General features: G+C 38.2%; 9 protein-coding genes across 17 annotated transcripts; 2 read left to right on the forward strand and 7 right to left on the reverse strand.

The window, feature by feature from the left end:
- Window positions 1–7,804: 7,804 nt before the first annotated feature.
- LOC132152391 (butyrophilin subfamily 1 member A1-like) lies at window positions 7,805–18,209 on the reverse strand. Of its 3 annotated transcripts, none has more exons than XM_059561170.1 (8): window positions 17,928–18,209; window positions 15,958–16,033; window positions 12,463–12,816; window positions 12,077–12,349; window positions 11,769–11,876; window positions 9,441–9,485; window positions 9,109–9,135; window positions 7,805–8,626 (listed from the first exon to the last, which is right to left on the reverse strand). In XM_059561170.1, exons 2-8 carry the CDS (start codon window positions 16,013–16,015, stop codon window positions 8,094–8,096), a joined length of 1,398 nt encoding a protein of 465 aa, XP_059417153.1. In that variant the 5' UTR covers window positions 16,016–16,033; window positions 17,928–18,209; the 3' UTR covers window positions 7,805–8,093. The 3 variants fall into 3 exon arrangements, with proteins under 3 accessions (XP_059417153.1, XP_059417148.1, XP_059417159.1); XM_059561165.1 differs by lacking the exon at window positions 17,928–18,209 and adding an exon at window positions 17,165–17,740; XM_059561176.1 differs by lacking the exon at window positions 15,958–16,033.
- A 2,162-nt stretch (window positions 18,210–20,371) lies between these two features.
- Window positions 20,372–30,451, forward strand: trap1 (TNF receptor-associated protein 1). Its single transcript, XM_059561183.1, has 18 exons — window positions 20,372–20,533; window positions 20,919–21,089; window positions 21,303–21,385; window positions 21,796–21,936; window positions 22,971–23,042; window positions 23,123–23,283; window positions 23,852–23,961; window positions 24,041–24,114; window positions 24,195–24,350; window positions 24,464–24,584; window positions 24,663–24,732; window positions 24,808–24,955; window positions 25,035–25,220; window positions 27,928–28,066; window positions 28,274–28,359; window positions 29,087–29,232; window positions 29,750–29,822; window positions 29,902–30,451. Exons 1-18 carry the CDS (start codon window positions 20,413–20,415, stop codon window positions 30,001–30,003), a joined length of 2,160 nt encoding a protein of 719 aa, XP_059417166.1. The 5' UTR covers window positions 20,372–20,412; the 3' UTR covers window positions 30,004–30,451.
- Window positions 30,452–32,925: 2,474 nt separating this feature from the next.
- Window positions 32,926–82,752, reverse strand: crebbpb (CREB binding protein b). Of its 2 annotated transcripts, none has more exons than XM_059561199.1 (31): window positions 81,913–82,752; window positions 66,079–66,707; window positions 52,660–52,821; window positions 50,551–50,794; window positions 49,480–49,593; window positions 48,091–48,315; window positions 47,475–47,562; window positions 47,000–47,137; window positions 46,805–46,922; window positions 46,530–46,698; window positions 46,368–46,430; window positions 45,636–45,760; window positions 45,211–45,390; window positions 44,161–44,487; window positions 43,897–44,070; window positions 42,565–42,733; window positions 42,360–42,478; window positions 41,922–42,161; window positions 40,368–40,456; window positions 39,375–39,455; window positions 39,197–39,253; window positions 38,981–39,058; window positions 38,826–38,893; window positions 38,595–38,745; window positions 38,295–38,441; window positions 38,088–38,201; window positions 37,385–37,550; window positions 37,098–37,265; window positions 36,856–37,017; window positions 36,470–36,751; window positions 32,926–36,176 (listed from the first exon to the last, which is right to left on the reverse strand). In XM_059561199.1, the coding sequence occupies exons 1-31, from the start codon at window positions 81,998–82,000 to the stop codon at window positions 33,912–33,914; spliced, it is 7,200 nt and encodes a 2,399-aa protein (XP_059417182.1). In that variant the 5' UTR covers window positions 82,001–82,752; the 3' UTR covers window positions 32,926–33,911. The 2 variants fall into 2 exon arrangements, with proteins under 2 accessions (XP_059417182.1, XP_059417176.1); XM_059561193.1 differs by having other exon boundaries at window positions 39,375–39,485.
- A 2,721-nt stretch (window positions 82,753–85,473) lies between these two features.
- Window positions 85,474–138,982, reverse strand: LOC132152787 (adenylate cyclase type 9). Its single transcript, XM_059561685.1, has 10 exons — window positions 135,670–138,982; window positions 98,533–98,708; window positions 95,285–95,380; window positions 94,644–94,873; window positions 93,246–93,348; window positions 92,782–92,990; window positions 90,273–90,432; window positions 89,325–89,467; window positions 88,092–88,115; window positions 85,474–87,955 (listed from the first exon to the last, which is right to left on the reverse strand). Exons 1-10 carry the CDS (start codon window positions 137,480–137,482, stop codon window positions 86,665–86,667), a joined length of 4,245 nt encoding a protein of 1,414 aa, XP_059417668.1. The 5' UTR covers window positions 137,483–138,982; the 3' UTR covers window positions 85,474–86,664.
- Window positions 138,983–143,585: 4,603 nt separating this feature from the next.
- srl (sarcalumenin) lies at window positions 143,586–166,317 on the reverse strand. Of its 2 annotated transcripts, XM_059561796.1 has the most exons (7): window positions 166,200–166,317; window positions 155,495–155,590; window positions 151,968–152,063; window positions 147,517–147,552; window positions 145,428–145,544; window positions 145,108–145,341; window positions 143,586–144,827 (listed from the first exon to the last, which is right to left on the reverse strand). In XM_059561796.1, the coding sequence occupies exons 1-7, from the start codon at window positions 166,255–166,257 to the stop codon at window positions 144,016–144,018; spliced, it is 1,449 nt and encodes a 482-aa protein (XP_059417779.1). In that variant the 5' UTR covers window positions 166,258–166,317; the 3' UTR covers window positions 143,586–144,015. The 2 variants fall into 2 exon arrangements, with proteins under 2 accessions (XP_059417779.1, XP_059417787.1); XM_059561804.1 differs by lacking the exon at window positions 147,517–147,552.
- A 4,738-nt stretch (window positions 166,318–171,055) lies between these two features.
- tfap4 (transcription factor AP-4 (activating enhancer binding protein 4)) lies at window positions 171,056–182,947 on the reverse strand. 3 transcript variants are annotated; one of them, XM_059561291.1, is made up of 7 exons: window positions 182,594–182,947; window positions 179,861–180,026; window positions 178,445–178,543; window positions 178,159–178,332; window positions 177,170–177,328; window positions 173,812–173,979; window positions 171,056–171,404 (listed from the first exon to the last, which is right to left on the reverse strand). In XM_059561291.1, the coding sequence occupies exons 1-7, from the start codon at window positions 182,680–182,682 to the stop codon at window positions 171,255–171,257; spliced, it is 1,005 nt and encodes a 334-aa protein (XP_059417274.1). In that variant the 5' UTR covers window positions 182,683–182,947; the 3' UTR covers window positions 171,056–171,254. The 3 variants fall into 3 exon arrangements, with proteins under 3 accessions (XP_059417274.1, XP_059417280.1, XP_059417287.1); XM_059561297.1 differs by lacking the exon at window positions 182,594–182,947 and adding an exon at window positions 182,368–182,508; XM_059561304.1 differs by lacking the exon at window positions 182,594–182,947 and adding an exon at window positions 180,398–180,901.
- On the forward strand, window positions 182,909–224,378 carry glis2b (GLIS family zinc finger 2b). 3 transcript variants are annotated; one of them, XM_059561280.1, is made up of 7 exons: window positions 182,909–182,980; window positions 218,149–218,353; window positions 218,426–218,556; window positions 221,292–221,474; window positions 221,562–221,695; window positions 222,901–223,019; window positions 223,094–224,378. In XM_059561280.1, exons 2-7 carry the CDS (start codon window positions 218,176–218,178, stop codon window positions 223,804–223,806), a joined length of 1,458 nt encoding a protein of 485 aa, XP_059417263.1. In that variant the 5' UTR covers window positions 182,909–182,980; window positions 218,149–218,175; the 3' UTR covers window positions 223,807–224,378. The 3 variants fall into 3 exon arrangements, with proteins under 3 accessions (XP_059417263.1, XP_059417259.1, XP_059417256.1); XM_059561276.1 differs by lacking the exon at window positions 182,909–182,980 and adding an exon at window positions 187,441–188,307; XM_059561273.1 differs by lacking the exon at window positions 182,909–182,980 and adding an exon at window positions 216,223–217,025.
- A 6,005-nt stretch (window positions 224,379–230,383) lies between these two features.
- pam16 (presequence translocase associated motor 16) lies at window positions 230,384–232,113 on the reverse strand. The gene is made up of 5 exons (XM_059537298.1): window positions 231,970–232,113; window positions 231,421–231,505; window positions 230,948–231,084; window positions 230,801–230,866; window positions 230,384–230,549 (listed from the first exon to the last, which is right to left on the reverse strand). Exons 1-5 carry the CDS (start codon window positions 231,970–231,972, stop codon window positions 230,460–230,462), a joined length of 381 nt encoding a protein of 126 aa, XP_059393281.1. The 5' UTR covers window positions 231,973–232,113; the 3' UTR covers window positions 230,384–230,459.
- A 6,597-nt stretch (window positions 232,114–238,710) lies between these two features.
- coro7 (coronin 7) lies at window positions 238,711–239,319 on the reverse strand. Its single transcript, XM_059562052.1, has 3 exons — window positions 239,245–239,319; window positions 239,046–239,162; window positions 238,711–238,845 (listed from the first exon to the last, which is right to left on the reverse strand). Exons 1-3 carry the CDS (start codon window positions 239,281–239,283, stop codon window positions 238,771–238,773), a joined length of 231 nt encoding a protein of 76 aa, XP_059418035.1. The 5' UTR covers window positions 239,284–239,319; the 3' UTR covers window positions 238,711–238,770.
- Window positions 239,320–266,695: the final 27,376 nt, after the last annotated feature.

A 266,695-nucleotide genomic window follows, 5' to 3' on the forward strand; every position in this document is an offset into this window, starting at 1 on the left:
GAATTTGTTTTAATGACATAAGCTATAAGTACACAGTGACAACAACAACACTAGAGTTGGGTATCTCGCTGTATCACTACTCGCTGGCCTCCGTTACACATGTACCCTTTCAGCCAGAGCTGGGCCATGTGTGGCAATGACGGCAGGCAGGGATCCGGCAAACAACATGAGGGCCGATTGTTGATGGGAAGAGTGTGGCCCAGATCCATCAGGTGATATGTGGCCCAAATCAGGCTAAGATCTGGTAGCATATTATGTGACCCATGATAAACAAGATAAATACAATATTGCATGATAATGGTTAAATGATCACATACATTTTAATGAAGTTTAGTATTGTTAAAATGTAGTCTTTGAAATGGCAAGTCAAAACAGAATGAAACATTATCATTTAAAAATTAAGCAAATCAGTCAAGTGCATTAAACTGCACTTAATTATAATTTTATAAAATTTTCTATTAGTATTCTTGGTACAAATAATCTTATAATGCTTACATGAAAAGAAAGTGAGAGAGAGTATTTAACCGTTATCATGTAATATTTATTTGGTTTACTATGGGACACACACTGATCGATAATAGAGAGTGGGGGCACATCATTTTTATAAGTATGCTGTCATGCACAAGCATTAAATAAAATGATCATGAAAGTATTTTATTTTTATTTAAATCCTGTATCCATTTGATACTTGGTGTGAGGAACAGATCCAAACTCAAACCGCATTCATTGGCGATATGTATCTCCTTCCTCTGTAGTTATAGTAACTATTTAAAAATGTGCCGTTAAGAAGTTTTACAAGTTTTATGTCAGCGATATCAAACGCTCATTGGCTCTCGTTGGTTTCGTCAGAGATTTCAACATGCCGTGTTTCCGGTGATGCGTGTTATGAATGAGAAACGGGCGCCTTGACGGAGTGGATCGGGATAGTATTTTCAGCTTCTGCAGTATACAACAAAGATTCATGACGTTTAACATTCAATAAAGGTAATATATATTACCTTTAAAATCCTCCAAAGCGCCCCTTTCTCCTAGCATTTTTTTGCGCAAAGTCCTTGACAATGTCTGTTATGTCCATCTGACGCGCGTGCTGGCTTTCAATGCTGAGTATCGCAAGTTCAGAAAGTCTGTCCTGGCTCATTGTGCTCCTCATGCAGGTTTTTATTAGTTTTAGTTTAGAAAAAGATCTCACGCCACTTGCCACTGTGACAGGGACGGTTAAAAAAAGCTTCAGAGCTGTAGCCACATCCGTGACACTTGGTAGAATAGATGTATGCTTCAGAATCAGCAGCTCTGCCAGATCTTTAATTGAACCCATTTCAAGTTTTTTTTTATCTCAGAACGTAGGGCACTTTGAAACGAAAGCAACTGTGATGGAAATTCGTAAGAAATATCATCGTTGTAAGTCACTGCTAATGTTTCGGCACAAGCACGCAACTCATCATCAGTTGCATGTACAAGTTCACTTGGACATAGAAGCGGAATCGTTTCGCTATTGTATTCAAGCCTTTGAAACGTTGTTTGAGCTGGGAAACAGCTGTGTCAATGCACGCGTAAAAAACACCAACTTTGAACATTTTCTTGGGGTCTGTGAGACACTCGTCCTCAGCGATTTCATCAAAGTGGCGCTTCACAATACGTGCTCGTTTTTGCGTGAAATGACAGCTGATACCCCAGGATGCAGCAAGGCCTTGTGCGGTGCTTTTTATGTTGTCAAACTGGTCTCTTAGCAGTGATAAGTTGTTGCAGGTATTTTCCAGTAAGGAAGCTGCTTGAAGAAGGTCCACGTCTTTCTTCTGCAATACTTGTGAAACTACTTTGACATTTTCCAAAACTCTCTCCTGAAATACAAGCATCATTACGAATTCAAATGTTTCGATCGATTTGATAAGTCCGGACGCCTCTGTACGTTCCTCTGCTTTTTTTGACTGTAGAGCTATTTTGGTTAATGCGTTTAGGATGTCAGCATAACGAAAACGTAGTGCGTGGATAGCATCGGCCCTGGATGTCCATTGCGTGGGACAAAGTCTTTTCAGTGTTGGCTTTGAAAGCTGATTTTCCAACATTTCCCACCTTTTGATGTTTTGGCTGAAGAAAACATAAAGTCTCTGGACCACATCACAGAACTCCTTGATAGCCGTGATATGCTGACACGTGTCGTTTAACACCAAATTCAAATTATGCGCTGCGCAATGTATATACACAGCATTGGGCTCCATGTTTAGGATCCGTCTCTGCACACCAGAATAAATTCCACTCATGACACTAGCTCCGTCATATCCTTGGCCTCTGCATTTTTTAAGTGACAGACCCTTACTTTGGATAAGATCAAGGATTTTTTGTTGGAGACCCTCTGCAGTTTGATCGGTGATATTCTGAAATCCGAGAAAACTCTCAGTGACATCAATGCCGAGTGGAGTATCATTTTCATCTTTTCGAACTTTAACATATCTGAAAATTTGACAGAGTTGATCAACTTTGTTGATATCCTGAGTAGTGTCCATTATGATTGAATAGAATTCTGCATCTTTTATTTCAGACACAATTTCGTCGTGCACCCTTTTGGATAACAACGCAATCAGTTCATTCTGAATAGCTGGGCTTAAATAATTGACATGACTTTTTTTATCCAACAACTCTCGGAGCACTGGATCATACCGAGCTAACAATTCAATTACTGACAAAAAGTTCCCGTTGTTTGGTTCATTCAGTTTTTCATTATCCCCTCTGAATGCCAGATTACATGAGGCTAAAGTCAGAGTAACGTCAGTAATTCTTGTAAGCACTTGAGTCCAAAAATTAACCTGACTCTTGTATTCGCTGTCAAGTTGCGCATCAATGGTAAGGTCGTTTTTCCACAAATCATATGTCACGCAGGCTGCTATATGAGCATGTGAAGATTCGTGTTTCTTTTTTTCTTTGAAAGACCCTGCCAGTCATTAATTCCCACAGTCCATGACGGATGGTGTGATGGACATCTCCTGTCAGCAAAAAGCCAGCATGGCTCACAGTAGGCGCGGTCAATGTTTGGCGAGTAACACAACCATTTCCGAGGAAACGTTTTAAATAATAATCTTTCGAAAAACATCTGCCATTTTTGTCTCGGGGATAGGGTCCTTCTGGTTTACATGGTCCCATGTTAAGTATGGCCCTCTTCACACTGGCATCGGTTAAATCAACGGGAAAGTTCGCTCTGTCTGTTGGATACCGTGTACTTCTTGCTGTCGCCTCCTCTGTAATATTTTCAGTGCTGTGACAGTCATCGTCTGGACCGTGAGATCCGCTTTTAGCATCTGAGTCCATGTCTGGCGTATCATTCACCACAGCCGCGCCCACATTAGAAGCAGTAATGTCCGTGATGACACTGCTAGCAAACTCCTGAGTAACGTTACCCGTGTTCGCTGTCGCAGCTCCTTCCCGCTGATTTGGAAGAAATATGGATGAAATTTTCGGTAGTTTTGCATTGAATTGCTCTTTTCGGTGTTGGTTAGTCCGTTTTTGAGCTCCGCTGACATATTTTCTTTTACTCATTTTGCGCTCATAAGCTTCACTCTCTAAACAGTTGCGGAAATTCTTAATCGTGATTGGATAACAAGGACAACAGATATGGTCATAATCGCCAAACACGGTAGGCTGCAATTACTACCAAAATAAAAGTCCTATACGTTCACGTTATAAAAACGCTTTAATTATTTATTCGAGTCAATTTTTTGCGTGCGTTCCCTGCGGGCCTGTCCACTACGCCACTGCATAGATTGTGTACATTAAAGCATGTCACAAAATGAATAATTGCGATCATAGTAATATACAAGGTAATAATATGAAATATTAAAATTCCCAGACAGCAATATAGTGTTGGCCCAGATCCGGCCCACATCTGGCCCACGTGAAATCCTTTTGGGCCAGATCTGGGCCGACACTGCTTGCTGTCTGGGTTGGGTCTGGGCTATATAAGGCTCAGGTGTGGCTCAGATTGGGCGATTCTGGTTTACTTAAGGCTGAGAATTGGCACCAATAATAAAACCTGTTTTGGCCCAGATCAGGGCCAGCTAAGACTGATTAACTGGCTGAGATTCAGGCCGGTTATGTCCCATGTGTGGCCCGAGTCTTTAATGCAGTTCTGGGCCACTTCCGGGCCGTCATTCTTTTTAGTACTTATTGGGCCGAGGGAAAAGTCATTGTGTGGCCCGGATCTGGGCCAGAAGACATTTGCTATGTGGGTTGCTTATCATGGGTCACATAATATGCTGCTAGATCTTAGCCTGATTTGGGCTACATATCACCTGACTGATCTGGGCCACACTCTTCCCATCAACAATCGGCCCTCATGTTGTTTGCCAGATCCCTGCCGTGCCGTCATTGCCACACATGGCCCAGCTCTGGCTGAAAGGGTACATGCTTTTGCCGACAGGAGAGAAGTCCGTTTACTGTGTGGGGAGAACATCTGCCTCAGTTTGAGTTGGTAGAAATCGGAAGGAGAACATTTTGCCTCAATTTTATTTTCACCTTATGAAACAATCTGTACATGATAACTCCGCCCTCCACAAAGCCAGAGCCAATCCAAATGCTAAAATTACTCAGTTTGTGGATTAGAGTGTTCAGGCTTTAACTGTAGAGGTTTTTTTTTATATATATATATATATATGTGGTGGCCTTTCGATCTGATCTAGGTCTCCCAGTAGTCATGTGTCTGCAATCTTTGACTAAAGGATTTATGATTGGCTCATTTTTTTCCAGTCAATTTGATGGGCCGCAATGTATTTAATATTTGAATTATTTGCAATAATTCCTTGTCAAAGCCAAACGTTTTATGATGTTCTAGTGTGGGGACTCTGGATTATAATTGATTTTACTGAAAGGCTATCACAAAAGTGTAATCAAGTTCATTGAACTCATTCATGATAATTCATCCTTAATTGTATGCCTAAAATGCTGAAAATGACTGTGGCTGAGTTGTTTTTGTCCCTGGATATTACTGTTGGTCATTTAACACTTTTTTCATAACACAGTTGCCAAATATTAAGGGCCCTATACACCCGGCGCAGCGCGGCGCCAGTGTTTTTGCTAGTTTCAGCCTGACGTAGTTCTCATTTTCCCGTCCCGCGCAGCGTTGTTTATAACAAATGCATTTGCACCCATTTGTGGGCCAATGGGCGCGCTGGTCTAAAAAAGAGGTGTGTTTAGGCATGTTGCTATTTTCATGAACTGAAAATTTGCGCCGTAGACCAACTCAAACCTTGTTATCATATCAGGACTTACACTTTCAGATATTTGTAATATCTACTAGAATAGCTAATTATCATTGATTATACCTTCAGAAGACTTGGACTACAGAACCTGAGCTGTAAACTATTATTATGATACTTCTCCTGAAATACTCTTACTCTTTTTAGGATCTTTGACAGTAAAAATGCACTTTTGTAAGTATGAAACACAAAAGCTCAGACATGCTAACATAACAAAAACTGGGTTGGAAAGACAAGCATTTTCTTTTTGGGTGAACTATTTCTTTAAGACAAAATAGATGTGAAATCAATTCACCAACAAATAAGTGAAAATGAAGACTATATGTGAATTTATGAGTAGATGAATGAACTTGAAATAATGTATTCATCTGTTACAGATCTATTAATACTTTATTCTTTCTGCATAATAGTACATTCATGAATATATATATATATATATATATATATATATATATATATATATATATATATATATATATATATATATATAAACAATGGAAGTCGGTTTGTGTTACACAGAAGAACTGATGAGGTTGGGTGAGTAAATGAGGAATAATTTTATGTAAATGAGGAAATGAGTCTTTTATTAGGTTCAGGTTCAGGTTACTTTATTGGTACCCGTAGGTAAACTAGTTTTGCAGTCTAAGAGGCAGGGCATCCTTAAGACACAACATGCAACACACACAACATTAAAACATATAAAAACAGGAAATAAAAATTAAGTAAAAACAAGGAACGGAGAACAGTACATGACCAAAGTGCTTATGCGTTTTGTGCAAATAATTTTACAGTTTGTTTAACAGAATGATTGCTGCTGGTACAAAACTGTTTTTAAATCTTGTATTTCTGCAACCAGGAACTTTTAGCCTCGGTCGAGAGGGTAGATACTGGAATTCCCTACTCAAAGGATGGAGACTATCTTTGTTGATGGCCATAGCTAACCTCCGTAGTTGGTTTGCATACAGAGTTGTGGGGTGCAATAGGAGCTCCCCAGTCAGCTTACTAGACCATTTAACAATTTGGTTTAAGCGATTCTTGTGCTTGACTGAGACACAACCGAACCATGCCACCAGGGAGAATGATATGACGGTTTCAATAAAAGACTGATAAAATAATGTCATCATTGTCTTGTCTATATTAAAATGGTGCAATTTTCTCAAACAGTATAGGCGCTGTTGCCCTTTTTTACAGACAGCCTCACAATTCTCCTGGAAATTTAGTTTAGAGTCAATAATTGTCCCTAGGTATCTATAGGATTGTACTCGGTCCACTAGTCGGCCATTTATAGTTGTTGCCTCATATCCCGGGTTTTTTCCAAAATCAATGTACATATCCTTTGTTTTGGGTATGTTCAATTGAAGGTGCGACTCCTCACACCATTGGACAAAATCTTCAAGTATTGGACCATGGCCTCTATCATTTTTATGGAGCAGACTCAATATGATGGTGTCGTCATCGGCATATTTAATAATGGTCCTGTTTACATATTTGCTCTGACACATATTGGTATATAAAATGAACAAAAGGGGTGAGAGTACACACCCTTGTGGTGAACCTGTAGAAGAGCAAAGCTGACCAGACAGAGCTCCATTCACCTTTACTCTCTGTGTTCTTTTTGTTAAAAAAATCCAGAATCCAACCAAAATATGTTGCTTTATCAATTTTTCAAAGTTTTTCATTACAATTGAAGTAAGAAAAAAAAACATATTATGAGGAAATGTGTTTATACATTACATCTTAAAAGAGCAACAATGACCTGATCTTGAATCTGTAATTTCACTAATAATCAGGAGAGTCAAACAAAATAACTATTTTTATAAACTCATAGGATGATGTGTCACTACAGTATGTGTTTGTTTAGCCTGAGAATAATTACCTATATTTTTTGACCAAATATATTACACACACACACACACACACACGTTTGTTATTGTGAAAAGTGGGGACATCCCATAGGCATAATGGTTTTTATACTATACAAACTGTATATTCTATCGCTCTAACCCTAACAGGACACTTTGTGCATTTTTACTTTCTCAAAAAAAACTCACGAAAAAAAAAAAAGCGTTTTGAAAAATGGAGACATGGGTTATGTCCTCATAAGTCACCCTCTCCTTGTAATACCTATGTCATACCCATGTCATTATACAGAGTTGTGTCCTGATATGTCACAAAACAAGAGCACACACACACACACCTTTCTGTTACAAGAAAACTGGTTAAACAAATCATGAAGTAGGATGCAAATACACGTGTATCTACAGCATTAACTAATATTTAATATCATCCTTTAAAAAAAACAAACTCTTATATCCTTTATCACTCATGCTAAACAAACTCTTGTTTAGGTAAATTTATTTCTCAGTTGTGACATGACTTACCTACTCAGTTGTTGATATGATATTAATAAAGCAATCAAGAGTTCATATGACAGTTTATAACAGTCATAAATAAAATAATCCAGGTTGATTTTCTTTTCACACATCACCGAACAACCCACACAAGGAAAAAATCCCTCCCATTATTTCAGCTAACAAACGGGACGCTGAAATCATTTTTTTTTTTTTTGGGAAAAAATGGACTGAGATATGAGTGAAAATGTATCACCTAGCCCAGGCGCCATTATTTTACTCACAAATTCATACACACATGTGATAACAAATGATAACCAAAACAGGATAAAAAAAACACTGTATTATAAGCTCTATATGATGCTTTTCATTATTATCCAAATGTCCAAATCCTTAACATGTAGTCTAAATAATATTTAATATGTATTGTTATAACTCTTTCAATTATTGTATTTCCTTGTATTTCACTTACTTCAACATGCAAACTCAGCCACTGATCTCAGAAGTAATCATCACAGATAATCAGTGGTGTAGAGTTTTCATTCCTCAGATACCCCAAACTAACAAATGGATAGAGTTTCTCATCAAAAGACTGATTAGTGAAAGAATACATAAAAGACATAGCCTCCACATCATAAAAAGAGACAAGACCCTTCTCATAATCCACAAACACACCGACCCTCTGAGGATTCACACTCAGAGGAAGAGAGACATGTGGAGACTTACGAGCCCAGCACTCTCCATCTCTCAGACTCACAGTCCAATATCCAATCATAGGACTCACAACGGTCAAGCCAATCCTGTTAACAGATGCTCTGGCCACTCCTAAATCCCACTCAGTTCGCCCCTTTACCTGAACCTCATAGTAAAAACACCCTGAGGAGAATCCATCCTTCCCAAGAACACCAAGATAATCATTAAATCTTTTTCCATTCACTCTTTCCAGTTGTGTCTCTCCATAACTCACTTGTTTCCTATCAAGAGACAAGATGAGACGTGGATGAGCCGTATCAGCATCCAGAATCACATCCACTGTGGAAAAATATAGAAACATCTGCTTTACAGATGAGTATAATAAAATACAGGGAATGTTACATTTTATTTTCATTGGAATTATAGTAATTTTACAAGATAAACAGAAATAAAAAATGCATCATAAATTGTATATAAATGTTATGTTTAATGATCTAATTGTTCTGATCATGTTTTATTCTGTTTTATTTTATGTGCTTTATTTTTCTCTGTGTGTTATTTTGTTGTTCATTGCTGGATCGCCTGTTGATTTGTTTGTCTTGCTTTTCTTTTGTTAAACATTTATACATTTAAATATATAGTTTTCTCTTAGTACACTAAAACTGCATTTGATGATTTAGTATTGAAATCATTTGATTGCATTTATACAGTGCATTATACAAAACTCCCAAACACATGAAAGAGTTGACATAATGAATTTGAGAAAAAATAATTATTAAAATAAATAATTATGTTATTAAAAATGAGTCATTTTTACTCACCTGTGTGTGTTCTTAAATGCGTGATCTCTAAAAACAAAGTACAAAGTTATAAAGGCTTCATAACAGAATTCATCTTTAGATTAATAATGAGATCAATAATTTTTATCACCACTTGATCCAACAAAATCTAAGAAGACTTTAGTGTGTAAATATCTTATAATAAAATATAACTAATTTTATAGACATATGAATACACAACATATTAATTCATTCAGTTGTAGCCATTTAAGAAACTGTATTTTCTTGTATATTATTTATGTTTAAATAATGGTTTGTGGTTTCAAAATAAATATTTATTAATTAAATTAATGAAGCCATATAAACAAATTCACCTTGTAATATAATCATCTTCTGATTTTGTAAACGTTGATCAAATTCTAAAAGCAATTCAGAAAAAGATGAATATATAAATACATATACAGTACATATATACAATAATAAATATACAATATACAAACAAATGCTGACCAGGACCCAAGATACACAAAAGTAATACACAGAGTCTGTTAAGCAACTTGACTTTAAATTAATAATAAATTAATAACTTATTAAAGAACAATTTCTTCATGTTTTATTCTCCTATTCTCAAATTTCATAATGAAACATGAGAAAACAACATTAAATAATTTAGGCTATATTCACCTGGGGGGTATTCCAGAAAGCAGATTATGTGACATACAGGGGTATGTTTAAGGGTAAGTAAGCAGATAAACTTAGGGTATGCAAGTAGCCATAGCAATCTTAACATAACCGGCTCTGGAGTACTTTGGTTTTCGTCTGTTACTACATGCTTTTTTATTGTTTGATTTACTCGCACACCTTCTATTCATTTCGTTGATTGGTTTAGTCTGTCTATTTAAGATCTATGTTTCATTTAGTTCATGGTTAGTACTCATTGCACTTTACCCAGCTGTTTTGTTATCGTTTCTGAAGTGCTGTTCACTCTACCTGCACAACTGACTTCCTGGCCTTCATCTACAATTCATCCTGTGACGAGAGGGCCGGGGCCGAGAGCCGTGGGAACAAAGCGAGGCCGGTGATGAGCGACACCTGCGCCACTCACCGGTCTCGAGGTCCCACGAAGGAGCTCCCGAAGGATAAAGGGAGGAGTTACGACAGTGAATGACGAGAGAGTTTTGGTTTTGTTTGTGTGCGGCAGTCGTCCGTGAGGGGCTGTCGCGCTATTTTGTGTTTATTTTGTTATTAAAGTTTTTGTTTAAATGTTCGCTGGTTCCTGCCTCCTTCTTCCCGTGGGTACGAACGTTTTTATATTGTTACACATCCCTTCACCTCTGATGGTCTCCTCCTTCCCTCCAGCTCCACGTCAGTCCTCCAGTGTCCTGGTTTCACTTCAGATGCTTGTCACCATGGCTCCACCTTGGACTCCACTTCCTTTGGCTGTGTCTCAGTAAATCGTCACCCTGATTCCTGCAGCCAAGCCTCACCATGGCTCCTTCCTTCCTCAACTCCAGTGTGTTCTTTAACGGAGGGATAATCTCAGGGTTCATCTGTGTTTGTTTTGATTTTGCACGTTTTAGCTCAGTTTTAGTACAATTCTGCTCAGGGCATCCAGTGGCCCTGGTCAAAAATAAATAGTGATAGTGAAGTGACATTCAGCCAAGTATGGTGACCCATACTCGGAATTTGTGCTCTGCGTTTAACCCATCCAAAGTGCACACACACAGAGCAGTGAACACACACACACACACACTGTGAGCATACACCCGGAGCAGTGGGCAGCCATTTATGCTGCGGCGCCCGGGGAGCAGTTGGGGGTTCGATGCCTTGCTCAAGGGCACCTAAGTCGTGGTATTGAAGGTGGAGAGAGAACTGTACATGCACTCCCCCCACCCACAATTCCTGCCAGCCCGGGACTCGAACTCACAACCTTTCGATTGGGAGTCCGACTCTCTAACCATTAGGCCACGACTTCCCCAACTTATGTGATAACTGCGGGACTCTAGCATACCTCGAGTAAACAAGTTTTGGGCATCCCGGTCCGGTCATGAGAGGCTCCCCTCACTATCCCAGGCCAAGCAAAGTCCCGGGTATCGTTACATTTCGGGGGGATTCTGATTTAAAGTCATTCAGTCATAATCCTACAGATGGTAGCTTCTCACCAGTGACTCCTCAGCCAAACATATGCACCAAATATCTGAAAATGCGTTTCCTCAGTCAACCCAGGTCATGTTCCCTATTGGTCAGCAAACAATCCAACACTTGGTGAATTCTGATTTAAAATGAAAGGAAGAGCCAACATCGAAAGATCAAAAAGTGACATAGCTATGAACACTTGGCTGCAACTAGCCAATTACCCCTGTGGTTATTGTTCCTGCTTAAAACCCCAAAAGCCAGAAGGATCCTGAGGATCCACTTTCACAGTCTTTATTCATACTGAAATCACCTGAGAGCTCAACATATATGTCATGGAAAGCTAACCTTGCTTTCTGGAATACACCATAGGCCTACATCTGTTCAACCAAGGGAACCAGCCAACAAGTGTCTAGCAAACATAAACTAATTTTATATTGTTTAAAACTGCCACTATATATTAAACCCAAACATTAATTTGAGATGTGGTGGAGTTAAGATTGTTCAGGAGAACTATTCACAGTCTATTTACTTAAAATTGATAAAATAACAAGAAAACAATAATTTACTTCTGTTATTCTTAGTAAACACAGCTATCAGTATTCCAGCATTCACACTGAGCACAACAGCTACTGAAATCAGGATGACTGATGTCCTCCAGAGATTAAACATATTACCTGCAAAACAAAACCATAATTAAGCACACTGTGTAAGTCAAACATTCTAAAATCATTTTTAATCTTATGATGATCAATTTTGTACATAAACACTGTTAATACAAAACTATTGTAGACTTAATGCATCTGTGCTTTTAACTGAATCAGAAATACCACGATAACATGACAAACAAGTAAAGGAACAATGTGCCAGTACTTACTTGTGGTGATAATCAGTGTCTCCAGCATGTGATGCTTCAATCTGACTCTGCAGTGAATCTTGCTGTCTCTCTCATATACAGTGACAGTGTGTTTCACACCGAATCCATCTTCATTTCTGTGTGTCTCTGCAGTTTCTGAACTCAAACGTACTCCTTCACTGTTCAGCCACTCAAGAACAGGTTCAGGATACCAACCTTCAGATTCACATTGTAGACAAAGCCCTCCTGATTGATCAAACCCATCTACAGTGATCACTGGAGGACTTCCTACAGCTACAGATGAAGATGAAGAACATTCATTGTGGTATAAACATAAAACAGCAACATGTACACAAAATGAATCATGACTTAACTCATTAAATCATAGTTTTCATTGGTTTACCCACCTTCAACACTGACATCAACAGTAGCATCATCAGACCAGGATTTGGACTGAATTAAACACTTATAACGTCCTTCATCAGAGATTTGGACAGATGAGAGTTTGAGTGATGCGTTTCCTCTCTGTAATTCTTCATGATTCAGTTTTGTTCTTCCTCTGTAGGATTGACTCTGATTTGTGTTTCTGTCGTCATGATCCTTATAGAGATGCACTAGTTGTGAGTCTTTCAGATCAGATCTAAACCACTCCACTCTCATGTCCACAACACTGATGTTGGGTTTAACTGAACAGGGCAGAATCACATCTTCACCAGCTAAAGCAATTACTGGATCTGCAGGTCCCACGACTTCATACTGCTCTGTAAAAGAGAAGGAGAATAGGTCTTAACAGGTTTTGAGTCTTCACTACATTGTGAACTGATGTGTCATCATTTATTTACTCTCCAAACCTTCAATTCCTTTTACCAAAGAAGATAGTTTGTATAATGTTTATACATCAACTGAGTGGCAACCTCCAAAAGTACAAACAAATCATAAGAGCAGTACACTTAGATGTGTCAAACCAGGTTTAATGTTAAAACTGAAATGACACAATTTGATCTTTCACATCTCACTGATCATAACATATCATTGTAGCATTGTAACCTCATAATTTGGACCAATCAGACACACAACTATTTGATAAAAAATAATATCTAACGCCTCCTCATCAAACCGAAGAGTCTATGGACCCTTCCCCAAAAATGAAACAATCACCTCAAAAAAGGCAGCAACCGAAGGGACACTATTTGATAAAACTAGGTTTACGACGCCCAGGAATGTGACTAAGCAACTCTTAACTCAAGGGTCTCAAAAACAGACACATAATGCACATAAAAAGAGACTCTTCTCTAATTAGCCTTTCGCCGAGCCCCGCCCCCCTTAGTTACTGTTGCTACTTCCGACAAACAAATGGTCAAACACGACCAGCGTGACAGATTGCCATGATGGGAAGAGGTATACCCGTGCGTGTCAGTGACCTTTTTTGGAGTAATACCTCCGCGATATCCTCCAGATCGAGGCAAAAGGGGTTACAGTATGCCGTGGAGGGAAAAAAAGCTAAATCTGAGAAACACCATGACTTGTACCTCAAATGCAACCAGCACAGCCTTATGTACCAGTCATGCTCTTGCACTGCCGGGAAAGTTCTCTTTCATGTGTTATGGTCTAATATTGTCTATTGCGAGTAGCTATTTTTATTATTATCTTGGTGAGTAAAGGTTTTAAAATTGATAACTAAATACTAATTGAGTCTTAAATGCCTATATAGGCTAATGTTGGCATTATTCTTTTATTAAATTTCAGCTGCTATGGCGAAGCAAATAAGGCAGAGTCTTTATCTTAATTAATTTCGTTATTGCCAAATACCCATCTTAATTTAGAATTTATCTTAATTAAAATTTTTAAGAAAGACTCGTTTTTATTGGTGCGTTGGCCTATTTATAGGCTAAATGAGTCTATACCTAGGGCTATTTAGAGTTCTGAGATGTTACGATGTCACAGAGGACTTATTTTATTTCTTTGTTCAAACGTCCAAGTGGCCTATTACGTTAGTCATGTATAAATTAAGTTAAAACATGTATAAATGACTCATTCTTGACAAAAGGCAAAATAGCTGTGTGCGTGCGTACATTCGAATAATGTCGGGCTGTAAGCGAGTTCGGGCTTTTAAAAAGCTGTCAATCAAAATGTACTTGTCTGGCTCGGGCCGAAATCTGTCGGGCTCGGGTCCTGTCGGGCCTAACTTTTAAGGTGTCTTTTCTAGTGTCCGATTTACAAACGCCGTGGGCGCACCGCTTCACCATCTTGCTTGGAGTCGAAGTTTGTCGGAACTGCCTCACATAGTAACGGTTGCTATGATGTGTGATTGGACAATGGCCGTTTTGGGGGAGGGGCCGGCGAAAGGCTAATTAATTAATAGAAAAACCTTTCTTTTCTCCTCCATCTTTATTGGACCCTATAACTTATGCACTCACTATTCTAATTAAATTCTTAAAAGAAAAAAAATCAAACTACCTTTCTAATCTTTTTGTATTCTATCCGTTTTCTTTTTATTTATTATATTATTTAAAAGTCCTTGCTATGTGTTCTGCATTTAAGCTAAGTGAGATTTGTTATAGCACTTATATATCATTGCTTTTTTGTTGTTTTTGATTGCTTCCATTGTCCTCATTTGTAAGTTGCTTTGGATAAAGTGTCTGCTAAATGACTAAATGTAAATTTAATTTACATATACTTTAGGGCATTGTGTATACGGTTACTGTTCTTGTATATTGTGTTTTATGTATTGTATATGTTTTATACATGCTTATGATGGATCACTAGTTAATATAACCATCTATATGATGTTTGGTATCTATGAGTTCATATTTCCATGATCTAAATGAGAGTGTGGTGATGCCTATGCACAATATTAGTTTTAGAAGAATCTTAAAGATTCTTCTCTTGAACCCCCCAATCTAATTTCATATGCAAGACACCAGACTAGAGACAAAGAGTTGTAAAACATCCCTCCAAAAGGTACCATTCCTCATTGGCTCACTCAGATCCTGAGGGTGTGACATCATCACCCTATATAGATCACTGATCACCAGATTAGGGCGTTTCTTCTAGATTCAGGAATTCCAGGATAAGATGCTGAGCTAAGAGCCTTAAAAACCACCCTAAGCTTGTGCCAGGCTTCGGCCTAGATTATTCATTCATAAAGATCCTCTGATTCGAACTGGTCTTTCTCATGAACTCACTTCAGCAGAGACCAACTGGCCCCAAAGTGCATCAGGATTCCTTATCAAACAAGCGAGACGCGCAAATATCAAACTTAGTCTTATTAACTGATACATTAAGTATCATATGCACTTTTTACAAACACGTGTTTGAACTTAGAAAAACTGATGTTTCCTTCAGGCTGTAGATCTGCTGAAAGTCAAATTGTATGATAGCTTTATGTTTTATTTCTCATCTCTTTACTGCTTAAACTATAACCCCTTTTCCTATGCCCACTGTATGCGTGTATGTGTGGGTATGTTAGACTAGTTAATAAATGTAGTTAATAAAGTCTTAATTGTATAACACTTGAGATTGTTCATTGTTTGATCATAACTGAAGTCCCCAATCATGCAGATTTTTGCTACATGCTCTGAGTATTATTGTACAGTAAGAAAGTTATTTTCCTTAACCAGGAAATTGACTTTCTTAGAATTGACAGACAGTTGACACTGAGAGGTCAAGTAAATACAGCGGATCTAAATATTTATAATTACTCATAACTAGTTATGATTGATTATTTATATTTCCCCCTTCATCATGTTTGACTTTAGGGCTACAGGGAAAATGTACAGAATTAACACCTTTAGCCAGAAGATGACCATCATACTGTACATTATTCCATGTGTGATTATGTCTTCCTACCACTTTAACAAATAAAGACATGCTTCATCTCTTTAAAAAGAATAAATCATTACCTGATCTTGAATCCGGAATTCTAATAATAACCAGCAGTGACAAAAAAATTAACTTCATGTCTGAGAAAAACAGATGCTAGAAGAAAAATATGAAAAGAGAAAACGTATTATAATCAGAAACTCACACAATGGTGTTAACATGCAAGTGTTAACTCTGAATATTTGCGTACACACACAAAATACATTCCATACACATCTACTATAATTTTCTGTTATAGAAAAACTGCTTAAACCAGTAGAAATAGCAAACGTTGTAATGTGCATGATGTCCACAGTCACATGAGGCCCTGAGGCACTCTGTTAAACACCCGGCAGACGGCAAAGAAGGCAGGCCAAGATAAAATGGCTTGAAAAAATGGGAAGATGTGGGAAAAGGAAGTGGATCATCTAGTAAAGGAGGCGCTGAAATGATCTTATATAGAACTGAATATTCCACTTTGTAAAGAAGTTAAGGCTATAATATAAAAGGCAAATACAATGGAATGAGGAAGGAGGAAGACATCTTTCATCAGATTCAAAATACAATCGCTGGTGAAAGAGGAAGTGGAGGCAGTAGAAGAGTAATTATTCCCTGTTTATAATGAACAAACACGAGTCTGGGAATTGCAGTCTATGTGGATTGGCAGAAACTGTTGATCATGTATTAATATATTGCGCTGCTTATCAAAATGAAAGGATAATTCTGATGGAGGTGTTTATAGAAATGGGGATAGGAAATATTACACTTAAAAAAACTATTGAATAATGGCTTGGAAAGTTAAAGAGTATATAAAGCATTAATGAAACATTTAAGAAAGGTGCATCTGTCTAAGAGGATTTAGAAGCCAATTTATTATTAGTGGTCCTTTTCCTAATTTATTTATTTTATTTATTTTTTTCAGCTTAGTCTTTCTTCTGGTGCCATCAATGAACCACAATTCAGCTCAATACTTGCTTACACACATACACTTACCAAATACATTTCATGCACACAGTACGATCATTTTATGTTATAGAAAAACTTTTAAACTGGCAGAAAAGCACAACATAAAGTATCACAGATGCACAGATCTCTATAAATCTAAATACAGGCAATCGGCTGCTAGAAATCACTTTACTGACATTTGTTTTATCTTGTATCATTTGTGGGAAATTAAACAGAGCTCATTTAAGTCTCCTGCATTCACATCTGTAATATTTTAAAAGCAATAACTGCAATTTCACTTACCTTTTTTCGCACCTGCACTGTAATTAACTAATTTTCCATTATATGATTAAACAGTGTTTGTTAATTTGATATTTGGTGAAATATAGTTACTGTTATTACTCTGGAAAACAATACAGATAGAAACACACTTTCACACTATATGGGATAGGTTTTCATTTGGGCAACTGTTGTCCTCGGAAATTATATTATAAACACAAACAACTTTATACTTTATATTTACGCCTAAAGTTTGAGAAAACAGACTTCTGTTGGTATGATGCAGCTATCATTATTCCAACAATGACACTGAGCAGAACAGCAACTGAAATCCTCCAAAAACTAAACCTTTTACCTAAAACAAAGACTCACACATTGAACATACATTAAAATATTTATATCTGAAGGTGCTGAATGAAAGGTGTCACAGTACTGCATTTACATCAGGCGTTAAACTTTCAGAGATGTGTAAACTATGATTATCACTGAATAACTTGACAAGATTTAGACTATAAAGAACCAGCATTTAGCATGTTAAGCATGTTCCCGAGGGTCACACCCATACCAGATCTCTCGCCTGTCAAGCTCCTGTGGGGCTTTCAGTGGATGAAGATAGAAGGGTGTGGGCATTTAGTGATGCATTTTTGAAACTTTTAACTGGGCAAAGGGGGTCACTTGGACTTCCAAACATGAATCCTCGGTAGCTGTCTCGGTAACTCAACTGTTTTTTTTTTTAATAACGAATGAATGCATTCAATTAAGGACCCAGTTAACCAGTGTAACTTACCTGGCCACGGTTTCTAAGACTGAGGTAAGCCTACATCACCGTCTCCTCCATTATGACGAAAAACATAAAAACAAAAAGGGTTTCTGGCTCCACCTATCCTGGCAGAATTGTCTTTTTGTCAGCTGTCCTCTTGCGAAGTTGATATGGGACAGAGCGCTAATCTGGAACCCCTGGCCACGGAATTGGGGTCAGTGTATATTCTGGCAAACTGTTTACCAATCACTTTTCTCAGTCGGCAAAACAAACTGTGGTAAACTCCACTAACAGCACGCGATGGGTGACTCGAGCCCAATGTACGAGGTTTGAGAAGTAGAAGGCGGGGCAACAGTTAACATTTCAAAGTTAAAGTTCATTCAAACAGATATTAATAGACACGTTTCAGTCGAATATGTATGCTTCAGTCCTATAACAAAACCCAGTGTTAAAGCAGAGCGCATCTGGAACATTAGAATACTGAAAGAAAAATCAGAGCTGGTTTAAATGTCCTTTGAAATAATGCTAACCATTGTTTGGGTATGGTGGAAACTTTAAGAAGATCATTATTTATTACATTTACATTTATCAGACGATTTTATTACTAATGAGGACAATAAAAGCAGTCAAAACAAATAAAAGAGCAATAAAATGGAAATGCTATGACAAGTCTTGGTTAGCCCTTTTTTGATCCACTTCAAATGTAGACTATAATATAGTCAACATTTGAAGTGGATCAAAAAAGTTAATGGTTTTAGGATAAAGGATAAAGGATTTGATCCATTTCAAATGTTGACTTATACACACACAAACACACACACAAAGAAAACAAGTAGATAGAATAGAACTATATAGAATATAGAAAGCAGGTGTTTTTTTACTGAAAATGAATAGTTAGAAAACGTATAGAGAAAGCAAGTAGAGGGCTTATTGCTGAATGAATCAGCATCTCAAACTGACTGATAAAAAGCCTCTTTATTAAAGGGTTAGTTCACCCAATAATCCAAATTATGTTATTAATAACTCACCCTCATGTCGTTCTGAGGGAATGAGAGCTCTCGGACTAAATCTAAAATATCTTAAACTGTGTTCTGAAGATGAACTGAGGTCTCACGGGTTTGGAACGACATGAGGGTGAGATATTAATGACATCATTTTGATTATTGGGTGAACTAACCCTTTAACACAGTGACTTACCGACACCTAGTGGCGATTTTACTCTCATAAGTATCAAAGTAGGCTTATCATTTCATTTTGTCAGTACATATTTCTGTGATAAAAATGTTGTATTAAACATTAATCTCATTTCATTATAAAGTTGCTATGTAAAAGCATGTATAGCCATCTGATCAGCATTAAACTTTAAATAGGCCTATATTTAAAAGCGACTTCTTGAACTTCAGACGCAGTATCTATCTCTGAAGGCTTGATTAATACTGATTTAATTTGTTACAGCCATATTACATGAATTGTAATTTAACATTAACATTTAATAATTTAACATTAAGGATGACATACATATTTAGGCCTAATATATTCCCTCTGAGTTCAAACAAATCTCCCGGAGTAATTAATGCACTCAAACAGTACACTGACTGAACTGCGGTGAAGAGGGAACTGAAGATGAACACCGAGCCGAGCCAGATAACGAACAAAAGACTGACTCGTTCTCGAGTCAAGAACCGGTCTCACGGGTTTGGAACGACATGAGGGTGTTATTAATTACATAATTTTGATTATTGGGTGAACTAACCCTTTAAATGGGTTTAATGATCTACTTAAAATTTCCACCACACAAAAACAAGTGGTTAGCGTCATCTTTGATTTTTCTTATATCGTGTCTATATCTTGTGATTGTACATAACTATGCATGTGAACCGTAAATAAATCGTGTTCTTCACCTCCTCAATGATAGCCTGCAGTATTCTAATGTTTCAGATGTGCTCTGCTTTAACACTGGGTTTAGTTATAGGACTAAAACATACATATTTGACTGAAACTTGTGTGTATATATATCATATCTGTTTGCTTGAACTTTTACTTTAAAATGTTTTTACCGTTGCCAATATTATTTCCAATATCTAGACAGATGCTACCAAAGGCACCTTCAGCATCCAGGTACATTCACATACAACACATTCTTCAAGACTACGAGGGGCTCAAGAACAGAACCATGCATTAGAATCAGATTAAACACCTGATTTGTTTGTATTTGCTTTGTCAATTTAATAATAAAAAAAGAATCAGATTAAACAGCTGTAAAAGCTACTTTTCTCAGGCTATGACATATTCCGTTACGCATCACTTTATTTAAAGACCAATACCCTTTAAAGGGGTCAAGATATGTTTTTTTTTCTCCAAAAGCCGATCGAGAAATTGCATTTAAACATTTTACACAGGCATGTATCTAACCGCACGCAGACGTCATCAGTTAGCGTCTACAGGGTCCTTTGACTCACCATACGCTTGTCACGCCGTAGTTTCTATAGGTCAAACTACAGCAGCAGCAGAAATGATCCGATCATTAGGTTTACTCAAATACTCACTAAATGTCTCTCAGAGGTATCATGTCAGGCTGTTGTCATCCAGCAGAGGAGTCGGGAAGAAAATAGTCCCCGCGACTTTCACTGGAGGTAAATTACACGTTTAATGTGTTTAACATGGATTAGCCGTTTAATAAGAAGATCAGGGAATCAGACCAGCAGCGTGATTAAATATTATAAAAGGGGGCGAATGATTCTGATCAGACAAACACAGGCTGTTCCTTTAAAAAAGTGTTTTTGTCTCATTGACAAAATAAACAGGTTTTGTACTGAATAAGTCTATATCGCTCAACTGGACATGTTCAGTAATGTTATCAATTTGTGTAAATAATCTCCATATTCACCCAAGTATGCAGATGTGAAAAACTGTTGAGCATAGACTAACAGTAACCATTATCAAATCCAGAGCCCTGTATATGGTTAATAAGACTTCAGTGCTGTTTAATTCTGATGATTCTGACACTTTCTTCAATAGTTGACACTAATGGCAGACAGCAGCCTCCTCCCAGCACATCTGTCCGGCTCTGGAGCTCCAGTTGTGCTGCTGGGGTCAGTGTGGCTCATCGCAGATACAGCACACAGCAGACCGAGAGCGCCGAGGAGGAGACGCTCCACACCATCATCAGTGACACCGAGAACGTTCAAGGTACACCGACGCTTGGGATCTGAGAGATTCAGTTCATTACTTTTTATATTTGATAAGAAATGAACGCTTCTATTCATCAACAATGCATTCTTACGATCCCAAACATTTGAATGGTAAAGATTCAGAGACTTAAGTTATAGTTTATTATTCCACATACCGTAGCTTATGGAAATGATAAGAATGTTTAAACTCTTGTTTCTTTGTTGAAATAAGGATCCTACTCCAAACACGAGTTTCAAGCAGAGACGAAGAAACTGCTGGATATTGTGGCCAGATCGCTGTATTCTGAGAAAGAGGTGAGAAATTAAACGGAAAACAGATGCAATGCGGTCCTGTTTGATCAATCCTATATCAGCATTCAAGACTGTGTTGTGATTAACAAATACATTTTTTTCAGGCTGATTATTTGATTTCATCTGATTTTTCATCATAAAGTTGTATTATGTACACATCTGCAATATATTGGCCACCCTTTGCATATTTTATTAGCTCGATATGGATAAATGTCATAATTTTGCACTAATAATAAATAAAGCTTTCATTTCAAGGATTGGATTCTGATTTACAACTAGAAACCCATCCGAGAAATATCTTTATAATAATATAATACATGCATGAACAGAAGAAATATCATAGAAATACATGACTCAGACTGTAACTTCCAGTAGACTCAGTGATTTTCTGACACACACTTCTGCTGTGTTAGGTGTTCATCAGAGAGCTGATCTCAAACGGCAGTGATGCTCTTGAGAAGCTGAGGCACAAGATGATCACAGCAGGAGGAGAAACAGCCCCCATGGAGATCCACCTGCAGACAGACGCAGCCACAGGCACCTTCACCATCCAGGTACCTCCATCACCACACACACTCATGTATTAGAATCAGATCAAACAGCTGTTAGTGAGGCTTTTTTTCAAGATGCATCATGTCCCATTACACATAACTTTATTTAAATAGTCTTGAGACCAACTGCGTTCTAAGAGAAGAAGATAAAGAACAGCTTTTCTATTTTTCTAGTTTGCATAATTCCAAAGCTATTTTCAATTTATGAAATAAAACACACTTGACACTCTTTAGTCATGCAAACAATCAAGCACCTACATATCTTTCTATTGCATGTTTTTTTTTCATCTTGTAACAACAAACAGCGTTTTGAACCTTTAACACTTAACCGTGAACAAAACTCCTCCACCAGAAATGCCTCTGAGTGTCCACTGCAGTCTTAAATCAATGTGATCTGCAACAGAATCAGTCTGCAGCATGATCAGATCTTAATGTAGTGCTAGAATTGGTGCTTCATCTATTTTCATTTCTCACTTTAATCATAGCGTAGCATTTAGTTCAGTTGTGCTAGACCCTCACATCATGAGCCTACAGTCTTACTCATTAAAGCAGCTCAACCACTGTGACTTACACTATTGACATTACATGTTTATATCTTTTTATAAAATAGTATTTATTAAACATAATATATATTGTCATTTTACTACAAATATTATCGGAAATATGAATTTAAAGCACTAATTTTTTAATTTTTAACTTGCATTACAATATGTTTTAATACATTACGCACAATAAATAAAATGTATATGATAAATAATGTATTTACATTACACATTATAAATATAAACTTTTTAATGTTATTTTAAATTAATTAGCCTGTAATATAAATTAATAACTGAAAATGCATTTAAAGTACTAATTTGTGCATAGTTTATATTCATCTGAATTCAACAGTATGTACTTAATAAAAAAGAAAGTAATTAAAAAATCTAATATTTGCATATTTTAAACTTTAGTTAGTTTTCCACTGTAGTGACGGAGCACTTCAGTCTCTGTGTAGAATGTCTTGATGAACATCTTTCTGCTGTGATGTGTAGGACACGGGTGTTGGGATGAACCGAGAGGAGCTGGTGGCTAATCTGGGCACCATCGCTCGTTCTGGATCAAAGGTGAGCTCTTCACTGAACTCTTCCGTTCCTCATTCTGACAGTGCCTTTATTTCATGGTCCTGTTGTTCTTCCTTCATCAGGCTTTTCTGGACGCTCTTCAGAATCAAGCGGAGGCCAGCAGCTCCATCATCGGTCAGTTCGGTGTGGGCTTTTACTCCTCCTTCATGGTGGCTGATAAAGTGGACGTTTATTCTCAGTCAGCAGAACCAGGCGCTCCTGGATACAAGTGGTCCTCAGACGGGTGAGAGATGGATTTAAGAACAGTTTTAGGATTAAAAGGATGTGCTTTTTTATTAGGGCTCCTTGATTATGCCAGAAGTCATAATGGTCCATATCATAATCATGATTATTTAAACATGATCCGGAGTGGGCAATATGACACAATAACTAATACTAGGCTAACTAATGCAAGTTAAAAAAGCCCTTTAACAATTATTGAAGCATTAAGAAATAACAAATAATAGGGCAAATACAGCAGAAAAAAACGACTGCATGTTACATCAGTAACAATAAATGATTTGACTGATCTTGACATTAAGTTTGGGGTGAAAAGTGCACTGCTTTAAAGAAAAACAATAGGTGGCTTTATAGTTTTATGTCAATGATTGGGTTTTCTTGATCCTTGGAAGCAGAGTTTGAAATCAAGACTAAAATTACCATCAGCATTCAAATTAACTGGACATCTCAGCCAGCTTTTGTGGCTATTAGACTGTCTTTAGGCATCGAACATTAAGACACAGCCAACATTTGAATGAAATGAATCAGAGTTTTATGTTTTACTCACTGAGTTTTGTGTGTCTACTCTGCAGCTCTGGAGTGTTTGAGATCGCAGAAGCTTCGGGTGTGCGTCAGGGAACCAAGATCGTGCTTCACCTTAAAGACGACTGCAAAGAGTTTTCATCAGAAGACCGAGTCAAAGGTGTGCAGCGCTCCAAACCAGAAAAACACTGACATAAAACATGAGATGCTCACTGACGTGACCGTGGTCTGTTTTTCAGAGGTCGTGACTAAGTACAGTAACTTTGTCAGTTTTCCCATCTTCCTGAACGGACGGCGGTTAAACACCCTGCAGGTAGAGTGTGTGAATGACCTTTGACCTCCCCGTGGCTCTGAGGATCAGCCCTGAGCTGGTTTCTCTCTCTCTTTCTGCAGGCGCTGTGGATGATGGAGCCCAAAGACATCAGCGAGTGGCAGCACGAGGAGTTTTATCGCTATGTGGCTCAAGCTCATGATAAACCCCGCTACACACTGCACTACCGCGCAGACGCCCCGCTCAACATCCGCAGCATCTTCTACGTGCCAGAGATGGTGAGCGTCAGACGATGCATAGAAAAAAAACAAATGTTATTTGAAATGATTTACATGACTACATGAATGCACAGCTGACTGCGTTATCGTTGTATGTAAATGTGTGTGAGCAGAAACCCTCCATGTTCGACGTGAGTCGTGAGCTGGGAACCAGTGTGGCTCTGTACAGCAGGAAGGTTCTGATCCAGACCAAAGCCACAGACATCCTGCCCAAGTGGCTGCGCTTCCTACGAGGTCAGATGAGCGTCCAGATGTTTAAGTGAAACCAGCTTTAAATGCATTATTAGATTAATAAACAACGAAAATTTGCAGGTGTTGTGGACAGTGAAGATATTCCTCTGAACCTCAGCAGAGAGCTGCTACAGGAAAGTGCTCTGATCAGGTACAAACCAGCCTGAAATGAGACATTATTCCTTTTGTGTCGTGCAGATAAGAGCAACAGACTCTTTTCTTTCAGGAAACTGCGGGATGTTTTACAGCAGCGGGTCATTCGGTTCCTGTTGGACCAGAGCAAGAAGGATCCGGAGAAATACGCTCGCTTCTTTGAAGACTACGGGCTGTTCATGCGCGAGGGCATCGTCACCACAGCGGAGCAGAGCGTCAAGGTGCGAGAGGACTCTGTTTAGCCTTTAATCGCTCTGTTTCTCTCTGAGTGTGTTTAAACGGATGATTATGTCGTCACAGGAAGACATCGCTAAGCTGCTGCGCTTCGAGTCTTCAGCGCTTCCTGCGGGACAGCAGACCAGCCTGATGGAGTACGCCTCTCGGATGAAGGCCGGAACGAGGAACATTTACTATCTGTGTGCACCGAATCGCTACCTGGCCGAGCACTCGCCATACTTTGAGGCCATGAAGCAGAAAGATATGGAGGTGAGACTAGAGACAGTCAGGTCACACGCGAATCTACAAGTTGATCCAAAGGCTGATACAGTGCATTGCAGATTTGCTGCAAACAACTGCTAATTGATTAGTATGTATGTTCACTCCTGTTTTGGAAGCATAATTGTACATTATTCACTGACAAGGCTGTCGATAGATCCTGAGATGAACACAAGGAGGCGCCAACGCTGCTGTTTATCTCAAAATAGCCAGAAATATTGGTCAGCAGCTAATGGAAGGATAAAGATGCACTGATTAAATCATATCATATCAATCATATCAAAGTTGCTTTCTCAAGGTCTCAATTTTTCGTTTTAAGAAAATGGATTCAAATGTGCATAATTGTAAATGTTTAAACAACTACATGTCATTGAATCATAATATAAAAATGTACAGTTAATAATATAATAGTATTATACGTTTAAAGCTGCAGTCGGTAACTTTTGACGCTCTATCGGTTGTTAAACAGAACTGCTTGCGTGTTGCGGAAGGACATTGTAGCCAGAGCTACACACAAAAAAAAAGTTATGGACCGCAGCTCTGATTGGTTGTTTCTTACCGCTCCCGGTAAAGAAACAACCAATCAGAGCTGCGGTCCGTAACTTTTTTTTTGTGTTCAAAGTATACAAAATGTATATAATAAGCAAGTACACCATGAATCCATTTTCCAAACCGTGTTTTTAGCCTGTCCTGAATCACTAGGGTACATCTATAATAAGTGTTTATATTCAGACAATTTTAGATTGCTTCAGGGGTACCGCGGCGGAGTAACCCGGTACCTTTGTGATTCTTCATAGACATAAACAGAGAGAAGTAGCTCTGGCTACAATGTCCTTCCGCAACACGCAAGCAGTTCTGTTTATTAACCGCTAGAGCGTCAAAAGTTACCGACTGCAGCTTTAATAATACCGTATTTTTTGGACTATAAGTCGCACCTGAGTATAAGTCGCATCAGTCCAAAAATACGTCATGATGAGGAAGAAAACATATATAAGTTGCCCTCTCGCGGCTGTAGACGGTAATGTTTTCTCTTGGTTCATTTCTCTTGGTTCATTTGGTTTCATTATTTTTATTTAATGCTTATTATTTGCTATTGATTTATTCTATTTATCATTCTGTATTTATATTTCAATATTTATCAAATGATACTAGTTTGGTCCTATGTTTGATTGGTTAAATATTTACAGTTAAAGGGTTAGTTCACCCAATAATCTAAATTATGTTATTAATATCTCACCCTCATGTCGTTCCAAACCAGTAAGACCTCCATTCATCTTCTGAACACAGTTTAAGATATTTTAGATTTAGTCCTAGAGCTCTCAGTCCCTCCATTGAAACTGTGTGTATGGTATACTGTCCATGTCCAGAAAGGTAAGAAAAACATCATCAAAGTAGTCCATGTGACATCAGAGGGTCAGACAATTCATCATTGTCTTCTCTGCCATGTCTGTTGTGAGCAAGTTCAAAACACAACAGTGTAGTGATATCTGGTTTGCGAACGAATCACTCGATGTGACCAGATCTTTTTGAACCAGTTCACCAAATCGAACTGAATCGTTTAAAATGGTTCGTGTCTCCAATAAGCATTAATCCACAAATGACTTAAGCTGTTAACTTTTTTAATGTGGCTGACACTCCCTCTGAGTTAAAACAAACCAATATCCCGGAGTAATTTATTTACTCAAACAGTACACTGACTGAACTGCTGTGAAGAGAGAACTGAAGATGAACACCGAGCCGAGCCAGATAACAAATGAAAGACTGACTCGTTCACGAGTCAAGAACCGGTTGCATCAGTACTTCTTTCAGACAGTTTGATTCAATGAACTGGTTGAAGAAAACGGTTCACCGGTTCTTTTGCGCTCGACGTAATGGCGTCATTTGCGATGACTGCCCTTGATTCAAGCCCTCGGTTTACCTGCGCTCATAACATTAGCACAGAATCAGTTCAGAATCAATCACCAAAAGAATCAGTTTGGTTCAGACGCCCTGTGTGTCTGTCTGCTTCACGCTGAATCACACATGCGCAGTATCATCAGCTCCTCGGTTCTCGAATCGGACGCGTCTGACAGAAACGGTTCTTGACTCGTGAACGAGTCATTATCTGGCTCGGCTCGGTGTTCATCTTCAGTTCTCTCTTCATAGCAGCTTAAGTCATTTGTGGATTAATGCTTATTGGAGATAATGCTTATCGTTTCAAATGATTCAGTTTGATTTGTGAACTGGTTAAAAAAGATGCGGTTACATCAAACGATTCATTCGCGAACCGGATATGACAAACTGCTTTTTGAACTCTCTCACAACAGACACGGAAGAGAAGACAATGCTGAATAAAGTCGTAGTTTTTGCTATTTTTGGACCAAAATGTATTTTCGATGCTTCAAAAAATTCTAACTGACCCTCTGATGTCACATGGACTACTTTGAAGATGTTTTTCTTACCTTTCTGGACATGGACAGTAGACCGTACACACAGCTTCAATGGAGGGACTGAGAGCTCTCGGACTAAATCTAAAATATCTTAAACTGTGTTCTGAAGATAAACGGAGATCTTACTGGTTTGGAACGACATGAGGGTGAGATATTAATGACATAATTTTGATTTTTGGGTGAACTAACCCTTTAAGCTCAAGGATTTCTTGAGGAAAGTCATTTTGATCGCAGCACGACCACAGATAAAGATGTGTGTGTTCCTGCAGGTCTTGTTCTGCTTTGAACAGTTCGATGAGCTCACGCTGCTTCACCTCCGAGAGTTCGACAGGAAGAAGCTCATCTCAGCCGAGACCGACATTGTTGTAGATCATTACAAAGAGGAGAAATTTGTAGACAGCAAACCAGGTAAGAGTCAACACATTCACCATTTTCTGTCATTTTCTGAGACGTTTCAACTAAAGAGTGATTCTGGAGCTCTTGAATTGATGAATTCATGTCCTTGATTCTTCACCTTCTTTTGTAAACAATGTTAATGTGAATTAAGCATTTAGACAAATAAATGATAGGCCAATTACCTGAAAACTCCTAAGATGCTGTGATTGTGTTGTGCAGCATCAGAGCGGCTGACGGATCAGCAGGCAGAAGATCTGATGGCCTGGATGAGGAACGCCCTCGGACAGAGAGTCACCACCATCAAGGTGATCACACGCACATGCAGAAACAAAATGACATTCTCATTCATTGCTTCTACTCACATAAAAAAACTTCACTGATTGTGTAGCAAAGGTAACTTTTAGTAAACATCAGTCAAAAGGCAACTACATTTTCAAAATTTGCATGTACATACTATGTAAATATGAAGTGTTTATTAATTAATTGCAATTAGTTCCAGTATACATGTAAAAATACATACATACATCCGAAATGCAGTTGTGCAGTAACATTCATTTTAATTGTATATATATTTTTTCAGTTGTATACTTTTAATATTAGTGGTGTCTGATTTTTACCTCACAAATCCCTTTTTTCTTACATAAAATAATCCAAATTAATATTTAATGTCTATTTGTATCATTTATTAAATTAACATGCATTAATTTAATTTATATACATTTTGCAATCATGCATTTCATTTGCATACAAATTGAAACAAATTTACTTTTTTTTTTTTTTTTTTTATAAGTTTGTCATTTCTCTATAATAGGATTTTCATCTCTTGTCAGGATTGGATTTGTTTGGTAATCAGCCTTTGATCACTCTTTGTATTATGATGATGATCGACATGGGGTTTAATTGTAAACACTGAACCATTTACATCGTTTTGCAAATTCAAACAGTGATTTTTACTCTCAAATGTGTGGAAACCTGACAACAGTGTTTATCTTTATTATTATTATTATTATTAATTTACCAATGTTTCTGTAGGTGACGCCGCGTCTGGACACACACCCCGCTATGATCACGGTGCTGGAGATGGGTGCCGCGCGACACTTCCTGCGCACACAGCAGCTCGCCCGCAGCTCAGAGGAGAGAGCGCAGATCCTGCAGCCCACGCTGGAGATCAACGCTGGGTACGAGACGCTGAACACAAATGATCAATCAGACAGTTTGCATGAAGAAAAGAACAGTCCAGTGTCTCCAGAATAATGTCCTTACAGTGAGGAGATGCAGATGAACACAGTGTTCAGGTCATCCAAGATGCAGATGAGTTTGTTTCTTCATCAGAACAGATTTGGAGAAATGTAGCATTGCATCACTTGCTCACCAATGGATCCTCTGCAGTAAATGGGTGCCAGCAGAATGATGAAAACATCACAATAATACACACCACTCAGTTACAGTCTTGAAGAGAAAAGTTGCATGTTTGTAAGAAAACAAAGGCGTTTTGACTTAAAACATTGCTTCTGGCCAAAATACACTTCCATAATCCTTAAAAACGCTTCCTATAAACATGCAGCTTTTTGCTTCACAGAATGTTAATTGATGGACTGGGGTCATGTGGATTATTGTGATGTTTTGGACTAATCTAGAGCATATTTGCATTGTAGAAAGGCTGTGGTTTGTGTAACATCAAGCGTTTGTTTGCAGACATGATCTGATCAAGAAGCTTCACGCACTGAAGGACTCAAACCCTGAGCTGGCACAGCTTCTTCTCGAGCAGGTAAAGAAACCGTTTCCTGCGCTCTCTCATCTCAATACTGTTTCTAATTAAAAACTAAATGCTATTTTTTATGTACCAGATTTATGACAACGCCATGATCACCGCTGGCCTGAACGAAGACCCTCGTCCGATGATCTCACGACTGAATCAGCTCCTCACTCAAGCTCTGGAGAAACACTGACACCTGCGCTGGAGTTAGGCCTGATAGACTTGTTTTGCCTTCATTAGAGCCATGCATCGATGCACAAAGGGGACGTCCCGTGCAGAAGAGGTCATCATCGCACACTAAACACAAACAAACCTTGTTTATACGAAGACTTCAGAATCTTTGTGCAGGTGTGACATTGTAGGTTTGGTAGGAGTCATGTTTTAATAAGACGATTGTCACATTGGTCAAAACATTTCAGCAGATTGTGTTTCAGAATTAACCTGAAAAGATGCGAGAGATTTTGGCATAGTAAGAAGATGATTCCACTGAAACGTGTTGAATATTGCTGTGTTTTGTACGTTTTCGCTCTAAAACTATTCACATTTCAGTCCACTGATTCTGTACTTAACCGGTCTTCAATATGTAAATTTCAATTAGCATGTGGAAAATATGAAATAAAACCAATATGAAGTGTCTCAAATGCTTTTCACCCATTTTAAATGTATTTCAATGACAAAACCTCTAATAAAACATTTCTATGTGTTAATGCTTTGATTTATTAAAAGGATAAAGCATAATTAAACCGTTCTCATAAATTCTACAATTTCATCAACCCAAAAGAAAATCCGTTCTGGCTGGATGTAATCATATCCAGCTCTTCGGAATGAAATGTGAATCCAGTGCGCTCAGAAACGAAGTGCGCCACGCGCTCCGCTGCAGTTGCGTCACTCAGACAGCAGGAGGCGCAGTGACCAATGAGCGCGTGCTGTGATGGAGGTAAAACAGCCAGTTACGCATTTACAGTACATCATGTGGATTACATCTTACTGTTAGGAATACGAAGTAAAAAAAACTCCTCAAATACTGTGTAGTCCGTGTAAACCTTACATTTTTAGGCAGTTTAGACAAAACTGATCAAATAACTCAAATAACATTTCTAATTTAAGACGTTTTATCATCATTGCCTTCAATGTTTTTTTTTTATGCTTGCGGCATGGCATGAATTTTGAAACGTGATATTCTAGGAAATCGTTAATTTAATCTGAGCTCATAAATGATGCGATTACAAAAGAATAAACGAAATAAATCACTTCAGATGGAGCCAATTAGGATGTCAAAACTGGCTAGTTTCTTTTATAAACCAAATGTTGTACTTCTAATAAAAAAAAGCTGTGTGCATGCAACAATTCAAAAGGCCATCGTCTAAAAAACAGCTACTTTGGGTCGTTCACACAGAATGTGTTCTTGCGTTTATAAAAACACAGCAGCGATGATGAATGAAGAGTGCAGGGACTCGGACACGTTTTAAACCTGTTTAGAAACGCTGTTTTAAAATGTGCTGTAACTGTGAGAGCATGCTCATGTTTACGCAGAAAACAATAGAACGTTGCGCGATCGAACGCGAAACGCGTTCTGTGTGATGAATCTGAACATCTGTTAAATGCTTCCATCGTGGGTAGCATATCTCGCAGGACAACTCACTAAAATGATGAAAAAATAGTGTGTAGGCACAGATTAAATCATAAAATTCATTAATAGCCAAAAGTGAACCGTTTCACCGTTTGTGTCGAGCCCTTTGTATCGTTCCGGAACACACAACGAGAGCGAGGTCACGTACACACCGCAAACTTCCAGGAGAGGGACACATGCATTTAAAAACGGCATTTACATCCAAAAGACATACAGGGGTCACTTTAAGATCATTTACGAAGCAATAGCTGGAATGTTTGACTTCTCACAGCTGTTATCTACACAGAACTGAGCGTCAGATGATGGGGTTTGACCAAAACGACATCAGAAGCCCAGGTCCCGACATAAACATGCTTTCGAAAATCAGAACCTATTGAAACATGTCATAATTATGAGAACCAAATTCACAATTATAATACAAGTCGTCAAAATTGCAGCACACCAAGTAATATTGGATGCCTTATATATATATGTTTTTATGTTAAACTGACTTTCCAACGATTATCAGTAAAGTTACTAATTAGTAAAAACAGCCAGAGGCAGAGGCTCTTGAATTTAAACGCACCGTTTTCTGTGCAGTTTCCACAAGACAAATAGATTTTCGAATAAGTGAAGACATGTAGGCTACTTCAGTTTCTGGTAGTGTGCAGAAAAGTGATGGTCAGTGCATTTAACAAGCCACGTACACAATATGTGGGTTTAATGAAAAATTGCAAGTGTAATTCCTCTAAATCGGATTAAGCACTCAGCAGGAGAAACAACCATATTTAGTTTTTGAGCTGTAGTTGTTTGTGCTTGTTAGTCGTCTCTTGCTCAGGATCGCTCATAGCGGGGTTTCTCTCTCCAGTGCGCGTGGAGCTTGCAATAGAGCACTTGCAGTTTCACAAAAAACACACAACTATAAACATGCAAAATTTTGACAAACATTTACTCTTTTTTTTTTTTTTGGCTAAATTGCTAATCATTAAGCACCACACTTCCAATCATTGGTCGAAACGAGATTGATTACCTGCAGTCCAAGATTTAGAGCAGACTCATGCAAAAGAAGAAGAAAAAAGATGCACCTCCTATAAATTCAATCACATCCAAACCTAAAACGAAACATGCAGTGTGCTCAGAAATGGTGAACTGCAAAACAGGGGCTCTGAACTGCAGTGGCACCTTTCAGGCACCAGAAGGTGCAGTGAAGCCAGTGGTGAGCACACACTCCAATCTCAGGCTGAAGATGGATAGTTGAACTTCTGTTGCACATTTGATAATTGCATTTCAAATGTAATGTTCTGGTACATTCAACTTCTCCATTAGATAAAGTGAATCCGAAATGAAAAAGAAAGAAAAATCATACACTGCCCTTTCTAGATCAAAGAACGAACTGTGAAATTATTTTAAGATTTATGTGAAAACAGTCAGGTGTTAGTTTAAAACCCATGCATATTACCTCAAATCAGAATTGTGAAAAAAACGCAAACCAAGTCACCACAATGGTCGTGTCTGTTGCACACAGTTTATTTAACAATATGGTATATAAGTACGAAACAAGTTCTTAACCAGTTTATACAGCGATCTCAATCTTTTTTTCCTTTTATTTACAGTATGTCATCAAGCTGCATGATTTACATTAAAGAATCGTTCACCTTCAATTCAAGTTTCATGAGGAGAAAAACATAAGAGGTTGACTGAAGAACTCTTTGAACAAATCAGCAGTCAGAAGAAGCTCCGGCCTCATACGCGAGGTGGAGGGGACATCATTGATGTTTCAGAGATCAAACGAGAAAAACAGGAACATCTTCCTACATCTTAAGAGACAACTACTGAATCCAGGCCAATAAATTAACGCATTTGGGCACCTTGAAAAATAAGAGCAACTTTCACAATTTGCTCGCATGTTCGTGTGTGCGCAGTAGCCAAGCTCCTTTCTGTACAAATGAATACAGGTCCTCTGTACAAACTCCACAGTTTGGAGAGAAAAAGGCGGTGCGTTCCTTTTCCAAACCTGGTTAATGTGAATACGTATCAGACAGGAATGAGGATTGCTCCTGATCCTAATTCCACACAGAGTATCTTACAGTCCCTTAACACGCACACACACGCCCAAAAAAAAGAAAAAGAAAACGCATTTCAGTTTGCAAACATACAAAACGAAAGTCTTCAATAATAAAATCAAATATTTTGCCTTGAGATATTCCATTTAAAAAGTCAATAAGCTCAAAGTAACCCCCTCCCCGAAAAACAAAACAAAACAACGAAAACAATTAAAAATGTAATTTGTAGAACTGGACTGCATATCGGCCGGTCCAACAACCCTGCCACAAAAATACCCTTTGTGATTCTGCTCTTTACACAGTAATTTCAATCCCTCTAACTGGGAAGAAAAAGCAGTCCATTGGTTGTGTAAACCTATTACAGTTTATTTTGTCTAATTTCCTGTGTAGAAAACACACCTCTGTCCTCAAAAAGAACGTCTCTTAATGCTACAATCCCTCGACAAACTTCTCTAACGTGTCTCCCGATGTGTCCCCAACCATACTCATGTCGTTGGGGTGCCCTCCACGGTTTGGCGTGTTCAGCTGCGGAAGCATTGCACTCTGTTCGGGTGTGCACAGGTGAGCCTGGTCCATGTGGCCTGGCATGGGTCCCGCCAGGCTGGGGTGGGACACGCCGGAGTGCAGGGGCGAGGGCTGGGGCTGCATGCGCGGGGATGGGCTGGAATGTGGCGGCTGTTGGGACGGGGGGCGGGGTGATTGCACGGGTGCAGGTGACCTCACTTGGTTGCCCAGTGCATTGGCCATAGCCTGTCCGGGTAAGTGAGCTCCCTGTGGCTGTCCTGCAAGCATGTGGGGTTGGGGACTCATGGAAGCGGCCTGAGCCGGCGATCCCATTTGCTGCTTTAGCATCTGTTGCTGCTGCTGCTGTTGTTGTTGCTGCTGCTGCTGCTGAAGCATGCGCTGTTGCAGCATGTTTTGCTGGGCATCCATGCTCATTCCAGGCTGGCCCATCTGACCCATGGGCGGCATCTGACCCATGGGCCCAGCGCCTCCCTGCATGGCCATCTGCTGCTGCATGCGGATTTGCGAGTAACTGGGCGCACCTTGAGGTTGCGGAAATCTCCCTTGTGCTGGAGGCATCACTCCCTGTTGTTGTTGTTGCTGCTGTTGCTGCTGCTGCATGCGCATTAGTTGCCGGCGGAACAGCTGCTGGTTTCCGTTGTGTGCAGCGTTCATCATTTGTCCCTGGGGTCCGAGGGCAGCCACGGCTTGGGTTGCAGCTGGCTGGGGCTGCTGCGGCGGCATGACGGCTCTCTGCACGGGGCCAGTTTGCATCGCAGCCATGTTCTGCATTCCCGGCTGACCTGCGAGCATGGCCTGCGGGTTCTGCTGCTGCGGTTGGCTGGCTTGGTACTTTGCCGTCCGCTGTTTGATAAACGCCGCCATGAGATGTGGGTTCGATTTGAGAATGTTGAGCACCTGCTGCTGCTGCTGAGGGGAACTTGGTGATTTTAATGTGCGCAGCAGGTCCTGCAGCGCTCCTGGAGCAATGCTGCTGGCCACCCCTCTTTGCTGCATGCCTTGTTGTTGCGGGGCCTGTGGTTGTGCCTGCTGGGGAGGCATGACGGCCTGCATCTGCCGAGGCTGCTGCTGCTGTTGCTGCTGCATCATGGCGCGCTGCATCATTTGCGCCTGTTGAGGCGTCTGCACTACCTGAGACTGCTGCGGGGCCATGGCCATTTGCTGTGGTGGCACTTGCTGCGGCAGAGGTGCCTGCGGATTCTGCATGGACCCTTGCATCCCAGTTGGCCACTGGCCAGGCTGCATGTTCTGAACCATCTGAGGGCCACGAGGGGCCATCATCTGCATGGGAGTCATCATGCGAGGCTGGTTCATCTGCATGCCATTCACACTCATCCTGTAGCCTTGCTGCTGCTGCTGCTGTTGTTGTTGTTGTTGCTGCTGCTGAACTTTGGTCATCATCTCTATTTGTTTTGCAACCTTCAAAGCCTGCTGCTGCTGCGGAGAGGGCTGCGGCTGCTGTTGAGGCTGCATGGGCAGGGGAGACTGCTGCTGGGGCAGAGGAGAGGACTGCGGGCCTGACTTACCCTGCGACCCGGGCGTAGATGGTTGGTTGGGGAATGGTTGCGCCATTGCAGCCACATTCTGATGCGTCTGCTGGGGCTGGTTGGCTAATGCCTGCGAGGTCTGAGGCGTATTAGGCTGCTGTAGCTGCTGAGAGTTGGGCGTCCCCGGACCTCCTGAGGTAGTTGGGGAGGGCAGACTGGGCGGAATTCCTCTGCCCTGCATGAGTGCCATGCGCCGGCGCATCATCTGCGCCTGCTGCAGCCGCTGCTGAATCTGCTGCTGCCGCAGCTTGTGCTTGATGTTGAGACAGAAGGGCACGGGGCACTTGTTTTCCTGGCAGTGCTTGGCATGGTAGCAGCACAACGCAATGAGTTGCTTGCAAACGGGGCAGCCTCCGTTGGTCTTGCGCTTGCAGCCCTTGGTGTGTTGCACCACTCTCTTCATCTTCTGACAAGATGGCAGAGAGCAGTTGGCATTGCGGCACTGGCAGGCATGCACCAGCGACTGGATGCAGCGTTGGATGCTGAGGCGTCGACTCTCCTGTGGGCTCTTGTTGGCTTCACCGCCCTGGTTGTTGCTGTCATCGTCCAGGCCCAAACCCCACTTCACCATTTGGTGCTCATGGCCCTTGGCGTTGTAGCAGTTAATACATAGATCAAAGTCCTGAAAGAAATCAGATTTCAGATATTTCAGATATTTTTTGGGATAATCATATCAATCACATCATATGTTAATTTACTGCTGCATATCTGGAGATTGGTGATGTATTTACAGGTGGAGACACAGCTGTCAAGGAAGGTTTGCTCCTTGAGAGGTTTAAACCTACAACCTACTAGTTTAAACCTTAGATCTTGATAAATTGGCGATAAAACAGTAGCAATATCAGTTTTTAAAAAACAAACAATGGGAGCAAACGAAGGCAAGAGACTTGACTGCTGCCCAAAGAGAAGACTGACCTCGCAAACGGTGCAATGCCAGCGTGTCTCTACGTGGTGCTTGCATTCGTTGCAAGTGTACACAAATCTGTCTTGGCCCTGATTGTGTAGCTCCACCAGCATGCACATACTGCTCCATTTGCAGCGGCGTAGGGAACTGAACTCCCAGTGTTTGTCCCTGGCCAGTGTCAGGAAGGCATCACGGCCATCCATCAGATCGCAGGTCAGCATCGGGTCTGGATCCATTATTGGAGGCAAGCTATTGATCAGTGGACCAGCATGCAGGTGGATCACGAAGAAGACCTGGAATTTAAGAAACGAGAGGGTTTCCGGTCAGCACTTGGCACATTTAGAGCAAAACAAATGGTATTCAGGTAAAAAACAAAACATTTAATGAGTCAGATGACCTCTTTGTGCTTCTCCATTGTTGCATATAGCTTCTGGGACAGATCATTAGCTACATTCGGCATCCCAGGCTTCTTTTTGCTTGCGCGGCTCACACTGCTCTTATTTTTGTTGGTCTTTTTATTGTTCTTCTTTTTGGCGTTCTTGCTGTCAGCTTGGGTTCCCTGTGGTAAAGGAAGACATTTATCAAATGGCTACAGACTACACTAAATACTCGTTCACAGCATTTGGCTCTCTGACTGACCTCGGTTATCTCAGAGGAGGTTGTATTCTCCTCCTTCTTCCTCTCCTCCTCCTCTTGCTCCAGCTCCTTGATGCTTTCCTCCAAAACATTGGGCCAAAAATCACCCTCAAAATAGGGCAGCTCATAGGCACTTGTAAGCCGGTCCTCGGTGGCCTGCTTAAATATGTCCTGCACAACACAATTGAGTCATTTTTTGAGTCATATGTGTGCCAGTGTGATGTTAACCTGTTGTCAATGAAAACTAACAGACCGCAAATCCCTCAAAGACAAATTCAGCATTGGCATACCTTGTAGTCATGGAGGATTCTTTCTGCAAAGGCTTTGTCCAGCATTTTGCGGTACCACTCCTGCAGTCTTTTAGGCTTGGGAATCTTCTGATCAGGAGGGTGACAGTGGAAGATGTAGTCATCGCCTTCACTAGGTGGGCAGGCCCAGATATGACCAGTCACATAGCTGTAGGTGGGAAAAACCAAATCCATTAGTGCATAACCCTACCAACGCCATGGACCTTTTTCACATTTCCAAGTTTCTCATCAGTGGAAATCATCATAGTTGGGTTAATTCAACAGTACTATTAATATATTATTCGCATTCCCATTTGCTCAAATAGCAAAAGAACTCCACCTTCATGACTTTCAAAAAAAAAAAGAAAAAATTGGGATAAAAATGAGAGACTGATAAAGACAAATTTACCAATAAAAAAAAAAAAAAGTAAAATATAAAACACTTGAGGATTTACGATGCTGATGACCGTTAAACGCACCATCACAGTCTTGTGAAAAGGGTCCATTAGATCACAAAAGCAAGTGTTAATGGTTAAGTGAAAAATAAGGATATAAGTTTCCTAATTTGGTTTTTGGTTAGGCAAATAACTTATGAATGGCTTATTTATAGTGGACTTGTCATTTAAAGCTGTGATTGGAGAAAGCAAGTGTTTTAAGACCAAATACAATTACACATACTATAGTTCAAATTCAAGGTGGTACTTACCCTAGTTTCTTAACATACTCCAAATAACCAATGAGTATTTCATGGTAAACTGCAGTTCTTAGCAATCGAGGCTTGAAGAAGTGAATACTGTCAAGATATGATATGTATACCCGTCTGGAAAGAGGAGTAAAATGACAATTGGTCAATACAGCCTGTTCAAGATGAAATTTGTTACTTTTTTTCCATTGATCTGTATTTGCATGGTACCTGGTGTTAGGAAAGGGACATTCAGATCCATATTCCTGGACGTGCATGCCGAAGAAACACACATCCACTCCGTCAATCTCCTCAAATGCAAAAAGTGCTTTGGTTCTGTAGGGAAAGCTTTCTACCATCTCTCCTGAGTCAACAAACCTGCAAAGAAATGATGTGATGCAAAATCAGCTTGTACATGCCAGATTTTGTCAACATGAATTCAAAATTGAACCATTTTACTTCTAAATACATTTTGAAATGACTTCAATAGAATAACTTTACTCGATTCATATTCATTCTCTGTGATGTTACCTAGATTTCATCCCAGGTTTGACCTCCACGGTCTTATCAGAGCTGGCGACCACCCGCACAAACACCTCTCCGGCCTCAGGGTGATTCTGCCTCTTCAAGTACTTGTTCACTCGGTCCTCGATGTATGAGCCCAGTCTCGTGCACTGTAGCCCTGCTCAGAAAAACACAGAGGGTTACTTCACTCTGAAAGACACAGAGAGGCAAGCAAGAAGACGCTTCGCAAGCACTCACTTTTAGCAGAAAACTTGTTTTCCTTTCTTGTTTTCCCTGACTTCTTCAGGCAGTTGTCACAGATGAAACTGTAATAGGAAGGAGACACAAACAAAGCAGCTGTAGGATCATGTCATGCTAAACTCTTCAGGAGAACAGCGAGATAAAACACTTACCCTGATGGCCAAATGACGTCATAATGTAGTACACAGATCTGATGCATCTTCCGGCCACAGTCTTTACATTCAACAAAGCTGTTAGACAGAAAGTGTTGTTAAAACCTATTTTGATAAGAGTGGATATTTTGTCACACTTTCAAAGTATTTGCATACATATTCATTGGTATACATACTATTCGAATAAATATTACAAGCATTAAAATGACAACTTACGGCTCAGGGTCCAACATGTCATTTTTCTTCTTCTCAAACTGCTCCTTTGATATCATACTGCGGAAACACATACAAGATAAATTCTACCTTCATACATGCACAACTCAGTTTTGAGTGTAAACACTGTAATTTAACCAAGAAAAACCTCAATGCCTTCTGGGTGGCAGAAGATACTTACGTCTGCGGCTGTGCAGGGTCGTCTCCCAGGGTGACACTGTCGCCCTGAATCTCGTTGAAGCACTTCTCGCAGAAGTGATACCTGTCGGCAACAAGGCCATATTTGGGTGAACTGGAGCCAGCACACAAGAGCACAGGCAAACCGGCACACGGAGAGCAGCACAGCACAAGAGCGCAGAACGCAGGGTCGGACAGAGATTGACACACAGCAAACAGGCCAAGGCAGAGCACAGGTTAGCATTCAAACTCACAAATGAGCGTTAAATCAAAGAAAATGATGGATAGCTACAGGATGGTATGTCCTTTCATGCACTAGAAAGTAACCACATGCCTTTTCTGATTGATTTTCGGAACAAATTAAAGGCATGAAACAGAAACTAAGACAATGTGATGAAATGAGAAACATGCACTAATGCCAGTTATGGAAAAGGTGAAGCACTTGAGCTCTTCCAGGCACATAATTTCTGTAATAACTTAATTAAGGCTGGGGGATTTGTGGGAAAACATTTAATTGCGATTTGTTTTCGGATTAAAAATACAATTAAAAATGAATTCTGCAGGGCTACACAATACTAAAAAATGGTAATTATAGATTAAAATGACTGTAAAATACCTGTAATTTACTACTATTACTGTTACTAAAGAAAATTCTAAATTTGCTAAACAAATTAAATATTTCTATTGTGATATTTTAAAATTATTTAATAAAGTAATAAGTAATAAATAAAGTAATAACAAGAAAAGCTTCACTCTGAAGCAAACTGAGAGATTCAAAAACCCATAACGATTGACCCACAAAGTATTAACACTGTACCCTAGAGCAAGACACTTAACCTTTGAACTTGCTTTTATGACTCCGTTTATAAAGTGCAAACAACATGGAGTCAACTGAGCGCTAAACGTCCCATGCCTGATCTCAGTGCATCACAGTCCCACTTGGAAAGTCATTCATCCCCTTCTCATTTCTCACACCACTGATCAAGCAATTGGTTACCTGTTTTGGTAGCTATAGTATGTGCCGTCTCTGGAGATAGTACAGAGCTGTTTGCCATAGCAGCAGAGCGTCTGAGGTGAAAACTCGTACTGTGGAGACAGAGAAAATGAAATTTTTTTAAGAGCAACTTATTAAACACGGACTACACCAGTGATATTTTAGTTCTTTTTTATTACATACCTACTATAGCATTTAGTAATCTTTAAAATTTGCTTTATATTTACAGGTGCTGGTCATATAATTAGAATATCATGAGAAAGTATTTCACTAATTCCATTCAAAAAGACAAACTTGTATATTACATTCATTCATTACACACAGACTGATATATTTCAAATGTTTATTTCTTTTAATTTTGATGATTATAACAGACAACTAAGGAAAATCCCAAATTCAGTATCTCAGAAAATTTAAATAGTGTGAAAAGGTTCAATATTGAAGACACCTGGTGCCACACTCTAATCAGCCAATTAACTCAAAACACCTGCAAAGCCTTTAAATTGTCTCTCAGTCTAGTTCTGTAGACTACACAATCATGGGCAAGACTGCTGACTTGATAGTTGTACAAAAGACGACCATTGACACCTTGCACAAGGAGGGCAAGACACAAAAGGTCATTGCAAAAGAAGCTGGCTGTTCACAGAGCTCTGTGTACAAGCACATTAAAAGAGAGGCAAAGGGAAGGAAAAGATGTAATAGAAAAAAAGTGTACAAGCAATAGGGATAACCACACCCTGGAGAGGATTGTGAAACAAAACCCATTCAAAAATGTGGGGGAGATTCACAAACAGAGTGGACTGCAGCTGGAGTCAGTGCTTCAAGAATTACTACACACAGACGTATGCAAGACATGGGTTTCAGCTGTCACATTCCTTGTGTCAATCCACTCTTGAACAACAGACAGCGTCAGAAGCGTCCCGCTTCAAAAAGGACTGGACTGCTGCTGAGTGGTCCAAAGTTATGTGGTACAGACTGATCGACTCCATGCCACGCCGCATTGCTGCAGTAATTCAGGCAAAAGGAGCCCCAACTGTAACTGCAACTGGAGTGCTGTACATGCTCATACTTTTCATGTTCATACTTTTCAGTTGGCCAAGATTTCTAAAAATCCTTTTTTGTATTGGTCTTAAGTAATGTTCTAAAAGTTTGAAATATATCAGTCTGTATGTAATGAATGAATGTAATATACAAATTTAACTTTTTGAAAGGAATTAGTGAAATCAACTTTTTGATTATATTCTAATTATATGACCAGTACCTGTATATTTCCTGTTTTTATTTCTAGTCGGACGTTTTACTATTTTTTTTGCATTTCACCAAAATGAATTGAAATTAGCCAAAACATTTTTATGTATTTATTTTATATATAATTAAATGCTTTTAAAACCAAATGTGTTTCCTACAACACTCAAAATAAATAAAATAAGTTTTTATTTAAAAAATGTATCTTTAAATAAAATAAAAAAAATATCTAGATATGCTGAACTCGAGCTCATATGGAGGATTCATCAAGCTAACCACTCTTTTCCTGGATGAAGAAGCTCAGGTTCTCACCTTGCGTCCACAGCAGTATCCCAGACCTTGCATGACGGGGTCAATTTCCTGCTCGAACACCTCGGACAGCTTCGAGCAGTACTTGTACACTCGAGATGTTTTGCGGTTGTAGAGCCAGGCGTTGTTGAACATCAGCCAGATGTCGTCAACATACTGCCAGGGCTCCTGGTACTGCCCCGTGTCCAGCTTCCTCTTGATGGTGGAAAGATCGATTGGGTTCTTTACAATGTCAAAGTAGTCCTGGGAAAAGAAAAAAATAACATTTTAACAATCAAAGTTTTTATTTATATTATTGAACTCGGTAGCAGTAACTGGCTAATACTAGACAAAATCTGTGTTTTTGTTTTAGAGGATGCAGGGCTGATTTCATATATTTAGAGCATTTAAAGATATAAATAAATAAAATATTAGCCCAATAAATAGGTGTATGGGATTTACCGGGATGCCCAGTAGAGCGGGATCCACCGGCTGGCGGAAGGGCAAGGACTCTGGGTCTTGACGATACAGAGCTTCTAGTGTTGGCATCAGCGCCTGTCTGAGCTCCTCCGGCTTGAAAACTGTAAAAAATTATGATGTTATGTGATTAAACAAGTTGCAGATATTACTAAATGCAGTATAAATGTTTTCAGAATATTGTTTATACTTTTCTTGCGCGACTGGGCAGATTGACTGGATGCTGCGTTGCTGGACACGTCCTCCTCTTTCGGCTCGGTCTTTATCTCTGGTTTCTTCTCCTCAGTTTCCATCGGTTCTTGTTTCGGTTCTACAGACTCTGGCTGCTCTTTTACTTGAGGAGGTTTGACATCGTCATCCTAAAGATCAATATGATTTATGTTTAGATGTTTAATAAAGACTGTGTCATTAGACTTGAGTCACGAGGAAACGTGACTCAAGGAGTTAGTCAGGAAACTACAGAATGAAAAGTGTTAAAAATTGGCATTACAGCTAGCAAGCCAAAACAGTTTCAACAAATAAATGCAATAATAAGTGTCAATATTACATTGAGAGACTATGCATATCTTCAAAAGAATGAAAAATCAAGAAAACTATAGTGCAAAGAAATACAGAGCCGTTCAAAAGTTTGGTGTCTGTAATATTTTGTTTTTGAAAGAAGTCTCTTCTGCTCACGAGGCTGCATGTTTTTGATCAAAAATACAATAAAAAAAAAAAACTTGAAATATTATCACAATTCAATTCAAGTTTTCTATTTGTATATATATTTAAAATGTCATTCATTCCTGTGATGCAAAGCTGAATTGTCAGCATCATTATCATGTCACATGATTAGGGCTGCACAATTAATCAAATGTGATTGTCATGCGCATTTTGTTAGTAAAGAAGGTTCTGTATTCAGCAGTAAATCATCATCACGTGCTTTCAGATGGAGCAGCATTTACTACACAGAGCCATAGTTCACTGACAAGTTACGCAAAAAAAATTGCAGAAGATATTACTGCGCGATTATGAAATTCAAGAAATTCTTCATGACAATGACAGCTGTTTTCGTAGCTTTTTAGTGAACTATGGCTCTTTGTAGTAAATGCTGCTCCATCTGAAAGCACATGAAAATACCACATTTCATAAAATGTTTTCACTCCAAATTCACTTTATAATGTCAGTCGAGTGTTTAAAGCCGGTTCTGTAATCAGCAGTAAATCATCATCACGTGCTTTCAGATGGAGCAGCATTTAAATTTTTTATTGTCGTAGTCGTGTGTTTATTAGTCACACTGAATCCTTAGAATGAAATGAATGACCAGAAAGTTCAAATGAACAGCACTTGTTTAAAATGTAAATCTTTTGTAATGTCTTTGTTGTAACTTTTGATCAATTTAATGTCTCCTTGAATAACATTTCTTACTAATATTAACAGTAATTTCTTACTAATATGAATTCAGTATTTTCTTACTTTTGAACGGTAGTGCAAAACATTCAAGAAACACAATTTCTAAGCCCTTTTTAAGTTTAAGTCACACCTCCATCTTGACATCAAGCTGCTTTTTCCCAGATTCAAACTCCTGCTCGTCTTCTTGATGCTCAGTTTTGTGTTCGGCAGCAGGGTAGTCGGGGGGCAAAGCTTGCTGGGAGTGGGTCTCGGCCACGGATGCTGGCGTAGGAACTCTATCAATACTAGCGGCCATCTGAGAGAGCTAACGGACAGAAAAACGAGGAAGGACATGAGTTAAGGGTATCATGGCATACAGCTGTTATCGAGGCTGTGTTTTCATGGCGATCCTCACCGGAGTGCGGGGCTGCTGCGCTTGCACAGAGGTGGGCTGCTGCATCTGCAGGGAGGGCTCGGGCTGGGGCTGCAGGGGCGTGAGCGGCTGGGAGTGGGCAGGGGAGGAGCCCAGGGCTGAGGGAGGGCGGGGCAAGCCGCTGGGGATGTGGGTGGGCGTGACGTGGCCCCCGGCTGAGGCCGGCGTGGAAGGCTGGGTCTGGAGTGGCTGTAGGTTAGCGGTAGCTGACGGGGTGGAGGCGGAGGGCGGAGGAGGGGTGGAGCACAGGGTGGACGGGGTGCCCAGAGGGCCCACAGGATTCAGGGTCAGGTTAGCGTTCTGCTGCTGCTGCAGAGGAGAGATGCAGGGAATACCAACTCATACACAGTACAACAAACTACAACAGAGTGCAACAGTCAGGTTCCGGAGCTAAAAACTCCATTCGTTTTCTCTACAGGAGGACTGGTTTTAACAGTAACTCATAAACCTTTAAAGACAGAACTAATGTGAGCCCAGAGGATGTTAATCACTGGTATATGCTTTTGTTGAACCCATCAGACTGCATCATTTCAACCTATAAAAAAAAAAATAAGCACCCGCTAATGACGCAATCCAATCGGTCTTCCTATGCTCTCAGTTTTTTTTTACATATTTGTATACAATTATGCATATTTTGAACTTATGAAATATATGTAACCACTTTAAATATTTTTATATTTCTCCATTTTAATTTTGGGATTGCAGTTCTTTCCCTCTTTCAAGTCGATAAGTACCCAGTCTTGTAACTTTGTGTTTCTGTTTGAGTTTTACATTCTTTTTACTTCAAATTAATGTAGTAAATTTAGTTTTAGATTTTTAAGTTTAGTTTTAGATTTTTAATATCTATAAAGAAAAGATGAATGGAAAAAACCCTTCCAGAAGCAATGCCGCTGAAAAAGTGGGCAGGCACTAATGCACTCTATGACAGGAAGACAAAAAGCGTTTGTGGTGGTGAAACATCTCTTATTAACACCCAAGTAACACCACGAACAATGAAACCGTACTAAAGGCATGACAATTCTGACTCCTCACCTGTGGGACAGTCTGTCCCGACTGCTGAGCCAGGTTTACATTCATATTCATGCCCCCGCCTGAGGCTGGGAACGTCTGGTTCATGAACTGGTTCTGGTTTTGCGTCTGGCTCACCATGTTGCCAACATGGCCTCCCATCATTGCTGGTGCCTGTTGCATCCTGGAAGGAGACATGCTCATCTGCAAAAGAATGAAGATAAATCAGCATTGAGACACAGAAGTATGTTTTTGTCTTAAAAACCAATTTTGACAACATGAATGATAAAGCTATTCATAAGTTTACTTTCTAGTGAAACAAGCCTGTTTTTGTGAATACAAATCCAAAATGGCTCTGAGAAAACATTTCAATCTGACTAAATATGCAGTGTTTTAAAATATAAAATTCCAAAACTGGCATCAATCTGGAATCACTTCTTGCTGCTCACCGCTGGAACGTTACCCATGCCCATCTGAGGGGGGTGGGTCATGGGGGACGCAGCCCGAGGAGCTCCCACCGGTGACTGGGACATCTGCATGTTCTGCATGGTCACGGGGTTGAACTGGCCCATCCCTGAAAAACACATTAAAAGAAGGTAAAGAGATTTTCTGTTCAATGGGAGATTGAAGCTTCAGAGTAATTCCTGGGCTACCAGTACGACCTGCCCGACTGCTTTTATCCTACTCAAGCCAACATGAAATGGCATTCACAACCGATTTCATTTCTGTAATATGACAGAGTGCAAATCATTTTCATTTTTGATAATATTGACATAAATTAATCAATTAAGGTTGACCCTATGCGTTCACTTGATAAAATTTCATAAAGTCTGCTGTTTTCAGAAATTACGTTATTACATTCTGCCAAAAAGAAATCACAGAAAATATAGAAGAATGAAGAACTGTTAAAGTCAGTGAGATTTTGAGAAAGACATTAAAGACTCGAATAATGATGCTGAAAATTCATCTTTGCATCAAATAAATAAATTACATTTTAAAATACATTAAAACAGAAACCGTTGTTTTAAATGGTAATAATATTTCACAATATTACTGTTGTTACTGTAGTTTTAGTCAAATAAATTGACATTTTGAGCATTAGATACATTTTTTTTCGAAACTTAACTACCTCAACCTTTTGAACAGTAGTGTATACATGTATACAGAAGGAAAAACCATACCTTGAGGGACCTGCATCCGGGCCATCAACTGGTTTGGCACATTGGACATAGGAACAGGTCCATCTGAGGAAATAAGGCATGTTTTAAGCAGCTAATCAAGAAAGCAGCCAAGGAAATCTAAGAACAAGAAAGTCAAAGCATTAAAAAAACAAAGCCACTAACTCGGAGGCCGGATGGCTTGTCCAGGTCCCATAGTGTTGGGCTGGGGAAGGCCAGGCTGCTGAGGACCCTGAGCGCCCATTTGGGGCTTCGACAGCCTGGACTTTCTCTTCTCCTCCAGCTCCTTCTGGATCTTATAGATCTTCTCAGCCAGAAAGTGGTAATACTCATCCTGGACACAAAATATAAAAACATGAGCCACCTGGTGCATTCTCACAGTCACAAAACACCATCCTGAAAGAAGGTTAAGATGTAGCAAGAAGTTTTGTGCGCTTTACCCTGCTGTTGGCAGACTCGTACATGTCCCCTTCCACCTTACGCGCATAAGCGACCAAGTTCTCCATGCGTCTGTCCTTCAGTGCTGCAGGGTCTGGGGTCGGGAATATGGCTTGAACTCTGTAGGGAAATGCAGGGTTAAGAGAACTGCCCTTGACAAATGGTGATTTTGAAATACAAAGACTTCCTCAACTCACAGCTTGTGCACTAGGTGATTCCTCAAGTCCTGAGTGACGTGCTCGTGCCAGGGCTTCTTCATGCCAGGCATTGACAGCGGCGCAGCTGTGGGCAGGTTCCCCGTGCCGCCCATGTTCGACCCATCAGGCATCATCTGACTGTGGGAGCAGGATTACAACATTAGTTCTCAAGTTTTGCCTTCCCGAAAACATACACTGTTCAAGCAATGAATGTAAAGAATGTAATGGAGTGACACCATTTCGCTCAAAATCAAGCCAAATACAAAAATCGATTTGTTTGTTTTTAAAATATTATTCCCTTTTATCATCTCAGAATTTCATATTCAACCACTTATTGATACAGAATTGCTGTAAAATCATTCTACAATGACATTATTTGCTCTGTTACATTGCTGGACTCTACAGATGAGCACTTCCCGATCTGCTCTGTGTGTGTAAGAGGTTAAAAGTGAGGGGTGAAGGTGAAGAGACTCACTTGTTGAGGGATGAGGGGAGAGAGGAATCGGTGTGAAGGTTCGTCTGATCATTCATACCGTTACCACCCATGTTCATCTGGTTAGTGCCTGAAGATGTTGTAAGAAACCAGACAGGGGTTACACATGCATACACAATATGAGGAGCAGCATGATGTTTCTATCCATACTCACAGCAGATGCAATTAAATTGATCGTTTATAGACAATGATGCACCAATTTTGATCTTTGATCAAAGATCTTTGATCGTTACCCATGCATTTAGCAAATCTAATTACGCAATAAAGATTGTGATGCACTTGCGCATGCTTAAAGATATTTGATAAATTGCACTGAATGCAATTATGTATAAAAATATTCTGATGCACTTGTGGGCATGTTTGAAGATATTTGATAAATTGCATTTAGCAAATATAATTATGCAATAAAATTTTGATGCACTTGTGTGCATGTTTAGTAAATGGCTCACAGTAATCAATATGATGCAAGATGAAGTTACAGAATGAAAGCAGCTTTCAAGGTCAATAATGAACATGGAACGTTGTATTGTTCGCAATAAATATTCAGCTCTTCCTCTAAAAACACTTTTTAGATTTCCTTGCAAACTGAAGTTGATACCTAGTGCAGGCATGGAGCGCATCTGCTGCTGCTGGGTCTGCTGTCCTGCGACCTGCGTCTGCCCAGCCGGCTGGTTCCCGTACGGGAGGCCGAGTGCAGCGTACGCCCGCTGCATAGAGCTGGGGTCTATGTGCGTGCCGCTGCTGATGGAGGGCGCAGCAGTCTGAGTCGCACCCACAGGGCCCAGCGGAGCCTGCATGCCAGTGTTAGGAGAGCTCAGCATCGCTGCAAATAGAAAATTTTTTGGTTGAATCAAACAACTTTTATTCATATATTCCAAAGGTTTTTGCGGAGCTTTTTATTTTTGATAAAAGAGAGATTATCCAAAATCCCCTCTCAAACTTCAATTTGTCCACTAAATAAAACAACTTTGAACCTTGCGTTATCCATTGTTTAGATTTATGTTCTGGAATTATATGCAAAATTAGTGCATAAATAATGAAAAAATTTAAAACAACATTTAAGAAAATATGTAGTACTAAATAAGAGTCTATAAATCTTAATGCAATCAATCAACTGGGGAAGTATAGTGATATCTATCAGTTAATTTATCCTAGTCATATGGGTTGTCTTGCCTTGAAACGTAATAAATGCATTTCAAGAATTATTTCTATTCAGAATAATTGCAATCTTGCAGTAATTCCACTTGATCTGGAAACAGACGCAACTGAAGTGGAATAGCCATTTTGCAAACACAGGGCACTTTCGAGCAGCGGCAGAGAACAGGACTGCATGAGACACTGAGAGAGCGTGCTTCTGTTGCCACTTCAGGGGCATTTAAACGAGTCAGTGACCGGCTGTCCAATCAGAGAGCGGGAGCTCTGTGTGTCCCGCCCCCCTGTGAAAAACCAGAGGTGGAGCCCCTCCCCCGCAGTGTCAGATTACAGTCCCGCTGCCTGCCGGAATCCACTGCTGGTCTCCTGCTTTCACACTCAGAGCTGCTCACACGACCTACAGATGGCAGCACTCAATCTGAACGCACCCCGCATCTCAACACACAATCAGTAGAGTAACAAACCCATTATAGTTCATATATTTAAATCATTAATGTAGATGTTTCTATACTTTTAAAACAGTCGATTTTGTGTATCAGGGCAGAAAGGATGATTTTCATTTTCTTTGCATTTATCAAACAGCAAAAAAAAAAAAAACTCAATGGCCCTAATAAGAGACTAAACATTTGTGCAAAATATTTAGTTATTAGTGAGATTCAATCATTAACTGTACTAATTAAATCACACCATAGTGCTAGGAACTTTATTTGTTTGTTTGTTTTATATTCAGTGTTGCCATGCAGTAGCATGAAGTATAACCTTGATCTATGAAAATACACTCATGCAGAGAATGTATCGGTGAAGGTGGTTTATTTTAAATGAGAGTGTGGCTTACGCTGCTGGTTTCTCTTGTCGCTGGCGTTTTTCAGGGGCAGACAGACGGGGCAGTCGTGCCGGGTGCAGTTCTTCCAGTGCGAGATGATCTGTCTAGAGGAGGCGCAGTGAGCCACTGTGGAAACGGAGAAAAAAATCATTACAGATTACAAAACTGAGCATTCACACACCCGTACACAAAGCAGTGTTGAGTTGAGCTGCCTAATACAGTCTAAAGATTTCTAAAGACAGACAGTACCCTTCAGATGCCCATTCACATAAAAACAACTTCCTCAGATTTGTGGCTGATTTCAACATAATAAAAAACAGTGAATTTCAAAAAGAAAGGGAACAAGTTTGAAAGTAGATAACTGTTTTCCATGTTACTGGGCCGTCATTAAGTTTGTATTAACCGTTTTATCAACTAACAATCAAAAGTAAACTATTCACATTATATTTGTAATTTAAAATCGTATTAGTTTAAACAAATTGACGAGAGCTTCTGTGCAAAACAACACAGATATACAGAAATAGAACTAATGTGTGTCAATTCCAATGTAGTGTGGTTGATTATAATGGAAGCAACTTGGTTATTTAAACAGTTTTTCCATCTCGGTTTCTGCTGTGGAAATGTGCAAAATGGGTGATGATATTAAGGTCCCTCCTGCAGTGTAAGCCAAGTATTCAAGAGAGATATAAATAATCATGCTCATCTTAACAAGCATAACTAATAAATCAGACGTAATACTCTTGACATATGTTTTTCACCATAATAAAACACTCTGCCCAATTGAAATCATGTCAAGGAATAAAAGGGGTTTCGACGTTCCAGACTCCTTCATACTTAGACAGTGAGACCGCAAGAGCCACGAGTGACTTCCCAAGTTTACATGAAGCCTGAGTGCCCGGCCAGACAGTTTAACAACACTGAGATGTACAGTCACCACCGAAATATGGACAAAGAGAGACGGAGGCACTTTCAGATCGACTCAGAGATGGCACATGACCATGACTTCTATAAAATTCAGAGCTTGGGGTAAAGTGCCGGAGTCCAGTTATACATTAACATAACTGGTCTCATTCTGCCTCTCACCTTGGCAGGATTTCCCCGCCTGGCAGTGGGTCATGTGGTTGAGGACGTTCTTCATGGTGCGGCAGTGGGGCAGGGCGCAGGCGCGCACGTCACCGTTGGCCTGCTCTCGCCGCTGGCACTTGTGGGCGTGAAGCAGCAGGACCAGCTGCTGCTGGATCAGTTTGCGCTTCTCCGGGTCGGCCGTAGGGCCCGTCGACACCCCCTGTCCCGGGACCATGCCCACCGAGGGCACCTGCTGCTGCAGCTGGAGGGAAGAGTTTCGATTAGATACAAGTTCCATTTCAGTTGTTATTATATAAAGAAACAAATCTTTCTAAATATTCTCAGTGGGTTAGATAAAGCCTCAAGCCACGAGAGGCTGTGAAGTAGTGGTTAAGCATCCATTTTACGCCTTAATCAAAACAATGTGCTCTGTCCTCTTGGCTTCAACAACACAGAATTGTTATAACATTTCTTATTTGTAAACATCCAGCCACAACAGAAATACTGAGAAATATTATTGCAATTTAAAATACCTGTTTTTAATTTGAACATATTTTAAAATCTAATTCATTCTTGTGACGCAATGCTCAAAACACCAGTCTTCAGTCATATAATCCTTCAGAAATCAATTAACGTATTTATGCATCCTTTAATAAAAAAAATAAATAAATAAAAAAATATTCAGACTTTTCAGTTAAAAAAAGAAAAGGAAGGAAATAAAGCAGATTAAAATAAATATACTGTGTTGACCTTATTACACAATGCCGGAGCAGTTTAGGTCAATTTTCAAATATGACCATTCAAACAATAATTTTAGACTTAATTTATCCAGTTTATCCACTCTTTGCATCATATTCTGTCACATAGCTGCTGAATAGATGTGTGACGAAGAGATGAGAGAGGCCTGAAGTGTTCTGGACTGAACCGGAGCCAGCTGTGGAGGGCTACCGATGTTCGATAACAAACATTTTTAACAAAAAGACGAGACATTGACGAGCTAAAACTAATATCGGATGATAAAAACTGATGAAATTTATGCCGCGTCTTCGTTAAAAAGACGTGACTATAATGTTATTTGAGGACTACCGGATATTCAAAATACATCCTACAGGCTACTGTTTTGTATTTCAAAATGTGCGTCCCTATCATTGAAATCACATTCGCAATTGGATAAGAGGCGTTTGCATATCTAGTCTCAGTATGGCAGCCGCAGTGGATGGATAGGCCAAAAAAATGCGAGCTAGCGATCTGAAACAATGGCCTCAGCACCAGAAGGGGTAAGGTGACCAAATGTCCCATTTTTCTCTGGAGTCACAATTCGTTGTGTTTTATGAAAGTTAGTGAAAGTGGAATAGGTGGAATCGCGCTGATGGTGATGCTCTCTTGCGCTCACGCTCCTCGTCTTCAGTTCACATATACAGCGCGCGATCAGTTCTCAGCGCTCAAATACACACACAACAGTCCAAATGTCCATCATGTAGAGTATCTCTTATAAGCCGGATTATGGATTAAGTGAACGCAAACAGGTGGGTGAAAACTGAACGCGTGTCAGTATTACTTTCGTCTTAAAGGGACAGCATTCCTAATTAAGTAGGCTACCTATCCATGTCATTAATTTTAACCAACAAGAGATGTTAAATAGATATGTTAAGTAAACCTACTGTATCTGGAAAAGGAGCTGAATTTGTTTCTCTCTCCTGTTTGTCTTACTCTGCTTTTTAAAAAATTATATACATTATATATGAACAACTATAATTTTTTAAGTTAACTCACTGTTAAAGGGATAGTTCGCCCAAAAATTAAAATTGTTGTAATTTATTCAAGTTTTTCCAAATTCAATCCTTGATTCAAATTTCTCATAAGCTTAATTGATTTGGTTTAAAGAGAGAAGAATTAATGACTATTAATGTCTGAAGTCTACACATAAAATAGCTACCAATATAAATGTTGGTAACTGCAATTTGACAAATTAATGACTAAAAGTTGACAAATGCAATGACTTTTCATCGATTAAAACTACGAAAGACTCAAATGAATAAAATGTGACCAAGACTATTAAGCATTTTCGTCTCGAGATAAAGATTAAATCTAAAATGCCTGTCAAAATGAACACTGACGGTTACTCACCAGATTTGGCACGCTGGAAGCACCCTTCAGGGTGGGCTGGAGGCTGTTGGGAAGAGCTGCCTTGTTTTGTATCTGAGCGTTTAATCCAGCGCTGGACATCTGCTGGACCGAACCCTGTGCATACTGCTGCCCAAATGGGCCGTTAGCAGTTGCAAGACCCATCTATGGAGGAAAGAAAAACCCATCAGCATCTGTAAACCTCCCTGAATATTCATGAAACAGTGGCTCAAAAGGGCTGTAGCGTTTCAATTTAAATTCATAGAGAGCAGGCAAGGTGTTACACAGGCACGAGGTCCTGCTCTCTGCCAGTGTAGAGTAGACGCTGTCAAGCCAAACATTCATAGGTCAAAGAGTGTACTAAAAGATACTGTCATCAGCTGCTCAGTGACATCCACCCCCTCATGTACGAGCAGTCGACTTGCCTTTAGGTTACAGCTTGAGAAAAACGGTGTCTGCTCTTCCTAAAGACACCAAACCAAAGAAGCACTCATAACACAATATTGAGGAACTTTTAGATAACACTACTGTTCAGAAGTTTGGGGTTGGTAAGATTTGTAAATATATTTTCCTATTATTCTCACCAAGGCTGATTTATTTGATCAAATAATATTGTTGTAATATTGTAGTAAAGCTGTTGGATTTAGTTATTGATAGAATTTTTCAGTTTCTGAGCTCTTTTACTGAGAAATCACAGAACAGTGCTGACAATACATTTCCGCGCTGAATGATTCTGTGTGCGTGCGATCTGCGCGAGATGTACAAGCTACTGTCTGTAGGTTTAGTCAGTGCAACCTCTAATTTGAATATTTTAAAATGTAAAGGCAAAGCTAGATATACTCAAGAAACATTTCTCATTATTAATGTTAAAAACTGGATTTTGGATTCTTTGTTGAATAGAAAGTTTAAAACAGCATTCATTTGAAAGGCATTTTTTAACAACACAATTGGATATATGGTCACTTTTAATCAATTTAATTTGCCCTTGCTGAATAAAAGTTTTAATTTCTATAAAACAAATTGCTGACCCAAAGCTTTTGAAAAGCATTGTAATGTTTTGCATCAGCAGTGTAATTTGTGCTACAATTATACCCGATTAATAATCAAGTTGCTTCAAAATAATGTAAAAGAAATATATGTATATAAACAATCTCTCTAATGTCATTCGCCAAAAGAAATAAAATTAACGATTAATAATTATGAATTGTGGAGAATTTTAAAATAATAAAAACTTTTTTCTTTAAAGAAACACAAGGATGAATTGTTTGCAATATGATCTATAATTTGCATTTATATAAAAAAACCATTTTAATTTCACACCAACTTTTAAGTCGGCATGAAACGGAAGTAGTGATCGTCTTTGTTTCTCTACTGTGATGTCTATCCGCGTGAAACGGCATCTGAAATGAGAGGGCGGGACTTGATTTCGTCCTTCGAGAATTGATTTAATCGTTGGTAGTTGGGGCGTTGCTAACAAAATGGAGGTAGATCTAAATGGCAGTTTGCAGTTAGTTGTGAGGGGATTTCTCTCCACTGGATTCACCGCCAACACCCTAGCATGAAAAAGATTATTTATTCAGGAAGACGTCGAAGAGTACGATCAATGGCACAAAACATAACAGTGCGCATGTGATCGAGCAACTGCCTGAATGACTGAGCGCGTCCTCCATCAGGTTAAGTCATATTCATAAAACAAATAGTTTGCGATGTCCTAAGAGTAATGTTGTGGTAATCTCCTTTAAATCTTTAAGGGTAGTGTACTCCCCCATGGATCACGTCAGCACTGGTCAATGCATTGATTTCTATAAAGTGAAGCATAAGCTTCAGTTTTTTCCCGCTGTTGTTTATCCCAGCATTTACCAAGACACCATAGCTCTTGACCGGAAGAGAAGTCGTTTTGAGGGGGAGGGGAGGTTAACGTTTTTGATTAAAGATAACGAGGGCACATGAATTTTACAAAAATAATGAAGTGCACAGATAAATTATTTATAATAAACACTACAGTATTCCATTAAAAAAAAAAAAAAGCATTTAACATTTTGATTTAATGATGAGTTTAATATATAATTTGCTGATACTAAACGAAGTGCATGTAGATGAATAACTGCATTAAACCCGAGTTACTTGGAGCACTTTTCAGTGATGCTTTCACAGCATGGTTCTGCAGCGGAGTGTCAGATCAGAGCTTGTGTGTAAACAGTCCCATCCCCCACCAGCACTAATGCGAGCCTGCAGCCATTAACGCTGCACGCGCCGCTGCTGAACGTGCCACACTGAGGAACTCCCTGTCATAAGCAATACACATCTCCGCTGCCTGTCGCTCTCTCTCTCTGTGACTCCGGAGATCAACGCTAAGGATTTTTTCTACTGGTCGGGCCAGTGGTTCAAATTTTTACTTGCCCTACCACCATTTTCAATGGCCCTGCCAAATTTTAAAAAAAAATAGTTGCTGTTGTCATTGTTTTTGATCTGTTACCTTGTATTTAGGGCTGTTGAAAAAAATCGAATGCGGTTTTCATGCGCAAGGTGTTCCTGTGATTAGTGATAAATCTCCAGCACGTACGTTCAGATTTGCAGAGTTTTTAAATCAAAACCTGACCAATTGCTGGACCAAAACGTCAATTGCTTCTCAAAACGATAAAAAATAAAAAATTTTGGCCCTTAGTAAAATTCGCATTTTAGGGGCTAAATGTCACATTATTGGGGTCGCTTCAACCCGCGGACGTGAAGAACAACCTTGGACTTGGCAACACTGGTTCAGATGGAGCGGCATTTACTACACGGAGCCGTAGTTCACTGACAATCTACACAAAATCGCTATCAAAATCAAAGGCGATTCATTGCAGGACTGGTATTTTGACATAGTTTTGTATGTATTTGCCGGTTCAGACGAGAGTACTGAAAGGAGTTGTCTTTCGCACCCAAATGCTTTTTAAATCGCTTGAATTTTTTTATTAACAAGTCTAAAAAACACATGCCGATGGTAAAATGTCATGACTACGCTGGAGTGGCCCGATCGGGCAAGTGACAAATCCATCTAGTGTCCCGAACGCATCTCACGCTTGCCATCGAGCAGTCCTTATTGTCGAGCAGTGCACTCTTAACACTCTGTCCATACAAGCCATAAAACTTCTCTTCCACATTAAAATGACTTTTCCAACAAGCGGTTACAAGAAACTGTCATCTGCCTTTCAATATTTTGTTGTATACATCCAAACAAAACTGAAATCTCATTAGACCAGAATTTCACTCCTGTAGCTGTATATTCATAACGTACTATATTCTTATTGGTAGGTTTCTCAGTAATAACGAAAATTCCTGTTGTGACACCAAACAGGGCTCTTAACTACAACTAAAAATATCTATATATTTAAGACATTTTTATTTTATACAATTAAGCAAAATAAAAACAAATTCTCGTTATTTTGCATTTGATAGACACAAACCTAAAGATGTGATCATCTATATACAATAGGCTTGTCGGATTATATATTTGTCAAGTTGAAAAAATAAGTCTACATTTGCATTCAAATTTTATGTGTGTGTTAGGCAGCCTTATCAGTAGTGCACGAAATGCGACAACGATGTAAGTGTCATTGCATATTAATGCTTTTGTTAGTCTTTTGTTTTTGTTGTTCATTAAAATAATCGCGTAAAAAGAGAAAATCAATGCGAAGATGATGTAATTTAGAGGCGAAGCTGAAACCAAGCAATTCACACAGAACACATTTATCACATTTTCTATTGGGGTGAAAAAAAAAAATTCATCATGCATTGCGATTCTCTATTCAATGATTCTGGATCAATTCTGAGAATTTCAGAATCAATTCTGAGCTTAGTTTTTAACCAGATACACAATGACGCGGTTTGCTTTGGAAACATCCGTACCCTGATTGCTTTCAATTCCTCACACACATACACCACTCAAAACATCCATAAAATAATCATTCATAAAGTTTGGAAAGGTTGAATTGAATTACAACGACACTCACAGTGCACTGGATGCACTGTGGGAGACGCGTGCTTTACACTTGAAGTGTGCGGTCTCGCCCATCGGTATTTTTCTTACAAATTCTCTACGAAGTAATAATTTATGTGGTTGGGAATGCAGTGGACTTATATAATTTAAAATATGAACCTCACTAACAGAAAGCTGCTTTCAATTTCAAATGCTGAAACTTTGCACTTTGTTTGTGAAGACTGCTCACGCATGCAGCTGTGCGCAACTCAGTGTAAGTGGTTTAATGGACTTGTGTCTCAATGGGTTTATGGCGCAAAATTTATGTAAACAGCCAGTTAATAATATTAGAGTTAGGGCTGGACGATTAATCGAAAAGTAATCAAAACCGAAATTCATAACCTCTAACCGACGTAATTTTCCCATGTCGGTTATTTCGGTTTTTGTAATCCTGTTAACACTTCCCCGTTAAAAGCATACTAGCGCGTACGTGTAGCCACATGACTCTGCCCCGTCCAGTCAGTGGCATAAGAGCAAAACACGGAGGTGAACGCCGGTTCAACACATAGTGATGGCGCACATAGTGATGTAATCGCTTGAATTTGGACATTCAAGCGATTAGATGATCGGATGTGTATTATTATATCGAGCTACCATGTTCGCGCAGCTGCATTGTGGCACGAACACTCATATAAACAGGAGCTGTGAAGATCGCCTGCACAGAGGAACACGGAAACTAGTTGTCAGCGCTGTCCTGTGATTTATCACTAAAGTAGCTTAGAATCTCAAAACTTATTATAACATGTTTGAGTGCAGCGCACATGAAGCACAAGCGCGTGCACAGAGAGCAGCAGTCGCGCTGCGGGTTCCCGGTTTGTGTCCATGTTTTGTGTATTTTAACTGTAGAAAAGGTTGTTCCGAGTCGAAACTACGATACAGAAAACTACATCAGTATATCATCATAAACGCAGCCGTTTTTGTCTTACGTGAACATAAACAGATGAGAAAGAAAACACACGTGCAGTATTTTCGCTTTAAGAGACAACAGCCTAATAAACGTGCTGCCTGTCATTAATGTTAATCAAAGAACAAAAGAAAATCATTCACTGATCTTAACTGAATATATTTAATAACTTAACTTGATTGATTAATCTTTATTTTATTTATAAAAAGAAAACTATGCAGTATTTTTAAACTTTTAATTACAGTTTCTGTACCTGAAATTTTGTTTAGTTGTATTTATTTATGATATTGCTAATTGATTTGTTTGTTCCTATCTTATTACTGACTGTTTACTTGTCTTTAACACTTTAATATTTGAAATTTATATTAATCTAGTTGTTTTTGCTATGGTATTTTTTTAATCACAGGCAAAATTCCTCTTGCAGTGTTTTGTAGGCTGCTGATTTTTGCTCATGTTATTCAGCTGCAACAGAATGCTTTGTAAAAATGTTTGACATCTAAATATTTGACTTTTTTTATATTGGATTTTTTATTGAAACTAGGCATCGATAAGAATCGGAATCGATGAGCAGAATCAGAATCGATAAAATTCAAATGATACCCAACCTTAGTAAGAAATGTTACGAACATAGATAAAACAACTGCTGATAGTCAATCATATTTACAGTACAAACCTTGTCAGTGAACTATGAGGGCAAAAAAACAAAACAGTAACAAAATAATCGTTCATTAATCGTAATCGAGGTAAAATGTTCAATTAATCGAGGTTTTGTTTTTAGGCCATAATCGTCCAGCCCTAATTAGAGTTGTCACCCGTCCTTTAAAATTCAGAATTGTCCCGTATTTAAAAGGTAAAATTATGCGTCCCGTATCAAAACAATATAAGACGCGATTTGTCCCAAATTTTACAAAGGCCAACACTGTTTTGCATGGTTTATAATACTAATAGCAATTATAATGAAATAGATTTCATAAGTAGGTGGATATTAGAGGAGCTAATTTCCATGTCTTTCCTTTCAAAGCGACAGAGTCTGCAGGACACGCACCGTTAAAGCCCTTTCACACCAGTGCATCATGCGGTAAACAAACCTGTGCAGTTTAAAACATCTAGGAGCTCACATCTGCCTTCTGAACACAAGACTCTCTAGATGTAGCACTGAATGGGAAAGTTATCAATGTGTCTGTCCAGTTACTAATGATGAACGCATAGCTTGCAGAGAGACAATTCAGTTGTTCACAGTGGACTGTCTGACTTAAAGGAACAGTTCACCCATAAATGAAAATGTTGTCATCGTTTACACACCCACAAGTTTTTCTTAACTTGTAATAATTCCTTTTCTGTTGAAGGAACACTCCACTTTTTTTGTAAAACAGGCTAATTTTCCAACTAACAGTTGAGTTTTACTGTTTTCAGATCCATTCAGACGACCATTCAGATGATCTCCGGGTCTAGCTTGACTTAGCATAGATCATTGAATCTGATTAGACCGTTAGCATCTCACGCAAAACTTACCAAAGAGTTTCTATATTAAAGTAACCAAACATGAACCATATTTTTCTACACTAGGTATATATAGCTTCACCACGTGTGATCTCTGCAATGCCCAGATGTACAACCCGAATTCCGGAAAAGTTGGGACGTTTTTTAAATTTTAATAGAATGAAAACTAAAAGACTTTCAAATCACATGAGCCAATATTTTATTCACAATAGAACATAGATAACATAGCAAATGTTTAAACTGAGAAAGTTTACAATTTTATGCACAAAATGAGCTCATTTCAATTTTGATTTCTGCTACAGGTCTCAAAATAGTTGGGACGGGGCATGTTTACCATGGTGTAGCATCTCCTTTTCTTTTCAAAACAGTTTGAAGACGTCTGGGCATTGAGGCTATGAGTTGCTGGAGTTTTGCTGTTGGAATTTGGTCCCATTCTTGCCTTATATAGATTTCCAGCTGCTGAAGAGTTTGTGGTCGTCTTTGACGTATTTTTCGTTTAATGATGCGCCAAATGTTCTCTATAGGTGAAAGATCTGGACTGCAGGCAGGCCAGGTTAGCACCCGGACTCTTCTAAGACGAAGCCATGCTGTTGTTATAGCTGCAGTATGTGGTTTTGCATTGTCCTGCTGAAATAAACAAGGCCTTCCCTGAAATAGACGTTGTTTGGAGGGAAGCATATGTTGCTCTAAAACCTTTATATACCTTTCAGCATTCACAGAGCCTTCCAAAACATGCAAGCTGCCCATACCGTATGCACTTATGCACCCCCATACCATCAGAGATGCTGGCTTTTGAACTGAACGCTGATAACATGCTGGAAGGTCTCCCTCCTCTTTAGCCCGGAGGACACGGCGTCCGTGATTTCCAACAAGAATGTCAAATTTGGACTCGTCTGACCATAAAACACTATTCCACTTTGAAATAGTCCATTTTAAATGAGCCTTGGCCCACAGGACACGACGGGGCTTCTGGACCATGTTCACATATGGCTTCCTTTTTGCATGATAGAGCTTTAGTTGGCATCTGTTGATGGCACGGCGGATTGTGTTTACCGACAGTGGTTTCTGAAAGTATTCCTGGGCCCATTTAGTAATGTCATTGACACAATCATGCCGATGAGTGATGCAGTGTCGTCTGAGAGCCCGAAGACCACGGGCATCCAATAAAGGTCTCCGGCCTTGTCCCTTACGCACAGAGATTTCTCTAGTTTCCCTGAATCTTTTGATGATTTTATGCACTGTAGATGATGAGATTTGCAAAGCCTTTGCAATTTGACGTTGAGGAACATTGTTTTTAAAGTTTTCCACAATTTTTTTACGCAGTCTTTCACAGATTGGAGAGCCTCTGCCCATCTTTACTTCTGACAGACTCTGCTTCTCTAAGACAAAGCTTTTATAGCTAATCATGTTACAGACCTGATATCAATTAACTTAATTAATCACTAGATGTTCTCCCAGCTGAATCTTTTCAAAACTGCTTGCTTTTTTAGCCATTTGTTGCCCCCGTGCCAACTTTTTTGAGACCTGTAGCAGGCATTAAATTTTAAATGAGCTAATTAAGTGGATAAAAGTGTAAAATTTCTCAGTTTAAACATTTGCTATGTTACCTATGTTCTATTGTGAATAAAATATTGGCTCATGTGATTTGAAATTCCTTTAGTTTTCATTTTATTAAAATTTAAAAAACGTCCCAACTTTTCCGGAATTCGGGTTGTACAAAACAGACTCTAATAAACATGGAGATGTCAGGTGATAAGAATCGAAATTCAAACGTAGTTTAGAAAACTAGTCCTGTCCAAATAGCATCCAATTTAGCATACAATTAAGGCTGGGCGATGTGGCCAAATTTTTTTTAAAAAAAATCATCGGTCTTCCAGAGTAGCATACATTTAAATCACGACAATCACAGTTAAAACCTCACATTAAACCTTAATACCATGTCAAAATATAACTATGATTTTTAGGTATCTGTATGAAAAACAGTAGCTTAAATACAATTATTATAAATGCACTAGCAATGCACTGAATGTTCATCAACTGGAATAGCAAAAGAAGCTCTTTCGGTGTTTGGCCGAATAAGCGGGAAAGCAGAATAAATTGTACCGAACTTTGATGTGACGCGATCATATAACAACCAGCGCAGAGTGAGAGGTGCACACTCTTCATAATGCAACACACATCAGCACAGTAGTGTGGAAGCAAGAGAAAGATGGACCCTTACTCGTCAGTAGGGCTGCAACTAACGATTATTTTGATAATCGATTAATCTGTCGATTATTTTTACAATTAATCGGTTTATGTACTTATATTTTAGTTCCCCCCCCCCCCCCAAGTAAATTATTAATAAAGGGTCTTTATCATTCAGCATAGATTTTTAAGAGATTTTAACCATTTTGCATTGTCATATCCTCATCAAAAATATACCTGGAGTTGTTTTATTATGTGTTAGTAATCCTTTTGTTGAACTCTTCTGCAATCAAAACACTGACCCATACTCTAGCAAATTTCACAAGGAGATTTTAAATAATGTTTTCACCATGGCAGTCCTTAGAGCTCCTAAAGTAGTTTAACATCCCGAACAAAGCTTAAGGAATCTTTCAGAACATATTTTCACGAAGAATAAGGATAAAACAGAATAAGAGTGCATTGTATTTTAATATTTACTGGGAAACAGCTTTATAGCTTATGCTGTGAAATTGTAAACAATCCTTCGAATAAAGTGCCAATGGCATGAAACCTGAATGGAACTCACAATTTAAAGTGAAATCCATCAGAAGGTTGTCCAGAAGAAAAAAAAAAAAAAAAAATCGGACACACAAAAAATCTGCTGTGTGAAAAAGAGCAGTGAATACTTAGAAAAAAAGTGCATTTCAAATATCTTTAAACATATACCTCTCTCATTCAGTCATAATTAGGCTGCACGACTGAATTATGAACTGGTAAACGACAAACTGATCACAGAACATGTTTGTAAAGTAGTGATGCACCGAAATGAAAATTCTGCGCCGAAACCGAAACCGAAAATTTAGGATGCACTTGGCCGAAAACCGAAACTGAAGCCGAAAATGGCTTCTTTTAAAAACGTATATATATATTGCTTGGATTTAATGGATCTGAATTGAAAAATCACAATATAATAATCAAACTTTTATTAACAGTTTCATAAAACATAAAATATTTTTTACAATAAATATAAATAATAATTATTCTTCAAGTTTTATGTTCCATCAAATAAAATAGTTTTTTTTAAAATTGTGCAAAAAAATCCACAATTTTGGAGATTTTTGCAGAACAAATGTTACATATTGCAACTTTGGTGTCCTCTCGTATAGGGCTGTCACTTTTGTGAAAAAAAAAATCCTGTTCGATTTTTGAGACATAGGCAAAGTGTTCATTGAATCGTTAGTAAATTGCCTATATTTGGCATTGATCCGTTTTTCAACGCCAAATATAGGCAAATCCACCGACAACTAAACAGGCATTAGGGCGAACGTAAAGAAGGCCTTGAGACGTGCACAAGTCAGCAATGTGGACTGCCATAACATCAATGAAAAACATTACTGAAGGCTACATTGATATTATGCACTAATAGGCTCTGTGTGTGTGTGTGTGTGTGTGTGTGTGTGTGTGTGTGTGTGTGTGTGTGTGTCAGAACCTGCAGTTGCTGTGTGACGCGCATTCGCTGCAAAGGCGTATAGTGACGAGCTGGACGCGCTCCGAGAGAAGGCCGTTAAAATCGATTCCCTGTTTTCGAAACTTGTGTTGGTTGGTCCGATCGATTGTGCAGCTTTTGTGACAAGCTTTTTTTGATTGTGACAGCCCTTTGACATGCTTAATCTTTGATAGGCAGACGCGTGATAACAGCTCGACCGTGAGTGAAACCTAAGCGCTTGCTCACGGATGGGAGGGGCGGGTGACATTCATTTTCGGTTTACGTTTTCGGCTGTTTTTTTTATTTCGGCCCGAAACCGATAATGCCATTTCGGCCGAAAATTTTCGGCAGCCGAAATTTCGGTGCACCCCTATTGTAAAGCTTTACATGTTAACTGTTAAAAAGCAATGTTATCAGCTTTTACGACTAAACATTTGCAAACAACATTGTACTGGAGAATCTGCACAAATAAAAGTCTTAGGAGCCGTTCACATATCGCGCCTAAAAACGTGTGGAAAACGCTAGGCGCACCGCTTTCTCCTCCTTTCCAAAGCGCTCGGGCAGAAGCGCCCCTGAGGCGTCTGCCTTTGCTAAGCAACCATGACGTGCTCTCTCCTTGAAGACGCGGAAATTTCAGCAAAGGATAAATGGATTTGCAGCTCTAAAAATCGCTTGCAGTAGCTCTGCTACTAAATTTATTTCAAAATGGCAATCCATATACAGCTATGATCAGCTGTTCCTTCATCTTGGCTGAGCTTTAAACGTTGTTACGGGAAAGGATGAAGCTGATTATCTAGTTCTTGTCACATGACCCGCGGTGCGCTTACCGCATTCTGAAAAGTTGAAATGTTTTTAACTCAATGCGGTGCGCTACTTGGACGCGCCTGGAAAAACGGGCGCGTCACGACCTCGCCGCTTCCATTATGAGCGCGCATACGGTGCGCCTACATTGGAAATAACGAACATGAGCGCGCAAAAGACGCGATATGTGAACGGCTCCTTAAACAGTTCAGTAGTGCAGAGTTTACAGGTTAATCTTCTTTTTTTAAGGCTCAAAGTAAAGTACTCCCACATCCCACTGAATGCTGCAGAGACGCTGTTTCGGGAAGCACGTGATATAAAACAAGGCCAGCTATTGGCTATTCGCTACTTCTCCTGTTGTACTGGCTGAGTAAAACCTCCGGTGGCTCATTACTACCACACTTTGGTCACCGCAGATTTTAAATATGCCCGAAATGAGTCGCTTACGGCAAATAAGTTATTTAGCAACGAATCTGACTAAATTAGTTGACAACTATTTTAATAATCGATTTTAATCGATTAAATCGATTCGTTGTTTCAGCTCTACTCGTCAGTTGCTCAGTCACATTTTTATGTATTTTTACATGGCTTGTGTCAATGCAATACCTACATGCAACATATTCATAATGAGACTCTTTTATAAATCTACTCATCAACAAAAACAAGCAGTGAGATATATCTTACGATATGATCATGCACATCTAGTCAGTAAATCTGTTTCGACATTACTGATTCTCATGTGTAAGTAGCATAAATCAGTTCAGCCATACAAATATATCTACCACAAAATAAACTGAAAAGCAAAATCCCACATTCTAATCGCACACATCACACCACACGGCTCTAAAGTGCATTAGTTGTGTTTTCATTTGCTTAAAATGTGGTTAAAATGTCATTTTTGTTAGTAAACTATTACTAATTTGGTTAGGCCTTCTTTATGATGATGAACTGGATTATTCCATGAACAGAACCCAGAAAAAACTAAATGAAAACATAGAACTTGCGAATAATCGAAAGCAGATTTCCTCTGAACAGGACACATGAGAGCTGAGAGCGAGCGGACAGTACAGACACGAGCGCTGGCACTCAGCTGTGGACTGATCTCACACACTTCACCTGCTCTTGTGACTCTCATAATCTCTGTGCAATGCAAACACACACCACACTTCCGACAGCACATCTATTCACCTCTGAACAAACACGGCAGAAACCTGTGAGCGCTCTGGCAGCCTGTGTGATTTTGTTCACAATATTTCAGTTGCAAACTCCATCGATTGACATTTCTCGATATGAACCCAACATCTCAACACGAGCGTTCACTAGTGCCAAAAAGCACAGTGCGAGCAGAACACTGGTTTCAGATTGGTTTCCTGTAAAACCACAACAGTCAGACACATGCGATAGCCACAACTACCTTTCTGTGCAATCTTTCCTTTAAATGTCAGAAAAGCTCAAGCAGGCTTACATTCATGTTAAACACTGACTTGGTTCAATTCATCAGTTGTTGATTGGATTAAGGAGGATGTGAATGTGAACTTGAGGTTGGTTATAAAAATAGGATTTATTGGCTGGAGAAATTACAAGAAAGAAGTCTGTTTCAGCAGTAGATCAAGTTATGAAATCACGAGAAAAAAGAGAGAAAAAAATAAATAAATAAATTATATATATATATATATATATATATATATATATATATATATATATATATATATATATTTAAACCTTGGATGAATTGTTCACAGTAAGATCAATATTCTTGTGAAGAATGATTAAAGAACTTCTAACCTTTGTTAGAAGAACCGAAATGTATACAAACAGACAATGAATTAAATGCTAAAACTACATAGCGTTTGGTGCTCCAGCCAGCATTTAGGTGTATTTATTGGTTTGCAATTATAAAAACTGTGAAATCTTACAGTGCTTTCATGATCTTAATGCACATTTCATTGACATGAGATGGTCGACATGTGAAATTAACGAGAGCAGCAGAGCAGAACAATGAAACGGTTCACCCAAACATGACAATTTACTCACATACATTTGTTTAGAACCATTTTCACTTTGCTTGGTCTGTACGGATTTCTCTCCTGATTCTGAAGAGACCAATTTTCACTGGAGAAAGCAATATTACAGCTGGAAGTCTCAAATTTTAGTTAAAATGTCTTGATGAAACTAATGGCTTCATTAACTGATGGACTGGAGTGGATGTCCATGCACCTCAAGTTGAACATAACCCACAATTTCTTGTCACTTTAAGGCGTGAATTTTTTTAATTTACTTGATAAGGAAAATGGCAAAACAGCAAGTGAACTGTCATGCAACAAGTAGGAAACCTTACTAAATCCAAGTAACAAACAGCACAGGTTTCTTACTCCACCAATTGTAGTGGAAATAATAGGTTGAAACTGAAACTACACATACACAAACACTGGTCGAAACTGAAACATTTTGTTTATCTGTATTCGTGTTAGCTTGCCTTATCATTACACCCAACCACACAGAACATTTTTAGAATGCAAGACATAAAAAACAGCAATAGCGACTTACCTTGTTCATGTTTCCCGCTTGCTGGGGATTGATGGCATTGTGTGCCCCCATTTGTGGTGCACCCTGGGTAAGTGTCTCCGCCAATACGCTGCCCCCTTGCCCGGTGCCCTGTGCTCCCTGCATGACCTGACCCTGGTACTGCATCCCCGCAGCTGCCCTGCCTCTTCCAGCCGGCCCCATCACACCATTCATCATCTGCCCCTGCGGAGCCATGTTCTGCCCCATGAGTCCATGAGCCTGGTTGTTATTGTTCAGCATGGCCGGGTTAAAACCTGCACTGAGGCCCATACCCGGACTGTTGTTGCCCTGACCCGTAGGGTTGCCAACCGGCTTCGGAGGTTGGGTCTGGTGACCGGGTGAGCCCTGGCCCATGGGACTCTTCCCCAAGGCACCCAGTTGGCCACCCATTCCAGACTGAGGGCTGAGGTTTCCAGCCAGACCAGAGCCACTCCCTGCCTGCAGGAGCTGGGACAGCTGCCTGTGCTTGGCAGCAGCATCCGGGACGGTGCCCCCCATCCGGCTCCCCACCCCTCCGTCTCCATTAGAGGGCATGGAAATCAGCCCTAGGTCTCCGTTGGGTATCAACTCATCTGGAAGATCGTTTTCCAAGTCAAACAAGGACACAAAGTCTAGAAAAAGAGAGGAAAATGATTTATCAGTTTGGTCCAAAAATAAAAAAAATATTCAGCCAATATTTGGCCAGTTAGGTTCATAATACATTGACTATTGGCCCATAAAGGGACAGTTCATGAATACTCAACAGGGATGGAAATTAACTTTTTTGTCCACCGGCCACTGTGGCTGGTGGATTTCAAAATCTATCAGCCACTCAATGTTTTTACCAGCCACTTCCTTGTTTTTAACTGACAGTGTGTAACTGCATGTGAAAATTAATACTACAAGATCTACAATACTTAAGCAGTTTATTTAATCTCAAGGCTCAAAGAAATACTGACATTTTCTCTTTCAGTGATGCTCAAAAATGCTGTCTATCTAGGCCTATCTAGGTTTTGAAACAGCCGACTCTTGCTGAAGTAGCTCATTCTCTCAACTCCGTAGCCCAACCGGATGATACACTGCACTGAACTATTTTTAATGCAAAGAAACATTTTTGCGATATTCTAAACCGTTTTCGTAAGCATTAATAATGTTGTATTTAATTCCAAAGGAAAGGATTCACCAGTATAAGTGTATTTTTTAACTTTTTTTATGTGGTTGAGGGAACAAGTGAGGAAAAGTCCCCTGTTCAACACTATATCACTGAAAGAAATCTCGGCTCGCAAACTTTTACGCCATCGACAAACGAATGCACAGCGTTTTTAATACCTCATTTTTTCACGTCTCATCACGCCAGAGCTGTCAAACATGTGTAGCGATACAATGTTGTTTCTACAATTAAAAATGAACAGCGTAACAACTTACTAGCCACGGAGCTAACTTCTGTACTTTTAAGTATTAAAATGCACGCCCCGGATAACAGTTATTAAAGTTACACTGTACTGGAAATAACGCCGCCGTTTCGAGCCCGGTTTACACAGCCTTTCTCCATGGAGCTGCTTCGGATGATATTACACTATTGCGTGTTGTGTACACACCAGGGATGGAAATTAACTTTTTTGTCCACCAGCCAGGTGAAGCAGTATGCCATTTTTATTTAACTGCCACGGTGGGCGGTAGGTGAAGCGAGTTTACCCGCCACAACACAAAATCACCTGCATTTGGCTGGTGGCGGTTGCTAATTTCCATCCCTGGTACTCAACAGTACTTTTTTTGTTGTTGCTGTAAAATGGCTTGTGAATAGAGTACATTTTGTGGATAACTCAGTTGATATGAATTGATTATCAATAGGTTACCCTGCTATCCAAACAATGGCTACGGCCCATATCAGAAAACTTTACACTGACCATCTTGACTCGTTAACAATGAAATCAAAGTTTGGACTAATAAAGGTCACCCTCTGCACACGCAGACTCAACTCTGTGTTTTGGTTTGAGAAATGCGTGAGGAAGTCGATGCTGTTGTAATGTCTCCTTATTCTCAGCAGGAAGTACTCAGATTCATGGCTAAAAATAAGAATCACTCCAGCCGCTCATCTGTTAGCCTTGTACCCCCCTAGTCTTCAACAGCTGCCTGTCAGTCTGGTTAGTGCTGGGTGGTTTGACCAAAACAGTTTTTTACCGTTTTTATTTTCAAAATTATACCGGTTTATGACGTTTTTTTTCATGCATTATCAGGTGTACAATGCATTTTCTGCTGGTTGATATTCCAAGAAGTGCTTGCGGCTAAGGTGCTGGAGCAAATTGCTCGTGTTGCCGCCTTTGGCGACAATTTTAGCCCGACAGCACTTGCATAAAATGGATATTATATATGCATAATCCGCCTGCGGTGCATATGCAGTCCGCAGAACGGACTCAGTGTGCTTTCACACAGGACGTGTTTGCAGTCCGCTACTGATCCGCATCTGTTTAGTCCACAAACACAACATTTGTTCATTGTTTTGATTTCATATCACGTAAAAAAAAAATTATATATATATATAGATTTTTTTTTTTCAGCATCGTAAGTGTTTTATCACAGAACAGTAACAATCTTTCATATAGACATTGGTTTAAACTCAAATATAAACAACGCATTATTCATGCATTTTACTTCTAGGTTGGTATAATAAGCTGCTCAAGCAAGCGGCAAAACATTTAAACACAATAATTAGCCTACTTTTCTTTTTAAAATATTTAAAATTAAAACACCACAGACAGAAATAGTCTCGTGTATTTTGCATTTAAATCTTTATCACAAGCAATCCCACGGGTCTTAATGAACTTTGTTTTTCTGCTTCCATAAAAGTGAACATATATTTGGCACTAAAAGTGCTCTTTTTCTTGTTTTAAACCTAGCCAAAAACCCATGTGACTGCGTTTCCATGTCAATCCATGTTCATGTTTCCCGCGAACAATGCGCTTTCACTTTAATTCAGCGCCTGCAGCACAGCAAAAATAGACTCAGTACGTTAACGCCGCCTTCACACTGGCAGTTGAAATCAGCTCCGTAATACGCAATACGCCCCCAGTGGACGTCGTACACAACGGTGAAAAGTGTCGGAAGCCTCGGAACCGAGTAGAACAAAAATGGCGGAAAGGTTGGAAAGGCTGACAGCGCGACACCCTGAAATACTCCCTGAAATCCTCACCGTTGTTCAGACGCAGCTCACCCACCAGGCGGTGAAACTCCCCATACTGATACCTCTCTGCCAGGTAGTATTTTACCCACATGGATCTCTTTTTTTTTTGCTTGCTTCTCCAGTATAGGAGAGCAACAGCAAGAGCATTGACAAGTCTACGATTAGCCATAATATAATTTTCTGGCTGTATGTGAATGAGCGGGAAAATGGCCACAACATTGAATTGTACAATATTTAAATATTTAATTATTTAATTGTATTAACTGCATAAATTACGTTATAAAATCATTAAAATGAAAAAATGACATGACAACTTGTCGTTATAAAATCATTATTTTATTAAAAGTTAAGAATTCAGGTTTGTTTATCAGTACCATAGCAACGCCAACTTCCGCTGGAATTGTCGGATAGGAACCGTCCGTAGCCTTTCGCAAGAGTTCAATTTTTTGAACGCATCCGGATGGCCAACGGACACAATTTTTTTCGCACCGCACTCGTTCGCACCTGGTTCGGACCCATTCGCATGCGGTCTGCGAATCTCCATAGAAAATGAATGACTTCCGGTCGTTTCGCTGTTGTATCGGAGCTGATTTCAACTGCCAGTGTGAAGGCGGCGTAACAATCACTGCACTGCTGCAGAGTACCGCTCCTTGAACGCACTGACGGACCGCAACCTCGTGCAGCTGGAATCCGTTAATACGACTGGACTGTGTGAAACAGGCGTTATAACGTAACACCAGAGCACTGCTGTGTGTACCCCTGTCTATGGTGTACCCTCACCACGCCTCGCAGTCGCTGCTTAGAAGTGCAACATTGTAAAGGGTCCGTCTGAAACAGTGTCTCGAGGCCGCGGCGAAGCATATCGTTTGTTCCGAACACTGAGTAATTAAATAAACTGGTATATTCAAAATTAACATCGTAATGGAAATATACACCGGTTTTTGGTATGAACCGATTTACCGCCCAGCACTAAGTCTGGTCCACCTCCTCAACACAGTCAGTCATACAGTACAGACAGAGAACAGGGTGAACTAATTTTTAGGGTTAAAATAAAGAATATTAGACTAACTTTCCAGTCAAACACCAGATCAAAATTAACGTACTGGGAATTGGCCTGAACTGAAATAATGCACATTTTGATAAACTGTATAATTTGATTGAACTGTAAACTGCATAAATTATCTGTCAAATGCAAACATATAAAAGTTGATGAAGTTGAAAAATATGAAGTTGAGTGGTTGCCCGTATAAACAAAGACTTTGAAAACCATTAATTCATTAAAATAGAAAGATTATGGGTCTTTATATGATTCTTAAATCAAACATTTTACAGTAAAAACAACTCATGGGCACTCAGATTGAGAAAAATTTACAAAGAACTACATTTAAAAACATGGCCTAGATCACATTTACTGACAACACAATCAAAGCATCTACATTTTATTTCACAAAATGTATACTAGTCACACCTGATCACACTAGTCATAAACAATAGTTTACTGGTACTGAATGAGATAACAGGTGCATGTGGTTTGAAGGTGCTCCTTAAAACCCTCCTTATAAAGCTTAAAATTTTACTTTTCGATAATGCAAATGCAGAAACTATTGGCGACTAGCACCATGTAGACTTTCAGTGAATAAAACCATTAAGGGAGAGTACACTCAAAAATGTAAAAGTTTCATGGGTTTGTAAAAACGGGAAGTATTTGATGACTTTTTTTTTTTTTTGAATAAAACTAACCATTTAAATATTGAATAGTGCAGGAATCACATGGACCACTTACGATGCTTTCAGTAGAAAACCAGTCACCAGGATAATCTTCAAGGAGATTTCAATAAGTAAAAAGAAAGAATTGATTTAGAATAACATGAGGGCACGTTAATGGCGGTTTTCATTTTTGGGGGTGAAAAAACGAAATGTAATATCAATCATCATTTTAACTGTAATAAAATTACAGCCCAACAATCAGGTCCTCATCTTTGTGTTTCCACAAAAGCACTATATGGCTGAATCCAGGCAGACGGATTCAGATCTTATCTGTATTGTGAGGTTCTCCCCAAAGCATCCTTCCCCAAATCAGCCATGCTTCAGCCCAGACATTAAACCACGCAGCAAGCCGTCTGCCTGAAGCTGGTGGAGGGCAGCATTTACATGCTTGGCTGTGTTTGTACATACACTAATGCAAACACGACTGGAATAAAAGTGCACCCACTGCTGCCACACGCTCACAATAACAAGAGAAGGAACGCCCAGCTAGCAAACAACACACACACAGAAACAGTCTTTGACAACAGTAAACGGCAAAAAAAAAAAAAAAAAAAAGTGGAAACCAAAAAAAAAAACAAAAAAACACAGACTTAACCCAAAAAAAAGCAGGCATACTAGAGGACACGTGCATGTGTTGCCGTTCTCACGCCGGCAGTCCACATTACAGTAAATGCAGCTCACAACTACACTACTGCTGCAGAGTAGTGTGCACTTAACGGAAGAGAGCTTAACTGGACTGATTATTAACAAGCCTTCAGTGGCTTATCTAACCTGCAATTGTAAAAAAAAAAAAAAAAAAATGTGTATATATATATATATATATATATATATATATATATATTTATATATTTATATATTATATATATATTAGTGTTGCACGGTGCACCGATACTTCAAAAGTATCGCGATTCTCGGAAATTAAAAACGTCACGATTCCTAAATTTATTAGTATCTATACTTCAAAGAATGACGTCGTTCCAGATTTGTAAGAGACGTATTTCATGTTGGTGTGTGCAACGCACGCTTAATCAGGGATTAAACGTGGAGTTATGTTCTGTATGCTAAACATGAGCGTATCTGCTCAGCACCTATAACTGCGCTTTGTATCTGCTGATTGCTGATCGAGATTTACATGCTTGGCTCACTGACCCTGTATACTCACTCATTTCAATCACGAACGAGATGTATCAGTTCATTCAACTTATTTACAAATGAGAAGATCTCTCGATCTCGTTCAGTGAAGGGCTTATGGGTTCACTACATTCAACAAATCACATGCTAGGGATGTTGCGATGACGGATTTTTTCCACCGGTTAATCGACGTGTAAAAAAAACGGTAATCCCGGTGTCACCGGGGTTGCGTGTCGGGGATTTCAGGTGGCCGAAAATGCGGTCGTGCAGACGTGCACACGTCTCAATTTACTTTCACTTTAATTAGCGGCAATTCAGTAGCATTTGTTTGAATTAATCATGGGTTCATTTATTTTATTCTTAATAAAAATACACAAAACAATAAGACACTCGCTTGTATTACACACATTTATTGCAAAATGAATAATAACACACCATGCAAAAACTAAACAAGCACTTATGAAACACCTTTAAAGTGCATTTATTAACAAAACGAACCACTGCACACATCGTGCAAGTATCAAACAAGAAATTATATTAAAAAATGTTCACTATTCGTTAAATAAAGTGCCTGCCTTTTTCAGCAAAAAAAAAACACCGCACAACCATCGAATATGAACCGAACGAACATAAACTTCGTTAAATAAGGTAGCCTACCCGAATAATCACTGGACACTTAAGTGCAAAGAAAAACTAATATAAAAATTAAACTCACGTTAAGCTGTTAAAAAAAAAAGAGGTAGGCCTATAAACTGCATACACCGTACAAAAAAATTATAAATGGGCTAAATGAGAAACAATAAACGAAAAACCTTCATTTTAAATTGCAACAGTTCGCTTTGAAACCAGATCTTCCGCCATCCTTTGCCAGTTAGCTCGCCTCACTCTCCTCAAATGATAAATGAAATCGGACACCTGCTGCTTTACTGCGGCGCTTGTTCCGCTTACGCTAAATTACGAAGGCACGTAGTCACTAACTGAATTAAATGCTTTATTGCTATAGGCTAAAACTTCAACACGATGGGGACGGTGCCGGTGGTCAAGTGCTATGACCGGTAGGAGGGTTAAACACCGTGTATCACCAGTAACACCGACTATCGCAACAAGTCTATCACAAATACCGTCACATCTTGAGTAACTCTTTGACAGGATGAAACAGTTCACAGATCTGTTCACGAGCTGCGCATGCGCTGCTAATAGCGCCGAGCTCGCGCGCTGCTGTGGAGGAAGGAACTTCAGTGAACAAGAAATATGAGTCTATTAGCCACGTATCTTCCGTGATGTCCCCGATGCGCGGGTCAGGGTGGGTAAAGAAATGTTACTTTATTTGCGGGCTGGGGCGGGCCAAATAATTTCATAAAAGCGGGACCCGTGGGTTGGAAAAAAAACCCAACCCACGCATCACTAGGCTGCATGTGCTAGCACAAGTGATACTGTGGCCGCCGGTCCACGACTGGTAGAAAAAATATGGCGCTCACTAAAGATGACGCCCATTAAAGCTCACTGGCTGAGTTTTCTCCTATGAAAGAAAAGGTTGCACAACTGACAGAAGCTAAATTTTTTTTTTTTTTGAATGCCATTGCTTAAATTTATATTATTTATCTTTTGACATTTAATCTTCTGACTTCAGAAACATTGTTTAATATAATCACTGTTCATATTTTTATTCAAAGTTCAGAATCAAGATAAATTTAGTATTCTTATGTTTCTTATGATAACTGAGATAATGCTGCTAAATTTATTCTTTCTTTACCTTGAATGTCATTGCTCTATTTTATTTTTTATATTTCATATTTTGTTTAAATGTTTAATATATCTGCTGTTCATATGTTCATTTATTAGTGTGTTATATGATTAGAATGTTGTCCCGGTTTTAAAATAAAGCACAGCAATGATATTTGAGTGTATTTTCCCTTTTCAGGAAAAGTATCGAAATCGCAATTCTTGACTAGGTATCGGTATCGAAACAATAATTTTGGTATGGTGACAACACTAATATATATGTAAAGAAACCAGATCACTGCAGTATGTTTTACAAGAAAATACTATTGCAGTCTTCAAAATTTAAATTTAATGTGTCACTTGCCATTTCTTTGTAATTATCTATGAAATTTACTAGCAATTTCTGAGTAGTAGTTGTTTCAGAGTAAATCCTAAACCTGATTTATTTTTCCGTGTATGACTACTCTTGCATCACACATGCACACACAAAAAAAGCTTATTTTGGAAATGATAAGATTCATTGTGATTTAGTAAGTATCAGAAAATGCTAAAAAGCGCTTCAAACACACCTTAACGATTGGGGCTGGCTTATAAAACTTGATTTTAATCAATTCTTATTTTGACAAACTGATATCGTCTCTTAAGACCCAATAATTGATCTACGCTGTTTTCAGTTGATGTGTAAGCAAAACGTAAACGGTTAGTTCACCCAATAGTGAAAGTTCTGTCATTAATTACCCTCAAGTCATTCCAAACTAGGCTTGCTGCTACAGACGGTATGAAGCCGCAACACCGGTTACATCACTTGCCCACCACGGCACCAACCGGCACCGTAGTTTAGATTTTTTTTTATAGAAATAAAAACTATTTAGTTCAGTTAGAGACACTACAATTAAAAACTGAATCAGATTTCATTAATCACAAGAAGAGTGAGATGAGACCGACAAGATTATAGTGGATGATTAATTTTGAAAATGCAAAAACTCATGTTTGGCAATACTTAGAATTTCTGCCATTTATCTAAGGTGATATCACATTTCTTATATATATATATTTATTTATTTGGTTTCACAATGTTTGCTGATTTTTACTTTATTTAATCCATGCAATTTATTTTGATTAACATCAAGGTGTAAGCAGTGACTTCAAGCCTGCTTATTCATATGGTTAAATGTTTTACGTTTTGTAGGCAATTTATTTGGTTCCACGGGGTTTACTTATTTTCAGCATAGTATACCTATTTAAACTGTGTAAGGTACTTTATTTTATATTAGGCATAGGCAAATTGCAGCTCATTCGAAAGTGAAAGTACAACGCACACTGCACTTTTAAGCTATTTAAAAGCAAAGGAAAGTGAGGGAAAGCGAGAAAAAAAAAAAAATTATATATATATATATATATATACACAATTGTATTTGAAAGTGAAAATTAAAATACACATGCCACTTTTGCAAGCTATTTAAAAGTAAGGAAAGCAAGAAAAAGAGGGAACCCCATGGTGATACCGGTATTGTCGTACATCAAGTAACCAGTGGGAAAATTTCCTCACAGTGACAACCGTGTTCCAAACCCGCAAGACTTTCGTTCATCTTCGGAAACACAATTAAGATTTTTTGGATGAAATCCGAGAGCTTTCTGACCCTGCACAGACAGCAATGTAACTGAAATTTTCCCAGCCCCAGAAATGTAGTAAGGACATGGGTAAAACTGTGACATCAATGGTTTAACCGCAATTTTACGAAGCTACAAGAACACTTTTTGTGTATCAGGCATGCTTCGTTTCTGGACTTGGAAAAGTTTCAGTTACACTGTTGTCTATACAGGATCAGAAAAAAATATATTATTTTGTAATCCAAAGTTGAACAAAGGTCTTAAGGTTTAGAACGACATGAGGGTTACTATGAAAATTTTCATTGTAGGGTGAACTTTCCATCATTATTTATTGCATGACACCCATCCAATAAATTTTTGTTTTGCTACTTTTGATATGAAACGAAGTCTAAGCTTTCAAATTCTGTTAATTTTATTACAAAATCCAAGCAATAAACACTGTTTGGCACTCTTTAATTTGGTGTAGCCTCAGTGAAAGCAGCAACGTGGAGCCCATGTGAACTGATCACCTCTTCTGCTTTACTATTAGTTACTTTACAAAATGAACCTGAATGAACATCAGAAGGAGTTGAAAAAGTACAATTTAGCAAAATATGTTAGGTCTCATGTTGCTCAATCAGTGTTTAAACTTCTTGTAAATGATGTCGCGTAACCTAATATGTACCTTAGAAAATCCATTAAATGACCTTGAACTCAATAATTAACCAAAAAAAAAAAAACTATTCATGTATCACAATATTTTGTTTGGCGATACTGTATCGATTCTCAAAAATGGAATATCGCTATTTAAAAAATAATAATAATTAAATTTTAAAAAATACAATATTCATGGCAATTGTTTCGTTTTGAGTTTACATCCCGATCACTAGATGGCAGTCTTCATCTCTGAACGACAGTGAGAGTAACAGGAAATACTAGCATAAGGGCTGGCCACTAATGTTAGCATTAATATCGCTGCTAGTAATGGAGGGTGAAAGAATTGAGGGTTTTCACCGACATCACGTTCTGGGCGGTAACCCGGATGTGCGGCCATTGTGGAGGCACTCGGTGTAAATAACTGAACGGAGTACAATGGAGTATTGTGCGCTTTGGATACTTTAAGTGAATGTAGCCATGTCTAAACAACCGAAAAAGCTCATCCAAACGCGTCCAAGATGCAAAGGCATATAGAGAAGGACTTGGACCACAAGAAAAGGCGCAATATTAAGAGAAATTAAGATTTACTGGCGGTGCAGATCCCTACGAGTTAGCTCCCTCTTCTTGGATACGTGAAGACCCGGTGATTCTTCCTTCAGTTGCAAATCCCGATGCAATACCAAGTTACCAATGACCGTTGTGTTGTGAAGGCCAAAGTAATGCAATAACATCTTTAATCAACCTAACCTTAACTTAACCTATGATATCATTGCGATACTCAAGATGTAGCCAAGTGACTCTCAATCATTTTTTTTTTCCATTTCAAAGACCCCCAGTTTGCCATCTACACTGTACACTAAATTAGTTTCATAGTATTTTATTCTATCAAATATATGCACGTTCAATTTGACACCCCTAAAAACCACACACTATTAGATTGAAAAAGAGTAGGCTGAAGCTATCAAGCTTATATTAGGGATGGGCGTTTTCCGCAAATTTCACATTCAAATATTTGAGCTCACAAAAAACGAATATTAAAATTTTCGTTTATTTAAATAAAGTTTAATGAGACAGACGTTATATTTCAGCAATATTTATTGTTTCCGTCATTTTTGAACAAGCTTACACACAATAAGCTTCAACATTACACATTATTATCGTGTTTTGTAGCTGAAAACCTTTAACAATGCCTGCAAACAAAAGTACAGATTAAAAGAAAAAAAAAAAAAAAAAGTGAACAAAGAAAAAACGTAAAGCAGCCTGCAGCAATTAGGCTATTGTACAGAATGCTTACACTTAACTTTTAAACTTTGAAACTGTCAGCAAATCTTTTTTTCTATTGTTTTACATGTTCTTGTTAAGAAACACGGGCATGTAAACATGATTGGGGGAAAGTCGGCTCCTTAGTCTGTTAACAATAAGGCCGGCCGCGGAGAAAACGTGCTCTGACGGCACAGACGTTGGCGGGACTCACAAATAACGGTGTGCTAAGCGAATAAGTTTTGTGAAGCGCTTCTTGTTTTCGTTTCACCACTGAATGGGATCCTCATCTGGTGGAATACATGGCTCCAGCAAGAACTGTTCCCACTCGTCTCGGCTGGACTCTCTGTAACCATCGCTGAAAGAACTGGCTCAGCCTTTTCCGACAAGTGGGCATTGCATCCTCTTCATCGTTGGTGACGGCGGCTGCATCCGCACCACTCGCAAAAGTTAATTTTTTCTTACTTCTCTCATGTTTTCATCAGAAACCTGACATGTTTGTAACGAGGGTCTAGGGCGGACGCGAGAAGAGGAGTTTTCACTGCATTCTCCAAGTTAGCGGTGTTTATTCGTTGCTTGAGAGATGCCGCAACAATGTTCTTGAATTCGGTCACTTTCTGTGATTCTCCACGGCATATTTGAAGTACTGTAGAAGACCGCAGTTCTTATTCATTCATTATTTTTTGCTTGCATCTTCAAATATGCCGTGGAGAATCACAGAAAGTGACCGAATTAGGTTTTATTGTGGACTTTTTTTTCTTTTCTTTTTTTATGGCAAGCAAAAATATAGCGAAATTCGAATATCATTTTTATTTATCGAATAATTAGAGCAGAGCGAATATCTGAATGTTCGACTATCCGTGCACACCCCTAGCTTATATATGCATTCCTCTACCTTTTTTTTTTTTTTTTTAATAACTTTTGGAAGTCGATAATATTCCAAATGTTTTTCTCGATCTGTCCTATTGGTACAACCTGAAACACAGCAATAAATAACCATTTTCCTTGACGACGTTCGGAATTATACTTCAGTGCCTGTGCTTTGTTGTGATTCGGAGTGCCTCCAATATGACGGCTTCCAGTCTGATGACGTGTCGTGAAAACCCTCAATTGTCCCTGTTCCTGGTTCGGTGCAGGTCAAGGTGGGCAGTAGGGTCGCAGCACATTGCGCCTGCAGCTTTCTCTCATTTTGGGACCATTTTGTGCAGTTGGGGTGGTGCTCACGTCATTATATATATATATATATATATATACACACACACACACACACACAGTCTTTTTATAAAATACATTTTATATGTACTATACATTTAACTAAAGGATCCTGCAAGCAATTTAATTCCCAACACCTCCACCCTTTACTCGTACTGCACAAAAATTGGTTCAATAACATTGAATGTATCAGGGACTGATTATTGCAAATGCAGATCCCACTGTGTTCTGGTTAAATTATTTTTATTTACTTATTGCTAAGGTTTGCATATGATGGGGTGTTTTGACAACATACAGAACTTCCAAATTGTGCTATAAGTTTGATTGCATCATATCATATAATTGCTGTTAATAGTCTTTTTGATTATGTCTTTAATTGATTTTTACATTTCTGCCATATGTTCATAAACTGGCAATCACCACTGATAAGTGACTACTAAATATTGTAGAAACTTAATTTTCTGTAAAGCTGCTTTGCAACGATTTGTATTGTAAAGAGTGCTATACAAATAAACTTAAATTGAATTGTGTTCTTAATGACAGCTTTCCTAAAAATATATCATATTCCTAAAATAAGAAATATCCCAATATATCACCTTGCTGACTTGTATCGCAACCCCTGTATTGTGATACGTATTGTATCGCCAGATTCTTGGCAATACACAGCCCTATGATATACATATACACATACATCATGGGGTAATTTAAATTGTTGGATTAACTACCATTTTAGTGTATGTATGAATTTAATTTAAATTATAAAACTGCCTTGTGTGCAATTTAAAATGTTGTTTACAAATCACTTTATATTCAAACTGACAGGATTTATTGCAACTTTTACAGCATTAGGTGAGATTTTTTTTTACTGCACCTGATTACCAAATTAATCCATATCGAATTGAGATCAAAACTAATTGTGAAATTCGTCTCAACACCCAGCACTATTAGCAATTGTCCACGACACCACTCTAGCATAATGGTTGTGGCTTTTGCGCAGCAAACACCTAGTTTGGCTAGTTTTGGTCAAATAAACTTCAGAGTGCACTTAAAGTTGCATGTTAATCCAAAAACATGGGAGGAATTAGGGAGACAGGAAATAAAGAATCATTCCACACTGAGCTGAGGAATTTCCTGATGCGAGTCTTAAGTTATGCTCCTAAACAAAATGCTACTTTCTGCAAAACAAAATATGCTGCTTCACAAGAAACCCATTAGGACGTCCCTGAAATCCTAAACAGAAGGCATCCTACATTCAGATTACTAAATCAAGACTTTCAAATGTGCCTTCATTTTTCTAGCACCTAGCATTTTAAACAATTTCTGGAGAATGAGTAATGCTTGACTGTGCAAAACTCATTGCTATGAAGCTTTCAAGTGGGTGGCTGCACCAATAAACAATGACTAGAGAAACCATCCATTCATAATTACAAATTCTACACATCCAAACGTTGAAGCATGACTTCTAAAATCTGTCAAATACAATGAACTGGTAAATCACACAAAACCTTGAAACAGTAACATGCTTAAAAGATAATTTCACATCTGCAGGATGACTTAATATTTAATGTATTTAATATTTAAAGTAATAAATTAACATTAAAAATATGTTTGTAAATATTAACTTCATAAAAATCTAACCCTAAATTAAAATAGAAAAAAAAAAAAGATGTAAACTGAAATCATATTCCTTGGGGGCATGGAATATTCTGTTGAAAGACGGGGGGGTCTTTGAGTCCAAAAGGTAGCAAATCACTGAACTAAAGTCTGCATAAGTAATATTTAGCTTAGTGAAACCTTAACAGATGGTGCATGAAGACTTGCATGCGAAATGGAGATGAAAATAAAAAAACTTCTGCTTTCCTCGAGACTGATGTCAATTGTCATTGCACTGATTATTAGCAGCCCTCACAGAAATCCACATCCGTTGATGCCTGGTAGCCACATCTATATCAATAACTTGCAATAAGATCTCACTCAGAAGAGCATAAGATAAACATCAGAGTCAGTGTCATTGCATACCACAGGAATATGATCACATTCAGCACTTGAATAGCTTCAAAAGTCACTATCAGTTCGAGTGAGTAAAAAAAAACATTTTTTATAGTAAGAAATGTAAAAATGCCATTCAATGCAAACATTTGTTGCACATATTAAAGTGCACAGATTTGTTGTATATACACTAATTCAACGCATCCCTGCATGCAGACTAAACCTCACATACTGGAAATAAGGTTTTTTGCCGGAACTTAAGGAAAGAGTTACGCGGACAAGATCAATCAGTTTCTGATGGACTGTAAGATTATCACTTATGTCATTCTGACTGACATATTTAACCGATATTTACACTTTACAAATGTCAATTGGTTATCAGTTCTTTAATAGTGGGTCTGCCGATTTAATGCGACCATTTGACAAAAAAATTTTTTTACGAGAACATACTGCAAAATATGCAAACGTAATTATAAATGACAGTTACTCATTCTTAACGTCTTATGAACAACAAGAGCGTTTTATTAATATTTCAATTGTTCATCTAGTTATTATCATAAAAATTATTTGAGATATTTACAAATTATTCTGGATTTCAGAAATAGTTTAGCATTTGTTAGCAGAAAAGTAACATATGACATATAAAGAACATATTTTATGGATATTATCACATTTCAACTTAACCAGTTATTTAATACCAAAACTATTAATATGTGGCACCATTTGACATTTAAACAAAAGCACCCAAAAAATTCTCAATTGGAAAATATGTAAAAAAATATATATTTTTTTTACAGAATTGTGTATATTTTTGGAAAATAAGTAGCATAACCATTAGCTAACTAAATAGATAACTGAAGTAACAAAATCGAAAATTTTACATTTTTACATGCACATATACATATACATATATATAATCTTACTCTAATGTCCATCTAGTCATTATTGTGTAAACATCTTGGTTCTGTATATCAGTTCTCAGAAATGAAACAAAAACTACAGATATCGGTGATAAAAATGAAGCCTGATTAGTCAGTCGCTGGAAGGACCTGGACCTGGTCTGTGATGCACACGCGAGTCTCCTTTCCTTTCCTGCACTGATCGGTTTCTGGCGGGACAGGTGCGAGATCTCTGACGCTGAGACTTACCTGGTTTGTTACAGGACAGGTGAGCTCGCTACCCGAAGCCTGCCTGAGAGACTTCTCGTGAGAGTTTGACCTGGTCTAAAGGGTTTCATACCGCACACCTGAGCGAGCGTGTTATGAAACAGCACACCTGGTCTGTGCGAGCTTCCTCTAGATCTCAGATGTGACAGGTTTGACTCTTACCTGGAGTGTCGGAGGAGGACAGCGCAGGTGAGTTGAGTTTGGGCCGCTTCGCGCTGGAGGGACCCATATCCAGCAGATTATCAGCCATCGTTCGCTCTCGTTTCACAAAAAAAAAAAAACACGTATAAGCAATTAATGCGTCTTCCAAGATCCCGGGAGGAGGGACAAAGCGAAATAAATCAAATCAACCGTCGGGATTTTCTATTATTATTCAGCGATCAGGGGCCAATAATTAACAGATGGGACTCAAACGCGACTCGACAGCGCCCCGCTCCGCCACCGCCATTCACCCCATGATAATCCAACACCCAAAACCCGCATAATTAACCTTAATGATCACCCCGAACCCCGCGGAAATAAATTACATCATCGTTAAAACCGACAAACAAACGACGATGGGAGAAAAAAATCATCAATCCGGGTTCCTTTAGGCGGCTCGGTTCAAAAATGCTATTTTCTGCGAATAAAAATAAAGACCTTCAAGCTCCATGTCCAGCCCGAAGCGAATTATCAGGAAAGCTCGTAAATATAAATGAAAAATGAGAGCTAATAATTATATTTTAATATAGGCGAGTGGCACAGGAGCGCCGCTCGCGCTGAAGGGGGAAATCAGATATACGGGGGTTTTCCAGCCGACCACAAAAACGGCTCCATTACGCTGATATTCGCCACAAAGATCCGCGATTCGGCCCGAAGCTTGTCGTTTCCGTCGCGGGGAAGCTATTTGGGCCGGTTCAGATGGAGCCGGATGCGTTAAAAATAATATAATGCTCTCCCGAAATCCTGACGCTCATCCGCGACAAGATGGCGGCTGTTGATTCCTTCGATACAAAAAGTTTTTTTTTCTTTTCCAGCTAGACTGTGGATGGGGAGGGGCTGCGCGGTCACGCCCCTTACGCAAGCGCGTACGTCACGCGGTCGTAGCCGAAACAGCCGCTAGGGGGCGTGGTTTACATGTAAATGGCGTAGATGTAGTATTCAGCCGGGGTCCCCTTACAAAAGTGTACCCTGGTAACAAATACCACAGTTAACGCATCTCTTTATTAAAATTAAATGAAAAACATTGTTTGAAAGAGACCTATACTTGGATTTTTCAGTGTAGTGCTGCAGTTAAACTGCAATTAAACTACCATGTACATTAACCATGTAACTTTTGTAAATACAGCTGTGTGTAGGCTATACCAAAGATCTGCTTAATAATAATAAAAGGAATAGTTCATTCCAAAATTAAACTTAGGGTGTGGTAGCGTGTGCAGGATGTTGCTACTGTGAACAGGCATTGCAATTTTCAGCTTCATTACAAATCACCAGACAGAACGCAGACTTCAACACTGTATTATTGGCTTTCCCTTTTCATCTATTAGCTTTGATGTAACAGTATGGCACATGCATTGATATAAATAATACAAAAATGAATTATGTGTTACATTAAGCAATGCATATGTACAAACACAGGAAAGAAACAGAGAGAGAGAGAGAGAGAACATTTACAAATGAATACAGATTGAGTTTATAAATGAAGAAACCGAGAGAAACTCAAAATCATACATTCTTGAATAAATATACTCTTTGCCAAGACATCCCAGTGTGTGATACTTCTTAAAACACACATTTGTGTGTCAAATTTTACTTACATTTCTTACATCAAATTGCTTGAAATCATCAATTGGGCCAACTTAAGTGATCGTAAATAAAATGAATTGTTATACATTAGTTCAGCCCTTTCATTCGCCCTAAATGTGTTTTCCTCACAATAAAGTCTCACACAGAAATAATGTAATGGAAAGTTCATAAGGAGCACATTTCCATAAACATAACAGATGAAAAACACAAATGTGCTTCGTCAAGCTAAGTTCAAGCAGCAGTTCGGAGGCTGAAGCATAATGCTTATTTAGTTGGATCCAGTTTTATATTGCTCTACTTTTCTGAAACAGAGGAGCCCATAAGGGTTGTGTGCTCGTTCCCCATCCAGACAGCAAGGGCACTTTTATTATTAAGCAAAAGTTGTGCCCTATAAAATATATTATAAATACATGGATTGCTATGCTTGGTGTCACCAAAAACACAACTGAACAGCATCAAAATCAGCACAGAATAAAAATGGCGTAAAATGACAATATTCATCCTGTACATTTTTAAATGAAGAGCAGTTCACATTCAGAAGGAATATACAGTGAAAATTGACACGTCAAGCTAATCGTTAAGAAAAGGCACAGCGCTAAAGATCACGTTGAATCTGAAGACATTTATCATACACAAGAATTTTGTTCATGAAAATGAATCGATAAACAAGATGATGTCATTTGACCAATCAATGCATTGTAAATGAGTAAAAGGCACTAATATATACAACGAGAAATACAGAAAAATCAATCACCCTTTATAACAATTCCCTTTTAAATGTACAGGTTCTTGGCAGATTGCTAATTCACAGCAATGTCAAGAAAAGTCATACATTTCACATTTTCTCATATTCCCATTAATATCACCACTGCATGACAAATCAATAGCAAATCTTTGAGCACACAACCCTTTTAAACTAATACAGGTCACCCATCATAAAGCCAAGATGTAAGGGAAAAGGCAAATACACTAAACTGCTATCAAAATGTAAAACATCAATTTTTAACTCATTAGACGATCATAAAATGTATGTAGTATCGGTGCAGATTAAGTTACTCACAAAGCTCAATGTTAAAAAGATTACAATCTACTTCCTTTTGCTAATATCCCTTACAATAATTTACCCTTTATTATTGCACATCGAAAGACGAGCAGGCAGAGTCAAGGCTATGGTCTAATCTATTCTAATATTCACATGAGTCTGTACATTTGACTGGGTGGGTACATATATGATACCTAGATTATTGTCAGTTCTTGAAATGTTATGCCACTATGGTGACTTAATTGGCAACATAATTTTGTCTCTTTAGATTTGAGTACAGTTAAAGTTTTATTTTTTCACATTTGAACTAATTGAATTAACTTTTAACACTCAAGATGCCAGTGCACAATAATTAAAATCAAAGCTGGCATGAAATGGCACGCTCATACTCTCATATGACGTAATTGTAAGTGATGCATTATATATTCCATGAGAAAAATAAAGCAGGATAGGATTCAAGGGATTGATTCGACCAGGGGGCCAAGCGGGCCGCATTTAAACCACATATAATGCAAAGGGCCACAAATTACAATTTGCATCATAAGACAACATTGCAGTTTTACTGATTTAGAAATGCAGTTTATCCCATATCTAAGATTTGCTTGATTAAATACATTAGTCTTCTGCAAAATTTCTGTTGAGTACCTCAGTATTAGATGGTGGAAGTAGATGATACCAGCTTTTTTTTCCCCATTTTTTGAGGATTTTTGACCAGAGTATGTCCAAACATTTCTATCTATTATTAGGCCTACTTACTATTATTGCCATTATCAGTTTAATATTGAATTGCTGCACTACCAACAACAGTAGCCTAAAACAATGTTATTTAGCTACTAATTACCATTATTTTCCATGCCTGCACAGCCAAAAAACTATTTCAGAGGCAGCACAAGTAAAATATTTGATGAAAGATTAGACATTTTTGCTTTTACAACAACGTGCACTAATGAATCATAAGACTAGGAATGCTTTAAGGAGACTAAATGGGGTCAGTGTTGATTTTATGTTGACTTGTAAACAAACTGCCTACATCTTAAAACTGACTGCCCATGTTTATATTTTATGTAAAATTCTGTGTTAAGTCTGAAAGTCACAGTAGCTAATGCATGAATGCATTTTTGTCCTTTGAGACTGTGATCTTATTAGCATTAAGGCAAACTTGCACATCATCTTAGAACTTTCATCTGAAATTCAGATGTTGGTCAGCCAATCAAGCATTTAGCTGCAGAATGAAGAACAATAGGTAAAATCATGGAAAAGAGACGGAAAGGCAATAATAGGACACTATGGAATACATGCATCAAGATAAAGCACTGTAGAAATGTTAGATATTGTTAACTGTAGGTGATTTTAGCCCATAACTTGCTCTACAGTTCACTTATACTTCTTCACAGACACTTTTGGCCATGCACCATTCAATGCGATGGTTTTTTCTTGGGTATTTTTAAAACAGCAATCATCGCAATACAGAGTTTTGCTTTGTAAAACTTTTTTGAATACTGACTGATGAACGTCCAACTGAGGGAACTTAAATTACCTACAAATATTCCAAAATATCTCAAATACTTTCACAAAAATTAAAGCGCTTTCTAACATCAAATTTACGTGCTAAACCTTTTGATCTTCATCAGCGAAAGAATTTGATTAAGAAACCTTTTTGAAAAATGCCTCCTACATATTGTTATCATCCTAAAGGCACTTCATTAAAAGAAAACCAGTCACGAAAGGCAGACAGTAGTAGAAGGTAGAGGAGAATAATATTCAAATTAGCGGAAATAACTGCGGTCTATTTAAAGATGGGACTTCAGGACTGTGCCATCCAAATGCATCTCCTCTGCATTTCCTATCCCATGTAGAAATGGTTCTTGTGGCTCCTTTGAGTTTTTACGTTCCAGCACCGCCGTCCAGATGTGAAAGTATCTTCTGGTTCGGCTAGCGCTATAAACACTTCAAGGTTGTGTGCTTAAACTTTCCACATAAACGGACACAAATCTACGCTAGCATACATCCCTAAACTCGCCTATCCCGACAAACTCAATGGAGAGCCTGGGTTTAAAGGGTTAATACCAACAGCGACCTGTTTCAAGTCAAAGGTTTGTAATTTCACCCATGTACGCAATTTCTCCCTCCATTTTTGCAACAACCTCTGCAATATCTGCTCGGACAGGAGGAGAGGTCAAAGTCGGAGCTGGTTTACTGAAAACCATTGGACTTGCGCTCAAGCTAGTTTCTGGTATGCAAATCAGACCAACAGCAGATGCAGATCGTTGAGTCTTCGAAGTACCATTGCTTCCAGTCTTCTCGGGAAAGTCTCTACCAGCAAATCCCTGTCCGGTGAGTCCTGAGCTCACAGAAAACGATGCACCTACTCTACTAGTACTCGGCGCTGGGACCATATTGGCGATTTCATCGGTGGGCGAGCGTCCGATGCTGCCATCCACCTGCGCTCGGATTTCCGGAGAGACCGAGAGCTGGTATTGAGGTACTGGTCCGCGGTCTGAGCTCTTCGGGTAAAGGTAGGTCTTCATTTGACCCTTGCCCTTCACGTTGACAGTACCGCGGTAGTCGAACTCATAGTCCATTCCACTGAGCACGCAGTAGCTTTCCTCGCTAACCTGAACGCGACACTCCACGCCAGTCGTGTCCATCCGGCTTGCGATGTTCACCGTGTCACCCCAGATGTCGTAGAGTAGCTTTGTGGTACCGATGACTCCGGCGGTAAGAGGTCCGTGGTTGAACCCGATTCGCAACTTGAACTTAAAGCCAAGCATGTTTTTATTAAAATCGTCCACCACGCGCATCATTTCCAAAGAAAATTCGAAGAGGGCTCGCAGGTGGGCGTGAGGATGGGCTTGATCACTACACTGTTGCGTATTGAGCCCTGACGCCGCCATGTAGGAGGCGCCAATCGTCTTGATCTTCTCGATGTTGGAAAAGTCGGATTTACGCAAGAGTTCATCGAAGTCTCCGATAAGTTCGTTCAGGACACGGTAGCACTCTTTCCCGCCTTCGTAGCTCTCCTCGTAGAACTCGCTGAAGTTGACGATGCTGGCGAAGATGACGCCCACGTTGTCATGGTTCTTCGAGTAGCTCTGGGTCACCTTCAGCTGCTCGGCCACATGGATGGGGATGATGTTGCGCAGGAGCCAGTCGGCCTGGTCCCGCATGTTTTGGATCTTGATGCGGTGCTGGTCTGCTTCCACATTACCATGGTAGTGTAGACGGTAACTCACCTCGAACTCACGGTTTAGGAACCAAACGAGGAGAAGCAATAGGAAGAAGGCTACCAAAGCTTCCGGGCCGAGCAGGTCCTGTGGTCGGGTTGGATCTTCTGCAGTGGATTGGACGTCATTAAAGCTGCTGTTGAACTCACTGGATCTGGTGGATACAGAGGAAGACAGTTGCTGAAACAAAAATGAAAACTCTAGGTTGAGAGTTTTTTAGTGGTATGCTAGTATAAAATCAATCCACTTAAATGTGAAACAATAAGTAGTATCTGTAGTCTTAAACTTACCTCAAAAATAAACGTTCCCAAGTGCTTTAAGAAAAAAGACAGTGAAAAGTTAGATTTGGATTAGTTTTAGCATTATATAACTAATTTATGAAAGTCCAATAAAAGCATTGCAATTCATAAACTTGGGATAAATAAAAAAATGTATCAGCAAGGATGCATTAAATTGATAGAAAGTGACAATTAAGACATTTATAATGTTACAAACCATGCCTATTTCAAATAAACAGTTTTTTCGAACTGTCTATTCATCAAATAATACTGAAAATGATCATATCACAATGATTTCTGAAAGATCATGTGACACTGAAGACTGGAGAAGTGACACTGAAAATTCAGCTTTGATCACAGGAATAAATTATCTTTTCAAATATATTTAAAAAGAAAACAGGTATTTTAAAATTCACAACATTTCTGTTTTACTGTATTTTTTATCAAATAAATGCAGCTTTGTTAAGCAGATGAGATGCAAATAAATTAATGGAAACATCAAAAAATCTTACTGACCTAAACTTTTGAATGGTGGTACACATAAAGAAACAAACAAATAAAAGAAAAACTTTTTAACAAGTAATTTAAATGCCTTTATTATGGAAACTTTGACTTTTTCATCTCACAATTCTGACCTTTTTTCACAATTGTGTGACATAAGCTAAAATTACAACAACAAAACAAATTCAGAATTGTGAGACTTAAACTCAAAATTCTTAAAAATAATGTTGCAACTGAGAAATAAAGAATTGCAAGCTATCTATTATGACTTTACTTCTTTCAATTGCGATGTAAGTCAGAATTGCAAGATATAAAATTATCATTTTTACCCTCAGAACTGGAATTTATAAATCACATTTGCACATTTATATCTCAGAATTATGACTGTATTTCTCACAACTGTGCATTTTTATTTTACAATTCGGAGAAAAAAGTCAGAATTGTGAGGAAAAAAAGCCACTATTATTATACATTATTGGTTTCGGTGGTGGCTTTTCCCATACTTGTTTTCCAGTTAAAATATCTAAAAATCTTGTCTTTTGTACTTTTTTGAAATAAAGAAAAAGAAAAACTGCATTAAGTCAAAATATATTCTCATTTTCTCTAGAAAAGTCTAATGCAGCTTTGTTTCTCAAGTAAATGGATTTCTAAATATGGAACTCAGAAAGTTGACAAAAAAAAAAAAAACGTTTACTGTGTGCAAAAGTTTTATATATACATTGTGCATTGTATGATTGTTTAAACCTGCAAGGGGGGCTCCAGAGCACACTGAGAAAGGTGAGTCCCGCAAGCGTCGCCAGGCTTGAACGCATCCAGAAACTGAGCTGGCAGAAATTGCTGTACTGGATGATGGCAATTATGACAGCACAGCAGGTGAACATGGTGAACTGGGGAAAAGAATGACATGAATTAAACACGCTCATGCTCCGAGCGGATTATCTGCAGGATTGCACTTCACAGAAATATGTACTTCCCTGACACAAACAGCATCAAATTGCTTCAATTACTGCATCTTTGCCACCCAGAGGTCACCAGACACATCATACCATACATTACTGCACACTTAACGGCATTTAGCCCAGCATGCACCTGTAATGTGTTGTGTATGTGTCTTTTACTGCATATAAAACGATTTCTTGTGTTTTAACAATAAATGCTTTCTATTTACAGCTGTTTTAGAGTGCTTTTGAAGAAAATCTACACAATAAGGACCAAGAAACTTTCCAAGCAGGAGACAAGGAACCTCATTTATTAAACTCATACGTGACCCTGGAACACAAAACCAGTCATAAATATAGCAATAGCCAACAATACATTATCAGTTTTTCTTTTGTCAAAAATCATTAGGACATTAAGTAAAGATCATGGTCCATGAAGATATTTTGCAAATCTCCAACCATAAATATATCCAAATTCTTTTTTTTATTAGTAATATGCATTGCTAAGAATTTCATTTGGACAACGTTAAAGGCATTTTTCTCACTGTTTAGATTTTTTTGCACCCTCAGATTCCAGATTTTCAAATAGTTGTATCTCATCCAAATATGGTCATATCATAACAGACCCTACGTCAGTGGAAAGCTTATTTATTCAGAAATGTTTTATTTATTTATTCAAATACGTAAAACAAATGCATCTTTTTTATTTTGACACGTGAAAAACCCTTCACAATATCTTTGCTGCAGTGTTTACCTGTATGGAGTCATGCATATTGCAGGTGATATGAGAAAACACAGCCACGGCGGGTAAAGACACCAGCACTGCTCCGATCATGTGACGGGGAACCCAGCCGGAAATGGCCCAGAGGAGGGTCCTGGTGCAGTTCAGCACTCTGTCCAGGTAAAAGGCTCGCCTGTAAAGTAGACAATGAGATTCAGGACTATACAGAAACAGCTATATGTGCTTTGTGTATAGTGCATTATGCTGCTATTGCCTGATTCCTGTTTTAAGACTGAGGTAATAACCTATTTTGAACAACAAAACATCCCAATAACATACTGGAATATGAGTTAAAAGTGTTAAAACTTCCATAATTTAAGCCAGCTGTTTCCTTGCTCTTTAGGGACCTTAGTTATAGATGTCATATTTACTTTAATGTGATCTAGGTTTATTATATTTAACTAAAACTAGAATAAAATAAAACACAATAATATAATTTGAAATAAAATAAAGCATTAACTATAGTTAAAAAATGTAATAATATTATATTATAATAATGTAACATAATATTTTATAAATTTTTTCAGCTAGTTGCCAAAGCAACATTTCTCTCTTTAATTTAGTTTTACTTGATGTGCTAAAATAACCCAAATAAAACTGGAAATTAAATTAATAGACATATATAAACATCGCAAAAATATACTAAAAATGACAAAAACACAGAACAAGATGTCCTAAACGTCTAGAATACAATGAAAATTTTATGATACTAAAGTAAAACTGATTTGAACAAAAACATGGAAGGCAAAGTATCTATTCAGTTCCATCAGGCAGACAATGGAAGACTAAAAATATTGACATTGACATTTTTATCAGACAGTAAAATCAAATTTCCCAACAATTTCCAAGACAGTAAAACATTTATCTGCATTTAACCAAATTGCAAAGAGAAATGTTGTTAAAAACCACTGCCATTATTTTCCTGCCTTTAAAGGTATAGTTCATCTGAAAATGAAAATCGTGTCATCATTTACTGACCCTCATGTCGCTCCAAGACTATATGTAAGAAAATGCTGCTAGCCAGACATATCTGGTTCCCACTGACATGCATTTTATTTTTAGTCAATGCAATAAAAAGTCAATGGGAACTGAGACTTTTTTTTCTTCAAAACATCTGGAACAAATGAGGGTGAGTAAATGATGACAGAATTTTCATTTTGGGTTGAATGATCTTTTTAAAGTCACTGCATGCAAATGAAACACATTTAAATTTGTAATTTTAGCTACAAAGGATTCTGGAGCTTTTGAATATGAAACAAACATCTGTATCAGCCTGGAACAGATCCAGACGCCTGCTGGTTGAAAAAGAGGTGAAATTAGTAATTCCTCTCCATTATTTAACACATGCATCTTTCTTTGAGATTTTTGTATTATTATTATTTTTAGCTCAGCCCCATTCTGTTATAGTAGTAGTATGCAGAATATGAATTTATCTCAAGAGGCCTGAAATTCCTGTTGAAAACATTCAGATCATAAACAGCAGAGACATTTCTGACAAGCATTACAACGATAATGCAATTTCATCGGTTGAATATTTAAAGCAAGCAAACCCCTTTTTCAGCTCTTTTGGCCTCATCTACACAGGCAGGTTTTAAAAAGGCATAGTTCACTCAAAAATGAATCATTTATTCACCATCATTCTTAATTTTCTACAAATATAACATGACATGTTGCACCATTTTGATTATTCATTAGGGGTCTTAGAGTTAACTAAAACTAAAACCATAAAACATGGTTATGAAACATTTAATATACATTAACTGAAATGAACTTAAAATTCATTCAACATTTTAAATTTTTGTTTAGTTTAAAATGAAGTACTTAAACAATCAAAAGTAAATGAACTACAGTACAACTAAATGAAAATGATTTACAAAATATATAGACAATAACTAAAACTATTAATAAACATTAATAAAATATACACATACATCCGAAAATGAAATCATTTATTCAACCTAATGTCATTCTAAAACTATAAAATGTATTTTGTTCAAACCTAGCATGGCGTGTTGCAACATATTTGATTATATGCCAGGGTTATTATAGTGTATAAAACCATAAAATAAATACTTGAAATAAAATAAACATTAACTGAAAAAACATTTTTTTAGTTACTAAAGCAACAAAAAATACATAAATTAAAAATAATTTATATATATATAAAAAAAAAAATCAAAAACACAGAACAAAATTAATAACTATTTAACTAAAAGTAAAGTGAAAACAGAAAATATAAAAATAAAACAATTCAAAATAGGAATAAAAACTATAATATGGCCTTTTTGCCAGGTGTTTTCTTTTTTTTGTTGTTGTTGTTTTTTTTGTTGCAGCTTTGCCAAATCCATTCACTGTCAATTTTCAGGAAACAAAAAACAGTTAGGACATACTGAAAATGTGCTCTTTAACATTGCATGAAAACCAATCGTACAGGTTTTGAACAGCATGAGGGTGAACAAATGATCGTAATCTTTACACTCACCGTACTGCCAGCACTAGGGCCAAACATTCAAGCACAGCTGCAACTGCGGCCACTATGAGGGCCGGTGTGGGCAGGGGCTGCTGGGTAACCAGCGGTCGCAGGAGGCAGGCCACAGAGAGAGCCAGCAGAACACAACAGCACAGCAGCATGTCTAGAAAAGAGCTGAACGTTGGACTGGCAAACGTCTGGACAGGAGCCTGTGTCTTAACCTGACAACAATCAGAAAGAAAACAACAGAATTACTGATCAAATCAAGAACTCTGATTTGAAAAATACTGCCAGTATAAATATGTACTGGTTAGCATTTCAAACGGTAGACCACCAGAGAGCAGTACAGACTCATGATGATTTTTCTTACTGACCAGCAAATCACACAGACCGCTACTGAGTTAAAACCAGTTATAAACATCGTGACAGAGTGAAAACAAATTAAAAGCGACAGATAAATGGAAGGAACATCATACTTCATCCTGGTAGCTGGTTCTGTAAGCAGACTCCAGGGATTTGTCTATGAAAGTGTGGCTCAACTTGTTGATGGGCGGTCTGAAGAAGTAATCTTTCATCAGACTGCAAGGTCGAAGCACAGAAAACAAGATTAGATTGTGAAGGAAATTCACTAAGAATCCCATGCGTCCGTTGTTTATATGCATGCAGAACGTTTGCACTGAAGGCAGCTTTGTGGTGAAAAAAAAATAAAAGAAAGAAAATGTCCGTTTTTAAATGCTCACTGAGCTGAGCTATATCAGCACATATAGCTTTATACACACAGTGCAGCACCTTTTATGGGTGAATCACACAAAACATATCCAAATGACACTTTAACCCTAAAAAATAAACTATTTTCACAAAGAAAATGTAGCTTAAATGAAATCTTTAATTTTACTCATGCTCTGGCCATCCAAGTTGTAAAAGACTTTTTTTGTTTGTTTGACTTTTTTGTTTGTTCACTGAAACCGATTTGGAGGAATGTAGTTTTACATCACTTGTTCATCAACGCATCCTCTGCAGTGAATGGGTGCCGTCAGAATGAGAGTCTGATAAAAACATCAATCAGTTAATGTCTTGTGAAGCGAAAAGCTCCCTCATTAAGATGATTTTAACCTCAAATCATTGCTTCTGGCTAAGATTCCTCTATCACTAATATTGTCTGAATCAGGAGAGAAGTAAGCACTAATCAAGCACCGTTTACAAGCAAAAACTGTCCAAAACATTGCTAAATAATTATGGTGTTGAATTTTGATGCAAGAGGACAACAGGAGGTATACTTTTTCACTGGACGAAGCGCTTTTATGGACAATTATTGTGGTACAGAAGCGACCCTGTAAAGTTGAAGTTAAAATGCCTTATTGATGAACTTCACAAGTCATTAACTGATGGCCTGGAGTGGTGTGGATTATTGTGATGTTTTTATCAGCTGTTTGGACTTCATTCTGACGGCACCCATTCACTGCAGAAGATCCTTAGGTAAGCAAAACATGTAATACATTTTTTTTTGTCTTATGAACATGCATCACGTCACAAGATGTTAACTAGAGAGGTGTGGATTAATTGTGGATTATTGTGAGGCTTTTATCAGCTGTTCGGACCCATTCTGATGGCACCCATTCACTGCAGAGGTATCATTGGTGAGCAAGTGAGGCAACTATTTAGTACAATGATAGCGTTTACAGAGGAAGACAAGAAAAATGGACGGTCACGGACGCAGGACACATAAAGTACATCATAGCACACTTTATCAAAGTGCATCAAGTGTCCCTCTGGGAACAGCATGACCTCCGCTGGCGGCCGTTAAACAATACCATTCCATCTTGGCAGACATTTTTGTCCCAGCGGGCCCTGTCATCACCGCTGTCATTTCCTACCTGTCCTCCTTTATCACGTCCACGAAGTGAGCGTCGCTCCTCTCGCGGAAGTTTTTGGAGCGCAGTGGGATGAGGGCGGAGTGGTCCATGGTTCCCATGCTGCCTCCGGGCCACTTCTTCTCCTTTTCCTGCAGCATCTCGCACAGAGAGGTCTGGCTGTGTGTCAGCGGCTGCTCCAGATGAGGGCTTAACAGGCCATTAAGGGTCTTTGGACTCCTGCCAGGCGGTCCCTGAAGAAGATTCAGATGGAAGAGACAAACAATGAGAGAATTGCAGCACAATTGGTGAAGCTTAGGGACCGAGACCACTTGACGTTTGCTAAAATGTGCAGCATACAACCTCAGCAAACAGCATGCAATACGCCAAAGCATAGTGGCTTAAAACTTCCATTTCCAATGTGATGAATGAACAGAAAAAATTTGATTTTTAATGTCATTCCACATTTATTTGTACAGTGCTTTTCACCATGTCTATAATTTCCGAGCTGCTTTACAGGAATTGCATGGATAGACTTGTAATGAAAGCACTGTTCTATCTAGCAGGAAATTTGCATTAAATAATGCATTAAGGGAAAAAAAAGCTTACTTTTTTTATATATATTTTCTCATTCTACTCACCGAGATCAGGTATAAGACACTCACCTTGCTTTTGACGGTTTTGTGATCAGGACCTGAGCAGCTGTTTTTGTGAACCGCCCCGTTTTCAGAAGCTAATGTACCACACGAGGGACAGGCCAACTGAAGGAAGAGAAGTAGAAAATCATCAAATGGAATTACGTGCAGCAGAGAGAACAAGAGCCGAACACTTCCCTTACTGTTTTAATTCAATAAAAATTAAGCTAGGAGCAATACTCCACATGGAAAGATCAGTGAGGCTGTACTTTGTTCGCAATGTTAGTGTGCTTAGTTTTATTAGTGCATTGCTAGGTGGCTTCTAGGAGCTTAAGTCTAAGAATGTTTTGTTTTGAGTTCCAATTAAAGGGTTCTTTCACCCAATTTACTCAACCTAAACTTCTTCCAAACCTTTGTGAGTTTCCTTCTTCTGCTGAACATAAAATAAGATATTTTGTAGAATGCTGGTAACCAAAAAGTTGATGGTTGCCATTGAATTTAATATAATGAAAGAAAAAAGAAATACTATGGAAATCACTGGGGACCAGCAAGTGTTTGGTTACCAACTTTCTTCACACATAAGAAAGAATTTTTTTTTTTTTGTGCTAACGTTTTGAGGATGGCCATCCGAAATGTAAATTAGATTGTTTCTTCATTTCTTAGTTTATAGAAACATATTTGGAGAAATTCACCAAAGGATCTTTTCTGCAGTGAATGGGTGCCGTCAGAAAGAGTGTCTAAACAGCTGATAAAAATATCACAATAATCCACAAGTAACCCACACCAATCCAGTCCATCAGTTAATGTCTTGCGAAGAGAAACTGTGTGTTTGTAAGAAACAAATCCATCGTTAATTTTTAAACTTCAAACTGTTGCTTCTGGCCAAATATGAGCCTATACTCCATAATAATGTTTCCTCCAGTGAAAAGTTCATCTCCTGTTGTCCTCTCTCATCAAAATCCACTGACATATTTGTTAGAACGGTTTTGTACTGTTTTCACTTGTAGACGGTGCTTGATCTGTGAATCTTTCTCGCCTGATTTAGAGGAGGTTTTTTTTTCACAGGATAAAGCAATATTATGGATAGAGGACTCATATTTTAGCTGGAAGCAAGTTAAAATGATGGATTTGTTTCTTACAGACATGCAGCTTCTCGCCTCACAAGACATTAACAGATGGACTGGAGTGGTGTGGTTACTTGTGGATTATTGTGATGTTTTTATCAGCTGTTTGGACTCTCATTCTGACGGCACCCATTCACTGCAGAGGATCCATTGGTGAGCAAGTGATGTAATGCTACATTTATTCAAATCAGTTCTGATGGAGAAACAAAATCACCCTGATGGTAAGTACATTTCCAGGAATTTTTTTTATTTCTGGGTCAACTATTCCTTTATCATCTGGAAGAAAGCTTGTTCATAATGTAGCGATAACCTTTCCAGAATGTTAGCCAAAGTTAGTTGGGATGAAAGTGTTTTTTGACTTCTTGCTTAAGGGTTTGTTCAAATCTCAGCAGTAGTGATGCCAGATTTAGCAAGTAGCTCTTAAATGTGTTGCATCTTCCTTTTAACATTTGCCGTTTCAATATGCAAGGGATTAAAAAACAGCAGTATTTGGCCTTAGAGATGAATATTTACTACAGACAGAGACAGACAGACTCTCGCCTTGCACAGGAGGAGCGAGCAGTGGTTTCAGCTGCACTCCCTTATCTTATTTTCCGCTATCGCTTCTAATCCAAGGTCCCATCAGTATTAAAGTGCAATGACAAGAGTATCTTTTGCAAAGGCTGCTGGGTAATGTGGCGTCCTCTGAAAGGTTGACTGGATGAATGCATCGGGCATTCAACTGATCGATCAGATTTAAGAGGAGAGGTGGATGCATTGCACACGGCACATCGTGATCTCACAGGTCTGCTCTGGCCACGCTCACTTATTGATGTGCTCGTTGTGATCCCTCACGGCCTTCAGCCAATCACTGCAGTGTTTCACACAATGCATCAGCAGGGTGTGTGTTTTCAGCACAGTCTTTTCATCAGTAAATGGAATAATGCTGTTCAGAGAACATGTTGAGAGAAAGCAGCATGCACAGAGACAGATTGTGCATTAACAAAGAAAAACCCAATACAACAGCTGACACGCCGACTGCTTGTATTCATTATATTAATATATTCAGAAAATAATTTTTTTTGTGAATATTAACTGATGACATTCATTGACTAAAAACATCTCATTAGTTCCTTATGACGTAATTATGTATTATGTGATTATATATATATACATACACACACACACACACACACACACACACACACACACACACACACACACACACACACATATAGTGACAACAAATGTCAAATTCCATGCTAAATTACTTAAAAATAAATACAAATATAAAAAATATTAAAATAAGACCTAAACAATACATTTATTATTATTATATATATTTTTTTAAGTATACAGTTTCAGAAAACCCAGATATATGAGGGAATTAAAAGTTCTATTTGTATTTCTAAACCTGAACCAGTCATGGACAATAATTAAATCTGAAAAAGTCATGGAAATGTGATGGTGAGAATACATTTTTGTAGTTAGTCAAGCTCTAAAATATTTTATTGAGTAGAAATGGCTGATTTTAAAACAACAACAACAAAAAAGTCACAAATGTATTTTATTTTATTACTTTATATTGGTTTTAAATTGTATACTTTAATTTTATAATTTAATTTTTATTTTAGAATTCTATATTTTATTTTAACAAATTTTGCATCACGATATATGATATATTAAATTGTAAAAATTAAATTAATAATAATTAATTTTAATAATATAGAATTTATAATGATAACACATCAAAATATCATATTATATATTACATTGTTAATTGTAAATATTAATATAATGAATTAAAAAAATATATATAATAATAAGAAGAAGAACTATTGATAATGTATAATTTATAATTATAGCACATCAATAATAATGAGTAATAATTATAATAATTAATTTATATTTACAGAAATAAAATTAAACAATTTTATTATTTTTATATAATGGCACTCCAAGTTTCTGTAAATAAAAATAAATAAGCATCTTTGTCATTATGGCAGAAGTACCAGAAACATCTTTGACCCCAGTGTTAAATATTTTCTTTGACAGTGGTCTCAAAAAGTTGAGAACTGCTGCACGAAATCAGTAATCTGTGATGTGATAACAAGGTTGCACATTAAAACGCCACTTTTAATAATGCAGGATAAAGGATTTTGGCGTGGGACTGACCTTAGCTCTGTCTGGGGCAGGGGTCAGAGCGCAGGCCGAGGATGTGATGTCAGGGCTGTGGCTGAAGGACGAGGCGCTGAGAGACTTTCTGAGCTCAGGAGCCACCAGAGCAGATGGAGGGCAGCTCCACTGGGCCAGCTTCACCTTCCTCCCGGATATCAGATACGTCTTAAGACCTGTTGAGGAGACACACACACACACACACACACACACACACACACACACATACACACACACACACACACAGTGACCATCCAGTCCCAGCACTGTTTGTCCCGATGATGCAAACGGGGGAGGACAGAAAGCCTGCACAACAATAGGTCTTGGAACAACGGTCGGTACCTTAGGGACGTATCCCTGCTTAGGGTAGAGAAATGCTTTGACCATCCCAGGTGCAAATTCAAGGCAGGTGGGAGAAACCGAGAGAGCCTGAAGGTCTCCGACTCTTTTTAGGGACGAAATAGCAAGGAGAAAAGTAGTCTTAAACAAAAGAAACTTCTCAGAGACAGAATCTAGGGGTTCAAAAGGAGCCCCAGATAGGCCTTCTAAAACTATAGCCAGGTCCCAGGCCGGCACTCTAGTACGAGTTGCAGGTCTCAGCCTCAAGGTGCCACGAAGGAAACGAGAGATAAGAGGGTCACGACCCAGAGATGCACCACCCACTGGGGCGTGGAAAACCGAAATGGCCGCCACGTAAACTTTTAAGGTGGATGGACATAGACCAGAAGTGAAGCGGTCTTGTAAAAACTCAAGAACTGAGCCAACAGAGCAGTGGACGGGGTCACACTGATGTTGGTAACACCAAGAAGAAAAAACATTCCATTTGAGTCTATAAAGTTTCCTCGTAGCTGGAGCTCTGGAGCTAAGAATGGTCTCCACAACCTCAGTTGAGAGACCACTCTCTATGAGTTGCGCCCCCTCAGAGGCCACACCCAAAGCTTCCAAATCTCTGGCCGGGGGTGAAATATAGTGCCCCTGGCCTGAGATAGAAGGTCTTTCCTGATCAGGATCTCCAAGGGAGGACCGTCGAGGAGATGAATCAGGTCCGCAAACCAGATTCGACGCTGCCAGTGTGGAGCTACGAGAAGTAGACTTACTCCGTCCTGGCGGACTCTCTCCAGAACTCCTGGGAGCAGAGCAACAGGGGGAAAGGCGTACAGACGTAGCCCCATCCACATCTGTACCATAGCGTCCAACCACAGGGGGGCTGGATGAGTAAGGGAGAACCATAGTGGACAGTGCGTCGTGTACTGAGACGCAAACAGATCCACTTCTGCTTGGCCATAAGATTCCCATATGAGCTCCACCACCTCGGGGTGAAGCCTCCATTCCCCTGACCTCAGCACCTGCCTCGACAGGGTGTCTGCTCCAATATTCTGAGTCCCTGGTATATACATTGCCCTCAGAGAGCGTAATTTCCCCAGGGACCACAGGAGGATCTGGTGCGCTAATTTGCAGAGTGGGCGCGAGTGCAGACCCCCTGACGGTTGATGTAAGAGACCACTGATGTATTGTCTGTGCGGACCAGCACATGATGGTCCCTCAGGTCTGGCAGGAAGTGCCTCAACGCTTTGAAGACCGCCATCATCTCCAGGCAGTTGATGTGCCAAGAGTGAGGATGGCTCTCCCACAGACCCTGAGCTGAGCGGCCTTCCATTACCGCTCCCCAGCCGGTAAGGGAAGCATCTGTCGAGATGGTAACCCGATGACAAAGAGCTCCCAATACCGGACCCTGGGACAGGAACCAGTGTTCTCTCCATATGACCAAGGCGCGGAGACACCGCCGCGTGATCTTGATCGTACGAAGTGGGTTTCCCCTCGGGGAGAACCCTCTGGTCCTGAGCCAATAGGTAAACATCTTGTCTCCTATAGGCGGACACCGGGACAAGACCACAGGAAACAGATGATTCTTCGGCACAATCTGACTTCGCTGCAGCCTGGTATTGAACTACTGGTTTCGTCTGGTCAGAGGAGAACTGGCCCCCCAACTGAGCCTGGTTTCTCCCAAGGTTTTTCCTCCATTCTGTCACTGTTCAGTTGCTTTGTCACAATCTGTATTGTTAAAAGCGCTATATAAATAAAGGTGACTTGACTTGACACACATACATACTGTAATAAAAAATTATGATTCCTAAAAAAAAAAAAAAATCACATTTGAAACCATGACTCTGCACATAGATCTAAGAGCTTAAGGAATCGATTAAGTATTAATACTGATCTAACAGAGCTGGTATTGATTCAACCCTACTCCACTGTAAACATCACACTGACAGTGCCATTCAGACAGATATCTGATCCGGGAAACTGAGAATAAACAAATACTCAGGATCAACTGTAAAATCCTGGAACTATTTTTGTTATACACACACACACACACAAACACAAACACAAACACAAACACACACACACACACACACACACACACACACACACACACACACAGTATATTCAAAAAATCTCTGTTTTAAATTTAAAAACAATAATATTTAATGAATATATATATAAAAATACATTTAAAGAAATTATAAATAATAAAAATTAATTATACCTAATATAAATAGTAAAACATTTATAAATATAAAGTACATTTTATATTTATATTTTTATATTTATAAAATGTTATACATATAATAATGTGCTTAAATTATGAGTAATATTTTTAATCTAAAAAAGTTTAAATTGTGTGTGTGTGCGTGCGCGCGCGCATACAAATCATTCGTTTTTTTATATAATACTTAATCATTTTGATATAAAACCCATTTCTTATGTAATATTGAATACCAAATGTTGCCCTTCTTAAAGACTGTGATGAAGAGCTCCTGCTGTCAGTCAAATGCAGTAAAGTCTCTGACTCGCTGGTGTTTCTGGCTCATAGACTGAGCTCTTTCATTGAGCCGGGTGTGAAGTCACTGTCTTGTTGGCACAGGGTTTGGAGTTCGTCTGGAGATGTGACCCGTTTGTCATCCCTGCTCCGACGTTTTTAATTATGTGTCAGTTTTTTGTTGGAGGTGAGGCTGTATTGTCTGTTAATGAGGTTGAAGATGGATCTGAGATGTTCCTCGTTCCCATGATTGCCTTTCTCTTCTGCGCTCACGCTCGAGTGACAGAGTGTGAAGAGAGCTGAAGGAGTAAACCTCATGAAGAAACGGCCGGGTCATTCTTCACCACAATATTCAGCCGCATATAGAAAATGATTTAGATTATTTTAGGCTTTGTTTTGATGGCATAATACAAGATTTATGTATTATTGCTTTTGATTTTGGGGTAAAATACGAACTGGACGCTTCTGGACGGCTTCAGGAGAGTCTCATGCATGTTTTTAGATGTGTGCGCTGCAGCTCTGGCTTTGTCACTCATTCAGAGAGTCGAGCTTTCTTTGTGGCTCCTTCATGACTTTTTCTAAAAATAGCCCCTGCATAGGACATTTTTTTAAAAGTGGCTAAGATACACAGCCAGTGCTGACTGATCTACCATTCCTTACTTATATATTAACTGTCTTTTGTCTGTCTTGTCTTTCTGGCTGTCTATATATACAGTTGACACACACACATACACACATATATTCACACACATGCTCATAAATTTACATGACTCTTCAAGAATATGCAAAACAAGATGGTTCATGAAAATTGCATTATATTGTTTTTTTAATACTGTCCTGAATAAGCTATTTCACATATATACACATATACACAATATATACACATATACACAACAGATGTTTATTCTCCATAAGATAAAATAATAACTGAATTTATAAAAATAGCCCCGTTCATAATGTTTGCATACTCTTGAATCTTATTGTGTGTCGTGTCCTGGAAGAAAATGTTTTTGTGATAGTTCATGAGTTCCTTGTTGGACGTAAGCAGTTCAACTGTGCTGTTCTTCAGAAAAATCCTCCAGCTCCCGCACATTCTTTGGTTTTCCAGCATCTTCTGCATATTTGAACCCTTTCCAACATTGACTGTATTTTGAGATCCAGATTTCCAATATGCTCAAGAAGGCAACACAATGCATTAAGAGATAAACTGTAAACTTTTTGAATTGTATGACCGGGGTAAATTGTACTCATTGTGTTATCTGGGAAACATTTAAGTATTTATGTAATTTCTTAAGTGCAGTACCAAATGAAAAAAAAAAAAGATATTTTTAACAAAATAAGAAAAGTGTATGTGAAAAGTGTGAAAATATGAAAAGATGTATCTCAAAATTATACAGTCAATAGACAGACAGACAAAAGACAGTTAATATATAAGTAAGGAATGGTAGATCAGTCAGCACTGGGTCTGTATCTTAGCCACTTTAAACATTTTTCCTATGCGGGGGCTATTTTTAGAAAAAGTCGAAGAACAGAAACACACCAAGGATTACTAATGTGTCACCCTTTCACCAAAGCGATCAAAACAAGCAGAGCTGTGAGCAGACTTCCTCTTCTCTCAGGGACACGACGTCATGAAGGAGCCACAAAGAAAGCTCGACTCTCTGAATGAGTGACAAAGCCAGAGCTGCAGCGCACACATCTAAAAACATGCATGAGACTCTCCTGAAGCCGTCCAGAAGCGTCCAGTTCGTATTTTATCCCAAAATCAAAAGCAAAAATACATAAATCTTGTATTATGCCATCAAAACAAAGCCTAAAATAATCTAAATCATTTTCTATATGCGGCTGAATATTGTGGTGAAGAATGACCCGGCCGTTTCTTCATGAGGTTTACTCCTTCAGCTCTCTTCACACTCTGTCACTCGAGCGTGAGCGCAGAAGAGAAAGGCAATCATGGGAACGAGGAACATCTCAGATCCATCTTCAACCTCATTAACAGACAATACAGCCTCACCTCCAACAAAAAACTGACACATAATTAAAAACGTCGGAGCAGGGATGACAAACGGGTCACATCTCCAGACGAACTCCAAACCCTACAAGACAGTGACTTCACACCCGGCTCAATGAAAGAGCTCAGTCTATGAGCCAGAAACACCAGCGAGTCAGAGACTTTACTGCATTTGACTGACAGCAGGAGCTCTTCATCACAGTCTTTAAGAAGGGCAACATTTGGTATTCAATATTACATAAGAAAAAAGAAATATTAAAAAAACTCATTTTTTTGTATGCATGTATACACACACACACAATTTATTTAAATATTTTTTTTGATTAAAAATAGCACTCAAATAATTTAAGCACATTATTATATATGTATAATATAAAATGTTATAAATATATAATAGTAAATGTGAAACTTGTATATTATATTCATTCATTACACACAGACTGATATATTTCAAATGTTTATTTCTTTTAATTTTGATAATTATAACTGACAACTAAGGAAAATCCCAAATTCAGTATCTCAGAAAATTTGAATATAGCTTAAAGGGATAGTTCACCCAAAAATCTAAATTATGTCATTAATAACTCACCCTCATGTCGTTCCAAACCCGTGAGACCTCAGTTCATCTTTGAAACACAGTTTAAGATATTTTAGATTTAGTCCTAGAGCTCTCAGTCCCTCCATTGAAGCTGTGTGTACGGTCTACTGTCCATGTCCAGAAAGGTAAGAAAAACATCATCAAAGTAGTCCATGTGACATCAGAGGGTCAGTTAGAATATTTTGAAGCATCGAAAATACATTTTGGTCCAAAAATAGCAAAAACTACGACTTTATTCAGCATTGTCTTCTCTTCCGTGTCTGTTGTGAGAGAGTTCAAAAGAAAGCGGTTTGTGATATCCGGTTTGCGAAACGAATTATTCGATGTGACCAGATCTTTTTGAACCAGTTCACCAAATCGAACTGAATCGGTTTAAAGGGTTCGCGCCTCCAATACGCATTAATCCACAACTGACTTGAGCTGTTAACTTTTTTAATGTGGCTGACACTCCCTCTGAGTTCAAACAAACCAATATCCCAGAGTAATTCATTTACTCAAACAGTACACTGACTGAACTGCTGTGAAGAGAGAACTGAAGATGAACACCGAGCCGAGCCAGATAACGAACAAAAGACTGACTCGTTCTCGAGTCAAGAACCGTTTCTGTCAGACGCGTCCGATTCGAGAACCGAGGAGCTGATGATACTGCGCATGTGTGATTCAGCGTGAAGCAGACCGACACACAGGGCGTCTGAACCAAACTGATTCTTTTGGTGATTGATTCTGAACTGATACTGTGCTGATGTTATGAGCGTGGGTAAACTGAAGGCCTGAATCAAGGGCAATCATCGCAAATGAAGTAATTAGGTCGAGCGCAAAAGAACCGGTTCTTCAACCGGTTTATTGAATCGAACTGTCAGAAAGAACTACCGATGCAACCGGTTCTTGACTCGTGAACGAGTCAATCTTTTGTTCGTTATCTGGCTCGGCTCGGTGTTCATCTTCAGTTCTCTCTTCACAGCAGTTCAGTCAGTGTACTGTTTGAGTAAATAAATTACTCCGGGATATTGGTTTGTTTTAACTCAGAGGGAGTGTCAGCCACATTAAAAAAGTTAACAGCTCAAGTCATTTGTGGATTAATGCGTATTGGAGACGCGGACCGTTTAAAATGATTCAGTTCGATTTGGTGAACTGGTTCAAAAAGATCCGGTTACATCGAATGATTCGTTTCGCGAACCGGATATCACAAACTGCTTTGTTTTGAACTCTCCCTCACAACAGACACGGAAGAGAAGACAATGATGAATAAAGTCGTAGTTTTTGCTATTTTTAGACCAAAATGTATTTTCGATGCAGTAAACCGTACCCACAGCTTCAATGGAGGGACTGAGAGCTCTCGGACTAAATCTAAAATATCTTAAACTGTGTTCAGAAGATGAACTGATGAACAGAAAATGAGATCTTACTGGTTTGGAACGACATGAGGGTGAGTTATTAATGACATAATTTAGATTTTTGGGTGAACTATCCCTTTAAGACCAATACAAAGAAAGGATTTTTAGAAATCTTGGCCAACTGAAAAGTATGAACATGAAAAGTATGAGCATGAAAAGTATGAGCATGTACAGCACTCAATACTTAGTTGGGGCTCTTTTTGTCTGAATTACTACAGCAATGCGGCGTGGCATGGAGTCGATCAGTCTGTGGCACTGCTCAGGTGTTATGAGAGCCCAGGTTGCTCTGATAGTGGCCTTCAGCTCTTCTGCATTCTTGGGTCTGACATATTGCATCTTCCTCTTCACAATACCCCATAGATTTTCTATGGGGTTAAGGTCAGGCGAGTTTGCTGGCCAATTAAGAACATGGATACCATGGTCCTTAAACCAGGTACTGGTAGCTTTGGCACTTTGTGCGGGTGCCAAGTCCTGTTGGAAAATGAAACCTGCATCTCCATAAAGTTGGTCAACAGCAGGAAGCATGAAGGGCTCTAAAACTTCCTGGTATACGGCTGCGTTGACCTTGGACCTCAGAAAACAGTGGACCAACACCAGCAGATGACATGGCACCGCAAACCATCAATGACTGTGGAAACTTTACACTGGACCTTAAGCAACGTGGATTGTGTGCCTCCTCTCTTCCTCCAGACTCTGGGACCCTGATTTCCAAAGGAAATGATAAATTTACTTTCATCAGAGAACATAACTGTGGACCACTCGGCAGCAGTCCAGTCCTTTTTGAAGCGGAACGCTTCTGACGCTGTCTGTTGTTCAAGAGTGGATTGACACAAGGAATGCGACAGCGGAAACCCATGTCTTGCATACGTCTGTGTGTAGTGGTTCTTGAAGCACTGACTCCAGCATTTTTGAATGGGTTTTGTTTCACAATCCTCTCCAGTGTGTGGTTATCCCTATTGCTTGTACACTTTTTTCTATTACATCTTTTCCTTCCCTTTGCCTCTCTTTTAATGTGCTTGTACACAGAGCTCTGTGAACAGCCAGCTTCTTTTGCAATGACCTTTTGTGTCTTGCCCTCCTTGTGCAAGGTGTCAATGGTCGTCTTTTGGACAACTGTCAAGTCATCAGTCTTCCCCATGATTGTGTAGTCTACAGAACTAGACTGAGAGACAATTTAAAGGCCTTTGCAGGTGTTTTGAGTTAATTAGCTGATTAGAGTGTAGCACCAGGTGTCTTCAATATTGAACCATTTCACAATATTCTAATTTTCTGAGATTCTGAATTTGGGATTTTCCTTAGTTGTCTGTTATAATCATCAAAATTAAAAGAAATAAACATTTGAAATATATCAGTCTGTGTGTAATGAATGAATATAATATACAAGTTTCACTTTTTGAATGGAATTAGTGAAATAAATCAACTTTTTGATAGTAAAACCAGACATTTTTGACATTCTGTGGACCGACCTGCTGTAAATGACAGAATTTAAGTAAACTATTTCTTTATAGTGGAAAAGTGTTTCTGTCCTCATGCAGTATTTTCGTGCTCTGACTGATTGAAGGCAAGGAACATTCACTCTGAAGACATAGAGCGACAGCTCTGATGAATAAGCGATGAGACCGTGTTTCTGAATCACACTCTGCTGTCACTGCCTGCTGTCACTGGTCATCTTTTATCATTAGATGAGACTGTTTTATGATTCATCATTTCAATGCTACTGACATTTTGCCTTAGGTTGCAGGAACAAATGAGGCAAACAGCAGAGAGCGAGTACGAGCAGACAGAGCAGTCAGACATCTACAGGTGAGCGCTCCAGATTCCCTCATTTCTCATTTAGCTCAGTGTTTCACCATCATTAAATCACAACTGGCCCATTTACTTTCTTCATGCATGATCTTATCATGCACATTATCATGCACACTGAAAGTTCAATAAATAAATAAATCACGCCTATATTTAACCATGTTCTTACTTTTTAGCAGTGTCTTTTAAGTAGCACTGACATCACAGTTTTACTAATATTTTGAATTATTTAATTTAATTTAAGTTAATTTTAAGTTATGTTTATTTTAAAATTGATATTTTCTTTTTTCATTTTAAATTGAAGTTTCAGTCATTTTGTACTTTTGTTTTTTTTATTGTTTTTTTTATTTTATTTTATTTTTAATGTTAGTTATTTTTATTTGACTACAGTTTTATAACATTTTTATTTCAGCTTTAGTTTTTTTTCTTTTTTTTACATTTGTTATATTTTACGTTGTTTTGGTTAATGTTTATTTAATTTCAAGTAACAATGTTTTTTTTACCATTTTAGTTTTAGTTTACTGTAACATTCCCATTTTTAACTGCATAAACGTTTTTTTTTTTTTTTTTTTGCATAAACATTGTTTTAACAATGAATAGATTTCTGGTCATTTTGAGCAATATAGATTTTTTTTTAAATGTGAAAATACGATGAATAAAAGAAAATTATTTTTGAGTGCAGAAATCTTCCCCGTTTCATTTATGTATGACTGACAAATACTGTAAGTGTCAAGTTAAGTTTGTTTATATAAAAACAGTCTTAAAATTTTCTATGTAATTCAATTACATAAATGTTAAATTTAGGTCTAAATTCAGGTAATGTTGTTACCCATTCCAATCAATGTATTCACTGGATTCTTCACACCTGCAAAGCTACAGATGAATAAAACAAAACCCTGTTCTTTTATCTTTGAGTTTCAACAAACACATCAGATTGCAGAAGTAAAATAGTTTGCGAACGATGCTTCCCTTTGACCTGAGCAACTGCGTTCAGCTGTCATCCCTTCAGAGATGTCAGGATGAATAGCTGAGCCAGTCAAAGGCTTCTAACACACCAAGTCGTTTATCCCAAACGGATGCTCCGGACTCTCAGTTAACACAGTGCTGCTCTGACTGCTGAGTAACAGAGCCATCGATCGCATTGATTATGGGGCAACTCCTGCCTGAGCCCCATCAATCACTCGTCTCTGCATTTAAAAACCTCTTCTTTCCCGGACAGAGAGAGAGAGAATTGTGTCAGAGAGTTCTGATACACGGGCCTTTTTTAGGCTTTCCCTCAGGAGCGACACTTTCACAAACGCTGTGTACTTGTGTGGAAAGTGGCTCACTACATCAGCATTTCTACACTGCAGCTTTACAGCTCCTACAGTCATCATGTAGAGTCAAAGAAAGAAAGAAAGAAAGAAAGAAAGAAAGAAAGAAAAAAAGAACTCAGCTAATTTGGACACTATATATTCATAAACATTATTTGCATTATTCATTTACTGTACATTATGGCACTAATAGCCTGTGTTCACTTGTTTGTTGATATGTTTGGAAAGCAGCAGAAACAAAATATATATTTGTGAATCGAAAATATGAACTATTATTTGACTTTAATAGCCAAGTAAAGTTTATCTATGATAAGAGTTGATAAGATTCTTTTAATGTTTTTTTAAAGAAGTTATTACGCTCTCCATGGCGGCATTTATCTGCTCAAAAATACAGTAAAAACAGCAATATTGTTGTATATTATTACAATTTAAAATAGAAGTTTCTTATTTGTATTTATTTTAGAATGTAATTTATTCCTGTGATGTAAAGCTGAATTTTCAGCATCATTTCTCCAGTCTTCAGTGTCACATTATCCTTCAGAAATCATTTTAATATGCTGATTTGCTGCTCAAAAAAACATTTTTTATTATTATCAATGTTGAAATTAATTACGTGGCTTCATATTTTTTTGTGGAAATCAAGACACACCATTTTTCATGATACTTTGAAGAATAGAAAGTTCAAAAGAACAGCATTTAAATAGAACTCTTTTATAACATTAAGTGTGTTTATTGTCAATAATAAAAGTATTAATTTTATTTTTAATATATATATATATATATATATATATATATATACACAAATATATATATATATATATATATATATATATATATATACAAATATATATATATATATATATATATATATACAAATATATATATACAAATATATATATATATATATATATATATATATATATATATATATTAATCAATTCATTTATTTATTTATTATTTTACATTATAATTTTTTTAATATAATATTCTGTTGTATTTGGCAGCTTTTAACTCCCATAACATATATTTCCACTTATAGCACCTCTTCGTTTCTATTTGCATGAATGAAGTACAGACCGTGTTTTTTTTTATTATTTGGACTGACATGAAGACGAGCAAGTAAAGACCACTTTCATTACGAGGTGAACTATTCCCATCAAGTTGCACTTCATTGTTTTGATGATGGTTGATACAGCAGTGGTCTCTTGAAAATCTCTCATAATAAGTAGGCTACTAAAATAAAGTTAGTATAATTTAGTGGATCATGGGATCTTGGGATGAAACAAAAATTTACATTTTGTTCCATAAACTGTTAGAAGACAAAAAAAGGATTTTTTTTTTAGTTGTGTTCTCTATTACAATCATATGTTACACAGTGACTATCAGTGTTGGAGCATACGCTTTAGCATTACAGTTAACATGAGTTACGTAATCAGATGACTGTTTAAATAACTAGTAAAGCAAACACATTACTTTTAAGTTTACAAGAAAAAATCTGAGTTACTTTTTCAAGCAAATAATGCAAGTTACTTTAATTTGCCACTTATTTATTGACAGCTGTCCTGTCCCCGTGTTGACAGAAACCAGGAGTAACTGCAGAGCCACTTCCTTTAGCCTGAGGCTTGTTCATTTCACTTTTGGTGCGAAAAAGCCAAAAACATAACTTTGTTATTAAAAAGCAATTAAACAAGCACAGCCCAGGTGACAAAAAGTAACACAAAACATCATTAAACTGTGGTATATACATTCATAATCTGCTGTGTGGATGTAAAGTAGCCAGGTCTCTCTCTTCCCACAGGCCAACATGATGAATATCCCATCAGCTCACCCACATTACTGTCTGCTTTTCCATTCAACAGCCAACAGCGGCTTTGTCCACAAGAGTACATCGCACACAAAAGTACCACTTCACACCAGTGTTGTCCATCCACTCACTGGCCATATTCACAGGACAATAGAAGACCCCGACCCCGTCCCGTATGGAGCGCCAGTTGGGTCAATATCAAGAGTTCCTCAGTGTCAACCACACTGCACAAAAATACTTAAAATCACAACACTCGCCACATCATGACAGGACAAAGCGCCTGTAGAAAATTAGAAATTCAGAAATGGTAATCACATTAATATTATATATTACACTATATATACATACATACACACCCATTATTATATAGCATGAGCAATAATAATGCTGATGCGTCCCTATGCAAGCATCTATACCAAAGAGACAGGGGGACAAAAAGGAGAGCTATTAACGGAGCGAGCCAGAAGAAAAATGAGATTGTTGATCCCTGAAGTTTGCTATAATCAGAGCGTCATATGATGGATGGATACATATTCTGCCAGCAAACCACAAAAGAGCAAGATGGGAATTTTGAACAGGGACATTATTTCTCAATACAAAGTGAGATGCTTTATACTTCACTGCATGGTGTACATTGCAAATAAATGATTTTCCTATTCAGTATTTTTATCTTGTTTTCCAAAGCATTCTTTAAACAAGAGAAGCAAATAGACTATTAGGTTTATTACATGTGAAGTCTTGGTTTCTGAAAACTGCATCAAAATTAGTGTCCAAAAGAATAAAATGTCTACAATATAATAATAATAAACTCAATAAACAACAAAACAATAGAAAACTACTGTATTTTTCTTATAGCACTGACATCCGAAAATTCTTAAATCAAGATACTGACTTAAGATATTAAGTCTTGTTTGCTGAAAAAAAGGATCGCAATTAAGTGAGTTTATGCTTGAATCAAAAACAATTTAGATTAGATTAGATTCAACTTTATTATCACTATGCAGAGTACAAGTACTGCATTTCATTAGCTCTGTACTTGTACTCTGCATAATGACAATAAAGTTGAATCTAATCGAAATTGTTTAATGATTAAAGCATAAACTCACTTAATTGTGATACTTTTTTTTCAGGAAACAAGAATTAATATCTTGATTTAACAATGTTTGGATATATGTATTTGTATGGAAAACAAGAAATGAATGCTAAGTGAGAAAATTATTATTTTACAATGTAGATTAAACTAAGGTAAGCACGTCTGTTTCATAAATAATAAATTGGTTTATTCAACAGTCACAATTTTCCATGTGCTTCCTAACCTTGGAAACAATGAGCATGAACGTCACAGGACTTGATGTGAGCTTCTTAAGATGCTGAAAACATCAGCAGCACGTGGATAAGCAAGGCTCTTAAAGGGGCAGTTCACCCTCAAATAAAACGTGTTATCATTTACTGACCCTTATTTCATTCAGAATGCAAAACAAGATAAAAAGTCATACAAGTGAGTAAAAGATGACAGATTTGTGATTTCTGAGTGAACCAAACCTTTTTCTTCACACTGAAAAACAACCTTCTGTGAGTTTAGCTGCACTCTAAATAATGTTTTGGCTCAACGAAAATAATAGTTGGCATCAGTCTTTTTGAGTTATGACAACTTCAAGTGAAACTATTTTTTTTTAAGTTGGCTTAAAAAATCCTGACCAGAAAGTATGAAGTCAAATTAGTTGTGAGGCGCAGCATGCTACATGTAACTTACGTAATTGCCATGCAGATTTCATATACAAGTATCAAGAACTTATTTTATTTTACCAAAAATGTATTAACACAGAAACTTCTGTTAAAATTACAATAATTTGTTGTAATGATCAACATTATTATGTTAACAGAACTCATTAAAATAATGTTTACAACTTAAAAGATATAAATTAGTGCTGTCAAACGATTAATCGCATCCAAATATCCAAATATATTTTATTTACATAATATACGTGTGTACTGTGTATATTTGATATGTATATATAAATTCACACATGTAAGTATATATATATATATATATATATATATATATATATATATATATATATATATATATATATATATATATATATATATATATATATATAAGAATAAATATTGTTTATTACATATATTTAGATATAATATAAATTATATGAATATAAATACATGTAAAATTTTCAAAATATACTATATGTGTGTCCATTTATATATACAATAAATATGCACAGTTCACACACATACAGTATGTAAACAAAAACTTTTATTTTGGATGCGATTAATCGCGATTAATCATTTGACAGCACTAGTATAAATCATCAGCACATTTGAATTGTAACTAGCAACCATGCATTTATTACAGGCCACACTTCTGACTGTACTAAAGCATAAAAATAGACATTTAGTAAACATACAAAGTTCACGCACTTGTTTCTCTGATTATTCTACTTTGAAATGTGTGTCCTGTGTCGGAATGTCTGTTTTTATTTTGGTCTGTGACTCCGCCTACCAACAGTTTACCCAATAGTATTTCTACCCCCCACTCTTGGTTGCCAAATGCAGCCAATTGCAACCATAGAAGCCAGCAAACAAACTGGATCAGAGATCACAGATTCTACCTGACCTAAAAAGCCTCGACATCCATCTAAAAACTCTATGAGCAGAGAACTCATTGCTGTTCAATCTGGCAACCTGTGTTAGCATTGAGTCTGAAAACGAGGGAAGAGAGAAACAAATCTCTCTAATATTTTGACAGTATTTTGACTGAAGTACCCATTTCAACCACTAGCTATCAATATTATATAGTGCACCTTTAAGTTGTGGCAACAGGTCCCACTGAATTTCCTTTTTCAGTGTAAGCAGCACATCTACAGTATGTTATTCTCCAGTGCTGAACTAGCACCAACCAGCAAAAACTAGCCTAGACCAGCAAGGAAATTCATGCAAAGACGGTCTTTCCAGCAGAGTAGTGTGACCTTTTCAAACAAAGGTCTGTTTTTTAATAATTTATATTAACAGATGCTTCACACATGGCATTATGTTGCTGAAGCTGCTCTCAGCGAACAGAAAGTGTGTGAGTCAGATGAAACAAATGCTTATATTTAGAGACCGTGGCGCTCTCAGGAGGAGGCCAAGTGGATATTAGCCCATCTGCAGATGTTGCTGTGACTCAGCAGAGGTTTCGTCCACTCTCTCATGAGAGCGGAGGGAGATTTTGGGCTGAAACAGCGGGGACACGCTCCTCAGCGCTCGGTCGGGGATCTTCACAACCACCAGAACAAAAGCTGCTCACACTGTGTGTGCTTTTAATTGGCAGCTAATAATGGATTTCAGCATAATATCTCCTTCCTCTCTCTCCCAGGTACTCTAGCAATGTTTTGTTCATAAAGGGCAGGCTGGAAATAGTGTTGAAGCAATAGATCATCCAAGAATGAAGATGATGTCATCATTTACTCACCCATACCCTTCCTTCCTGCAGACATGCATTTGTAACTTGCATTGTGAATATGCCACTGCACATAATACACAGTATTTATTAAGGAAACATGAATTTACAATACAGGGACATCTAAATATTCATCAAATGCCATCATTTCAGAAGCTCAGGTTTTCAAAGACAGTTTCACAAATAAAACTATTTATATATTTATACATTGTCAGGGTAAGACGGAATAAAATGAAAACATATTGAAGGACACAAGATAAAAAGTTTTTTTTTTTTTTTTTGAATAAATGCTGTTATTTTGAAAATTCTGTTTATCAAAGAATCCCGAAAAACAAAATACGTCATGCTTTCTACAAACGGTTGAAGCAGCACAGCCGTTTTTCAACATTGATAATGATCAGAAATGTTTCTTTTGCTGCAAATCAGCATTTCTGAAAGATCATGACACTGAAAATCCAGCTTTACGTCACAGGAATGAATCATAGTTCAAAAATATAAGTAGAAAACGAATGTTTTACATTAATTAACATTTTCAACTTGATCTCTATTTCTCAGTTTTGCTATATTTATTAACCAGTATAGTAAAAATCAGAGATGTTGATATGAACTCAAATTATCTGACCTGCTATACACATTGAATTTATAGCGCCATACTCTTACTGTATGTCAACTATTGACTCGTGTGTGCCTATTTTTATTTCTAAGCAAGGACTTTTCGGTGAAACAGCAGACAAAGTCTCGTGAGCTGTGTAATTCCACTGGACAACAGAGAAATTCCCAATTAACTTAAACTGACTGAGGAGAAGCAGAAGCCTGATTTACTTTGTAGTGTAACTAAAGTCAAGTGGCATGTTTGCTTTTGGTCCACCCACCATTTCCCGGTAAACTTAGCATGCATCGTGTAAAACACATCCTTATTTGGACTCGCACTTGTGGTGCTTGACAGTGTAGGCAGATGTTAAGGGCTAAACAAACTACTCACCATTCAGATAATAAATGTGCCACTTCTGTCATTACAAATCCACTCTGCTTTCCACTGAGAACAAACTGTTCAGCTGCCATCTGTCGAATATAGTGATATTTGAAAATAAATAAATGTATTTTCATGTTTTCAAAATCTTAAAATCTCTAAAAATAAATACAATGTTAATCTGAGTAACAGATTTCTGCTATTAAACCCCGGGATGCAAGATGGTTTTGCTTTGCTAATGTATTCGGTTTGGTTTTAAGCATGTAGCTATTATCATGAAAAATAACTGCACAAGCTGCATTATTAAATGCAATATCCATGATTTATGAACCAAACTTTAATACTTACGGTTATGGGTTTGTTCCAATCCCTGACACCCTAGTTAGTGGTGAATGCTTCAGTTTTTAATCTAATCCAGGACATGATTGATTAGAAATGAGAAGATATTTAGTAACAAAACTGATTCCACAATTTAAAGTACTTTCTAACAAATGCATAGTAAATATGAAGCATATACTGATATATAACACACACACACACACACACACACACACACACACACACACACACACACAAAGTCAGATGATCTTTCAGAAATCATTCTAATATGCTGAATTGCTGCTCAAGTTGTGTTGCTTTTTTGCGAAAACTGTAATACATTTGATTTTTCAGGAATCTTTAAGTTCAAAAGAACAGCATTTATTTGAAACAGAAGTGTTTCTAACATTATAAATCTCTTCGCTGTTATTCTTTTATAAATTTTAAGCTGAATAGCTAAAATGCTGATCAAATATAAACTGATACTTTTCTTTCTACATTGTTCAGCCCTATACTTCCAGTACAAGCCTAATCAGACCGATGTTACTTATATAATAAATGCCATTATTGGTCACGTCATTTTAACCACAAGACCTTTTTCTCTGTGTAATATCAGATAAGGAACAGCTCTTCCAGTCCTCTCGCTGTCTTTCCATATGGTTATAGATCTCCATCAGGGATCTGGCTGCTGCTGCTGAGACTACAAAAAGCATAAGGTGATTACATGCAGGAGCTCTATAATATTGCTGCTGCTGAGTTCATAAACGCAGCCATCACTGCAAACACACTCACACTGTGTCCTTGAATGCACTACTCTGGCTATCTCTCCTGCATGGCCATGGCTGTTAAGCAGCAAGGCCTCTTGGAAGATAAGGAAGGAAAAAATCGAAATGTGTGTGCAACAGAAGGTAGATATGGGATACAAGCTCTTTTTACAGAACGTTGTGAGCTCTGTGAAAATTGTTCGGTCTGCACTACGAGCTAAGGTGACACCAGTGGATGCAGTATAATAAATGAAACTATATTCATTCTATAATCTGAGATCTGAGCATGCAAGCCACAGATGCCACCATTGACACACAGTCTGCTCGAAAAATGATGTTAAATAGTGACCCCAAACAGTATTTCTTTACATTTCATTAGATTTGCATTAATCATTGCATTAGATTAAAAAATAAAAAAATAAATAAATTCAAATGAATGAACAATAAAAATGCTAATAAATAAATAAACTATACAAATAAATGCAAATAAATAAATGAAAGTATATAAATGCAAGCAAACATATAAGTAAATAAATGCAAAATATATGCAAACTATATATATAAAAGCAAATAAATAACAAATAAGCACAAAACTAAAAATAAGTACATTAATAAATAAAACAAATGCAAACAAATAAGCAAATAAATACAAATAAGTAGACAAAAATCAGATAAATAAATAAAAGCAAATAAATAAAAAACAAATAAGCCATTGATGAATAAATAAGTAACTAAATATCACACCACATTGGCAAACAAATGCTACACAAGCTTTTCTCTAAAACAATTTTATGCATTCATATCATCTCCTTTCCAGAAAAGCTCTTTCTTATGAAACTGATAAAGCATTTTGCTTAAAACAAACAGCTGTTACTAGTTCAGAAATAAGCTAGTTTAATAAACCTGGAAGTATACTTCTTACCCCTGCTGCCCTAAAGCAACTTTTCAGCATAAAAGTGATTATAGATGATTAAATATATGCAAAGAAGACAATACTAATCACAATTCAATATGCATTTACAACTATACATTTTTAGAAAAGAAAACAGGCCTAAATCCTGGTTCACACTCACAGTTAAGGTGTGCATTCTCTATTGGTAGCACCTCAGAATGTCTATCAACCAATCAGAATGAAGAATTCAACAGTGATGTAGTGTATAAATCCATTCAGAAAGAGGTTAACCATGCAGATGCACACAAAAACGGGCAGATATGACAGGAAAATAACTGCTATTTGTTTGAAAGCCTAGAGACTGAGAGATAAGACGACAATAGGAAGGAATTCACAAGAAGCATGTGTAAATTACACAGCATGCCAAAGCAAATGAGACCTCTGACTAAATCCAGCAGCAAGAGTGGAGACAGCCTGACAATGTGCACAACGCTCAGGCAAGTACGGCTGTGTTTATGCATTTCAACACACAAACGGAGAGAAGCGCTCGTCTGAACTATGGGAAATCCTTGAGAAATTCCCCTGAATGTGTGAGCAGACATCAGAAGCGCTCTGGAGGCGAGCCAGAGAGGTTTAACCTCCATCAGACACAAGAGGCCACAGCCCATAATACGCTCATCCTTCAAGCTCACTCGCTTCTGCCAATTTAGCTGCAAGTTTACATAAAACAAATGTGATTTTTCTCACTTCTGCATCACTCCTGAAATCAAATGTCAATGCAAACATAACTAGAATTTACATTTTCTTGCAGAAATGTGAGCCGAGACGCCATCAGGATGCTATGATGGTGCTGTTGTTTGCCAGGGAATTGCTATGTGGTTGCTAGCTGAAAACAGTATCATTCATGTCCGTTGCACAAATGAGATACATGATGCAGATTAATAAGTGTTAGTGGTTTGTTCAGATCACTAGCCTTTAGTATGAGCAGTAAAATGAATGCTTAAACAATGCCTGATTCATGAATCATGAATGCCTGAATCATTCTTGTGACCTGGATGTTTTCAGTGAACTGTTTGAAGTTTTGAACAATCTGTTTATGAATTGGACTTTTTCAATTAACCACTTGAACCTGTTCACCAAATGATTCATTCACAAATTAGAATGAATCATTTGTTTATAAAATGGATCATTTTAATTAATCAGTTGAACTAGTTCACAAAATCATTCATTCATGAATAAGACTAAATCATTATTTTGATGAACTGGATCTTTTACATTTACATTTACATTTATTCATTTAGCAGACGCTTTTATCCAAAGCGACTTACAGATGAGAACAGTGGAAGCAATCAAAAACAACAAAAAGAGCAATGATATATAAGTGCTATAACAAGTCTCAGTTAGGTTAACACAGTACACATAGCATGGGATTTTAAATAATATAACAAATAAAAAGAAAACAGATAGAATAAAAAAGAATAGAGCAAGCTAGTGTTAGAGATCTTTACATATAAACACACACACACACACACACACACACACATACAATTGCATAATAAATGAAAAGAAAAAGAATACAAAAAGATTAGAAAGGTAGTTGGATTTTTTTTTTAAAGAATAGAATTAGAATAGTGAGTGTTAAAGTTAGACGGTCAAATAAAGATGGAAGAGATGTGTTTTCAGCCGATTCTTGAAGATGGCTAAGGACTCAGCTGTCCGGATTGAGTTGGGGAGGTCATTCCACCAGGAGGGAACATTTAATTTAAAAGTCCGTAAAAGTGACTTTGTGCTTCTTTCAATCAAGCGACATTCACTTGCAGAACGCAAGCTTCTAGAGGGCACATAAGTCTGAAGTAACAAATTTAGGTAAATGGGTGCAGAGCCAGTGGTAGTTTTGTAGGCAAACATCAATGCCTTGAATTTTATGCGAGCAGCTATTGGAAGCCAGTGCAAATTGATAAACAGAGGTGTGACGTGTATTCTTTTTGGCTCATTAAAAATTAATCTTGCTGCCGCGTTCTGAATTAATTGTAAAGGTTTGATAGAATTGGCTGGAAGACCTGCCAAGAGGGCATTGCAATAGTCCAGCCTGGACAGAACAAGAGCTTGAACAAGGAGTTGTGCAGCATGTTCCGAAAGAAAGGGCTTGATCTTCTTGATGTTGAATAAAGCAAATCTGCAGGATTGGACAGTTTTAGCAATGTGGTCTGAGAAAGTCAGCTGATCATCAATCATAACTCCAAGGCTTCTAGCTGTTTTTGAAGGAGTTATGGTTGATGTGCCTAACTTGATGGTGAAATTGTGATGAAACGATGGGTTTGCTGGAATCACAAGCAGTTCTGTCTTGGCAAGGTTGAGTTGAAGGTGATGGTCCATCATCTAGGAAGAAATGTCTGTAAGACAAGATGAGATGTGAATAGCTACAGTCGGATCATCAGGATGGAATGAGAGGTAGAGTTGAGTGTCATCAGCATAGCAGTGGTATGAAAAGCCATGTTTCTGAATGACAGAACCTTATGATGCCATGTAGACAGAGAAGAGAAGTGGTCCAAGAACTGAGCCCTGAGGCACCCCAGTAGTTAGAAGTTGTGACTTGGATACCTCACCTCTCCAAGATACTTTGAAGGACCTATCTGATAGGTAAGACTCAAACCATTGAAGTGTGGTTCCTGAGATGCCTTTTGCCAGTAGGGTTGATAGGAGGATCTGGTGGTTAACCGTGTCAAAAGCAGCAGACAGATCAAGCAGGATAAGTACTGAAGATTTGAATTCTGCTCTTGCCAGTCTCAGAGCTTCAACAACTGAGAGCAAGGCCGTCTCAGTTGAATGTCCACTTCTGAAGCCAGATTGGTTGCTGTCAAGGAGGTTGTTGTGTGTGAGAAATGTAGAGACTTGGTTGAACACAGCTCATTCAAGTGTTTTTGCAATGAAAGGAAGAAGGGAAACTGGTCTATAGTTTTCTAAAAGAGATGGGTTCAGGTTGGGTTTCTTAAGTAGTGGAGTTATACGTGCCTGTCTAAATGATGAGGGAAAAACACCAGTGTGGAGGGATGTGTTGATGATGTGAGTGAGTGCAGGTACAACTGCAGGAGAAATGGCTTGAAGGAGATGAGACGAAATAGGATCAAGCGGGCAAGTAGTAGGGTGATTAGAAAGGATGAGTTTTGAGACTTCTGCCTCAGAGAGTGAAGAGAAGGATGTAAATGAGTGTAAGTTTGCTGGTGATATGAGCTTGACTGATTGTGGTGTGGAAAATTGTGCACTAATGTGTTTAATTTTATTAATGAAAAACGTTGCAAAGTCGTCAGCTTTTAGAGATGAAGCAGAAGGGGGAGGAGGAGGACAAAGAAGTGAGGAAAATGGTTAGAGAGTCGGACTCCCAATCAAAAGGTTGTGAGTTCGAGTCCCGGGCTGGCAGGAATTGTGGGTGGGGGGAGTGCATGTACAGTTCTCTCTCCACCTTCAATACCATGACTTAGGTGCCCTTGAGCAAGGCATCGAACCCCCAACTGCTCCCCGGGCGCCGCAGCATAAATGGCTGCCCACTGCTCCGGGTGTGTGCTCACAGTGTGTGTGTGTGTTCACTGCTCTGTGTGTGTGCATTTCGGATGGGTTAAATGCAGAGCACAAATTCTGAGTATGGGTCACCATACTTGGCTGTATGTCACGTCACTTTCACTTTCAAATGTTTTAAAAAGCATGTGAGAGTTAGACGAATTGTTAATTTTGTTATGGTAGTATGTCATTTTAGCAGTGGAGACATTAGCAGAGAAAGAAGATAGGAGTGTCTGATACACATTAAGGTCAGTAGTATTTTTAAACTTGCGCCACACCCATTCAGCAGCTCTAAGCTTAGAACGGTGTTCGCGTAGAACATCAGATAACCAAGGGGCAGAAGGGGTGTTACGGGCTGGCCTGGAAGATAAGGGGCAAACAGTGTCTAAACAAGATGTAAGAGTGGAGCAGAAAGTATCAGTAGCACTGTTAGCATCCAAAGATGCAAACTGTTTAGGGGAATGAAGTGAAGATGAAAACATTGCAGATAGCCGGGAGGGTGAAAGTGTGCGTAGGTTACGTCGAAAGATGATGTGGAGGGGTAAGTGATGTGTCAGGGACAATGTTGAGGTTAAGAGTGAGGAGGAAGTGATCCGACGTGTGCAGTGGAGTAACCAGAACATGATCAGTAGAGCAGTGTCGTGTATAAATAAGGTCCAGTTGGTTGCCTGATCTGTGAGTAGCAGTAGTTGACACTCGGTTGAGATCAAAAGAGGCAAGCAGAGTGTGGAAATCAGCAAACAGAGGTTTATCTAGATGGATGTTGAAATCTCCAAGCATAACTAGGGGAGTACCATCCTCAGAAAAGTTTGAAAGCAACACATCTAATTCATCCAAAAAGTTACCCAGTGGTCCTGGGGGTCGATAGACAACTACAAAATGTATTTTAAAAGGGTAGGTAACAGTAACTGAATGAGATTCAAAGGAGCTGTTGATACCGAAAGATGGTAAAGGATTAAATTTCCAATCATGAGAGATGAGCAGACCAGTACCTCCACCTCTTCCAGTCAAACGGGGGGAGTGGGAAAATGAGAAATTATTGGAGATAAGGCTGCAACTAACGATTATTTTGATAATCGATTAATCTGTCGATTATTTTTACGATTAATCGATTAATCGGTTTATGTACTTATATTTTAGTTTTTTCCATTTTTCCCCCCCAAGTAAATTATTAATAAATGGTCTTTATCATTCAGCATAGATTTAAGAGATTTTAACCATTTTGCACTGTCATATCCTCATCAAAAATATACCTGGAGTTGTTTTATTGTGTTAGTAATCCTTTGTCGAACTCTTCTGCAATCAGAACACTGACCCATACTCTAGCAAATTTCACAAGGAGATTTCAAATAATGTTTTCACCATGGCAGTCCTTAGAGCTCCTAAAGTAGTTTAACATCCTGAACAAAGCTTATTAAGGAATCTTTCAGAACATATTTTCACGAAGAATAAGGATAAAACAGAATAAAATTGCAGTGCATTGTATTTTATTATTTACTGGGAAACAGCTTTCTAGCTTTTGCTGTGAAATTGTAAACAATCCTTCAAAAAAAGTGCCAATGGCATGAAACCTGAATGGAACTCACAATTTAAAGTAAAATCCATCAGAAGGTTGTCCAGAAAAAAAAATAGGACACACACAAAAAACCTGCTCTGTGAAAAAGAGCAGTGAATACTTAGAAAAAAAGTGCATTTCAAATATCTACATTTACCTCTCTCATTCAGTCATAATTAGGCTGCACGACTGAATTTTGAACTGGTAAACGACAAACTGATCACAGAACATGTTTGTAAAGCTTTAAATGTTAACTGTTAAAAAGCAATGTTCTCAGCTTTTACGACTAAACATTTGCAAACAACATTGTACTGGAGAATCTGCACAAATGAAAGTCTTAGGGGCCGTTCACAAATCGCGCCTAGAAACGCGTGGAAAACGCTAGGCGCACCGCTTTCTCCTTCTTTCCAAAGCGCTCGCGCAGAAGCGCCCCTGAGGCGTCTGCCTTTGCTAAGCAACCATGACGTGCTCTCTTCTTCGCTTGCAAAAAAATCGCTTGCAGTAGCTCTGCTACTAAATTTATTTAAAAATGGAAATCCATATACAACTATGATCAGCTGTTCCTTTCATCTTGACTGAGCTTCTATCGTTGTTACGGGAAAGGATGAAGCTGATTGGTTAGTTCTTGTCACATGACCCGCGGTGCGGTTGCGGCATTCTGAAAAGTTTAAATGTTTTTAACTCGATGCGGTGCGGTGTTGGAAATAACGAACTTGAGCACGCAAAAGACGCGATATGTGAACGTCCCCTTAAACAGTGCAGTAGTGCAGAGTTTACAGGTTACTCTTCTTTTTTAAAGGCTCAATGTAAAGTACTCCCACATCACGCTGAATGCTGCAGACATAGACATCATATGATGTCTATGGCTGCAGAGACGCTGCTCGGGAACCACGTGACATAAAACAAGGCCAGCTATTGGCTATTCGCTACTTCTCCTGTTGTACTGGCTGAGTAAAACCTCCGGTGGCTCATTACTGCCACACTTTGGTCACCGCAGATTTGAAATATGCACGAAATGAGCCGCTTACGGCAAATAAAAGTTATTTAGCAACGAATCGATGACTAAATTAGTTGACAACTATTTTAATAATCGGTTTTAATCGATTAAATCGATTCGTTGTTTCAGCTCTAATTGGAGAGTGCTGCAGGTGTAGCAGAGTCCTCTGGTTTGATCCAGGTCTCTGTCAGGGCCATGAGATTAAGCTTTGAATGACTAATAATAGAAGTAATGAAATCGGCTTTGTTTACAGCAGACTGGGAATTCCAGAAACCAATAGAAAAAGAAAGTAGTGTATTAGCAGATATAGGCAAAGTGTGCAGATTGTTAAGATTGCGCTGTCTACATTGTGTGATGTGTGGTTTGCGAGTGGTAGTGATAGTAGGGATCTGGAAACACATAGTAAGATTTGGTTATAAACAAAAAACAACTGAAACAGAAATGAAACAAGAGAAAGAAAAAGAGATTAATCAAAACAATACTTATATTCCCTGCCGGTGTCCCTGCCCGGTGGAGTCGCACGGTAGAGTCGATGGTCTTTACACTCTTCGGTCTTCACACGAGGAGGGCTTAACTGGAGTGCTGCCGCAACCACTGCCGCGTATAGATCTGCTTTTAACTCCCGCTGATTTAACTGCTTCTCACAAAGGTATTTCTTAACACTCTCTTGGCTGGCACTTGAACGCACTTTACTGTTTATCACAACAAAGGTCTGAGCAAGCGCAGAACACTGACAACGTATGCGATAGAGTACGAGACCAAACGCAGCACGTCTCAACACAGTAAACAAACAAGTGTTATTTATTATCTTTTCAATAATTCAGTTGAACTGGTTAACTAAATGATTCATTTATATATTACAATTAACTTTTTATTTTGTATTTTTATAAATTAGACCTTTTTGATTAACTGGTTGGATTTGAACCAATTCACAACATGCTTAATTTCTTAATCCTACTAAACAAATTTGTTTATGAATCTGACCTTTTCAATGAATCAGTTAATCTGGTTCACAGAATGACTCATTCATGTATAAGAGTGAACCATTTTTTTAACCTCTTCAAATCAGCTGAACTGGTGCATTAACTGATTCATTTACAAATTTGAATGAACAATTTCTTTATATGATTTAGTTCCTTATATGAACCAGATTTAGAACTGGTTCACAAAATGATTCATTCATTAATCAGACATAATAACATGTTTGCGGATAATACCATTTCAAATTATCGACTGAACCAGTTCACAAAATAGTTCACTTTCAAATTAGAATTACTGGTGAACAATTTGTTTACTGATTGGACCTGTTCAGTTAACTGGTTGAACTGGTTCACAAAATTTTTTATTAACGAATTAATGACTGAACAATTCATTTATGAAATGAACCATGTCAATTTATTGGTTGAAGTAGTTCACAAAATGATTAATTCCCAATTTCACAAACCTTTTCAATTACTGGTGCAAACTGACTAACAAAATGATTCATACATGAATTAGACTGAACAATTTGTTCACAAATTGGACTAAATAGTCTAATTAATTCTCAAAATCAACAGCTCACTGACTCATTATAGCAAGAACTGTCTCTTTCTGGCATGTCTGATTCATAATGAATACATAAATGTATTCATGTATATACTGAAATGCTGAAAAGTGCCAGTTCTTTCACATCCAAAAATGGCACATTTCACCTGAAGTCTCAAGTATCTGTTAGAAATCTCACTTTCGTTTCATGTCTTATCTGTGTGCTGTTTTCTGCAGGTGTTTCTATAATGAGTCCCACACATCTGCGCGGCTTCATGCTTGTTTCAGAAGGACCGCTTTCCCTTCATAGCATCTAATTTTTCATTCACACCCCCATCTATCACGCGACCTCCCCGCAGAGCGTGCTAACGAGGTATTAGCAGCAGCGCGGAGCCGCTGAAGAGCAGGGTGAGCGTGTGTGTTCACGCATGCTGAATCTGGGAAGGATCAATATGGGATGAGAGTGTTGATGAGAAGTGCTAGGTAACTCTTAACAGAAAGCTGACTGTATTTAACACACCCACATTCCCTCAGACGCTTCAGATAAAACCAACCGGTCCACAGCCACGGCAGACACGTTCCCCCGAGGGATCAATGCATGGTTGCTTTGTGGATCCCACACAGGACCCGATGTGGGGAAAAGCAGTCGTGTGTACAGTTGACGTTGACATTTAGACTTTCGGACAGCTCTTAAAACACAAAGAGCTTTAGAAAAAAACACCAGAACATATATATAGAGCTCCTGCTAGAAGATTGTAAACTTCTTTACTGTCACTTTTGATCCATTTAATGCATCCTTGCTGAATTCATTTCTCTGAATTCAAAAGTAGTAATTTCTTTTTTTTTTATTGTATTGACCTAAATATTTGTACGGTTTATATAACGCTTATAACAGAATGAAACAATTTAGCTCTGAATGCTTGGGCAAGGTTTTTCAATGCAAAATCTGCTCCACTAGTATCCATACATGCACACAGCCCACAAACAACATAACCTCTGCATAACCTACAGTCCAACACATTTCACAGCAATCCATCATCTGCTCAGATCCGAGCAGCAACACCCACTTCAATTCCTTCTGCAGAGATGAAGGGCCAGATATCAGTGTCTTCAGCAAGACCTGAGCCGAAGGATAGTGGAAATAAATGACGGTGAGCAGGGTCAAACACGTGGGCTTCCCACGGGCCAGAGCAGGTCTGCTGCTCTAATGACTTTGCAGTGATTTGCTACATTCATTACAGTGTGTTGCTGTCATCTTTTCTCAAAAAAACATAATCTGTCACCATCAGGACTGCGGGATAATGAATCCAATGGACCTACTTAAGCAGAATGAAGCTGATGAATGATATCATGTATGATATTTACAGAGACGTGAACAATAGACAGAATTTCTTTCCAGCACTGATTCATGTTGAAAAAAAAAAGTAATAAATAAAATATAGTTTGAAAGTTCAGGGTCAGTAAAAATATTTTTAGCAAGGACCCAATAAACTGATCAAAACTGAAAGTAAAGAAATGTAGGCTATTTATGTTAATTCTGTTATGTTCTTTTGAACTTTTTATTCATCAACGGAAAAAAAAAATCCCAATTTCGATCAAAAGTATCAAGCGGATCAAATATATTTATTAATTGTAATGATAGACTATAATAAATTTTTCTTGAGCAGCAAGTCAGCATATTAGAATGATTTCTGAAGGATCAGGACACTGAAGATTGGATTGGAAAATTGAAAAAAAAAAAAAATTACTTAAACTTCTTAAATAGAAAAAAGTTATTTGAAATTGAAATAATAATTTATAATATTACCGTTTTTACTGTACTTTTGATCAAATAAATGCCGCCTTGATGAGCATAAAAATCTTACATAATGAACAATACAATTTAATAATTAAATAAATTAAATAGTTTTTATTCATAACACCAGGTGAAAATGCCATAAAGTAATAATAGTTTTATATTTTATTTATTTTTATTATATAATAATATATTAATTTTAAAAATATAATTTCATTAAAATTTAATTAAAAATATATATTTTTTGCCAGTTTTTCTTTTTTCACCTCCCAAGCAAAAATTAAGGTTTCACTGCTAAGAAAGTATATTTTCTTCTTCATTTGGGTTCATTAATGTCTGTAGCACCAGCAGCGCAGGACAAACTATGCATTGACGTTTAATATGTCAAGGACAAATAATAAAATCCAATACTTGTCTCATTATTTTCAGTGAAACATCACGAGGAAAGGTAAATATTAGCGCTTTTAAGACGTCAAGCACATCACCATGACAAACTCCCATCATAATTGCATCACCAGACATCCGGTCTGACCCATGGGAATATGACTGCTGCCACACACACCTGAGCCCAGCGGACGGTGGAATCAAAATGATCTGCAGTGATAGACAGTCTAAGTTGTTTATATGGCAGCGAAGGCTCATTTCTGCCAGGCTCCAGGTGGCTCTGATCGCATCCCATCGCCTGTTGGTGACTTATGATCGTCTAAGACAAATACTTTTCAAAACACTGCACTTGAGACGTCAGACGCACCTGCTCACTGTCTCCCCTCGACCCTTCAGGTTCACAGGCGCTGTAGACTCTCAGACATGACGTCTGATTAGGGTGCAGAACTGGAGAACAGGTTGGCCGGCTAATAATGCATCTCTCTGGACAGTAAATATGAGGTACCAGGCATAAGCGATAAAGTCAGGGTTGTGCTGACTCAAGATTTTTTGGTGTACATTTATGCTGAGTTGTGGAAACTATATACTATTGGCTCAGTCCACATAGTTGACGGAAATCTCACATAGCAGAGCAACTCCCACGGTCATTAAACAAACAATGGCGACTAATTATGAACAAAGCCTCACTCTTGGCTACAGTATGTTATTAAGTTTTGGATTATTGCTCATTTGTTTTAGCAGCTACTGATGAAAGATAATAGGAAACGATGCGGAGGGAATTAGGACACAACATAAGCCAATTCGAACCCATTTCTCATACATAAGCACCACAGTTAATTTGTCTCACAAATGTTATGCATTGGCACAGTTTTGGGGTTTTGCAAAAAATTTAGGTTGAGGCATGTATTTTCAATGAGCCTAAAAGTGCATTCAAATCAGTTCGCCTCTTAGGGCTAATCCTGTTCTGTATAAACTCATTTCAGTCATTTACGCATGCTACAATCAAATCAAATCCAGAAAAATGTATTTATAAATACTCTATGCAGTGCTTAATGAATCAAACTGAACAACTAGTTATTAATAATGACATATCAGAGTTGTATGTGTGAATTAGGAACGTTTTTGTTTCATTTGTGTTGCCAAATCTAGCAATTAAAAATAAAAGCCAAACAAGAACAAGCCCATAATAAACTGATAAATCTTGGAAATAAGCCACATACCAAAATATTGTCACCTCCCCACTTTATGAACTCCATAAAATGGATTGCTATATGAGCCGGGCCCAAACAACAAGCCCAAAAATGCTTAATAAGCGACGCTTAAAACCGATGGACATGGCAACCCTTCAAGAGCAAGTTTTGAGAAGCAGCCTTCCAAACATAAACAAAACATGACGGCTCGGTTGATAGATGGCTTTTCTTCAGAAGAGTTTTTATCTGAAAAAGCAAATCAAGGAACACAAAATCAATATCTGTTGCTGCTGACAATATATTGAGGTCTTATGAAGTGAAGCGTTTGGCCTGTGCAAGAAATTAAACATTATTCACAACATTATTACCTGTAGTCCAGAGCCGGAGGAAAACTGAACTGAACTTTTTAACAACTGGTTCAATTCACTTGTGCATTTACACAATCGCACAATAACAAATCATATACACAGTTAATCATATAATTAAAGTAATCAATTATGATGTGAAACTTGGAATTTTTCCATGTTTAAAGCATATAAAATGAAATCAAATTTTTCAGCTAACCTTTTTACAGAAATACGCAAAACCATAAAAACCAAAATTTCACCCCTTTTTCAAGTGCTTGGATCTTGCATGCACATATCACTAGCTCATGTGCTCATTTTGAGTCAGAGTGACTCTCAGACACATCCGAAAGTTAGCTTGATTGGGAAAACTTGAGTAACTGTTTAAGACGGTTCAGTCCGATTGGGTGAACTGGTTCATACAGTTCACTAGAATGATTCGTTTGTGAACCAAATATCACTAGACAGTTTGCCTGAGGCTCTGGATTACAGTTAATAATGTTGTAAATAATGTTTAGTCTCTTGCACAGACTGATAATTTCGCTTCATAAGACCTCAATATATATCGTCAGGAGTAACAGGTATTCATTTTGATTGTCTGAAGGTGAGTAAATAAACAGCTAACTTTAACAACAGATCTAACCCTTTAATTTTCAAAACATGCTCAACTCCTAACCTCGCCTGGTTTGAACCCTGGTTAGACTGAATCATGAAGAATAATCATGGTGCTCTTGAGCAAGACACTCAATCACAGGTCATTCAAGGGCAAAAAGAAACCTCCGCTAAGTGACAGATAAGATCTCATATACTGCTGCAGAACATTGGTTTTGCTAGGGCAGACACCGCAGGGACAAGAGGAAAGAGGCTATGTCAGAATGAGAAACAACACTGCCACTTTTAATTTTTCATATTCTATTAATGGCTTTATGAGAACATACTTGGAGTCAGTCGGTCAGAGCAGTGCAGACGGTCAGCAGTCCCTACAGCGTCGTAGTGAATACGGTGCTAGTGTGCTTCGCCTGTCATCTTCAGACGCCGTACAATCAAAGAGCAGCATCTGCCTCGGCATGCTGGGAATCAGTGTCACAGCAGGATGTATTTACTCTTAGCTGTCTCATTAGCTGTCATCACAGCTGCCAAAAGAACTTAAGTTACCTTGTCTTCACAGTCGACTCGCTCCTGGACACAAAACCACCCTCGTTCTGTTTCACCAGCTGACATTAAGAATGCCTGGGGAAATCTAGCTGATCATTTTGTCAATTGAGAAAGATGCTTTTTAGCAACAGACTGTGTAGTTCCAGCATCTAGCAGCGGGGGTTAAATGACCTTTGCTAACCAGACAAATTTTTACCTCTTGTTCATTCATGGTAAATTTAAAAAGTTTTTATTTTTATATTCTCTATTCTTGATTTAATTGCAGTTATCAATCCAATTTTTTTTTATCAAAATATGTCAGGGTTTCCACAAAAAAATTATGCAGAACACCTGTTTTTATCACAGATGATAAAATAAAAAAATGTTTCTTGAGCATATTAGAATGATTTCTGAAGGATCATGTGAAGACTGGAGTAACGATGCTGAACATTCAGCTTTGCTTTACAGGAATAAATAATATTTTTAAATATACTCAAATAGAAAGCAGTTCATTTAAAATATAATAATATTTCACAAAATTACTTTTGGTCAAATCAAATAAATGCAGCCTTGGTGAGCATAAGAGACTTCTTTCAAAAAACCAAATAGCATAAATTCATTTGCAATGTAAAGAACTAAATCATTTCTGAGACTTTAAGTCACCATTATATGGCACATTTCAATAAATATGTGTATCAATAGATGTTCTAATAGACTTTATGATATAAGATATAAGATATATATAAGATAAGATATATAAGATATACCATTAATCAAGAATGAAAAATCATCTCAAAACGGACGAACATTAGGTAGAGCAATATATCAGTCTATAACCAGTGCTAACACACAATTTGCCAAGATTATTCCAACAAACCTCAAATCACCAGTCAAGAGTCCTCAACCACTAACACCCCCTAACACCCCCTCAAAGTTAAAACAATGTCAAAATCTCCACTTCATGATGAAAGGCTCCTGCACACCAAGATATAAACAAACAAATCTAAGTCGATCAATTCACAACCTACGCTCTCTTGAGAGCATGCAGTTTGGAGAACCGAATTTTCTGAATTTATGACTGCACTTCTGTGCATTAATGCAAATTTTTCCAAAATCCCCAAGAGAAATAACGCAGAGAGGTTCACTTTATATGGAGACCGTCCTCTGGCGTCCATCAAATGTACACATTATAGGGCTCCTTCACTCTCCCGTCTCCCTGCTTGCCTTCAGTCCTCCTTGTGAAGGTCACGGCGCCACATTGTCAGTCGTCACATCGAAGGTTGTTCTACAGCAAAACATGCACGGCACAACGGCTGCCATCGGATGAACGAGATGAAAGTGAAATGAATGGAAAATGAGTCATTTGGAGATGAACAGAGAAGAATGTAGGTGATTAATCATGGGTTTTCATTTTAACGCCACTGAATCGAACATCTGCAGAGGTTTAGGTGAAACAAATGGCCAATTATTTTATGCCAGCATAACTGATTGTACAACCAGAACAAGGAATCAGAAAATACATGCACTGAGAGAGGAAAAATAACTGGATTTCTGGATATGGAAATCAATACTATCTCGAGATAAAACCACAGAAGCAAGAAACAAATGACCCAAAACTGGGTCAAAACAGCCCCCCTAAAAAATCACTTTGAATACCATAGCAATAATATATCAACATCCTGTAAACATTCAAGCATAATGGCGGTGGGTTTTTTTTGCAGAAAATATAGTTTAAATTTACAAAATTCAACTAATAAAACTAGCGAGCACTGTCATTTACATAGTGCTAAAAGTTTAGCTACAAATATACAACATTTAACTATTTCACAGCCACGCTTTCTCTTAACAAACTGCACCTAATTTTTCTAGTTAAACTACAGTCAATCAATCAGTAAATGTCACAGGAACATTTCATATTAATGAATCATTTATTGACGACAACAATCCATATAAAATGAGCCAATTCACTAAAATGAATAAGACTTGCATGCAATGTTTTTGTAATTATGCTAATTATTGGAAAAAAGCAGCTTGTTAATGCAAAAGCTACTCTGAAAATAACCAAGCTACTGTCACGCTAAGCTAGCTTAATGAACAATCATAACCTACTTTGTGGTACAACAGGCTGCATCTCCTAAATTAAGTTGAAATGTTGATGAAATATTGTGAGCCACAAAAATATGACCCATATTTTTTCTTCAGTGGGAACTAGAATGCCTGACAAAACGAGTGTTTTTGATAACCCGATGATAAAGGAGGTGGCATCGTTCTCTGAAACCGCAGGAGGACCGGGGCACAGTCAGGTACTTTCCAGAGAAACGGCCAAAAATAGCCACCATTTCCACTCAAACGAGCGCTCCACACACCAGGGGCCGGCACACACACAGGAAGTCGAAGCGCCGGAGGCAACGGGATGTGGACGGTACAAAGATACACACTACCGTGACACTCAAGAACACTTGTGCTAAGAGGTTATTTTATTAAACGCTTTAATCTCTCATCATGAAATGCACTTGCTTTCCAAAAAGCAGCCAAACGGTCAGGCCTCGTCCTCCTTTGGGCGATGCATTCGCTGGTGTTGTTTATCCAAGCCAACAGTTATGACTATTCTTATTTTGGCTATTTATAAAGCAGACTGTGGTTTATTGGAAGTGCAACAGACGACATTGTGGAAACGACAGTGACTTATTCACCGCTTGCACACAACACAAGAGCGTGTGAGGTCAGGATATTGTTTTTCTTGACTAGTGCACTGGAGGCGACTGTAGAAGTACACATTTATCATTCCCTCTCTATTTACTTCAGACCTGTTTTCCTAGCATTAGCACTGACGATTGGTGGTGGGTTGTTCCTGTTGTCAAGTAACAGCTCGGTATGTCTACAAAACAAAAAGGTTTAGATTTATAGTAACAAACATGGATGTTTTATAATGAGACACCATTACAGAATTCAGAATCCATTGCTAATACTGCTGTCGTTTTCCCACCAAAATGATATCACTTCCTGGAAGATGATGTCATAAACTGGCTTTTGTTAGAATTTACAGACAACAAAAACTATAAATAAATTGCCAAATAAAAAATGTGTCCGATTATGGCTGCACATTTTATATAGTGATAAAATAAAATAACATCTTTAGAAATTGAAATTTAAATGTAAAAATTTATCCAAAATAAATAAATATTTGCATTATGAATCTGGTCCATTTTCCCAGACATGATAAAAATGTACACTTTAAATATATACATAATTTAATTTGGTCTTTTAGAAGCAGACATTAAATTTAAAAAGTTTAATATTTTATAAAAAATAAAAATAAATAAAATCTGGACCTTTTTTCAAGAATTGGAAAAACGGTATAAGTTAATTTGGTCTTTATAATATTATATAAATTGCTTCCAAAGCAGTGCAATTTGTAAAAAAAAATTAAATGACTGCTATATTTACTTAATTAAATATTGTGATAAAAGAAAAATAAATATTTAGATTTAGATTAGATATTTTATTCTAAATCTTAATAAAAAAAAATACAATTGTATTTATATATCTGATCCATTTTCCCATAAGTAGGACACTTTAAATACAATAAAACATTTTTACATAATACAGTAATTTATATTAACATACACAATCACAATATTGTGATAAATTAAAATAAACTACTGCTTTCCTTTTTTAACATTAGTATTGCATTTTATCAAAAATAGTATAAAGTGTGATAATTTTCACAAAAGTAGAAGAATTGTATCATGCGAACATAAATTAATGAACTCTTTTAACTAACATATAGATACCTTCAAAGCAAACACCCAAAAATTAAAAGCTGCAAAAACACCAATTTAGATTCGATGGGCTCTTGGTTTCATGGTTTGGTTTCACATGAAAATGTACTGCACAGTTGGAAGGACCCAGGTGTGCTGTTTTTGTTGGTTTGCGCAGCTTGATTTCACCAGCAAACTGAAAGACATTGCAGCGAGAGTCAGCACAGCCAACGCTTTCATTTAAACACATGCCCAATTCAAAAGAACATCAGCGTCTGAAGAGAGACTGTCGCTTTGTGATTAGCGTCCAGGTCGGTGTGATTTACTCGAGACCTGGCCAGCTTCTATTCCCAGGTCTGCCAAGTTTCCACACGAGCTCGCTACTTTCCTTCTGTGATTTACGCAGCTACTGCAAGCAGCTGGAAGATTTTTTTTTTGCCGTTCTGGAGTTGAAGTCTCTCTTGACGGAGCACTCATTCAGCGGGCCTGCAAATCCATGAGGGAAAGATAAATCCTGAGCGCTGGACTGAATACATCACTCCAGAGTGGGAAAATTAAGCTTTCAGCCAGTGAACAGGAGGAAAAAAAGAAACACATAAACGCCTGAAGAGGGGCAATCAACTAAATACAAGAAATGAAGGAAAGAATGTCGCCACTTTAATCATTTTGTTGATGATTAATGAAAGGGAGTCATATATTAAAGCTTCAGGCCTTGGGTACAGTGTGTGTTAAATCGAGTGAAATGAGATGCAGTGAATTCAACAGAGAGTTCAGTGGTGTTAGAAAAAGAAAGGTTGTTATGCAATGATACTCTTAACCTTGCTGTACCATTCTGAGTCATGGAACTGTAGCAAGACGATCCACTGGAAAGACTACAGTACTGAGTGGCACACAAAAACAGAGAGTGAAGGAAAGAAATTGAGAGAGGAACTGACAGATATTCAGAAACGAGCACCATGGGACCGTTTTAAGGAGGTCATTTTACCCTTTTAAAACGAAGGCTGAGGGAATGACGGAGTAAAAAAAAAAATGAAGCAACTCCAATCCTCTCTGATTGAACGGGAGTGCTGGCAACTAACACCAGAGTCTCTTAAGGGCGACAGCCGCCACGTCAATCCCAGCTGACCCACAGGTCCTACAGAGACACCTGCGCTGCCACAGCGGGATGATGCTGTGACAGCACAGGGATTTGTTCTGGCACAGTGATTTCGGTTTGGCCAAGTGACTTTATCCACTCACAAACAGGCGTCTGGGATCCTTCAGCTCTTAGATTTTAGCATGGCAGATAAAGATGTCAAAAGTCCTGTGGAAACGCATGGGTCAGTTTTGGCTCCTTAAAAACCTGAATATGCCACTTAGCTAATCTTATAAGGGGTTTAGTCATTCAACTTATTATCAATATCATCAAAATGAGAATTCCATTTGATATTACTTACAGTCTGGCATTCCTCATTAAATGAAGAGGATTTATTAAGTAACCATAATTATGACCTGAAAGGATTAATAACACGTTGGGACATTCGTATTATGTACGGCTTGGATGATGAATGTATCACTCAATGCCCAATTATTGGCTTTTGCTTGAGCTCAAGTACAATTAACAAAATGAAGGAACCATTTGCATAAGTTAATTACATAAAAATGCCAGCCTTCGGCGACATTTATACAAATGTCAAGTGCTTCGAGAATCCAATACTTGATGTAAGTGAGGTGACCAGCCATTAAGCGAAAGGAGAGGTTAGCTTGAAATTCAAAATGTGCAGAATAAAACAAATGTACAAATACAGCTTGCTTGCTAACCTTATAAGCATGCAAAAAAAGGTAAATGCTAATTTGTCTTTGTTGATTGCTGATCAGAAAGTGCATTAAATCAGGTAAAAAAGAAAATTACAACCCTTTTGCAAGACAAAATGAATCAAACAAATCGCCAACTTGAATCTCTTCAGTAGCTATTAAAGGGACAGTTCACTCAAAAATTTAAACTGTCATCATTTACAGTGAAAAACATTCTAAATATTTAATATACATTTAAAATTACTAGTTTAAATAAATTAAACACAAATAAATAATAATATGTAAAGTAGCAAATAAAAAATGCACATAAAAATACTAAAGATTAAACTAAAACCAATATAAATAATTTATATTAAATAATATTACATTTTACTTTTTTTTTTTACATTTACTTACACCCTTATTTTTTACAAATCCCTAAAAGTCCCCTTCTGAAGGCAGAGGAAAAGATTAGACAGCATGTTACTGCCTAAAATACCTGCTCCGTTACCGGAATAAGTTACAGAAAAGATTCAACAAAACGCTTCAACAAGTGAACACTGAGGACACTGACAATACGCAGGTTTAGGAATATAGTTTTAATGCAACAAGAAACTTTTAATAGCTACATGAGCCAAGAGCCAACTCACTAAAGGCTGATTTATACTTCTGAGTCAAACCTACGCCGTAGCCTATGCATAGACGCACAACCTAAACTGTAGCCTTGCTGTAGCCTGACGTGCACCTCTCTAAAATTCTAACAACGCGTCAATTCTATGTGCCGCAAGCACTGTGATTGGTCTGCTAGAACCCCTCCCTCCATGTGTACTTGAGTTTTGTGTGTTTATGTGCACTACGGCATAGGTCCGACGCAGAAGTATAAATCAGCCTTTAGTCCTCACAACAAAGATTAATCACAGCGCTAAACAAGGAAACATATTCACACACACCGTGTTAGTCACTAGAAATGCAAATCTTACCTTTAAGCTGATCTGCAACAACACTTGGTCCAATCCTTTCTGTAACTCGCCCATCTTCTCGCAAGTACCGGTCATCCAAAAACTTGTCCGTGGCCTCCGAAAGGTGCACCTTCCCGGCAACACCCAACTGCTCCATAAGATTGGCTAGGTTGACATCATTCGACCAGACGTCGAACTTAAAACGCTTCATGCCGAGGATCCCGCAAAGCACGGTGCCAGTATGGATGCCAACACGCATGTTCACCATCTCTTTCTTTTCTTGACAGAACTGTTCAATGGCCTGGATCATCCCAAGCCCCATCTCTACACAGCAGTATGCGTGGTCCACTCTTGGTTCGGGACAACCAGCCACGCAATAGTAACAATCTCCCAGCGTGCTGATCTTCTCGCAACACGTGAGCTCACACAGGCGATCGAAGCGCCCGAATAAGTCGTTGAGGAGTCCCACCAGGGCATGCGCCGACTTATTGGCGCTCATCTTGGTGAATCCCACAATGTCCGCGAACAGGATGCTGACCGGCTCCATGCGTTTCATGTTGAACGGCCGAAAGATGATCTGTCCTCGTGGTATTGATGTCTTTTTGTGTTTGGTGTTCTTTGGGCTGGAGGCACCTGCAATGACTGCTCCCGTTGAGTAGCGCTTAACCGAGATGTCATTGTCATCATCGCTCTGCTTCATGAGCTCATCAGCCACCCTACGAGGCATCACCGAGTGGATCATCCGCTCCTTCAGGGCCTTTTCCACCTCCAAGTCTTTCCCATGCATGATGGCTTGGCCGACCTTGAGGAACGTGCTGCGTGAACGCACTTCGGACATAATAAAAAGGTGGATGCCAATGACGTGGGCGCAGACATGCAAAATAACCCTACCTGGGATCAGCCAGTAGAGTGTTTCCAAATGTTCCTCAGTGGAGTTCCTCCAGCCATTGCCTTGAATCAAATGCATCCAGCCAAGAGTCTCAAAAAGCACTGAGTAGAGCAAGCCGAGCAGGAGCGAAGCATATAAACGGACGTGGAGGAAACTGTAGAGCAACGAAAGCACCTCCATGCCTAGAGAGAAGGTGCCAACTGGGGACAAACAAGGAGCAACTGAACCTTCACTGCGGGTGGCTTCAAACGACAGATTTTTATCCTCGGCGCCACTGAAGTCGCCTGCGTCCTCTTCATCCTTCAAAGGAGGATCATTAAAGTCACTAAAGCCAGAGGTCTGGATCTGAGGTGCAAGAGTGAGGGCAAACGTTACCACAATGAGCAACAGCGAGGCTTGATTGTAGCAGTGGGCATAGAACCGGGTGAACGTGAAGACGAACAGGACAGAACAGAGGAGTAGGAAGGCAGCCGTGGGCAATAAGAAGGCAGTCCGTTCACATCGATTAGCATTAGCGATGAAAAACAATCCCCAGAGGAGGCTTGCGGCTGCCAAGTAAAACAACACACAGCGGAAACGCCGTTGCGTTTGAGGGAGACAGCGTTCACGGCAGGCTTCCTCCAGAATGTTGGAGTCAAACTTGGGGTTCCAGAAATGTCCAGCCGACCTTTCAAACAGCTGCGGCATCTTCCTTTGAGTTCGGAGGCCTTTGACCACTGGTTTGCGGATAGCAGATTCGCCTGAGCTACAGCTGGAGGAGATGCTGTACTTGCAATGTTTGGAGCCCCCGATGATGCTGCACATGGCGCTGGCGCCCAGACTCCCACGCTGCTGTTTGTGTGGCTTGGTGCTGCTGATCCGCACAGACACAGCACCATCGCCGCTGGAGTCACAGCTTACTTCGCTGTTGTGAAACAGCAGATGTTGATGTTGAGGAGAAGCCATGATACCTTTTAGATCAGAGGCAAGCTGGGAGTGGTGCTTGGGTTGAAAAAGAATCAAGAGGTGGAATCAAATGGAGATGGCGGCAAACAGCTTTGACGACTAGAAGATAAAAAATTTACTCAGGCATTTATAGACAGTTCTAGGATTTCGAGTTTTGGTTATTTCACCTCATGACGTCAATAGCGCATTCCTCTTCTCTTCTGTCTTTCTTGACGCACATGGGTCGGGGAGGTTTATCCCAGGCGCATAGAATCTTTCGACTTACTACAAGTGAATCAAAAATGTTCTCTCACCTCTCACCGATGAATCAAAGTTACATAATAACACCACAAAAATGAAGACTCAAGTCAAGGACTGTTTGCTTTGACTCCTTAGGGAACTTCTTAACTCAATTCAGATGCCAAGTGCACAATTTTCCTCATAAATGAGCCATAACATTGGTTTTCAAGAAGAAAATTGTATTTATGAGAACATTCAGAGGACTGTCAGCATTAATGCTTGACGTAAGTTATGGCATTCCTCATATCCAACATAGTCATGCATAATAAAGTCCAAAAACTCTTGATCAAATAAACATTTAAAAAGTCCAGCAGCGGATGAGTATGTAAAAAAACAAACAAAAAAACAGGATGTGTTTCTACATTATTTAAGCTACTTGAGAACAATAACTCAACACGTTTTCTTAAAAGTAAATCTTCCGCCCTCTTTTGACTCCGCGTCCTGTCAGACGGACATAAAGGGCACAACAGCGTTACTGTTGTTAAAAAATACGTAGAATTCAGTCAGTCTTCTTTCTTAAACGGCCTGTCGCATTAATTTTCTCTTGTCTGGAGCACCGACCTTTCCTGATTCCAGCTCCGAATCTGGCAAGCGCTTTTATTGCGAATTAAATGTGCGTAACGGGATAAAAATCATGAAGATTGCGCATATGAATTAACTTATCATTCAAGATGCATAAATGACTGTATGTCCAGTATATCACCACAGACGTAAAACACTGTGATCTTAATTCAGGATTTGATAGCAGTTTAAGCCATTTATATCAATGCACGTTGTAAAAGTGCTTTAAGTGAAAAATTTAATCACTTTGATGGTCAGAAGTCATTTAAGTTTCCTTTCCTCGCAGAGAAGACAGAAAGTCTGCACTTCTCTCTCCATAGACTCACAGTGGTGAAGTGCCTCTTTGGTTTCTCTTCAGGACTCATTTCCACGGGCAGCTTTTCCTGTGATGTCCACACAAATCTCTTTCTCAGCCGGTTCCTCTATGCTCCCCATCAGCGCACAGCTAATTGGCACTCGTGACACATGCCAGTGTATCACAGTTGACTCGTGTGCTTTCGCGCAGCTCGAGTGCGCCGGTGGCCATCAGACTCCAGTGAGATCTCCATCTGTATTCGCAATCCGACGCGGTGTCTGTACAAGTCCAGCAGATGCTGGAAATACATTAAGAGGTGGGGATAAACGCGTGCGTGCACGCTCCGGAGACAGAAACACAGGAAGGGTAGCGAGCACGCACGCATTCACATGGAGGTGGGCTCTTCTCAAACCGCAGTGTTCGCGTCGGAGCGCGTCCCCAAGACTGAAGCGCGTCACCGAGAACTGTCAAACGGGGTTGGATGTGGAGGGGTATGGTCCAATCAATGACGTGTAATGCAGGGGGAGACACAGCTGTCATATTGAGAGCAATATGAAATCAACCAGACTAATTTAGCATTGACTAGACACCACTAAATAGAAATACATTTAATTTCATATCTGTCTGTCTGTCTGTCTGGTTCTTTTTCGTTGTTTTTTATAGATAGATAGATAGATAGATAGATAGATAGATAGATAGATAGATAGATAGATAGATAGATAGATAGATAGATAGATAGATAGATAGATAGATAGATAGATAGATAGATAGATAAGAATAAATTTAATTTCTATCAATATGTCACCCTGGACCACAAAACAAGTAATACGGGTAATTTTTTAAAAAAAATTGAGATTTATACTGTACATTATCTAAAAGCTTTCCACTTATGTATGGTTTGTTAGGATAAGGTAATATTTGGCTGAGATACAACTGTTTGAAAATCTGGAATCTGAGGTTGCAAAAGGGCCTTTAAAGTTGTCCGAATGAAGTTCTTAAGCAAAAATTAACTTTTGATTTTTATGGTAGGAAATTTACAAAATATCTTCATGGAACCTGATCTTTCCATAATATCCTAATGATTTTCAGAATAAAAGAAAAAATCTATAATTTTGACCCTTGGCTGTTGCTACAAAATTCACCCGTGCATGCGACTTATGACTGGTTTTGTCCTCCAGGGTCACATATCAATCATATTGTAATTAAATAATCATTGCTTGGTTCCTGGAAGTCTTCGCTTTCCAGATCAGCTCTGCCAAAGGGTTTATGAAACATTTTCCACAATGTTTTCCGTAATACTCACCAAATCCACCAATTTTGTGATTAAATGTTGATCCCAGTTTATGAAATTATTCCCAAAATAAACCGTAAGTCTTTAATCCGCATGTTTTAATTAATAGAGTCTCTTTTCTCGGCTGCAGTGTTAGCAACTGTGGCTGAATCAAAGTGATTATGTTGTTTTGGAAGCCGGCGAGAGGCTAAGATGCTTAAAAAGCTTCAGTTTCAAAGGGATTCCCAGGAGAACTGCAGCCGTGTGTGTCTCTAGAGCTGCTGGGTCATGACACAGAAAGGTGACAGGTTTCTTACAAGTACACTGCTTGTTCTTAGGGTAAATTATGTTGTTTCTGAAAAGAAAAAAAAAGAAGAGTTATCCTTCTTTCCAGGTTATATTTCATCCCAAAGTCAACAGAGATATTTTCACTGAAGAAAATAAAGGAACAAAGAATTATTTAACTACATAATTTTCATGCAATCAAAAATGCACAACTAATAATAATAATAATAATAAACTATAGAACATTCATTTTTGTTTTCTTTTGATTATGGGGTGAAATTGAACCCAGACATCTATTTGTGATATTCACTCAATAAAACATATGTTTTTCTACTCACACCTTTCGGTTTACTGAGACACACTCACGAAGACAGAAAAAGTCCTTGAGAGACACCATTCCCTTTGAACATGTTGCACAGTCCCCCGTTACAGTTCACTCGCACACCTCCCTCTGAGTTGGAGTCACGACGAGCCCGAGCTGCTGCAATGCAGCTTCCAGACCTGCTCTCCAATCACATCTGAGTGGAAGGCAAACTTCAGCCTTCAGCCATCTGAAACGTGTGAATGTGTGAGTATGACTTCAGAAGCTTTCAGAGGCGGCCCTGATGTTGTGGGGCTTCCCTTGCTCTGGGGGGAATATAGCACAGTCTGCTTTGAAATATGTGATCAGTGGGCCGTGTCCTCACACAGGCGAGCAGACCCATGCCATTATTAACTCATTAAGATTAAAATTGTTTGGCGACAGGACACTGGCTTCATACTGCTATTGAATGCGACAGTCATATTGCACATTTGTTTCTCAAGCAGTGCTGCAAAATGAGCTGTTACATCTTCTATTCAATGCGTTAACCACTGAATAACAGATACAGGAGCCCAATGAGGAAATTTCCTTGATTACAATCTGTTCATTAGAAGCAACATGAAAGACATCAGCAAGCCAATTTACTTCAGTTATGTGAATTATTTCGGAGGGAAATGGAATATTTGTGTGCGATGGCACATGATTTAATACATCAGGAAATGCTGTGAAGGTGTAAAGTGTGCGTTTTCTATCAGAATTGAGCTGAAAGTGAGTTTGCGTTGGATTTATATGTACTGTTATGCATTCGGTAGGTTTATCCAAGCAACTCATAATTTGAATTTGTTTTTTTTTTGTTTTTTTTCCAGTGTGCTACATAAATTATGCAGTATTGTGGGAAAACTTTTTTTTTCAAGTCTGCATTTGATAGATGCTTTTATTCAAAGCAACCTATAGTGTGTATCTTATCAGTTCATGCATTTCTTGGGAATTAAACCCATGATCTTGGCATTTCAAGCACCATGCTTTACTATTTGAACTATAGGAGTTATTTTTGCCATTAGTGCCATATTAGTACCTTGATTGCAGGAATAGTTCATCCAAAAATTTTACTTAGCTAAAAATGTACTCACCCTCAGACCATATGATGAAGATGTAGATTCCCTGAATATACTGCTAAATTTCTCCAAATCTGTTCCGGTGAGGATACAAACTCCTCTACATATTTTCAAATCTTAGAAATATTAATTATTGGGTGGACAATTCCTTTGAAGATTCTTAAGAGAACCAACCCCCCCCCCCACCCCCCACCAAAAAAAAAATATCACATTGGAACAGATTTGGAGAAAATGTAGCATTACCTCAGCAGTGGATCCTCTGCAGTGAATGGGTGCCGTCGGAATGAGAGTCCAAACAGCTGATTAAAACATTATAATAATCCACCAGTAATCCACTCTAGAAATTTTTCTCTTCTCTCAATCAAAATGTTTATTTTTATGTCAACCTCACACTGCCCTGTTTCATAATGAGCATTTTGTAACGCTTGACCTTTTTCATTTCATATTTTGCGTTGTTTCATTCACCTCATGTTGGCAAAAATGGTTTGCACTGTATTCTTCCTTGCCTCGGCATTGCGTTGGGCAAATTCTGTTGCTTTGTCCTAACATCAGTGTGATGCAATAACACTTCTCATTCTGTGCTCACTCTAGTGGACAACTACCGCCACAGCTACTTCAACAGATGTGGACTGCTAATTAGAAAATTTGAAAAAACATTTTCACTTTTATAGTTAGATTTTTACACTGCCTGATAATCATGAGAGGGGAGTTTGCACATGCAAAAGTTGTGGTTGTTTGCCAGGTCATTTGAATGCGCTTGTTATGGTGATCTGTGTAGTTTTTACAGCTCATGATCTGTAGTTTAATACTTCTAAACATCAGAGATTTTGTCACATTTTTAAACAAGCCATGTGTCAGAATAACAAATCATGCTCAGGGCTTGAGCAATATTCACTTCCACTGTGTGTTTTAATGGACTTGCTACATTTACGACAAATCCTGTGATCTCCCACCTGCCTCAGAAAACACACCTGCTATATACAGCTGACTATCTTTCAGCACTTACCTGCGGTTAACATCTAAATCTGACAGCGACACCATGGTTCATCTTGTCTCTATTTTTGGAGGTTGGAACAAAGAGTGACCTTGATATTTAACAGGGACTAGACACGTCTTTCTGAAGAGATCCGAGTCTATTAACCCCCACGACCCAACTCCAAAAAAAAACAAACAGCTTGGTTAACAACACTTTATTGCAGTTTTGTCGCTCCCACAGAACTGCACTGTTTGCACTATTGTTCACTGTTGACTACCATACATACCATAAAGCTCATAAAAAGGCAGCTTTCTGAGGTAACATCTATCTAGATATCTAGATTAATGTGATTATTTCCACACAAAACCCCGACCATTACATAAGACCTGGCTATTAGTTGTGGAATTTTAAATACACTTTTAAAAATGAAGGTTCTGTATTGGCATCGAAGGTTCCGTGAAGAACCTTTAAGAACCGTGCAAATGCACAAAAGAATGTATTTGTGGAAAAAGATTGTTAAAATGTTACACTAAGAAAGAACAGTTCAGTTAAAGAAATAGTTCAGCCAAAAATGAAAATTAGCTGAAAATGTACAAATCTGTTCAGATGAGGAAACAAACTCCTCTACATATTTTTAAATCTTACCAATTTCCATTATTGGGTGAACTATTCCTTTGAAAGTTCATTGAAGAAGCCCAAATAGACCACATCAATCACATTGCTGTGAAAACCTCCTTTCAGAACCTTTATTTTGAAGAGTGTAGATCATTTTTTATTGTGGTATACAACGTGGATAAGTGGAAATGTGAAAGAAACAAACTGATATTTATCATAACATGCAGTGTAAAAATGCTAGTAGCTTATCAGTCTGAAGAAAAAAATTATCATCCATAGTTACTACTAACCCATAAAAGTGAACTATCAACCCCAAAAGACGGTGGAAAATCGCACAACTGGGAACTGATTCAGTAAGTTTAAAACATGACAATTGAATCACTGTTCACATTTAAGGCAGCTGATACCCATTTTCAGTCTCAGGATATTTTATTTTTGCTATTTTTTACATTTTTTAAGTGTGTGTCAGCCATTTTTGTTTTCCATGCGTACACATTTTTCCCTCCAAAACTGCAGACAGTTTATAAAAGTAGTGCGGAAAGAGAGGAGAGTTATTTTGGCGCGCTCTCCTCGCATTCACAAGAAACTCCGCCTCAAGATTTCACAAGAACCTCCCTCCACCCCGTCCCAGAATCCCCCGCCCTCAAATATCCCTAAACACAACCTCTTCACGCAAAAAACAAAGTCCCGTGAGATCCGTCTCCATTGACTCGAAACGGTCCCGTGGCAGGAGCAGGATTAGCTCCACTGCTCCTCCTCGGTTTGTTCGCTCCACCGTTCCTCCTTTCTTTCTCTCGTCCTCCTCCTCGGCCTCCCTCCCACCTGGTTTTCTTCTCTCAGTTTCGCCGGTAGCGGTTCTTGGGCTTTTCCCCGCAGCCAGTGGCCTCGCAGGAGGACAGGGTCGGGTTCTTGCCGGAGTTGATGCTGCCGAGCAGAGAGGGCAGTTCGTGGGTGATGGCGCGCTCGATCTTCTCCAGTAGACAACCACCCATGTAGGAGCACTGGGCCGACAGTTGCTTAAAGCTGCTCACTGGGTTAATCCCAAAGAAATCACGGTAAGCGTCTCGGTTGGGCAGGTCGAACTTGCTGACGTTGGTTTTGGCCAGGATGGATTTAAAAATGAAGAACTTGTCGGGATCGTCCACGATCTCCTTGAAGACCAGTTCGGGGTCGCTGAAGAAGCTCATCTTCTCCTTGAAGGTCTGAACGTAGCGGTCCACCAGGAGGGCGTGAATGCGAACGCGGATGCCGTGTTGGCGGATGAAGGCGATTTTGTTCTCCAGACGGTTCTCAATCACTTGGTTCAGGTCTTCCAGCAAGGATATTTCCTCACGTTTGAAGAGATCACGGCTGGTGTCCGGTGCGTAGTCGTAGGGCCAGAAGGAGCTGACGTAGACGCGCGGGGGCTCGGTTACATTAATGAGCGGTGCCAGGCTCCAGAAGAGGGCGCCGTAGACACGCATGAGGTCCTGGGTCGCCAAGCTGTCGGCCTTATTGAGGATGATACGGATCTGGGACTCCCGACCTTTCAGCTGCCGGAAGAGCATCTCCAACTCGAGACCGACGTCCAGCTTGGTGGGATCAAAAACTACGAAAATGAGGTCGGCGCGATCGATAAACCACTGGCACACGTCGTTGAATGGGTAACCTTGAAGTGGGACAAAAAATATAAATAAACAATTATTATCATTCATAAATTGAGATGTTAAATACAGGGTATCTGGAGGATTTTTAAAAGACTTTTTAAAGATCCTCACAATAAATTTATACTGTATATACATTCAAATTAAACCTTTAATATTCCCCTCCTTTGTACAGCACATGTTCAGCTAAGACTTTAATTTTTAGTTTTTTCAAATCAGTAATTTGGGGACCCATACCAACCATTATATTACAGAAATCAGTGGGGATGATAGAGAAGTTTGTACCTCTCTCCTGCTGTTTGCGGTTCTCGATGATTCCAGGCGTGTCCACGAATGTGACCCTCTCCAGGAGCTTGTGGGGCATCTCGATGCCAACCAGCTTCTCCAAAAAGTTCTGGCCGAACTTCTCCAGCGGGGAGAAGGAGCGAGAGCTGTCGGCAGCCATGACGATGCCCTCCACGGTGCGGATCTTCTCGCCGTGCATGATGACGGTAAACTCTGAGGTAGTGGGCTCAGCACCTACATGAACAGAAGATGATGCACATTTGTAATAAGGTACTTTAATACCGAAAACCACTTGACAAGCAGCACAGACCAGAGTTTACCTGTGTATAGCTGGTAAGGAGTGTCCAGCAAACCCAACAGGTAGTTGATCATGGAGGACTTGCCCACGCTCCAGGGTCCGAGGAACAGCACCATGGGTTTGGAGGTGATTTCTCCATCTGTTTGAGAGAGAGAGAGAGAGAGAGAGAGAGAGAGAACAATGGAATTTACTATTAAAACATTTGAGACTGCGGGCAAGAACCACATTTCAAGATCTACCATGAATGAAAAAGCCCTTTTTCTCTTTGATAAAGCAAATGGAAATCATTACATTAATACACTTTCAAAAATAAAGGTCCTTAATATGCATCGATGGTTCCTCAAACACCCATAGAACCTTTTCTTTCCACAAAAGTTTCTTTAGAGTGGAAAAAGATTCTTCCGATTTTTCAGAACTGTTCACTAAAAGGTTCTTTGAGGAACCAGAAATGTTTTTCTGTGGCATCACTGCAAAACCCCATTTTAGAACCTTTATTTTTATGAGTGTATGATTTTAAATATTCAGTAAAGAATTGGTCATTATTGAAAACTTTGTCTCCATCTGTTCAAGGGGAAATGATGTTGCGAGGGTTTTTCCTAATGCTTGTTGCTTATACTTATTGCTGATTAACTGGGTTTCGTCGTTCACCTCAGACCACAGAAAATAAAGTACCATCATACTGGGGTGCACATTTTTGGAAGAGCCAGCAGAAACAGCAAACATAAAGAGTGATGAATGTGCCATGCATTGAGTGTCAGCATTAGTGTGCGAGTAAATCAGAATCATTAAGAAACCCAAAACAAGTCTTTAAATTGTGGTGTGAATGCATGTAGGTAATCTTCTTTATATGGTCTTTTTTTGTTGTTGTTGAACCCAGTACATTTCATTAAACCATTCTAGATGAGGAAAAATAAGTTTTACAATGACTCTAACTTGGATTTTTATCTAATGAATGTCTACTTAAGAGCTCAGATGAAGTAATGAAGGCCATTTCACTCACTTCAACTTTTCTGATGTAAAGGCAGAGGAAAGACTAAGAGTTCTAATTTCTGTTTAATTAATTGCAGAGAATGTCATTTCTCTGAAGTACTCCAGAACAAGGCCAACACAATCACTCAAGGCCCCTCCAGCCCTACAGCGGTGAAGAGGTCGAGGAGCTCGGTTAGCAGCTCAGAAGAACCCAGTCACAATAAAGACCACCATCAAACCTTCAGACACAACATGAGACTTTTAAAAATAAAGGTTCTTTATTGATGGAACCTTTAACATCCCAGGAACCTTTCAAATGCAGGTTCTTGAGTTGATTCAAATGTTCTTCACACTAAGAAAAAATGTCTCTTTTAACAGCTGAAAGGTTCTTTGGGGAACCTAAAATGGCTGTTCTGTCAAATCGGAAATCCCCTTTTGGAACCTTTATTTTTAAGAGCGTTGGATCTTTATTGCAATTAGTGCAAGTCAGTTTGGATATAAGTATCCAACATATTACAAGTAACTTGCTCATATGGTCATGCAAGGCCTGCACATGCAACCAATACTGATACATCAATGAGCTTTAGCCAGAGTAGATGCTATTTATTTAATATGATGCAAATGAAATCAGTTTAATGCATCCTTACTGAATAAAACTATTAATTTCTTTCTTTTTTTATCAATACTTTGGTAGCAGATACATCATGATTAATTGCCAAACATTGTTTATTGCACACACCATTCTATAAAATGTGCAACCCACACTTTGCCGTCTTTATACAGTGAACATAGTCTTACAATCAGATTATCCTCATAAACAAAGACTTCGATTAGTGTTCAGAATTAGTTCATTTAGACGATTTGATTAGTTGGATGAAGAGAAACAGCTGAACCAAACCTATCTGCTGGTTGAACTGTTGCACTGGATGATTTGAAGCAGTTAGTTTAATATTCTCCAATAGAGTTTTGCTCTTTGCAGTGGCTGACTGTCGACTGAACAATGCCAGACACTGACATATAATGGCACTTTGTAATTAGTGCTCGATCAGTGCTGATGGTAATTGGGCAGATGAGCTAGCGCTAGCTGGCGGGGATCAGAGACGCAGGCAGTGGCATGCAGTGAAGCGCCCCGTCATACCCACCTGTGGCAGAATCCCCCAGTGTGCGTCCAGGATAGGCTGTTTAGTGACGGGTGATGGAGGAGAGAGGGATGAAAATGACAAGTGTGAGGAAAAGTGCAGGCAGAGGAGGAAGAGAGAAGAAGGAGACAGAGAATGTGAAGGGGGAGGACAGAAAGGGACACTTTTCCTGTGAAGCGGGAGACAGTATGTGATGAGCTGAAATGTGTGTGGATGAAGATCGATGCTCGTCCAGATACAATGATTTCTAGAAGAGGTTGAACACACACTGCAACAAATCCTATTCTTATGAATAAATGTAAAAAAAAAATAAAAAAATTATATATATATATATATATATATATATATATATATATATATATATATATATTAAATAGTCTTGTTTTACACAAAAATGTATGTTTATATGTAAATGTAACATATAAATGGGTTAATCTCGGAAAACTTTGTAAATAGAGGATAAATAAAAGATCAAATTAATATGTTTATCTTGTTTTAAACTTAAACCCTAAAATAAAAAAAAATTATATATTTCTATATTGTATATTATACAATATTACTGCTATGTAAAAAAAAAAAAAATCTCAGTCTCTTTATTTTAATGTTAAGATTACATAATTATGTAATAATTTTTCATTTATATTAAGCATTCATATGATTTTTCACACAAAGATTACGCATTTTATAAAATGAAAATTGAAAATAAATTTTTTGTTTTTTTAACATCCAAATTTTACATTGAACTGAATCTGTTACTTCACATTCCTTTATAACTGTGTGTAAAATTTACTAAGAAAAACTTAATAATGTAGTATTTATTGATGAAAAAATACGTAATAATATATTTTTACAGTTTTACAGTAATGGGAATAAAATATTTTACACAACAGTGATGGACATTGTTCATCAAAATAAAGCGATAGATAGATAGATAGATAGATAGATAGATAGATAGATTTGTTTTTTTACACTTTTGATTTTGGGGTGAAATATGATCTGAAAGTCTTCCAAGATTCAATCTAATTATATTTTTAACAAGATAAATGTACTTAAAAGATTACTTCAAGTAAAAAAAAAAAAATAATAAATAAATAAATACCTCACTAAATTGTTTTAATAAATAAAATCATAAATATACAAATAGTGGAAATCCCGTGCTTGTACCCAGAAGCCCCTGCATGGCAGTATGTGCTCATCATACTGAACTAATGTTTCTCGTGGTGTGATGGTTTAGGACACATTCTCTTCTTTCGATCACACTGGCGCTCAGATGATGTTTGATAGCTTGTTTCAGCTTCTTTCTACTTCCTTACAAGTGTCAGGTCAGTTTTGAATTATTGTGGTGAGTGTAGGGGTTAAATACCATGCTGAACCACAAGGGGGCAGGCTGGGTCCCAGTGTTCAGTCAGAGGTTAGCAGGACACTCAACAGTCTCAAAGTCACCCTTCAGAGGACACAAGCTACATACAGTGCACCCAACAGCTCTAGAAGAAGAAGAATAACTCGCCCTTGTCATTTTCACACTCAGACTGAGGGAACAGGTAAATCTCGTGAATGGGTTCAAATGTGGGCCTTGCTTTTAACAAAACAAAACATCATCATATAAAAAAACATAACATAATATACACTAAATAATGTTTCTTTTCACCAAAAACAAAAATTGTTGTGTGTGTAAATAAATAAATAAAATAAATAATTTAGAAAACATTGCTGACAGGAAAAAAAGAAGTCAAAGGCTCATCTGGAAGCATAATAAAATACAAACAAAATTATGTTTTTAGATTGTGTTTTTGTAATATGCAAATTATGCAAAATGCATAATTCATCTTATTAAATGCCCATACATATGCAGATTATGAGCAAATCAAAATAACTATTGGGTGTGTTTTAATGTTACTTATAATACTTATAAATGTAAATAAATACATGACAGCAAATAGTAATATATATTAGGACAAATCATAAATTAAAGGAATTAAATGGCAATTTTCAAAAAATATTATAAATAATAAAAAAAAATTATCTAAAAGATCAAATCTGAATTTTGTCACTTATTACTTGAAATATTTAGTAAAAGTTGTAAAATATTGTTGAAAGTCAAAAGTTAAATGCATCTAAAAGCATACTATAACAAAGCTAAAATAATATTTCGTGTAATTGCCCATTTAAAGGTTTAAATATTTAAATTCCTTGTAAATTTGATTGAATATGCAGATTATGAAAATGTCATAAAAAACAATTGGGTTTTAATATTGTCGCCAACGACAACAACAAAAAGTGTACTGTTGTAAATAAATAAATAAATACAAATTATAAAGTCTAATAACTAACAGTAACATTATGCAAAATTCTGAAATTAAAGGTCTAATAATGTCACTTTTTAAAAACATGGCCTAACTTATTTAGTGAAAGTGATGTAAGTGTTAGTTATAAGTGTAAAAGTTGATCAACTCTGCCACTTATTATTGTTTGTGAGAAGTCGTGAAGTATTGCTGAAAGTCAAATCGTCAAAAGTTCAGTTCAATCCAAAAGCACTATTTCTGCCTGAAGAAGCTCCTCTTTTATAAGGTATTACTGCGTAAATAATTAAAAACAGAGAGAAGCTGCAGAGAGGATATTTCATGTGTATTCATGAGAATTTAGTGCAGACTTGTGAGGACTGGAGCACATCGAGGTCTTATATAAAGCCAGGGCTGTTGAGAAACTCTTGATTGCTTTCAGATGGAGGCTTTGCTCCTCTGGCAGCAATAAGAAAGCCTTGTGTTTTCTATTTTAACTCTCTCTCTCTCTCTTTCTTTCTTCCTCTGTATTCTGGCCCCCCTTGGACGAGCACCAGTGCTACAGCTGTGGAATGACGAAGCGCACATGTGTCGGCTCAAAGAAGCCACGAAACTCGGATACACCTACGAAGAAAAGCCTTTATCCTCCATTAATCCTGCAGTTGGTTGTCTAGAGGGATGTTATTCACCAGCCCTGATGTATCTGAACTTTGTGAGTGAAATGAAATACTCAAAGGAAAGAAGCACGTTTGCTGTTGCACACGTCAAACACAAAGTGATGATTGAATAAAGCTGCGAGCAACAGTAAGTTACTGGGCTGGGGACACAAACAGCGCAAGTTTAGGACAGGTCATTCAAAATCATTTATAGACGAGTTCATTAGTGTTTTATTAAAGATGTTGAAGTTTGACACAGCAGCTTTGGGTTCTTCCTTATGCACAGTGGGATGGTTTGGAGGATGGAGAATGAGATAATGGAGATGAATAACCAATCATATTTTCAATCAATATTTATGTGTTTGCATATGAAATTTCCATCGATTTGGATTAGACAGTTTTGACAAACTAATAAACTCAACGTGATGCATATTTGTCATGTACACGCAACGAAACGAGTAAGAATTCTGTAACTGCTTTGTGTCATAAATAATGCATAAATAATGCAATAATTTCACACATTTTAACTAAATGAATATTGCTCGTTCCACAGCTATAGACATATTTCAGCCATCTTCAGACTAAATTAAATTTTAGATTCAACAGATTTATGATGATTCAAAACAGTATTATTTTAGTCCTATTATAATTTGTATTAACATTTTGAATTAGTTTTATTTTCAGTTTTAATTTTAATTTTAGTTAAGGTTTTAATATGTGTGTGTGTTTTAATATTTATTCGTTTTTGATATTTAACTAATAAATTTAACTGATAGTTAAATATTGCTTGTTCCATAGGCTTTAGCCAAATTTGCATGTTCATACTTCTTAACTGAATAAATTTAATTTGTTAATTTATTAAAATTTACTAATTAGTAATTTTAATTTTTTTGTTTATCTACTGTTTTTATTGATTTTTATTTCATATATATTTTCAGTTTTTATTTTATTATCAGCTGAATTTTTTTGTAATTTGTTGTAATTTTTTTAAAATTTAATTTAAATGTATTAAAATTTTAATTAGTTTTTTTTTCTTTTTATTTAATTTGTTTTAATTATAAAAAAAATGTTGTAGAACATCAAGTTAAATAAAAACGAGAAATGCATCCTTGGCAACAAGCTAAAATAAAATAGGTTTAAGGTTTTTATATATATATATATATATATATATATATATATATATATATATATAGTTAAGATCCATTTAAAGTATATTTTATGGTTTACTGTAATAATTCTGATTCTATGCAATTTAAATAAATGCATTTGGAAAAAAATTATTATTTAGATAAATCATTGCATAGTTTATTATTTAGGATTTGCAACTATTTGCTTTTGAGTGCAGAAATCTTCAGAAACCTGTTTCTTACCCGTTACTTTTATGTATGAATGACAAATATGCATCGCACCACAGTTTATTAGTTTATGTGAACGTTTTATATGCAGTTCAAATACATCTTAAACTGAGAGCTAAATGCTTTCTGCGAGTAGACAAACACGCAGGAGAGGCTGACGGTACCTGAGATCTCATGCTGTCTCAGCTCATTGTACTTGTAGGCCTGCTCCATGGGCCTGATGGAGTTGTGGTAGATCTTCCTCAGCCTCTGCAGAGCAGCTGAAAGATGAAACAGAACAAACAAAGAGTATGACATCCAGCACAAGACACAGGGGCAGAGCGCAGCAAGGAAAGACTGCAGATGGTGTTGTGGATAAAGCCTTTGGGAAGGAAATGAGAGGAGACCGTATTGTAAACAAACCAAAACATCAACGTGCCTTTCTGAGGTAGTAGTTCAGTTTGGAACGGATCCTGTGCGTCAGATATAAACTTTCTCCTGGTAGCTGATGTGACATATGGACTGAATAATCCATTGTTAAACTTTTATGGCCAGTTCAATCCACAAGCAGCAATGACTCATCATGATTTCATGCTTCACGGCCTACAAGCTGCTCAAAAACTACTTTAGATTTTTGATTTGAGCCAGATTATTACTGGTGTGATTGTAAAAACAAATAATATGATAGTTACTTAAGATTTTGCCTCAACAGACAGAATTAATGTTGCCATAACTTACATAAGCTGACTTGCTGATTATAGCATTTTTTTTGTGTATTTAAATACTATTAGCATACTGTATTTATTCGATTTGTTTTTTTTCAGTATTTTTTGCTAGAATTTTTATTTAAGATTTAGCCTTTTTATGTGATGTCATATGTGTGTGTGTGTGTGTGTGTGTATGTATATATATATATAGCCTGCATTTATTTGATCAAAAATACAGAAAAAAAGTAATATTGTGAAATATTATTACAATTTAAAATAATTGGTTTTAAATTTATTATACTTTAAATTATCATTTATTTCTGTGATGCAAAGCTAAATTTTTAGGATCATTATTAGATGATCCTTTAGAAAAAATGATTCATTATCAAAGTTGGAAACAGTTCTGCTGCTTAATATTTTTTCAGAACATGTGATACTTTTTTTAGGATACTTTGAATAAAAAGTAAAAAAAAGAAAAGAAGCTATGTTATTAAAATAGAAATATTTTGTAATAACAATATACACTACTGGTCAGTAATTTGGGGTCAGTCATGTTTTTTTCTTTCTTCTTTTTTAAATAAAATCAATACTTTTATTCAGCAAGGATGTGTTAAATTGATAAAAAGTGATAGTAAAGAATATATATTATTAGACTTTTTTTTTTTTAATAAATGCAGTTCTTTTTAACCTTTTATTCATCAAATATATTAGACAGCAGAACTGTTTCCAACACTCATAATAAATCAGAATATTAGAATGATTTCTAAATGATCATGTGATAGACTGATGTTACATGTGACACTGAAGGCTGGAGGAATGATGCTGAAAATTCAGCTTTGCATCACAGGAATAAATATTTTTTAAGTATATTCAAATAGAAAACTATTATTTTAAGTTGTAATAATATTTCACAATATTACTGTTTTTTCTGTATTTTTGATCAAATAAATGCAGGTTTGATGAGCAGAAGAAACTTCATTCAAAAACATTAAAAATAGTAATGTTTCCAAACTTTTGGTCTGTACTGTGTGTATTTATATATATATATACAGTTTTAATTTCAGTGATTTTTTTTAATACTTAAACTCTTTTTTTACGTTTTAAGTAGTTGCCAAGGGCATTTTTTATTTATACATTTTTTCATCTGATATTTATATTAAATTCAATCAATGAAAAGTATTTTTAATAGCTTTAGTAAACAACAACGTAAGGAGCTACAGAATGTTATTATTATTATTATTTTACGATATCACTTCAAAATATATTAGAATATGGTAATATTAATGTTAAAATACAGTTTTTATTAAAGGTCCTATGACATGAAAATTTCACTTTCTGAGGTTTTTTAACATTAATATGAGTTCCCCTAGCCTGTATATGGTCCCCAAGTTTCTAGAAATTTTAATCGGTGTAAATCGAGATTTTGCTATCTTTCTCTGCCTTTGAGAAAACGGAAGCTCAAACGGGCTGATCTGGAATCTCCTCTTTGTGACGTTATAAGGAGAATTGTTACCTCCCCTTTCTCTGCTTTGCCGCACAAATATTTACATATAATTCAGTCACAATGTCAGCACAGGCTTACAAACAGACTTTTATGATATGGATTCGACAGCACCGGCACAAACAGTGAGTAACAGTGTTTATTAATGCCTGATCTGTGATCAGTGATTTCTGATGTGTAGCTAATTATTCAAGTTCACACAGACTTTCTTTCTAAATCGTTTAATACTGTTTATGCATCAGTGAATCAAGCCAGTGACTAAACGATCAACTTCACGTTGTTTCTCTTAGTAGCATGAAACAAATCTGTTATTTAAATTGTGATTTAACTACAGAGAGCGATTAAAGAACGCTCCCTTTTTTCGGAGCTGTCACACATAGCAAGTATATATTATCTGCACACTTTCCCAAACTGCCGTTACAACGAATGATGCTGTTATGCTGCACAACGGAGCTCTTACTGTATTCATGTGTTTGCTGTTAGTTGTGGTGAAAGCATTTTGTGAGAGAAAACGTGTTGCAATAATGACGAGATGACTGCATTCACGAGATAAACAGACTCTGTCTACTCAATGCTCATCACTGCAGCCTTTCATGTGATGGGAAAAGATCGAAAAAATAATTATATAATCAACAAATCCACGATTCGTTAATCTCGACAGCTGTAATAATATGTAATAATATATATATATATATATATATATATATATATATATATATATATATATATATATATATATATATATATATATTTAAATATTTTTTTTTTTTTTTTTTTTTTTTTGAGAGGGGTTCCACATGTAATACGCATTTCGAATGCAAAGATGTCAGCCAATCACAACAGTTGTCTTTTTACTCGGAGTCTCACAGCAGACACGCCCCTTCAAACAGAGCCAGAGGGCAAATAAAATTGCTTTTTATTTCTAAATTGTAAATGTAAAAATCATACTAACAATATAAGTACACCTAAGGAAACATTAAAAAGCATTTAAAGAAAAGGAAATAATCCATGTCATGGGACCTTTAATAAAATGGTTGATTTCTAGCACATTTAAAGAATTCGGTAACATTATAGTTTCATGCTTATAAAAAATCACAAGACATCGTATTTATTGAGATTAAATGGAAATGGAAAAATGCTTCTTTCCCAGTTTACATAGCTAACTTGACTCTAATAATGGCTATAAATATTATAAGCTTTAGCATAATTGTCACACACAGAAATGACTTAATTTCTTTAAATATTTTTCTCACGCTGTGTAAATAAAATTTAATATTATGTTTGCTAGCGCCACATCCTATGGCTTTGAAAAGTTGATCAACTCTTGGTTTAAACCAGTCCAAGATGGTTAAGCTGTTTCTTAACAGTATGCTAGTGTGAAACGTTGCTTAACCCAGGTTTAAAGGCAACATTCACCTGCTAGCACTGAGCAAGGCCTGTAAACTGAAACGAAACGATATGTTTATGTGTGTGTCTGTCTAAAACACAAGCTTCATATCCTCACCAGCATAATCTCCAGCTTTCTCATCCGCCGCGAGCCTCAGAGTTTCCTCGATGTGAGATCTGTCTCTCAGGATGGATTCCAGGACGGCTTCCTCCTCTGCAGAGAAACCAAAAGCACACACATTAAAACTTCCTTCCAAGCCTGAGGAAATCTTGCCCATAATTCACTGCAGCAGGTCTTCCTGAGGTCTCTGCGATTAGTATCCTGTGATAAAACAGTCCCTTTAGTCTTTGCCAAGGCCCATCGACAAGCTATCTGTTATTTGTGTGCTTTCTGGATGGATAAACCTGGATTTACAAAGAGTTTAACAGACTTTAAAACACCTTGTAAAAAGTATAATGACCAAATGTGCATGGCTGGCCCAGACTGTAGTAATTTGTCTTAGAATACACATAAAAACAAATGCACAAGTTTAAAAGGTCTCTTCACATCAAGGACCATAACTATAACAACAAAGATATGCTTATAGTATTAAAAAGTGGTGTTATACCTTATCTATATTACAAGTCTGAAATGTTACTATACGCAGAGTTACCCAGGTTTAGAAATACAACAGTTTGAGTTATCATTCATATCCGTAACACAAGTTTAATAATTCACATAAGCAATAGTATTCGTAGCTTTATCTTAGCTGTTATGAATACATTTATTTGCTGTCGACATTTGTCTAGCACACTTCTCATCGGGGCATTGTTAAACTATTAATGTCAGACTATTGATATTCCTGCCACAATCGTCCCTCCTCTGTTCATAGATATTTACCCACAATGCCTCAGGGCGTTCCTGCCAGGCTGCTGTTATCAAGACCCAAGACATAAATGGAGTCTAATGGGAAGACACCGTGCCTTCACATTTATATTTAGCAGTGCTGCCATTCATTACAAGTTCCTCATATATTAACAGCACCACGTCTCTTTTGGAGGAAGGAGATGAGAGAACACAATAACATCCATTACGTATCCTGTTTATGATTGCATTTCCGTTTCGTTTTGACAATTTGATCAGTCTTATTCTAGAGCATCAAATGTAAAAAATTAAACCAAAGCATTATGTGCCGCTCAAGAAACATTTCTTATTATTATCAGTGGTGCTGCTTCATATTTTTGCGGAGACCGTGATGCATTGTTTCAAGGTTTACTGATGAACAGAAAGTTCAAAAGTGTAATGTAAAAGTTATTAACAATCATCTGTCTTATTTTAGAGTATTAAATCTGAAAATAAAACCAGCCAACAGCCAGTGATCAAGTGTAATGTGGCCTTGGTTTCATAACACAACGGTGTTGGTGTATACGGGGACTCCCTGGTTTCATAACAAGCTGGAGCTTCAGTGATGGACACATGGCTACCAAATGGTTGGATTGTATGCTGATAAGAGAGATAACAGACCCTAAATATATCCAGCAGTTGGCAGCTGCCCTTATTCACCCAATAACACACTGCATCACTTCTGCTTTATACTGTTTTCTATGCAAGTTTACCAGCAGAACAAATAAAGATTTACCTCAGGATGCCTAAAAATCCTAGTACTGCCATTCATTATGCATGGCATCTTTTAAAGCACCATATTTTATCATATCGTATCTTGTTGGAGTATAAATTGATGTGCTGGCATTAGAATATACCTGCATAGGAAGACATGCTTTAAATTGTTTAAAAGTGACAGTAAAGACATTTATAATCTTACAAAAACATATAGTTCAAATAAATGCTGAACGTCCCATCCGTCAAAGAATCATGAAAAAAACTATCATGGTTTCCAAAGAAATAATGAAGCAGCACAACGGTTTCAACATTGATATCAATCCGAAATGTTTCTTGAGCAGCAGATCAGCATATTATAATGATATCTGTAGGATCATGTGGCACTGAAGAGTATTGATGCTGAAAATTCAGCTTTGCATCACAGGAATGCATTTTAAAATAAATTCCAATAGAAAGCCGTCATTCCTCATTGTAAAATTATTCCACAATACTATTGTTTTTACTGTACTTATATTTTAAATAAATACATCTTTGGTGAGCATAAGGGACTACAGAGACAAAAACATTGAAAATCTTCATTCAGCATACAGTGTAGTGAACTTGCTACTATGGCGTTGCCTGGAAAGCACTAGAAGTGAAGTTTGGCTTGTCTGCATGCAGTCCAGCTCATCTGTCATCCCTCCCACAATCCTTCTCGTGGCCCATGCTGCTAAACGACGTATTTATCTTGTTCTCAGGTGTCCATTGGCATTTAATTGCTTATCTGAAACTTGCTTGGGCATCCGTTAGCCTTCCTTGTTGGATGCAGACGGAAATAACTGACAGCTCAAGTAGTATATGCTTAATCAACCTGCATCAGCACAAACAAAAAAGCCATCTGTGAATGTAGGCCAGCCAGGTTTCTGAAGAACCTGACATCTGTTTACATCTTTCCTACGTCTTTACACTATAGAGTTCAACTAAGGCTGACCAAACCAGCCAAGGGTTCACATTGTTTGCTACGAACAAGTGAATTTGAATTGAACTTAGCCGCATTGAAGTTTAAATTATAATGCAAGGAAGAAGTCAAATTAACTGAAATTCAGACACATTTTTTACTGGAAGAGAAAATTTTGTCAAGACAAAACATTTAATTGGTTGAAAAATTATTGTTGAATATTGTTATTGTCTTTCTGCCTGTCTGCCTACCTGTCTATCTATATGTCTATATGTCTGTCTGTCTTTCTGCCTGTCTGTCTATATGTCTGTCTGTCTGTCTATGTCTATATGTCTGTCTGTCTGTCTGTATATCTATCTGTCTGTCTGTCTATGTCTATATGTCTGTCTGTCTGTCTGTATATCTATCTGTCTGTCTGTCTATGTCTATATGTCTGTCTGTCTTTCTGTCTGTCTGTCTATGTCTGTCTGTCTGTCTGTCTGTCTGTCTGTCTATCTATCTATCTGTCTGTCTGTCTGTCTATCTATCTATCGTCTGTCTGTCTGTCTGTATATCTATCTGTCTGTCTGTCTGTCTGTCTATCTATCTATCGTCTGTCTGTCTGTCTGTCTGTCTATGTCTATATGTCTGTCTTTCTGTCTGTCTGTCTGTATATCTATCTGTCTGTCTATCTATCTATCGTCTGTCTGTCTGTCTGTCTGTTTGTCTGTCTATGTCTATATGTCTGTCTATGTCTATATGTCTGTCTTTCTGTCTGTATATCTATCTGTCTGTCTGTCTGTCTCTATATCTGTCTGTCTATATGTCTGTCCGTCTGTCTGTCTGTCTTTCTGTCTGTCTGCCTCTCTGTATGTCTATATGTCTGTCTGCCTGTCAGTTTGTCTGTCTGTGTGTCTGTCTGTCTGTCTGTCCATCTGTCTGACTGCCTGTCTGTCTTTCAGCCAGCCAGCCTGTCTGTCTCTATGTCTGCCTGTCTGTCTGTCTGCCTTTCAGTTTGTCTGTCTCTCTGTCTTTCAGCCTGCCTGTCTGTCTATATATCTGTCTGTCTGTATGTATATCTATCTCTGTCTGTCTGTCTGTCTGTCTATCTATCTCTGTCGTCTGTCCGTCTGTCTATCTATCTATACAAAGAAAAAAAATAGGTTATCTATACGTGTCAATGCTAAATTATTTGCATATATGGCAAAAAAAAATTTAATCAACAATTAATAAACAAATAAATGCTAAAAGAAAATTAAAAAATAAAGGAAGAAAAATTAAAAAGCCATGGTAAAAATCTGTTAATAGATAAACGGCAAATAAACAATAATAAATAAAAAATAAAAAGCTAAGTTAAAGCTTATTAATGTTTTTGAAATAAGTATGTTTTTCTCACCAAGGCAGTAAAAAGTAATATTACAATTTAAAATACCTGTTTTTATTTGAATATATTCTGATTCAAATCTGAATTTTCAATATCATTACTCCAGTCTTTAGTGTCACATTATCTTTCAGAAATCATTCTAATATACGGATTTGCTGCTCAAGAAACATTTCTGATAATTTTCAGTGTTGAAAATGTTGTGCCACTTAATATTTTTGAACAAACTGAGATATTTATTCAGCATTCATCTGATGATCAGAATGTCCAAAAGAACAGTATTTATTTAGAATAGAAATCTTCTGTAACATTACTGTCACTTTTGATCAGTTTAATGCATCTTTGCTGAATAAATGTATTTAAAAAAATCTTTAGCTAAGGTAGCTTACATAAACTGGCTTGGAGGTGGCTAACAAATGTCCTGCCCTTTGTGTTTTATATATATATATATATATATATATATATATATACACACACATATATATATACACATATATATATATACACATATATATATATATACACATTTCATCTTTTGTAGACTGTACAACGACTCGCCGCGGTCGAATTCTACAACTCAACATTGACATGTTTCTCCAGCCTGCTGAGGACTCGCCCCACTGAATGCAATGCCATATTGTTGAGAGCAGATGGGCTTTCAGTGCAGAGACTGCAGGCCTGTTGTAATGACACAATGTGCTAGTTAAAGCATACAAGTGCTCAGCCGACACGAGCCAAGTCAAGCTGCTAAAAATACAGCCCTGTAATGTTGAGCTCAGCATGGCGCTAAAATGGCGAAAGGTTAGCGGCGAGGTGTGCAGTTTAAATGGAGGACTTGTGAACTGTGTGGGGTTTTTAATGGCTAATGTCCTAGTGTGAAACACACAGGTATAGAGACAATTTGTAAAAAATTACATAATAAATGTTAAAAATAGGAAAGGAAACCACTTTATGCTTTTTTTAAGTATCTGCAAAATGAATAAAAATAATAATAATAATAATAAATGAATGAATGAAAGAAAGAATGCATGCATAAATGAGGTAATAATTCATGGTAAAAATCTATTAATATATGGAAAAATATATAATAAATAAATAAACACCAAATAAACAAATGTTAAACTAAAACTGTATAAATAAAAATTTAAATGAAAAATAAATAACTCCCTTCTCCTTGCAAAATATATGACTTGTCACCAAAGGAACTTGTAATAACTTAAGGTGGACATTACGGCTGTGTAATCTATTCTCATGTGGGCCTAGTTAAGATCCACACAACATCAAATCTATGAAATATCTCCACAAAAGAGACTCGGTGCCCTCGGGTGCACAGTATACCACGACTGCAGCTCCAGCTCCTAATATAGAGCCAACACAATTACAAATATATCCGCTTCAGGCGAGCACAATGTCAGTCCACAGGGGTTAGCTTTAATTTAACCCTGTACGCACTGGAAGGACAAATACACAAACTGCCAGCATCTGTCGCAGGGTCTACAGACATCCAATGAGCCTGACTCCTAGCAACAGAGGCTTTGGAAAAAACACAGCTGTTGCTAGCGCTCATCCCGCCGGAATGCCATCGGACTGCTGTAGACTGCGGCTTATTGGTCAAATACACACATGTGCACTTTTGTGAGGAAACATGGTTTAGTATCATCTGCTGACCTTACAGGTGTTTAAATAACGGTCGGTTTAGGCTCTCTCGATGTTTATGATTGCATAAACACAGATGGAGATCCTTGAAAAGCTGCAGGTGATCGTTTAGACATCTCACAGTAGGCAATAAATACAAAATGCATTCATTTTCTAGTTTTGTTCCGGTGGCCCATAGGTTGTGTCATCCCCGGTGGATCAGGGTAAAAGCCCCTGATCATGTTGTGCTGGCGGATGCAGGAGGTAAATTGAATTAATGTGAGTGTGATTAGGGAGAGCCTTGGGCCCGTCTGAACCCGCAGGATTTACTGGCAGCGAGGGAGAGCATACACAACCTTTACCGTGGGCCAAGGGATTTCCAAGAGAACAAAGCTGCTGTGGGATTAAATGTATAGCATTACACAGCAGCTAAACTTCACAAATCAGCAGCTAAACTTCACTTTAAATGCTTTTACAGCCCTTACAAAAAAAACTTTAAAAAATACAAAAAAACTATCAAATTTAAAATGGAACAACCATGGTCTATCGATGTAGGCCTATATCAGTACACTTTACGATTTTAATACTTATATAAAATTGCATAAATTTAATTTTGCATAAAATTTTCATTTCAATTAAAACTAAAAAACTAAATAATAGATTAAATAAATTAATGAATAAATAAATAAACAAACAAAGCCTGAAGCATAAATGCTGTTAATCAATCTATATATAAGCCCTTACAAAAAAGTGAAGTACAATGATGGTATAAAACGGCAATGGTATTTCAATACACTGCATGATCATAATATTAATATTGTGTAAAATTACTTATGTAAAATAAATTTAGCATAAAAATTTACATATAATGAAAATAATATCATTAAATGACAATAAAACTGATTACCACATTAATGTCACATAAAATTAAAATGTGTATATATATATATATATATATATATATATATATATATATATATATATAATATAATATTATACAAAAATATATACAAATTACAAATTATAAAAATATTTACAAATTACAAATTATAATACAAGATGCATTAAAAATATTACTTAAATTCAGCATTAAACAACATTTATATAAATACATAAATTATTTACAACCCGAATTCCGGAAAAGTTGGGACGTTTTTTAAATTTTAATAAAATGAAAACTAAAGGAATTTCAAATCACATGAGCCAATATTTTATTCACAATAGAACATAGATAACGTAGCAAATGTTTAAACTGAGAAATTTTACACTTTTATCCACTTAATTAGCTCATTTAAAATTTAATGCCTATTACAGGTCTCAAAAAAGTTGGCACGGGGACAACAAATGGCTAAAAAAGCAAGCAGTTTTGAAAAGATTCAGCTGGGAGAACATCTAGTGATTAATTAAGTTAATTGATATCAGGTCTGTAACATGATTAGCTATAAAAGCTTTGTCTTAGAGAAGCAGAGTCTCTCAGAAGTAAAGATGGGCAGAGGCTCTCCAATCTGTGAAAGACTGCGTAAAAAAATTGTGGAAAACTTTAAAAACAATGTTCCTCAACGTCAAATTGCAAAGGCTTTGCAAATCTCATCATCTACAGTGCATAACATCATCAAAAGACTCAGAGAAACTGGAGAAATCTCGAAAGGCCGGAGACCTTTATTGGATGCCCGTGGTCTTCGGGCTCTCAGACGACACTGCATCACTCATCGGCATGATTGTGTCAATGACATTACTAAATGGGCCCAGGAATACTTTCAGAAACCACTGTCGGTAAACACAATCCGCCGTGCCATCAGCAGATGCCAACTAAAGCTCTATCATGCAAAAAGGAAGCCATATGTGAACATGGTCCAGAAGCGTCGTTGTGTCCTGTGGGCCAAGGCTCATTTAAAATGGACTATTTCAAAGTGGAATAGTGTTTTATGGTCAGACGAGTCCAAATTTGACATTCTTGTTGGAAATCACGGACACCGTGTCCTCCGGGCTAAAGAGGAGGGAGACCTTCCAGCATGTTATCAGCGTTCAGTTCAAAAGCCAGCATCTCTGATGGTATGGGGGTGCATAAGTGCATACGGTATGGGCAGCTTGCATGTTTTGGAAGGCTCTGTGAATGCTGAAAGGTATATAAAGGTTTTAGAGCAACATATGCTTCCCTCCAAACAACGTCTATGTCAGGGAAGGCCTTGTTTATTTCAGCAGGACAATGCAAAACCACATACTGCAGCTATAACAACAGCATGGCTTCGTCGTAGAAGAGTCCGGGTGCTAACCTGGCCTGCCTGCAGTCCAGATCTTTCACCTATAGAGAACATTTGGCGCATCATTAAACGAAAAATACGTCAAAGACGACCACAAACTCTTCAGCAGCTGGAAATCTATATAAGGCAAGAATGGGACCAAATTCCAACAGCAAAACTCCAGCAACTCATAGCCTCAATGCCCAGACGTCTTCAAACTGTTTTGAAAAGAAAAGGAGATGCTACACCATGGTAAACATGCCCCGTCCCAACTATTTTGAGACCTGTAGCAGAAATCAAAATTGAAATGAGCTCATTTTGTGCATAAAATTGTAAACTTTCTCAGTTTAAACATTTGCTATGTTATCTATGTTCTATTGTGAATAAAATATTGGCTCATGCGATTTGAAAGTCTTTTAGTTTTCATTTTATTCAAATTTTAAAAACGTCCCAACTTTTCCGGAATTCGGGTTGTAAAATACATGCTTTCAATATACTTTATAATAAAAAGAAGAATAATTTACAAAGCAGAGCATTCCTGCAAATATTATTCCATCTGTCTGTCAACCTATCTATGGGGCAAATCACAGAGACATAAATAGCAAGAGGTGCCAAGGTTCTGGTCTCCGTTGATGACAGAAATAGCTCCACAATGGCTCATGCCTCCAGGGGGCGGAGTCTAACTGTCCTTTTTCTGTCAATCAGAGGTGTGAGTCTACACTTCCAAAATGAGCAGTTAATGAAGATATTGGGTATCTTCAATAGTTAACAGCATCTACATACATTAAAGTCAACATAAGAAGCGATAAATCTAAATGAATGCTAGCATGATCAATACTGATCAAAATATTACAGTAATATGTTGTTGTAGAAATCGATTCCAGAAGTTCCCATGCACTGTTTTTAGCTTGATACTTCAAAAGCTTTTAATAGCGTGACAAAACGGTTGTGCCTTGTGTGACACATTTTTGAATCCGAGAACCAGGATCATATCCGTGTGGTAATTCTGCCGAGGAATCATGGGTATCAGAGTTAGGACATGACTCGAGGGGGTAAATGGGATTGAAAGCATGACTCATTTCTGTAAAGCCACGTCCCATTGGCCTTTTTATGGAATAAGCATTTGGCTGCCCGTCCCACAATTCCTAGCAGAGGGAAGTCCCTTAAGAGCAGGGGCACCACATGCCTGCTGTACTACATTGCTGAAAGGTGGGGAGAGCCCTTACTCGCGGTCGAGTACCCATATCAGATGTATAGTCAATAAGGACGACTTCCTCCATTACTCATGGTTCGCTCTTTAAAATAAAGATTCTTTATTGGCATTGATGGTTCTATGAAGAACCTTGACCATCCATGGAATCTTTACATTCCAGGGTTCACTGTGATGTCACTGTGAAGAACCACTTTTGGTTCCCTAAAGAACCTATTAGTTTCTTTTTCAAAATTTAAAAAACCTAAAGAACTTTTCCTACAATTAAGAACTCTTTGGAATGGAAAGGTTCCATGGATGTTAAAGGTTCTTCATGAAACCATAGATGCCAATAATGAATGTGGAGTGAAGATTGCCAAGTCTCATGGAAATTTCTTAAAGTTTTATCTGCCCATAATCAGACTGAAAACTCCTTTTCACCAATAAATCAACTAAAGCTTAGAAGCATAAGCACTCATTTTAACCGTCTTTCAACAATGGCACTAAATCATCCAATTGTTGTCCATTTGAGGCAACTAGCATTTCAGTTGTACACACACTAATGCAGCAAGATTGGCATAGATCACCGCGGCTCCTCCTGCTGAGATAATGCATGTCCTTATATGGCCAGTAGCTGGGAATAAATAAATTGTGATTGTGTCAGGGTGACAGCAGCTGCATGCTGGATCTAAAGACAAGCACGGACTGAAGGGGAGGGGAGAGAGGAAGAGGACGATGGGGGAATCTATAGTAGACAGTGTCCAGTTACAGGACAACTTCCAATCTTAGACACCTGACGGCAGCCTGGGCCCGTAAAGGCCCACGCCGGGCTCGAGAGGAACCCAAGGACGGAACAAGGGTAACGGCGGCTGCCAGAGCCCTTGGAAATCGCATCCAAAGCAGAAGTAGCTGGACTTTTATAGCTGACACTCTTAAAAATAAAGGTTCTAAAATTATGTTTTTGCTGCAGTGTCATTTTGGGTTCCCCAAAGAACCTTTCAGTGAAAAGAAGTTCTGAAAATAATTTGAAGAAAAAATTTCCTCCTATAAAGAACCTTTTTATGGAATGGAAAGGTTCAGTGGATTTTAAAAGTTCTTCATGGTATCATTGATGCCAGTTACGAACCTTTATTTTCAAGAGCATGAGTTTAAAGTGCAAGACCTTCTTGAATGAAATAGAATTGGTTGGATTTAGTTGTCTCACACTGGCAAATCAATAAAACCAATATACCATGGGACATTCTGGGACTCAAGAAGAGTTTGAAACAGGAGCAGAGTGGCTGGTTTACAGTCATCCCAAGGCTCTAGCTCTTTCCATAAGCTGATGCCATGTCTCACGACAGCTGACGCACAATGCATGGATTGAAATGTCTATCAAACTAAAATAAACCTGTTTGTCCCACTTTGACACAATCAGCTACTCAGAGATTCTATAAGCTTGAATTGGAATACATATCATAAAATTTAATTGATAAAGGATTCATTTAGCATTCAGACAACTTTTTGTTAACCTGCACATGCCGGGTCCTAAGATAACTCATCCATGTTCAGAGTTTTTATTGAACACTGCGAGTTTAAATACCTCAGCAGATGGTGACCGTCACAGTTTTAAGGCAAGCTTATTTCATGCTCATTCATTCAAACTTCCTATCGTTTCATATCAAAATGACTAACATATTACACCACAAGAACCTTAACATGCTTTCAACTTTCAGTTTCAACCACTCTTTGAATCCAAGTGTTTTCTTGCTAAAACTTTTCAAACCACTAGATGGGAAATGGTACTCTCTTGATGACTTCACAAAGTAAACCTCATCTCAGATCCATATTAGTGAACTGAGCAAACTGTAAAATGCTCTTACCTGCTGTGGCCAGTGCCAGCAGGGGCACAAAAACGCAGAGCGAGACTAAGACCTTCATGTTGGCTGCCAGGAGACCTCTGGTTGCCTCTCTAGCTATATATACTGGGCTGATAAGGTCAGAGGGCACCAGCAAGAGGGTGGTCTTACAGACAGGACTACATGGAGGGGGCTGGTGCTGTATCAGAAAAGGGCGCACCCGAGCAGCTGACTGTCTCTTTCAGCAGAGCCATCATGGCAGTGACGTCAAATCAAGGGTGTGCGGCCATCTCCAGCACAAGAGTGCTTTGGTACTTCAAATGGTGTTGATTTTGGCAACTGAGAAGGAATGCTGTACAAGAGGTATGACAAGACAACACTAATTGTGACACGGCATTCCACTTTTTAAAAAAATACACATTGTATTTGATCAAAAAAATAAATAATGAAGAATTTACTTGATGGTATGATTTCAAAAAGCTTGTGGGTCATTATGAACCTATTGTCCTATTTAATGAACTTTAACCTGAACCCAGGCTTGAGTCGTACTGTTAATCACCAGCAGTCATGCTGGGTAGGATTACAGGAGTTGACAGTCGGCAATGAGGTGTAAAAGTCAGCATCATCATTTCCTCGGAGAGCAGAGATTAACGTCTTATCATTACACAGCAGAAGCCGACTCCAGCAATTCACAGACAGATGAACTCCCTTCATTAATCTGTGAATACACTATAAAGTGTTTATGGAAAAATTCACTTGTAAAAGACAAATGTGAAACAAAATGTTGTTTAGGGTTTTCTGTTGCATCTGGGATTTCAAAAGATTATCAGAATTACGAGACATGAACTCAGAATTGAATTGAATGAAGTTGCGGTTACATTTTTTTGGGATACCATGATGGAATCAAGTTTCTATATAACTTTGCATGCTGTACCAAATTTGTGTGTAAGTTAGGACTATATTTGACAAAAAAAAAAAAGGAACAAAGCCAACTCTTTGAGAGAGGTTAGCCACCTGAACTTATGACTTTTCATGAGCTTTTAAATTGGTGCCAGGTGATGATACACATTCTAATTTTGAATTTACTTAATTGTTTGAAAATTCAAGTAAATCTTTTGTAGTATTAAACCATTTACTTCTACTTGACACTCGCTTTACTGTTTTCCTGTCTCTTTGGAGTGTTAAAAGCTGTTTGTGAGCCGAATAAACCCCTAAAGTTGCAAAGAATTAAGTCTCAAACCAAAAGAGATATTCTTTATAAAAATTAAGATTTGTCCACGCCCTCCTAAAACATCTCATTTAAACACGCCCCCACATGTCTACATCACGATGTGGGAAGATTTGCATAGCGCTGCCTGAATGTTCACGCAAAGAAAAGCAGTCTAACTTTAATTCTCGCTGTTGCCGCCACCATGTTGTGGAGATGCTTTTTTTTTTTTTTTTTTGTGAAAGGTAAAAAATTTTTGGCCTTCCAAAAGAGGAAATAACTAGAAAACAGTGTTTAAGTTGTATTTATAACACTGTTCCAGAACACTTCAACCCAAATATTCAGATGTGTGCAGCTTATTTTGTAGAGGACTGTTTCCTGATCCTGGGAGCGAAGACTACAATGTCGGCTGTTCTTACTCTCAGTCTGTAAGTATGTTTTCATATTTAAAGGATTTGCCACTGATGATTCAAACTCAATGTAGAGTTGCGCTTGTTTCTCTGATCACAAATGCAGACATGGTTTTAGGTTTATGCAGCACGATGCAACACAATGCATAAAATGACAGTATAAATCATTATAATCAGTGATTATGTCTCCACTGAATGCAACTAATAACCTAATTTGTAATGGGTTCTGACCAGAACACCAAATACACAAAATACTTTAACAACATCATATGACCCCTTTAAAAAATAAGCTTTTTATCTTACTTATGGCTTGAATGTCAGATTTTCAAGTAAATCGTAAAATGTTCTTTGAGTACTCAGGGTTTACTCAAGTACAAACTCCAATAGTACCGGAAAGAAATCAGAGCTGGTCATACTATTTATGAGGAACCCAGGTGCAATTCAAACGCCACAGCTGTACGTCACTCTAATATTTAAAACAATTCCTTGAATGTTAAAGTTTAACTGATTTGTTACTTGATATGTAACCTAGCAAGCTTTTTATAATGTCAGTTGCTAATGTGAGTTTAATGCAAGCAAAGCATACTGTGCAATGCATACTGAAGACATAAATATTTACACGATACACTGAGTTGTAAAAAACAAAGTACAAACTTTATTATTCTGTTTTTACAAAAGGCACACGCCTCTTTTCCCCAGTTAAAAAAAACAAAATACAATAGCTTCTCAACCAAATGTACTGACTGTCCCACATAAAGGAAAATAACAAAAATAGAAACAAAAAATATTAAAAGAGATGACAGACAATAAGAGGGAGAGGATGAGAGACAGGACAAATTTGGAGACTACAGAGACGGCCAGAGGACATGTGGTGTGCCAGGACAAACGTTGAGGGTTAAACACAGCCGTGTGGTTCAAAAAACACAGCGAGAAGAGCTTCGGTCGAGGACAACATCTTTGAAAACAAGAGTCGCTCCTCGTTATACTACAGTAAGTGCTTCAGGTTCATAATATCGCCCCCGTTCCCCTCGACACACCCAACCTCTGATATGTCCTCAAGATTTCTTACAGTGATTTCTGTGAGTAGAAAATACACAAAAAATAGACACCCTGTGGCTTCGGTAGAGGAAATGTTCAAACGCGGGGAGGAAAAGAGATTTTTTCGCGAAGACAAAACCGTTATAACAAACTTCAACATGAGAAGACAGCACAACTAGGACACTAGTCTCTACGACCCATAATCCAAAATAAAAATGCAAGAGTACAAACGAAAAAAAAAAAAAAGAAAATCTGCCAAAATTAGACCAGCCCATTCTTCTGGAAGCCCTGTTTCCCTGCAGTCTTTGCTGCAATATGAATGACAAGGTCCAGTGTGCTGACAGCAACTGATAAATCCAGAAGAAAAAAAAAACAGAATCTGTCCAGCAGCAAAAAGATTCCCTGTAATATTTCATAAGGGAAGGGGGACATGCACACTTTGAATTTTCTGTCAAAAAAACAAAACAACTCTCACCTTCATCTATGGCCAAATCTTGCCGACTTTAGCGTCGACAACTCAACGCAAAACACAATGGTACACCATTCTGGAATGTTTGGAAACGTTAACTGTGAGAAGAGATGAACATGGGGCACCACTTCTTAACCATGTCCTCCGGCCTTGCTCTGTAGCGCCACCTTCAGGGCTAGTTTAAGGCAGGCCTCTGTGCCTCACAGGCACACCGAAGCTGTTTTAAGGCAAGCCACTGGCCAATGTTTTCGACACAGTCTCTCAATCCCACCAGGGGTATGAAGAGCTCACAATATCACATGGTTTATCCCAGGAGTGTCCAAGCCTGGTCCCAAAACCAACGTCCTGCAGAGTTTAGCTCCAACGTGTCCCATCTCATACCTGTAGTAATCCTGTATAATTGGAGTTGAAGACAAACTCTAGCGGACAGTGGCCCTCTGGGAGCCGAATTGGACATCCTTGGCTTATCTGGACAGCTCACGCAGGAATAGCACCACCTTTATCTGCACATGATTATCTGTGGCATGTACGAACATCCTCGTCGTACGCTGAAAGATACAGGAAATTGAAACATTCAAGCGAGCAGAGTGAACCAGCGAGTGCATAGAGCTAGAGCGCATGATTAAATGATTATGGGCTAGTCACTCTTCGGTGTCGCCGTAAACATTGTTACGGAGCATTAGACATGAAGATGGACAGGACAATACTTCCGGGAGAAGACCAAAGGGGTCACAAAATTGCTCTCAAAGGGGGATGAGAACCAGAAGAGCTGCATAGGCTGAAATCGGGCCACGACAACCCTGATAGTGCTATTTTAACACTTTCTCAAAAAAACAAGACCTTTACATTTACATTAGCGAGTGTGCTAATAGCAACACATAAATTTACTCGCAGGTACAAGTACCTGACGGTTAGCTTATTCCATTTGACACATAAAGGACAAAAACTCGGCCAGAATTTCTAAATCAGATCTGTGAGGACTGGACCGGGGGGGCGTTTGATGCGACGGAGGGAGTGCTTCACCCTAAACCAACAAGCATACTGGGAACCCAGCCCAGTAAAGGTGAGCAACATTAAGTGCACAAAGTCCCCCCCTCTTTGTGTAATAACTTTGTGTTATTTACAAAGTGCTCGAAGCTCCTCTAAGCAGTGGCGGTCTTTGTCCCTCCATTGACAACACGACAATCAAAGGTGCCCACCAGCAAATGGAAATCTAGGAGCGCGTCTGCACCAAAACAAAAAGAAAAAAAAAAGGTAACATTTCCTCTAAAGTTTCGGAAGCCATGGTGTGGAACAGGTTTCTGTAGTCTTATTGGCTCACAGTGATGCTTCAAGCCTCCCCAGAATGGATAGAGTAATATGACGCAACCAGAGTGTGGTGGGGCAAAGTGTTCATTTTGAGACGCCGTAATGGGTTCCCTCCAATCAGAACACTCTACTGCCCTCTTATGGGCAGGATGTAGAAAAGGAAATAATGAAGCAGAGGCTTGGAAGACCTGTGGCAGATTCTGACGGAGATTTTGTGATTTCCTCACAAAATCGCTTACCTGGGAGCGTGCGTTGTGAAAACAGAAGACAGTTCGACGGAGTATGAGTAAGAGCTGTATAATATGAATGTATCAACATGTTACCAGAGTGCTATGGGGTTATAGTGTACTGTGTGAGTATACATAAGCGTGCTCGTTGTGTTAGCGGCACATTTCCAGTAACATTTAATTTTTTTTCTTGTTTTTGTTTTGTCCCCCCCCACCCACCACCCCAACCCCGAGAAACCTTCAAGTCATTGAGTCTGTGAGTCCCGTATGCAAGTATGAAGAAGACAGCGACAGGAAGAGAGGAGAGAGAAAGAAAGAGTATTTCTGCGGGAGGCCCTTGGCCACAGACCACCTCCCCCCATTTTCTGCGCCCCCGTTACATGTGGTGGTGCGAATTGGTGGTGGGGGTGACCGGGGCAGTTAACAGTCCTCAGATCCATCGTTGTCAGAGGCGGTATCGGAGTCACCGGTGTCTGTGAGGACACGACCCGAGGTGACGATGACCGCCCGGCGCTTTTCCTCCTCTGGTACAACCATCCTGTCCTGCGTGCCTTCGATGTGCTGGATGGCCTGCGGGAAAACAGGAAGAGACTATCAGTTGACTTGTTAAACATCCCGATTATTCACTTTATTATCCAAAACAACTGGTTTTACATTTGGTTCAATCGCTACAATGGATCTAGTCCAACAACAGACAAGTGTGGAGCTACATGGGTTGTAACAGAGTTCTGCAAGGATGGCATTTTTGTGCTCCAAAACCCAAAAATTAGCATTTTATCAGTTCTAGTTTCATCATTCTGATGTCAATGGGTTATGATGAATAGATTTTTGGTTAAATGCCTTAAATAAGGTCTTTGGTTAACATTAGCTCAAGCTATTTTCACGGTTTAATCTATGACTTCAGGTGCAGATCCCTAGTGTCCACATGAAAACTTCAAGTGTGAAGATGCACTTAAAAGGAAAAGTTCACCCAAAAATAAAAAAAAATACCACATGATTTACTCACCCTCAAGTCATCCAAGGTGTATATGACGTTCTTCTTTCAGATTAATACAATCTGAGTTTTAAAAGTATGTGAATGACTGTTGAGATTCAATAGTTCAATAGAAGTCCAATAAAATGCGTCCATCCATCATAAAAAGTACTTCATAATCCATAATCTCTAGCTTCCAACTGTTGTACGACTGAGTGTTTTAGCGCATGTAAACAAAGCAGAAACTCTGGTGAGAATATGCTAGTCTCGTGAGAACCAAGTTTTGTTTACAGCAAAGGAAAACAGTCTCCTCTTCACTTCCACATTCGTCACTTCTTATCAGAGCTTAAGCTACGCCTTCGTCCTATGTCATCCACTGAATGCCAACACTCTTGTGAATGCTCTTACAACAGTTAGAGGATGCTATGGATTACAGTTTATACATTTTTAAATATGGATATTTTTCTTTCAAAATAGGGCTGTCAACCTTAAGGCGTTAACGCATGCAATTAGTTTTACAATCCTTAACGCATTCAAATAATTTAATGCAGTTAACTCAAAATTACTGAGGCACAATTTCTATTCTAACCCTTTAATCCAATTGTGCTTTTTCTGCTTGCGATCAGATCATTTTAAGCCACTAAACTCAGGGAAAGTCCAATGATCCAGGAAGCTAATGCGTTCAATCTGTACGAAACAGCGTTAATATAAAGGAAACCAGGCTGATTACATCAAAGATTGCAGAGCTCTGTCATAGTGATTGTCTCTGAAGAGCGCAAGCCCTCACACGTTGCGCTGTGTGAAGTATAGACTGAATGGATTGTCAACATCCCACCTCTGTATGGCCAGATGAGAAGCAAACTACAGTTTCTCAAGTTTTGACGGATGAATACTCCAATCAACGTAAAAGACGATTACGATGGTGTAACCGGAGTCATCCAGTAAGCACGCGCGAGTCTGTTATAATAATGCATGTATTAGTACTCTTTCTTGACACACTGATCGCACATTTTAAGCACAGCACAGACATTTAAATTAAATAAAATGTATGCATTTAGCAGACGCTTTTATCCAAAGCGACTTACAGTGCATTCAGGCTATCATGTGTTCCCGGGGAATCAAACCCCCAACCTTGCTCTACCAATGCTCTACCAATTGAGCTACAGGAACACTTTTCCGTTCATTCACGTTGTTTCCACACATATTCACAATAATGAATGGATCTGTCTAGAGTAGTAGACTCTAACTATAACATCTCCACGTGGTCCTGTTCGTTATCGCAACTTGACTTCTCTAAAATGTAAAAAAAAGCTCTTTGCCTGTTGCCCTGTACACATACTATTTTTTATTCTCTTTCATGCGTGCTTATGTGGGCTCCTTTGGTGTCCTTTTGGAGTTTCTAGGTGTCCTTTTTTGGAAAGACATAAATTTATACTGATTTTTGAGAATCACCCTTTAATCTTTTGGTTTACTTTGCTGGATATAGCAAATGATGACAAAATAAACATTTGAAACAAGATACATGGTATATGCTTAATTTCATAAACTGTGCGATTGATCACGATTAAATCACAGAAAAAGAGTGCGATTAATCTGATTTAAAATTTGAATTGATTGACAGCCCTATTTCAAAAACACATCAATTAGCTTCAGGAGGCCTTTATTAACAACACGGAGCCATGTGGAGTACTTTTTATGATGGATGCACTTTATTGGACTTCTATTGGACTATTGACTATAAACAGCCATTCACTGCCAATATAAAGCTTGGAAGAGCTAGGACATGTTTTATTACCTCTGTATTCGTCTAAAACAAGAAAATCATATACACCTAGAATGGCCTGAGGGTGAGTAAATCATGGGGAAATTTTTATTTTTTGGTGAACTACCCCTTTGACACACACACACACACACACACACACCATCTCCCTCAATGGGAATCTGGTAGTTAAATCTCATTCCATTAAGGAGTTTCTCCTTGAGCTGGGCAGGGACGTTCTTTACCTGCACAATGGTGTCCAAGTTCTGTCGTGATGTGGATGCTGTGTTGATCACAGAGGTGGGGCCCATGGTCACCACAGTGACATGATGGGGAGGGACCGGCGGCGCAGGGGCGGGAACAATTACTGTGGCGTGATGAGTGGGCGCAGGCGGCGTGGCAGGAGAAAACACCTGAGGAACACAGCAGGACAGAGGGTTACCATAAATTACAGAGACCTTTTGTATGAACAAAGTGAACAAGAAATCAGAACTGACACTTTATGTTTATACTTAATGTATATGGTCGTATTGTGCATGATTCATAAGTACACATTATTCAAAAGAAAAAAAATATATCACTCCTGGTCAAACGTTTGGGGTCTGTAAGATTTTTGTGTTTTTGAAAGAAGTCTCTTATGTTCACCAATACTGCATTTAATTAACTTAAAAAAAAGTTATTTTATAAAATTTTATTGCAATTTAAAAGAACTATCGGTTTTTCTATAAGAATATACTTTAAAAATGACATTTCTGTGATGTAAAGCTAAATTTTCAGCGTCATCTCTCCAGTCTTTAGTGTCACATTCCGATTTCTGATGCTGATTGCTGCTCACAAAACCTTCAAAATTATCATAAATGTTAAAAACAGTTTTTCTGCTCCATATTTTTGATGAAACTGCAATGCATTTTTTTCCACGATTCTTCAATGAATGGAAAGTAAAAAAAAGAAAAACAGCTTTTAATTGAAATTGAAATCTTTTGAAAAAATTATAAATGGTTTTACTGTCCCTTTTGACCAATTTAATGTACACTTGCTGAATAAAAATCACTCACAAACACATACATATATATATATATATATATACAGTCGTGGCCAAAGGTTTTGAGAATTACATAAATATTAGTTTTCAAAAAGTTTACTGCTAAACTGCTTTTAGATCTTTGTTTCAGTTGTCTCTGTGATGTACTGAAATATAATTACAAGCACTTCATACGTTTCAAAGGCTTTTATCGACAATTACATGACATTTATGCAAAGAGTCAGTATTTGCAGTTTTGGCCCTTCTTTTTCAGGACCTCTGTAATTCAACTGCGCATGCTCTCAATCAACTTCTGGGCCAAATCCTGACTGATAGCAACCCATTCTTTCATAATCACTTCTTGGAGTTTGTCAGAATTAGTGGGTTTTTGTTTGTTCACCCTCCTCTTGAGGATTGACCACAAGTTCTCAATGGGATTAAGATCTGGGGAGTTTCAAGGCCATGGACCCACAATTTCAACATTCTGGTCCCTGAGCCACTTAGTTATCACTTTTGCCTTATGGCACGGTGCTCCATCGTGCTGGAAAATGCATTGTTCTTCACCAAACTGTTGTTGGATTGTTGGAAGAAGTTGCTGTTGGAGGGTGTTTTGGTACCATTCTTTATTCATGGCTGTGTTTTTGGGCAGAATTGTGAGTGAGCCCACTCCCTTGAATGAGAAGCAACCCCACACATGAATGGTGTCAGGATGCTTTACTGTTGGCATGACACAGGACTGATGGTAGCGCTCACCTTTTCTTCTCCGGACAAGCCTTTTTCCAGATGCCCCAAACAATCGGAAAGGGGCTTCATCGGAGAATATGACTTTGCCCCAGTCCTCAGCAGTCCATTCACTATACTTTCTACAGAAGATCAATCTGTCCCTGATGTTTTTTTTGGAGAGAAGTGGCTTCTTTGCTGCCCTTCTTGACACCAGGCCATCTTCCAGAAGTCTTGGCCTCACTGTGCGTGCAGATGCGCTCACACCTGCCTGCTGCCATTCCTGAGCAAGTTCTGCACTGGTGGCACTCCGATCCCGCAGCTGAATCCTCTTTAGGAGACGATCCTGGCGCTTGCTGGACTTTCTTGGACGCCCTGAAGCTTTCTTTACAAGAATTGAACCTCTTTCCTTGAAGTTCTCATAATCATATAAATTGTTGATTTAGGTGCAATCTTAGTAGCCACAATATCCTTGCCTGTGAAGCCATTTTTATGCAACGCAATGATGGCTGCAAGCGTTTCTTTGCAGGTCACCATGGTTAACAATGGAAGAACAATGATTTCAAGCATCACCCTCCTTTTAACATGTCAAGTCTGCCATTCTAACCCAATCAGCCTGACATAATGATCTCCAGCCTTGTGCTCGTCAACATTCTCACCTGAGATAACAAGACGATTAATGAAATGATCTCAGCAGGTCCTTTAATGACAGCAATGAAATGCAGTGGAAAGGTTTTTTTGGGATTAAGTTCATTTTCATGGCAAAGAAGGACTATGCAATTCATCTGATCACTCTTCATAACATTCTGGAGTATATGCAAATTGCTATTATAAAAACTTAAGCAGCAACTTTTCCAATTTCCAATATTTATGTAATTCTCAAAACGTTTGGCCACGACTGTACACATATATACACATATACATATATACATATACTTATATATACATATATACATATACAGTACAGACCAAAAGTTTGGACACACCTTGTCATTCAAAGAGTTTTCTTTATTTTCATGACTATGAAAATTATAGAGTCACACTGAAGGCATCAAGGGCTATTTGACCAAGAAGGAGAGTGATGGGGTGCTGCGCCAGATGACCTGGCCTCCACAGTCACCGGACCTGAACCCAATCGAGATGGTTTAGGGGTGAGCTGGACCGCAGACAGAAGGCAAAAGGGCCAACAAGTGCCAAGCATTTCTCGGGGAACTCCTTCAAGACTGTTGGAAGACCATTTCAGGTGACTACCTCTTGAAGCTCATCAAGAGAATGCCAAGAGTGTGCAAAGCAGTAATCAAAGCAAAAGGTGGCTACTTTGAAGGACCTAGAATATGACATATTTTCAGTTGTTTCACACTTTTTGTTATGTATATAATTCCATATATAATTCCACATGTGGTAATTCATAGTTTTGATGCCTTCAGTGTGAATCTACAATTTTCATAGTCATGAAAATAAAGAAAACTCTTTGAATGAGAAGGTGTGTCCAAACTTTTGGTCTGTACTGTATATATACATATACATACATGTATATAATAGCATTGTTTGTAGTCCTTTATCAAAATGTCATAACTGAATAATGTTCTCTGCTTCTAAACCAGTTTCTCTTTATATAAAAACACAACAAAAATATATTACACACTCAAATATTCATAGGCTAAATGAAGTCCCACCCTACACTATTATCTGAAAATTATGTCACTCAGAAATCCGTCACATTATAGAAGTTGGATGTCTTAACTCTTCTAATGCCCTCTAGTGGATCAAAACATCAGATAAAACCACCCCCTTTTATGATCAATATTTCAATCACGAATAGTATATTTTTCATTGTGAGTAGATCAAAAAGTCTATCTGACCAGCGGGCTGCGAGCAGGTGTGTTGGTCTCTTTTTCCAGCTCTTCTTGTTGCTGCTGTTGAAGACGAAGCAGGGTTTGCGTCTGCACGTGCTGCTCCTGGACCTGCTGAGCGATCACCTTTAGCTGCTCTGGGTACAAGTGGGCATCCAACGAGCGGATCTAACAGAAACACACAAAGAAACAGAGCTCAATACACATCTAGAAGAGAGTGTTTCCTCTTAACAGGCCTACTTTTTTTTTTTTTGTTGCCCGAGGAAGTGTCTCTAGCGCATTTCATGGATAGCAGCAGAGATTGGGGTGTAATTTGCACTTCAAGTGCGATGTTCAGAAACGATTCAAGCTCTCAGGGGAGCTGTGCACCTTCTGTGATTTCTCATTAAATATGCAAAGACTAAAGCGAGCTAATTTTAGCAAGCAAACGGATGCAGCAACAGAAAAGTTTGATAACAGATTTCACAGATGACGACTCCTCAGCACTAGGCCAGGATGAATAGGACGAAAGCATAACTGCGAGCGACAGCTCAAACAAGAGTTCAACTAAAGATTTGCTAAATTTGTCAAATAACGACAAAAAATATAATAATTATCACTGAAGACTCTCTGTGTAATGAGGTGAAAACTAAGCTAAAATAGAGTTTACAATCGATTAATTTAGGACTTAAGAAATCCCTACAATTTTCTGCAGCATATCCTTTACAAATACACTAATATTGAAATTGTAGCCTGTAAGATTGCATCTTATTTTATATACATACATACATACATATATATAAAAGTATTAGATATTATCATTTATCTGCAGTTGTCCTATAATGTTCTCTCTATATATATACACACACACACACATACATCAGTTTATACATCTCTTCAAAATATTTAAATATCAATAATTATCCACAAACACAGGCCAATTGTTTGTATCTACACACATTTAAGAACTGAAATGATATCAGTCGATAAAATATTGATTCTAGCAGACACTAGTATACCTGTTCTTCCAGCATCATGCGAACAGAGCGCTCTTTATCCAGCTGTTGTCTGAGTTCGATCATCTCTCGCCGAAGGTCCTCCACCTTCTCCTCCTCCAGGATGTCTGGAGATCCAATCCCTTCATCCTTCTCCTCTGCGCGCCTCCTCTTCGGGGACGAGCCGCTGAACTCCTTCTGATGGGAGGAAGAGGAATGTTCTCATTTTTGAGACAACAGGAATCTCCTCATAACGGTTTCATCTGTTATATTGATAACTCGGATATAATATTTCTATGAAGGGCTTCACCTGTATGTAGCGTTTGAGTTGGGTGTTTTGTTGCAGCAGCCTCGTCTTTTCCTGCTCCAGAGAAAAGATGTATTCGGCCGTCTGCTGTAAGATGGCAGCCTGAGAGAGAAAGAGATCGCATTACATCCATCTTGAATGTACTGGCATGTGATGGAGCACAGTTTCAAAGTGATGCCAAACATCTTCAGCGATGGATGCTAGAAGTACACGACCATTCACAAGTTTGAGATCAGTAAGATGTTTATTAAAAAAGAAATTAATAGTTTTATTCAGCACGGATGGATTGAATCGGTCAAAAGTGACAGTAAAGTCATTTAAGTTTACTGAAGATTCCTGTTTCTAAAGATTTTCTGCTGTTCTTTTGAACTTTGTTCATAGAAACCTGAGAAACTAGTGAGCGACCACAACAATATTCAGCAGCACAACGGATTTAAAATGATAAGAAATGCTTCTTGAGCATTAGGGCTGGGATAAACGATTATTTTTTAAACGATTAATCTAGCGATTATTTTTTTGATGCATCGATTAATCTAACGATTAATTTTTTCTGGCCGGTTTGATTTCGATTATCTCCCCATTTATTGACTACTAACAATTTATACATGTTGATTTACATATCTGAATGAAAAAAACATAAATTCCTTAACATTGCAATATATGTTTATTGCTCTTAAAATTACAAAATAAAAGACTGACTAAGAATGCATTACTTTGCACTTGTATAGAGATAGCATTCAATAAAACCTTGAAAACGCATAGCTTACTGAAACAAGCTTAGTGAACACATAGGGCCTAGCTTACTGAAAAAAGAAGTTCTTTCAGATGAAAATAACAACAACTTGATGTCTAGCGTTTTTGGTCACCCAAAATACTTGTTTAGAGCAATTGAAAGAATACAGTATGTAAATACTGTACAAATACGTTTAAAATCCTTCCAATGCAACAAAACAGATGGTAAGGTTATCAATGAATAACGACTTATTATAATTCAGACCGTTTCTCACAAAAAGCTATCATACAGTGACCAAAGACTGTAATATGGACCATATATTTACTGAAATCTTGACATACGCAGCAGTGATACTAGTTCTCAAAGCTTTCTGAATGATTCATTCACACATCAGACTGATTAGATTCAACTCCGTGAGTAAAGGATTCAGTCCCAGTTCACTAGAGGAGTAGATTATGAGAGAATAACCAACAGTAATTCACCCACACAACTACTATATTATTTGAGAAGATTTGCACTATAGCTTTATATGCTACGCCGATGACTTCTGTTCTGTACTTCTAAGACGCTTCTCCATCTTTGTTTAGAGCTTAAAACGAATATGGGTTTGGAACAACCTGAGGTTCATTTTTCAACTACTTGATTTTCACTCTTCCCAGTGTGTTCACAAGAGCTCTCGGACTCACCTTGCTTAGCTTTTCTCCGTCACTATGTGGGATGAGTGTTTTCAGAGACTGGAAGCCAGCGTTGATGCTCTGCATTCGCCGGCGCTCGTTACTGTTGGCGATTTCCCGCCGAATACGCCGCTCCTGGTCCCGCGCCGTCTCTGGCGTGAGGGGAATGTTTGCTAAGCTGTGAAGAGGAGACATTACAACACTTTTGTATACTTTAAAAGTATAATTATTACATTTAACCTCATAGGACATAACGGAGCATGTATTATCATGCACTTAAAGAAATTGCAAAAACATGTTAAAATGGTATATAATTAAAATCCATGTCATTTGATCGCTATATTGAAACCCTGTGTTATTTAAATAAAACTGTAATGTACTTCAAAGAATCCCATGGTACTTCCATGCCATGATCATTTCACCCATTTTAAGGTACTTTTTATGAAGGCAACTTGGCGAGATGTTTTGTTTTCGGACAATGTGTCTGAAATGTAAATACTGAGATTCAAAGAAAGTGTTAAATGAATTATTTTTGTACGTTTTGCTTACATCACTAAAACAGGATGCAACCTTGAGAGAGAGAAACATCGGAGTGCGAAGTAGAAAACATTGACTTTCCTGAGTGCTCATTGAAGCCCATTGTCTCAAAATTCAAGCCCCTGGAAATCTCTGCCTCGCACCATCACACACATGCTTTGGTCGAGGAAATCAAATCCTAATTGAACTTCCTCCCTGTCTGGGCATCTCACGGGGTATCTCTGGAAAGCCTCTCTTATCAGCAGCGCCTCAGCTGCATGAGGACAAACACGGGGAACAATTGTGAGAGGAGAGAGAGGTTTCCCTGCTCGCTTCCTTACGTCCAAGCGGCTCAAAACCCAGCAAACAGATCCAGTGCCAAAATCACAACTAGAGCCAACTGTGGAACGAGAGATACTGTCAGATCAGCCGTTTCCAGCCATATGCACTGAATATGACCCAACTTATTTTATGCATGAAAATAAACTGGTCAAAAGGGAGTTTAAATCTCAGTTTGGGGTGAGAGACTTGCATGTGTGTAATTAAAGCTGCCATTTAAAATAAAAATAAAACATTTACAACAGTAAATAGAAATACAAGTTTTATATTAAATAGAAATCAAACTATAATGGCAATTTAAATTAATAATTTCATAATTTAAAATAAAATTTTAATAATAAAAATAATAATACTAATGACTTAATTATACTTAACATTAATAATAATTTAAAACTAATGTTAATAATACTTAAAAAAAAATTTTTTTAATAATAATAATGACAAATTAAAGGCCAGAGTACAAGCTTGTCATGATTTATGACAATTTATGATATTACTGAACACTGCTCATATGCCTGGGTGTTTTTACTCAAAACACAATATGAAATAAATTAACTGTTATTAAAAATAATAATAAAAATATGCATCCCTCAGTTTAAATAAGTATCTTAGAACTATTAAAGAATGAACAACTGCCTTTGCTTTCTACATTTTCATAACACAGACAAATTGAACATGGTTTTAACAAAAAAGAAAATTGCCAGATTGTTATTCATATGTATACTTTATAAGTTTGGCAACATTTAACCAACAACAAAAGTACCATACTACTTTTGTATTTTATACAATGGCTAAACCATGCTATTCTGTGTCCTTTGGATAATTTCATATGATTATATTTATATAATCATATGCAGCCCAAATCAATCATCAGCAGCCCAAACATACCTAGGACCATACGCATCATTTGTATGCGATTTACTTTGGGGGATAAACTACAATTCCCAGAACGCCCTGCGCTAATCGGCTCACTGGCCCCGCCCCCTTCTGAGAATGGATCGGAGACGCATTGACGGGGCCTTACTTCAACAGCATACACACCCCCTTATTAAAATAACACCAGTTATTAAATTTACTAACCTCTAAATACCCCATATTCCACTCACAATGGGCCGAAACTGTAACATCGAGCGAGATAATCAACATTTGACCTGGCCTAAATAAAAAACATCGTGTTCGCGGATGATACGGTCCGCCATTACAACAATGCGCTTCCTCCGTCCATGCGGCAGCAGCGACGCAGTCCAAATATCATCTGATCTCTCTCCCGCCGCACGCACGGCGAGATTTCTCGCGCTTAACGCCCAATTCAGTCTCGTATGTGGGGAATACTCGCATGCAATCGCAGTCTGGAGACTTTTAACATTTGATAGCAACGAGAAACAGACGACGCCAAATGCACGAGCCACAAGCATGGCCGCACTGCCCACAATAACTTAAGCCCCAAAAACACGCGAACTCGAGCCCAAACGCACTTCTAATCCACAAACCTCTCTATGTGACGACAAATTCACTGGTGGGACGAATAAAGCGCGGTTTGCTATATTAAATACACGCGCGAGCCCAGCAGCGTGGTGTGTGTGTGTGCATGCAACCACGTGGTTTGTGTTTGTTAGACACAAAATGCATCGATTTCGCGGAGATATTTCATAGGTAACACTGACCTGACAAGCCAGGGGGCTTCCATAGACCCCCGCGAGATGTTTTAACTTTAGAAAACCGACTCTCGCGCGGGTTCCGTCCCTCTTAAGCCACTAGATAGGCGCATGTACACAATAACACTGAAATCATGCATGCATGTTACTCTCGTAGTAGCGCAGCTGCTGTTGGCGCGCTATTAAAGAAACGCAAACATATGTGTGCACATTTATTAAAGGGGCTCTCACGTACCTGCACAAGCCCCCTATGACTTCTTTCTCGGTTTTCCTGAAATGTTGCAAGGAGGGCACCTTCTGAGCTGGCACCATGAAATACTCCATGCTTCCCCGCTTCTCTCCAGCTCTGGTTCCTCGATTCTTCTTGTACTTTATCGGTTTAAAAACAAAACAGCTTCTTCGTGTCTCTTTCTCATTTAAGAAGCAGAGCTGTGCGTGTCCTGCCGATATGGGGCATGAGCGCGGAAGATGAGTGTTGAGTTGTAAGGTTACTCTGCTCTTCCAGCTGATGGGGTTCCCTCGTAGTGTGTGTGTGTGGCGCGCGCTCGCTCTCTTTCCCTCCCTCCTTCTGCATGTGTGTGTTTGCAGCTGATCGGATGTCTTTCAAGGCGGGAAACAGCTGGTAGGAATCACACACAGTACTGCATTACCAAAAAGCCTCCTTCCGCCGAACAGGAGGACTTGCATGTAAACAAAGGAGTATTGCAACAGCGACCATGTTCTCCTGAAACCAGTTTCATGCTGATTGCAAGACAGAAAGGGTCTTGTAATGGATGCATTTAAATTGCATTTAAATATCCGCTGCGTGTGCAGTAACATTCTGTGCATAAATGCATGGTGTGTGTTAAATATAGTGTTTCTATATATTGATTGCACGTAAATATATAGTTGGTTCATGAACCTAAATATGAATTTAAGCATTATACATATCTTAAAATAGTGATGTAGATCTGATATGGTCAGTGCATGTACATTTAGTAAGTTTTTTTTATCCTTCTTCTTTTTTTACATTAAATAAGTTTACCTGACTTATTAAAGCATTAACCTAAATAGAAATCAATGGTCGCATATTAAAATATGAATCTATGTGTTGCATACTAATGTAAAAAATATTGATCAATATCTGTTACAACGATCAGAGCATTTAAACAGGTCATATTTAGCTTTTATTTATTCCTTTTGTTACAGAATTAGTGATCTGTTAAAATACAGGTTATATATTTTTTATAAGCTAGCTTTTATTTATATATAAAAAAATTTAAAGCAATAATCATTAAAAATATGGGCGCAAAAAGCAATGCATACATATCTTCTGTCTGGATCTGTTTAAAAAATATTATTTAATGGGCGCGTTTGGTTTTAGAGCGAATGTAAATGCAAACACGTTTAAAATCAATGCACGATTAAATTCATTAAGAATGATAATGTCGCTCTAGGTCTGTTATGATGCTTGGTTAATGTAAATAGGCTCTTTTTCTTTGACTCGGGGGTGAAACATGCGGGATCAGCTGATCATGCTGGCAGGGCTTTACAACACGAGAAGAGAAGAGAAGAGAAGAGAAGAGAAGAGAAGAGAAGAGAAGAGAAGAGAAGAGAAGAGAAGAGAAGAGAAGAGAAGAGAAGAGAAGAGAAGAGAAGAGAAGAGAAGAGAAGAGAAGAGAAGAGAAGAGAAGAGAAGAGAAGAGAAGAGAAGAGAAGAGAAGAGAAGAGAAGAGAAGAGAAGAGAAGAGAAGAGAAGAGAAGAGAAGAGAAGAGAAGAGAAGAGAAGAGAAGAGAAGAGAAGAGAAGAGAAGAGAAGAGAAGAGAAGAGAAGAGAAGAGAGGGCTGACACTCACACACCATTTTGGGTGCATGAAAGTTGTAGTTGAAGGAGGAGGAACAGGAGTTACCTAATCGCGTGCTCGAAGCACAAATTAAATCACACACTCAGACAAAATGGGAGCGGTCATGAAGAACCCGGAAATGTGTTTGACTGTGACTCAAGCACACACAGACTGTGTAAAAACAGGACTCAACAACACACGCTGAGGGCGAGATCGTGAACGAACAAGTGGTGTATGAACACAAACTTATGGAGGAAACGACACTGTTTACATATTTCTTCTGTTACAAGTTCTGCATGTTTCTGTGGGGATGCTTTGAAACACATTGTTAAAAGTGCTATACAAATACATTTGAACTTAAAGGAATTAATACGTCCTTTTTTTAAATGTGATTTACAGCGGTAAAATAATATTTGGTATTATAATACATTGATACAAATGATATATTATTAATATAATTTTCGGTCACACTTTAAATTAGGTGGCCTTAACTACTATGTACTTACATTCAAATGAATCATTTAATACAATGCACTTATTGTGTACATACATGTTTTTACTTGTATTGTACTTATATTTTTAAAAAGACTTGCATGCAAATACATGCAAGTAAGTAACTAATTTCTGTAATTACATTTATAATTACACTGTTGGGTCATCCCTTACACCTAAAACCCACTCTTAAACCTACCCATACCATCAAACCTTACCCCTATCCCACCTCAATAGTAGCAAAAGTGTTTTGCAATACAATTTGAACACAATAAGTACACGGTACTTGTTTTTTTTTAATGTAGTTAGGGCCACCTTATATAAAGTTGGACCTAATTTTCTAATAAAATATTATTATTATTAATTATTTAGTTGCAGCCTAGGATAAAATTCCCACTGTTTAATATTACAAGATTACTTTATTTAAGGTTGGGATTGTTTTGGAAATAATTCTACATAATTCTGCACAGACTGATTTTAGGAGACCCCCTAGCAGTTGGTAATAAATGAATAGACTATAAAGGAGAAAGGCATACGTCTTATAGAAATAAGGTCAAATTTAAATAATAATAAATATATTTAATAGAATAAATGATAGCCTAGGAAGCTTTATCTGAATAAAAAAGGCAATAAATTAACATTTAATAAATTAAAACGGCTACTAATTCAGAGGTTAATAGTCATACTTAAAATGATGATTATAGTCACTGCTAAATTAGATCTTTTATTACAGGTTTTTATGAGCCTACCTCAGTGATCCTCAAATCTGTTTCGCGAGATCCAGTTTCCTGCAGAGTTTAGCTCCGACTCTAATTAAACACACCTACCTGTGATTTTCTAATGATCCTGAAGACACTGATTAGCAAACTCATGCATGTTTGATTAGGGTTAGAGCTAAACTTTGCAGGAAAGTGGATCTCGCGAGCAAGATTTGAGGATCACTGGCCTACCTCAAATAATCAATATTATAGAAATTTGCTCATATGTATAACCCTGGAGCACAAAACCAGTCAGCACAGGTTTATTTGTTGCAGTAGCCATCAATACATTGTATGGGTCAAAATTATAGCTTTTTCTTTTATGCCAAAATCATCAGGATATTAAGCTCATGTTCCATCAGGTCATTCTGTAATTTTCCTTCTGTCAAAACTTAATTTATGATTATGCATTGCTAAGAAGGTGATTTTTTTTTCAATATTTTTTTTTTTTTTTTGCACCCTCAGATTCCAGATATTCAAATAGTTTTATCTCGGGCAAATATTGTCATATCCTAACAAACCGATTCGAAAATGTAGAAAAATTGACCCTTATGACTGGTTTTGTGATCCAGGGTCACATAATTGTTTTGCTTTCAGTCTATTTCTCCATCTGTCTGATTCCACAGAAACAGTATCTTCTATTTGTCCCCTTAATATAAACTTGAAATGAACAACAGACATACTTAATAGTATTTTATTGAATATTTCTTTCTGTCCTCATGCTGAGTATGTGCTGCTTTGGGCAGCTGCCATCTAGTGTTCACCCTGTTCAGCTCAGTACTACAATCAAAACTGCCTGAGATTTTGGTGATTAGAGGAGATATATTTTCAAAAGGAAATGTAAAATATAAAAAAAAATAACTAGGGTAAAATAAAGTAAACCATTAGAGTGTGAGAAAATATGATGCTATGTCATTCTGTGAAGGACTATTGGTAAAATCAAACTTTAATAGGCCAGGATCATAATACCGATCAGCTCAACAAAATGTAAGTGCACACCTCATGGCTTAATTACTTTAATTAAGGTCCGTTCACTAGCCACCACAAAAACGATCTGCTAAAATCAAGCATTTTTTTACCTGCAAGATGATGAAGATTTTTTTTTTTATTTTTTTTTTTATTTACTATTGACTACTATTGTATTCAGATTGTTCACTGATGGGGGGTCAAAAATGGTCCCTTTATGGCATCATTGCTTTTTGAACCTTTATTTTTAAGAGTGCATACAATAAATGTCAGTGGAGTCCAATGGGTTTTTGACTCTAAATATCTAAATATCCTATAAAGGTTTGGAATGACATGAGGATGAGTGAAGGATAACAGAATTTACATTTTAACATCCACACTCATAAATTCTATGTTTTGGCATTTAGAATTTTTATTTTCAAATATCTTTTTAATATGCATATCAGTAATAATATAATATATGCATAATTATTATTATTATATCTTAGTGCTTTACATAATGTTTCTTAAAACAATTTATTCTATATATTTGTTGGAAACACAGGCAATGGCTTTTTTAATTATAATATTATTTATTATAAAATAATTGTTAAATTATTTTAAAATTAGTGTGTAAATAATTATATAAATATAAACTATAATAATTAAAATATTTATTTAAATAGTTCAATTACATGATCAAAAAAAAAATATATATATATATATATATATATATATATATATATATATATATATATATATATATATATATATATATATATATATATATATATAATTATACATGATGTAATACACCAATAAAGAAACATATTTCAAGTATCGACTTGAATCAATTTATTACATACTATATTAATATTATAAGACGTATATAATACTAGCTATATTATTATGAATAATCTCAAAGAAATTAAGCAAGAGTTTTCTTTGTGCTAGAGCAATGAATAGATCTGAGGGAAGGGTCCAAGGAGGTAATGTTTATTAAGGCTTCGGCGATAAAAAGCTTTATTACCATGCCAATAAAAATGTTGAGCGCGCTGGAGGGAGCAAGGGAGGGGAGCTTGTTTGGACTGGAGCCCAGGCCGGCCTCCTGAGCGCTGGATGGGGCGGAGCAGCACACATGCGCTGAGCTGGCAGAGCCACAGTCAGTCAGGGCTGATCCCTCCGCCCGCTGCGCCCGAGGAGAGGAGAGGAGACACGGACAGGCTCGAGTCCGGGGTGCTGGAGACCCACCTCACCACACACTGTCTCCAAGGACAACATTAAGGCACCAGGACTGGAAAAGACCTGAGGAAATCGCGAACCCAACACGGAGACACCATCCGGACACGAAGCTGAAAAGGGGGACGTCTCCTCTCCATCCCCTTTTGCGCACGACCACCCATTAAAAACCCCTGTGGATCAGCGCAGCACGCAAGCGATGCACCTTGATGCCAAGACAACGATCACTTCGATCGGTTTCTGTTTGTTTTTTTAGCGTGTCCTTCTTAAGCAGTCATTCCAGAGTCGATAATAACAGTACGGACACTGTGTTGACACACACACACACACATGCATGCATTTAACGGGTTTCTTCTTCATGAGAATATCCTCATGGCCTGAAACTGACATAAACTACTAAATCCGTCGCATTCACTCTGGATTGACGCTTTTTTTTTTTATCTTCGCAAGTCTTGTGTTTTCTGCTTTTCCGAGCACTGTCACGCGTGTCCAGACAACAGTCTGATGCTCTCAGACAGCAGTAGATTATTCAGCCACTGGTGACAGTGCCCTTTTGCGTAATCTGCCGGGCCTTGCTTTAAAACTGACTCCTTATTTTGCAATCCAAGGGAACTTGAGCAAACATCCCCTCTGGAAAGTTCAAGGTGGAGACCAGTGCTGGGCCATAACACATCCAGGAGGTTTTACAGAAGGTAAGCCATTCTTATGAACTCAGATGTCACTGGAACCTTGCATCATTGATCTCCAGTGCATTACCGTGCCAACATAAGCATGCATATTTAGTTCTGTCCAGCGAGCACGGTCACTCAGTGTAGCAGAAAGACCCTGACCTATTTACCAAGAGCGTGTTTTCGGTTTATGCCCCAGTCTGTGTGATTTCTTAGGAGTTGTAGTCCCTCCAAAGGATGAGAAACGATGCTTGGGCTATAATGCACTTTAACAACAGACAGAATGTCTGGAGGCATGTGTTAAATCTAGCATCATGTGATGAGTTTGTTGTCGTTTTCTTATTCTAGACAATAAATACTTCAGATGGTGCAGGATGCAAATTTAATACTTCACATGGGGAAAGGTGCGTGTGCAAAAAACTGAAAGATTGCATGCAAATATGATGCATTCTGGCAAACTTACTGTTATTGTCCATAGTGGTTGAGGCCTGGACATAAAGCAGTCATCATCCAATTAGGCGATTTCAGTGTCCCTGCGCTTAATTGTGAGCACATTGAGATGTGGGTTGGAACAAAGCCCATCCTCATTGGCTGCTACACATGGGGCCATTGATAAAGAAGATGCCTGCCAGGACATAGTTAACCAACTGCGAGAGGGGCATCTTGGACAAAAAACGGTCTTGAATAAAGCTTGTGCATGGGGTTGATTTATTAACTGAGCTTAGATGTGATTGCTTTCATTAAAGCCCAAGCTTGTGTAGTTTGTCCAATGGATTGCATGATATTTGACCTCTTCATGTTGTGCTTTTATGTTTAGAAATGCATGCACTGTTGAAATCATTGTTCAAATTGCATTGAGGTGCCCCTAAAGTGACCCGAACTCGCCAGATGGCATTCTTTGGTGAAATCCAGGCCTTTTAAGAAACAGAAAGCAGTGTGTGTATGTGCACAGCTTTCTGCCTTATGCCGCTGTGCAAACATCTCATATTATTGCCATTGCGTCCTCACTTCACTGTGTGCTCTCCTCCAGCTGTGCATGCTGGTGACGACTTGTGTTTTCGCTGTGTGAACCGACGGCTCCGCTATAGGGCCGCCTGTTTCACGGCATACTGGAAAGAAAGGCTTCTGGCTCGCATATGAAGTGAAGCTCCATAAGCTAAAGCAGAGCTGAACGTTGCAGAAATCTGAGATCTTGGCACGCAGAGACTTTGGCGTACTTTTGTGAGGGGTCTGGCCAGTGAATATACCGCTTGTTCCTCTCGATGCTGAGAATGGTTTGCCAAATATGACCCACCCTGAAGCGCTTCTGTGAATTCATGCCCATTACGCTCTCTAATGCTCAGTGACTAAAGAGGGGCCCCAGCCTGGTCTTTACTCAAAACATGGGGCCAAATGGAGAGAATATGCAAGACTTAGGAGATGTTCTTATGTGTGCATGCTGCGAGGCCTAAACACAACCTTTGACAAAAGACCAAAAAGAGTGCTTGGTTTGGTTTGTGTTTGAAGATGTTTGGGAAAGTTTTACCCATGAATTAGTGCAACGCCAGCATCATGATCAAACACTGGCTCTATAAAACTCCAAAAAAGCTCCATAAAATTTGTGCACTATATGCAAAATCTTCTCAAGAAAATCTTCAGTCATTATTTGCTCATTCTCAAGTTGTTCCAAACACTTTTTCTTTCTGCTGTGGAACACAGAAGAAGCTATTTTAAAAAAAAAATGTTTCAGCCTTTTTTTTGTTCTTACTCTTAAAAATAAAAGTTCTTATTGGCATCTATGGTTCCAAAAAGAATCAGTGGAATCTTTCCATTCCACAAAAGGTTCTTTATAGTAGAAAAATGGTTCCTTTAAGAGCTGTTCACTGAAAGGGGTTTGGGGGCTAAAATGTGCAGTATTGGGGGTTCTCCAGGACCAGGATCGGGAACCACTGCTCTATGGCATACATTACTTATTTTTAAGAGTGCATACAATAAAAGTCCATCGAGTCAAATGGGTTTTTGACTCCAACTATCTTCCATACAGGTTTGGAATGACATGAGGGTGAGTAAATGTTATTTTTTTTTATTTTAACATCCACACTCTTAAAACTAAAGGTTCCATTCAACACGTTTCATAAAATAGCCATTTTGGGTTCCCTAAAGAATGTTTCAGTGAAAAACGATTTCTTCTTAATGTGAAGAGCATTTTAGAAATCTTAAGAACCTTTTTTCCCCATTAAAAAAGAATTTTTTTTTTTTTTGTGTAATGGAAAGTTTTTGTTGATTTTAAAGCTTCTTCATGGAACCATTGATAGAATCTTTACACATGGAACCTTTCCATTCCACAAAAGGTTCTTTGGAAAAATGTGGATCTTAAAAATGGTTCTTCTGTGGCATCACTGTAAAAAAAACACCTTTTAGGACCTTTATTTTTGAGTGTCCTTCAGATTAAACTTAAATCCATCTAATCAGAGCATTTTTTGGACTTTCGCCATTACGATGAATGGGACTCTTGATAGCATCTTCTGAAAACAGATTTGGAAAGACATGAGTAAATAATGGCAGAATTTAATTTTGAGTGTTTTTATTTGTGCCATTTTCTGTGGGTTAAGTGCACCAAAAGTGCATTCTTGGGTGTCTCTGCTGGTTGTTAAATATCTAGTAGCACCAAGTAATTTGCTTTATGGGTTTTTTGAAGCCACAATTAAACAACCCTTAAGGTATTTAGAGGCTGCAACCCATACAGGGCATTCAGCCTTCACACTGACACCCCTGATCCTGGTGAGACCCCCCCTGGTCTCAGTGATGGGAATTTCATGTCTTCTGCATTACTTCAGGACAGAGACAGCTGACATCTACTTGGAATAAATGTTTAGCATTTGCTAAAAGGTGGGAGGAGGGTCTGGGGAGGTCAGTTCGGCTGGGAATTTAACAAAGACAGGAGGAAAAGTCCTGGAACGTGGACAGAGATTCCGGTAAAATTCCAGCTTCTACACTCTTAAAAAAAATAAAGTTTCTATTTCTGCATCAATGGTCCCATGAAGAACCTTTAACATCCATGGAATCCTTTAAATGCACTCAAGGTTCTTTATAGTGGAAAAGGTAAGAAAAACTGTTATTTTAAGAACAGTTCACAAAAAGGTTCTTTGGGGAACCGAAAATGGTTCTTCTATAAAAAAAAAAACCCTTCTGGAACCTTTATTTTTTTATAGTGTGATCTACTAAACCTGGCATAAATATTGTTGGCACTTTGACAAATGGCTTTTGTTCCAGTGTTATAAGTCCATTTGGATAAAAGCATCTGCTAAATGTGACTGTTTATTGCAGTTCCAGAAAAGCTTTTTTTTAATGCTTTGAAATGCCACAAAACACTGTTTAAAGACAGTTGTGCAGAAAAAGGCTGCACAAACAAACTTTCACCCGGGCTGATAGGAGTGCAGAGACCCTGAGTCATACGGACTCGCTGAGACCAGTGAAACCACCCTCTCTCGCTGGGCTTGGACCATGCATTCTTCTGCAACCACTAATCACAGCGTGGCCTCACCGTTTCCTCTTGGAACGTTTCGCTCACATCCTCCCTGCTGCGTAGAGCCCAGTCCCGCCCCAGCCCGAGGACCCTTCGCTCTCTTTCTCTCTACCCCCTCGGCACCTTCATAGGACACCTGAGGATGGTCCACGCGACCCGTCCCTGCACCTCTGAGCCGCCAAAGGCCTGGTGCTCCGGTGCAAGCCCCTCCAAAAAAAACACAGACCGAGTTCTGCATCCACACACTTTCCACTTTATGTTTTCTTTGATGTCGTTCAGCCACTTACTTTCTCCTTACGACCACTGCAAAATAATGAGGGGAAATTTGACAGAAAAATTATTAACAGAACAATTAAAGAGACCCCAAAAAGTCCTTAGGTCAAAGGTCAGGAGTTTATAAGTCTTTCTGGAAAAAGGTTTTATATATATGCACACACACACACACACATACATGCAATCAAAGTTAATTTTTTTATTATATATATATACACACAGTACAGACCAAAAGTTTGGAAACATTACTATTTTTAATGTTTTTGAAAGAAGTTTCTTCTGCTCATCAAGCCTGCATTTATTTGATCAAAAATACAGAAAAAAACAGTAATATTGTGAAATATTATTACAACTTAAAATAATAGTTTTCTATTTGAATATACTTAAAATTTAATTTATTCCTGTGATGCAAAGCTGAATTTTCAGCATCATTCCTCCAGCCTTCAGTGTCACATGTAACATCAGTCTATCACATGATCATTTAGAAATCATTCTAATATTCTGATTTATTATGAGTGTTGGAAACAGTTCTGCTGTCTAATATATTTGATGAATAAAAGGTTAAAAAGAACTGCATTTATTCAAAAAAAAAAAATTCTAATAATATATATTCTAATAATATATTTTCTTTACTATCACTTTTTATCAATTTAACACATTCTTGCTGAATAAAAGTATTGATTTTATTTAAAAAAAAAGAAAGAAAAATATTACTGACCCCAAATTACTGACCAGTAGTGTATATTGTTATTACAAAATATTTATATTTTAAAAACATAGCTTCTTTTTTTTTTTTTTTTTTTTTTTTACTTTTTATTCATCAAAGTATCCTAAAAAAGTATCACATGTTCTGAAAAAATATTAAGCAGCAGAACTGTTTCCAACTTTGATAATGAATCATCATATTAGAAATGATTTCTAAAGGATCATGTGATAATGATCCTAAAAATTCAGCTTTGCATCACGGAAATAAATGATAATTTAAAGTATAATAAATTTAAAAACTATTATTTTAAGTTGTAATAATATTTCACAATATTAAATATTTTTCTGTATTTTTGATCAAATAAATGCAGGTTTGATGAGCAGAAGAAACTTCTTTCAAAAACATTAAAAATAGTAATGTTTCCAAACTTTTGGTCTGTACTATATATATATATATATATAGTTATCTTAAAGACCATTTGAAATGCTTAAATATAATAAAATCAGTTATATATTTATACAATTCAGCTAATAGTTCATGAAGCTACATAAAGAACAAGCTCATATAAGAGAGTTTTAGTTCAAAATTTCCACTAAAGTTAAATTTAGTTGCTGCTGGTATTGTACATCGACATAAGCCCTTGAAAAAGTGACCAATAAAGTTGAAGAAACATGAGAACAGTCTTTGCCACATGACTCTGAATCGCAGGGCCACATCACTACCATTGTTTTCCAACTGTAAGCTGTTAGCAATAAGCAGCGCGCTGGATCGTGACGGGCCAAGGGCTTCAGCAGTTAAACTGGAAGCACAGCTGGCTTTTATTATTATTTACTTGCAAAGCCAACAGCTTGAATCTTCCAATACAGCCACAATAACGCGACTGGAACACAATAAGTTCATAAGACTGCTGTAGGAAAAGAAAAGAGGGCAGGGGAGGTAAAGCATTTCAGAAAGAGAAACAAGGCTCTCTCAAGTCTGGGCCTGGACTTGGCTCCTTGTCCGGGCAAATTCATTCCCGTCAATGTGTGTGAGAGTCCCAGACGGCTGCCTTCTTTCCCTGATCCGCTGTTCCCCGCAGTTACTCCACAGCTGTACATCTCGAGCAGCACGTCTTGAGTTAGAAAGAAAGATGAAGTGGATGATCGTGCGTTCTGTCTCATTAGAAAGTGATCAGAGGATACGACTCTTTTCCAGTCTTCCTGTCCCGCTGCTCTCGTATCTCTGTTAACTTTGGCACATGGCTTGAACGGGAATCTTTGGTACTTTTTGTCAATTCTACCGTGAATTGTAGCTCATTGTCAGAGCAAGAGGAGTGTTTCCTTCGATATGTGGTTGAAAGGACGCTGTTAAAGTTTCAATGCATTCACTGCAACTGCTTTTGTGCAACAGACGATATAAAGAGACACTTTATTGATTACTCATGAGGAATTTAGCCTTAGAAGAAAGTGTTTTGTTTTGGAAACTTCGGACGAGACCATATCTCTACTATTATTCAAAGGTTTGGGGTCAGTAAGATAAGAAATGAATACTGAAATTCAGCAAGGATGCATTAAAATAATCAAAACTGGCAGTAAAGACATTTATAATGTTACACAGGATTGCTATTTCAAATAAATGGTGTTTCTAGTCATCACAAAGCAGAAAAAAACAAAATCAGTTTCCACAAAAATATGATGCAGCAAAACTGTTGATAATAATAATCAGAAATGTTTGTTGAGCAGCAAACCATCATATTAGAGTGATTTCTGAAGGATCATGGGACCTAGAGTCATGATGCTGAACATTCAGCACTGCATCACAGAAATAAATTATATTTTTAAGTATATTTAAATATAAAACTGTTATTTGAAATTGTAATAATATTTCACAATGCTACAGTTTTTTCTGTATTTCTGGCAAAATAAGTGGAGCCTTTGGTGAGCATAAAATACTTTTTCAAAAAAAAAAAAAAAAATACTTTAACTGAACTGTACTCAGTATGTCATATTACTTATATTAAATGTATATATTAAGAAATAAAACAATAAAATATCTTGTCTAAAAATCAATCTCTAAATAATTAAAAGCATAAATAAATGTACAGAAAGACATATTATTTTCATTATATGCACCAATAAAACAACAAAAATACTAAACAAATATTTAGCGACATAAAACAGTTTAATATATATGGAAAACTTCAGTGAATTTTTTTTTAATGTTCTGCTGCAAATGAATCAAATCAAAGTTGATTCATTGAAACAATCAGTTTGAAGTGATTCACAGGAATGAATCCAACTAAATCAAAGACTCTATTAAAATGTTTAAGTCTTAAAATGAGTCCCAAAACAAGGGTCACGAAACGAATATCATGTCTTTAAGAAAACTTAATGAGGAAATAAAAAAGTGCAATAAAATCACTGCAGTATTAAAAACCAGCACGATATTTATTTCCCCAAAAACCAACCAGAAAGTTATATTGATATTTTCAGTCTTCTGATGATTCAGAAAGGTATTTATGTATTTATTCATACTTATTTTAAATATTAAGAAGTAAAACAGTAAAATATATAGTCTAAAAATAAATCAAAAAATAATCAAAGCAAAAAGTGTTCACTTCAATATTCTTTTATTATATCCGCCTATCTCAAAAATGCTAAACATAAACATTTAGCGACATTTAAATAGTTAATATTTGAAAACCTTCTGTGAACACTTTTTAAGTTTTGAGGCAAATTAATTGAATCAGAGTTGAGTTGATTCATTGAAACAATCAGTTTGAAATGATTCACAGGAATGAATCCAACTCGTCTCACTAAATCAGAGACTTTATTAAAATGTTTCAGTCTTAAAATGAAAGAAGGGACTTGCAACTAGTCTTATTTCTTTAAGAAAACATAATAGCCAAAAAAAGTGCAATACAAACAGCTGCAATAAAACTGTATACCTCTGTTATGTTCATGTTATGTACATTCTATAAATCTGCTTGGCTCTGAAATGTTGTTTTGCACGCCAAACTATCAGTCCATCTCTCCCACTGAGATGAAGCTTTATAGCTACATGCTCCTCCCGTCTCTCTCCGGCTCTGTCCCTTGTTTGCTCTCTCTGACGGAGACTGAAGATGAAAGGCCCTTCGTGTTTGGGAGGAGCCTGCCGCTCAGCTGAGCGAAGTCAAAGAAACGCAGGGAGATAAAGGGTGAGAGAAAGAGGGAAGGAGGGGGAAATCCTGTCGTGTTGACCTTGTCTGGCTGCCAGGCCTCGGAGGGGCCGAGTGTTGAGGGGAGGGCGGCTCGCTTTGAGAAAACAGGCGCCCCATGCGAGGGGAACGAGAGAACACAGGCGCACAGTGAGGCTGGCAGAGACACAGACGGGAAAAAGAACAGAGGCAGAGAAAAGAAAAGAGCGTGTGTGTGTGTGTGCAGGTGTCTGAAAGGGAAAAGAGGAGCAACGACGGGCAACATCAGCAGAGGTCTTGTAACTACCAGGGTCCATTATGTCCTCCAACGACTCGTAAAGAAGTATTTATAAGACAATAAACATTAATTTGTGGTTTTCAGGGATTGTCCTGCCAGGTCCCTAGATACACATTTCGGACCCTCAGCTTCTTTTGGCCATTTCAAAGTATGTGGTTTGAGGTTTTCAAACTAAATAATTTCATATATATATATATATATATATATATATATATATATATATATATATATATATATATATATATATACAAAAATGTAATATCTTAAAAAGTTACTATGGATTATCCTAAAAATTATAAACATATACAAACACATATTATATAAAATATATATTTAAAATATTTTAATATATGTGTTCTCAAATATAATTTAAATTTATAAACATAAATATTTAAGTACATACATAATAAATGTTTTAAATATTTAGTTTGTATTCAGACAGCATTGTCTACCCTTTACTAGACATTTTATTTAGATGCATAACCTCAAAGAAGAAATTTTAAAAATAATCTTTTGTATGTTTTTCATACTATTCCAAACTATTATTTCACTCGTCACTATGGTTAAATGTCAAATTAATAATAATAATAATAATAAAATACATTTTAAATATAATAAAAAAATGTTTCACTTGCATGTCGTGTTACCATTAACACTCATCAGAGAACTGTGAACATATGAATGTGTTTTTAAATTACTGAAATATTTTCGTTTTGAACAATCACCAGCGTGCCTGATTTGCCATCACTTCAGTTTGTCAACTAATTACATTCTTCTGTTCTGAGTTTCCTTCGTCTTCCTGTTTTCGTTCCATCACAATGTTTGGGTTTCGAGAACCGAACAGCAGCCCCGCCTCCCGCTCCTGACCAGCTCCCCGCTCCCAGGAACCGTCCCGTCGGCTCCAACACGCCACACAGGTGTCCATCAGCAGAGGAATCCTGGCCAAATAAGAAACTCAGCACAGCACTCAATCACATGCACCGCTGGGATCCCCACAGCACTGACGTCCCTCGAGGCCGAGCGGCTGAGAGTCACAGCTCCTATCAAATTACGCCTGATTTCAGCTTAACTGCTTTGTGCACCCATCTTGGGTTTTTCAGTCTAAGAAAAGGGGGTTTTTGAGCCTCTCATGTGGCGCTGCTGTAATATTTAGGATCCAGGAAATGAGTGCAAGTCTAAGACGGCAACTCCCAAAATGTGAAGTATACCCACTGCGCCCAGTGTTGGCCTGAACTCAAAGCGCAGCCTGTCTGCTTATAAAAGCGAGAGCCCCTCGAGTGGCTAGGCTCGCATTTGTCACGACATTCGCTACAGCGAACTGAAATATAGCAGAAGGTTGAGTTTTCATGTGCTTGTTAGCTCCCGTAAATCTGCGGCTGGGAGTCTGTTAACGCTGTGGGATGGAAGGGAACGCCAGACCCTCGCTTTATGCCCAGACGTTTGCCAGTCTCAAACAGACCCCAACCAGACGTGGGACCTCTTGAGTTACAATCTCATTTGTATTTAAATGGTTAGTTCACTGAAACATTATTTACTCACCCTCATGTCCATCCAAACTCTTTCAATTTCAATGTATTTATTTAAATGGGACAGTGCATATTCATGAATGTACAATCAAAGTTGAACGTAAATACTGTACGCCGGATTTAGCACAATGCTCATTTCCATCCGTAGTCCCAAACATAAACAAATACAAACCAAAAAAACAAACAGACAATATACATATCAACAAATATACATATATAGCTAAATAAACAATAAAAGTTCCTATACCTTATTGTACTTATTGTAATATTAATTTAAAATGCATAAATGCCTGTACATAGACATCCCAAAGTGCTTATTATAAATATATAAATAAAACTACCTATCAAATTTTACCTGCATACTTAATGATTACATTTTTGATTATTATTCAGCCATCTTTTAAGATGTTTCTTAAATGAAACAAAAGTGGGGCTCTCTCTAATTACCGTTGGTATACTATTCCAATTTGTGCAGCCTTTAATAGAGAGGACATTTTGTGCAAACAAAGATTTTCTAAATAGTACTTCACAATCCCCCCGGGTAAATGATCTAGTCTTCATCTCGCTATTTCTCTTTTTGATAAAATCGCCCAGGGGTGGTGGGGCGATTCCATTCATAGATTTATAAATAAGACAGCAATTTTTAAAAATTTTAAGATTTTCAAAAATTAGTAGTTGATACTTCTCAAGAATTAGACAAAGGTGAAACGACTGTGGTTTCCTGTCAAATATCTTGACTGCTTTTTTATATAGTTGAACAATGGGTTTTAATGCAATAACTCCAGCAAAAGACCAAACTATGAAGCAGTATTCAACATGGGAAAAAATCATACAATGGAGATATGATTTAGCAGCCTCGGTTGTAATGTAAGATCTGATTTGATTTGTAATTTTGTAGATTAAATTTTATGGTATTAGATACCTTTTGTATGTGTTTTTTGAAAGTGAGGTTTGAATCCAGTATAACCCCAAGATACTTGAACTGGGCTACCAACTCCAATTCCTCCCCTCCTAAAAACACAGAAGATCTACTTCTTGTTGGTAGTTGTTCAATGAGTGTATTACAGTCAGTTTTTAAAATATCTCATATGCTTCTGCAAAAGAATGAAAAAAATAATTCGGCAGTTTTCGCCCATCCAGTGAATTTCAATGGGACCTGAAATTCTTCAGACTTCTTTTCAAAACACAATCACTTAGTATGATGTACAGACTGACATTTAAGCATTTATTTACTTTTGAATCAAATAACTGATCAATGCACATATACAGAGATTAAACCAAAATGGCAATGACTTTAAAATGTCAGCTGACATTAAATCTAATTTGTTCTGGCATGTCACATGACCAAATGTCATGCATTTCATGTGACCAAACGCTTAACCTTTGAGGTTTGTGTCATCATATTTATTGCAGTCTTTGGGTCCTATTTTAATGATCTAAACACATGGTCTAAAGCGCAAGGTGCAGGTGCACTTAGGGTGTGTCCGAAATCTGCTATTTAAACAATGTGGCACAGGATGTGAAAATGATAACTGTGTCGGGCTGAAACTGGAAAAAAAAACACTTGCGCTATGCCTAGCACCGCATTGCACCAGGTTTATGATAGGGCCCTTTGTATGCATGTGCAGTGTTTTGGTTTGATTTGAATGTGAATAGCTTCAATTATGATCTGTTCATCATGCAAAGTGACCCGTGTCTCTTCAGAAGACTTATACAGCGGTCAGGTCATGTGAATAAATTTCACACTATCTTCGTATCCCTTTAGAGATTCAAAGTCCTGGAGTTGGATTCACAAAAAAATGTTCTTCCTATTTTGTAACTTAAAAATAAAGTGAGGAATACTTAATACTTACGTATCATCAAAAACAATTCTTAAGAATGATCTTAACCTAAGAAGAATTAGAATTTCTGAAAATAATTTTCTTAAAAGTCTCCAACTAGTCTTAAATCCTCAAAGGTAAGATATTTTGAATATGAATATTTAATTAATTTTGTGGTTTGTCAAAGGACAAACATTTTGAAGAATTTGAATAATTAAATCAATTGTTAAAATTAGGATCGTTCTAAATCATTGTAAATAATATTTCCTAAATTTAGAGTTGACCTTAAAAATAGTTTATATTTAAATAACAAATTGTATAAATTTTTCTAAAAATCCTGTCATACGTGCACAAACTGACAGTCACCACTTATAAGCTATTACTAAATATTGTATAAACATAATTTTCTGTAAAGTTGCTTTGTAACGATTTGTATTGTAAAAACCGCTATACAAATAAACTTGAATTGAAATTGAGGATTTATATTAAAAAATCATTATAAATAACTCAAAGTTGTGGTTGATGTTAAAAAAACATAAATAATGAAGTCATGATTGTTCTTTAAAAATCATCGTAAATAACAAAGTTAGGGTTGGACCTTTTAAAAGTATCGCAAATAACAAAGTTAGGGTTGATCCTTAAAAAGTATCGCAAATTAAAGTTAGGGTTGATCCTTAAAAAGTATCGCAAATAACAAAGTTAGGGTTGATCCTTAAAAGTATCGCAAATTAAAGTTAGGGTTGATCCTTAAAAAGTATCGCAAATAACAAAGTTAGGGTTGATCCTTAAAAAGTATCGCAAATAACAAAGTTAAGGTTGATCCTTAAAAAGTATCGCAAATTAAAGTTAGGGTTGATCCTTAAAAAGTATCGCAAATTAAAGTTAGGGTTGATCCTTAAAAAGTATCGCAAATAACAAAGTTAGGGTTGATCCTTAAAAAGTATCGCAAATAACAAAGTTAGAGTTGATCCTTAAAAAATTTCGCAAATAACGAAGTTAGGGTTGATCCTTAAAAACTATCGCAAATTAAAGTTAGGGTTGATCCTTAAAAAGTATCGCAAATAACAAAGTTAGGGTTGATCCTTAAAAACTATCGCAAATTAAAGTTAGGGTTGATCCTTAAAAAGTATCGCAAATAACAAAGTTAGGGTTGATCCTTAAAAAGTATCGCAAATAACAAAGTTAAGGTTGATCATTAAAAAGTATCGCAAATAACAAAGTTAGGGTTGATCTTTAAAAAGTATCGCAAATAAGAAAGTTAGGGTTGATCCTCATAAAGTATCGCAAATAACAAAGTTAGGGTGGTTGATTTTAAAAATGATAGTAAATAACAAAGTCAATATTGTTCTTAAATCATTGTAAATAGTTTCTCAAAATTATAATTGTTACTAAAAATTATCGTAAATAATTTCTTAAAGTTAGGATTGTTCTTAAAAATTATCATAAATAAAGTTAGGATTTTTCTTTAAAAAATCATTGTAAATAACAAAGGTAGGGTTATCTTAAAAATTATTGTAAATAACTTAAAATTAGGGTTGATATAAAAAATGATAAATAACAAAGTCAGGATTGTTCTTAAATCATTTGTAATCATTTATTGAAGTTATGATTGTTACTAAAAATTATTGTAAATAATTTCCTAAAGTTAGGATTATTCTTAAAATCAATGTAAAAAAATTTAAGTTAGGATTGTTCTTAAAAGTTATTGTAAATAAATTTAGGATTGTTCTTAAAAAAATCGTTGTAAATAAAGCTAGGGTTATCTTAAAAAATTAAAAGTTAGGGTTGATATTAAAAATTACAAATAAGAGAGTCAAGATTGTTCTTAAATCATTGTAAATAATTTATTAAATGTAAGGATTATTCTTAAAATCAACGTAAATAATTTAAAGTTAGGATTGTTCTTAAAAATCATCGTAAATAAATTAAAGTTAGGATTGTTCTTAAAAATCATTGTAAATAAATTAAAGTTAGGATTGTTCTTAAAAATCATAATAAAGTTAGGATTGTTCTTAAAAACCATCATAAATAAAGTTAGGATTGTTCTTAAAAATCATCATAAAGTTAGGATTGTTCTTAAAAATCATCATAAATAAAGTTAGGATTGTTCTGTAAAATCATCAGAAATAAAGTTAGGATTGTTCTTAAAAATGATCATAAAGTTAGGATTGTTCTGAAAAATCATAAATAATTTCTTAAAGTTAGGAATGTTCATAAAAATCTTAAGTAATATTTTAAAGGTAGGATTGTTTCTAAATATCATTGTAACTAGTTTCTTAAAGTTAGGATTATTCTTGAAAATCATTGACAAAATGAATAATTCTTGATGAAACCCCTGATTTGTCTTAAATTCCCAATGGTAAGATCTTTAATCAGTTTAACTGGTTGATTCATGTATTAAGCATTAAAAATATAACATATTATGACAACTTAATTCAAAATTAAATAGGGAGGATATTCTTAAGAAATATTTGAGACCTTAAGAATTTTTCAACATTCTCACAAACTTTTTGTAGAATTTAGCTTTTTACATTTACCTTAAATTTCGCTTTAAATTTCTTAACTTCTTTGTTAAAAAGATTTTGTTTATCTGTGTCAGAAAGCATGAAATATGACATGAAGGGGAGTAAATGATGAGAATTTCTCTTTAACGACTAGCGTTTTCGTGCACTCACTGACCTGTTCATTTGACAGACACGTCATATTGCATGTCTGCACGCGCTGTGTTGTGGCTGTGGAGTATTGTTTGATTGCACGCACAGGAATGCTGTGTTTTTCGTAGGTAGAATCCACGTGGAGTCTCTGCAGAGAGTGGAAAAAGTGAGTGTATGTAGGATTTAGCCTGGTGCCAATCCCCCAGCATTCCTGCGCTGACCCTGTACGCCTCCAGGGGAGGTCTGTCCCAGCACGGCCAGCCGGGCCAGACTCCAGTCCAGTGGCGGATCTGAGGAACAATCAGCAGAAAAATGCACAAACACCAACACCACCATAAACTGACCATAATCACACTCGCCATCTACGTTGAGGTCCATTAGAGTTCACCGGTGATCGGAGAGACGGGCTCTGTGCAGTCAAAGGCCATTCACAACCTGTTTTTAGAGAGTAAACTGCAAAAATGTAGGATGGAAAAATGGAGAGAATGGGTTCTGCTTCATCTGCATGGAGCCGACAAGCACACTGACACATATCTTGATGCATAAAAATAGGCATTGTTTCCAGACATCCAGATTGTGGTAAATTGTAATGGTTTAAATACAGGAGTTGTGTTTCAATGCACTTTAAAAGTTTGATTTCAGTCAGACTCAGCGTTATTATAATATTATATTATAGGTGCTATTTATTTTTGAATATTTTTTAAATCAATTGATAAATTTTTACTTGTTTAATCGATAGTTCACCCCAAAATGAAAATTCTGTCATTAATAACTCGCCCTCATGTCAATCCAAACCCATAAAACACAAGTTAAAATATTTTTTATGAAATCCGAGAGCTCTCTGACCCTCCACAGACAGCAAGGGTACCACCACGATCAAGGTCCAGAAACGTAGCAAGGAGATCGGTAAAATAATCCATGTGACATCAGGGTTTCAACCGTAATTTTACAAAGCTACAAGAATACTTTTTATGCGCAAAAAAACACCCAAAAACTTAATTCAACAATTCATCTCCTCCACGTCACCCTAGCGCCATTTTGAAGAGTATCACATACGTAAACAATATATGTCAGGGATCATTTTAGTCAGGGATGGAACTTGTTTTCCTTGTGCTTTCCACTTCTCCAAGATTACATTCCTGTCTATTTAGGAGATGCCTTAAGATTAAGTCAACCTTTGAAGAAAAGCGAATAACACTGACAAACTCCTCCCTCTTGCTTAAACACTGAAAACCATCCGCTTCTGTCCTAAAAACCCAAATTAGCAAAGAAAGCCCGACCACAACCAAACAATGAGCTTTTAATGTGAGATGTCTCTCTTTTGTCTGGCTCTCACCATCCTAGACCTCTGCTTTTCTTTTTCCTGCTCTTTCATGCTCTCTTTTTATTCGTTTCAGACAGCGAGAGAAATGTGGAGCGCCCTGCCCCGCTAGCACTTTCCAGGCCCTGTTATTGCACGCAGGAGTCTGCCGATTGCATCACTGTTTGTGGCTGGAGGCGGCGGGAATCAAAACCGATCCGAGGGAGGGGAGAGCAGGGAGAGAGAAACAGACCCAAATGATACAGAGTTGGAAAAAACACAAGTCAGGGGCTGACCGATGCCCATTTAGACAAATTGCCTGAGAGATTGTAGCGGTGAAGCTTAATATCTTTGACGTAAAGCAAGCCCATTATTCTGATATATGTTTTTGGTTTATTACATAAGCAGAGAGAGAAACTAGAGACTTTCAGAGGCTGTTCTCACACTCGAAAACCCAAGTTTGTTTTCGTCCCCTAAACTGCAGGGTTCTTTCACATTCACAAATGTAGTTTCATATGCAACTGGAGGATCTGTCCCTTTGGATTTACCAAAAAAATGTTTTTCACAAAGAGAGCGACTCTTGTCTGCAAGAGATATGAACATTGCAAACAGTTCTCTCCAGAAGAGTTATGAGAAATGCAGTAAACTAGGGTTATTATCATCAACTAAAATAAAAAAAAATTAATAAAAAACTAGCTTGAACTAGCAGTTAAATAAACATGAACTGAAATTAAGACATACAGAACGTAAACCATTTTTACAATTTTTATTTCAGCTAGTTGCAAAGGTAACATTTCTCATGTTCCTTTATTTAAGCTCTAAAATAACTAAAACTAAATAAACGAAAAACTTATTTCTAGAAGATAAAAACTAATAAAAATGCAAAAAACAAACAAACTACCATTAAAAACTAAATGAGAAAATTGTAATTAAAATGAAAACAGAATATAGAAATAAAATCTAATTCAAAATATTTCAATAACAATGCTTTACATAATGTTATTGGGACAATGCAAAGTTACTAATAACTCAAATTATTTAAGATAAGCAGCTATAATAAATACATAACACCAGGGTTATTACCGTTAAAACAGAAAACATTTTTCTTTGCTTGAAATAAAATAAGCATTACCCAACATTTAATCAAATACTTAACAAAAGTTTTAACAGCAAATGTGAGCCATACTCCTAATGTAAACTGGATCAAAAAATAGTCATCGACATACTCTGCTACTAAAACTCGATGCTGCTAACCATTGCCAGAAAGTGATTCATCTATATATTTTATCCAATCCTCTTCCTTTTAATTTCACTGATTCTCGGCTGTTTGTTCAGTATAAACCTTGGCCTCTACTCCTGGCTCTGTGCGTTTGCTATCACACTGATTTCAGCTCAAACAGCCCCATTATCAGGTGTATGTGCATGGTACATTATCTCTCAGCTAATAAGACAATCATGCAATGAGCTACAGAACTGATGCATTTGCACAGCTTGCTCTGATGAAATCTCATCTCTCTTGCCAAGGCGCATTGATTGTGTGTTCCTCTGATGAGCTTTATGTTCGGGCATTAAGTGCCAACGCTGGTCGTAACAAATCACACAACAGTGCTCTGTTCATTGAAAGTGGTGATGTTTAAATAGCTGTTGTGAAATAGGACAAGATATAAACAAAGTGGCTAATCTGTCATGCAATTAAAAGTATTGATGGTCACCAAAGAGATTTTGTATTAATAAATCATTGTAAAAAAAAAAAAAAAAGTTGATTATTTAAATTATTATAATACACTGCACAAATTACTTCCTAATGAGATTTTAAGTAGTTTTTAACTTTTTTGTTTTTCAGTATAAAAAAAAACTGCTTCCAGATAATAACTCTACATATAGGATATTATTTCCATGCGCTGTAATATGTGTTTTGTAAGACAAAATACACTTATTATTATATAAGATACAAACACATTCTCTGTAAACAAGTCTTAATGTCTCATGCTCAAGCTTATTTCATTCATTCAAATTTAGAAATTGAACATCAAAGTCAGATATCTTTTGCTGACCTTTGGATCTGAATATATGAGAGACTAACTGAGTTACGATTCACATGGACAGGGTTAAACGTCAGAACTCAGCTATGAGGGTCTAATATAAAAGTTCCCTGCTGCTTGGAAGGCGTTTACGCTTCTTCTGCCAAAGAGCTGAACCCCACGCCGTCCCACAATACCTCCTGTTTCCTTAATTCTACGTGCCCTCACACAATGTATGGAAAAACGCCCTGAAAACACGTCAGACGTTCCACAAACACATATCCAAATATCCAGTCTGTCACCAAATACTCATTCAAATCCTTACGAAACATTAAACCTCATTTGATACAACTAAAAATGCTTTAAAATGCAAATGCACATCCACTTACTGGAGCTGTTGAGTCAAGATTTGTATGTTATTGTTTGGTTTGAAACATTTTATGAGCTTAGGGACAAAGTGTTTTCTTTTAGATCTGTGACTGTTCCCGATTGTGGGGAGGGCAGACACAAAAACCCCAAGCGTGACCCTTCATACACCCTTGAGCTCAGACCTCGAGTCACGTCAGGTCAGCTTGTGTTTCGTAATCCCACCCTCGGCTCTGTTTACTGCAGGAACGATAAATAAAGAGTGTAAAACTGTCAGCGTCTGTCTCATTCTGTGCCTGCTCCTCGCACGTCTCCAGTGCTCCAGTGACGTTTAGTCTGCTGAAGGAAAAAAAATAAAAATAGAGCACAATTGATCATATTTACTTTTTTAATGCAACAGTTCATCCCAACAGAAGAGGATTCTGTTCATTCATTTACTCACCATCATGTTGCTGCATGCTGTTATTTTTTTGTGCAATGCAAAAGGAGGTCTTTTTCAAAGCAATGGCAGTTCAGAAATCTGTAAACGAACCAAAAAGTCCATACTTTTGTATTATTTATTTGAATATTTTATGCATTACTTAAATACAACAACTTGCTCCACCTCTAAAACAACTTAACTCCTCCCCTCCAACGTCCTGATTCTGTTAAGCCACGCCCATTTTCACAATCCAGTGGATTTCTAAATAATAAAATAAACCTCTGCTCTAAATTCCGTCTCATTTGCATATACTGCATATATATTTGACTTGGAAATATGTCCGATTATGAAATTTCATGCTGATTTTAACGTGACATCCGTTCTCAGGAGTGCTGATAGTTTGCCGAATCACTTCAGTTCTAGTTTGTTGTGATGTTTAATAAATTAGCTTCAGAAATCTTCATTTTCTTTTTAATGGTCTGTCAGCCCTGTAACAACAGTACAGTGGCATTTAGGATTGTCTGGTTGGCATAAGCGGTGTTTAATTGCTTCTTTTTTGGTCGTTTTGGGTCTTTCCCAGGTCGCGCTCTCTTCCCACATGCAGTTCTCTCTGTCTTTCTCTCCCTCCTTCTCTCTTTTCCAACCCTCTGCGAGGAATTCCTTAGTGTCTGAGATTTCTGGCCGAGAGCCATCAGAAGGCAGGCTAGAAGCTTCCTATTGCAGTCCTTCACCTCGCTTGCTTCCCTCTCGCACTCTTAAACTCCCTTCCAAAACCTTGTGAGCTCCCTGCATAGACAGCATTCAAGGCATCATATACACCTCTGAACATGAAGTCTGGTACAAAATATAGGCAATGATATTATGCTGCCTTCTAAGGCTGCATTGTATGAGTCCTTTGTATATAAGGCAATCTCAGAATGCACTGCAGCAAAATCTATTGGAATCAACTGTAAACTGAATCTCTTGAGCACTTTCTATGAGGAACATTATACAGAGTTACTTCCAATGTTGTAAGTCAGTAATTTATGATATTTTGCTTCACCTTAGCCTGGTTAAAGCTGGTCTTTTTTTTGTTTGTTTCTTCTAGAGTACCACATGGTTAGCTTAGCGACATGCTAACAGATTCAGTCTCATGAGTAGGCCTGCTTAGCATGAGGAGCATTATTTAAAGTAGCTGCCTTTGCTCTTAATCATTTATTTATGATATTTTGTTTCACTAAGGATGCTTTCTTAGAAGGCGGCTGCCTGTGTAGGGAATAGACAGCAAGGCAGCTCACTAGGTTTAGGAACAGAGCATTTCTCTCTCTTTTGCATTTTTTTCTCTTCTCTTCTCCTACTTTTTTCCCTTTCTCTTACACTTTTTTAGAAATTGGACCACTTTCGCTGCTTGGCAGCTCTCTGTGCGTAGCCCCCACTGACGCTCGCCTCAGATCCCTTCACGATTTATGTGGCTCTCTCCTCATCATTTTTCCATCCTTCATCCATTCTTGGTTTCTCCCTCCTGCTCTGTTTTAGGTAATTACATAACGTTGTGTAAGTTTCTCAAAGCGTTTTTTACAGGAAGAAGCTGTGGAGGACTTGAGAAGGAAAAAAAAAAGTGGCGGACACCACAGATTTCAGGCTCCATTAGCGGGAGCTCCTTTGAGGGAAACAGATCGATTGCCGTGTTTGGCGAAAATAAGAAGGTGGGGAGAGAAAGGGGCCATCCGTTTGTGCACCCTGTGAACCGTATGGAGAAAGAAACACTTTCAGGGAGAGAGAGAGATGATGGGAAAACAGCAGGGGTGATAGAAGAAAATCCAAGGAGGGAGATGGAGAGAGAGAAAGGAAAGCGAGAGAGGGGCCCTGTGGAGGCGGAGTGGAAACTGAGGTTTCCTGTCTGAGAAGGCGGCAGGAAAAAATCTCTCAGCTTCGGGACGGTGTTATGTGTGTGTGCCAGGGGAGGAGGGGTACTATGGTTTGGGTGTGTGTGCGTCAGGAGAGGTGGGGTCAGTCTGCCGCAGGGAAGGTCAGGAAAGGAGAGAGAGAAATATGGTATAAGCGATAAAACCTCTTAAAGGTTCCTCAAGGATTCATCGCAACACCTTTTTGGCTGTATCTTGAATAGCTCTTTTCATTTTATAATAGGCTCTTCAAATATATGTTTTGTTTTCTGGGTTGTTTAAAGCACCAGAACAAAGATGTCTTCCAAAGAACTGGAGAATAAATGTTTTTTGGGAAACTTTTTTTTAAATATACTTAAATGTCATTGGAATGTTCAGCTGTTCTAATTGGAACCTTTGCTTTTAAGATGCAGTTCAGTTAAAAACAATCGTACAGTTTTGGAATAGAATGAAAGCGAGTAAATGGTGAAATAATTATCATTTTTGGAGGAATTATATTCAATGGCAGTCTAAAAGTCTATGGCAAAATCTTGAGTATGTAAAAAGAGTCGCCCTTGGCATTGGGCTCTAAGGCTCTTTTAGAAACCGTTATTTTTAAGAGTGTTGACATTTGCTGTTAAATAATTCATTATTTGTAGCCTCAGAGTCTAAAAATCTGCTAAAACAAATGGCAGTTTGTTTGAGCCCTGTTAATGGCCATACTAAACCCCCAAGCCAGAACATCTAGCAGGTCCAGACACAGCCCTTCAGGTGCAGGACATCTCTGAGGAAGGGTGTGTGTGCTTTTTTTTTTAGCAGCGGTGTAGAATTTCAGCAGGTTTCATCACCTGCAGGTGGTCGCTCATGAAAACTCATGATTGCAGACACATACAGATGACTAAAAAACATGACCAGCTGACCGCCTGCATTTACAACCAACATTTCAACCAGCTGGCCACATGCTTATTAAATCCAGCCAAAATGCAGCGGTACTAATGCCAATGCAGACATGGAATTAGTGTGTGGGTAGCCTTATGTATACAGATCAGATCCAGACACTTTTCCGCTAAATTACACGTATAATAATTCAGCTGCTGGGAATTTAAGTGTTCTTTCTTAAATTAATTTAAATTATTTACACTATTAAAAAAGCTTATTCTGTATGTCATATTAGGGTGTTTACTAATATATGTTGTCCTGTTGTGTAGTACCAATTTGACTGTACTAAAGCATAAAACTATCACCATATGTCAGATATTTAGAAAACTTGCGAGTTTACATTGTATCTCCGAAAGACAATGTTACAGACAGTTATTCTACTGTGTCTGAATGTCTGTTTTTGTTTTGGTCTGTGTGCAGTTTACCCAATAGTGTTCCGATACTGTGGGTTGCCAGTTTGTGGAAAACACAGTGTATCAAATCCACAGAAGCCAGAAAATGAATTGGGTCAGAGAACGCAGATTCAACTTGACCCAAAAAGCTTTGGCATTCATCTAAAAAGATCTATACACAGATACATTCAAACACGGATAAATCAACTCATTAACATACAGTGTAGGGCTCTTCACCTGTTTCTGTTGCGTGTCCTCAATCTGGCAACCCATGTGAGTGTCACGTCTGAGGCGGCGAGAGAAACAACTCTCTCCAGTATTATAAATTTGGACTTCATTTCTACCACTTGCTGTCAATATCACATAATGAACCTTTAAGAGTTAAATGAACTCATTTTGAAGTTGCACGTCATGAGAAAACCTATTTTTCAGTGCGTAAAGTGCAATCTCTGAAAAGTCTAGCAGGTTAATTGTTGTGCTAAGACAACAAAACAAAGCCACTGAAATTCTTCGTTACATGTCTAATACAAAGCTAATGTTTGAGAATCACATTTCAGCAAATTTCATTTTTTTGCAGTTGAATTAATACCACGAACACTTAGAAGGCGATGCTTTCTTTCTTTATGCACAATATATCTGAGGGAGGGTGAACCAGAGTCCTTGAACACCTGCAGGTCCATTTTTCTTCCAACATTGTTGTGGCAGTGATGAGAGAACGAATCTCAAACACGTTTCTACTTGTATTTGTGATGTTAGAGACCTCGGTCAAAGTTTTTGGATTGTCAGAATATGAGTCCAATCTGGTTTGTGTGTGTTTGCAGGGCTAAAGAGCTCTCCTGCAGACGACCTCCCAGGGCCAAAGCACTGGGAATATAGAGTTACACCCACAGTTCAGTACAAAGGAAAACTCACACTCAAAAACACATGCGCTTCACACTGCACCCAACAGCTGGCTCATAAAACACACAATCGCAAACCGGCCACCATTCACCATCGAGTACAGCCTCAATCCCTCCTGGGAAGCTCAAATGTACATTTTTGCAACAAAATGAAAAGCAAAGGATGTGCATTTAGTGCACAATTGTTGCATTATTTTTTTGATCCACATTTTGGAGCCACAGAGGATGATTGGATATGGAGTTTGGTTACGTCATTTTAACCTATTTTACGATCTAAACGCAAAGTGTAAAGCGCACGACGCAGGTGCACTTAAGGTGTGTCCAAATCCACTTCGGAATTTGGCAAGCGCAAAGACAGAACGCGTCTCTGTGATGAAACGGAGCTTGCTTGTGTGCAAGCAAATAGATAGCCTAATTCTGATACATGCATTGACTATCCATTATGACATGTAGGCATTTTTATATTTAATTAGCCTACAAAAAATTCTTATGCATTGCAATCCTTTAATTTTTTATATTTGGAATGTTTGTGTGCTGCTGTGCGTCCCTGTGTTTAATAAGCAGCGTGTACACTCTTTAGATAACAAAGAAAAAACATTGTGCCAGACTTTAGACCAGGTTTGCGTTGGTCTATGGGGCAGTCTATTTTCAGCTCCTTAAAATAGCATTGCGCCAGCAATGCGCCTAAACACACCTCTTTTGTAGACCAGCACGCCCATGGGCGCGCAAATGAGCACAAATGCATTTGTTAATTAAATGACGTGGCGCTGGATGGGGAAATGCAAACAGCGCCGGACTGAAACTAGCAAACACACTTGCGCTGCGCTGCGCCTTGCGTCGCATTGCGCCGGGTGTATGATTTAAGTTCCTAATGAAAAGTCTATAATAAACTTTGGTTAAAATTTCTCAATGGTAGTGTAAAACAACACACTTTTACCCTGTCAAAAACAGCTCTGTTCATAGCAAGCCTTTATCTTGCATGTTCCTTTAAATGTTAATGATCTCAGCTGACCCCGCCCCTCTCTTCTGAGCTGCTTTCAGAGAGACTGTTTACTTTAGCTGCATTCATTGTGAATCTTGCTAACTAGCACATTATCAGGAAAGGCGATTTGCAAAGATTCTTAAAAAAAACTTAATACACACTTCTTCTGGAGGTGAAGCTGCATCACGAATGATCTGCGTAAACATAGACACATTTAGGTAGATCAGGGGCGCTTTCCCTTCAAAAACAAACATAATCCACTGCGTCTTCTGCGGCTTAGATGTCGGGAGTAAATAACGACTGCTATTTTCATTATTACATCCAAAAACAGAACACCGCAATCACTTAGGAGTCATTCTTGTCTACATCCGCTCCAGCGTCGAAACAATGGCAGACTGTCAATCAACAATTGTGGGAGGGGCCTGTGCAGAACTGCATCATTCTGCCAAGAATCTGAGATCGGCTTGATATGAGTAAGTGGTTTGGATTTATCAAGAGTTTTTTTTTTTAAAAAGCACTGGGTGGATTTTTTAAAATAATTTTAGGGTGGTTGTGTTCACACAACATGTAAAAGGGAATTTTGCATCCGATGACCCCTTTTAAAGCTGCAGTCTGTAATTGACCTGTAATTGCAGTTATTTGCAGAATTGTGTTCCTTGCATGGGTTGAGCTCCGGCATGGCTCCAGCACAGATGAATCTAATGTTTTCTAGTCTATATCTTGGAATATATGACCCAAAAAAGAATTTTTACTGTATATTGTCATCTGAACAAGTACATCAAACCATGCAAATTATAATTACTGTTATACTTTTTTTCTCAAATGGTTAATGTTAACAACATCAGCATTGTATGTAGTGTGCATAAGCGTTACATTTAGATTTAAATTTCTGTAGTATCTAATTTCATACCATTCAAATTTCAAATGAAGAAATTATTTTCAAAAATCCAAAAAGCGAATTATTATTATTTTCTTCAAACTGGTTCTCTTTTAAATACAAAACTTGTGTAATCCCAAGTAGGCTAACTGTAATCAGATTCAAATTTAAAACTGAAATATAATTTAATTTACCTATCACATAATCCTTTCTGGATTACAATCCGGCATCAAAATGGTAAATGTAATTATTCCAGCTGCTGTGAGAAAAGGCTATAAACGATTCGCCACCTGCAGCATCCACACGCAACAAACTACTAGACAGGAAAACTCGACGTGACGTAATGACTCTACAGCATGCTCGATTTCCCACAAATTCCTATCAGTACCACTCAAGTTAGAAAACATTATTATAGGATAACTGTTGTGAAACAGGATAAAGTAAGGCAATAGTTTTGAACACTGACTGGTTATGTACTTGCTCAAAAATTGATACTGGATAATTGTAACCAAAAAAAGTTATGGACTGCAGCTTAAAATTTTTGTAGTTTTTATGTGCATTTGCTATTTTTATTAGGTATTTTTCTAATATTTCTATTTAGGTTTTAATTTCTATTTAACTTTTAATTTTAGTTCTTTAGTACTTGTTTGTTGCCAAGGAAACATTTATATTTTTCAGGCAATATTTGTTTTTCATTATTTCTATTGATAATTTCTATTTAAAAACATTTCTTTATTTGTTTAAATTGTATTAAAAAAAATCTGAATTTAAAACTCTATTACATTTTGTATTAAAAAAATTTATAAATAAAATAATTTGTAATTAATTAAATTAAATTAAACAATAGTTTTAAGTGCTAGGAAATTTTGACATTACAATATTATAAGCAAAAGTGTTTAAAAAAATTTAAAATTGATTTTGAGATCTGCTAAAGATTAAGTTAGGTGTTTGTCAATTTGTTTCAAATATTTCTATTTAGGTTTAATGTATATTTTAGTTTCAGTAATAGTTCTTAAACCTTTTTTTTTTTGCTTGCCAAGAAAACATTTCTAATTTTCATCTACGTTTTTTAGACTAGGTCTTTCAACTAATAATAATATTTGTATTTATCTTAAATTATTTATGTTTAAGTTTTAGTAATTTTAGTACTTGAACTACTTCAGTGAGTAGCCAAGAAAAAATGCAAAATGTATTATTTTAATTAACGAATACTATTTTTTGAAGTTGTACTTAACAATTATAACGCCAAACTGAACCGTACATTTACAAATAAAGCTTCTGACATAAAACTTCCCACTTGTAATTCAGTTGCAGTGGTATTCATGTGCGCTCAGCTCACAAAAATGATAATTCGACATGAGCCCAGAGTAGAAATAGATCACGCTGAGCATGTTGTGACCTGTGGCGTTCTGAAATCTTGGGTTAATTAGGATCAGCTCAGAGGTTTGACCTCACAGGCCCAGTGAAACCCATACCCTCCCATTGACCCTGCCTCATCCTGACCCCATTCGTTGCCCACATCACCCCTACCCAGGAAATGGCAGATTTGGTGACTTCCGCAGGGGGTGAAGAGGCCTCTGGCCACCGGGGTCACAGCAGAGGCACAAACATTTCATTCAGCGGCGCACCATGTGGAAGCCAGCGTCCCGTTCCAAACGCTCTCCTTCAGCTTCTGCGGCCCATGTTTACTCTGCAGGGGAGAGGAGCGAGGGGGTGGCGGGACATGGACAATGCTGCCTTTTAAAGCCCTGCCAAACCCACGGTGGGGTGGGGAAGTCTGCATGGGGCAGAGCAATACCCTCTCCCAAAACTTTGAGCGTTACCGCTTGGCTCCGTCTCAGCCCAGCACCTCCACAGTGAAAGAACTCCCCACGACACAAACCGTTGAGTTCATTCAGAGGTTTTCTGAGGTGAACAAACAATTGCAGAGTTTAAATATGATGTAGACATAACAAAACCTGAGATGTATAAAGCTTGAAAGATGTAGCGCAGCCCTCGTAGCGTCTGAGGCTAATATTTACGTTTTCTAGTCAGCACATGTGCACCGCAATTGAGAAGAAAGATTATGACGTCTTAGTAACAGTCTTAACTAAAACCAGTGTGTTTTGTCAGTTTAAATGAGTTGATTCCTTAAATAATGCAAGTCGTCTTATAATACAGTCAATGAATTTTTGTCAAGACGAACACAGACATTTGGTTTAGCATCTGAAATCATTACATACTGTTTATGGCTTTATATTTCACGTAACATAAAGTGAACTCTGCAACCTCTGATAGAGAAATCATCATGTGAACATACATTCATAAGTTGGTGGCCATTCATTTTTTGTTTTAAAAACTTTTATTCACCAGTGATTCATTAAATCAACATGAAATCATAATCTCACGCATCAGAGCCATTTATCAACCAGTACCTTTCAGCAAAAAAACAAACACGAAGCTTCTCCTCAAACCGGCTGGATCAAACCATTCCCAAACAGTCTCTCGGAGATGTGAGGGGGGTCAGACGTGGACTTTTGGGGGGCTAATTAAAGCTGATGATTTATTGCAGCTGGCCTTAGGCATGGACTAGTAATGGTTTACACATGGAGCCGTAACCAGCGAGAGGAGCTCTTTTGTTATGGACGCTTCTGGCTCTCCTGACCGAACCATGTGGGAGCTCAGGACTCATGCAGAAGCTACTGTTATTGGTATTGATCATAAGATCTCATTGTGAATCTTCTTAAGTGTACACAATTGAGTTTGTGTGCATTCATTTAGCAACAACAGGTTTGCACAACCACAATTTCCCATCCTTCACTGTGGCAGCACATAAGCATTTTACTGTATATGTGCATTATGCATGATATTGCATGCATAGTGCACATGCGCAAATGTTCTTCACTTTGTTGCTCTTGCGCTCCAAATTCATCCTTTATCTGGAAGTGAAAGAGAGAGAAAGAAATGTTGAATTGGTCGACGTGTTTATATCCGACTGACCAAAATGACTTGAGCACACATTATAAATGATTTCCAAACTCCCTGGAGGTCTTACCTTCTGAGGTCCAACTTTAATCAAACACACCTGCTAATCAAGGTCTTGGAGTTCACTGGAAAATTCCAGGCGGGTGTGTTAGCAGTAAACTGAACAGCAGGAAGGCTGATAACCAGGAGCAGGGCTGAGCTCCCTCTTCTCCATCACAAGAAACACACAGCACTTGATATTACATATTACTGTAGTCTTCAGAAAAGTTATTTTAATAGCTTGATGCTAATGGCAGCTATTATACAAGCATGATATGAAAACAGAAGATACACTGATATTTTAACTCTGGCTCACAGATAATTAATTTAGCGTTGTGGGCAATAATTGTCTAATTAGCTTTGATTGTTAGCTGATGGCTAACATAATATATAAATTGGCAGCAGGGTGATTATTTTTTTACTAAAACTTTACCTGAAATAATATATATATGTAATATATATATGTAATTTTTTTTTTCTTTTTTCTTTTTTTTTTTTTTTAATTATTTGTAATTATTATTTCGGCTAGTTCCAAAGACCACATTTCTCTTTTTTATTTACTTTGCAGTAGCTAAAATGACTAAAATGATATGAAATAACACTTTATAAACACTATAAAGAAATATAAATAGATCATAAAAAAAGATAAAAAATAAATAAAAATGAAATTAAAATAAAACTCTAATTCAAAATATTAACAAAAAGTATAATAGGTTATCAATGATACTAAAATAACACTAATAAAGGAGCATGCCCTGTTCAGTATTAAACACTGGGAAATATTGAATTAAAAAAAAAAAAAAAAAAAAAAAGGACAACAAGTGATATGGTATTGTGCATTCCTAAAACTGACCGTTTACTTTAAATCATTCCTGTTCCTATTGTTCAGAATTCATAAGTGTGTGTTATTCCAAAATAAATAAATGTTCACCTTCATTGTCTGAAACAATTTTATTTTTTGACTGATGTCCCAATGCCTCTTATTGTTCAACCGCCTGATGGAATAAGCCTAATCAAGTCCCTGCATGTTTTCTTGTAAAATGTCCAAATTCATTAAAAACTATGTGGCATTATGGAAGTAAAATGGGCTGTGAATGACGTTTATAGGTTCTGACTCTACACAACAGAGTTGAGTGAGTTACAACGCAATGAGTCTTTACCCGCCGTATTGAGACACAGTTATGTGAAAATCATTAACATACCACACATATCACGTCTCTAACCCCACCCTGGTCTGAGATAGCACAGGTTCAATCCACACGGGACGGCTGGAGATACTACAGGTTACACATTAACAGCTGCCATGACGAAACCTGTTTATTCTTCTGACCAATCGTCGCTAGTTGCTGTAAAAGTGCCTGTCTGCTTTTTTGGCTTCTTCTTTTGAAAATTAGAGCGCTTGAGGTCTTTCAGAGAGCACACAGATCATTTCAGGATGTGGTTGAGACACTGTGGGGGGCAGAGGACACAGATCTACTTGATAATGCAGCTCTGTGTGCGGTTATCTGCTGATTATCAGCTGGGTTGTTGAACTCAGTGACCCACTGCCTTCACCTCGCTGACCTTCTTGCTGTTGGCACAAGCTAAACCCCCTCAAAGAGCCATTCAGCATGGCGGGAAGAATGCATACGCGCTTATATGTTGCACAAAAATAGATGTGAAACTGTGCTTTGAGGTGGAGCTCTGTGGACGTTGTATTTGGCACGCAGTCGGCAGGAATGTGGAAGCTGGAATGGCTGTCATTGTGAGGACAGTTTATGCCAGTGGAAGTAATAGTGTGAGATCGATCTGGGATGTTTTTTCAGACGGGCTGACCATGTGTGTGAGGTGCTCAATATTTTCAATATTTGGATATATGTATGTAATATGAAGTTTCACAAACCATTTTTTAAATAGCAATTAAAAAATAGGACATTAATATCAGACAATTGTTTAAAAACATGTCATGTTCAGAGCTGCTTTTGTCTATATATATATATATATATATATATATATATATATATATAATAAACCTTGTTTCCAAAGCTGTGTAATTAAATATAAGTGATCTATTAGGGATTAACAAAAAGCAGTAGCACCAAAATATAAGAATTGGCAGATATTGTTCTAAATAATCTGATATCATTTTTTTTTCTCAGATCATCCCTTACAATTATTATTTTAATGCTCATATCTGACATAAAAGCAGAGTTACTGGATGAAAAGAAGGAAAATAACTAATCAAAAATTTGGAATGTTGCTTTGGCAACTAAAATAAGCTTAAATTAAAATAAACTCCAACTAAATAGTTAATTGAAAAAAATATCTAAAAATATTAACAATTACAAGAGGACAAAAAAATTGCTAAAAATCTAACCATAATTAAAATGAAAACTAAAAAAAGCAAAAACAAAAAGCTTATTCAAAATATTAATAAAAACTATAATAGCACATATGTAATATATAAATATAAATATATATATATATATATATATATTTTTTATTATCTAAAACTAATAAAAATCACAAGAGCACAGCAAAAAGCAAAACTACTAGAAATTTAACTATAATAAAATGTTGAGCTAATTCAAAATAGTAATATAGTAATATAATGTTGTATCAACAATAGTGAAATACACTGAAAAGTACTACATTTAATAATGTGCCTCAGTCAGTAAAGAGATGCTGAAATCCACAACACAACCTCTCCATCTGAATGACAACCATCAAATTATGGAACGGTTCTGGTCCATTTAAGGCAGCTACTTCTGGATTAATGTTTCCAGCATGAAAGTCATGGTGGTGTTATGAGTGCTCACTGCTCTTATGCAGCTGTCCTGCTGTTTCCGTGTTCTCATCTGAACTGCTCTCTGTGTCTGTCGCTGCAGGTTGCAGGCTCTGGACCGCATGCCGTCATGCTGTCCTTAGACGAGCCACTGGACCTGAAGGTGCAGAGGGGGCGGGGCAGAGGCACCAGGTCTCCGCCCACTCTCACTCCCTCTCTCATTCACGCCAAGGGGGCGGGGCAGCTGCGGATGGCAGATGACGGGACGGCCGTCATCGTTCCAGTATCCCCTGCCTCTCCACACACAGGTAAACAAATCAGCACAGCGTGACGTATTCAACACTGTGATGGAGGAGAACATAAAAGAGGTGTGTCCACAGGTGTCCTGCAGGCTAAATCGGAGACCCCCACACCGCCTGCTGTGGACCTCAGCATGTCCCCGTCCTCCAGAAACACCGCCTGCTCTCCAGATCTCTCCAATGGAAATGGCTCAGCTCCTGTTTTCCCCAGGGTGAGTCCACAACACTAGGGAACGACACATGTACATGGGCACCAAGAAGTATAACTTTCTAATATTTTACATTGATCTAAGCGTAAATATACTAAAATGCAAGCAAAAACAGCCTTTTTTCAGATTTTTTTTCAGTGTGTTGAAATTTTGGGTTGTAAACCATCTGATTACACTGTAAAAATGACTTAAGTATTTTTGGACTTGTCTTTTGGTTAAAATATCTCAAATCCAAGTTTAGAATTATCTTAAAAATTGGGAAGCAACACTTATTAAGGTAAGACTTTTCACAGTGTACCTTTAACTCAAGTGTTTTTCTCCATTTGAAAGTTTGGGGTCTGTTAATACTTTTATTCAGCAAGGACACATTAAACTGTTAAAAAGAGACAGTAGAGAGATTTATATGCAAGCATAAAATGACCATATATTATAATGAATTATTAAAGATCACGTGACACTGAAGACTGGAGTAATGATGCTGAAAATTCAGCTTTGCATTACAAGAATACATTACATTTTACAATATATTCAACTAAAAAAAATAGTATTTTAAATGATAATAATATTTCACAATATAACTGTTTTCATTGTATTTTTCTGATCAAATAAATGCAGACTTGATGAGCAATAAAAACATTGAAAAATCATTAGTAAAAAAATTAGTTCTCTTAAAATTCATGACAATTTATTTGCAATGTCTCTTTAAATGTATTATAATTAGCTTTAGACTAGATCTGCTGCTTCTTAAATGAGACTTGTTCATTAAGCATCAAGAGACATGAGGAGCAGCAACAGGAACTAATAAGCAACCAAAGGCTCTGTACTGTTTGGGTCATAAGTGCATTAAACACACAGGAACATTCCTCACCTTCCCTCAAGATGAGACATTCAGATTTGTTACCCTCAGTGACCCAAAACGGGTGTTTCTTATCAAATGCCCCCTGTGTTCCTTTCACAAAAGTGTCTCTCTTTCACCGTCCATAGGGCTGACGGATGGGACGCGAGGTTAAATCAGATTTACAGCGAGGTACAGCCACACAGAGCTCTTTCTGCTTAATTGAATTCACTCAAAATTGAATTGGGAGACGGATGGGTTTTTGTGTGCTTATGTGTATGTCTCCGATGCCTGCCACCCCTTCTTCGAGCCAATGGATAAACAGCAGCCAGATCTTAGATGATGGCACGGCTGAGCCTCAGTTTACATGATTTTCCAAGCACATTTCTCACATAGCTGCAAACGTCTCAGACAACCCTGACACTGTTGTCTAGTCAAAACCATCATTGTCTATACTCTAATGATCCCTCAAGCATCACTATTACTTTTGCTCATAGTTAGGGACAAAAACAGAAACAGAAACAGAAACGCTTAAACGCTAAAAAAGTATTGAGGGTAAAAGAAAGACATATATACTTTAATATATCACAGTATCTTTTTTAATGGCATTGTGTATATATATATATATATATATATATATATATATATATATATATATATATATATATATATATATATATATATATATATATATATATATATATATATATATATATATATATACATACAACAATGTTGTTATTGTTAACTAAAACTAACAATATAAAAAACATATTTGGTAATTGAAACTTTAACAAGGATTGAATAAAATGAAATATAAATATGAGATGACAACCTTAAAACCTAAAAGTTTGAAAAGTTTGGCAACTGAAATAAAATAAGTTGACGTTGAATTAATAAATTGACTAAAACCAAGGAAAACTACCTATAAATATTTTTTAAAAGAACTTAAAATTACTAAAACTTTAACTAAAATAAAAACTAATTAAAAATATTATTAAATACTAAAGCAGTGTATAAAAAGTGTGTGTGTGTGTGTGTGTGTATATATATATATATATATATATATATATATATATATATATATATATATATATATATATATATATACATACACATTTACAAAATTTACAACAAATAACAAATTAATAGATATTTGTAAGTTTAACAGTTTTGAAAACAACAAAATCACTAGATGGAAAAAAATTTCATCTTGAGTGTAATAAAGAAATAAATAAAATTAAAATGATTTAAAAAAAAATTTTTGTGACTGACCACTAACACATATTCAATTATTTATATTTTCCCATATTCTTAACTTATCCTGAGTTTAGATTTTAATTTCACAAAGAACTGAATTGAACAAACAGATGAAGAATAAACATTTGAGTAATATTACATGGCAATATTACACACAATATCATCAAAACATAACATCACCAGGTTCTTACTGATTCCCACCTACTCACATTTCCTTCAAATCAATCTCTAGTTTATAGTTTCTTATCTAGTCCTGCTATCTAAAACCACCAGAGTGCTCACTGGAGGGTCCTTGTGCACAATCAGTCTCCATGTATAAGATTCTATGTTCTTATTGTGTTATGTTTATTGGTGCCTTGTCATTTCGCTGTCTCTCATTAAAGTCTCAAATCTGTGGTGGAGTGCAAAGTGTGGCAGGGCATTATCTCATATCAGCACAACTGGGGGCAGAAACACGGCGAGGATGAGCTGCCACATCCAGCAAAACACTCATAAGAGTCTCCCACTGAGAGGCGATTACAGAACATGGACCTCCTGTAGCTCCTGTTACTGAGTTTAACAACTATTACTAGAATCACTGGCCCGCTGTAAAAAGATAAAGAGGTTTGAATTATGTTTGCCTTTTCTGGTGTTGTTCCCGCAGGACTCGGCTCATATCCGTTACGTGGAGGGAGGGGCGACATCTCAAACGTTCCAGTTCTTCCTCCCCATTGGAGGAGGTGGAGGGCTTCACCTGCCTTCTTCGATGTTCATTCGGCAGCCCAAGGACACAAGAGCTTCTCCAGACCTCTCCGCAGATGAACAGCTGGCCTGTCGCTGGAGGAAGGTAAGAAATAGAAGCAGCTTAATGCAGGTGCTAATGTGCCTTTTTTTTTTTTTACCTGAGCTCATAGTGCATGTTTTCTTGTCACAGTGCCACCTACTTTTTGACTCCTTGCAAGACCTGGTGGATCACGTCAATGACTTCCATGTAAAGCCTGAGAAGGAATCTGGGTACTGTTGCCACTGGGAGGGATGTGCACGCAAAGGACGGGGATTCAATGCCAGGTGTGTTTACTGCATTCTCTAAATAAGGTTGTCTGTGATTCATTTAGCATCAGCAGGGGCAATTTGCATAAACTTAGCCCTACGTCAAGACTCAGTCTTAAGAGCTAAATCAATTTGCAGTTAGCCAAGGGGCAATGTGTCTTATTTTTTGGATTCAAATTAGACCAATATACGTTTTATTGTGACCCATCTTAAAAAAAAAGCTTAAGCTATGGTGTGTTCATTAAAACTAAACAATTTGCCTTATAGATTATCTCACGGTATTCTGAAATGTCCACTATATTGTATGGTATGGTAATTTTAAAGGTATATTTTATTACTTAATATTGACACGTCAAAGGTACAAATGGAGAATACTGGTGTTGCTAGTATAAAAAGTATTTTTTCATTTTAAAATACAAACCCACCATACTGTATAAGCCATTTTAAGTTGATTTCCTTGCAAAGGAAAATTCTGCAGTTTCAGCTACTAGTTGCATCGTTAAGTTACATAAGCATGAACCTTAAAGGGATAGTTCACTCAAAGATTAAAATTCTGTCATTAATTGCATGCCGTTCCAATGCTCTAAGACCTTCATTCATGTTCGGAACACAAATTAAGATTTGTTTTGTTATTTTCTGACCCTTCATAGACAGCAATGCAACTACCATGTTCAAGGCCCAGAACGGGGGTAAGAACATTGTTAAAATAGTCCATGTGACACCAGTGGTTCAACCTTAATTTTATGAAGCTACGAGAATACATTTTGTGTGTAACGAAAACAAAAATAACTTTATTCAACAATTTTTTCTCTTCCGTGTCAGACTTCGACGTGTGCATTCCTTTTATTGCAAACAAGGCGCAGTGTATCCGGGTTCTACATCAGAACACCGGCATCAGCAGCATCACACGTACGTGTCATGGTATTCTTGTGAATGTTCAGCGGAGACTAACACGGGAGTGAAGAATTGTTGAATAAAGTCTTTATTTTTGTTTACTTTGCACACATGAGGTATTCTCTTACAGTTGAACCACTGATGTCACTTGAACTATATTATCTAGTTCCGGGTAATCCCTATGACCCTATGCAGAGTCAGAAAGCTTTTGGATTTCGTCAAAAAAATCTTAATTTGTGTTCTGAAGGTGAACGGAGGTCTTACGAGTTTGGAACGACATGAGGGTAATTGTAAAGCATGCACCTTAATTCTACTGTCTGCATCATTAGGTACAAGATGTTGATACACATCCGTACTCACACCAATGAGAAACCTCACCGCTGTCCTACCTGCAACAAGAGCTTTTCCCGCCTGGAGAACCTCAAGATACACAACCGCTCGCATACAGGTCTGTACCAAGTTAAATGTATGGATAGATCGTGAAGATTGCATGACCTGGCTAACTTGTCGGTTGTATTTCAGGAGAGAAGCCCTACATCTGTCCTTACGAGGGCTGCAACAAGCGCTACTCAAATTCCAGTGACCGGTTCAAACACACGCGCACGCACTATGTGGACAAGCCCTACTACTGCAAGATGGTGGGCTGCTTAAAACGCTACACGGACCCCAGCTCCCTGAGGAAGCATATTAAGGCTCACGGGCACTTTGTCGCCCAGGAGCAGGGAGGTCCGGGTGGGGTGGGATCTCTGATGAAGCAGGGGCAGATTGCAGGGGCAGGGAAAGAATCTGAGCTGACTTATGTCAGTGGGGCCCACTTTATCATTCCTGGTGCTGCCGCTGCTCTCCTGGGTGGTCATGGTCTGCAGGGTCTTGGAGGATCCCTCCCCTTGTCTCCTCTCAATCCCCACCCCTTGGACTTGAGCACACTAGGATGCCCAAGCTCCCCTCCAGCTGGGCTTAGGAAGACCTCCATCCTGTCCTTCAGTGGTTCCCCTCTTGGCCTGGCCAAATCACCCTTGCTCTCTCATACCTTCTCATCTTCCACGTTGGGGTTGCCCATGGTGCCAATTTTGGGCTCGGAGCGCAGGGACCATGGCAAGGCCAGAGGTGAGGAGGGTGAGGACGAGATCCACGGTGGAGTGCTCAACTTGTCTACAGGGGCATCCAACGACCCCCTGTCTTGGGTTGTCATCCCTTCTGGCTCAGTGGTGCTTAAGCCAGCTGTGGTCAACTGAGTGCCACATTCCAGAGGAACGGCAGGGGAAAGGTGGGGGTGGAACAGGGGTCAAAGGTCAGAGGCAAGCCTATGGGGGTTTTTCTTAAAGCAAATGCGGTTCTGCTTGGAGGTGACACCATCTTCAACTTTTAGCACTACTTGATTTCTAATTTGTACCTTATGGTCGGACACAATTACCTGTTTCTTGTGATTATAGGGATGGTACCTTGAAGCAAAATTATTGTAAGAATCTAGAAAGTGGCCAAACACTCACCTCCATTCCATTTTTTTTCTTATTACCAGGGTTATTCAGTCTTGCTCCTGGAGAGTTTAGCTCCAACCTGCTCCAACACACCTGCTTGAAAGTTCTGAGTAACCCTGAAAGAGCATGATTAATTGTGTGCTAAAGTAGTGGTGGGCAAATATGGTCCTCAAAGTCCACTGTCCTGCAGTTTAGTTACAACCCTTGCTAACACAAACTAATCAAAGTCTATAAGATTACTAGAAAAATTACAGCCAGGTGAGTTAGTTGGATGTAAACTCAGTGGACCTTGAGGGCCAGGGTTGCCCTTCCCTGGTCTAAACTCTGCAGAAAGTCTAATTGGCTTTGTTTTCTGTTTTAGCACTGAGCTAAATGGCATACTTCCGAATCTGTGCCCTTTCTTCAAGATATAATTGTATTTATGCATAAGAGAAACTTTTGGACGACAGTGTACGCAACACACTAAAGACACAAATGTATGCTATTATTCTTCAGGAACTGACCTTCAAGCCATTTTGTGCGTCATGAAAAGACCTCTGAGCATAGAGAGCTAGAAATCTGTGAGGCTAAATCGCATGGGCTTGGTCAGGTTTGCAAAAGGGTGCTAAAGTAGTAAGTCAGACATAGAGCAGCTGGTTTACTTGCCGTCAATCTGTCGTACCCTTTAGACCAGTAGTGTCCAGTTCTGGTCCTGATATGCCACTTTTCTGCAGAGTTCAGCTCCTACACACAAGTTTTTAGTGATCCTGAAGACCTTGAGTAGCTGGTACAGGTGTGTTTACTTAGGGCTAGAGCTAAACTTTCCCTGACGGTGGCCCTTTAAGAGCAGGAATGGACACCACTGATTTAGACTGTCCCGAGTCCCACCTCGGTCAGCGGGTACCCTCGGCATCCCTTGCAAGTGAACTTCCTTAGCTCAATACTATTGCAAGCTAAATGAAAAACAGTGCATTTGCTGCTAGCTGTGTCACTGCAATGTAAGCATACATCTTTGAATAAAAATAGACAAAGTATGAACGACAATCTGTCCTCTGAGGAGGAGGAAATAGAAACCTTGACTAGCTCTATTTTGTTGAATAAGAGATTTACAGACACAAGGCTCAGACTGACTGAGTTTTAAGACATACAATGGGACAAACTCACCTAGCGGTCATGCTAATGCCTCATCGGACATGGCACTGTTGTAAATGGTGCCATCTTATGGTCATCACTTGTATTGCACACTACTAGCTGAACCAAGGGCCAGATTTATTAGTATTGTCCTGCTTTGCCATATACTAGCACAGCAGGGTAAAACAAAGGACCTTTGGCTGATGCATAATAGTGGAATGTTTAAAATAATCATTTTCCACACCCTAGTGGACATGCTGACACTTGCAATACACCAGTTTAAGTGTACTTCAACGATTAAGGGCCTAGTAATCTAAATGTAAACCCAGAGTTTAAAGTAGGGACTTAATAATAAAGAGTAGAAAGCCCTATTCAGGTGGCCAAAAGTTAGCATTTGGATTTAAGACCCTTTCACATGACCCACATCAACATTCTCCAATACATCAAACTCTAGAGCAAGGTTTTAAGTTTCAGCATTACCCCTGACGCCACCTTACACCAATGGAGTTGTAGGAGATGCTTCAAGTACTAAAGATTTCACATTTGACCCCATTTGGCACTTATTTTTTCCAAGTTGCATGATGCGTAATTATGTGGTACATCATACAAACTGAGAATAAAAACTCAAAAGACAGATTCTGTGCTAGATTTAAGGCACATCAAGTTGTACAACACAACCTTTGAGACAGATATTCCTATTGTGCATTTTATGATGCTATCTCAAACATCAAAGATGTGTCTAATTATTGTGTTTAAAGGTGCATTTAAATCCTGAAGTGGGTCATGTGAGACTTTACAGAGTCTTTTTCATCCTCCATTGATGATCAACCTGTCACAATCAAGACCTCATTCAGATTAAATCTTCTCTCCTGAACTCAGGCACGTAACAGCTTCTGTCTTCTCTGGAGAAATACTACTGTAACAGAGATGACACATTTAGAGCATCTTTCAGTAATGTCCATTACTCATAGATTTGGAGAAAAACATTATAGGACAAACGAATGTAATGTAAAAACATTCCGACTGAAATAATCGCACTTCCTTTAAGCATGTACCCTGCCCTCCCCTCCAAACCATTTTTACACTCAGAGTCTTATTCCATAATTATTTTTGTTGTATTGCTTGTGGAAACTATACGATTAATGCTGTTTTGTTTTGCAGACTTTTTTTGTTATGTTTGTTTTGGACGTGACATTTCCTGATGTTGAAGTTGCTTCATTTCTGTTATCGCTATTCTGTGTTCAGCTTTCTCCAGCTGATGAAAGAGGTGGCAGATAAGTTTGTGGGAAGGGTTTGAGTAAGAAGCCCTCATATTTAGGCCTAGCCCATAATCTTATCGTGATGTTTTTAGTTTACATCCTCTACAATGTATATATAATGTTTAATGTCCCGTATGATAGACATTCAACCAATCAACATGTATGTAAATTGCCATTCTACACAACTTTAATGTGCGGCGAGCTTTAAAAGTAGGCCACTGACCCTTACACGGCCCCAGATTATTTTTATTTATTCGGTTGAAGCCAAGAAAAGGTGAACCCTGTGCTTCTATAAAGCCTTTTAGAAGAGATAACGTGCAGCAATCAAACAAAATTCTCTCAAGTTTGGAGCTTTGACATAAGCATGTATTTAGGAGGCTTTACTGGCAATGATGTTTATTAACCCTCGCATCCTTCAAACAAGTTGGAAATATCTTTGCCCACCTTATCCTACTCCCTTTTCTCATGTTGTTGGCTGGAGAAAGCTGATACTGACACAGACCTGTCAAGGTCTACATCAATGTTCAATATCAGATAAGCTGTTTGAACCTTTAACCCTTTGAGCACTCTGAAAACGGCCACACTGTTTTACACAGGAGACTCCAAAGGCCTTAACAAAACGATGGTGCATCCCCAATGAATCTGAATTTACTGCAACTGTATGTGAGAGACTTAAGCAATAAACTGAATGGCAAAGAAGCTTTCATAGCTAGATATTTAAATTTAGATGTTCACTCCAATGATGCAAGAAACTATATACGGTACATAAATTAAGCACCATTTTAGAATATAAATAAAAAAGCTCACACTAAAAGTAAAGATGGTTCTAAAATGAACTAATAATAGGACACATTCTTAAAATGCCACAGAGATGCACAAAGGGTTAACAAAAAGACTATGGCCTGGAAAGGCCAGTATCCTTTTTTTTTTTTTTTTGCACATTTTTGAGATATTTTAATATCAGTATTTTTTTTTCAAGTGCCTTTTATTATAGTTGAAATGTAGATGTAATACAGTATATGAAAATAAAGATATATATAAATAAATATATATATTTTTTTGCAGCATCATGTTCTAAAGCTGAACATGCAGAATTGTAGAGCTGTAAAAGTCTCCAGTTGGTACAACATAGGTGTGTGCTCCTGTTTTAGAGGATTTTTATTACGATATTGATAAGGATGTCAATGGAAATAAAAGAAACAAATCTTTAATAAATTTGCATTTGATATATTGCACTTTGCCGTGTCTTTTTTTGCTGAATGTTTGGGATATTCATGTACAGATGGCTGAAATGTTTATAGTATTAACTCAGATCATGGTCTTAGCCTCGGATGAGACTATTTTTCTTGGCTCTTACATCGGTTTGCTTTTGCTCGACGCGTCTGACTGACCCCAGTTTGAACAACTGAAATATACAGAAGTCATTTTAATGTAAATACAGAGCGTTTGTGAGGATCCCAAAACAAATTTCAGTAATCAGTGTTTATGACCTAATCCTCATTAACATTTGATATTTAATCCTAAAAAAAAAACACTGTATAATGTGAACAAATATGTTCAATATTCAATCATTTTCTTTGTTAAAGGTTTAAATCACAGAAGTCTGAAGCTCTCATTAATTCATGTTGCATTTATATTGTGCTTTTTTTTTTAAATGTACGGACTACATTCATGATAATACATATACTAGGGTTGGGCAAAAATTGAAAATATGTTAAAATGTAATACAAATGTAACTTTACATACTATCATATTAATATTTAAATACATAAATTACAATAATAACCAACCAGCGAAAATTCACTGATGACTCAAATAGCAACACGATGTATGATGTATGATGACTGTTTCTTAAGTCCAGCCACAAGACAGGTGTGATAGCATCACTTCTTAACCTTGTCTGGACAATCTCTCATCTCCTTTCACAGCTTGGAAAAGATGGACATGCGATACAAGTACTTTTTACTGGATATAAATCCATCCAAAGTTTTTACATCCAAGGTTTTGCCTAGACTTTAAACATTTCCCTAGTTTTAACAGTGTTAAATGACTGCTGCGGTAATCTACATTAAGCCTGAAATAAAGTCGATATCTTATATTAAATCCAGAGCATTGCTTTAAACATGAAGGAATGGATAGAAACACTATTTTTAAAAGTTTGAGGTCAGCAAAAAAATATTTATTCAGCAAGGATGCATTAAACTGATCAAAAATATGACAGTAAATACATTAAAACAAAAGTTTTCTATTTCTTAAGCAACAAATAATTACAGGTCCTTCTCAAAAAAAATTGCATATTGTGATAAAGTTCATTATTTTCCATAATGTAATGATAAAAATTAAACTTTCATATATTTTAGATTCATTGCACACCAACTGAAATATTTCAGGTCTTTTATTGTTTTAATACTGATGATTTTGGCATACAGCTCATGAAAACCCAAAATTCCTATCTCAAAAAATTAGCATATCATGAAAAGGTTCTCTAAACGAGCTATTAACCTAATCATCTGAATCAACTAATTAACTCTAAACACCTGCAAAAGTTTCCTGAGGCTTTTAAAAACTCCCAGCCTGGTTCATTACTCAAAACCGCAATCATGGGTAAGACTGCTGACCTGACTGCTGACCAGAAGGCCATCATTGACACCCTCAAGCGAGAGGGTAAGACACAGAAAGAAATTTCTGAACGAACAGGCTGTTCCCAGAGTGCTTATCAAGGCACCTCAGTGGAAAGTCTGTGGGAAGGAAAAAGTGTGGCAAAAAACGCTGCACAACGAGAGGATGTGACCGGACCCTGAGGAAGAGTGTGGCGAAGGACCGATTCCAGACCTTGGGGGACCTGCGGAAGCAGTGGACTGAGTCTGGAGTAGAAACATCCAGAGCCACCGTGCACAGGCGTGTGCAGGAAATGGGCTACAGGTGCCGCATTCCCCAGGTCAAGCCACTTTGGGCTACAGAGAAGCAGCACTGGACTGCTGCTCAGTGGTCCAAAGTACTTTTTTCGGATGAAAGCAAATTTTGCATGTCATTCGGAAATCAAGGTGCCAGAGTCTGGAGGAAGACTGGGGAGAAGGAAATGCCAAAATGCCTGAAGTACATGGTATTACTGTGCTCAATTGGCCTGCCAACTATCCTGACCTGAACCCCATAGAGAATCTGTGGGATATTGTGAAGAGAAAGTTGAGAGACGCAAGACCCAACACTCTGGATGAGCTTAAGGCCGCTATCGAAGCATCCTGGGCCTCCATAACACCTCAGCAGTGCCACAGGCTGATTGCCTCCATGCCACGCCGCATTGAAGCAGTCATTTCTGCAAAAGGATTCCCGACCAAGTATTGAGTGCATAACTGAACATAATTATTTGAAGGTTTTTTGTATTAAAAACACTTTTCTTTTATTGGTCGGATGAAATATGCTAATTTTTTGAGATAGGAATTTTGGGTTTTCATGAGCTGTATGCCAAAATCATCAGTATTAAAACAATAAAAGACCTGAAATATTTCAGTTGGTGTGCAATGAATCTATAATATATGAAAGTTTAATTTTTATCATTACATTATGGAAAATATTGAACTTTATCACAATATGCAAATTTTTTGAGAAGGACCTGTATATCAGAATGATTTCTGAAGGATCATGTGACGCTGAAGACTGGAGGAATGATGCTAAAATTTCAGTTTTGACATCACAGGAATAAATTACATTTTTAAATATATTCAACTAGAAAAACAGATATTTTGAATTGTACCAATATTTCACAATATTACTGGTCTTACAGTATTTCTAATCAGATAAATGCAGCCTTGATGAGAATAACAGGCTTCCTTCAAAACGTCTGAAGGAGTAATGTACGTTTTTAAACGCGTTCGAAAGTTCCGTGAACTCCAACAAGACCTCAGGAGAAATAAAATATCCAGAAAATACTCCTCCACTCAGACGGACGAATTAAGAAATGAGTGACATTTCAACGTACAAAAAAGGTGAGGTTTTATTGTGGGTGTGGGTCATAGTTCCAGTGGAGGCGTGTGAGGATGGAGCTCATGTCTGCTGCTGCTGCTCTGGTGGTTTAGTTTGGTGCTGCTGTTGAATGGACAGTTCTTCATCCAGACGCTCTTTAGCCCGAACCACCTTCACAAGAGTGACAGACATACATTATCATTACGTCTCTGATGTTAAAGACCACTGATCTAATAGCTAAAGACATGGGCTCAATGGGATGAAGAGCCATGAGTTACCAACCCTATGACCACAAACCTGCTTTATTATCATTTATAATGATCATATTATCAAATTATAATCATATTATCAAAGATGTAAAAAAAAAAAAAACATATCTCTGGAAACAACAACAACAACGGCTATAATGTCTCATTGCTTACCTTTGATTGAAGATAGAATGAACCGCCGACCGCTTTGTCATTGACTTTAAACAAATGCTCATAATTCTGAAGAGAAAATAAAATGAAGGGTGAGGGTGAATACTGTGATGCTGATCCCAGTGATATTTCAGTGAGACCGTCTCTCACCTTCTGGATCTCCTCTGGTGTTAATGTGGAGATGTTCAGGATCTGTTGGGCTTCTTGTAAAGTCATTCCTGTGAAACTAGACGCAGCCGCCGACTGTCTGCCCGCTCCCCCCCGAGCCTCAGCAGCCGCCTGACTGGCTGCATTCACATCCACACAACAGTCACACTTCACATATCCTCCTCATACAGAACATCAGTAACATCAGAAGACATTGCAATGCTGTCATATTCTCCTAAGCCTCCCAAAATAAGACAAATATACTATAATAACTATAAGTACGTTGTGATTTCGGTTTTATTTTATGGAGTTAGATAAGAATAAATAAATACACGTTTAAATGTATTTAATGCATGCATCAAGCGGATATTAAGAAGAACAACAAACACCATTTACCAAAATGATGAATAATGACTGCTACTAATATTAATATGCCATTGATAAATGAACATTATATAGCGTTTCTTTGAATTGACCTGCAAATTCTTGACGTAAAGCTCTTGCAAAAGCTCGCCCGACTACCTGAGTCCCCATCACAATGATCTGAGCCAGATACTTGGCCTGTGTGAACACAAAAACACAGGGAATATATAAAAGAGGAACACAAGGCATTAAGAAAGTGACATGTTATTTTAAAGAGAGAGGATACTGAGTGTTAAAGGAAGGCAAGTGACTCATTTGACTGACACCTTCTTGTTCCACATACAAATGTTACATAATATATATAATGTGTCATTATAAGAGAAATAAATGTAATGTATTTGAGCTAACAAATGTAAATGTTTCTCAAACACACAGCCTCTTGAAATCATCTTCACAGCACTTCTGCGGTCATAAAGAGTAATATAATGGATTATGAGAACATAATGTAGTATGGCAATACTCGTACTATAAAAAGGAAATGCAAGGTCGTTGCATAAGATCATGTGAAATGGAATACTCCATTATAAGCATTTCTAGAGATGACATACAGAGCTATACAATCATACAATCATTATGATCTATGAACGAATATATGAACATACCATGACTGATCTGTTTTGATGATGTTAAATCGCTCAGTTTAGGGCAAACGTTTTCACGTGTAACTCCATCAAGGTTGATAAAAGCGGCGAAGAAACGAGACGAACACACACGACACACACTGACCCCTGCTGGCAGGAGCACATTCACGAGCTGCTCGCATCCAATCAATGGAGGCGACGCTCGTGACGTCATGACGCACGACAAGCCGCGTGTCCAGTAATGATTAATTTCAAGAAAATAGATGAACTGTTTTTACATTCCTTTAAAAATAAACTCGTTTTAGTTAAACGAGTTCATCTTAGGTTTAGTTAATTTTATAGTTTCTTGTAGCTTATTTGTTACTCTCCACATTCTGTTTCTTCTTATTGTGCTTGTAAATGCATTAGTAGTAGTTAATAATAATAATAATAAACATAATTAATGAAATACATTTAAAATCACCACCAGATGGGAAACTTAAATAAAATATACGTATTTAGAGAGAAATACTACTAATAATACGATTACATTGTGAATATATAGTTATATTATTAATAATACATTAAATAGTTACTACTACTATAACTATTACTAATAACAATAAACAAAATAAATGTATATGTATTATTACCAGATAAGAATTTTGCATATAAGCAGTTCTTGAATGTATAAATAATATAGAGAAACAACCACTATGATAAGAATAATATATATATATATATATATATATATATATATATATATATATATATATATATATATATATATATATACTATACAATATCACTTACAATTGCAACAAATACAAAATGATTGTTCATCAATAAATACACCACTCAATTCCATATTTCTTAGCTCTCAAGGTTTTATTTTGAGGCAACGTGTTCCCACAAGACTGATTCCATTCAAAAGAGGAGGGAAAAATATTATTGCCTATAAAGTATTAAAATGAACACGATTACAAGTGCTGTGAAAAAGCATCCCAAAAACATCAGATTGGTAACAAAATGAGCTCGCATTTAAAAAACACTTAAGCTCATTAGCAAACCTATCAACATCTACCATTTATGTGTGATTACATGAATGAAGACATCACATGGTACAAGTGCCATAACATGCAAGATTCCTTACCTGGCAAATGTAAACATGTTCTGTTAAAAAAAAAAAAAAACCTAAATTAGTATTGCCTTGTGAAAGACCTGATTATTGGAGAAAATTCCCTTGTATGAAGTAGATTTGTTAATACTCTTGATGAGGTTGAGCAGAAGGAACTATACAAAAATGAGTATATTCCAGTTTGAAAATGAGTGTTTTCAACAGTCTCCAGAAGATTAATTTAGAAGTACATAGAAATTTTTTTCTCAAGACATATTAAAGGATAACTAACACTGCTTAGAACCTAGAGGTGGTGAAATTTAATGCAACAAATTACCACAATATCGATGTAAAACCTACATTTAACCATGTTAACAGTCAAATGATAGTATTAAAAGCACTTTCACCAATGAAAATATCTAGAGAGGTTTTGTGTTACAGACTGAGGAAGGCATGTGCTGCATGCAGTCATTATACAGTCAATTATAGCAAGCAGTACAATACTGATTCCCATCATTAACACTGTAATATTGTAGTGTGTCATGCATCTGAGATGAATGTCTGAGCTATGTATGTCTAGAAGACGGATGGAGGAATGTGTGACAGTGTATCAGCAGGTTGTATGGAGCTGAAGCCAACGGGATGAGGAGCGTTTCGGAGGTTCAGAGGAACATTGGCACCCTGGAATGGCAAGATTCAAATACAGCAGGCATGTCCCATATCTGCTGCTGGCACCCTGACTGGACTGCGAGGCAAGGCTTGTGTGTTATTCATCCTGAAACACACACAGAGACATGATTTAGATGGTTTACAGTGTATCATGAATCATCTGGTGTGTGTGTTTGTGGGGTCAATTCAATTCAATTCAATTCAAGTTTATTTGTATAGCGCTTTTTACAATACAAATCGTTACAAAGCAACTTTACAGAAAATTATGTTTCTACAATATTTAGTAGTAGCTAGTAGTTTGTGCACGTTTGACAGGATTTTAGAAAAATAAAAATAATAATAATAATACAAGACGTAGTCAGCTAGATGATGAACTATCAATATTATTAATTAATAGTAATTATATGATGCAGTCACACATGTAGCAATAATTGTTAGTTCTGTTTGTTGATTCAAGGTTAGGATCATCTGTGGTCCTCTGAGGGTCAGCATCATCTCTTCTCAGGTGTTCTGGATGCAGACTGGAGCTTGTGTAAATCCTAGTTCCCGTGGCAAAACATAGAAACAAAATAGAGACATCATTAGCATAGCTGATGATCCAACAAAGTAAAATTAGTTTAACCCAAGCTAAAAAATAAAAATGCAGATGCAACTACACTCACAATTTAAGAGATACATTATTCGAATGCTTGGCGAAAGAGATGCGTTTTAAATCTAGATTTAAACAGAGAGAGTGTGTCTGAACCCCAAACATTATCAGGAAGGCTATTCCAGAGTTTGGGAGCCAAATGTGAAAAAGCTCTACCTCCTTTAGTGGACTTTGCTATCCTAGGAACTACCAAAAGTCCAGTGTTTTGTGACCTTAGGGTGCGTGATGGGTTGTAGCGTGGTAGAAGGCTAGTTAGGTACGCAGGAGCTAAACCATTTAGGGCCTTATAGGTAAGTAATGATAATTTGTAACTGATACGGAACTTAATAGGTAGCCAGTGCAGAGACTGTAAAATTGGGGTAATATGATCATATTTTCTTGACCTGGTAAGGACTCTAGCTGCTGCATTTTGGACTACCTGTAGCTTGTTTATTGACGAAGCAGGACAACCACCTAGAAGTGCATTACAATAGTCCAGTCTAGAGGTCATGAAAGCATGAACTAGCTTTTCTGCATCAGAAACAGATAACATATTTCGTAGCTTGGCAATGTTTCTAAGATGGAAGAATGCGGTTTTTGTAACATTGGAAATATGATTTTCAAAAGACAAATTGCTGTCCAATATAACACCCAGATTTCTGACTGTAGAGGAAGTAACAGTACATCCGTCTAGTTGCAGATTGTAATCTACAAGATTCTGTGTGGTGTTTTTTGGTCCAATAATTAATATCTCTGTCTTATCCGAATTTAATTGGAGAAAATTATTTGTCATCCAATCTTTTACATTTTTAAAACACTCTGTTAGCTTAGATAATTGGGAAGTTTCATCTGGTCTCGTTGAGATATATAGCTGAGTATCATCAGCATAACAGTGGAAGCTAATTCCGTATTTTCTAATAATATTACCAAGGGGCAACATGTATATTGAAAATAGAAGGGGACCTAGGACGGATCCTTGTGGCACTCCATATTTTACTGATGATAAATGAGATGACACCCCATTTAAGTAAACAAAATGGTAGCGATCGGACAGGTAGGATCTAAACCATCTTAGAGCCTGCCCTTGAATACCTGTATAGTTTTGTAATCGATCTATGAGTATGTCATGATCTATGGTGTCGAACGCAGCACTAAGATCAAGTAAGACTAGAAATAAGATGCAGCCTTGATCTGACGCAAGAAGCAGGTCATTTGTAATTTTAACAAGTGCAGTTTCTGTGCTATGGTGGGGCCTAAAACCTGACTGAAATTCTTCATACAGTTCATTTTTATGCAGGAAGGTGCTCAATTGAGCAGACACAACTTTTTCTAAAATTTTAGACATAAATGGAAGATTTGAAATAGGCCTATAATTTGCCAGTACACTAGGATCTAGTTTTGGTTTCTTAATAAGAGGCTTGATAACCGCCAGCTTGAATGGTTTTGGGACGTGACCTAAAGATAACGACGAGTTAATGATATTGAGAAGCGGTTCTTCGGCTACAGGTAACAGCTCTTTTAGTAATTTAGTGGGTACAGGATCTAATAAACATGTTGTTGGTTTAGATACAGTGATAAGTTTATTTAGCTCTTCCTGTCCTATATTTGTAAAGCACTGCAGTTTATCTTTGGGTGCGATGGATGAAACTGAAGTGTTAGACGCTGTAGAATCTACATTCGCTATTGTATTTCTAATGTTATCTATTTTATCAGTGAAGAAATTCATAAAGTCATTACTATTTAACGTTGGTGGAATATTTGAATCAGGTGGCGTCTGGTAATTTGTTAATTTAGCCACTGTGCTAAATAAAAACCTTGGATTGTTTTGGTTATTTTCAATGAGTTTGTGGATATGCTCTGCCCTAGCAGTTTTTAGAGCCTGTCTATAGCTGGACATACTGTTTTTCCATGCAATTTTAAAAACTTCCAAGTTAGTTTTTCTCCATTTGCGTTCAAGACTACGAGTTACTTTCTTGAGAGAGTGAGTATTACTGTTATACCATGGCACAGTACGTTTTTCTCTAACCTTTTTCAATTTGATGGGGGCAACAGCTTCTAATGTATTAGAGAAAATAGTGCCCATGTTGTCAGTAATTTCGTCTAATTCATGTGTATTTTTGGGTACAAATAGCAGTTGAGATAGATCAGGCAGGTTATTTGCGAATCTGTCTTTGGTGGCTGGAACAATAGTTCTGCCCAGACGGTAACGCTGAGACATATAGTTAATATCAGTTATACGCAGCATGCACGATACAAGGAAATGGTCTGTAATATCATCACTTTGGGGTACAATATCTATAGCAGTAAGATCGATTCCATGCAATATAATTAGATCTAGTGTATGATTAAAACGATGAGTGGGCCCGGTGACATTTTGCTTGACTCCAAAGGAGTTTATTAGGTCAGTAAACGCAAGTCCTAATGTATCATTTGCATTATCAACGTGAATATTAAAATCTCCCATGATTAGCGCCTTATCAACTGTAACTAGAAGGTCTGAGAGGAAATCTGCAAATTCTTTTAGGAATTCTGTATACGGCCCTGGTGGTCTATACACAGTAGCCAGAGCAAGAGATACATTAGATTTCTTTTGCATGTCTGACAGTGTAACATTTAGCAGAAGTATTTCAAAAGAGTTAAACCTGTATCCTGTTTTCTGGGTAACATTGAGAATATCACTATATATTGTTGCAACACCTCCGCCACGACCAGTCTGACGGGGCTCATGCTTATAACAGTAGTTTGGTGGAGTAGACTCATTTAGACCAAAATAATCATTTGGTTTTAGCCAGGTTTCAGTCAAGCAGAGTACATCAAAACTATTTTCTGTGATCATTTCATTTACAATAACTGCTTTGGGTGTGAGGGATCTAATATTTATGAGCCCAAACTTTAAAAATTGTTTTTGTTCATTTACTTTACATTTTTCTGGTTTAATTACGATAAGATTTTTTTTAGATCCTACATTATATTTTGACCTCACTATTCGGGGAACAGACACAGTCTTAATAGTTTTTACAGCACAAGTACTTTTATCATTTAAGCGGGTGGAACAAAAGTCATCATAATAGTTATTAGAGAATTGTCTTACTAGTCACATGGAGCGAAGTGTCCTGGAGATGTTGTCAGAGAGCAGCTCCGCTCCGATTCTGCTGGGGTGTAATCCATCAGCGCGAAACAGCCTAGGACGCTCCCAGAAAAGATTCCAGTTATTAACAAATAGCAGTTTCTGTTCTTTACACCATGACAACAACCATTCATTTAAAGCAAAAAGTCTACTGAACCAGTTCTTTACTCAGTTCTTTACTCACCCACTCGTCTTCGTCCACACCCTCATATGACTCCTGTGGGAGAGGGTCTTCCCTGTTGCCCTGAGCACTGAGCAACTGCATGAAACACACATACTCACAAATAAATGAGACTGATAGATAGACAGAATGAAGGAATGACAGATGGACAGATAGAGAGAACACAGATTGAATAAATAAACAAACAAACAATAGACAGAGAGACAGACAGAATGAACAAAAAAAGGATAAACATTTGGACAGAAGAAACAAACGGAAGGCAGAATGAACAAACAAACGAAAAATAGACACAGACAGACAGAATGAATAAACAAACAATAGACAGACAGAACAAACAAATGCTAGAAAGACAGACAAAACAAACAAACATAAGACAGAATTATCAAACAAAAAACAACAGACAGAACAAACAAACAAACAGATAGAATGAATGAACAAACAATATACAGAACAAACAAACAAACGACAGACAGAGACAGACACACAGACAACAAACAAACGACAGATACATAGAATGAATCAACAAACAAATGATAGACAAAAACAAACAAACAAACGATAGGCAGCGACAGACAGAATGAACAAATGATAGACAGACGGACAGAACAAACAAATGAGAGAAAGACAGACAACAAACTAACATCAGACAGAATGAACAAATAAACAAATGTTTGGCAGACACACATACACAGACAGACAGAACAAACAAACTACACATAGAATGAATGAACAAACAAACAATAGACAGATAGAGCAAACAAACGATAGACAGAGAGACAGAATGAACAAACAAACATCAGACAGACCGAATGAATGAACAAATGATCGACACACACAGACACACACACACACACACACACACACACACACACTATGATAGACTGAGACAGATAGAATGGACCAACAAATGATAGACAGAGACAGAAAGAGACAAACAAATGACATGTATATAGAATTAATGTATAGACATAGAAACGTTAGGGTGTTGTAACACTACATGCATAGAGCAGATTTCTGGACAGGTATTCTTTGAGCTGTGTTTGGGGATGTTGAGCTGTACTGGGCGTCATGTCTTTGGGCCGCAGGCTGATTTTGCGGTGCTGTCCATTGGATCCAGAGAGTCAGAAAGCAGCGGTCAGAGATGCTTCCCGCCACACTGCAGTCTCCGGGAAAACATCATCCTGGAAAAACTCTTTCTGTGGAGCGAAGACAGATTCAGATGTTTACATTTGTTAATTCGGCATGAGGAACAAACACTGTAATATAAAGCTGAAAAAATACTCAAACATGATCACGCTAAAGGTATCCAGAAATATAAACACACAGTAATTTAAAAATATTATAAAATTAATAATAATAATTAGTTTTCAGATTCTGCTATGAGGGTCAATCTTACTTTGACACGAGGCACTCTGAAGGCCACGGGTTCAGTGGTGGTCTTGCCAAGTAAGATGGCTCGAGCCACTTCCACATCACGCACATCACATTCAGCCTTCGGCAGGAAACACAACCCCTGTGATGACACGGTAAAACATTAATAAAACAGTCTGCTTTCTGTATCATCAACAACTTCACAACAGCACCAACGATAATACCTTGTGTGGTTCAGAGGAATTAAAACTACTACATTCCATGAAGTACGGCGCTTCAGGCACGATCTTGTATATATAAACACGTGTGTCACCCTGAAAGACCAAAGGACAAATAAACACACTGTTGGATGAATCTGTTTGTTATTATAAACCAATGGCCAATTTTAATGCTCAGCTAAGGCACACACTCACACAATTTCCCAGTGAGGATGAGGACGCTGGTGTCGGGATCATAAAATGGGATAAGGGTTGAGGGAGACACATCAGTTGCCTTTCACTGCGGCTGTAAAGGAAATAAGCCATTTTACACTCTTTTAGTGCCCGAGAGAGACTGCTAGTAACAATACTATGATCATTTTGGCTAAATCTGTGGCATATTGTACCTGTCGAATCCTGAAACCAGCAGGCACTTTCCGTCACAGACCCACACTACACGGGCCCCTCTCTGGCCCTCTGGTCCTGGGCCCTCCTGCATAGACAAAGATGGTAAAACTTTGTCAAAAAGATACCATTAATTTTGCTTTCAAAGTTAATAATATTAATCTGATGCTGAACTAACTTAAATGGGCAAAGTGGACTTGCGTGGGTTGTACAGTCGCACTTTTCTATCCTTACACACAGTGGCCAGCAGTTTCCCATCTGGACTACAAGCCATGCCAAATATCTGAGAGAGAATATAGTAAGCTGCCTTGATGTCTACAAACATGACTAGACAAGACAAATAGACAATAGGTCAATAGATAGACAGACAGACAGACAGACAGACAGACAGACAATAGATAGATAGATAGACAGACAGACAGACAGACAGACAGACAGACAGACAGACAATAGATAGATAGATAGACAGACAGACAGACAGACAATAGATAGATAGATAGACAGACAGACAGACAGACAGACAGACAGACAGACAGACAGACGATAGATAGACAGATATATAGACAGACAGACAGACAGACAGACAGACGGTAGATAGATAGATAGATAGATAGATAGATAGATAGATAGATAGATAGATAGATAGATAGATAGATAGATAGATAGATAGATAGATAGATAGATAGATAGACAGACAGACAGACAGACAGACAGACAGACAGACAGACAGACAGACAGACAGACGATAGACAGACAGACAGACAGACAGACAGACGATAGATAGATAGATAGATAGATAGATAGATAGATAGATAGATAGATAGATAGATAGATAGATAGATAGATAGATAGATAGATAGATAGATAGACAGACAGACAGACAGACACAGACAGACAGACAGACAGACAGACAGACAGACAGATAGACAGACAGACAGACAGACAGACAGACAGTAGATAGATGATCATTGAAATATGATCAATAATAGTATTCATATTGAAGATACAGAATTTCAGTCATTACAAAATATCATAAAATATATTAATAAATGGTCACATACATTCCCAGACACAATGAGAAGTCCAGAGTCTGGATCAAACAGAGGCATCTGAGTCCTGAGGATAAAAACACAAATAATGATTAGGTTATTGACGCTGTAGGCCACGTTTCTCACAGAGCAAACATTTGGTGTAACTCTTCTCATAAACTTCATTTTTTTCTTTTTTTTTTTTTTTAAGAAATTAATACTTTTATTCAGCAAGGATGCATAAAAAAAACCATTTAAAATGTTTCAAAATTTCTATCTGAAATAAATGCTGTATTTTATATTCTAAGTATTTTATATTCCTAAAAGATCAATAGAGAGTGGGGGATATTTTCAATAATAATAATATTTCACTTTTTTTCCATTATTATTAAATAAAAGCAGCCTTGGTGAGAATAAAAGCTTTTAACATTTTAACATACAGACCCAAAACATTTGAACAATAATGTCATTATAGGAACGTTCAACTTAGAGACAAATTAGTTGGCCATAAATAATATATTTTTTAAAGTGCTGTATGAAGTGTCTTGCCATTTCAAACACTCAACATGACAGCCACCATTAGAGGGCGACACACTCCACAAAATAACTGCTTTTTATTTTTCTAGCCCACTGATTTGAATTATCATCCCTTGTTTTCATTTTAAACATTTACTATTTCTTAAAAAGTTGAAAAGGAGACAACGTAAAAAAATAAAATAAAATAAATAATAATAATAAAAAACATTTCTACTCTGAAGAAAATGTGATATCTGTGATGGCAGTTTTCTGAAGACAAAAACAAACAAAACTAAAATACTTCATGTCTGCACTGCAGCATAAACGAATTATGCACCAAATTTAATACTCTAATAACCACAGGTTGTTTCGAACAGATAAAGCAGATTCAAGAAGCCACTGAAGTCAAAGTGAGAAAAAAGTAAGTAGATCCCCCAACAGGTCTGTAGTTATAAGTGTGTATGTACTGAATGTTTGCAGTGGGGGGAGAAAACAGCTGCGTCTTTTCTCCACTAGGTGGCAGAATAATCAGCTAAATGATCTCACTTCAACAAAGAACCCCACATCAGCTCTTCAACAGAATACTGCATTGATCAGACACAACACAAAACTTCACATCTGGGTCATTTAAATCTGTCTGTTTGACCCCAGACTGGAATCTGTGGCACCGGCGGGCCCGAGGTCATGGCAGGAACACAAGCCTCTATTTCAAGTCACATGCTGCTGGGAGCGGGGCGTGTTTCCGCTTCACTCGAAGAAACCAGATCAAACCTTTCACCCACATCAATCAGCTCAGAGCGTGGGACATAACTGATTACAAACCACAGAATACCACGGAAGAGCAGGAGCTGCCCGATCCAGCCCTCAAGTGCTTTGCCAAAATTCTCTTATGCAACTTTTAATGGTTTATTGTGTTATCATTTAGGCTACCCTCATGTTGCAGTGTTATGATTCAGATATTTGAAAGAACTTCTAAGCTGCTAATATCTATTTGTATAGATACCGAAGCACCAAAATAGTTCATGTGACTCAACATGTCATAATCGATATCTGACTGAGATTTTGAGAAGTTTAAATCTCATTTAATAATCATTTGTAAAAGGTTTTTGTGACAGATTTTTTTATTTTGGACTGACCTTTTATTAACGTCATTAAAATACTACACAAACTTAACAAGCCAACACGACTGTGACCTTCAGTGCAATCCAGGGACAAACCTTCAACCTTCAGTAAACACCTACTGGACTTCAAGAAGACCATTATTCCTTGTGTTTATTCACTAATGAACTACAAATTTCTCATCTCACACACAGTGTCAAGCAGAAGTGAGACTTGGACATGTTGGGCCACGCTCGTCTCTATCAGCTGAGTGACAGGCTTGGATCGGAGCCCTGCAGTGGATCGGCAGGCTTTGCCTCCTGCGCTTCTCCTGGCTGCAGTGATTGGTGGGACGGCGTGTTTGACGGTTGACTTCTCCCCTCCCCCGTCTTCGCCCCGGGCCTCTGAAGTCGGTAAGGGGTTGACACGCTTTATTAGAGCAACTTTGCATTCCCATGTCGAAGTTTCTCTGCAGGAAATACACAAACACCTCCTGCGTTCCCACACCGTTCCCTCTCACAATGCATCAGAAATCACTTCAACAATGATTTCATAATATACACCTGCAGACTTCTGATAAACACGGAAACATCTCAAAGGTTTCTCATTACCTGCAACAAGGGGAGCAAATGGAGGCTTCCCAGGTTTTGCTCAAAAAAAGATCTTAAAACAACAAATCTGCACAAGACTCAAGAGATCTCAACATTTCTCGTCAAATTATTTAACAACCGGTTCTCCTAAACTGCAATGAGATTGAATAGAGAGCAAACAAAGAACTCAAACTCATTATCAAATGAATTACATTTCTGAGTTGTTTCTTCTATTGATGGCATTAAGATTAAACTGAGAGCAAATGGAGAGCGTTAAGTCTCCTGCTTCTCCGGTGTGTCTCCTGCAAATAAAACTCCAGCAGAGTTTCAGAAAAGAGCTCACACTGATTTGTCAAGACAAAGACAAAGTCAGAGATTTCAATATATAAAACATTTCTTAACAAATTCTTAAATTCTTTAATTACTCCATTTTTCAACCGTTTCTCCTAGACAGCGATATAGATCAAATAGAGAGCAAATAGAGTTTTCTGCTTTCAAAGTCTACAAACAAAAATCAAACACATTTCTCATCACAATCTTAAAGGGTAAGTTCACCCAATAATCATAATTATGTCATTAATAACTCACCCTCATGTCGTTCCAAACCCGTAAGACCTCCTTTCATCTTCAGAACACAGTTTAAGATATTTTAGATTTAGTCCGAGAGCTCTCAGTCCCTCCATTGAAGCTGTGTGTACGGTCTACTGTCCATGTCCAGAAAGGTAAGAAAAACATCATCAAAGTACTCCATGTGACATCAGAGGGTCAGTTAGAATTTTTTGAAGCATCGAAAATACATTTTGGTCCAAAAATAGCAAAAACTACGACTTTATTCAGCATTGTCTTCTCTTCCGTGTCTGTTGTGAGAGAGTTCAAAACAAAGCAGTTTGTGATATCTGGTTCGCGAACGAATCATTCGATGTAACCGGATCTTTTTGAACCAGTTCACCAAATCGAACTGAATTGTTTTAAACGGTCCGCGTCTCCAATACGCATTAATCCACAACTGACTCGAGCTGTTATCTTTTTTAATGTGGCTGACACTGCCTCTGAGTTAAAACAAATCATTCACGAGTCAAGAACCGTTTCTGTCAGATGTGTCCGATTCGAGAACCGAGGAGCTGATGATACTGCGCATGTGTGATTCAGTGGGAAGCAGACTGACACACAGAGCGTCTGAACCGAATTGATTCTTCTGGTGATTGATTCTGAACTGATTCTGTGCTAATGTTATGAGCGCAGGTAAACCGAAGGCTTGAATCAAGGGCAATCATCGCGAACCGTTTTCTTCAACCGGTTTATTGAATCGAACTGTCCAAGAGAAAACTGATGCAACTGGTTCTTGACTCGAGAACGAGTCAATCTTTCGTTTGTTATCTGGCTCGCCTCGGTGTTCATCTTCAGTTCTCTCTTCACAGCAGTTCAGTCAGTGTACTGCTTGAGTACATGAATTACTCCGGGATATTGGTTTGTTTTAACTCAGAGGGAGTGTCAGCCACATTAAAAAAGTTAATGGAGACGCGAACCATTTTAAACGATTCAGTTCGATTTGGTGAACTGGTTCAAGAAGATCTGGTTACATCGAATGATTCGTTCAAGAACCGGACATCACTACACTGTTGTGTTTTGAACTCTCTCACAACAGACACGGAAGAGAAGACAATGCTGAATAAAGTTGTAGTTTTCGCTATTTTTGGACCAAAATGTATTTTCAATGCTTCAAAATATTCTAACGGACCCTCTGATGTCACATGGACTACTTTGATGATGTTTTTCTTACCTTTCTGGACATGGACAGTAGACCGTACACACAGTTTCGATGGAGGGACAGAAAGCTCTCGGACTAAATCTAAAATATCTTAAACAGTGTTCTGAAGATGAACTGAGGTCTCACAGGTTTGGAACAACATTAGGGTGAGTTATTAATTACATAATTTTGATTATTGGGTGAACTAACCCTTTAAGTCTTCCTTAATTTCGCAACTGTTTTTCCTAGACTGCAATAGATTAATTAGAGAGCAAACAGATGTTTTTATTGCTTTCAAAGTCTAGAAAGTTTCAGAAAAGATCTCAACAACCAACTCTCAAACTGTGCTCAGATTTGCAGAGATACCAAAGTAAAAAACAAACAAACAAAGATTTCAGTATGAACTGAAACAGTTTATCCCATGCATTATATATCTCAGTTGCTTCTTATAGACAGCACTAAGATTAAACTGAGAGCAAACTGAAAATGTTAATAAAGTCTCTGATGTTTCTTCTGCAAATGTGACTCAAATATGTGCTCAGTTTTGCAAAATAACAACATTTTCAACCAAAAGTCAAATATCTCGATATGAAGAGTTCAGATGCAAAAGCTTTTAAGTGCCGTTAGCATTTTTATCAGGCTCCTATATGTGTGGGCTCAATAATTTAACTTTGGCAATGAAAATAACCTATTCATTGGAGCCCATTTTAGAAGAAAATTATAAACAGCTTTGCATCTGAACTCTGAGTTCTTAAATATTCTTTAATTCCTCAATTGTTTCTCCTAGACATTACATGAGAAAGCAAACAGAGATTTAATATGAACACACACATCTCATCAAATTCATTATATTTCTCAGTTGTTTTTGTAGTGCCACAAGGATCTGTCCCAGGTCCTCTGCTATTTTCAATATACATGTTGCCCCTTGGTAACATTATTAGAAAATACGGGATTAGTTTCCACTGTTATGTTTATGATACTTAACTATATATCTCAACAAGACCAGATAAAACTTCTAAATTATCTAAGCTAACAGAGTGTGTTAAAAATGTAAAAGATTGGATGACCAATAATTTTATCCTATTAAATTCACATAAGACAGAGATATTACTTGGACAATAAAACAGTACGCAGAATCTCTTTGATTACAATTTGCAACAAGATGGATGTACTGTTACTTCCTCTACAGTCAAAAAAATCAGGGTGTTATATTAGACAGCAAATTGTCTCTTGAAAATCATATTTCCCATGTTACAAAAACAGCATTCTTCCATCTTAGAAACACTGCCAGCAATAGATCAAATAGAGAGCAAACAGAGTAGTTTGCCAACAAAAGTCAAAGATCTCTCTATGAACACACATTTCTCATTGTAATCTTAATCTTTAATCATTAATTTATTAACTGTATCACACCTAGACCACAACAAAGTTTTTAAAAGTCAATGATTTCAATATGAACTTAAAGAACTTGTCAAGTTAGTTATAGTTCTCAGTTGTTACTCCTAGACAGCCCTAAGACTAAACTGAGTACTTTGCTGAAGTCTCCTGTTTCTCAGATGATTCTCCTGCAAATAATTCCAGCAGAGTTAAAGATCTCAACAACATCTCAAACTGTGCTCAGATTTGCCAAATTACCACAATTATCAAACATCTTTATATGAACTCAGACATTTTTCCCATCACGTTCTTAAATATTCTTTATTTCCTTAGTTTCTCAGCTGTTTCTCCAAGACAGCAATGGATCAAATAGAGAACAGGGATTTCAACATGAACTCAAAGACAGCATTACGATTAAATGGAGAATCAACTGAAAACTTGGCTGAAGTTGCCTGCTTCCTAGATATTTCTAAGAAAATGGTGAAGTCTCCTGCTTTTTAAAGTCTACAAACAAAAGTCAGAGATTTCAATATAGACATAAACATCTCATCAAATTCATTATATTTCTCAGTTGTTTCTCCTAGACAGTGGAGAACTTTGCTGAAGTCTACTTCTTCTCAGTTTCTCCTTAAAACAAGACAAGAGCTCCACAACATCTCAAACCGTGCTCCGATTTACCAAATTGTTTCCTATTTGTCTCATCAAATTATCCCAAGACCAAAGATTCTGAGATGCTTCTATTTAGAATTGCGTTATTTATTAAATAATCATCAAACACTATTAATATTTTACAGACTCGTACTATTCTCTAATTCATGTCTATTTTTCCAAAAGAATTTTAGGTGAGACATCAGACGCAAATGTATTTCTTAATGAAGCACACGTGAGAGTTATTCTGAAGCCAAAGCAATGAAAGAGCAGGCTCAGAGCAACTCGACTGTCCAGTGGGAGGAATAACTACACACATAAAGGCAGATACGCCTCACTTCACCGCTTTACTCAAGTGAAACTAAACCCAGGACAGATTTTCCCACACCAGCGAACCCCGGCGGACGCCGTGTGTGTGTGTTAGGAGCTCCAGACAGTAGTCTGGTCATGAATAAACGCTAAAACACTCCGGGACGTCATTCTTGAGTGGCTAAAGCTGTAAGCACTCACACACAACGACACGCACGTGTGCTGCTACACCGAGGGCCGGAGGGACATCACGCATGACATAGCCTCTAATCCAGATGTAAGCTGTCTTTGGACACAGAAAACAACACCCACACACCCACACACACACACACACACACACACACACACACACACACACACACACACACACACAGAGTTAGAGAAAGTACACATTTCAATTAGCACAGGCTTTTGGGTTTGTTTAGAATGGAGAATTAAACTAGGGTACTGTCCTGCATATCAGATCACAGACTGGATGCTGATTAGTCAATATTTGTATGCGCACAGAAGGAATGTCTGTAAACCCTTAATATTCTTTTTTACTTTATTCTATAGTCATATTCAGTACCTTATATTCTATTGTGATTATATTTACAGTATATCACCTCTTATTAATATCTTACAGTATATAAATAGCCTCTTGTAGTAAGTATATATACTAATATACTAATATACTGTATACTAATATAAAAAAATCTTAATTACGTAATAATAATAATAAAAATATTTGAATATTAGTTTTTTTTTTGCTAATTAGATGCCACATATTACAAATCCAAAACAGCAAATTATTTGATAATTAATAATTTTTTCTTGAATAATAATTTTTCATTTCAATAATAATTATTATGATAAAATAACAATAATAATCATCATAAAATATAGTTATTATACCTCAAAATTAATTATTAATTAAATTATCAATGAGCACAAAAAAACACAAAAACTTCAGTTTTGAGTAAAAATTCATTTATATTTTGTATATTCAGTTACAGTAATCTGTCAAGAAGGAGGTAAAAATCTGAGCTGATATTAATTAGGGTTCATTCACTGTTACTGGAACTGGAAGGTGAAGTTGAAAGCACAGCATTATGTACCTCTGTACATGGAAAGTGTGTGGACCGCAAACTCTGTGTGCAGCGCTCTTCTGCAAATGTCAGGTCATTTAGATATTTTTTCAATGCATACAGAAAATTTGCATACTGCTCACTGTAAACCACAGAAACTGTACAATAACATGCCAGCACAGCCCAGAGGGTGAAATTTGTTTTGCTCTTTGCAGCGCAGCATTCCTATCAGAAAGGTACGAGGAATTTGGCAGGAACACCCCAGCAGTGACCTCAATAAACTCCAATTCAGCCATGAAACAACCTGCAGATTATCCACAGATAAAGCCAAGTCATTCCTCTTATTATGATGATGGAGGCTTGGATTATATGATACAGACAGCTGTGTGACAGAGGAGTGTGAGAGGGGCTTCATCTGTGATAAAGTGCAGTGGGTGTGGCCAAACATTATTACCACTGTACCTTGACCTTTAGGGCATATTTAAATGTTTCATAGTAAAATCCTATGATGTAATGCCTTTCATTTCCAGTGTCATGAATAAAGCATAATGCAATTTTTAAACTAAAGTCATAATCAATAATCAACTATTAATTCATTTATTATTATCATTTTAATTTATATTTGTATCGCTAATAATATTAATAATATTTTTTTTGTTATTATTATTATTTCATCATTATTATTAATTCTTTAGCAATTAATAATAATAATTTTAAATTATTGAATTAAAAAGAATAATTATTAAAACAAAATCGAATTAACTGTCACTTAACTCTAATTTGTTGTATGTTTAATATGTTGTCTGTATGTGGCATACAGTTGTCAAAAAAATTGTTGTAATATTTATATAAAGAACATTATTATTATTATTATTATATTAGTTTAATAATTATTATTATTGTTATAATTGTTCATAATAATTATCATTATTTTTATTAATATTTGCAATTAATTGAATACTTATATTTGTTGTTGTTATTGTTAATAATAATAATAATAATAATTATTATTATTATTATTATTATTATTATATCCTGAAATTATGCATTAAACTGTTCAAAAGTTACAGTAATGACATTGATAATGTTTAAAAAGGTTTCAATTAAAAACAAGTTTGTTCATTCTTTCTACAGTAAAAAGAACTATGAAAAGTTGCCATTTTTACATTAAATTGGACTACTATGCAACATAATCTTGTGATAACAATTCACTGAATAACATGTAAATTATATCATGTGACAGCTACAGTTTTAAACATTTTTTGTTGCATAAAGTCTACTTTTAATCTATTATTTAAAAATAGAGCAGGCAGTTTCCAGTACATACTGAACAGTAAGTAGTATGCTAGTGTTTCATTCCACACACAGCCAAAAAACCTTAAAGTGGTGTAGTATGCATGACTAAACACAGTAATAGAGGAAGTTAATAAGGTTGGTCTGGAGGTTATACAGCACTGAAGAAAGTCACTGCTACAGTCCACTGCCTTCAGTCACCGGATCTCAGCCTGTCCCATCACACACACACACACACACACACACACACACACACACACACACACACACACACACACACACACACACCTCTGTAATTCAACCACAAAGCAACACAGACAATATATGAAGAACACACAAGTTGCACATTTCTTTTTTCTTCTGAAATCACATAATATAAAATAAAAAGTTGCAAATTCTGATTGGATGAGCCATGCTTGAAGTCACAAACAACACAATGATTTAATTCTACATTAAACTGTCAACATTGCTTGTGAGTCATCATTTATGCTAATAACAAAGTTCTTCACCAGCATCATTCACTGTATTTTGCAGTGAATTATTTGCTGTAATGAACACTATACTGTATGATTTAAGAGTTGACGCCTCAGGGCCCGTGTACATGTGTGTGTCTGGGAAGGACATGGACTGTTGAGTACCGCGTGTAACTCTTGCTGAACCGCATCAGTCACTATCAGCAAATCACCACATTTCTCTGCTGTCTCCCACAACACACACACACACATGGCAGTGTGGGAAACAGCAGCTTTATGATCATCTACATGAGAGAACATGATAACTTTCTCTTCCATGAGCGGCCGATTTGTAGCACGAGACCTGGGTTACTTTGTGTGGGATAGGCTAAAATCAGGGCTAAAATCATACAGTGTGAACTCGGCATAGGTTGAAAACAAAACTGATTTACAAAAGAAATCTTTTGTAACATTATAATATTTTTATATTATATTATATTATATTATATTATATTATATTATATTATATTATATTATATTATATATATATATATATATATATTGTAGTTGTTTTTTTTTTTTTTTTTTAAATAGCAATTTAACTAAAACAGTTGTCTGTATGATTTCATATGGAACTTAAAACGTTATTTTATGACATCATATAGATTTTTAATCATAGTGTGATTAAAAAAGTTAAAGATTCTATCAATATCTACTACTATCTACTACTATCCACATCTACTATTTCTGGTTAGAATTTGAAGTGCAGATCGATGCACACTCTAATGGCTAATATCAGCCACAACACATTGTGCATTGGACGAAGATTCGATTAGAACTACAAACTTGTCTAAAAAGTGTTAAAAACTACAAAGATGGCTTATATACACGGCCGACGGACAAGAAGAGAAAGGGATTTGAGTAATACATTTAATGTTATCCACGTTATATTTCATCTCAGAATGATAAACCTGCGACTAGCAGATCAACATGCCTCTTCATTTCTCTCCAATATGATAGGAAATCAAATTAAACGAAATTTGGATGATGTTAACTGTGACAAGATGATTGACAGTTTAAAAAATTACAGAATGAAGAAGAATAAAGAAGCAGCTAGCACCTTATACTGTAGTATGTTCCAAAGCTTGCCTGCATATATTAAAAAAGAAGCCATTTCTTTGCATGTGCACGTCAATAACTAGCACACTTTCATGTGCATCCAAGTTCAGAGAGTGATTAGCAGAGTATCAGTTTTCCAGAGTGTCATCATGAGAAGCAGACATGCTGACCAGCTCCTTAAGCAAGCTGAACTGGTGCTCCACACACTCAGAAACTCACTGTAAGAGTTAACCGGGCTGTTCGGTAGTTCTGCTAATCCTCAGATATCTGCAGCCACTCCGATCCGCCAGGCACTTCATTTAAAAGAGCTTAGAGAGGCAGGGTGAGGGAAGAATGTGGGCAGCTGCCAATGATCTCCACTCGCACCGACCCAACATACACATGGGCCTCGCTTCTTCATTAAACTGGAGGTAACACACACCGACAGAAAACAAAGAAATGATGTCTCAGCCTTCGTGCTCACAATGCATCCTTACGCTTAACATGAATCTCAAGGAATTCATGTAATAAAGTCCCAGCACAACAATAAAACATGCAAAACAAAACAGGCCTTATTGGTCTGACACAATTCAATCCACTTCAGCTTTCAGCACGACCGCATCAGAAAACAAAAATATGTTTCAAATAATGTTGACGCCAAAATTAAATACCAAACTACAAGAGGAGAAAGAAATAACTGGCCGGTCTGAATGTCCCTCATGTTACACAACAGCTCTGGACGTTTAACAACTGGAACAAATGCAAAATCAAACTGTCCTTTCAGTCAACCATAAAAATACAACAAAGCTCATTTGTAAATGGATAGTTTTGGTCCAAAAATATTAACCCTAACCATGTCCATTTTGCTTTTGATTCCATGTCATGTCACACCCAGGGGCTGGCTATGCTTTAACTAAGCCACACCCCTTCTCAACTTCCACCTCGAGGAGGTCCCCAAACCCGACCCAATGGCCAAACAACACGAGAACAAGTAAGTGATAAAACAATCTTTATTTAAATATCTAAAAATAGCTTGGGGAATAGGGAAAGGGCAATTAAAACTAAACTCTGACTCGGCCCTCCAGATGGGCTATGGCCGGGAAGAGGTCAGGGAGCAAGGGGGCCACGGGGATCCGGGGCGTGGGACTCGGGCCCCGGCCTGAGTCTTAGGTATCCGTAGCGCCCTCCTTCTTCCTCCTCTTCGCTGAATACAGCTCACGGTAAGTACTGGTTCACACAGTTCGTTCTCGAGGTGCTCACTCTCTTTCTCTTCCTCCACAGGCAACGGGCTCTTTCTCTTTCTCCACAGGCAACGGCTGGGACACACAGGCACAGTTAATTCAGCTTGGTTTTGCTCTCACCTCTTCGCTGATTACAGCTCACAGTAAGTACTGGTTCACACAGTTCGTTCCTTGGGTGCTCACTCGCTTTCTCTTTCTCCACAGGCAACGGCTGGGACACACAGGCACAGTTAGTTCAGCTTGGTTCTGCTCTCACCTCTTCGCTGATTACAGCTCACAGTAAGTACTGGTTCACACAGTTCGTTCCTTGGGTGCTCACTCGCTTTCTCTTTCTCCACAGGCAGCGGCGTAAGTGCAGGTTTCCTCAGTCTCTCCTCGTGTTACCCACTCTCTCTCCTTTCCTCTCCACAGGTATCAACTTGGGCACAATAGCACAGTTAGTTTGCTTTGAATGGCTCTCACCTCTTCGCTGGACACAGCGTACTGTAAGTACAGGGTTCGCTCTATTCCTCCTCGTGTTATTCACTCTCTCTCTCCTTTTCTCTCCACAGGTATCAACTTGGGCACAATAGCACAGTTAGTTTGCTTTGAATGGCTCTCACCTCTGGGCTGGACACAGCGTACTGTAAGTACAGGGTTCGCTCTATTCCTCCTCGTGTTATTCACCTCTCTCTCCTTTTCTCTCCACAGGTATCAACTTGGGCACAATAGCACAGTTAGTTTGCTTTAAATGGCTCTCACCTCTGGGCTGGACACAGCGTACTGTAAGTACAGGGTTCGCTCTATTCCTCCTCGTGTTATTCCCTCTCTCTCCTTTTCTCTCCACAGATATCAACTTGGGCACAATAGCACCGTTAGTTTGCTTTGAATGGCTCTCACCTCTGGGCTGAACACAGCGCACTGTAAGTACAGGTTTCCTCTGTTTCTCCTTGTGTTACTCACTCTCTTTCCTTTCCTCTCCACAGGTATCAACTTGGACACAAAACACAGTTACTCTGCTTTGGATGGCTTTCACCTCTGGGCTGGACACAGCGTACCGTGCTATCTCCGGAGATCTGAAGCACGCTCACAACATATACTGTACTGAACTAGGCTAGGACCAGCAATCTCCTTGTCCTCCCACGCCGAAGTGCGTGAAGGCGGGGGTTTATCTGACAGGACACACGGCAATACACAGCAGCCCACAGCAATATACAACACCACGTCAAAATTATAGGTTTTCACAGCACGAAGACTCACCCACCACACTCAGTGTACGGAAAGGACACCCGTCTTCCTTCACTTCGCTTGGTTCGGATCTGGTGATGGAATATGCGGCCTAGCTAGTGATGTCGTCGTTGTGACTACTTCAATAAGTATTCCTTCGGCTCTCCCACCACACTATATTAGGGGTAGGGCCGCCCTCCTCCTCCTGGAGAGATCTACACAACGCCAGGTCAATATACAGGGCACTTTCGACTGGCTCTTAGTACTCACATCAATGCCACTTCCAATCCCCTTTTTCACGTCGTCTCAGTTCGCCGTATAATCTGTTCACTTCTCAACCTTTAAGGTTCGCGATGTCTTCACAATCATACAATTCCAGCCTGAGGGAGAGAGAGAGTTAGACAGCTACCAGCAGCGTACCAAGACGGGCACAACCCAGTGCTTCACACACACCAAAAAGAGCTTTCCAGACTGGGAAATAACTTGGCCTTAAGTACTGCCTTGTCCAGCGTATCCTCCAATCACCAACCGCTGTCCCTAACTAGGCACAGGTGCATCGAATTCCCTGATTTTCCTTCTTACGGCGCTACCGGAAGTTCCGGTGTTCTGTTTTTCCGGTCCGGGCGGAAACGCTTCCGGGCGGAACCAAACTTCCCGAATTTTGGTTCCGCCCCTAAAGATCGTCACCTTGTGACATCCTCCCCCGCCAAATCCGTTCTAGTCCCTAGAACGTCCTCGGGCTGTCCACTCCCCATAGCGGGCAGGGGGTCGGCCTCGGTTCTCTCGCCGGGATCGTCTCACTGGTGAATCGGGCTCAGCTTGTTCAGGGGCTGCTTCTGGTTCTCTCGGGGCGATCGGGGGTGGTGCCACCACGGGTCTCCCTGGTACCACAGCCCAACCTTCAATCCAGGGGGCCGCTGGTACAGGTTCCGTGGGGACTTCTTCCACGGCTTCAGGGTAGTTAGGGCATGGGCGAATCATGTTCCGGTGCACCACACGGTCGGGGCCTGACTTCCCTTCTGGCCGGATGGTATAGACCGGCTGCCCCGGCCTCTGCTGCCGGCAGACTACATAAGGGGTGGCCTCCCAACGGTCACTCAGTTTCCCCTTCCCCTGCCGCCGATTATCTCTCACCAACACCCTCTCTCCTGGCAGTAGAGGGGCTTCTCTAGCAGTCCGATCATACAACCGCTTACTTTTCTCTCCTGCCGTCTGTATCCTTTTCGACACCTGCTCGTAGGCGAAATGCAAGCGCTGGTGATGGCGCCCCACCCACTCCGTTACACTTGCTTCCTCTTGGTCGGCTATCACTCCTAGGACCAGGTCAGTAGGCATTCGTATGTGTCTGCCAAACATCAGGTAAGTGGGAGCGTAACCCGTAGTACTATGTATACTGTTGTTATAGGCCTGTAGGAGGTTTGGCAAGGCACTCACCCAATCGTCCTGCCGTTGTTGGTCCAAGGTCCCCAGCAGCCCCAATAGGGTCTGATTGAATCTCTCACAGCCGCCGTTCCCCTGAGGATGATACGAAGTGGTGTGAGTTTTCGTGCAACCGTACAACTGGCATAGTTCTCTAATTACCCTGGACTCAAAGTTGGCTCCTTGATCGGAGTGCAGAAACTCCGGGCATCCGAACGTCTGGAAGACGGCCCGCCATAAAACTGTAGCGGTGGTGGTTGCAGTCTGGTCGAGGGTGGGGATAGCCCAAGCGTACTTTGTGAACAAATCCGTTATTACCAAGATGTTCTGGTAGCGATCTCGTGGTCGGCCCAGTGTCAAGAAGTCCATAGCCATGATATGAAGGGGGGCCTTCGCATGGATGGGTACCATTGGCGCTCGGACCTCCCGTCTGGACTTAAACAATATGCATCTCGGGCAAGCTTGAATTAGGGCGTGCACCGATGCCTCTAGCCCGGGCCAAAAGAAGAATCTCCTAAGCAGGGACACGGTCCTCTCCTGTCCCTGATGCCCCAACTGGTTGTGGTACGCCGAAACTAAAGCCGTTACCTCATCTGCGGGTACCACGATCTGGCGTACTTCTTCGCCCAACTTCGGGTCACTGACCCTTCTGCACAAAACGCCATCTCTCAGCTCCAGCCTGTCCCATTGCCCCAGCAGCCTCCTCCCAGTATCCGTCTGGGCTAACCTCTCCGCTGGCGTCAGCCGTCGGCCCTGTTCCAGCCATTCTCTTACCAGCCGCACATCTTGATCCCTGGCCTGTCTCTCCCTCCACCGACGGGGATCCCATCCCCAGTTCTCAGGCACGGCCTCTTGTCTGCTGCCTGGTGCCTCTACTGCTCCTACCATATAGCCCTCCTCCGGGCTGGCCCCTCCGGGGCTTTCCGCTTCGGGCAGCCTTGAGAGGACGTCCGCGTTCGTGTGTTCACGCCCTGGTCGGTACTGTAGTTGATAGTCAAAGTTGGCCAGTTGGGCCACCCACCGCTGCTCCACGACTCCCAGCTTCGCCGTCTGTAAGTGTACTAATGGGTTATTGTCTGTAATGATCGTCACCTTGGCACCCCAGAGGTAGTCTTTAAATTTCTCACTTAGGGCCCACTTCAACGCCAGCAGCTCCAATTTGAAAGAACTATAGTTCGCATCGTTCCTCTCGGCTGGGTGGAGGCTCCGGCTGGCGTACGCGATGACCCTCTCAACTCCGTCCTGCCGTTGAGCCAACACCGCTCCCAGCCCGAGATTGCTGGCATCTGTATACAAAAGGAATGGTTTTGTGAAATCTGCGTATGCCAAGATAGGGGCCTGTAGCAGCTCCTGCTTCAATGTCTGGAACGCCGACTCACAATTTGCATCCCAGTCTACGTTGGGCGACCCCCGGCCCCGGTTACGACCTGTGCCAACCAGCAACTGATTAAGGGGTTTAGCAATTTTTGAAAAGTCCTTTATGAAACGCCTATAGTATCCCACAAATCCTAAAAAGGATCGCACTTGCCTCACTGTCCTCGGGGCCTTCCAGTCCTTCACGGCCGATACCTTTCCAGGATCGACGGACACTCCAGCCGCACTGACCACGTGGCCCAGAAAGTTGACTTCTCTCCGTAGTAAGTGACACTTATTGGGCTGTAGTTTCAATCCGTACTTCTCCATGGCCCGAAAGACTTCCTCGAGGTGCCTCAGGTGTGAATCAAAATCTGGGGAGTAGACAATCACATCATCCAGGTAAACTAATACTGACTCCATTAACTGACCTCCCAAGCACCGCTGCATCAGCCGCTGGAAGGTGGCCGGAGCGTTACAGAGCCCGAAAGGCATCCGGTCCCATTCAAATAGTCCAAACGGGGTTGTAAAGGCAGTCTTCTCCCGGTCTGCTTCGGCCACCTGCACCTGCCAGTAGCCACTGGCCAAATCTAGGGTAGAGTACCATGCCGACTGCGTGAGGCTGGCAAGCGAATCTTCGATCCGTGGCAAAGGGAAAGCGTCTTTCTTAGTCACGAGGTTCAGCTTACGGTAGTCCACGCAGAATCTCCAAGCCCCCGTCTTCTTTTGCACCAGCACTATGGGGGCCGCCCACGGGCTGCTGCTTTCCCTAACAACTCCTTGCTTCAGCATGCCTTGCAGGAGTGTACGTACCTCGGTATACAAAGTGGGCGGAATTGGGCGATACCTCTCCCGGCTGGGCCCTGCATCCCCGGTAGGTATATGATGTTGTACCACCTGGGTGCATCCGTAGTCTTCGTCGTGGGTGGCGAACACATGCTGCCATCTCCGAAGGAGGGCCTGTAACTTCTGTGTCTGTGCTTGCTCTAAATCCTCCCCTTGTAACGACTCACCCGCCAGGTGGCTCGGCACACTCCTCTCCATACCACCCCATGGGGTGTCTACTTGTGTCAGGGCCACCTCGATGACAGTGGGGCACACCTGACGAAAACTAATATCCCTCTCTTCCCTTACTTGGTGGGATGTAACCGTTGTCAGACGGGCTAATCGTTGGTGCCGATGTAGTTGCACCGCGTATGGATGTACATTCCGTATCCTCACGGGGACTCTCCCCCGCCGGACCGTCGATAATCCTCGTGCCACTTCCACTTGTGGACAATCCACATGGGGCTCCACCAGCACCCACTCTTCTGGGCCCGCTCTTCGGGGCGGTACTCGCGCCCACACAACAGCCTCACTTTTTGCGGGGACAGACAAAGCAAAACGACACATCACTCTTCCTACCTCTTCCTGTTCCCTGCGGACTTGGCTCATTTGCACCCTTCGACAGTCAGCTACCACACACTCCCACTTGGGCCTCTCTGCAGGTGGTATCTTCGATACGGGCCTAGCCCGAAATAGCTCTTCCCAGCAATCAGCGAGGACATTCATGCCCAACAGGGCTCGATGTGCACCCAGACAATGGTCTTGCACGATAATCACACCTTTCTGGGGGACCATCACTCCGTGAACCTCTAGGTCCGTCAATCGGTAGCCAATATATGGGATGTCGAGGCCGTTTGCGCCCTTCAGAGTAAGCCAGGGGGCCTCCGCCCCTGGTGCCCCTTGTTTCCCAAACACTTCTTCGGATAAACTCTCAGCAAACAACGTCACTTGGGAGCCTGTGTCTACCAGGCATTGAATCTCCTTGCCGCACACTCTCACCTTCGCCACGGGGCTACGCCCAATCATCTGGCTCCTAGAGCCATATCCTCTTCCAGGGTCTTCTCGAGGGGTCCCGGCCACACGACCCACAGTGGCCGGCCGACCTAAAAACCCCCTTCTGACGCCCTGCGGGGCCCACACTGACGGCTATAGTGACCTGGTTTGCCACAGCGGTTACAGATGGGTCGCCCTTGCTCGTCCCATTCGAAACGGGGCCGGTTAAAGTGGTTCGGGCGCCTGAACGGCTCTCGGCCTCCCTCTGAGTACACTCGGTCTCGGGGCGCCGGCCGTGGTTCCTCCCGCGCCCGTCCTTGGCGCAATTCTCCTACGAGGGCTTTAGACAGTTCAGACATCTGATCGCGGACATCTTTCAAAAGTTCAGCCTTCAGTGCTTGCTTCCAGTCAGGGCCTCCGGGTTGTGCTGGTGCTACTTCACTGACAACCGCACACACTGGGGAACCACTCACCTCAGTCTCATCACCTTCCAGGGCCAGTGCCTCTTTCTTCAGATCTTCGAACGTAAGACCCGGGTCCCTTCGAAACTGGATACGTAGGCTCTGTCTCACCGGACCCTCCTTCAACCCCAGAAGAAACTGGTCCCGCAATAGAGTCTCTCCATCTCCCAACCCGTGGTCCCGACGGGTCTGTAGTCGGGCGAATTGCTCCCGCAACCTCAGGGCGAAAGCTCTAATCGGTTGGCGGGGGCCCTGCTTACAATTGAAGAACTGGGAGCGAAGGACAGCTACGGGGGTGTGGTCACCATACTGTTCAGTGAGGAACTGGAACACGGTTTGGGCGTTGGCTCTAACGGCTTCGGGGGCGGCATGCACCTCTCGCCGCGCTTCTCCATCCAGGGAGTTTAACACAAATTGAAGCCGCTGGGCTGCACTAAGGCCCTGTAGGTCGGCCAAGTACTCTAGTTGAGCCTTCCATTCAGACAATCGTACCTCGGATTCTGTCCCCCCATATTTTTGAATCCAGGGGCTCCCCATAAAAACGGGCATGGCACGGGGTTGGGCTGAAAGCCCCGCGTTGTCGGTCATTGGACGACCTTGGTTACTCAACTCGAGGTGGAAACCCTGCCGACTACGCCAAATCTGTCACACCCAGGGGCTGGCTATGCTTTAACTAAGCCACACCCCTTCTCAACTTCCACCTCGAGGAGGTCCCCAAACCCGACCCAATGGCCAAACAACACGAGAACAAGTAAGTGATAAAACAATCTTTATTTAAATATCTAAAAATAGCTTGGGGAATAGGGAAAGGGCAATTAAAACTAAACTCTGACTCGGCCCTCCAGATGGGCTATGGCCGGGAAGAGGTCAGGGAGCAAGGGGGCCACGGGGATCCGGGGCGTGGGACTCGGGCCCCGGCCTGAGTCTTAGGTATCCGTAGCGCCCTCCTTCTTCCTCCTCTTCGCTGAATACAGCTCACGGTAAGTACTGGTTCACACAGTTCGTTCTCGAGGTGCTCACTCTCTTTCTCTTCCTCCACAGGCAACGGGCTCTTTCTCTTTCTCCACAGGCAACGGCTGGGACACACAGGCACAGTTAATTCAGCTTGGTTTTGCTCTCACCTCTTCGCTGATTACAGCTCACAGTAAGTACTGGTTCACACAGTTCGTTCCTTGGGTGCTCACTCGCTTTCTCTTTCTCCACAGGCAACGGCTGGGACACACAGGCACAGTTAGTTCAGCTTGGTTCTGCTCTCACCTCTTCGCTGATTACAGCTCACAGTAAGTACTGGTTCACACAGTTCGTTCCTTGGGTGCTCACTCGCTTTCTCTTTCTCCACAGGCAGCGGCGTAAGTGCAGGTTTCCTCAGTCTCTCCTCGTGTTACCCACTCTCTCTCCTTTCCTCTCCACAGGTATCAACTTGGGCACAATAGCACAGTTAGTTTGCTTTGAATGGCTCTCACCTCTTCGCTGGACACAGCGTACTGTAAGTACAGGGTTCGCTCTATTCCTCCTCGTGTTATTCACTCTCTCTCTCCTTTTCTCTCCACAGGTATCAACTTGGGCACAATAGCACAGTTAGTTTGCTTTGAATGGCTCTCACCTCTGGGCTGGACACAGCGTACTGTAAGTACAGGGTTCGCTCTATTCCTCCTCGTGTTATTCACCTCTCTCTCCTTTTCTCTCCACAGGTATCAACTTGGGCACAATAGCACAGTTAGTTTGCTTTAAATGGCTCTCACCTCTGGGCTGGACACAGCGTACTGTAAGTACAGGGTTCGCTCTATTCCTCCTCGTGTTATTCCCTCTCTCTCCTTTTCTCTCCACAGATATCAACTTGGGCACAATAGCACCGTTAGTTTGCTTTGAATGGCTCTCACCTCTGGGCTGAACACAGCGCACTGTAAGTACAGGTTTCCTCTGTTTCTCCTTGTGTTACTCACTCTCTTTCCTTTCCTCTCCACAGGTATCAACTTGGACACAAAACACAGTTACTCTGCTTTGGATGGCTTTCACCTCTGGGCTGGACACAGCGTACCGTGCTATCTCCGGAGATCTGAAGCACGCTCACAACATATACTGTACTGAACTAGGCTAGGACCAGCAATCTCCTTGTCCTCCCACGCCGAAGTGCGTGAAGGCGGGGGTTTATCTGACAGGACACACGGCAATACACAGCAGCCCACAGCAATATACAACACCACGTCAAAATTATAGGTTTTCACAGCACGAAGACTCACCCACCACACTCAGTGTACGGAAAGGACACCCGTCTTCCTTCACTTCGCTTGGTTCGGATCTGGTGATGGAATATGCGGCCTAGCTAGTGATGTCGTCGTTGTGACTACTTCAATAAGTATTCCTTCGGCTCTCCCACCACACTATATTAGGGGTAGGGCCGCCCTCCTCCTCCTGGAGAGATCTACACAACGCCAGGTCAATATACAGGGCACTTTCGACTGGCTCTTAGTACTCACATCAATGCCACTTCCAATCCCCTTTTTCACGTCGTCTCAGTTCGCCGTATAATCTGTTCACTTCTCAACCTTTAAGGTTCGCGATGTCTTCACAATCATACAATTCCAGCCTGAGGGAGAGAGAGAGTTAGACAGCTACCAGCAGCGTACCAAGACGGGCACAACCCAGTGCTTCACACACACCAAAAAGAGCTTTCCAGACTGGGAAATAACTTGGCCTTAAGTACTGCCTTGTCCAGCGTATCCTCCAATCACCAACCGCTGTCCCTAACTAGGCACAGGTGCATCGAATTCCCTGATTTTCCTTCTTACGGCGCTACCGGAAGTTCCGGTGTTCTGTTTTTCCGGTCCGGGCGGAAACGCTTCCGGGCGGAACCAAACTTCCCGAATTTTGGTTCCGCCCCTAAAGATCGTCACCTTGTGACAGTCACATTAGTAATTTTGCATAATGTTGGATCTGTGTAGTTCATGGTAATATTCACATATGTAACTGATTTTTACTTTGGTACAATAAGAACTTTGGGTAACGTGTTGAGACGTCACCTGATGCCCAACATAAATTATGATTTCTGAAGCAAAACCAGCGAAGAACCTCTGCGAGAAACATCAGCTTGCGTGTCCCAGACTGTCCTATAAACTAACGGAGCATGACAAACCTCATAAACACACGCTGATGGAGTACAAACCATCTGGATACAGACTCAAACTGAGTGCACCACTTTTTGGAAATGTTGGTTTTGGGAATAATTTTCCATAGGGATTTTAAAAAAAGTCATTATGAGTTATAATAATAAGTAAGCTTTCATGAGGAAAAAGACTTCAATCCCATAAAGCATTGCAAAAGACAATCAAATAAAAATGGTCAAGAAATAACAAACTAGTGGATTAAAGATGTTGATTACACACACCCAGAGCCATATACAAACATGCATACATAAACATGTGTCTATAAACAAATTCATAAAATATGCATCTAAATACAAATATTTAAGAGTTCCAAAGAGTCTCTTTTGGCACATTTTGTTTGCTGTGAATCTCCGTTTGTTGGCGATTTCTCTGTAGAGTCACGGGTAATGTCACTTTTCGCCAGGAATGCCACTTTTAAACATGATTATTTAAAAAATAAATTTGAGTATAATCTGTACTGATGGCTTTAACAAAAGCATATCTCACCGATCAACAGCCTTGTAGCTCGTAGTAGGTCTAAGTTATTTTTCAAAATAAACTCGTTTTATTTTACTTCCATAAACCAACTTCACAAAAATTGCATTTTATCCTACTTATTCCTTTATAATTTTTAAATAGTAACACAAAAATTGAATAATGGAATATTAAATAAATTATATACAAATAAATAGAATATTAAAAGAAGACAAATATTTAAAATATTCAAATATTTAAAATCTGTATATATATATATATATATATATATATATATATATATATATATATATAAAAAACATTTAAACCTTCAATTATTTAAATTAAGTAAACATATCTTTAAGAGAGAGAGAGAGAGAGAGAGAGAGAGAGAGAGAGAAAACTTTATTAATCCCGAAAGGGAAACTGGTTTGCCACCAACTTAAAACATACAGCCAACAAGCACACCACATAGCTAACACACATAAATAAATAATTCAACATTTAAAACCTATGAAAAACATGATTAAGAGACCAATGAGACATGGTTATAACAAGATACAATTGCACAATTCAGAAATGCAGGGCAAAGAACAGACAGTTCAACAGTTTGACAGTCAACAGTGTTCATTAAAATATCTGACCGCTGCAGGAACAAAAGTCCTTCTCAATCGCTCACTGGAGCACCGAGGCATAATTAAACGCTCGCTGAAAGAGCTTCTGAGTCCATTAAAAACACTATATAGTAGATGGCCTTCAAAAAACATAATTTTTAATTTCGACCTCATCCTCTTCTCCACAATGACTTCAAGTGAGTCTGGGATAAGACCAATAACTGAACCAGCTCTCTTGATCAGCTTATTTATCCTATTTTTATCATCAACAGATAAGCTGCCCCCCCAGCAAAGAACAGCATAAAAAAGAACACTAGCCAAGATCCCCTGATAGAAAACATCTAAAAGCTTTGTACTAATGTTAAAAGATCTGAGTTTTCTCAAAAAGAAAAGTCTTGACTGAGCCTTCTTTATTAAAACATTAGTATTCTCTTTCCAATTTAATTTTTCATCCAAATGGACACCTAGAAATTTATATGACTGAACAATTTCAATCGGCTGACCATTAATTTTGACTGGGAGGACCTTCTCCTTTTTCTTTCTAAAATCAATCACAAGTTCTTTAGTCTTCCCTATATTTAGATTTAGAAAGTTTGACTCACACCAGCTAGAAAAAGACTTGACCTCCCTTCTATAAGCAAGGTCATCACCCTGATTAAGTAGACCTACTAAAGCAGTGTCGTCAGAGAATTTTTGTACCAGACAGGATGACTGACTGTGCCTATAGTCCGCAGTGTAAAGTGTAAATAAAAAGGGAGATAGAACTGTGCCCTGAGGTGCTCCAGTATTAGTTAAAATAATGTCAGACTGTTTGTTGCAAAACCTAACAAACTGTGGTCGTAATAACAGATAATCTAAAATCCAGGCAATAGTTGTATTATGCAATTTAAAATTAATTAATTTGTTAGCTAAAATATGTGGCTGTATAGTATTAAAAGCACTCGAAAAATCAAAAAACATGATTCTAACAGAACTAGCAGTAGTTTCGAGATGACTGTAAATATTATGTAACATAAATAATAGTGCATCATCTACCCCCACATCCTTCCTGTATGCAAATTGCAAGGGATCCTGAAAAACAGACACCTGCCTAGTCAGATGATCAAGTACAGCCCTCTCAAAACATTTCATAATGTGTGATGTCAGAGCTATAGGCCTCAGATTAGCAAGACTATTTGACACCTTGGCTTTTTTAGGAATAGGAATAAGGCAAGATGTTTTCCACATAACCGGTATTTTAGCAGAGGACAGAGACAAAGAAAAAAGTGAATGAAGGACAGAGCATAGCTGATCAGCACACACTTTTAAAGTACGTGGATGTACACCATCGGGACCTTCTGCCTTGTTTGGTTTAATACGCCTTAACTGCTGACGAACCTCTTCCATACTAAGATTAATAGCTGAACTACAGTCCTCAGAACTGCTCTGCCTTAGATTAGAGAGGACATTCTCATGTACAGAAGAGAAATCGCATTCATCAAACCTGGCAAAAAAAGTATTGGCATCATTAGCCTGTATACCCAATTTACATAAACTGGGATTACTAGTCCCATATCCAGTAATACGCTTCATACCATTCCATAGACCACGTGTATTGCTAATGGACATTTTACCTTCAACACTTTCCTTATAAGGTCTTCAAACTTCTTGACATTTTATGATTTGAATGTCTTTTTTAATGGATTAATTAATAATAAAAAATAATAAATGGGTGAATACTGAGGTGACTGCTCTGTTGTACCCGAGAGTTTGCCGGTGTGTGTGGTATTGTTCAGAGTTTAAGGCCTGACCCCAGAAAGTCCCGGAAACGAGCAGCTAAGCGTTAAAAATCAAGACGCGACCGACTTCAAGGGCCAGCAGGATACAAGTGTTAAACTACCTGTCAGCGGAGCTTGAGAACCAGACGAGCGAGTTAGAAGAGAGCCGAGGACAAGAACCAGGGATGGATGGAGGAAGTAGACGGGAGGTCACGACCAGAACGACCCCTGATGCTGAGGGTCACAGGAAGAGACCCATCTACTCGCTGTGAGCTTGTTAGTCACGCATACACCACCATAAAACACACTCGCATAAACAGAAAAGCCCATTTCTGAGATGCTCAAACACATCTAAGTGCAGTTATTGCATTATTTCAGCTTTGGTGGGACATGCTAAAAGTGGTTAAAACCAGCCGGGCTTCTATTACAGACGGCCGACCACAACGTCATAAATCTTTCCTCCAAAGCAGGCCTGAAAATCACAGCGATGATTGAGTAACAAGCGAAGGGAATCTTTTCCGCGAGATCCGTCCTGTAAATAACTTCATTGCAGTCAGGCGTTTTAACTGAAACTTCAATAAAGTGACATCACTACTTTGTGTGTCGTTTTGGGAACCTTGTCTAATGCTAAACCCGCTTCTCACCAACAGGGCCGAAGCCAAACTCATCTCAGTGTGAAATTAAAAGAGACTAACGTATAAGTACGGGCCACCGGTTTAGCCTGCAAATACCGGAGCGTGCAGGCGCTTCTCCAGGAAGACAAGCTCTGAAAGGAAAACAGTGCGGCTCAGCTGTGCCAAGAACATCATAAACTCATATTGTTAGAAGCCCAGGAAGAGGGTGAAATAAGGGACAGTTTTCTTCAAATGACTATTCTTGCACTATTCAATCATTTCCAAGTGGATAAAATGAAGTCCCTGACTACATTAGTGTGCTTCACTCATAAAGACATCACATCACAGATTTAAAATGGGTTGCAAATTATATTCCATGTTGTCTTTTAATCGAAACAGAATATTTGCCATTGACATGATGATTAAATGTGTGCCTATCAGTGATGATAATTAATCCAACAAGGTGTTTTAGGATGGTAGATTGTAGTGTAATTTGACAGACTATTTAAATATTTATTAATATTTCGAATTAGCTTTTAATTTTATATTTTTTCCCTCTAATTTTAGATTTTTATTTTTAATATATTTTATTAATTACATTTTTAAATAATTTTATATTTTGCTTTCATTTTTTTTTATTTTAGTTTTAGTCATTTTTGGTCACTTTAACTTAAACCTGTTTTATTTTAGTAAGTTGCGAAAACAATATTTCTAATATATTATTTTTTTGTTATTTTTATTTTATTTCAGCTTTATTTTAATTAATGAAAAAGTTTTAGCGGTAAGCCAAAAATAACAACACTGGTAGGTTGATTTCTTATTTTTATTTTATTTTTTTAGTTATAAATTTTAGTTCTTCAGCTTCTCAAATCGAAATAATTGCCAAAGCAACAGTTCCAATATTAATTAATTTTTTTCTAAATTCTAATCCTAATCTTACATTTAAGTTTATTTCCTCTTTTGTTTAAGCTACAGTGTTCCATAGTTTAAATTTTAACAAAAAAGTAAGTTCTTTCAGATTTGCCTGGATTTAAAGCATTGGTCAAGGCTAATTTTGACTGTTGAAGTGAATAAGTTAATGCAAGTCAACATGAAACACCATACCCTTCCAATTTTACTTCTGTAATATGACATATTTCTGATTGATATGGTAAAAGGGAAAAAAAAGGTTACACACCAGAATAAAATCAGGTGGTTTTGGAAAGTTGCGTCCAGAGGTGAAGAAAGATCTTATATTTGGATGAAAGATTACAAAGATTTTCCTGGAATGACCAGCAGTGATGAATCATGCACAATAAAACCAGAAACAATAAGGTAAAAAAGTTCAATATTAACCTCTTAACCACCAGACCTGACCTTAAAACTAAGAGAGACGGATAAAGAGACATGAACAGAAGTGAAAAAGGTGTGGGTTCATCATCTGCCTCTACAAATGTTTTAGCACTGATACGATCTCCTGCTCTGTTTGATAACTTTAGCTCTCTCTCTTTCTGAGGGATGAGGAAACACATCGCATGGACACATTCCTGAGACATGCAGAACACACACATGCTGCAAACACACATCAGTCATGTCCGTGCCTGTCCGGATACTCTTACATATCACACTCAGGTTTACATTTACCACTCTAACATGCCAAAATAACTTGCGAATGCATGGGTAGATGTCATATTTAATTTCACAAAGCTGTCATACAAGTCTTAAGGGTTGAACTTTCTTCCAGTTTGTCCACTGAAAATTTTTTGGAAAC

The sequence above is a fragment of the Carassius carassius genome, chromosome 1 (genome assembly GCF_963082965.1).
Source record: "Carassius carassius chromosome 1, fCarCar2.1, whole genome shotgun sequence".
Taxonomy (NCBI): domain Eukaryota; kingdom Metazoa; phylum Chordata; class Actinopteri; order Cypriniformes; family Cyprinidae; genus Carassius; species Carassius carassius.

Bases quoted from the DNA above. Each gene is read 5' to 3' on its own strand.
- srl (XM_059561796.1), bottom strand. From the start codon at position 166,257: ATGAAGGTCTTAGTCTCGCTCTGCGTTTTTGTGCCCCTGCTGGCACTG. The intron at 147,553-151,967 runs GTACCGTCAGCC...GTCACTAAACAG, and splicing joins GAGACAGCATGAGATCTCAG to CCTATCCTGGACGCACACTG. The intron at 145,545-147,516 runs GTGGGTATGACG...TCTCTCAAACAG, and splicing joins ACTGGGGGATTCTGCCACAG to ATGGAGAAATCACCTCCAAA.
- coro7 (XM_059562052.1), bottom strand. From the start codon at position 239,283: ATGGAATGTAGTAGTTTTAATTCCTCTGAACCACACAAG. The intron at 239,163-239,244 runs GTATTATCGTTG...GTGTCATCACAG, and splicing joins ATTCCTCTGAACCACACAAG to GGGTTGTGTTTCCTGCCGAA. The intron at 238,846-239,045 runs GTAAGATTGACC...TTCGCTCCACAG, and splicing joins TCAGAGTGCCTCGTGTCAAA to AAAGAGTTTTTCCAGGATGA.
- trap1 (XM_059561183.1), top strand. From the start codon at position 20,413: ATGATCCGATCATTAGGTTTACTCAAATACTCACTAAATGTCTCTCAG. The intron at 23,043-23,122 runs GTGAGCTCTTCA...TTCCTTCATCAG, and splicing joins TCGCTCGTTCTGGATCAAAG to GCTTTTCTGGACGCTCTTCA. The intron at 28,067-28,273 runs GTAAGAGTCAAC...TGTGTTGTGCAG, and splicing joins ATTTGTAGACAGCAAACCAG to CATCAGAGCGGCTGACGGAT.
- glis2b (XM_059561273.1), top strand. The intron at 218,354-218,425 runs GTAAACAAATCA...GTGTGTCCACAG, and splicing joins CCCTGCCTCTCCACACACAG to GTGTCCTGCAGGCTAAATCG. The intron at 218,557-221,291 runs GTGAGTCCACAA...TTGTTCCCGCAG, and splicing joins CAGCTCCTGTTTTCCCCAGG to GACTCGGCTCATATCCGTTA.
- pam16 (XM_059537298.1), bottom strand. The intron at 231,085-231,420 runs GTCAATTCAAAG...ATGTGAATGCAG, and splicing joins TTTACGTCAAGAATTTGCAG to CCAGTCAGGCGGCTGCTGAG. The intron at 230,550-230,800 runs GTAAGCAATGAG...ACTCTTGTGAAG, and splicing joins CATTCTATCTTCAATCAAAG to GTGGTTCGGGCTAAAGAGCG.
- crebbpb (XM_059561193.1), bottom strand. From the start codon at position 82,000: ATGGCTGATAATCTGCTGGATATGGGTCCCTCCAGCGCGAAGCGGCCC. The intron at 47,563-48,090 runs GTATCAACTTCA...CAACATCTTCAG, and splicing joins GCGCTCCATGCCTGCACTAG to GCACTAACCAGATGAACATG. The intron at 44,488-45,210 runs GTGAGGAGTCAG...TCTCCTCTGCAG, and splicing joins CGGGACAGACTGTCCCACAG to CAGCAGCAGAACGCTAACCT.
- LOC132152787 (XM_059561685.1), bottom strand. From the start codon at position 137,482: ATGGCTTCTCCTCAACATCAACATCTGCTGTTTCACAACAGCGAAGTA. The intron at 94,874-95,284 runs GTGAGTGTCTTA...AATCTTCTTCAG, and splicing joins ACAAAACCGTCAAAAGCAAG to GGACCGCCTGGCAGGAGTCC. The intron at 87,956-88,091 runs GTAAGTTTAAGA...TGTATCCACCAG, and splicing joins TGGGAACGTTTATTTTTGAG to ATCCAGTGAGTTCAACAGCA.
- tfap4 (XM_059561291.1), bottom strand. From the start codon at position 182,682: ATGGAGTATTTCATGGTGCCAGCTCAGAAGGTGCCCTCCTTGCAACAT. The intron at 178,333-178,444 runs GTGAAGCCCTTC...TCCTCCCATCAG, and splicing joins AACTCAAACGCTACATACAG to AAGGAGTTCAGCGGCTCGTC. The intron at 177,329-178,158 runs GTATACTAGTGT...TGTTTCTGTTAG, and splicing joins GCATGATGCTGGAAGAACAG to ATCCGCTCGTTGGATGCCCA.
- LOC132152391 (XM_059561170.1), bottom strand. From the start codon at position 16,015: ATGAAGTTAATTTTTTTGTCACTGCTGGTTATTATTAGAATTCCGGAT. The intron at 12,350-12,462 runs GTGGGTAAACCA...CTTCATCTGTAG, and splicing joins TGTTGATGTCAGTGTTGAAG to CTGTAGGAAGTCCTCCAGTG. The intron at 9,486-11,768 runs GTAAATTATTGT...AATTGCTTTTAG, and splicing joins GTTTACTAAGAATAACAGAA to AATTTGATCAACGTTTACAA.